Here is a 288358-nt window from a genome sequence, read left to right as displayed (position 1 = left end):
ATAGGGATCTGGGCCAGCCAGTCAAAGAGCACGGGGTACTCCCCGTACGAGCTCATGACTGACAGAGCCATGCGAATCCTCACCCATGTACTAGCCCCGGTGCTCACGGAAGGTCAGCTCAGGGAAGCGAACCGGGACAGCTTTGTCAGGAATCTGTTTGAACACCTTAAACAGATTCGCTGACAGGTTGCTAACAACATGGGAAAACAGCATCGGAGCAACCGACTGCTGCTCGAACCCCGCAAACACCACGAATGGGAGGTAGGGGACCAGGTCATGGTGAGGAACTACACTTGAGTAGGGGTTTTTGAGGCACTGTACATGGGGCCGTACCACATTGTCGACAAGGCAAGCCCCATGGTCTATGCTGTAAAGATGCCCCACTGTACAAAGTGGTTCCACATAAGCCAGTGCAAACTTTTCAACCCCGGAATAGCTGCTAAGCGCAAGGGACAGCCAGGAGAAGTGAACCGTGCTAAAGGCAGGGACCCTCAGCCAGCAGCCCCCGACTGCACCTAGAGGGGCGGTGAACTGTGTTACTGGAGGAGCTCTCCCCCCAATCATTTGGGACTCGGACGCACTCCCGGTGGTTAGAGCCTTGAGAAGGACTCTCCGCACGCCACGGCCTAAGACACCGTGGTCACCAGCGCCCCAATTTAAGTGGTTCAGCCCCAGGAGAGGGACCAGCCACAAAGGAGTACCTAGGATCAGGGACCAGCCTGTGAGCAGGGACCCCCAGCCGGTATTCTTGAGTGACGAGGGACCCCCAGAAGAGATAGCGGTGTACCAGCCACCAATTGGGAGTCTCCAGCCCGCAGCCCTCGACCAGGTAGAACCCTCGGGTGACGAAATGAACCGGGCAGCCACCCCCAAAGGGCAGTGTGCTGTAGCACCGGAGGGGATGTTCCCCCAATCGTGTGAGACTCAGACCCACCTCCTGTCAGGACACTCCGGGTCCTGCGGTACAGGCCGACCTACTACTGGTCCCGCTGGACACACAGAGGCCAGAGAAGAAAGGAGAAGAATAGGAGTTAAACTGGCCACCAGGAGATGAACATAATTAGGATGATAAGAATCGAGCGTAACGTAGGATTATGAGTGGAAGGTTTTCTTTTTTTTAGGGTCACCACGACCGAAAGTAAACCACGCGTACGGAAGTAGTGAAATGAGTAAAATAAGATAAAAGCATATGTATAAATATGTAATGGAAGAGCTCCAAATGCCAGCCAGTGCTGAATTAGTGATACAGGCCTAGTAGTATTTGAAGGAAGCACCGGTAACAGTTCTTGAAGAAAGGAAAAGACCCCATCTTGTAGGCAGTAAAAGAGGCACTACAAGAACGATAAGAGTAAGATGAGACAAAAGTTGATAACAGATATCAGTTCCTACGGGAACTGGAAAAGACAGCCAGTTGATTAAAGACTTAATTGTGTTCTCCGAGAAGAAATGAGCCCAGATTGGAATTCGATCACATTTTGTCAAGCCAGAGAGCTTTTCTCAGGGCTGGACAATCTGTTTTATGTGCCCTTAGAGGAAGAAGAACAATATGAGAAGGGTCCTGTTCCTGCTCGCCTTGATAAGGATGATCAGCGGTGGCCGCGGAGACGTGGAAGAATCCCTCATTTATGGGTGATCGGGGGAGAGAGCACCGATCGTGACTGCGGGGGGCAGTACACCGGGTGTGGAAGAGCTCACCGTTTATGCCCACGACGGGAGGTGGCCAGGGCGGCTGGGGTCTAATTCCACTCGCTACTCCAGCCAGGAAGGGTTTACCTATGGGGAGGCGTCCGTTCCATGCCCCAGGATACGGGTCGTTGCTGCGCGGGTCACTGTTATGGAGGGAAAACGTGTGTGTTTGACTTGTAAAGGACAGATTCCCCTGGGTAGATGGTGGTGGCTCAAGTAGCTGAACAAGGACGCGGGGGACCAGGAATCTGACTGGGAATGACTCGGTAACGATACGTACCGTGGGGACACGGGGAGGAGTGAAGATGTGTTGGAACAAGTGGTGGGAGTCTGAACAGGGAATTTACATCTGCATGTGGGGGTCAGAGGAGATCTGCTCTGCAGGCATATCAATCTCCTTCGCCAGGCAATGGCAAGATGACAGGAGGGGATGGGGTGGGATTCCAGCCTACATGGGTGTGCGGTCCCACACTCCCCACTCCAAATTAACGCCATCGGACTTATAGGACACATTAAGAAACCCCTGCCCACGACCCCGCCAATGCGAACAATAATAGAGAGGTGTCCTACCACCACCAAGGGACCAGGGAACGGATTAACATTGGTACCGACCAAAAAGGTGTTATACCAGTGGGTACACTATGCAGTAGCTTCAGTTATCTTAAACCTTACCGAGGTGCACTTACCTGCATGGTGCCCGAAGGAAACAGAACAGCTATACCAGGCCCTACTCAGAGAAATGTTCAAGAAATTTTACGAGTTAGTCTTTGGCAATGTAGACAAAGCAGATCTATACACCGTATACGCTAGGGACACCATGGGCATGGGGAGACCTAGAAGTGGAACCTTGAACGATATTTTTACTGCATATAATATAGGATCCTCTGTGATAAATAGCCTAGATGATATAGAACTGCAAAAGCAAATAAATGGTCTAAAGAACCAACTGAGAAAGATCCTAAAAGAGGAAAACACAGTAGTGGGCTCAGAGTTACACAGAATCTCCTCTCACCCTTAAGTCCAACAGACAAGGACTATGAAACTATGGGCCCAAGTTTCCACATGATTTGCGCCTGATTTTTAGGAGCAACTGGTGGAGAACGGACTATCTTAGAAATCGCAATTCTCCACATTTTTTTTCTGCAGTTCTAGTCAGGTAGAACAGTTCTACTTTGGAACAGAATTTTTTCTTCAAAAGGGGGCGTGTCCAGCCACTGACGCCTGATTTCAAAGTTTCCACAGTGAAAACATACTCCAAACTAACTTAGAATGGAGCAAATGAAGATTTTTGTAGAACTGAAAAAACCTTGTCTACACATTAAAAAATCAGGCGCAGGTTACAAATTAGACATCCAGAATGAGGTGGGGGGGGGAGGGGGGGGGGAAGTCATTAAATTCTATAATAAATCCTTATTTATACTTCTACAAATATTATACAAATAAATCCAACCTGAATAAACATTTATAAGCCAAGAAAAGATTAAATAAACCATCTTCCTACCTGTGTGAAAGTGCTTCAGCCAGGGAGAATGGTGCAGGCGTTCGTTCCCACGGGGGGGGGGGGGGGAGAAAGCCATTCGTTCCCGCGGGGGGGGGGGGGAGGAGAAAGCCGTTTGTTCCCGCGGGGGGGGGGGAGGAGAAAGCCGTTTGTTCCCCCGGGGGGGGGGGGGGAGGAGAAAGCCGTTTGTTCCCCCGGGGGGGGGGGGAGGAGAAAGCCGTTTGTTCCCCCGGGGGGGGGGGGGGAGGAGAAAGCCGTTTGTTCCCCCGGGGGGGGGGGGGGAGGAGAAAGCCGTTTGTTCCCCCGGGGGGGGGGGGGAGGAGAAAGCCGTTTGTTCCCGCGGGGGGGGGGAGGAGAAAGCCGTTTGTTCCCCCGGGGGGGGGGGGGAGGAGAAAGCCGTTTGTTCCCGCGGGGGGGGAGGGAGGAGGCAGCCGTTTGTTCCCGACGGCGGGCGGGGAGGGGGAGGGAAATGGCTGCCTCAACTTTCTGAGGCTTCCTGCAGCCTTCTCAGTGCTGATGTGCTGATGGCAATGTGCTTTTATTAAAAAATGTTCAAAAATTAAACAGCTACAAAGAACTACAAAAATGGCCGAGTGCCAATGTTTTCTTCACACTGCGCGTGCACAAACGCTCCAACGCGCACGCGCAGCGTTGCCGGCAGGAAAAAAACTAATTTAAATGGTACCCGCCCCCTCCCACTTACAAAATCGGCGCGAGTGTAGGCTCCGCCCCCCTGGGCGCTGCGCCAAACAGACAAGGAGCTGCAGGGCGCTCCAGAATCGCGCTTTTTTTTTCCGGCGCTGTTTTAGGCGCGAAAAACGGGCGCCCAGCTCGGAGGGGCGCCCGTTTTTTATCGTGTGGAAACTTGGGCCCATTGTGTGCTCTGGTACGTGACCATCTCAAACTAGATGAAGGCATCATCACCTCAAGGTATCGATTCTATACGCACATTCATTCTGAGGGCCAGGATGTATCGGAATTTGTTGCCAACCTAAGACGTCTAGCTGGACCGTGTAAGTTTGAAACTGCATTGACAGACATGCTGCGGGACTTCTTTGTAATTGGCATCAACGAGGTAATCCTGCGTAATCTACTGGCTGCGGAGATGCTGGATTTGAACAAGACCATTACAATTGCCCAATCATGCATGACGACGGACAAAAGCTTAAAGCAGATATAATTGAAAAATCGGAACTCGTAAACAAGATAGTATCGTCGTTTGGCAGAGCTGCATATGGCAAGGTCTACCTGACTACATACGCGAAACCTGTGGTTGCTCAAAGTCCGCCAACGGGAATGAATCTGATATCACCGTGTTGACGTTGTGGGGGAAATCATCGGCATCATCAGTGTTGATTTAAACAGTATATTTGTAAAGACTGTTCGAGAGTGGGGCTTCTCCAGCGCATGTGTCCGCAACTGAGCAAGCGTGCTGTGGCACACCGCGTGGAGGATGATGGCCAATCTAGCGCAGAACCGGATAAGCAATCTGAGATAACAATGAGCCAACCGATAATGATTAATGTAAAACTTAATGGTGTGCCGGTATCGATGAAATTGGACACGGGTGCGAGTCAATCAATAATGAGCCAGAGGGCATTTGACAGGCTGTGGGATACTAAGGCTGTGAGGCCTAAGCTGAGTCCAGTCAATGCCAAATTGCGTACGTACACTAAAGAACTCATAACGGTGATTGGCAGTGCAGTCATCAAGGTGTCGTATGATCGTGCAGTTCACAATTTACCATTATGGATTGTTCCAGGCAATGGTCCAACGCTTTTCGGCAGCAACTGATTAGAAAAAATCAAATGGAACGAGAACGAGATCAAAGCTTTGTCGTCGGAGGATGATATTCCATGTGCTCAAGTGCTGAGCAAGTTCCCCTTGCTGTTTGAACCAGGCATCGGCAATTTTACGGGAGCCAAGGTGCAGATCCACATGGACTCAGATGCAAGACCCGTCCATCACAAAGCTCGGGCAGTTCCGTACATGATGAGGGAGAAGGTCGAAATCGAACTGGACAGATTCCAGCATGAAGGGATCATATCACCGGTAGAATTTAATGAATGGGCTAGCCCCATTATTCCTGTGTTGAAAAGTGATGGCACTGTCAGGATTTGTGGAGACTTCAAGGTTATGATCAACCAAGTTTCGAAACAGGATCAATAACCATTACCGAAGGCTGATGACCCGTTTGCAACACTAGCCGGCGGGGGGGAAGTCGTTCACAAAACTGGATCTGACGTCGGCCTACATGACACAGGAGCTGGTCGACACATCGAAGAAACTCACGTGCATCAACACTCATAAAGGACTGTTTATCTACAACAGGTGCCCTTTTGGAATTCACTCGGCTGCAGCCATATTTCAAAGGTACATGGAGAGTCTACTGAAGTCTGTCCCGGAACAGTCGTATTCCAAGATGACATACTGGTCACAGGTTGTCACTCTGCCGAACATCTGAACAACCTGGAAGAGGTTCTACATCGTCTGGATAAAGTGGGACTCAGACGGAAACGTTCGAAGTGTGTCTTCATGGCACCAGAAGTCGAATTCCTGGGGAGGAAAATTGCTGCTGACGGTATCAGGCCTACGGACTCGAAAATCAAGGCCATCAAAAATGCACCCAAGCCTCAGAATGTGACGGAGCTGCGTTCGTTCCTTGGTCCACTCAACTACTTCGGTAATTTCCTACCTAGATTGAGCACCTTATTAGAGCCAGTGCACATGCTGCTAAGAAAAGGCGACAACTGGGTTTGGGGTGCGTTTCAAGATAGAGCTTTTGAGAAAGCTACTAATCTGCCTTGCTCTAACAAGCTGCTGGTACATTCTGATCCATGTAAGCGTCTAGTATTGGCCTGTGATGCTTCGTCATACGGAGTTGGTTGCGTGCTCCAACAAGCTAATGAGTCGGGCAAATTATAACCTGTTGCATATGCTTCAAAAAGTTTGTCAAAGATGGAAAGAGCCTACAGCATGGTAGAGAAAGAAGCATTAGCCTGTGTGTATGGGGTTAAAAAGATGCATCAGTACCTGTTTGGCCTTCGGTTTGAACTGGAAACAGATCACAAGACACTCATTTCATTGTTTTCGGAAAACAAAGGTATCAATACCAATGCATCGTCCCGCATCCAGAGGTGGGTGCTGACATTATCTGCCTATGATTATGTCATTCGCCATAGACCTGGCAATGAGAATTGTGCTGATGCATTGAGCTGTCTGCCGTTGCCCACACCGGAGGTGGAAACGCCACAACCGGCTGACCTACTGTTAGTTATGGATGCTTTTGAAAGTGAAGGAACCCCTGTCACAGCCCAACAAGTTAAGACCTGGATCAGCCAGGACCCGATATTATCGGTTGTGAAACGTTGTATCCTTAGTGGCGATTGGTCTGCCATACCCAAGCAAATGGGTGATGAGAACAAAACTTACACTCGTCGCAAAGATGAACTATCCATTCAATCAGATTGTATACTGTGCGGTAATCGTGTTGTTATGCCCAAGAAAGGCAGAGAGAAATTTGTGCATGATCTACATAGCACGCATCCCGGTATTGTCCTGATGCAAGCCATTGCCAAGTCTCATGTATGGTGACCTGGAATTGACTCTAATCTGGAATCAAGTGTACATCAGTGCAACATTTGCATGCAGCTCAGTAAAGCACCAGCGGAATCGCCGCTGAGTCTGTGGTCGTAGCCATCTAAACCATGGTCCAGGATCCACATCGCATTTGCAGGTCCCTTCCTGGGAAAGATGTTCTTAGTTGTGGTGGATGCTTATTCCAAGTGGATGGAGTGTACAATCATGTCATCCAGCACATCCACAACTACCATTGAGAGCCTTCGTGTCATGTTTGCTACGCATGGTCTGCCTGACATCGTTGTAAGTGACAACGGATCTTGCTTCACCAGTATGGAGTTTCAAGAGTTCATGAAACTCAATGGTATCAAACATGTGAGGTAAATACCATTCAAACCCGCATCCAATGGGCAAGCAGAGCGTGTTGTCCAAACCATCAAGCAGAGTATGAAACGTATAACTCAAGGTTCACTGCAAACTCGCTTGTCACGCATATTGCTTAGTTACAGGACAAGACCCCATACGCTTACCGGGGTCTCCCCTGCTGAACTATTGATGAAGAGAGGTCTCAAGACCAGGCTCTCTTTTGTCCACCTTGACTTGAATAATCGTGTCGAATACAGACGTCAAAGTCAGCAAGGTTATCATGATCGTGCTACTGTGTCACGCGACATTTCTGTCAATGATCCTGTGTATTGACTGAATTATGGTCAAGGTCCCAAATGGATCGCCGGTACTGTTACGGCCAAGGAGGGTAACAGAGTGTTTATCGCTAAGCTCAAGAATGGGCAGACATGCAGGGAACATGTCGATCAGATAAAGCTGCGGCACATGGATGAACCAGAACAGTCTGAGGAAGACACAATTAGTCACCAACCAACCTACCCTCAGTCATCAGAGGACTCCGCTGTCATCAATGAATCTGGACTTTCAATCACTGACATGGTCAATGAATCTGGACTTTCAATCCCTGACATGGTCATTGCCACTCCCATCAGATCAGCTACCCAGCCCCCAGTCATAACAGACTCAGAACACTTGCCCAAGGCTGGAGTTGAACTGAGACGCTCAACTCAGGAGCGGAAAGCCCCGGACCATCCCAATTTGTAAAAAGACCGTAACTAATATCTTAAAGGGGGATATTTTCATGTAAGTATGCTTGGATTTACTAGCCACCAGGTGGTGCCATTGTCGGAGGTCATTGGGCTGTGTGCACGTGTGCGCGGCTCAGGTATAAAAGGCCAGCCATCTTGTAATGTAATCACTTTGGGCCCTAATAAAGTAGAGCCAGGATTGTACCTGTTCGGAGTTTACAATATTCAGTCTATTGAGTTATTGCATACAAAACGTTAAGAAAATTGGAGGAAATTTTGAGAACATTTTGCGAACGTTTGAGGACATCAGCAGCTCATAAATCAACACTTTGCTTGAACAGTAAGAGTTACATTTCAACTTTACCGCCCACTCTATCGTTGAGTTTTACCCTTCATTTTCTAAGTTAGACACAATACAAGAATAGTTAGGTTTAACAAAATTTTATAAAATGTTGTAAACTTTGAAAAATGTAAAAGTCAATAAATAAATAATTTTTTTAACTTCAACAATTTAAAATTTTTTGCAACATCAACAATATAACAACAAGAAAAACTACAAGAGCTACAACGTCAACAACAAGAACATAAACAGCAATAAAACACCAGATCCCACCTTGCACTTCTTTTACTTGTGGCCAAGACTCCAACACTGAAATACCACCGAAAATTACCATCAGAGGTAAATTCATCAATACCACCATTTTTACCACCCACAAAAATACCACCCATTTTACTTTGAGTGTTGCACGATAAAAAATAAGAACAAAATACAGTTAGTTCTACCACCAGACATATTTGATGAAAACAGCAGCCTTGAGTGAAAGTGCACCGAAATACCACCGGAAAACCAGTGGTAGGGTTAAATATGAAAATCCAGCCCCATGGGAATGAGATGGAAAACTTTTCACTGGTTGGAGCCATATCTAGCATAAAAGAAGATGGCTGTAGTTGTTGGGGGACAATCATCTTAGCCCCAGGACATTGCTGCAGGAGTTCCTCAGGGCATTGTCCTAGGCCCAACCATCTTCAGCTGCTGCATCAATGATCTTCCCTCCATCATGTCAGAAGTGGGGATGTTTGTTCAATTCCATTCACAACTCCTCAGATAATGAAGCAGGTCATGCCCGAAAGCAGCAAGACCTGAATGGCATTCAGGCTTGGGCTGATAAGTGGCAAATTCATTCGGACCACACAAGTGCCAAGCAATGACTATCGCCAACAAATGAGAGTCTAACCACCGCCCCTTGACATTCAATGGCATAACCATCGCCAAATCCCCCAAAATAAACTCCCTGAGGGTCACCATTGACCAGAAACTTAACTGAACCAGGCACATAAATACTGTGGCTATAAGAGCAGGTCAGAGGGTGTGTATTCAGCGGCAGTTGTCTCACCTCCTGTCTCCCCAAAGCCTTTCCACCATCTACAAGGCATAAGTCAGGAGTGTGATAGAATACTCTCCACTTGCCTGGATGAGTGCAGCTCCAACAATACTCAAGAAGCTTGACATCATCCACGAATGTTTAAGGTGGTGGACGTCACCTTAAACATTCACTCCCTGCAGCACCGGTGCACCGTGGCTGTAGTGTGTACCATCTACAAGATGCACTGCAGCAACCCGCCAAGGCTACTTTGCCAGCTCCTCCCAAACCTGTGACCTGTACCACCTAGAAGGACAGGGGCAGTCACCACCTCCAAGTTCCCCGCCAAGCCAAACACTATCCTGACTCGAAAGTATATCGCTGTTCTTTCAATGGCACTGGGTCAAAATCTTGGAACTCCCTCCCTTACAGCACTGTGGGAGTACCTTCATCAGAAGGACTGCAGCGGTTCAAGGCGGTGGCTCACCACAACCTCCTCATGGGCAATTAGGAATGGGCAATAAATGCTGGCTTTGTCAGTGGCGCTCACCATCCCAGGTACAAATAAAAAGCAAATTGGGGTTTTGTTCACTGGGACCGCAGGCAGATGATTTCATCCCGGATATCCTGGCATGGAAGGGGCTATCTGGGATGCATCCTTCCGTTGACTTCCTCATCTTCCCTCTGTGAGCAGATGCTGTAAATCTGAAATGACAAAATAAAATGCTGGAAATATTCAGCAGGCGAGGCAGCATCTCGACCCAAGATATGACCTGTTTCCCTCTCCACGGATGTTGCCTGACTTGTTGAGTATTTGCAGCACTTTCTGTTTTTTCAGAGACCTTCCTTTACCATCCGAGATCTTGCAAGCCTCTAGTAGCATTCACTAGACACTTAAAACATTTTTAACATCTATTGCAGCAAGTCACTAGTTCAATAAAACCCAGTCCAAAAGCTTAAATGCAAACTTGCTTGAAAGATGTTCTGTCAGCACCTTTAAGAGGTGCTGACAGCACCCTTGAGTCGCTTTGCATGCTGAGTTTCCCTGGTGTGGTTATCACCCAGGGCTGAACTCAGTGCTAGGGTCGAAGTTGACCATGGTGATTTTAAGTTAGCGTGGATATCACCAATCCGCCATTTTTTGTTTTGTTTTGCAGGGCGCTACGGGGACATTGAAAATGGAGGACTCTGTGGAACCCATCACCAGCTGGTGAAAGAACTGTGGCCGTCGTACTTGAGCCATTATCTTCATGGTATCATGTGGCATGAAGCCCCGGAATTTTTCGCCCTTCCTCTTTCAGAATAATTGCTGTACCAAGGAAAGTTTTCTAACAAAACTAGATAGACCTGACTTCATAAAAATAGAAGGGGATGGAGTAATAATAAAGGTTCAGGAGACTCAAGAATTAGATAGGATATAATTTATACAATTCAAGTGGAACAGAATGTGGCTGAATGCCTATCTGGCAATGGAAGGATGCAATTAATCCAAACAAAAACACTACACTAATATAATACCCTAGATAAGAGAGTTTGACTTTGGCCTTGTCACAGGATATCTCCCTTTTTGGCAAGCAATAGTCGATACAATCTCACAGATATGTAAGATAAGAATAGATATGGCTCCAAACTGTATTCTGGGTAAAATATCTGATATTAAAATATTGGTATGTACTTACTGACGGGCAATCTAATCATTGTGAATTGGGAACAGCCCTATTATACAACCAAAAAGGTCCATCTATTTCTTACTGTGGTAATGTGTCACTAGAAATTAGTAATGAAATTAGCAGATGCAGTATAATGTGGATAAATGTGAGGTTATCCATTTTGGGGGCAAAAACACGAAGGTAGAATATTATCTGAACAGTGGCAGACTAGAAAAAGGGGAGGTGCAATGAGACCTGGGTGTCATGGTTCATCAGTCACTGAAAGTGGGCACGCAGGTACAGCAGGCGGTAAAGAAGGCAAATGGTATGTTGGCCTTCATAGCTAGGGGATTTGAATATAGGAGCAGGGAGGTCTTACTGCAGTTGTACAGGGCCTTAGTGAGGCCTCACCTGGAATATTGTGTTCAGTTTTGGTCTCCTAGTCTGAGGGAGGACGTTCTTGCTATTGAGGGAGTGCAGCGAAGGTTCACCAGACTGATCCCAGGGATGGCTGGACTGTCATATGAGGAGAGACTGGATCAACTGGGCCTTTATTCACTGGCGTTTAGAAGGATGAGAGGGGATCTCATAGAAATATATAAGATTCTGACGGGACTGGACAGGTTAGATGCGGGAAGAATGTTCTCGATGTTGGGGAAATCCAGAACCAGGGGACATAGTCTTATGATAAGGGGTAGGCCATTTAGGACTGAGGTGAGGAGAAACTTCTTCACTCAGAGAGATGCTAACCTGTGGAATTCTCTGATGCAGAGAGTTGTTGATGCCAATTCATTGGATATATTCAAGAAGGAGTTAGATATGGCCCTTACGGTTAAGGGGATCAAGGAGTATGGAGAGAAAGCAGGAAAGGGGTACTGAGGGAATGATCAGCCATGATCTTATTGAATGGTGGTGCAGGCTCGAAGGGCTGAAAGGCCGCATCCTGCACCTATTTTCTATGTTTCTATGTTTCTATTCCATGGCTAAAGCACCTCCGTGTTTCTCTCAAGAACGAGCACCGTGCCCTGACCCTGTCAAACTGTGTCTGGATCATGCTCCCAAATCCTGACACTGTTCTCACCTATTTCAGATTGGAAGAGAGTTTAGGCCATGGATAGCTCTGACAGATGAACGGTCGAACATGGGTATGGTCTGCATCATCATGCCTCCTGGTCCACTAATAGAATGATTGCTTTTTTAGTAACATGAAGACGTTATTTGGATAATTACAGGAAGGGGTCAGTAAAGTCATTGCAGTCTAGGAATAGGAAAGGCTTCTTAGAGGTCTGGTTTATGTGTCAGGTAATTGCTGATATATATGGATGGATAGCTGTTGGGAGGAAGGGAGTGAGGGAAGAAAATAATTGAAAGTCTCATTTTGCAAGAGACTTCAGGGGAGCTCCCTATCAGTAACTGTAAAAAAAAATATTTTTTTGGTCGATGGTGAAACTTAGAGTATTGTACTTGAAGGTAATAATGAAAATGTACATTTACTACTACATATAAAATCCATTTAATCATAGACAGTGCAGTAGAGAAGAAGGCCACTTGGCCCATTGTGCAATTGTATTCGCTCTTCAAGTGGCACTATCTACTCTCATCCATTTTTCCTGAATCACCAAATACTTATTTAGTTTCTTTTTAAATGAGGTTACAGTCCCTGTCTCAATAGCCATTTGTGGTGTAGCAGTCCATATTCCATCCCTGTGGGAAAAAATCTTCTAACTTCTGCCTTCATTCTTCTAGTGACAGTGAGTCTATGACCTTCTGCCCCAGTTTTCGATTCACCAACCAATGGCTACAATCTTTCTCCATTTAGTTCTTCAAAACTTTTCATAACCTTAAAACCTGTATGAGATCTCCCTTAGGCTTCCCTGTTGCAGTAAAACAAGCCTCAATTTTTCAAGTTGTAACCTCATCTAGCTAATATTATTGTCAACCTTCAAAAAACAGTTGGCTTGGGTCTAATTCAATGCCCCAATCCATTCAAGAAAGGACTTGGTGGGGGGGGGGGGGGCGGGGGGGAGAGAAAGAGAGGGCGTGGTTGTGGGGGTGGGGGGGAGAGGTCGCGGGCAGAGAGAAGTCACGGGGGGAAGAGAGGTCATGGGGGAAGAGACGTCAAGAAAGTAAAGAGAGGTCACGGGAGGGAGGAGAGATCGCGGGGGGGGAAAGAGAGGTTGCGAGGGAGGGGAAGAGAGGCCGCAGGGGGAGAAGAGAGATCGCAGGGAGGGGGAAGAAGAGAGGTTGCGGGGAGGGGGAAAGAGAGGTCGCGGGGGGAAAAGAGAGGTCACAGGGGGGAAAGAGAGATCGCTGGAGGGAAATAGAGGTCGCGGGGGGAAAGAGAGGTCACGGGGGGGGAAGAGAGATCGTGGGGAAAGAGAGAGGTTGCGGGGGGAAAGAGAGGTCGTGGGGAAAAAGAGAGGTCGCGGGGGGCAAGTGAGGGGGGAAAGAGAGGTCGCGGGGAGAGGGAAAGAGAGGTCGCAGGGAAGGGGGAGAGGTCGTGGGGGAGAGGGAGAGAGGTCACAGGTGGAGAGCGGGGTGCGGGAGAGATTGGGAGGGTGGGAAAAGAGAGGTCGGGGGAGAGAGGGAGAGAGAAATCGGGGGGAGGGGAGAGAGGGGAGAGGTCGCAGGGGGATGGGTAGGGGGAGAGAGGTCGCAGGTAGAGGGTGGTGGGGAGGGAAGAGGTCACAGGAGAGGTTGCAAGGGGGAGAAGTCGCAAGGGGGGAGAGGTCACGGGGAGATCCCCCCCCCTCATCCTCTGTTTCCACCCACCATCTGTTTCTGCCCTGCCCTGTCTCACCAAACCCACCCCCCCCATTCCCGCCCCCTCTTTAATTCCACATGGCGGCTAAAATCCGAGGTATGCAAACTCATTTAAATATTATAATTCCTGACCCGCCTCTCGAGAGAAGTTTCCTCGCCCAACCCCCAACCCATTTCAGTTAAAGTAGAAGTAGGCATGTTCGCGAAGGGCTGGGGTTGGGTTTCCCACTTTTAAGAATTTATATCACCTGCCCCTCCTGGTGAGGTTTAATTCCCCCCAATGTGTCTGGCAATATCATGGTCAATGGCTTAGAAATAAAAGTTAAAATTCTGTAATTGAATGAAACCTTGACCCTAATCAACTTAAATATAGTCAGGAATCAAAAATCTGCTTAACAGTTGTCTGCAAATTTTTCTTATTTATCTAAAATTATTGGACTTGAAAGAACAAAATGTTTACATATTTTATGAATTTGACAATCATTAAAAATGTCCACGTGACAATGGTTTCCATGTGTGAAATAAAACAGTGTGCAGAACATAAACTGTGTGAGTGATGATCTAAAATAAAAAATAAAAATGGATCATGACAAACATTTCCCTACATTTAACTAACTAATTGTAGTGGCTCAGTGACAAGGAAATGCACCCCATCAACTCATCGTGCATGGCAGGAGTAGGCCATACGGCCCCTCGAGCCTGCTCCGCCATTCAATAAGATCATAGCTGATCTGATCTTGACCGTAACTCCAATTTCCAGCCTGTTCACCATAACCCATGACTCCCCAAGAGTTCAAGAATCTGTCTATCTCAGCCTTGAATATATTCAATGGGCCCAAGTTTCCACATGATTTGCGCCTGATTTTTAGGAGCAACTGGGGGAGAACGGACTATTTTAGAAATCGCAATTCTCCACATTTTTTTTTCTGCAGTTCTAGTCAGGTAGAACAGTTCTACTTTAGAACAGAATTTTTTCTTCAAAAGGGGGCGTGTCCGGCCACTGACGCCTGATTTGAAAGTTTCCACAGTGAAAATGTACTCCAAACTAAGTTAGAATGGAGCAAGTGAAGATTTTTGTAGAACTGAAAAAACCTGTTCTACACATTAAAAAATCAGGCACAGGTTACAAATTAGGCGTCCAGAACGAGGTGGGGGGGAAGGGAACTCATTAAATTCGACAATAAATCCTTATTTATACTTATACAAATATTATACAAATAAATCCAACCTGAATAAACATTTATAAGCAAAGAAAAGATTAAATAAACCATCTTCCTACCTGTGTGAAAGTGCTTCAGGCAGCTCAGCGATGTTCCCGCGAACGGGAGGGAGGGGGGGAGGGGCAGGCAGGCAGTAACGAGGCAGCAAACAGCTTTCCACTTGAGGTGGAAGCCTTAGTCAGCTCAGCGATGTTCCCGCGAACGGGGGAGGGAGGGAGGGAGGGAGAGGTGGGGGGAGGGGGGGAGGGGAGAGAGAGGGAGGGGCAGGCAGGCAGGCAGCCAAAGATACAGCAGCAGGCTTCGAGCTGTGAGGGGGACTGAGGCCATTTGGACAGGGAGAGGCAGCCACATCGACAGTTTTATATTTACATTTGCAGAATGGGTGCTGCATTGTCAACACCACATATTATGCAATGGTTCGCCATCAATTCACTGCATAGGAGAGAATTGATTAGAGCTCACCGCAACAGGAACGTCGTAGCCCGTAGGTTGATGGGCAGGAGACCTTACCCACGTCGACAATATCGAACCAGGCGCTTGTACCTGGACATAAGCGAGGCTGATTGTATGAAAAGGCTGCGTTTTCGCAAGAAGTTGTCACTGAGTTGTGTTAATGGAAGATGAAACAGTTTTAATGAAAAAATATTTTATTGAAAAGTTAACGTCACTCTAATAAAATATTTGTTGTATCAAACTATACTTTTTAATATGACTCTTGAAGATCACTTAAAAACTTTAAGATCACTTATAAACTTGTAAAGTTACAAAAGTTACAAAACACTTTCTATGTGAAAAATTTTACACTCTAAGATCACTTAAACTTCAAGATCACTTTTTAGATGCAAAATTAAATAATTTACAGAATGTGCGAGCATTTACACTATAAGATCACTTGAAAACCCTGAGATCACTTATAAGTTGTAAAGTTACAAAACTTACAAAACAATTTCAATTTGAAAAATCTTACACTCTGAAGAACACTTAAACTTCAGGATCACTTTTTAGGTGCAAAATTAAATAAGATACAAAAAAAAATATGAGAGCATTTACACTATAAGATCACTTAAAAACCATAAGATCCCTTATAAGTTGTAACGTAACAAAACTTACAAAACAATTTCAATTTGAAAAACGCTACTACAGCTACATCAAGAACAAGAACAAAAGCAGCAAAGAAAGGCTGCAACAATCTCTCATCCACATCTCAGTGAACGTTCACTTCCTCAAGGGGGTGTCATTTGATTGGCTGGGCTGTGTACCCTTATTGCAGCAGCTACCTCAACCAGGCCCTCCCTGACGGCCTGTGCCGACACTTGCATGCCCTCCCTGATGGCCTGTGCCGTCGATTGCACTCCCTCGGACATTCCCTCCCTAAGTTCCCGTGTCATTACTGCTATTTCTCCCGTCAGGACCGTCAACTCTTCACCTACTGCACTGACGCCACCGATGAGTGATCGGGTAAGCTCATTGGTCTCCATACCCAATGCCACAACCTGAGCCGCATCTGTTGCACGCTGCATCTCAGGAGAGCGTGTCTCCAATCTCCTTCTCCTCTGCCTGGGTCTGCCTCGTGGCACCACTACACTGGGAGGCGCGGGCACGGACGGTGGGATGCTCAGTGTTGCAAGCGGCACCACTACACAGGGAGGCGCAGGCTGGGACTGTGGGACGCTCTGTGTTCCAGACGGCTGAACTGGAGGGAGAGGCTCGGGCTGGAATGGTGGGATGCTCTGTGTTGCAGACGGCAGCACTCGAGTGCGAGCCATGGGTGTAAACTGCTCGATAATATCAGCAGCAACACTGGGACCCGAAGCGTTGGAATCAAAACCATAGCAGGTGGAACCAGAACCTATGCGAGAGGGAGGCGTAGGCTGGGACGGTAGTGCACTGACTGTAGAATGCTGCATTATACCAGCAGCACCACTGGGACCCGCAACATCGGAAGTGAAACCATGGAAGGTGGAACCAAGACCTATGCTAGGGGTTGAAACTCTGATGCCCCTTGATGGGGGCTCATAAACATTAAATTGGAAGCTCTCCCCTGCAGACATTTCAGTCATCGCTGCCATCATCCAGTCTGGATCGTCCGCAGCTGGTTGTACTGGTTCTTGTTCTGTACCCTCAGGATCCTCAGGGCTGGCAGCAGCAGCATCGTCATCATCATCATCATCATCATGTTCTGCAAAATACATCAGAACAGTCAAATGTTTAACAGCAAGGGAGGGGGCTGGGTGGGTGGCATGAGTACTCTCACACATAGCAGGCCAGGCAGCAGGTTGATTTAAAGGGCCACGATGCATTTTCAGGACTTACCCTCTTCCTCGCGTGCGGGCCCAGCTTGTGCTGTACCAATTGCTTTACTCCATGTCCGACTCATCATAGCAGCTACCCTCTGTTCCAAGGGTGTCAGTGGATGCAGATTGGGCACGCCTCTTCCTGTCCGAGTTGCTTCCCTTTTGTTGTGGGCCAATTTCTTCTGCAAAGAGTAAAATATAACTTTTTACAGAGTGTGTCAGTCTGCAAGGTGGGACATACAGATAGCCAGGTTACAATTACGATTAAATTAAAAATGGGAAATATTACTTACACTAACTACTTGACCAAGGTCGTGCCATTTCTTTTTACACTGACTTCCAGATCTCCTGGTATGCACCACTGCGCAGTAATCTTCTGCAACTTGGTTCCAGCGTTTCTTCATTTCTTTTGGTGGCACTTTTATGCGACCTCTGTTGCTGGTATCTAGCTCCTGCCATCTCTGCTCAATTACATTCACTAATATCTCAATTTCCTCATGTAAGAAATTCTTTTTTCTTGGTAGAGGTTGATCCATTGCAAAGTTGAATTGGCACTTTTTTTTCTCCAAACACAGTCCTTAATTTGCAGGCACCGGTTCTGCAAGTTTAGCAGTGAAAAGCTGAACTCACTGATTTCAGCAGGTGATTTCTTCAGCAGTGCTGCTAAAAGCACTCCCTCACACACAGAAATATCAATAAAATTAAAATACAAGCCTTTGCAGGGGTCCAAGAACAAATCTTCACGTTTTCTGCAGCACTTTCTAAAATGGCCGAGTGCCAATGTTTTTTTCACACTGCGCGTGCGCGAACGCTCCAACGTGCGCGCGCACACACTCCAACGCGCACGCACACGCTCCAACGCGCACGCGCAGCGTTGCCGGCAGGGAAAAAAACTAATTTAAATAGTACCCGCCCCCTCCCACTTACAAAATCGGCGCGAGTGTAGGCTCCGCCCCCCTGCACGCCGCGCCAGGCAGACAAGGAGCTGCAGAACGCACGAGAATCGCAATTTTTTTTTAGGCGCCGTTATAGGCGCGAAAAACGGGCGCCCAGCTCGGAGGGGCGCCCGTTTTTTTTCTTGTGGAAACTTAGGCCCAATGACTCAGCCTCCACAGCTCTCTGGGGTAGACAATTCCAAAGATTCACAACACTCAGAGAAGAAATTCCTCCTTATTTCCATCTTAAATAGGCGATCCCTTATTCTGAAACTATGCTCACCTAGTTCTAGATTCCCCACACAAAGTGAAACATCCTCTCTGCATCTACCTTGTCGAGCCCCCTCAGAGTCTTATACGTTTCAATAAGATCACTTCTCATTCTTCTAAACTCCAATGAGTACAGGCCCAACCTGCTCAAACTTTCCTCATAAGACGACTCCTTCAGCCTAGGAATCAACCTAGTGAACCTTCTCTGAACTGCCTCCAATGCAAGTATATCCCTCCTTAAATAAGGAGACCAAAACTGTTGGCAGTGTTCTAGGTGTGGTCTCACCAATATCCTGTACAGTTGTAGCAAGACTTCTCTACTGTTATAATCCATCCCCCTTGCAATAAAGGACCATATTCCATTTGCCTTCCTAATTACTTGCTGTACCTGCATGTTAACTTTTTGTGTTTCATGTATGAGGAACACAGATCAGTCTGTGCCGCAGCATTCTGTAGTCTCGCTCTATTTAAATAATATTTTGCCTTTCGATTCTTCCTATCAGAGTGGATAACCTCACATTTTCCTACATTATACTCCATCTGCCAAATTTTTGCCCACTCACTTAACCTATTTATATCCCTTTGCAGCCTCTTTGGTCGGGATTTCGCTAACAGAGGCGAGTTCGATGCGGGCGGCATTGGTGCAGCGAGGTAAAGCCGCTCCGAAGTACAGCCCGCCCTCTCCTTTCAATCTTCCACGGATGGGGCTTGTTAAGCACGCCCTGCAGATTTCCCGGCTAATTAACTGGAAGCGGGTCTGGTGACTCAGCTGATGACACGTCATCAGCCGATTTCCTTAAAGGGACCATTCCCAACTTTGTTTTGACAGTTCTTCTTTCAATCTTTGCAGCATTGAGTTACTGCAAACACTGACAAGCACGGCACAAAGGTGCACGGCTGCACCCAGGTTCTCCCATGACTTCCTCCAGGTACTTATGGAGGGAGTCACAGCAGTCAGGGAGGTTCTCTTCCATTCCAATGGACGGAAGAGACCTCCCCAGGAAATCAACACAGCCTGGTTGCACATTACATGAGGGCACAAGCAGGTATGTCACCTGGAGGAGCTGGCTGCAGTGGCGCAAACCTTTCAATGATCTCAGTAGATCACGAAACGTTACTGCAAAGCCACACTCAACCTCATTCTGCTGTGCTCATCACATCCCCATCACTCTGTCTTCCCTACTCTACTCCTGCACATCCTTACTCACACCAACTTACCTTGCATCTGCACCCATCCCTCTCTCTTTATCTACATTCCCAGTTCCCCATTTCACTCGCCACCCCTCACATTCACCCTCATCCTTGTCCAATCATACCAACTAACAACACAATTACCTGTCCCACCACTTGCTGTCGGGTCTGCTATCCGAATGCAGATCTGACAGCTGAGAATCTCAGAACGGGATCCAATCAAACATTGAAATCTTTATTTTCAGCACGTTGTGTTCTTGGACAGATTTGTGAGCACCTTTGGAAATGGCTTAGTGAGTTGTAGTGAATGGTGAGACATTAGGGTAGCCCCCACAATGATGATGAGTGTGAAAGGAATGGGTTAGAGATTGCAAGGATGCTTTATGGAGCTGGTATGGGATTTGCCAACCTGGCACATCATGTGGCAGCCAGTGTGTACAGTGTGAAGTGAAGTAAATGTGGCATGGTGAGGCCATCACTGCCCTCCCAGGCAGTAAGGTGGTCGGGTGCTGATGTCCTTTGTACTGTGCAGCATCAGATGACTGCGGAGAAGATTGGTGTTGTTGGTGGTGATGCTGGTGTATTTAGTGATGTTGGTGTTGGGCTGATCGTGGTGGGATTCTAAGGACCAAAGTGAGATTTTTTTTGACAGCGAGACCGCCTCCAAACCCGCACTCGCAGGGCTGGCAAGATTCCGGCCTTTGTGTTCTCATAATTTGCTTTCCCACCTATCTTTGGCTAAGAAGAATGTGTGGGGAGGGGGAATTTCAATAAACAGAATATACATATCTCGTGATTCAAGATTTGTCACCATTGAAAGGAAGTACTGAGCACATAGAGATGAAGGGTACTATAATTAAAGAAAAACAATCAGAATCCCAATTTCTTGAAGTCCACATTGGATTTCTGTTACAGAAATTTAGGCATGGACGCATAATTTATTGTGATTTGCATTTTACCAAACATCTTTGGTGTTTGATGTTTTCCAGCACCTTGGTTGCAGGGATTATATAAATGATCAAGTACTAAACTAAATAATACATTAAAAGCTTAAACAGCCCAATCAATCCACATATTACTTGAGGTTTAAAAAGTTTTTTTGCCTGTTGTAACACACACCCGACCCCGTATGACGACGCATCGCAAGCTAGCACTAATCGTTTACAAGGGTTATACAGGACAAGCAGTTTGTTTGAACACAACAAATCTCTGGCTTTCTTAAAGGCAGCCTCTTGTGAATTCCCCCATACCCAGTCATCTCCCTTGCGAGGTAGCGCATGTAGGGGTTCAAGCAGGGTGCTTAACCCAGGTAGGAAATTACCGAAATAGTTGCGGAGTCCCAGGAACGACCGCAGCACCGTCACGTTCTGTGGTCGCGGCGCATTCTTGATGGCCTCCGTCTTGGCATTGGCTGGGCTGATGCCGTCTGCTGCGATTCTTCTTCCCAAGAACTCGATGTCCTGTGCCAGGAAAACACATTTCGAGCATTTCAACCTGAGTCCCACGCAATCCAACCTTTTCCAGATTCTTCAAGTGCTCCAGGGTATCCCGATCTGTAACCAATATGTCATCCTGGAAAACCACTGTGCAAGGAACTGACTTTAGCAGACTGTTCATGTTCTGCTGGAAGATTGCCGTGGCCGACCGAATCCCGAACGGGCACCAGTTGTAGATAAACAGACCTTTGTGCGTGTTGATGCAGGTGAGGCCTTTCGAAGACTCCTCCAGCTCCTGCGTCATGTATGCCAAGGTCAGGACCAGCTTAGTGAACGTCTTCCCTCCAGCCAGGGTCGCAAATAGGTCGTCTGTCTTGGGTAGCGGGTACTGGTCCTGCAGCGAAAAACGTTTAATTGTTACTTTCTAGTCCCCGCAAATTCTAACCATGCCATCCTCCTTAAGTACCGGGACAATCAGACTGGACCAGTCATTGAATTTCACTGGCGCGATGATGCCTTCACGTTGCAGCCTGTCCAGCTCAATATCCACTTTTTCACGCATCGTGTACGGTACCGCCCGTGCCTTGTGGTTAATGGGTCGCGTACCGGGAACCAAATGGATCTGCACTTTCGCCCCCGAGAAGCTTCTAATGTCTGGCTCGAATAACGATGGGAACTTGCTCAGAACCTGGGTACATGAGGCGTCGTCGATGGATGAAAGTGCTCGGATGTCGTCCCAGTTCCAGTGGATTTTTCCCAGTCAGCTTCTGCCAAATAACGTGGAGCCATCCCCTGGCACTATCCACAGCGGGAGTTCGTGTACTGCTCCGTCATAGGAGACTTTGACTTCTGCACTGCCAATTACAGGGATTAGTTCCTTGATGTAAGTCCTTAGTTTGGTGTGAATGGGGCTGAGATTGGGCCTATGTGCCTTTTTGCCCCACAGCCTGTCGAAGGCCTTTTTACTCATTATGGAATGACTTGCCCCCGTGTCCAGTTCCATCGATACTGGAATACCGTTCAGTTCAACTTTCAACATTACTGGTGAACATTTCATAGTGAATGTGTGTACCCCATACTTCTGCCTCCTCTGTACGAGTCTCCAATTCAGCCTGATCAACAGTGGATCGATCTTCCTCTGCAAGGTGGTGGTTTGCAGGGTTTGCAGCTCGCCTGCACATTCGTTGGAGGTGTCCCATTGTACTGCAACCATTGCACGCACAGCGCTTAAAGCGGCATTGATGGGGCCGATGATCACCTCCGCAGCACCAACAAGGTGTTAACTGCCTCGCATTAATGATTGATGGCGGACTCTGGATCAATTGAGGTCGGGCCATAGCAACCGGCGTGTACGTTCTGCCATGTACATTTCTGCTCGAGACCGACATTACTTTATGCACAGTAACTTCTTTACTCTGCGAAATCTGTTTGGTGTTGTCGCTGGTGGACATAAATGCCTGGGCTATCGTTATGGTTTTACTTAGAATTGGAGTTTCTACAGTCAACGGTTTGCGAAGAATTGTTTCATGTCCAATGCCCAGTACAAAAAAGTCTCTGAACATTTGTTCCAGGAATCCCTCAAACTCACAATGTCCTATGAGGCGCCTTAGTTCGGTGACCTAGCTCGCCACTTCCTGGCCCTCCGATCGTTGATACGTGTAGAACCGATATCTCGCCATCAAAACAGTTTCCTTAGGATTTAGGTGCTGCTGGACCAGCGTACACAATTCTTCATAGGATTTCTCTGTCGGTTTTGCCGGGACCAGGAGATTCTTCATGAGGCCATAGGTTGTTGCCCCACAGCCAGTTAGGACGATCGTCCCCTTCTAGCTTGTTAGCCACGAAGTATTGGTCGAGTCTCTCCACAAAGGCCTCCCAATCGTCCCCTTCTGAGAACTTCTCCAGGATGCCGACTGTTCTTTGCATTTTCGCACGGTTGTTTGTTACCTCGTCGCCAATTGGTACACTCATAATAAAAGATGAAACTGAGTACAATGAGCAAGTGTGACCTTAGCTGCTTTAATAAGACTCCAGAGTGCAGGTACCTCGTGGGTGGTCTGCTTATATACTGTGCTCCCAAGGGATGCTGGGATCCCTTGGGACTCCAACAGGTGGGCCCTCTTGTGCCCAGGTGTCATGCAGTTTACAAAGGGTTAAATACATTACATATACAAACACACAAGCATATATATATATATATTATATATATATATACACACACACATGCACATATCATCATCATCATAGGCAGTCCCTCGGAATCGAGGAAGACTTGCTTCCACTCTTAGCATGAGTTCCTAGGTGGCTGTACAGTCCAATACAAGAACCACAGTCTCTGTCACAGGTGGGACAGACAGTGGTTGAAGGAAAGGGTGGGTGGGGAGTCTCATTTGCCACATGCTCCTTCTGCTGCCTGCACTTGATTTCTGCATGCTTTCGGCGATGAGACTCGAGGAGCTCAGCGCCCTCCCGGATGCACTTCCTCCACTTAGGGCAGTCTTTGGCCAGGGACTCCCAGGTGTCAGTGGGGATGTCGCACTTTATCAGGGAGGCTTTGAGGGTGTCCTTGTAACGTTTCCGCTGCCCATCTTTGGCTCATTTGCCGTGGATGAGTTCCGAGTTGAGCGCTTGCTTTGGGAGTCTCGTGCCTGGCATGCGAACTATGTGGCCTGCCCAGTGAAGCTGATCAAGTGTGGTCAGTGCTTCAATGCTGGGGATGTTTTCCTGGACAAGGACGCTAATGTTGGTGCGTCTGTCCTTCCAGGGGATTTGTAGGATCTTGCGGAGACATCCTTGGTGGTATTTCTCCAGTGACTTGAGGTGGCTACTGTACATCGTCCACGTCTCTGAGCTATACAGGAGGGCAGGTATTACTACAGCCCTGGTGACAGTTTTGAGGGCCTGGTCTTCAAACACTCTTTTCCTCAGGCGGCTGAAGGCTGCACTGGAGACGGTGTTGGATCTCGTCGTCAATGCCTGCTCTTGTTGATAGGAGGCTCCCGAGATAAGGGAAGTGGTCCACATTGTCCACGGCCACGCTGTGGATCTTGATATCTGGGGAGCAGTGCTGTGCGGCGAGGACAGGCTGGTGGAGGTCCTTTGTCTTACTGATGTTTAGCGTAAGGCCCAAGCTTTCGTACGCCTCAGTAAATACATTGACTATGTCCTGGAGTTCAGCCTCTGTATGTGCACAGACGCAGGCATTGTCCGCGTTCTGTAGCTCGACGACAGCGGTTGGGGTGGTCTTGCCCCTGGCCTGGAGACAGCGAAGGTTGAACAGCTTCCCACTAGTTCTGTAGTTTAGTTCCACTCCAGCGGGGAGCTTGTCAACTGTGAGGTGGAGCATGGCAGTGAGGAAGCTTGAGAAGAGGGTTGGGACGATGACGCAGCCCTGCTTGACCCCGGTCCGGATGTGAATTGGGTCTGTGATGGATCCGTTGGTAAGGATCACGGCCTGCATGTCGTCGTGGAGCAGGTGGATGATGGTGACGTACTTTAGGGGGCATCCAAAGACCCTCCATAGACCCTCGCGGTTGACAGTGTCAAAGGCCTTTGTAAGGTCGAAGAAGGCCATGTATAAGGGCTGGCGCTGTTCCCTGCATTTTTCCTGCAGCTGTTGCGCTGCAAAAATCATGTCCGTTGTGCCCCGAAGGGGACGAAATCCGCACTGTGACTCCGGGAAGAGCTCCTTGGCCACAAGGAGAAGACGGTTGAGGAGAACTCTATCAATGACTTTCCCAGTGGCTGATAGCAGGGAGGTTCCTCTGTAGTTGCCGCAATTGAACTTGTCCGCTTTTTTAAAGATGGTCACGATCATTGCATCCCAGCATGCTCTCCTCCCTCCAGATGAGAGGGATGAGGTTGTGTATTCGCGCCAGCAGTGCCTCTCCACCATACTTCAGTGCCTCAGCAGGGATTCCATCCACTTCCGAAGCCTTGTTGTTCTTAAACTGTCTTATGGCTTTTTCTACCTTGTGCAGTGTTGGGGTCTCACTGAGGTGGTGGCGGGTAGCATACTGCGGAATGGAGTCAAGAACACTCGAGTCAAAGGCAGAGTCTCGATTGAGGAGATCTTCGAAGTGTTCCTTCCAGTGGGCCCTGACTGCCTCGGTGTCCTTGATGAGTGTTTCCCCAATCTTGGCCAGCAGTGGGGTGGGGCCTTGGGTGTTTGGCCCGTAGGTGGCCTTGACTGTGATGAAGAATCCTCGCACATCATGGTTGTCGGCAGCTGCTGTATCTCCTGTACTTTCCTCATCCACCACCTGTTCTTTAGGTCCTGGGTTTTTTGTTGGACCTCAGCCTTGAGCCGTCTATAATGCTGCTTTGCTGCTCCCGCATTGGGTTGTTGTTTAAGGCTCAGAAATGCCATGTGCTTGCAATCTATTAGCTCTTGAATCTCCTGATCATTCTCACCAAACCAGCCCTGGTGTTTCCTGGTTGAGTGACTGAGTATCTCTTTGCAGGCACTGGTTATAGAGACCTGGAGGGCAGACCAAGCGCTGTGGGCATTCTGCGTCTCGGGGTCATCAAGGCACGCCAGGTTAGCTGTGAGGCGCTGATTGTAAAGGGCTCTCTTAGCTGGGTCCTTAAGTGCCCTGGCATTGACTTTTTTTCCACACTGCTTCTGCTATCCCCTTCACTTTTGGGCTATGTTGATGTCAATGATGGATCGGATTAGCTGGTGGTCCATCCAGCAGCCATCAATTTCTGTCATGACATGGGTGATGTGCACATCCTTGCGATCCCTGGCTCGGACGATGACATAGTCAAGCAGCTGCCAGAGTTTGGAGCGAGGGTGTTGCCACGATGCTTTGTATTTGTCCCTCTGTCGGAACAAGGTGTTGGTGATGTAAGGGGTGATCCCGGGGGTCAGGTTCACCTCTGACCTACTTGAGCGGTTTGAATCGCTCCCACACCCTTGGGTTCTAGACTCTGGGTTTATTTGGGGGGTATGAAAAAGTTCAAAGGACAACTGGTTTGATGCAAAAGGACTTTGATTTTATTACAGACAAGAAAATACAATGTCAAACTTAGAATCACTCTAATAAAGAAAAATACATTACATATTCAAAGGGGGTTACAGTAAAAATTACACCTCCCACCTCCCAATGCCTAATCCTAGCTAGACTCCAGGGCAGGCAGGGACTATGCTTACCAATCCTTTCTGGTCAGTTAGCGGTAGTTCGCGATTTCGTGGGGTGCTGAGGTGGGAACATTCTCGGATCCAGAGCAGGATATTGGTCCTGCCTCTCATCTGTCCTTGGCAGTGGTGGTGCAGAATCTAGGGGTGGAGTGCTGTGCTCCGGGACCACTGGGAGGCTTGTGCCAGCAGTGTTCCTGGTTATTGTCTCCAGGGCTTCTGCCATTCGCGGAACGTACTCCACCATGGTGCCGGAAATGCTGGCCAGCTGTCGGGATATGCCGCCCAATGCATTGAGGATCTGGTCACCTATGTCTACAGTTCTCCTGGACAACGTTACCATCTCTCCACTCTCATCTTGCGCTCGTGGACCAGACCTTACATGTCCACGAAACTTCCGTGAGGTCGGCATTATCCTGGGGACAAATGGGGTGCCCTGTGGTGACGTGCTTGTGACCGGTACCTCCAGGGTGGAGGCGGGAATGGCCGGAGGAGCACTAGATGGCCTTGGGGTCAAATGCCTTCTGGAGCCTGGTGATGCAGATTCCTCAAAGTCTGTGCTGTCATCCATAGAGAACAGACCCAGCAGGCGAGAATCGGAGTTCTTCAGCAGCAGTTGTAGTATCATCTGCCGAGTCTGGCCCCGCTTCCCCACCTTCTGGTCTCTGTGGTCTTGCCTTGGGATGTGCTGCTGGCTGAGCTGCAAAACACAAATGAGGTTATTAGAGGAGAATGGGGTGCTAGAGTCACAAAGTGAGTCCAGCGCTACACACAGCATATGCATGACAAAATGGTTATCCATTTTGAGGCAAAAACACGAAGGCAGAATATTATCTGAATGGCGGCAGATTAGGAAAAGAGGAGGTGCAATGAGACCTGGGTGTCATGGTTCATCAGTCATTGAAAGTTGGCATGCAGGTACAGCAGGCGGTGAAGAAGGCAAATGGTATGTTGGCCTTCATAGCTAGGGGATTTGAGTATAGGAGCAGGGAAGTCTTACTGCAGTTGTACAGGGCCTTGGTGAGGCCTCACCTGGAATATTGTGTTCAGTTTTGGTCTCCTAATCTGAGGAAGGACGTTCTTGCTATTGAGGGAGTGCAGCGAAGGTTCACCGGACTGATTCCAGGGATGGCTGGACTGTCATATGAGGAGAGACTGGATCAACTGGGCCTTTATTCACTGGAGTTTAGAAGGATGAGAGGGGATCTCATAGAAACATATAAGATTCTGACGGGACTGGACAGGTTAGATGCGGGAAGAATGTTCCCTATGTTGGGGAAGTCCAGAACCAGGGGACATAGTCTTAGGATAAGGCATAGGCCATTTAGGACTGAGATGAGGAGAAACTTCTTCACTCAGAGAGTTGTTAACCTGTGGAATTCCCTGCCGCAGAGTGTTGTTGATGCAAGTCCATTGGATATATTCAAGAGGGAGTTAGATATGGCCCTTAAGGCTAAGGGGATCAAGGGGTATGGAGAGAAAGCAGGAAAGGGGTACTGAGGGAATGATCAGCCATGATCTTATTGAATGGCGGTGCAGGCTCGAAGGACCGAATGTCCTACTCCTGCACCTATTTTCAATGTTTAAAAGTACCACCGCTATCAAAATCATCACAGACATCACATTTCATGACCATCAACATATTGTGCATTGCAATAATTTTCATTAGGCCAGCATTATTTATCGGACAATTTTAGAAACCATCTATCATATATTATTGTTCGGATATGAGTGGGTGTGGCATCAATTGATTTTAGATCACGCAATGGTGTATACTTTACTCACGTGGCATCACTTCAGGGTCTGCAGATGCTTGCGCGGCCGGTCCGGGGGCTGCCTTCCCACGAGCGTGAGCACCCGCTCCTCCACCTCAGTGATGTCGCTGGTGACTGGTGGCCCCCCCACCCGTTCGCCTCTGCTTGGACCTAATCGTCGATAGCTTCTTCTGTAAAAGGTAACAGGATGACATGGCATGAGATCATTGTGTGATATCATTACTAGGTACTGTCACAGAGACTGATACAACACATAACTGACAGATGTAATCATGATTATTATGATAATTATCATTCTTTACCTAAAGACGTGCACCGTGACCGCAGGCTTTGACTACAACATTCCTGGTAAAAGTGAAACACCTCACATCTGATGATAGTCACTCATGACTCTTACAAATCAAATTATATAAATATAGAAGTACATGTAAAATAAATGTAATACTAACTCTTGCTGATTCGACAAGATCGTTCATCGCTTGCTGCATTGGTTACCCTCAAGCACCTCGTTGGTCGCCGACGAGACCACCTCTGCTATCTTGGCCCATATCTTCTGGTAGGCCTTTTGGGTGGGCTTCGCAAGCCCTTCCTGTGTCAAATCACCCCAGCGTAACTCGACCTCTTGCAGGAGGGAGGCATTTGCCTCGTCCGAGAACGTCCTCGCTCCTTTGTGCCCTCCTTTGTGCTCCTCTCCCAGCTCACTGCTCTCGCCAGCGTCAGTCTCCACAGCGTGCTGTTTTGCCTCCTCCTCTCCCTCCATTATAGGCACCAAATTTGGGAAAATATCTGGCTGGTAACAGCTAATTTTTTTTTCCCAATTTGCTATAAAGCTCAAAACTCTCCCCCCCTTCCTCCCAAAGCAGCCACACCATACCCACACACTCCCTCTCTGCTCCCTCTCTCTCTGTCTCCTCTTATACGCATGTCATGATGACTCTTGACCTCCTGAATCACGGGAATCAAGTGTTGCCATGCCGTTGCTCAGGATGGCGACACTTTATGGCAGAAGGTCAGAGAGATTTAACGCTTACGCCCATTTCATATCACTCGCGGTAACGCCCAATTTTAAAAGTGGAGACTAGAGGCTTTGAGAATGGGTGACAAGCCGACGATCTGAAAATCCATTTTTACCGCCCTCGCCGGAAATAACGCCCATTTTTGGGTGATCTGCACAAAAGTGTAAAATCTAGCCCCTGGCCTGCTCCTACTTTACAATTAATTCAATAATGCCCAACGTATTTATTTCTTAAAAGCATATAAATCAATTTAAAGCTATCCCTGGTCCTGCTCCTGGTTGCGGTTGGAAAATTAGTTTCTTTGAATAAGATATTTCAGGTGCATTCTAACATGTTGCACAAATAATTTAATAATGTATTCTGCCTTTATTTCCTGAATACATGTATGAGAATCATGTTGTATCTGTTACTTTTATTTAATTAATACATTTCTTGGAGTCCTTTTGGAACAAATGGCTGCTATTTTTATTTCATTAATAAAATTGTGCATGTGCATTCAATTAAATAGCTAACCCCATTATCTCAAATGGCCATTGCTTTTAGTCAATTAATAAAGTTTTGACAAAACCCACTTCATTAATTGGCCAGCATTTCTACCTAATCTATACATTTTGGGGAAGCTCACTACAGTAAATAGCTGCTGCTTTTATTTAATTAATAAACTATCAGAGGCATAGTTCAATTCCTCCAACTTACCATCAGCAAGAGATTTACTACTCTGTTGAATGTGTGCAATCAGTGCAATATTTGTTTTTAAGTGCCAATAGAAATTTGCATTAAATAAATAAACGGCCCGGATTTTGCAGTGGGTAGGACAGCATACTCTGAGTACACCTTTCAAATCCACTGCAAGTTTGGTATTTCCACATGCGCTTGCCACCAACTGCCCAGCAATTACGTTTGGAAATTTTACGGCTGGTGGCAACAGGCGCAGGGCCTGTTTCTACAGCGCAAGTGGATAACGAAATGAAAAAAAATGCTTTTTTTAAAAATTAAAAGACATCCAGGATCATTAAAAGCTTTAATGAGAAGCAATCCTAGTGTTTAGTAAAGTTGCAGTTTAAAAAAAAATATTGAGCCGAAAATTCCGGCCTCGCTAGGTCCGTACGAAGTGCGCACGGACCTCACGAGGCCTCACAAAAGCCGGTTTTCGGGGCGCAATGTGCATGCGCCAAAAAGCGGCTTTTCCGATCTGTCAAGATTTCTCTTGACAGATCCTCCTCATCCCAGGAAGAAGGACATCTGCGCGGGAGAGATTGGGCTATTTGCCCAACTCATGCCCAGCGAATGTCCTTCAAACTTTTACACCTGGTAAAAGCAGGTGCATTGCTTACTTTAACCAGCATAACACTTTTAAAACATATAAAAATAAATTTAAACATTCATTCTTATATTAAAACCCCTGTCCATTAAGGTAAGTTTATTTTTAACACTATTAAAACTCATTGAAACAAAATTCCACCAAACTTTTTTTTCTATAATAGTTAATTACATTTAATTTCAATTGATTTTAAATATGTGAGGTGTTTTATTTATTTATTATGCTGTGTTTCGGTGTTTTAGGGGGTTATTCTCATTGATAGTAATGGGAACTCGTACAAATGGAGTTCCCATTTTTATCAATGAGAATACTGCATAGTAATTGGTGGTCCAGGCCCACGTGACTCCAACATGTAGGTACCTGAAAGACATCTGCCCATGCGCTGCGTAGGGCATCTAGGCCTCCGACCGGAATCCTACTTTCCTCCGGGACCACCCGGTACTTTCGTAGATATTTTTCGGGTCGGAGGCATTCATACGGAGGAAGCCTCCTACCGCAATTTTCCCCCCAATGTTTACATTTCATAACATTTCTCCATAGAGCACTGTATTTGTTTGGAACTCTGAATTATGAGTAATGAATTGGCGTCCTATGATAAAATCTAAATCTGTATGTATTTCAAAGGTTGTAGTAATTAAGTTATGTAGTAATTTAAATGAATGAAAGACAATCTGTTTTCTGATTGGAGGACTAAATCCACGTGATCCCAGGTATGCTTCCGCACAGGCTGCGTTACTGGGATATGTGGGCTATTACGCTGTCTGCCAGTATGCAGCATCAGAGAGCAAGTTTATGAAGGAGGGCTGCCATCAGATAGGTGCATATTCTTTTTGCAGGTCGGTGGCGTACTCTGCAATTTTTGGCCCATATCTTTAATCATTACTCATATTGTGCAACTTTAAGGGTTCAATATTCTACCAAAGAGGTTTATATATCATAGCTAAAAGATGATGTCAAGGAGCACAGGAAGGCCCAAACCTGCTCTTCCTCATAAGATTAAAATCTGAAAACCATTCAGTCAATCTATCTATCTAGGTATATATACACAACAATAACTTGCATTTATATAGTGCCTTTAATAAGAACACAAGAACATAAAAGATAGGAGCAGGATTAGGCCTTTCGGTCCTTGGAGCCTGTGCCACCATTCATTGAGATCATGGCTGATCTTCGACCTCAACTCCAACTTCCCAACCTATCCCCTTATCCTTTGTTTCAATTAGTATCCAAAAATATATCAATCGCAGTCTTACATATACTCAGTGACTGAACATCCACAGCTCTCTGGGGTAGAGAATTCCAACGGTTCACAAACCTCTTGAGTGTAGAAATTTCTCTTCATCTCAGTCCTAAATGGCTGATCTGTTATCCTGAAATTATGACTCCCCTATTTAAGAACATATGAACATAAGAAATAGGAACAGGAGTAGGCCATTTGGCCCCTCAGCCTGCTCCGCCATTCAATAAGATCATGGTTGATCTGATCATGGACTCAGCTCCACTTCTCTGCCCACTCCCCATAACCCTTTACTCCCTTATTACTCAAAAATCTGTCTATCTCTGTCTTAAATATATTCAATGACCCAGCCTCCACAGCTCTCTGGGGCAGAGAATTCCATAGATTTACAAACCTCTGAGAGAAGAAATTTCTCCTCAGCTCAGTTTTAAATGGGTGGCCCCTTATTCTGAGACTATGTCCCCTAGATTTAGTTTCCCCTATGAGTGGAAATATCCTCTCTGCATCCACCTTTTTGAGCCCCCTCGTTATCTTATATGTTTCAATAAAAGCACCTCTCATTCTTCTCAACTTCAATGTGTATAGGCCCAACCTACTCAACCTATCCTCATATGTCAACCCCTCATCTCCAGAATCAACCTAGTGAACCTTCTCTGAACAGCCTCCAATGTAAGTATATCCTTCCTTAAATACGGAGACCAAAACTGTGCGTAGTACTCCAGGTGTGGCCTCACCAATACCCTGTACAGTTGTAGCAGGACTTCTCTGCTTTTATGCCCTATCCCTCTTGCAATAAAGGCCAACATTCCATTTGTCTGATTGATTACTTGCTGTACCTGCATACTAACTTTTTGTGTTTAATGCACAAGGACCCCCAGGTCTCTCTGTACTGCAGCACTTTGCAATTTTTCTCCATTTAAATTATAATTTGCTTTTCTAATATTTTAGCCAAAGTGGATAATCTCACATTTTCCTACATTATACTCCATCTGCCAAATTTTTACCCACTCACTTAGCCTATATCCCTTAGCAGATTTTTTGTGTCCTCCTCACAATTTGCTTTCCCACCCATCTTTGTATCATCACACTCGGTCGAATCATAAAAACATAGAACATAGGAGCAGTAGTAGGCCATTCGGCTCTTCGAGTCTGCACCACCATTCAACATGATCATGGCTGATCCTTCATCTCAACACCATATTCATGCTTTTTCCCCATACCCCTTGATACCATTTGTTTCTCGAAATCTATCTATCTCCCTCTTAAATATATTCAGTGACTTGGCCTCCACAGCCTTCTGTTGTAGAGAATTCCACAGGTTCACTACCCTCTGAGTGAAAAAATTTCTCCTCATCTTCGTCCTAAATTTCCTACCCTGTATCCTGAGACTGTGACCCCTTGTTCCCGACTTCCCAGCAAGGGAAAACATCCTCCCCACATCCAGTCTATCCAACCCAGTCAGAATTTTATACATTTCAATGAGATCCCCTCTCATTCTTCTAAACTCCAGTGAATACAGGCCTAGTCGACCCAATCTCTCCTCATACGACAGTCCTGCCATCCCAGGAATCAGTCTGGTGAACCTTCGCTGTACTCCCGCTATGGCAAATATATCCTTTCTTAGGTAAGGAAATCAAAACTGCACACAATACTCCAGGTGCGGTCTCACCAAGGTCCTGTATAACTGTAATAAGACATTCTTGTTCCTGTACTCAAATCCTCTTGCAATGAAGGCCAACATACCATTTGCCTTCCTAACTGCTTGCTGCACCTGCAAGTTTGCTTTCAATGACTGGTGTACCAGGACATCCAGGTCCCTCTATACATCGACAGTTCCCAAGCCAACACTATTTAAATAATACTTTGTCCTTATGTTTTTCCTACCAAAGTGGATAACTTCACATTTATCCATGTTACACTGCATCTGCCATGTGTTTGCCCACTCACTCAATCTATCTAAATCGCCTTGCAGCGTCTTTGCATCCTCCTCACAACCACAATCCCACCTAGTTTTGTGTCGTCAGCAAACTTGGAAACATTACATTTGATCCTCCAAATCATTTATATATATTGTGAATAGCTGGGGCCCAAGCACTGATCCCTGTGGTACCCCACTAGTCACTGCCTGCCACCCCGAAAGAGACCCTTTTATTCCTACTCTCTGTTTCCTGTCAGTTAACCAATTTTCATTCCATGCCAATACATTACCCCCAATCCTATGTGCTTTAATTTTGCACACTAACCTCTTATGTGGGACTTTATCAAAGGCCTTCTGAAAATCCAAATACACAACATCCACTGGTTCTCCCTTATCTATTCTATCAGTTACATCCTCAAAAACTCCAGTAGGTTTGTCAAACATGATTTTCCTTTCATAAATCCATGTTGACTTTGTTTAATCCCGTTGAAATTATCTAAGTGTGCCGTTATCACATCCTTTGTAATAGACGCCAGCATTTTCCCTACTACTGATGTCAGGCTAACCGGTCTGTAGTTCCCCGTTTTTTCTCTCCCTCCTTTTTTAAATAGTGGGGTTACATTTGCCACCCTCCAATCAGCAGGAACTGTTCCATAATCTGTAGAATTTTGGAAGCTGACAACCAATGCATCTACTATTTCCATGGCTACCTCTTTTAGTACTCTGGGATGCAGATCATCAGGCCCTGGGGATTTATCTGCCTTCAGTCGCATTAGTTTCTCAAGCACTATTTTCTTACTAATTATCATTTCCTTTAATTCCTCTTGCTCACTAAACCCTTTGTTCCCTATCATTTCTGGGACGTTATTTGTGTCCTCTTCCGTGAAGACAGAACCGAAGTATTTATTGGGGCATGCCCGACTGCCCTTGTCTGCCTGGAGAACTGTGTGCTGTTTTAACAATATTGAATCTCTGTCCCAACCATTCCTTAACACAGTACCTCTCGTCTGTTCTGCTCGTGGCCATGCTCGCGTGGTTTAAATCCCAGTTTCTCATCGCCATTGATAGGTCCTTACTATACAGTATAAATGCACACGAGACCCATGCTTGAGAGAAGGTCAGTCTGTGACATGTCGTTTATTCCTTAGCACTCCAAGTGATGAAGGTGGATGGAGCTTCCCCTTTTGTACCTGAAGGCCCAGGTTAGGAGTGTCTCCCACCTAGTGGTCATTGTTCTCACAGTGTACAACTTAGGTCAGATTATACATGGGTTACAATGCTGCTTGAATACATGACATCACCTCCCCCCACCAAAGTCTAATTGGGATCACAGGTTGAGTCTCTCTGGTGGTTTACGCTCTCTTGTAGAGCGCCTGAGTTGGGGCTCCAGTTGTTGGGCGCTGGCCTGAGTGTCTGCTATTTGCGGTGCCTCAGGTCTATCCAGACTGCCCACAGTGATTGGGCTCTTCTCCACTTGGTTCCGCTGTTCGGTCACCTGTGGTGGAGTGAACTCTACATCGTGCTCTTCCTCTGCTTCTTCTATGGGGTTGCTGAACCTCCTTTTAGTTTGATCCACGTGTTTGCGGCAGATTTGTCTATTGGTAAGTTTAACTACCAGAATCCTATTTCCCTCTTTGGCAATCACAGTGCTTGCGAGCCATTTGGACCCTGCAGCGTAATTAAAGACAAAAACAGGATCATTTACATCAATACATCGCACCCTCGCATTCCTGTCATGGTAGTCATATTGTGGCTGGCGCCTGCTCTCGACAATTTCTTTCATGGTGGGGTGTATAAGGGATAACCGGGTTTTGAGCGTCCTTTTCATTAGCAGCTCTGCGGGTGGAACCCCTGTGAGCGAGTGTGGTCGGGATCTATAGGCCAACAGGAGGTGTGATAAGCGTCTTTGTAGGGAACCTCCTTGGATTCTGAGCATCCCCTGTTTGATTATCTGCACTGCTCGTTCTGCCTGGCCGTTTGAGGCCGGCTTGAACGGTGCCGTTCTGACATGGTTAATTCCATTGCCTGCCATGAAGTCCTGGAATTCAGTGCTTGTGAAGCACGGGCCATTGTCGCTGACCAAGACGTCCGGTAGACCGTGGGCGGCGAACATTGCCCGTAGACTTTCTACCATGGCAGAGGATGTGCTTGAATTAAAAATGTCACACTCGATCCATTTGGAGTAGGCGTCTACTACAACCAAAAACATTTTTCCCATGAAAGGACCTGCGTAGTCCACATGGATGCGTGACCAAGGCTTGGCGGGCCATGGTCAGGGGCTAAGGGGGGCTTCCCTGGGTGCATTGCCCAGCTGGGCACACGTGTTGCACCTGCGAACACAAAGTTCCAGATCTGCATCTATCCCTGGCCACCAAACGTATGACCTGGCAATTGCCTTCATCATGACAATGCCCGGATGCTCATTGTGGAGTTCTCTGATGAACACCTCTCTGCCCATCTGGAGCATGACTACGCGGTTTCCCCACAGTAGGCAATCGGCCTGAATCGAGAGTTCATCCCTGCGCCTGTGAAATGGTTTAAATTCCTCAGGGCATGCCCTGTACGTGGCTGCCCAGTCCCCATTCAGGACACATTTCTTGACGAGAGACAATAGCGGGTCTCTATTTGTCCAGACTTTAATCTGATGGGCTGTCACGGGTGAGCCTTCGCTTCCAAAAGCTTCAACAGCCATGACCATCTCAGCAGCATGCTCGGTAGCCCCTTTAGTGGTGGCTAGTGGGAGCCTGCTGAGTGCATCGGCGCAGTTTTCGATGCCCGGTCTGTGCCGAATTGTATAGTCATAGGCGGCTAACGTGAGTGCCCACCTCTGTATGTGGGCCGAAGCGTTTGCAATTATGGCCTTGTTGTCGGCCAAAAGGGACGTAAGGGGTTTGTGATCTGTCTCCAGCTCAAATTTCCTGCCAAACAGGTACTGGTGCATTTTCTTTACAGCATATACACATGCGAGCGCCTCCTTTTCTACCATCCCGTAACCCCTTTCTGCCTGGGACAGACTCCTGGAGGCATAAGCTACCGGCTGTAACTGACCCTTGACATTGACATGCTGCAACACACACCCGACACCATAGGATGACGCATCGCACGTTAACACAAGTTTTTTACATGTTAACAGAGTGTTGGAACATAACAAATTGCGTGTTTTATTAAAAGCCCTTTCCTGGCTGTCCCCCCAGACCCATTCGCGACCTTTGCGTAGGAGCACGTGTAGCGGCTCTAGCAGCGTGCTCAATTTGCGAAGAAAGTTACCAAAATAGTTCAGGAGCCCCAGGAACGAACACAGCTCCGTCGTGTTACGGGGTCTGGGTGCTCTCTGGATCGCTTCCGTCTTGGACGCAGTAAGGCTGATCCCGTCTGCTGCTACCCTCATCCCCAGGAATTCTACCTCTGGAGCTAGGAAGACGCACTTCGCCTTTTTCAGTCGCAGCCCTACCCGGTCCAGTCTGCGTAGCACCTCTCCAGGTTGTGTAGGTGTTCTTCAGTATTGTAACCCGTGATGAGGATGTCGTCCTGAAAAACCACCGTCCTTGGAATCGACTTGAGGAGGCTTTCCATATTTCGTTGGAAGATCACAGCGGCCGAACGAATGCCGAACGGGTATCTGTTGTACTCAAATAACCCCTTGTGTGTCGTGATGGTGGTCAGCTTCTTCGACTCACTCGCCAGCTCCTGGGTCATGTAAGCTGAGGTCAGGTCCAATTTTGAAAAAAGTTTGCCACTGGATAGCGTCGCGAAGAGGTCCTCCGCTCTCAGTAGCGGGTACTGGTCTTGGAGTGACACCCGATTGATGGTGGCCTTGTAATCACCACATATCCTGACCCACCCATCCGCCTTGAGCACCGGCACAATCGGGCTCGCCCAGTCACTGAATTTGACTGGCGAGATGATGCCTTCCCTCAGCAGGCGGTCCAATTCGCATTCTATCTTTTCCCGCATCATGTACGGCACCGCTCTGGCCTTGTGGTGTACTGGCCTGGCGTCCGGGTTTATGTGAATCACTACCTTGGTCACCATGAATGTGCCAATGCCGGGTTGAAATAGTGAGTTAAATTTGTCCAGGATCTGTGGGCATGATACTCGCTCCACAGAGGAAATTGCACTGACATCGCCCCATTTCCAGTTCATGACAGCAAACCAACTCCTCCCCAGTAGTGCGGGACCGTCCCCTGGGACAATCCAGAGTGGCAACCTGTTCTCCGAATCTTTGTGGGTCACGACTACCGTGGCGCTGCCTAGCACCGGAATGATCTGCTTTGTGTAAATCCGTAGCTGTGCGTCAATCGGCGATAATTTTGGCTCCTGGCCTTGGACGCCCACAACTTTTCGAACTGTTTGATACCAATCAGAGACTGGCTGGCCCCCGTGTCTAGCTCCATTGATACTGGGATGCCATTGAGGAGCACTTTCATCATTATTGGTGGCGTCCTGGTGTATGAACTGTATTCGTGCTCCACATGAACTCGCTGAACTTCAGCTTCCAGCGATTTCCCCCAGCGTTCATTTCTGCAATTTCTGCAGGTATTTTGCTCATCTCTGCAAACTCCAGCTGAGTGTGTGCCTCCACGCCTCCAACATGAGTTGCGGATTGAAACAAAAGGTCCCTTGCCAGTCGATCGTCCCTGACTGCCTCTGTTATTGTCCTTGAGTGCGCCATTAACAGGTGTTGATGGCCCCATTACTGGCCGCATTGTCCCTTGCAATGGCGTGAATCGCCGTTCAGCTTGCCATTGTCTCTGTCGAACTCCCACTCTGGGTTCGACTACATGTTGGGGCATGCCCGACTGCCCTTGTCTGCCTGGAGAACTGTGTGCTGCTTTAGCAATGTTGAATCTCTGTCCCAACCATTCGTTAACACAGTACCTCTTGTCTGTTCTGCTCATGGCCATGCTCGTGTGGTTTAAATCCCAGTTTCTCATCGCCATTGATACGTCCTTACTATACAGTATAAATGCACACACGGCCCATGCTTGAGAGAAGGTCAGTCTGTGACCTGTCCTTTATTCCTTAGCACTCCAAGTGATGAAGGGGGGTGGAGCTTCCCCTTTTGTACCTGAAAGCCCAGGTTAGGAGTGTCTCCCAACTTGTGGTCATTGTTCTCACATTGTACAACTTAGGTCAGATTATACACGGGTTACAATGCTGGTTGAATACATGACAGTTCTGTCATTTCCTTGTTCCCCATTACAAATTCTCCCATTTCTGTCTGTGAGGACCTTCATTTGTCTTCACTAATCTTTTTCTTTTTACTTGTAGAAACTTAATCCAAGTCATTAATATAGATTGTAAATAGTTGAGGACCCAACACTGATCCTTGCGGCACCCCACTAGTCACTGGTTGCCAACCGGAAAATTTATCCCGACTCTCTGTTTTCTGTTAGTTAGCCAATCCTCTATCCATGCCAATATATTACCCCGAACCTTGTGAGCTTTTATCTTGTGCAGTAACCTCTTATGTGGCACCATATCGAATGCCTTCTGGAAATCCAAATACACCACATTCACTGGTTCCCTCTTATACACCCTGCTTGTTACATTTTCAAAGAACTCCAGCAAATTTGTCAAACATGATTTCCCTTTCATAAAACCATGCTGACTCTGCTTGATTGAATCACACTTTTCCAAATGTCCCACTACTGCTTCCTTAATAATGGACTTCAGCATTTTTCCAATGACAGATGTTAGGCTAACTGGTCTATAGCTTCCTGCTTTTTGTCTGCCTCCTTTTTTCAATAGGGGTGTTACATTTGCAGTTTTCCAATCTGCTGGGACCGCTCCGGAATCCCGGGAATTTTGGTAAATTACAACCAATGCATCCACTATCTCTGCAGCCACTTCTCTTAAGACTCTAGGATGTAAGGTATCAGGTCCAGGGGACTTGTCCACCTTTAGTCCCATTATTTTACCTCGTAGTGATAGTGATTGTATTAAGATCCTCCCTACCTATAGCCCCTTGATTATCCAATATTGGGATGTTTTTAGTGTCTTCTACCATGAAGACCGATACAAAATATTTGTTCACCGTCTCTGCCATTTATCTGTTCTCCATTATTAATTCCCCAGTCTCATCCTCTAAGGGACCAACATTTACTTTAGCCACTCTTTTCCTTTTTATGTACCTGTAGAAACTCTTACTGTCTGTTTTTATATTTCGTGCTAGTTTACTTTCATAATCTATCTTCCCTCTCTTTATAATTTTTTTAGTCATTCTCTGCTGGCTTTTAAAAATGTCCCAATCCTCTGGCTTCCCACTAGCCTTGGCCACATTGTATGCCTTTGTTTTCAATTTGATACCCTCCCTTATTTCCTTAGTTAGCCACGGATGGTTATCCCTTCTCTTACAGTCTTTCCTTCTCATTGGGGTATATTTTTGTTGCGAGTTGTGAAATATCTCCTTAAATGTCTGCCACTGCTCATCAAACGTCCCATTCTTTAGTCTATTTTCCAAGTCCACTTTAGCCAACTCTGCCCTCATACCTTGGTAGTCTCCTTTATTTCAGCTTAGGACCCTGGTTTGAGAACCAACTTTCTCACCCTCCAACTTGTGTTCCTAACACAGATGAGACTGCACACAGGGAGGTTAAAGTAACAGTGACCTCAGTCTTTATTGAGATACTCCAGATTGAGGAACAGGCCTTAGGGGCTGGCTTATATACAGTTGGATGGTCTCGTGGCCAATGCCCAGTACAAAAAAGTCTCTGAGCATTTGATTCAGGTAGCCATCAAACTCACATTGTCCTGTAAGTCGCCTGAGCTCGGCGACGTAGCTCGCCACTTCCTGACCTTCAGATCGCTGGCATGTGTAGAACTGATACAGTTGGTGAGAGGCGGGAGCAGTGTCGGAGCGGCCTATAAAAGGCCCAGCGGGTGCTCGAGAGCCAGCGGCAGTTGGTGAGAGGCGGGAGCAGCGTCGGAGCGGCCTATAAAAGGCCCAGCAGGTGTTCCACAGGCAGCGGCAGTTGGTGAGAGGCGGGAGCAGCATCGGAGCGGCCTATAAAAGGCCCAGCGGGAGCTCGAGAGCCAGCGGCAGTTGGTGAGAGGCGGGAGCAGCATCGGAGCGGCCTATAAAAGGCCCAGCGGGAGCTCGAGAGCCAGCGACAGTTGGTGAGAGGCGGGAGCAGCGTCGGAGCGGCCTATAAAAGGCCCAGCGGGAGCTCGAGAGCCAGCGACAGTTGGTGAGAGGCGGGAGCAGCGCCGGAGCGGTCTATAAAAGGCCCAGCGGGAGCTCGAGAGCCAGCGGCAGTTGGTGAGAGGCGGGGGCAGCGTCGGAGCGGCCTATAAAGGCGTACTTGTGCAGCTACAGCGGGAGAGAAAGCAAAAAAGAAGCAGAAAGGAATCAAAAGGTGACGTCACAGCCAATGGGGTAAGTGATTGGCTGGTGATTGGTGAGTAGCTTTTATTTTGATTTTTATATCAGTAAGTAAACTGTAACATTGTTATTACCAATTTAAGTGTATCTAAGGGTTAAGGCATGGCAGGAGAGCTCGGTCACGTGATATGCTCCTCCTGTACCATGTGGGAACTCAGGGACACTTCCGGTGTCCCTGACGACTACGTGTGTGAGAACTGTATCCGCCTCCATCTCCTGACGGACTGCGTTACGGAATTGTAGCTGAGGGTGGATTCACTCTGGAGCATCCACGATGCTGAGAATGACATAAATGGCACGTGTAGTGAGTTGGTCTTACCGCATGAGAAGGATCCACAGCCAGCTAGGGAATGGAAGACCAGCAGGAAGAGTAGTACAAAGAAGGTAGTGCAGGGGTCCCATCTGGTCATCCCCCTGCAAAACAGATACACTGCTTTGAGTGCTGTTGAGGGAGATGACTCATCAGGGGAGAGCAGCAGCAGCCAAGTTCATGGCACCGTGGCTGGCTCTGTTGTACAGGAGGGCATAAAAAAGAGTGGGAGAGCGATAGCGATAGGGGATTCAATCATAAGGGGAATAGATAGGCGTTTCTGCGGCCGCAATCGAGACTCCAGGATGGTATGTTGCCTCCCTGGTGCAAAGGTCAAGGATGTCTCCGAGTGAGTGCAGGACATTCTAAAAAGGGAGGGAGAACAGCCAGTTGTCGTGGTGCACATTGGTACCAACGACATAGGTAAAAAAAGGGATGAGGCCCTACGAGACGAATTTAAGGAGCTAGGAGCTGAATTAAAAAGTAGGACCTCAAAAGTAGTAATCTCGGGATTGCTACCAGTGCCACATGCTAGTCAGAGTAGGAATCGCAGGATAGCACAGATAAATACGTGGCTTGAGCAGTGGTGCAGCAGGGAGGGATTCAAATTCCTGGGGCATTGGAACCGGTTCTGGGGGAGGTGGGACCAGTACAAACTGAACGGTCTGCACTTGGGCAGGACCGGAACCAATGTCCTAGGGGGAGTGTTTGCTAGTGCTGTTGGTGAGGAGCTAAACTACTATGGCAGGGGGATGGGAACCAATACAGGGAGACAGAGGGAAACAAAAAGGAGACAAAAATAAAAGACAGAAAAGAGATGAGTAAAAGTGGAGGGCAGTGAAACCAAAGGCAAGAAACAAAAAGGGCCACTGAATATAAAAGGGCTGAAGGAGGGGTCAAAACTAAAAATCAAGGTTTAAAAACTAGGATGAAAACACTCTATCTAAATGCACACAGCATTTGAAATAAAGTAAATGAGTTAACGGCACAACTCATTACAAATGGGTATGATTTGGTGGCCATTACAGAAACATGGTTGCAAGGTGGCCAAGACTGGGAATTAAACATACAGGGGTATCTGACGATTCAGAAAGATAGGCAAGAAGGGAAAGGAGGTGGGGTAGCTCTGTTAATAAAAGATGATATCAGGGCAGTTGTGAGGGATGATATTGGCTCTAATGAACAAAATGTTGAATCATTGTGGGTGGAGATTAGAGATAGTAAGGGGAAAAAGTCACTGGTCGGCGTAGTTTATAGGCCCCCAAATAATAACTTCAAGGTGGGGCGGGCAATAATCAAGGGAATAATGGAGGCATGTGAAAAAGGAACGGCAGTAGTCATGGGGGATTTTAATCTACATATCGATTGGTCAAATCAAATCGCATGGGGTAGCCTGGAGGAGGAATTCATAGAATGCATACGGGATTGTTTCTTAGAACAGTATGTTACAGAACCTACAAGGGAGCAAGCCATCTTAGATCTGGTCCTGTGTAATGAGACAGGAAAAATAAACGATCTCCTCGTAAAAGATTCTCTCGGAATGAGTGATCACAATATGGTTGAATTTGTAATACAGATTGAGGATGAGGAAGTTGTGTCGGAAACGAGCGTACTATGCTTAAACAAAGGGGACTACAGTGGGATGAGGGCAGAGTTGGCTAAAATAGACTGGAAACAAGGACTAAACGGTGGCACAATTGATGAACAGTGGAGGACTTTTAAGGAGCTCTTTCATAGTGCGCAACAAAAATATATTCCAGTGAAAAAGAAGGGCGGCAAGAGAAGGGATAACCAGCCGTGGATAACCAAGTAAATAAAGGAAAGTATCAAATCAAAGACCAATGCGTATAAGGTGGCCAAGGTTAGTGGGAAACTAGAGGATTGGGAAAATTTTAAGCAACAGCAAAGAATGACTAAAAAAGCAATAAAGAAAGGGAAGATAGATTACGAAGGTAAACTTGCGCAAAACATAAAAACAGATAGTAAAAGCTTTTACAGATATATAAAACGGAAAAGAGTGACTAAAGTAAATGTTGGTCCCTTCGAAGATAAAAAGGGGGATTTAATAATGGGAAATGTGGAAATGGCTGAGACCTTAAACAATTATTTTGCTTCCGTCTTCACAGTGGAAGAGACAAAAACCATGCCAAAATTTGCAGGCCACAGGAATGTGGGAAGGGAGGACCTTGAGACAATCACTATCACTAGGGGGATAGTGCTGGACAGGCTAATGGACTGAAGGTAGACAAGTCCCCTGGTCCTGATGAAATGCATCCCAGGGTATTAAAAGAGATGGCGGAAGTTATAGCAGATGCATTCGTTATAATCTACCAAAATTCTCTGGACTCTGGGGAGGTACCAGCGGATTGGAAAGCAACTAATGTAACGCCTCTGTTTAAAAAAGGGGGCAGGCAAAAGGCAGGTAACTATAGGCCGGTTAGTTTAACATCTGTAGTGGGGAAAATGCTTGAAACTATCATTAAGGAAGAAATAGCGGGACATCTAGATAGGAATAATGCAATCAAGCAGACGCAACATGGATTCATGAAAGGGAAATCATGTTTAACTAACTTACTGGAGAAACGCCTGTCCGTTCCCCTGACTAGTGAATCTCCTACCACTATAGCTCTTTCATTCTTCTTCGTCCACCCCTGTGCAGCTGAGCCACCCATGGTACTGTGGTCTTGGCTCTGGCTGCACTCCCCAGAGGCACCGTTGCCCCCATGGGTACTCAGAAGAGAATATTGGTTGGAAAGCGAGATGGACTCAGGGGACTCCTACACTACCTGCCTCGGCCTCCTCTTCTGTCTGGCGGTCACCCACTTCCTCTCTGCCTGCACACACTTAAGCTGCGGGGAGACCACCTCTAGAAATGTGCCATCCACATAGCTCTCAGTCTCGCGGATGCACTGCATTGACTCCAACCGCCGCTCAAGCTCCAAAACACGGAGCTCGAGTTGGTGCAGCTGGAGACACCTCATGCACACGTGATTGACCCGGCTGCGCAAAGCGTCCAGGACTTCCCACATGCCACAGGATGTGCAATCCACGGGATCGAGCTGCCCTGCCATCCCTCTAGTTAGACTCAAATGTTAGTTCTAGACTCTCCAGCCAAGGGAAACATGCTCCCAGCAGCACCCTTGCTGCAGCTCGCCAGCCAAGGAAGGCAGTAAATAGGCTGCCTCACATAGTGCCAGTCAGGTCAGGTTTGGGGGAGGGCGGGGGGGGGGGGGGGGGGGAAGTGTTTATACTTTGGGAAGGGACCCTTATCCTTGTTTATTTTCGTGGAAGAAAACCAACATTTTTTGAGTCATTCTTCATCATTTTAATCCCTGGTATCATTCATGTGTCCTTTCCATGGCTATAATATCCTTCCTATAATGGGGTGTCCAGAACTGCATACAGTACTGTAACTGTGGCCTAATCAATGCCTTGTATAAATTCATTATCACTTCCTTGCTTTTATGGTTTAATGGTTGCTTGCATTAAGGTATGCAGAATCTGCTGCTTAACAAACAATTCAAAGCATATTGTGTATACTTTCTTATAACACTATCTTGCTCAGGCATATCTTCTTAGCTCACACCACTCTGAAAACATCCTGCATCAATTACCTAGCTGACTGCCTCTATTCGAAAATATGCAATGGACGTCTATAACTTCAGTACTTTCCTCCATTTCTCTCCTGCATCATCTCTATAAATGCAATATCATATCTATTTACATGGGAGCATTTAATATCGTGTTTCTTTCATACTTAACAAGATAATGTAATTGATGGTCTTCTGTTTTGTCCAATGGGGAATGTTTAGGGTATTCTGGTAGATTTGTATTTGTCGGTGAATTGTCTTCTTCGTTAGAGTCAAAGAGTCTTGCTTGACAATAGTTTTGAAGTATGATGAATTAATAGTCATTGAATGTTTTATTGAACGGTATCCATGAAGCCTTGACATTAATCATTCTCAAAATAAATAGCGTGCCTTTTACAAGCCAGTATCATATCACCTTCTTTGATGTTTTAGCTCTGATATAGTGGGCTGCATATTTTTCCTTTTTACATCTTCATTTGTTTTGCAAACAATCATGCCACCTGTTTGGTTGACAAATATAGGAAGCTTCATACACAATGTTTGCACAAATATAAGTTCTGCTGGAGATTTATCACTCGTGTACTTAAGTGTTTGACAAGAATTTGAAAAGCTGTCATTTCCCTGATTATCCTGCCTTGCTCATCCCTGTTTATATAAAATAGTTTACATCATTTTGGGATCAATATATGATTAATCTATATTTGAAACTCATACACAATAATATGTTTAAATTTACTGTTGTTGAAAAGAGCAGGATAATGCATTTAACCTCTTCGTGTATAAGTCGACAAAGTCAATTCTGGACTGCTGTACACCCTGAAAAGAACTTTTAAAATACTGTGACACAAGATGGCTGGTCTGGATTAGGAAGAAACCTGTTGCTGGGAGAAACACGTGGGGGCAGATCTCTCCCACAAAAACTGGTGAGAGAAGCTGGGTCTGTTCAAATGTTAATTTGAACACTGGCCTGCCAGCAGCCAATGACATCAAAACTGGGTGCTCTTAGGAAGGCCAAGGGATTCTTGTGTGTGTGGAGCCAGGTTGTCTAGGGATTGTGACCATCTTTAAAAAAGGGGACAAGTCCGACTGCGGCAACTACGGAGGAATCTCCGTGCTATCAACCATGGGGAAAGTCGTCGCTAGAGTCCTCCTCAACAGTCTTCTCCCCGTGGCTGAGGAGCTCCTCCCGGAATCACAGTGCGGATTTCGTTCCCCTACGGGGCACAACGGACATGATTTTTGCAGCGTGACAGCTGCAGGAAAAATGCAGGGAACAGCGGCAGCCCTTATACATGGCCTTCTTCGACCTTACAAAGGCCTTTGACACTATCAACCACGAGGGTCTATGGAGCGTCCTCCTCCGTTTTAGATGCCCCAAAAAGTACGTCACCATCCTCCGCCTGCTCCACGACGACATGCAAGCCGTGATCCTTACCAATGGATCCATCACAGACCCAATTCATGTCCGGACCGGGGTCAAGCAGGGCTGCGTCATCACCCCAACCCTTTTCTCAATCATCCTCGCTGCCATGCGCCACCTCACAGTTGACAAGCTCCCCGCTGGAGTGGAACTAAACTATAGAACCAGTGGGACGCTGTTCAAACTTCGCCGTCTCCAGGCCAGGTCCAAGACCCCTCCAACCTCTATCGTCGAGCTATAGTACACGGACGAGGTTGAACTCCAGGACATAGTCGACATATTTACCGAGGCTTATGAAAGCATGGGCCTTACGCTAAACATCAGTAAGACAAAGGTCCTCCACCAGCCTGTCCTCGCCACACAGCACTGCCCCCCAGACATCAAGATCCACAGCGTGGCCCTGGACAACGTGGATCACTTCCCTGATCTCAGGAGCCTCCTATCAACAAGAGCAGGCATTGACGACAAGATCCAACACCGCCTCCAGTGCGCCAGTGCAGCCTTCAGCCGCCTGAGGAAAAGAGCGTTTGAAGACCAGGCCCTCAAAACTGTCACCAAGCTCATGGTCTACAGGGCTGAAGTAATACCCGCCCTCCTGTATGGCTCAGAGATGTGGATTATGCACAGTAGACACCTCAAGTCGCTGGAGAAATACCACCAGCGATGTCTCCGCAAGATCCTACAAATCCCCTGGGAGGACAGATGCACAAACATTAGCGTCCTCATTCAGGCCAACATCCCCAGCATTGAAGCACTGACCACACTTGATCAGCTCTGCTGGGCAGGCCACATAGTTCGCATGCCAGACACGAGGCTCCCAAAGTAAACGCTCTACTCAGAACTTGATATGTCCTTACTACACAGTATAAATGCACACGAGGCCCATACTTGAAAGAAGGTCACTCTGTGACCAGTTACCTTTATTACCAAGACCTCAAGTGATGAAGGTGGGTGAAGCTTCCCCTTTTATACCTGAAAGTCCAGGTTAGGAGTGTTTCTCACAAGTTCGCCCCTTGTAGTCAATGTTCTCAAGGTGTACAACTTAGGTCAGCTTATGCATTTGGTTACAATGATAGTTGAATGCATGACATCACCTCCCCCGCAAAGTCTTATTGGGATCACAGGTTAAGTCTCTCTGGTGGTTTACGCTCCCTTGTAGAGCACCTGAGTTGGGGCTCCAGTTGTTGGGCGCTGGCCTCTGCCTGATTTTTGCGGTACCTCAGGCCTCTCCAGACTGCTCACAGTGACTGGGCTCTCCTCCACTTGGTTCCGGTGTTCGGTCACCTGTGGTGGAGTAAATTCTACGTCGTGTTCTTCCTCTGCTTCTTCTATGGGGTTGCTGAACCTCCTTTTAGTTTGATCTACGTGTTTGCGGCAGATTTGTCCATTGGTAAGTTTAACTACCAAAACCCTATTCCCCTCTTTGGCAATCACAGTGCCTACAAGCCATTTGGGCCCTGCAGCGTAATTAAGGACAAAAACAGGGTCATTGACATCAATACATCGCGCCCTCGCATTCCTGTCATGGTAGTCACATTGTGATTGACGCCTGCTCTCAACAATTTCTTTCATAGTAGGTAGTATAAGGGATATCCTTGTTTTGAGCGTCCTTTTCATCAGCAGCTCTGCGGGTGGAACCCCTGTGAGTGAATGTGGTCGGGATCTATTGGCCAACAGGAGGCGTGATAAGCGGCTTTGTAGGGAATCCCCTTGGATTCTGAGCATCCCGGTTGATTATCTGCACTGCTTGTTCCACCTGGCCGTTTAAGGCCGGCTTGAACGGTGCCGTTCTGACATGGTTGATTCCATTGCCTGCCATGAAGTAATGGAATTCAGTGCTTGTGAAGCACGGGCCATTGTCGCTGACCAAGACCTCCGGTAGACCGTGGACAGTGAACATTGCTGTAGACTTTCCACCGTGGCAGAGGATGTGCTTGAATTTAAAATGGCACATTCAATCCATTTGGAGTTGGCGTCGACTACAACCAAAAACATTTTTCCAATGAAAGGACCTGCGTAATCCACATGGATGCGTGACCATGACTTGACGGGTCAGGACCACGGGCTAAGGTGGGCTTCCCTGGGTGCGTTGCCCAGCTGAGCACACATGTTGCACCTGCGAATACAAAGTTCCAGGTCTGCATCTATCCCTGGCCACCAAACGTGTGACCTGGCAATTGCCTTCATCATGACTGGAATTCTTTGAGGATATAACGAGCATGGTGGATAGAGGTGTACCGATGGATGTGGTGTATTTGGATTTCCAAAAGGCATTCGATAAGGTGCCACACAAAAGGTTACTGCAGAAGATAAAGGTACGCGGAATCAGAGGAAATGTATTAGCACGGATAGAGAATTGGCTGGCTAACAGAAAGCAGAGAGTTGGGATAAATGGGTCCTTTTCAGGTTGGAAATCGGTGGTTAGTGGTGTGCCACAGGGATCGGTGCTGGGACCACAACTGTTTACAATATACATAGATGACCTAGAGGAGGGGACAGAGTGTAGTGTAACAAAATTTGCAGATGACACAAACATTAGTGGGGAAGCGGGTTGTGTAGAGGACACAGAGAGGCTGCAAAGAGATTTAGATAGGTTAAGCGAATGGGCTAAGGTTTGGCAGATGGAATACAATTTTGGAAAATGTGAGGTCATCCACCTTGGAAAAAAAAGCAGTAAAAGGGAATATTATTTGAATGGGGAGAAATTACAGCATGCTGCGGTGCAGAGGGATCTGGGGGTCCTTGTGCATGAATCCCAAAAAGTTAGTTTGCAGGTGCAGCAGGTAATCAGGAAGGCGAATGGAATGTTGGCCTTCATTGCAAGAGGGATGGAGTACAAAAGCAGGGAGGTCCTGCTGCAACTGTATAGGGTATTGGTGAGGCCGCACCTGGAGTACTGCGTGCAGTTTTGGTCACCTTACTTAAGGAAGGATATACTAGCTTTGGAGGGGGTACAGAGACGATTCACTCGGCTGATTCCAGAGATGAGGGGGTTACCTTATGATGATAGATTGAGTAGACTGGGTCTTTACTCGTTGGAGTTCAGAAGGATGAGGGGTGATCTTATAGAAACATTTAAAATAATGAAAGGGATAGACAAGATAGAGGCAGAGAGGTTGTTTCCACTGGTTGGGGAGACTAGAACTAGGGGGCATAGCCTCAAAATACGGGGGAGCCAATTTAAAACCGAGTTGAGAAGGAATTTCTTCTCCCAGAGGGTTGTGAATCTGTGGAATTCTCTGCCCAGGGAAGCAGTTGAGGCTAGCTCATTGAATGTATTCAAGTCACAGATAGATAAATTTTTAACCAATACGGGAATTAAGGGTTATGGGGAGCGGGCGGGTAATTGGAGCTGAGTCCACGGCCAGATCAGCCATGATCTTTTTGAATGGCGGAGCAGGCTCGAGGGGCTAGATGGCCTACTACTGTTCCTAATTCTTATGTTCTTATGACAATGCCCAGGTGCTCATTGTGAAGTTCTCTGATAAACACCTCTATGCCCTTCTGGGGCATGACTAGTCGGTTTCCCCACAGTAGGCAATCAGCCTGAATCGAGAGTTCATCCCTGTGCCTGTGAAATGGTTTATATTCCTCAGGGCATGCCCCGTACGTGGCTGCCCAGTCCCCATTCAGGACACATTTCTGAACTAAAGACAGTAGCGGGTCTTTATTTGTCCAGACTTTAATCTGATGGGCTGTCACAGGTGAGCCTTCGCTTACGAAAGCTTCAACAGCCATGACCATTTCAGCATCATGCTCAGTTCCTCCTCAGTGGTGGCTAGTGGGAGCCTGCTGAGTGCTTCTGCGCAGTTTTCAGTGCCCGGTCTGTGCGGAATAGTGTAGTCATTGGCGGCTAACGTAAGTGCCCACCTCTGTATGTGGGCCGTGCATTCGCATTTATGGCCTTGTTGTCGGCCAAAAGCGACGTTTGGAGTTTGTGATCTGTCTCCAGCTCAAATTCCCTGCCAAACAGGTACTGGTGCATTTTTTTTTTACTGCCATCCCGTAGCTCCTTTCTGCCTGGGACAGACTTCTGGAGGCATAAGCTACCGGCTGTAACTGATCATTGGCATTCACATGCTGCAACACACATCCGACACCATAGGACGATTTATCACACGTTAACACAAGTTTCTTACACGGGTCATATAACGTTAACAGTTTGTTGGAGCATAACAAATTGCGTGCTCCATCAAAAGCCCTTTCCTGGCTGTCCCCCCCAGACCCAATCGCGACCTTTGCGTAGGAGCACATGTAGCGGCTCTAACAGCGTGCTCAATTTGGGAAGAAAGTTACCAAAATAGTTCAGGAGCCCCAGGAACGAACGCAGCTCCATCATGTTACGGGGTCTGGGTGCTCTCTGGATCGCTGCCGTTTTGGACGCAGTAGGGCTGATCCCGTCTGCTGCTACCCTCCTCCCCAGGAATTCTACCTCTGGAGCTAAGAAGACGCACTTCACCTTTTTCAGTCGCAGCACTACCCAGTCCAGTCTGCGTAGCACCTCCTCCAGCTTGCGGAGGTGTTCTTCAGTATCGCGACCCGTGATGAGGATGTCGTCTTGAAAAACCACTGTCCTTGGAATCGACTTGAGGAGGCTTTCCATATTTCGCTGAAAGATCGCGGCGGCCGAACGAATCCCGAACGGACATCCGTTATACTCAAACAACCCCTTGTGTGTCGTGATGGTGGTCAGCTTCTTCGACTCACTCGGCAGCTCCTGGGTCATGTAAGCTGAGGTCAGGTCCAATTTTGAAAAAAGTTTGCCACCGGATAGCGTCGCAAAGAGGTCCTCTGCTCTCGGTAGCGGGTACTGGTCTTGAAGTGACACCCGATTGATGGTGGCCTTGTAATCGCCACATATCCTGACCGATCCATCCACCTTGAGCACCCGCATGACCGGGCTCGCCCAGTCACTGAATTCTACTGGCGAGATGATGCCTTCCCTCAGCAGGCGGTCCAATTCGCATTCTATCTTTTCCCGCATCATGTACGGCACCGCTCTGGACTTGTGGTGTACTGGCCTGGTGTCCGGGTTTATATGAATCACTACCTTGGCCCCCATGAAAGTGCCGATGCCGGGTTGAAATAATGAGTCAAATTTGTCCAGGACCTGTGAGCATGATACTCGCTCCACAGAAGAAATTGCATTGACATCACCCCATTTCCAGTTCATGACAGCAAGTCAACTCCTCCCCAGTAGTGCGGGACCGTCCCCTGGGACAATCCAGAGTGGCAACCTGTTCTCCGAATCTTTGTGGGTCACGACTACCGTGGCGCTGCCTGGCACCGGAATGATTTCCTTTGTATATGTCTGTAGCTGTGCGTCAATCGGCAATAATTTTGGCCTCCTGGCCTTGTACACCCACAACCTTTCGAACTGTTTGATACTCATCAGGGACTGGCTGGCCCCCGTGTCTAGCTCCATTAATACTGGGATGGCACTGAGGAGCACTTTCATCATTATCGGTGGCGTCCTGGTATATGAACTGTATATGTGCTCCACATGAACTCGCTGAACTTCCGCTTCCAGCAATTTCCTCCAGTATTCATTTGGCCTCGTAGGGCTTACATCGGGCCCGTCCTCCTCGTACATCAACCTGGCTGCAGGCTTGCTGCACATACGCGCCAAGTGACCGCTGACGTTGCAGTTTTTGCAGGTATATTGCTGATACCTGCAAGCTCTGGCTGGGTGTTTGCCTCCATACCTCCAGCATGAGCTGGAGGCCCTGTTGTTGGAAACAAAAGGTCCATTACCAGTCGATCGTCTCTGACTGTCTCTGTAACTGTCCTTAAGCGCACCATTAACAGGTGTTGATAGCCCCATTACTGGCCGCATTGTCCATTGCAATGGCATGAATCGCCGTTCAGCTAGCCATTGTCTCTGTTGAATTCCCCCTTTGGGTTTGACTACATGCTGGGGCATGTCCGATTGCCCTTGTCTGCCTGGAGAACTGTGTGCCACATTAACAATGTTGACTCCCTGGTCATTTGCCTAATTTGAGCCAAGATTTTTGTCAGACATCATTCTGGTCTCTTTCTCCCCTGAGATAAATGTCTGGGCTATCAGAGCCGCCGCTTCCAAGGTCAAGTCTTTGGTCTCAATCAGTTTCCTGAAAATCCCAGTGTGCCCGATGCCCTCAATAAAAAAGTCTCGCAGCATCTCCGCTCTGCATGCATCTGGGAACTTACATAGGCTCGCCAGTCGCTGGAGATCTGCCATGAAGTCTGGAACGCTTTGCCCTTCTCGCCGCCGGTGCGTGTAAAACCGATGTCTCACCATGTGCATGCTGCTCGTCGGTTTAAGGTGTTCCCCGATCAACTTACTGAGCTCTTCGAACGTCTTGTCTGCCGGCTTCTCTGGCGCTAGAAGATCCTTCATCAGGGAATACGTTCTGGATCTACAAACCGTCAGGAGATGAGCCCTGCGTTTGTCGGACGAATCCTGTTCCAACCATTCCTTAGTGACAAAACTTTGTTGTAGTCTCTCAATAAAGTCGTCCTAATCATCACCAACACAGTACCTCTCTTCTGTGCTGCTAGTGGCCATGCTCACGTGGTTTAAATCCCAGTTTCTCGCCAATGATATGTCCTTACTATACAATATAAATGCACACGAGGCCCATACTTGAGAGAAGGTCACTCTGTGACCAGTTACCTTTATTACCAAGACCTCAAGTGATGAAGGTGGATGGAGCTTCCCCTTTTATACCCAAAAGTCCAGGTTAGGAGTGTCTCCCACAAGTTCACCCCTTGTGGTCAATGTTCTCAAGGTGTACAACTTAGGTCAGCTTATACATGGGTTACAATGATAGTTGAATATATGACAGAACTCGTCCACGGCAAACGAGCCAAAGGCGGGAAGAGGAAACGTTACAAGGACATCCTCAAAGCCTCCCTGATAAAGTGCGACATCCCCACTGACACCTGGGAGTCCCTGGCCATAGACCGCCCTAAGTGGAGGAAGTGCATCCGGGAGGGCGCTGAGCTCCTCGAGTATCGTCGACGAGAACATGCAGAAATCAAGTGCAGGCAGCAGAAGGAATGTGCGGCAAACCAGGCTCCCTGCCCATCCTTTCCTTCAACAACTATCTGTCCCACCTGTGACATAGACTGTGGTTCTCGTATTGGACTGTACAGCCACCTAAGAACTCATGCTAAGAGTGGAAGCAATTTCGACGGACTGCCTATGAATGAATGTCCAGGGAAGAGAGCAAGATGCTAGGACAAGACTGACACCTGCATTGTCTCCACAACGGTCCAATAATCAGGACTGATGGGCCATTTAACACTCACTCGGAAAGCCTTCGGACATCAATCGGCTGGTTTTGTTCAGACCCCAGGATATCTCAGATAGCACAAAATAAGACCTGAAGAAGCCTGAAAGGTTCCACTGAGGCAACAGAACCATCCAAACCCAGCCAGAATTGTGGATTACAGGAGTATAACTGTCGAGCGTTCTGGAAACTCAATCTTCGTTCTATCGCATCCTACGTGAAGGCACGTTTGCCCACCCCTCGAGGATAAGGACTAAGAACAAAGCCTCGCTTCTCCAACCTGACGGATTTCAATTTTGACCTGGATCATGCATGCTTCAGCCAAGCACAGGGTTGTGGAGTCGAACCGCTAAGGAAGGATCAGCGCACAAGGAAGGGTGGATTGGGAGAGAACTCAATAGTGGCACGCTCACCAACTGATCCACGAAAATGCGTGAAGGGGTGTCAGTGTGTCCTAACCAAACCACAGCAGGGTTTAGAGTTAGGTGGGTCCCGGGACGGATTAGCCCACGGGAAGGGTTGGTCTGTTGTAAGGCTAATAAGGGAAGTGCACGGTCTTACTGGGTATTACTGCACTGTGTGGTTCTACTTCACAAGCATCTGGTGAGTGGAGTGGAGGTGTTGATCTGTTGTAATAAACCTTGTGTAATTTTGAACACGAAACGTTGGTCTGTGTCTCACTATAAGACAATCTGTTGTAACTCTTTTCACCCGAACAGAAGGACAGGGTTAGTGTGCTTGCTATAAGCGGGTGTTAAATCATAAACAGTAGATTGGATAACTGTAAGAGACCTATTGGCACCGGTCTCTGCAGAAAACCAACCCGTAGCACAGCAAGCAAGGCAGGGCCGACTTGCCAAGTCAATGCCAAGTAAAAACCCTTATGAATTTGGACCCATCCACGAGACCTCGAAAACCTCGGGAAATAACCGTAGACTGACCATTACAGGGGGAAAATGAATGCTTTTTATATGACTAGTTATGGACGTTAATTCTTCCAATCTCTACAATAGGGTGCCTGAAATACTAATCAATCACCAACAGTGAATCAAAAAAAGATCAACAAAACATTACGGAGAACGAAAATTCGGTATCGCCCCTGTTGCGAAATTGGGGTTACCACTCCCGAGAGGAAGTGGAGCGCAATGTTGGCTGCTCCACTTCCTCTCGGGGGCAGGACTGGGATGGTAAATGCGCAAATTTTCCAGCGCTACGTGGCCTCTCCATTAAAGGGGAGGGCACGCTGCGAGCTCTGCAGTGGGGCGAGGGGGCACTAATAGGAACATAAGAAATAGGAGCAGGAGTAGGCCATACGGCCCTTCGAGCCTGCTCCACCATTTAATACGATCATGGCTGATCTGATCATGGACTCAGGTCCATTTCCCTGCCCGCTCCCCATAACCCGTTATTCCCTTATTGGTTGAGCAACTGTCTATCTCTATCTTAAATTTATTCAATGACCCAGCTTCCACAACTCTCTGGGTCAGCGGATTCCACAGATTTACAATCCTCTGAAAGAAGAAATTCTTCCTCATCTCAATGTTAAATGGGCAGCCCCTCATTCGAAGATTAGTTCCAGTCTCCACTATCAGCGGAAACATCCTCTCTGCATCCACCTTGTCAAGTCCCCTCATAATCTTATAGGTTTCGATAAGATCACCTCGCATTCTTCTGAATTCCAATGAGTAGAGGCCCAACTTACTCAACCTTTCCTCATAAGTCAACTCCCTCATCCTCGGAATCAACCTTGTGAACCTTCTCTGAACTGCCTCCAAAGCAAGTATATCCTTTCATAAATATGGGAACAAAAACTGCACACAGTATTCCAGGTGTGGCCTCATCAATACCCTGTACAACTGTAGCAAGACTTCCCTGCTTTTATACTCCATCCCGTTTGCAATAAAGGCCAAGATTCTATTGGCCTTCCTGATCACTTGCTGTACCTGCATACTAACCTTTTGTGTTTCATGCACCAGGACTCCCAGGTCCTGCTGTCCTGCAGCACTTTGCAATTTTTCTCCATTTAAATAGTATCTTGCTCTTTGATTATTTTCTGCCAAAGTGCATAACCTCACACTTTCCAACATTATACTCCATCTGCCAAATTTTTGCCCACTCACTTAGCCTGTCTATATCCTTTTGCAGGTTTAATATGTCCTCACACATTGCTTTTCCTCCCATCTTTGTATTGTCAGCAAACTTGGCTACGTCCCTTCATCCAAGTCGTTAATATAAATTGTAAACAGTTGAGGTCCCAGCACTGATCCCTGCGGCACCTTACTAGTTACTGATTGCCAACCCGAGAATGAACCGTTTATTCTGAATCTCTGTCTTCTGTTAGATAGCCAGTCCTCTATCCATGCTAATATATTATCCCCAACCCCATGAATTTTTATCTTGTGCAGTATTTTTATGTGGCACCTTGACAAATGCCTTCTGGAAGTTCAAATACACCACATCCACTGGTTCCCCTTTATCCACCCTGTTCGTTACATCCTCAAAGAATTCCAGCAAATTTGTCAAACATGACATCCCCTTCATAAATCCATGCTGACTCTGCCTGACTGAATTATGTTTTTCCAAATGTCCTGCTACTGCTTCTTTAATAATGGATTCCAGCATTTTCCCCAACGGCAGATGTCAGGCTAACTGGTCTATAGTCTCCTGCTTTTTGTCTGCCTCCTTTTTTAAATAGGGGCATTACATTTGCAGTTTTCCAATCTGCTGGGATTTCCCCAGAATCCAGGGAATTTTGGTAAATTACCAATGCATCCACTATCCCTGTCGCTACTTCTCTTAAGACCCTAGGATGCAAGCCATCAGATCCAGCGGATTTATCTGCCTTTAGTCCCATTATCTTACTGAATACCACCTCCTTAGTGATTGTGATTGTGTTAAGTTCCACTCCCCCTATAGCCCCTTGTCAATCCACTGTTGGGATATTTTCAGTGTCCTCTACCGTAAAGACTGACACAAAATATTTGTTCAGGGTTTCTGCCATTTCCATGTTCCCCATTACTAATTCCCCGGTCTCGCTAAGGGACCAACATTCACTTTAGCCACTCTTTTCCTTTATATATACCTGTAGAAACTCTTGCTATCTGATGTGCTAAATGATTTCTCCCCCTCATATCTTTTCCTCTGGCTCTTCAGGCAAGTATGATATCAGTAGTTGTTGACACTTATTGTCCAGAAATTTAGTTTGGCAGGAATGCTGATTTTCCAAATACATTTGTCTATTATTAAACATGCAGCATCTGTTGAAACAGCACTGATGTTTCAGATCAGTCCTAGCTAATATGCTGTCTGACAGCTATGTGCTGATTCATGAACATTTTTATCACATAGAATGTTATTAGCTTTGCTTTCAATTCCTATAAACTGGTAAAACTGTACTCAATCTATTTGCTTGTTTTTTGCAATTGTATGTATTGTTACAGTTAATTTGAAGTATTCTTAAACATGTTTGCACTTGCTCTGTAATTTATCAGTTTTCATAGGAGTATTACACAACATACAACATAAACATATTCATCATCTGTGCTCAGTCATTTGACCGGTCTTTTTCTGATAGCATATCAAAAATATTATAAACCTTGTTACCAGCATAACATAAAAGCATGGCACACTCTATGGTCCTGTCTGCTATATCCAAAGCAATCAGAAAATTCAGCAAAATTTTGAATTCATGTTTCCATCTAAAACCAAGTGAATGAGTCAGCACATGTATTAAAGCGGTTGAAGAAATAGGAATTCACGTGCTGCTTTTCCTCACTATGTTCCAGTACTACATGATAGTGTAGTGGCTATAGTACTGGACTAGCAACTCAGAAGTCATGACCAACAAGAAACTTAACTAGACTAGCCTAGACTAGCCACATTTACAACATGGCTACAAGAGTACAACAAACACGGGATTTGCAATGACTAGTTTGCGTCCTGGCTCTCAAAGCCTCTTCACTATCTACAAGGCTCAAGTCAGGAGTGTGATGGAATACTCACCACTTGTCTGGATGCATGCAGTTGGAATAACACTCAAGAAGCTCAACACCATCCAGGACAGAACCGTCTGCTTGATCAGTGCCCCTGCCTCTGCCTCCACCCTCTTCACCACCAGTGCACTATAGCTTAAGTATGTATGACCTACAAGATGCATTGCAGAAATTCATCATGCTTGTTTCAACAGCATTTCCAGCCCAGCAGCCTCTACTGACAAGAAGCACAAAAACAGCAACATCATGGGAACGCTATTACCTTCAAGTTCCCCTCCAAGTCACACATCATGATTGATATATATGTATACTTGTATTTACTCTGTACAGCCACCAGAGGGTTCATCCCCTGGAGTCCCAAGGGATCCCATAATCCCTTGGGAGCACAGGTATTTAAGGAGGCTTCACAGGTTGGAGAGGCACTCTGGAGACCTGCAATAAAAGACTAAGGTCACACTTTACTTTGAGCTCACAGTTTTCAGTCTGACTCTTTCTTCATACACAACAATGATGACTTATATATAACCACTGTTCCTTGTCAATGCTACCGCAAAAAATAAATCAACACTGAAGTTCTCAAAGACCCTGCATGGAAAGCCCTATTCAGCCAATGCCTCATAGGCAACCTGACAACTTCCAATGAACCAGAGCCGCAGAGTATCCATAGTGCCTAGTCTGCTCTCAAGTCCACCATAATTAGTACCTGCGAAAAGACTCTTGGTTATTCTACCAGAGAACATCAAGACTGGTTCGATGAGAATGACCAGGAGATCCAGGAACTAATAAACCGCAAACGCAAGGCATTTTTGAATTGGAAGCAACACCACAACTGGAATGAAAGAAAACAGATCTACAGACAACTGAAGGCCAAGATCCAATTAAAAAAAACTCGGGACCTAAAGAACAGATGGTGGGTGGAAAAAGCGCAGGAGATCCAGCAACTAGCCAACAATCACAATGTGCGTGGATTTTTTAGCACAGTCAAGTCCACCTACGGCCCAAGCACTCAAGGTCTTATTCCACTGAGGGCCAAGAACGGAGAGGTGCTCATTAAGGACAGAGAGGCAATCAGTGCCCGCTGGAAGGAGCACTTCAAGGATCTCCTCAACCAAAACTCTGTCTTTAATTGAGTGTCCATGACTCCATCGCACAACATGCTATCCGTCACCACCTCGTCACAATCCCAGCCCGGCATGAGGTTGAAAAGGCCATCCAACAACTGAAAAACAACAAGGCCTCAGGAGCAGATGGAATCCCCGCTGAAGTACTAAAGCATGGCGGAGAAGTACTCTTACCATGAATCCATGACTTCATCTTTCTTATCTGGAAGGAGGAGAGCATGCGAGAGGATCTCAGAGAGTCGCAATTGTGGCCATCTTCAAGAAAGGTGACAAGTCCAACTGCGGTCATTACAGAGGAGTTTCCCTGCTGTCTGCTGCAGGGAAAATCATCGCAAGAATCCTCCTTAATCGTCTCGTCCCAGTAGCTGAAGAACTCCTCCCAGCGTCGCAATGCGGCTTCCGCCTGCTAAGGGGCACAACGGACATGATCTTCACCGCGGGACAAATCCAAGAAAAATGTAGGGAGCAGCATCAATCTCTGTACAGGGCTTTCTTTGACCTCACAAAGGCCTTTGATTCTGTCAACCGTGAAGGATTATGGAGTGTCGTTCTCAAATTCGGCTGTTTTAAAAATTTGTCACCATCCTCCGCCTGCTTCACGATGACATGGAAGCTGTGATTCTTACCAACGGATCCACTACAGACCCAATACAAGTGCAGATCAGGGTCAAGCAAGGTTGTGTCATCGCACCAATGTTCTTCTCAATCTTCCTCGCTGCAATGCTTCATCTCACCCTTAACAAGCTCCCTGCTGGAGTGGAGTTAATCTACAGACAAGCCAGAAATTGTTCAACCTCTGACGCCTCCAGTCTAGATCCAAGGTTGTTCCAACCTCTGTCATTGAATTACAATATGCAGATGACGCTTGCGTTTGTGCACACTCGGAGTCTGAACACCAAACCATCGTTGACACCTTCACTGAAGCATACGAGAGTCTGGGCCTTACATTAAACATCAGTAACACAGTACTGCTCCCCAATTATCAAGATCCATGATGATATCTTGGACAATGTGGACCACTTCCCACACCTTGGGAGCCTACTATCAGCAAGGACAGACATCGATAACGAAGTCCAACACTGCCAGTGCAGCCTTCGGCCACCTGAAGCAAAGAGTGTTCGAAGACGAGGATCTCAAACCCGGCACCAAGCTCATGGTCTACAGAGCAGTGGTGATACCCGCCCCCCTATATGCTTCAGAGACATGGACCATGTACAGGAGGCATCTCAAAGCACTGGCGAAGTACCAACAACGTTGCCTCCGCAAAATCCTGCAAATTCATTGGCAGGATAAGCGCACTATCAGCGTTCTCTCTCAGGCCAAAATCCCCAGCATCGAGGCATTGACCACGCTCGATAAGCTCCAATGGACGGGCCACATTGTCCGCATGCCCGATACTAGACTCCCGAAACAAGCACTCTACTCCGAGCTCCGTAACGGCAAGCAATCCCCAGGAGGGCTGAAAAAACACTTCATGGACACCATCAAAGCCTCCTTGAAAAAATGGAACATCCCTACCAACTCTTGAGAATCCCTGGCCCAAGACCATTCAAAATGGAAGAGAAGTATCCGAGAAGGCGCCGAACACTTCGAAACTCTTCGCCGGTAGCACATGAAAGCCAAGTACAAACAGCGGAAGGAGTGTATGACAAATCAAGCACCCCACCCACCTGTCCCGCCAACCACCAACTGCCCCACCTGCGACAGAGACTGTGGATCCCACATTGGTCTCATCAGTCACTTTAGAACTTATTTTTAGTGTGGAAGCAAGTCATCCTCGACTTCGGGGAACTGCCTAAGAAAACGAATGATTGTTACTGGGTGAAAATCCTGAAATTCCCTATCTAACACAATCATGGGAGCACCATCAGCACCTGAACTGCAGCAGTTCAAAGAGAAGGCCCACTACCACAAGCTCAGGGTAATTAAGGTTGGGCAATAAATGCTGCCTTGCCAGCATTGTTTACATCCTGAGACTATTAAAGTTGTTCTTACATTTTCATTATTTTCTATAAATGTTTATTTTCTTGTTACTCAAATTCAACTTGACAGCCTCCATGGTCATCTGAGCAAATAAAGGATACAGGACCTATTCTATTTGAAACAACTCAAATTTATTCCATTTCGGCTGCCCCCAAAAGTTTGTCGCCATCCTCCAACTGCTCCATGATGACATGCAAGCCGTGATCCTGACCAACGGATCCACCACAAACCCAATCAACGTCTGAACCAGGGTCAAGCAGGGCTACGTCATCACACCAACCCTCTTCTCGATCGTCCTTGCTGCAATGGTCCACCTCACACTCAACAAGCTTCCTGCTGGAGTGGAACTAAACTATAGAACCAGTGGGAACCTGTTCAACCTTCGTCACCTCCAGGCCAGATCCAAGACCGTCCCATCCTCTGTCGTCGAACTACAGTATTCGGATGACGTTTGCGACTGCGCACATTCAGAGGCTGAACTTCAAGTCATCATCAACATCTTCACCGAGGCGTACGAAAGCATGGGCCTTACACTAATCATTTGTAAGACAAAGGTCCTCCACCAACGTGACCCCATCTCACAGCACTGCCCACTGTCATCAAGATCCACGGCGCAGCCCTGGACAATGTGAACCATTTTCCGTACCTCGGGAGCCTATTATCAGCAAGGGCAGACATCGACGACGAGGTTCAACACCACCTCCAGTGCGTCAGCGCAATCTTCAGCCGCCTGAGGAAGAGAGTGTTCAAAGATCAGGCCCTCAAATCTGGCACCAAGCTTATGGTCTACAGGGCTGTAGTGATACCCGCCCTCCTGTATGGCTCAGAGACGTGGAACAAAAACAGTAGACACCTCAAATCGCTGGAGAAATACCACCAACGATGTCTCCGCAAGATCCTGCAAAATCCCCTGGGAGGACAGACGCACCAACGTCAGTGTTCTCGATTAGGCCAACATCCCAGCATCGTAGCACTGACCACACTCGACCAGCTCCGTTGGGCGGGCCACATTGTTCGCATGCCCGACAGGAGACTCACAAAGTAAGCGCTCTACTCAGAACTCCTACATGGCAAGCGAGCCCCAGGTGGGCAGAGGAAACGTTTCAAGGACACACTCAAAGCCTCCTTAATAAAGTGCAACAGCCCCACCGATACCTGGGAATCACTGGCCAAAGACCGCCCTAAGTGGAGGAAGAGCATTCGGGAGGGTGCTGAGCACCTCGAATCTCGTCACCGAGAGCATGCAGAAAACAAGTGCAGGCAGCGGAAGGAGCGTGCGGCAAATCAGACTCCCCACCCACCCTTTCCTCCAACGACTGTCTGTCCCACTTGTGACAGAGACTGTAATTCCCGTATTGAACTGCACAGTCACCTGAGAACTCACTTTTAGAGTGGAAGCAAGTCTTCCTCGATTTCAAGGGACTGCCTATGATGGTATTTGAAACAACTCAAATTTATTGCACACACTATTAATTACACCATTACAACCCTAGCTTTGAATTGACGACTGTATGTAATGCCTTTCATATAGAAAGCCAATCAAAATACACAGTTCATTATTTTTTGAAGTGCAGTAATTGTTGCTAATAAGCAGACATGTCATTTTGTACGAGCAGAATGATGACATTTTTTTTGAGGGGGTACTATTTGAGGGAGGATTGTTAGCCACAACACTGGGAAAATTTCCTACTGCCATGTGATCGTGTTAATGAACATTTATCAGATATGTGCTATGGACCAATAAATATTGCAAAAATCTTGTGTAATGTTTTTTTTTGTAACTTTGTCCTTATTTTCCTTCTTCTCCCCTCCCATATTTTCTCCATAATCCTCGGCTGGGAAACCAATAATACCACATGAACCTCAGACTGCCAACCTTACCTTCAAGGACACGTCAGTCAATACTGTGTTCGAAATACATTTCTCTGTCACTATCAAGCAATCCAGTGCCTAGAAATATTGTCAATTTTTCATACTACAAATGTTACCATTAAAATAACCAACATGTGAAATAAATTGTAACAAAGATGCAATTGTTTACAATAAGGAGAGGCGTAACACTAATTCATTGCTGGTGAACCTGCTGAGAACAGTAACTTCTGCAGGATCACAGTACTACCTGCAGGCTTTTCAGTGTTACTGCAGCTGTATGTGAAATCTAAAGGCATATTTATTTTTTTCTCTTGCAAACTTTCTCCACAAATGTTCTCCCCTATCCTCTTGGAGACATTGATTCCTTGCTGGGATATGGTTCCACTAGCACCAGTTGTCCTCCAGTAACTTATAAATGAGCCTTGATAGTTCCTGCCAATAGCTAGTTAACCACCAGAGACATCACAGCAAACTCAAATCCTGTCCTCATCCGATATCCAAACACGTACGCTTCCAAGGATTGCTGGATAACGATAGGATTAGGAACTAACCCAGGAGCTCTAAGGCCAAGTGTAGTGTCCCGAGTGCACTGCCCCACCAACTTGGTTGACATTAGATAACTCAGCATCGGCCGTGGAATCAAATCTGTGATTTTAATGAACTGTAAAATCCTTAGTCTGCTGGTCTTGGGTAATCGCTGAATAAACTTGCTTGCAGGGGTATTGTCGTTAAAAAAAATAGAAATGATGGGTACTTATCAATCCCACAAAACGTACACTGACCTAGATCAAAAAGAATACTTGATGCCATGAAAAGTTAAAATTTGTTATTCAGATTTTATTTAATATATTGCATTATATTTAAGTGGAAATGCTTGCAAACACTCCAAAAGTTATTTTGCAATTTACAAAATGAAAGCAATGAACAAAGCATCAAATTATGGGCCCAAGTTTCAGGCTGCGCCTAGAATGGCGCAGCCCCAACCTGGACGCCCGTTTTTTGCGCCACAAAGTGCGCCTAAAAAAACTTACAGATTCTCCGGCTCCCTGCTGGTCCTCTGGAGTCGGGCGCGGCGCAGCACGAGCTGTAGGGGGCGGAGCTAGGTCCCTGCGCTGAAAACAGTGCCGGGACCTCTGCACATGTGCGCTACAGTGGGCGCGCATGTGCAGTTGCTCCAGGCGCCTAAAACTGTGTGGGAGGGGCCCGAAGCACACAGCCCCTAGCCCTGGCCGAATGGCCTCACTGGGGCTGTGTGCCTGCTTCCTCCCGACCCAACTCGACTCCCGCTTCCCCCCCACCGCCCCGCCCCCGGACCGGACCTGACTCCGACACCGACCGGACTCCCGCTACCCGCCCCCCCGCCCCCGGACTGGACCCGACCCGCGCTACAGCACCCCCCCCACCCGACCTGACCTCCCTCTCCCTCCCTCCCTCCCCCCGACCCAACCCGCGCTCACGACCCCTCCCCCACCTGGACCGGACCCGACCCAACCTGACCTCCCTCTCCCTGCCCCCGACACGAACCGACCCGACCCGACCTCTCTCTGCACCCGCCCCCCGACCTGAACTGACCCGACCTGCGCACCCTCCCTCCCCCCACCCCCACCCGAACCAACCCGACCTCCCTCCCCCCCCCGACCCGACCCATGCTCCCGACCGCCACCACCCCCCCCCCACAACCCCCAACCCCCGGACCCGACCGCGCTCCCGACCCCGACCCGACAATCTCAGAAAATGGAAACCTGCAAAAAAACACACTAACCGAAAGACCCAGTTGTTATATATGTAAACCTGTAAATACCTTGTTTAACCACCAGAGGGCTCGTCCATTGTAGTCCCAAGGGATCCCACAATCCCTTGGAAGCACCTGTACATAAGGAGGAAAAACGTTCACGAAGCTGGACTTGACCTCGGCCTACATGAAGCAGGAGCTGGAGGAATCATCGAAAGGCCTCACCTGCATCAACATGCACAAAGGTCTCTTCATTTACAACAGATGCCCGTTTGGGATTCGAAGTCGTTCCCGTGCACCGTGGTCTTCCAGGACGACATCTTGGTTACAGGTCGGGACACTGTCGAGCACCTGCAGAAACTGGAGGAGGTCCTTAGTCGGCTTAATCGTGTGGGGCTCAGTTTAAAATGCTCTAAGTGCATTTTCCTAGCACCTGAAGTGAAGTTCCTGGGGAGAAGAATCGCGGCGGACGGTATCAGGCCCACCGATTCGAAGACGGAGGCAATCAAGAACGCCCCGAGACCACAGAACGTGATGGAGCTGCGATCGTTTCTAGGACTCCTGAACTACTTTGGTAACTTCTTACCGGGTCTCAGCACACTGTTAGAACCGCTGATCTCTTTACTGCGTAAAGGAGATGAATGGCTATGGGGTAAAAGCCAAGAAAATGCCTTTGAGAAAGCTAGGAAACTGTTATGCTCAAACAAATTGCTTATGTTGTATGATCCATGTAAGCGTTTGGTACTAACATGTGATGCGTCGTCATATGGTGTCCGGTGTGTATTGCAACAAGCGAATGAATCTGGGAAATTGCAACCGGTTGCTTATGCATCCAGAAATCTGTCTAAGGCTGAGAGGGCCTACAGCATGATCGAAAAAGAAGCATTAGCGTGTGTTTATGGGATAAAGAAAATCATCAATATCTGTTTGGGCTCAAATTTGAATTGGAAACCAACCATAAGCCACTTATATCCCTACTTTCTGAAAGTAAGGGGATAAATACGAATGCATCGGCCCGCATCCCGAGATGGGCGCTCACGTTGTCCGCATACAACTACGCCATCTGCCACAGCCAGGCACAGAAAACTGTGCCAATGCTCTCAGTAGGCTACCATTGCCCACCACAGGGGTGGAGATGGCACAGCCCGTAGATTTAGTTATGGTAATGGAAGCATTCGAGAGTGAGCAATCACCTGTTACCGCCCGACAGATTAGAACCTGGACGAGCCAGGACCCCTTACTGTCCTTAGTAAAAAACTGTGTGCACCATGGGAGTTGGTCTAGTGTCCCGTTAAAGATGCAGAAAGAAATAAAGCCGTACCAGCGGCGCAGAATTGAAATGTCCATACAGGCAGACTGCCTCCTATGGGGTAATCGGGTAGTGGTGCCAAAAAAGGGCAGGGACACTTTCATTAGTGACCTCCACAATACCCACCCAGGCACTGTAATGATGAAAGCGATAGCCAGATCCCACGTGTGGTGGCCCGGTATCAATGCAGACTTAGTTCTTGTGTGCACAAATGTAACACATGTTCATAGTTAAGCAATGCACCCAAGGAGGCGCCACTAAGTTTATGGTCCTGGCCCTCCAAACCGTGGTCCAGGGTCGACTATGCAGGCCCATTCTTGGGAAAAATGTTCCTTGTGGCTGTAGATGCATACTCCAAATGGATTGAATGTGAGATAATGTCGACAAGCACGTCCGCTGCCACCATTGAAAGCCTGCTGGCCATGTTTGCCACGCACGGCCTGCCTGATGTCCTTGTGAGTAACAATGGGCCGTGCTTTACCAGTGCCGAGTTCAAAGAGTTCATGACCCGCAATGGGATCAAACATGTCACATCTGCCCCGTTTAAACCAGCGTCCAATGGTCAGGCAGAGCGAGGAGTGCAAATAATCAAGCAGAGCTTGAAGAGGGTAACTGAAGGCTCACTGCAGACTCGCCTGTCCCGAGTCCTGTTTAGTTACAGCACAAGACCCCACTCGCTCACTGGGGTTCTCCCCGCTGAACTGCTCATGAAAAGGGCACTTAAGACAAGGCTCTCATTAGTCCAACCTGATCGACACGAACAGGTAGAGATCAGGCGGCTTCAACAGAATACATATCATGATCGCGCAAATGTGTCACGCAAAATCGCGATTAATGATCCTATATTTGTGTTGAACTATGGACAAGATCCCAAGTGGCTTCCGGGAACTGTCATGGCCAAAGAGGGGAGTAGGGTGTTTCGGGTCAAACTTTCAAATGGACTCACCTGCAGAAAACACTTGGACCAAACCAAACTCATGATCACAGACTATCCAGAACAACCCACAGTAGACTCTACCTTTTTCGACCTCCCAACACTCACAAGTGGCAACCGACCCAGCGGTTGACCATGAAGCAGAACCCATCACCTGCAACAGCCCAGCAGGACTCACCACACCCAGCAGCCCTGCAAGGCCAGCTGCACAGCAGCCCAGCGAGGGCCCAACAAACGACTCACCAAAGCCAGCATTTGCACCGAGACGATCAACCAGGGAAAGAAAAGCCCCAGATCGACTCACATTGTAAATAGTTACACTATTGACTTTGAGGGGGAGTGTTGTTATATATGTAAACCTGTAAATACCTTGTTTAACCACCAGAGGGCTCATCCCCTGGAGTCCCAAGGGATCCCACAATCCCTTTGGAACACCTGTACATAAGGAGGCCTCACAGGCTGGAGAGGTATTCTGGAGACCTGTAATAAAGGACTACGATCACACATTACTTTGAGTTTACAGTATCTGGTCAGATTCTTTATTCAAGACAGTGAGGAAGCACCAAATAACTTACGTTGTAAAATATACAAGAGGCACTCTGAAACCACAGACACGTGCAAATTATGCACTACGGACAACTTTAAAACATGGGACACAACCTGATGTCACACTTTCAAATGTTTAAAGTACATACTGTATCTGAGCCTGGAGGAGGCAGAGAGAGAGAGAGAGAGAGAGAAAGAGAGAGAGATGGGACGGAGATAGGGAATTGGAGGGGAGAGAGAGGGGAGGGAGAGGAAGCCAGGAACTTGGTGGTGGCGGGCAGGGGACAGGGATGGATTAAGGGTGCCTTGGGCCCCGGGCAGTACCCCGGCCAAGGGCCCCCTACTCCCATTCACATCCTGCAGTAAATGACATAAGTGAGCTAAGTCATAGGGCACTATACTGAGTATGCATTAGGTCAAGGTCAGGTCAGGTCTATATCTCAGATTATGTTCCCATTGATACTATGACGACACTTATTTAATATTTTATTATGTTTCCAAACAATCAAACCGATACCTTGATGAAACCCTGTATAAATAGTAAACAACAATGCTTTAATAAAAATAAATCCTTACGTTTTGAAACTAAATCGACAATGGCAACAATTTAGAACAAGACAGCGCAATTATTTTGGAAGACCATCATTTGTCATTTGTGTTACGTTTAGACTAACCCGACAAGACTGTATATTTTAAGCTCAAACTGTTGTGAGCTTGGTCTCTTTATTGTAACTCCAGAGTGAGGAAGCAGCATGGTTGACTGCCTTTTATACCTGCTTGCCCAGGGTGTGCAGGTAACCCTTGGGTCTTCCACAGGTGCGCTCCCTGGTGGCAAGTCTTACACATTGGTAATGTTTACATAGATAGCATCATTCCCCCCCCAAAGTCTTTTGTACAAGTTATTTACAAGTTGAGGCGATCCGGGGCTCTGTGTTCCCGGGTTGATCGCCTGAGTTGAAATCCTGGCATGGATGAATCAGTCAGATCATTGCTGCGCTGTGGTGTGGCTGGTCTGATCGGACTGTCGGGCATGGTGGGTTCATCCTCGTGGTTGACCATGAGGTCGATTGCTGGTTTGGTGTGTGTGGGTGGATCAATGATGGTAATGTCCTCTTCAAACTGTTCTTGGTTGTCAGTGAACTGCAGTTTGGTCTGATCCAAGTGCTTTCTGCACGTTTGTCCGTTCAAAAGTTTGACAACAAACACTCTATTCCCCTCCTTGGCTAACACAGTGCCAGCAACCCATTTGGGACCATGACCATAATTAAGAACAAACACAGGGTCATTAACCTCAATGTCGCGTGATACAGCCGCGCGATCATGGTGCATGTTATGCCGGTGTTTCTACATGATCTGGTAGACTAAGGAGAGCCTGGTTTTGAGTGCTCTCTTCATTAGCAATTCTGCAGGGGGAACACCAGTAAGCGAGTGGGGTCGCGAGCGGTAGCTGAGCAGAATCTGAGATAACCGGGTCTGCAGGGAACCGTCCGTCATGCGTTTCAAGCTCTGCTTGATAGTTTGGACTGTCCGTTGCACTTGACCATTGGATGCGGGCTTAAACGACGCAGACCTGACATGTTTGATGCCATTGTGGGTCATGAACTTGTTGAATTCCGAGCTGGTGAAGCATGGTCCATTGTCACTAACAAGGACATCGGGCAAACCATGTGCGGCGAACGTGGCCCGGAGGCTTACAATGGTGGCAGTGGACGTACATGACGACATTATTATACATCCAATCCATTTAGAGTAAATGTCCACTGCTACTAGGAACATCTTTCGTAGAACGGGGCCAGCGAAATCTATGTGGACCCTTGATCATGGTTCGGAGGGCCATGACGGCAGACTCAGTGGGGTCTTCCTTGGTGCATTGCTCAACTGTGAGCAAGTGTTGCATTGGTGTACGCATGACTCCAACTCCGAGTCAATGCTGGGCCATCAAACGTGTGACCTGGCGATAGCCTTCATCATGACTATGCCTGGGTGGGTACTGTGAAAGTCGCGTATAAATGTTTCCCTGCCTTTTTTTGGCAAAATTACATGATTCCCCCATAGGAGGCAGTCCGAATGGATGGACATTTCATCCTTGCGTTGGTGGAATGGCTTAATTTCATCTTGCATTTCCCCTGGGACTGCCGACCAGCTCCCATTGAGGACACAGTTTTTTACTAGTGATAGCACAGGGTCCTGGCTAGTCCAGGTCCTGATCTAGTGAGCCGTGATGGGTGATCCCTCGCTCTCAAAAGCATCCATTACAAGAAGCAAGTCTGCGGGTTGCGCCATTTCTACCCCGGTGGTGGGCAATGGTAGCCGACTAAGGGCATCCACACAGTTCTCAGTGCCTAGTCTGTGGCGGATTACATAATCATACGCAGATAATGTTAGTGCCCATCTTTGGATGCGGGATGAAGCATTGGTGTTAATACCTTTGCTTTCTGAGAACAACAAAATGAGGGGCTTGTGGTCAGTTTCGAGCTCGAACCGGAGCCCAAATAGGTATTGGTGCATTTTCTTAACCCCGTATATGCATGCTAATGCTTCTTTTTCAACCATACTGTAGGCCCTTTCAGCCTTAAATAAGCTTCTGGATGCAAAAGCAACTGGTTGCAGTTTGCCTGACCCATTGACTTGCTGTAACACACAACCAACCCCATATGAAGATGCATCACAAGCTAGTACTAAACGTTTACACGGGTCATACAATACAAATAACTTGTTAGAACATAGCAGGTTTCTGGCTTTGTTAAAGGCTGTCTCTTGAGATTTACCCCAAACCCAGTCGTCACCCTTGCGTAGCAATAAATGCAATGGCTCCAGCAAAGTGCTCAACCCGGGTAGAAAGTTACCAAAATAGTTGAGGAGTTCCAGGAACGAACACAGCTCCATCACATTCTGTGGTCTGGGTGCATTCTTGATGGCCTCCTTCTTGGAGTCCGTGGGTCTGATGCCGTCCGCTGCAATCTTTCTCCCCAGAAATTCGACCTCTGGCGCCGGGAAAACACACTTGGAGCGTTTCAACCTGAGTCCCACTCTGTCCAGTCGCTTGAGAACCTCTTCCAGATTGTGCAAGTGTTTGGTGGTGTTGCAGCCAGTGATCAAGATGTTGTCTTGGAACACCACGGTGCGCGGAACCGATTTCAGCAGACTCTCCATGTTCCTCTGGAAGATGGCCGCCGCCAAACGAATCCCAAAGGGGCATCTGTGGTATATGAACAGTCCTTTGTGCGTGTTGGTGCACGTCAATTTTTTCAAAGGTTCAGCCAGCTCCTGTGCCATGTAAGCAGAGGTTAGATCCAGCTTCGTGAGCAACTTCTCCCTCTGCTAGCGTTACAAACATCCACTTTGGGTAGTGGGTACTGATCCTGTAATGAGACTCGTTTAATCGTTACCTTGTCGTCCCCGCAGATTCTGACCGTCCCATCGCTCTTCAACACCGGAACAATTGGACTGGCCCACTCACTGAACTCGACTGGCAATATGATCCACTCTCGTTGAAGTTTGTCCAACTCGATCTCGACTTTCTCCCGCATCATGTATGGAACCGCTCGGGCCTTGTGGTGAACGGGTCATGCATCAGGGACTAGATGAATCTGCACTTTGGGGCCTGTGAAGTTGCCGATGCCTGGCTCGAATAACGACGGGAATTTATTTAGCACTTGGGCACACGAGGCGTCATCCTGCGAAGACAGTGCTTTGATGTTGTCTCGGTTCCAGCAGATCTTTCCTAGCCAGCTTCTGCCGAGCAGCATTGGGCCATCGCCTGGTACAATCCATAGTGGTAAATCATGCACAGCTCCATTGTACGATACCTTCACTGCCGCACTGCCAATGACTGGTATGAGCTCTTTGGTGTAAGTGCGCAGCTTGGTGTGAATCGGACTTAGTTTTGGCCTTTGTGCCTTGTTGCCCCACAGTTTCTCAAAAGCCTTCTGGCTCATAATTGACTGACTCGCCCCCATGTCCAATTCCACGGAAACTGGAATGCCGTTTAATTTGACTTTTAACATTATCAGAGGGCTTTTGGTGGTGAAGGTGTGTACCCCATACACTTCCTCTTCAGCCTCGGGTTGAGTTGCCTTTCTTACTTGTTCAGCATGATCCACGCCGGATCGGTCATCTTCTGCTTATTCTGCCATGTGGTGAGTCGCAGCACGTCTGCACATTTGCTGGAGGTGCCCCATTGTTCCACAGCCTTTGCACACGTAGTGCTTGAATCGACATTGTTGGGCTCGATGATTACCCCTGCAGCGCCAACATGGTGCTAATGGATTAACATTCACGCTCCACGGCGGACTCTGAGTCATCCTAGATCTGGCTGCTGCGGGCGTATAGGCCCTGCCATGTACAGTTCTGCCTGCTGACGGCGTTATTTTATGCACAGTACTTGCCGGTGAGTTCCGATGCTGCAATGATATCTGTTTAGTGTTATTGTGATGTCCTTGCTCAGATCTAGGGATTCGGCAGACAGCAGTTTGCGAAGAATGACCTCAAGGCCGATTCCAAGCACGAAAAAGTCCCGCAACACTTCTCCCAAAAATCCAGCAAATACGCACAGTCCCACAAGGCATCTTAGGTCGGCAACATAGCTCGTCACATCCTGGTCCTTGGAGCGGTGGTGCGTATAAAAGCGATACCTGGCCATTAAGATGCTCTTCTTCGGCTTGAGGTGTTCCCGAACCAGCGTGCACAACTCTTCATATGTCTTGTCCATTGGTTTCGGCGGTGCTAGAAGATTTTTGATGATGCCATATATTGTGGACCCACAAACGGTGAGGAGAATCGCCCTGCGCTTGACCGCAGTTTCTTCTTTTTCCAGCTCGTTGGCCATGAAATACTGGTCAAGATGCTCAACGAAGGCTTCCCAATCATCACCCTCATCAAATCTCTCAAGAATACCAATGGCAGTCATAACTGCGTGAAAGTTCGTGATCTGTTACTCATCGCCAATTGTTACGTTTAGAATAACTCCACAAGACTGTGTATCTTAAGCTCAAACTATTGTGATCTTGGTCTCTTTATTGTAACTCCAGAGTGAGGAGGCAGCATGGTAGACTGCCTTTTATATCTGCTTGCCCAGGGTGTGCAGGTGACCCTTGGGTCTCCCACACGTGCGCACCTGGTGGCAAGTCTTACACATTGGTAATGTTTACATACATAACAATTTGCATTCCATTTTCTTCACAGAAGCAATTATATAACATTACATTGGTCTTTTCCTAGATTTTTGTCAGCTAAACTTGTCAATGATTTTCAAGAAGTCAAGTCCTCTCAGTACTTCGCTCTCGATGCTCATGACTGAAAGACTATTAAGTCGATCTTGTCCCATTCGGTTCCTGACCTCATCCTGATGCGTTTTAGTTTCGAGAAGGACCACTCACCACTGCAATTTGATACCATCATCGACAGATATATCTGAAGAGCTATTTCAATGTTAAAAAAGGTTTGGGTGAGGGCGTGTGTATGGAGATATTGGTACATTCTCAGTTCTGCTGACTTAGTTTGTTTGACATAAATTGAGGTTTGAAGCTCTGTTGAGGGTGCCACCAAGCTGAAAATGAATTCATCCAGTTTTCTAATCAAAGGTTCCAGATCTTTGGGATAGGAGCAGTGAAGATTTGCTGCGGCTTGCTTGATCTCATGAGTTGAGAGAGCGGCTAGCTTGGACAGGAATCCAAACTTAATTGATTTCCTTGTATGCTTCAAGGCGATGTTTCAAGGTACTGATTAGTAGCAGAAAGCTGTTTGATGACAGACAGCCCTAAAGGCTTTAGTTTTTCATAAAGCAGTCACCAACGATACGTCAATACAGAGAGAAAATTGTACAACTTTTGTACAATGTCAAAAAATCTGACGATCACTGGGCTGCATTCGGCACTGTTTTCCCCCACAGGGTTGAGTGAGTGCGCTGCGCATGGTATAATCGTCGCATATGGGCATTGCTCTTTGATGATAGTTTGGACACCAATGTATTTCCCACTCATATTTGAAGCATTATATGACAGTTTTGTATGTCGATCCCGTTCTCATCCAGAAAGGCCAGTATTATTTCTGCTATTTCTTGTCCAGTATGACCGATTATCTGCAAGAACTTTAGGAACCTTTCCCTCAGGACCAGTCGGTAGAAAAATAGCGGACGACAAATGTCAGCTGATCGGAGTGTGTGACATCTGGTGTTGAATCACCAGATATTGAATAGAGCTTCGCTGATTTCAATTCCTGGATAATCGTCTCAAGTACTTTGCCACCCATCAGACTAATCAGTTGTCCACTAGTGGTGGAAGACAAGTATGAAGTATGCCCCTTGCCTTTGTTAGCGAACTGCTTGATGTGTTCAGCAAGAAATGGATCGTAGTTTGCAAGAATCTCCAACACACCCAGATAATTACCATTACTTCGGGATCCAACGATTTTGTCTCTGCCTCGCAATAGAAAGACCTCATTCACAGAGAAACATTAACACACACACAGTGCACTCTAGCACCTTGGGCCAATCCTGCTATTCATTTTCAAACTGAAAGACAATATGACCATCCACACAACCAATGTGTGCTTGTCTAGTGCACATTACCTCCTTGATAAAGTGCAACATCCCCACTGACACCTGGGAATCCCTGGCCAAAGACCGCCTTAAGTGGAGGAAGTGCATCCGGGGGGACGCTGAGCACCTCGAATCTCATCGCCGAGAGCATGCAGAAATCAAGCGCTGGCTGCGGAAAGAGCGTACAGTAAACCAGTCCCACCCACCCTTTCCCTCAATGACCATCTATCCCACCTGTGACAGGGAATGTGGTTTTCGTATTGGACTGTTCAGCCACCTAAGGACTCATTTTTAGAGTGAAAGCAAGTCTTCCTCAATTCCGAGGGACTGCCTATGATATGATATGATGATGACTACCCTGGCTTCTCTATATTGACGGCTGTTTTCGTGAGATGAAATCCTCTCATCTACATGCTTTCAGTCATTAAACCCTTGAGTAAAGTGGCTACTTGTTCGTGCTGTGACCATGCAAGCAAAGCAGTATACTCTCCCGTTTGGAGGTGAATAACAGATTCACTCCACACATTCCCCTGTCAGCGGGTGCACACACGTGAAGGACTTCGAGCAGTATCGGCGACATCCTTCCTTAGCATGAATCACGCCAGAGTTTTGGAAGTCTTTATCACAGTTTCGGCAGTCCTCACTACCTTTTGCAATCCAATGTCCTTGCATATTTTCTGAGATATTGTGTCCCCACAGCCCAATATCACTCGTAATTTGTGCCTCTTTCAGCTCAGTATGCGCCAGTTGGGTTTCCTCTTCTACTTTTTGGACTTGGAGCTGCAATTGGGGGGTAGTGCTGGTCAGGCTAATGGGACTCAAGGTAGACAAGTCCCCTGGTCCTGATGAAATGCATCCCAGGGTATTAAAAGAGATGGCGGAAGTTATAGCAGATGCATTCGTTATAATCTACCAAAATTCTCTGGGCTCTGGGAAGGTACCAGCGGATTGGAAAGCAGCTAATGTAATGCCTCTGTTTAAAAAAGGGGGCAGACAAAAGGCAGGTAACTATAGGCCGGTTAGTTTAACATCTGTAGTGGGGAAAATGCTTGAAGCTATCATTAAGGAAGAAATAGCGGGACATCTAGATAGGAATAGTGCAATCAAGCAGACGCAACATGGATTTATGAAGGGGAAATCATGTTTAACTAATTTACTGGAATTCTTTGAGGATATAATGAGCATGGTGGATAGAGGTGTACCGATGGATGTGGTGTACTTAGATTTCCAAAAGGCATTCGATAAGGTGCCACACAAAAGGTTACTGCAGAAGATAAAGGTACGCGGAGTCAGAGGAAATGTATTAGCATGGATACAGAATTGGCTGGCTAACAGAAAGCAGAGAGTCGGGATAAATAGGTCCTTTTCAGGTTGGAAATCGGTGGTTAGTGGTGTGCCACAGGGATCGGTGCTGGGATCACAACTGTTTACAATATACATAGATGACCTAGAAGAGGGGACAGAGTGTAGTGTAACAAAATTTGCAGATGACACAAAGATTAATGGGAAAGCGGGTTGTGTAGAGGACAGAGAGGCTGCAAAGAGATTTAGATAGGTTAAGCGAATGGGCTAAGGTTTGGCAGATGGAATACAATGTCGGAAAATGTAAGGTCATTCACCTTGGGAAAAAAAACAGTAAAAGGGAATATTATTTGAATGGGGAGAAATTACAACATGCTGCGGTGCAGAGGGACCTTGGGGTCCTTGTGCATGAATCCCAAAAAGTTAGTTTGCAGGTGCAGCAGGTAATCAGGAAGGCGAATGGAATGTTGGCCTTCATTGCGAGAGGTATGAAGTACAAAAGCAGGGAGGTCCTGCTGCAACTGTACAGGGTATTGGTGAGGCCGCACCTGGAGTACTGCATGCAGTTTTGGTCACCTTACTTAAGGAAGGATATACTAGCTTTGGAGGGGGTACAGAGACGATTCACTAGGTTGATTCCGGAGATGAGGGGGTTACCTTATGATGATAGATTGAGTAGACTGGGTCTTTACTCGTTGGAGTTCAGAAGGATGAGGGGTGATCTTATAGAAACATTTAAAATAATGAAAGGAATAGACAAGATAGAGGCAGAGAGGTTGTTTCCACTGGTCGGGGAGACTAGAACTAGGGGGCACAGCCTCAAAATACGGGGGAGCCAATTTAAAACCGAGTTGAGAAGTAATTTCTTCTTCCAGAGGGTTGTGAATCTGTGGAATTCTCTGCCCAAGGAAGCAGTTGAGGCTAGCTCATTGAATGTATTCAAATCACAGATAGATAGATTTTTAACCAATAAGGGAATTAAGGGTTATGGGGAGCGGGCGGGTAAGTGGAGCTGAGTCAACGGCCAGATCAGCCATGATCTTGTTGAATGGCGGAGCAGGCTCGAGGGGCTGGATGGCCTACTCCAGTTCCTAATTCTTATGTTCTTATGTAACTCAGCCAACTCCGGGTCTGGTGCCAATTTAAAGTGGTTTTGTTGTTGAAGTTGACTGCACAGCGTCATAGAAACATAGAAAATAGGTGCAGGAGTAGAACATTTGGCCCTTCGAGCCTGCACCACTATTCAATATGATCATGGCTGATCATGCAACTTCAGTACCCCATTCCTGCTTTCTCTCCATACCTCTTGATCCCTTTAATCGTAAGGGCCACATCTAACTTCCTTTGGAATATATCTAATGAACTGGCCTCAACAACTTTCTGTGGTAGAGAATTCCACAGGTTCACAATTCGCTGAGTGAAGAAGTTTCTCCTCATCTCGGTCCTAAATGGCTTACACCTTATCCTTAGACTGTGACCCCAACATCGGGAACATTCTTCCTGCATCTAACCCATCAGAATTTTATATGTTTCTATGAGATCCCCTCTCATTCTTCTAAATTCCAGTGAATATTAGCCTAGTCAATCCAGTCTTTCTTCATATGTCGTCTTGGACTTCATCTTCATGATCTTGAGTTTTTAGTTGGAAAAAATTATTTAATTTAAGCAGTTTAGCTGCTTCTAATCTCTTTTGCTTCTCGCGTAGCTGGTGCTCTTTCCTTTTTTTCACCCCCGATTTGTGTGTAGAATGCATCTCTAGAAAAAGAGCACCTAGAGTCTGTTTACTTCAAGTCAAGAATAACATGCGCCTGAGCCCTCGCAGCTTCGCTCCGCTCTTGCTACGTCACTTATGTCAATACTGTTTACCCTTAATCCAACCCTGTATGGGCCCCACTCTGGGCTTGGGCCCCGGACGACTGCCACATCTGCCCCTGGGTGGAGGGGTAAAGAGCAGAGAGCACACAGTGGGGATGGCGGAAGAATGTGATCCTGGTCTAAAGGGTGGGGGGTTGAGAGATAGTACATGATCCAGATGGTAAGACAGAATACATTCTTCCAACCCCTCTTATGATTTTAACTTTCATATTGATTGAACAAAGCAAATTGGCCAGGGTAGCCTTGAGGAAGAGTTCATAGCACATATCCAAGATAGTTTCCTTGAACTGTACATTACGGAATCAACTAGGAAGCAGGCTTAGATCTTAGATCTAGTACTGTGTAATGAGGCAGGATTAATAAATGATCTCGTCGTAAAGGATCCTCTCGGAATGAGTGACCATAACATGATTAAATTTCAAGTTCAGTTGGAGGGTGAGAAAGTTGTTTCTCAAACCAGGGTCCTAATCTTAAATAAAGGATACTACAAAGGTATGAAGGCAGAATTAGCGAAAGTGGACTGGGAAAATAGACTAAAGTATGGGACGGTTGATGAGCAGTGGCAGACATTTAAAAAGATATTTCATAACTCGCAGCAAAAATACATCCCAATGAAAAGGAAAGGCTGTAAGAGCAGGGATAACCATCCGTGGCTAACTTAGGAAATAAGGGATGGTAGCAAATTCAACAAGAGCATACAGTGTGGCCAAGACTAGTGGGCGGCCAGAGGATTGGGACATTTTTAAAAGCCAGCAAAGAACGACTAAAGAAATGATAGAGAGGGAAGATAGATTATGAAAGTAAACTAGCACGAAATGTAAAAACATAAAAACATAAGAAATAGGAGCAGGAGTAGGCCATACAGCCCCTCGAGCCTGCTCCGCCATTTAATACGATCATGGCTGATCTGATCATGGACTCAGGTCCACTTCCCTGCCCGCTCCCCATTACCCCTGAATCACATCGGTTAAGAAGCTGTCTATCTGTCTTAAATATATTCAATGTCCCAGCTTCCACAGCTCTCTGAGGCAGCGAATTCCACAGATTTACAAACCTCTGAGAGAAGAAATTCTTCCTCATCTCAGTTTTAAATGGGCGGTCCCTCATTCTAAGATTATGCCCCCTGGTTCGAGTCTCCCCCATCATTGGAGACATCCTCTCTGCATCAGCCTTGTCAAGCCCCCTCATAACCTTATACATTTCATTCTTATTCTTCTGAATTCCAATGAATAGAGGCGCAACCTCCTCAACCTTTCCTCATACGTCAAACCCCTCATCTCCGGAATCAACCTAGTGAATACCTCGGTGTTGTGTAATGAGAGAGGATTAATTAGCAATCTTGTTGTGCGAGGTCCCTTGGGGAAGAGTGACCATAATATGGTAGAATTCATCTTTAAGATGAAGAGTGGCACAGTTAATTCAGAGAATCAGGTGAATTTATAATGGGGAACAAAGAAATGGCAGACCAATTGGTCAAATACTTTGGTTCTGTCTTCACTAAGGAAGACATAAGTAACCTTCTGGAAATACTAGGGGACCGACGGTCTAGCGAGAAGGAGGAACTGAAAGAAATCCTTATTAGTCAGGAAATTGTGTTAGGGAAATTGATGGGATTGAAGGCTGATGTATCCCCAGGGCCTGATAGTCTGCATCCCAGAGTACTTAGGGAAGTGGCCCTAGAAATTGTGGATGCATTGGTGGTCATTTTCCAACATTCTATAGACTCTGGATCAGTTCCTATGGAATGGAGGGTAGCTAATGTAACCACACTTTTTAAAAAAGGAGGGAGAGAAAAAACAGGGAATTATAGACCGGTTAGCCTGACATCAGTAGTGGGGAAAATGTTGGAATCAATTATTAAAGATGTAAGAGCAGCGCATTTGGAAAGCAGTGGCAGGATCAGTCCAAGTCAGCATGGATTTATGAAAATGAAATTATGCTTGACAAATCTTCTGAAATTTTTGAGGATGTAACTAGTAGAGTGGACAAGGGAGAACCAGTGGATGTGGTGTATTTGGACTTTCAAAAGGCTTTTGACAAGGTCCCACACAAGAGATTGGTGTGCAAAATTAAAGCACATGGTATTGGGGGTAATGTATTGACGTAGATAGAGAACTGGTTGGCAGACAGAAAGCAAAGAGTAGGAATAAACGGGTCCTTTTCAGAATGGCAGGCAGTGATTAGTGGGGTGCCGCAGGGCTCAGTGCTGGGACCCCAGCTATTTACAATATACATTAATGATTTAGGCGAAGGAATTGAATATAATATCTCGAAGTTTGCAGATGACACTAAGCTGGGTGGCAGTGTGAGCTGTGAGCAGGATGCTAAGAGGCTGCAGGGTGACTTGGACAGGTTAGGTGAGTGGGCAAATGCATGGCAGATGCAGTATAATGTAGATAAATGTGAGATTATCCACTTTGGTGGCAAAAACAGGAAGGCAGAATATTATCTGAATGGTGACAGATTAGGAAAAGGGGAGGTGCAACGAGACCTGGGTGTCATGGTACATCAGTCATTGAAAGTTGGCATGCAGGTACAGCAGGCAGTGAAGAAGGCAAATGGCATGTTGGCCTTCATAGCGAGAGGACTGCGTATAGGAGCAGGGAGGTCTTAATGCAGTTGTACAGGGCCTTGGTGAGGCCACACCTTGAATATTCTGTACAGTTTTGGTCTCCTAATCTGAGATAGGACATTCTTGCTATTGAGGGAATGCAGCGAAGGTTCACCAGACTGATTCCTGGAATGGCTGGACTCACATATGAAGAAAGACTGGATCGACTAGGCTTATATTCACTGGAATTTAGAAGAATGAGAGGGGATCTCATAGCAACATATAAAATTCTGATGGGATTGGACAGGTTCGATGCAGGAAGAATGTTCCCGATGTTGGGGAAGTCCAGAACCAGGGGATACAGTCTAAGGATAAGGGGTATGCCATTTAGGACCGAGATAAGGAGAAACTTCTTCACTCATAGAATTGTGAACCCGTGGAATCTTCTACCACAGAAAGTTGTTGAGGCCAGTTTGTTAGATATATTCAAAAATGAGTTAGATGTAGCTTTACGGCTAAAGAGATCAAGGGGTATGGAGAGAAAGCAGGAATGGGGTGCTGCAGTTGCATGATCAGCCATGAATGATGGTGCAGGCTCGAATGGCCGAATGGCCTACTCCTGCACCTATTTTCTATGTTTCTGTTTCTATGAATCTTCTCTGAACTGCCTCCAAAGTAAGTATATCCTTTCGTAAATATGGAAACCAAAACTGAACACAGTATTCCAGGTATGGTGTCACCAATACCCTGTATAACTGTAGCAAGACTTCCCTGCTTTTATACTCCATCCTCTTTGCAATAAAGGCCAAGATTCCATTGGCCTTCCTGATCACTTGCTGTACCTGCATACTATCCTTTTGTGTTTCATGCACAAGTACCCCCAGGTCCCGCTGTACTGCAGCACTTTGCAATCTTTCTCTATTTAAATAATAACTTGCTCTTTGATTTTTTTTCTGCCAAAGTGCATGACCTCACACTTTTCAACATTTTAATCCATAAATTTATAAATTTTTGCCCACTCGCTTAGCCTGTCTATGTCCTTTTGCAGGTTTTTTGGTCCTCCTCACACATTGCTTTTCCTCCCATCTTTGTATCGTCAGTAAACTTGGCTACATTACACTCGGTCCCTTCTTCCAAGTCGTTGATATAGATTGTAAATAGTTGGGGTCCCAGCACTGATCTCTGCGGCACCCCACTAGTCACTGATTGCCAACCCGAGAATGACCATTTATCCCGACTCTCTGTTTTCTGTTAGTTAGCCAATCCTCTATCCATGCTAATATATTACCCCCAACCCATTAAGTTTTATCTTGTGTAGTAACCTTTTATGTGACACCTTGTCAAATGCCTTCGGGAAGTCCAATACACCACATCAACTGGTCCCCCTTTATCCACCCTGTTCGTTACATCCTCAAAGAATTTGAGTAAATTTGTCAAACATGACTTCCCCTTCATAAGTCCATGCTGACTCTGCCTGACTGAATTATGTTTTTCCAAATGTCCTGCTACTGCTTCTTTAATAATGGACTCCAACATTTTCCCAACCACAGATGTTAGGCTAACTGGTCTATAGTTTCCTGATTTTTGTCTGCCTCCTTTTTTAAATAGCAGTGTTACATTTACAGTTTTCCAATCTGCTGGGACCTCCCCAGAATCCAGGGAATTTTGGTAAATTACAACCAATGCATCCACTATCCCTGCCGCTACTTCTCTTAAGACCCAAGGATGCAAGCCATCAGGTCCAAGGGATTTATCCACCTTTAGTCCCATTATCTTATTGAGTACTACCAGGTACATACAAAGGAAAAGATGGCTAAAATAAATATTGATCCCCTGATGAGACTGGGAATTAATAATGGAGAACAGGGAAATGGCAGAGACGTTGAACAAATATTTTGTATCGGACTTCACGGTAGAAGACATTAAAAACACCCCAATAGTGGATTATCACAGGCTATAGGGAGGGAGGAACTTAATACAATCACGATCACTAATGAAGTAGTACTTGGTAAAATAATGGGACTAAAGGCAGACAAGTCCCCTGGACCTAATGGCTTACATCCTAGGGTCTTAAAAGAATTTGCTACGGAGATAATGGATGCATTGGTTGTGATCTACCAAAATTCACTTTTGGGGCGGTCCCAGTGGATTGGAAAACCGCAAATGTAACACCTCTATTTAAAAAAGGAGGCAGACAAAAAGCAGGAAACTATAGACCAGTTAGTCTAACATCTGTCGTTGGGAAAAGTCCATTATTAAGGAAGCAGCAGTGGGACATTTGGAAAAGCATGATTTAATCAAGCAGAGTCAGCATGGTTTTATGAAAGAGAAATCATGTTTGATAAATTTGCTGAAGTTCTTTGAGGATGTAATGAGCAGGGTGGATAAGGGGGAACCAGTGGATGTGGTGTATTTGGATTTCCAGAAAGCATTCAATAAGGGGCCAAGTAAGAGATTACTGCACAAGATAAAAGCTCATAGGGTTGGGGGTAATATATTAGCATGGATAGAGAATTGACTAACTAGCAGCAAACAGAGAGTCATTTTCCGGTTGGCAAACTGACTAATGGGGTACCGCAGGGATCAGTGCTGGGTCCTCAACTATTTACAATCTATATTAATGACTTGGATGAAGGACTGAGTGTAATGCAGCCAAGTTTGCTGATGATACAAAGATGGGTGGGAAAGCAAATTGTGGGGAGGACACAAATAATCTGTAAAGGGGTATAGACAGGCTAAGTGAGTGGGCAAAAAATTGGCAAATGGAGTGTAATGTGGGAAAATGTGAGGTTATCCACTTTGGTAGAAATACTAGAAAATCAAATTATAATTTAAATGGAGAAAAATTACAAAGTGCTGCAGTACAGAGGGACCTGGGGGTCCTTGTGCATGAAACACAAAAAGTTAGTATGCAGGTACAGCAAGTAATCAGGAAGGCCAATGGAATGGTGACCTTTATTGCAAGGGGGATAGAGTATAAAAGCAGAGAGGTCCTGCTACAACTGTACAGGGTATTGGTAAGGCCACACCTGGAGTACTGTGTACAGCTTTGCATTTAGGGTTAGGGTTAAGGTATTTAAGGAAGAATTGGAGGCAGTTCAGAGAAGGTTCACTAGGTTGATTCCAGAGATGAGAGGGTTGACTTATGAAGATAGGTTGTGTAGGTTGAACCTATACACATTGGAGTTCAGAAGAATGAGAAGTGATCTAATTGAAACATGTAAGATAAAGGGCTCAATTTTGGCTCACCCCTTTTTTCGGCGTACTTACCGGAGATGCGCTGCTTTTCTCCTTTCAGAAGTGCGGCGAAAAAATTCCTCCCCACTTTGGCCATTGTCCAGCCTCCTCCCTGTAGTCCCGCAGCGTGGCCAATTGAGTCGGGGGTAGAGCCAGCATCCTGCGCTGAAAACAGTGCTGGGACGTCCATACATGCGCATTGGAGTTGGGTTGCGATGTCCGTGCATGCGCAGTAGCGCTGAAAGTTGGCAATCGGCCATTTTTAAAGAGATACGTCGCTGCTTGTGTTTTGGTGCCAGAAGGAGTGCTGTAGAACGAAATTAACTGCTGAATTCAAGAAGAAATGCTCTGTTTGTTAATATCAGTGCTGCATGCCTGCAAAAGTGCCAGAAGGAGTGCTGTATTTCTGAAAATCATTGCTGCATGCAAAATAAGGACTGTGTGTTTAGAAAAATCACTGTGTGTCTAAGAGCATTGGAAAAGTGCTGTGAGTGTCTCAGAGCAGCTGCAGCTGCAGCAATACAGCAATGCAATAAGGTGCACCAAGAACGAAGAATTTCTTGCATGACGAAGTGGAGATACTAGTTAATGTCATTGAGAACAGAAGGCAGGAGCTGGATACCAGCAGAGGTCGCACAAAAGTGCCACCCAAAGAAATGAAGAAACGCTGGAACCAAGTTGCAGTAGATTTCTGCGCATTGGTGAACACCAAGAGATCTGGAAGCCAGTGTAAAAAGAAATGGCAGGATCTTGGTCAAGTAGTTAGTGTAAGTAATATTTTTATTTATTCAATGCAATTGCAAATGTACATGTGACCAGCTGTATATGTCCCACCCAGCAGAAAGACAGTCTCTAAAAAGTTGCATTTTCATCTTTGCAGAAGAAATTGTTCCACAACAAAAGGGAAGAAAATCAAACAGGAGGAGGCCTGCCAAATCTGCACCTACTGACACCCTTGGAAGAGAGAGTCGCTACTTTGATGGGTCCTGCCTGGAGAAAAACAATCAGTACTGCACAAGCTGGACCTACATGTGAGGGAGAGGGTAAGTGCTGAAAATTCATCATGGCCCTTCAAATCAATCTGCTGCCTGGCCTGCGATGTGTGAGCCTACTCATGCCACCCATCCTGCCCCCTCCTCTGCTGCTAACCATTTGACTTTTCAGTTATATTTTGCAGAATCTGATGCCAATCGTGAAGATCCAGAAGAAGATTCAGACGCGGACGAGCCTGAGCACGAGAACATCTTCCAAGCCAACCCTGCAGACCAACATGGTGGTGAAGGGGGTGGGGAAGGGAGAGGGAATGGAGATGGATGAAGAGGACACTGTTGTACTGAATATGGAGGAGGTCGCGTTAATGGAGTTGGCATTGGGAGCCCCTTCCATAACTAGTGGTTTGAGTTCTGGTGCGACATTCCTTGGTTTCAGCCAGTCCATGATTAGTTGACATTCCGTGGTTTCCCAGCATCCGAAGTCGAGGGTCCCAGTGGTGGTGGAATGCAGCATGGAACACCCAGGGCCCCACCATCCAAGATTGTGGGTCCCAGTGGTGATGGGACGCAGCATGGAACACCCAGGGCCCCACCGTCCGAGGTTGTGGGGCACAGTGGTGGTAGGACGCAATATGGAACACCCAGGGCCCCACTTTCCCAGCCTGTGCCCCCCACTGGGATGCCGCGAGACAGACCCAGGGTGAGGGGAAGGAGAAATCGACCACGCTCTCCTGAGATGCAGGATGCAACAGATGTGGTTCAGATCATGGCATTGAGTGGGGAGAGCATTGACCTTACCCAATCACTCGTGGATACCATCAGTGGGATGAGTGATGAGGTAGCGGGACTGTCAGGAGAAGTAACAGTAATGGCATGGGAAATGGGAACGATGTCCGGGAACATCAGTGAGGGAATAGTGTCCATGAGGGAGGGAATGTCAGAGGTAGTGGAAAGGACGACATTGGCAATGACACAGGCCATGAGGGAGGGCATGTGTGAGTTAGCTGCAATAATAAGGGAACCCACCCAGGCCATGCGCCCGTTGACAGAATCAATTGCCACTCCCACTGCAATCCCCACACCAGCCTCTGAAGAGAGCCAAGCCAGGCCCTTCACATTAACACCTGACGCCCCCCACCGGCCCCCCCCACCCCCACCACCCATGAAGAAGTGCAATTCACCGAGATGTTAGAGGGACTAAGCTTGGTACCAAGCCCAAATACACTGCCACCGCCTGCGGGCAGGGGTAGTGGAGAGTCCAAGACCAGGCACGGCGGGCAGTATTAGACGAAGGGGGATGAGAGATGGGTGCAGCCTATCTTTGTTGTTGTTGTTGTTGATGTTACAGTTGTTACTGTTTACAAATTGAAAGCTTTTTGTAAGTTAAGTGATCTTAAAAGTTTTTAAGTGATCTTAAAGAGTCATATTAAAATAAAGTTTGATACAAGAATTATTTTATTACACTAAAGTTAAGTACATTGTAAACTTTTGAATAAAATATATTTTACATTAAAACTGAATCATGTTCCATTAATACAACACAACATTTAGGAACAGCTCCAAAAAATAAACATGTCCATGCGGAATAGTTGTCGCTGAGCCCTCAGGCATCAGTAAAGCGTTTACGGATGAACTGCTGGCGCAAGGCTCGAGCAATCGTTAAAGGAGCACGATGGCCCGCCCTCCTCCGACCTCGTGCTCCGGCCTCAGGCACTTGCATGGTTTCCTCATTCCCATCATCATCCTCCTCCAACACCTCCTCCTGCTCATCACCTGGATCATCCACATCATTATCATCAGCCACTCTCACCGCAGGTGGGTCTTCTTTTTCCACTACCAGCTGCTGCTGCCTCATGATGGCTAAGTTATGCAGCATGCAGCACACAACAGTGAACTGACCGACAATCTCAGGGGAGTATTGCAAGTAGCCTCCGGAATGGTCCAGGCATCAGAAACGTTGTTTCAAGATGCCAATGGTTCTCTCTATAACGCTGCGCATTGTAATGTGCGACATGTTGTATTGATGGTCAGTTTCCGTCTGGGTTATATCTGACACGTTTGAGCAGCAACCAGAAGGGCAGAGCTGGCTACTGGGAGACAAAGGGTATGGCCTCGTCACCTGGCTCATGAGCCAGGTGACGAGGCTGTACCCTTTGTCTCCCAGTAGCCAGCTCTGCCCTTCTGGTTGCTGCTCAAACATGTCAGATATAACACTGTCGCATAGGATGAACGCATCATGGGTGCTGCCAGGGTAACTTGCATCGACTGACATGATGCGATGCATGTTGTCACACACGAGCTGCACATTCACGAAGTGGAAGCCTTTTCTATTCCTGAACAGCTTGGCATCCTCCAAAGGTGCTCGCAAGGCGATATGGGTACAATCAATGCAGCCCTGTACCTTTGGGAAGCCAGCAATCCTTGAGAACCCCACAGCCCTGTCATGGATTGCTTGGGCGGTCAATGGAAACTTGATGAAGTCATTCCTCCACGCATACAGTGCAGTCATGACCTGGCAAATGGAGACATGTATTGCATGTTGAGAGATGGCGCACACATCCCCAGTTGTAGCTTGAAACGATCCCGAGGCATAGAAGGAAAGTGCAGCTGTAACCTTCACTTCAACTGACAAAGTAGTCCACCTGCCACTTCTCGAGTGTAAGTCTCGTCTCAGCAACTTACAGATCTCACGGACAACTTCTCTTCGGAAATGCAGCCTTCTAACACAATCTGCGTCACTCAGGTCCAGGTACGAACACCTGACTCGAAATTGCCGAGGTGGGTAAGGCCTCCTGCCCAGCAGCCTATGGGTTCTGATGTTCCTGTTGTGATGAGCTCTAATCAATTGCCTCCTACGTAGCATAATGATGCAGAACGCTCGCAAAAGCTATGGCATTCAAAGAAGGTCAAAACGGCAAGAAAGCAGGCAGCACAGGTTTGCAGTTCTCTCTCTCTCTCTCCCTCCCTCCCTCCCCCCAAGGTATGTATATGGACCATACCCAAAGGTCTTTTGACCTCTCCTCTCCCCCTCCCCTCCTTGAGTCTTGTGACCTCTCTCTCCCTCCTCCTTCCCCCCCTTGAGTCTTGTGACCTCTCTCTCCTCTCTCCTCCCCACCCTTGAGTCTTGTGATCTCTCTCTCTCTCTCTCCTCCCGCACCTCCCCCACCATCCCGCCCCCCCCCCCCTCTGCCCCACAGCCTCTCCATTTGCTTGCTGCAGCCTGTCCTGTGATTTTGCTTGCTGCAGCCGCTCTGTGTGTTCCGATGTCAGCAGTTCAATCGATCCCACCCCTAACCCAGGCCGAGTGGCCTCCCAGTGCGATGTCGTCTCGTCCCTAGCCCAGGCCAAGTGGCTTCCCGCACCGGCTGGCCCGCTGCCTTCCCGAGCCGAGTTTTAAGATGAAGGTAGGACTTACTTCTATTTTTTATTTGTTAGTGAATGCTTATTACTTTTTGTGCTTTGTTTAGTGCTTTATAAGTCTTCGTGCTTTAGGTGTAGGTCCTCTCCGCTTCCTTTCCCGCCCCTATCCCATGGCCTCTGATGTACCCAACTGTGCTGATTTCTTAACTCTCCGTAAGGGTTTTCTGAAGTGGCCACATACGCTGGCCTAAGTAGATTTGGAGTAACTATTAGCTTGCCAAAGTTGTCTAAATGGCCGAAACTGGCGTAGGTAGTTGGTAATGCCGCCTTTTGAGAAAAAAAACGAAACTAAAAAAATCGTAACTAACTCACTTACACTGCCGCAAATTGAATGTGCAAAATGGTGATTTTTAAGATATGCCAGAAAAATCAAGTTACTCCAAAAGAACGGAGCAACTCCTGGCCAAAATTGAGCCCAATGAGGGGGCTCGACAAGGTGGATACAGAGAGGATATTTCCACTCATAGGGGAAACTAAAACGAGGGGACGTTGTCTCAAAATAAGGGACCGCCCATTTAAAACTGAGATGAGGAGACATTTCTTCTCTCAGAGGGTTGTAAATCTATGGAATTCTCTGCCCTAGAGATCTGTGGAGGCTGGGTCAGTGAATATATTTAAGACGGAGATAGACAGATTTTTGAGCGATAAGAGAGTAAAAGGTTATGGGGAGCAGGCAGGGAAGTGGAGCTAAGTCAATGATCAGATCAGCCATGATTTTATTGAATGGAGGAGCAAGCTTGAGGGGCCAAATGGCCTACTCCTGCTCCTATTTCTTACGTTCTTACCCCCTTTACACCTGCACCATGTTCTCCCTCTCCTCCCCCTACACCTGGTTGATTTCTCGGAAAGCTCAGTGCGTGTGTGGCAAGTGACATCATTGGGCTGGATGAAATCCGGAAGTCACGACACTATCACTATTCACTTCATACCCAATAAATCTGTTAACAATCCATGACCGACACACAATGCCCCATCTATGGCGGCGTGGGGGAAAAGTCAGGAACTTGTTGGGGGGGAAGGAACTTGGGCAGGGGGAGAAGGTCGGGAACTTTGGTGTGAGGAGGAGGTCAGGAACTTGGGCTGGGGCAGGGGGAGGAGAAAGAGGTCAAGAACTTGGGCTGGGGGCAGGAAAGAGGTCAGGAACTTGGGTGGGGGGAGAATGTCAGATTTAGGGGTAGAAGGTCAAAAACTTGGGCTGGGGGAGGAGGTCAGGAACTTGGGTGGTGAGGGGTGGGAGCTGGAACTTCTTGGGGGTGGGGGGGGGAGAAGAAGGACTTAACCCATGAGAATGAGCCCTGTCTGTTCCAAGTGTGCTCTGTTCTGTCTGGAGTCGGCAGTGAGAATGGCTCGAATTATACTTTGCAAAGCGAAACTGCTGGGTGTGTCTTATCCTCCACGGGAACCAAACAGCAATCGAGGCTCGTCATCAAGGGGGGCCCAAACAGAGCTTTAGGTGTTGCAAATTAACGCGTCCACAATTTTTTTACAGTGCATACAACGACAATTTTAAAAATCTGCACAAAAGAAAAGAACAGCTGATGCCAATCCCGAAGGTGTCCATAATTTACAGGTTTCACTATATACTTACCCCAAATCTTCTCTTGAGAACCAAAGTTAAATTTGTGGGATACCTATCGTAGTTCTAATTGCGTTCAGCATGGTATTGTTTATATATCATCCAACCACACAAAATCAAAGATATCTATGCATTTGAAACAAAAAAATTTCAGTTTAAGTGTTCTCAGTACACACAACTTTCACTCGTCTTCCAGGCTGAATCACAGCATCTTGATTTCCTTCATCCCCCTGAAGAGGTCCTTGGGTGGGGTGGGGGGGATAATTTTAACCTAATCCGCCCAGAAGGAAGGCACTGGAAGGAAGATGGTAGCAGGAAGAAGGAAAGGGTGAGGTGTGGTAAAGAATGAATTGTTGGAGTGGGAATGGAAAGGGGGCAGGAAGGAAGGGTGCTCGAGGCTGGAGATGGTAGAAAGGAGCGGGAAAGTGTGCGTCAACTGAGACTTTGGGTGCTCGAGGCAGAAGGAGGGAATGGGAGCCTTCAATTCTCTCCCAGCATCAGATTTGGGTAAACCAGTGTTATTTACATTTTTAGTAGGTTAAATAACAGGAGCTCCCCCGATGTTCTAGGAAAACATTCAAGGGAATGCTTTGCTGGAGTTCAAATGCTCATTGCTGCCTCTAACTGGAAACTGGTTTCTGAAGTTTGGGAGTGGGATTCACTAAATGGCTTTTGTATGACTTTGGAGAAACCCCGTTATTTAAATGTATTAAATAATGGGGGCTTCCCCAACATCATGCAAAAGACCTTTAAGGAATCTTGAATTTAAGGAAACACTTCAAATGCCATTTAAGGGCAAAAATTGTGTTTTTTAGTGCAGCGTGGGGCAAGAGGCTAAAGATCAGGGCTAGAACAGGCACAATGGAACTGAAGGAAGCAGGCCAGAGAGCCAGGATGTGAATGGGACAGCAGGGAGCATGTCAGATAGCCAGGATATTTCCGGCGTCAACAGAGGAAGAAGTTGGAAGCAGAAGGGCAAAATTGCAGAACCAAGGAATAGGGAAACTGGGAATGAGGAGGTGCCACACACCACCTAGTGACAGAAGGCCTGAAACTACAGCTTGACAGGAGAATAGAATGTTGCTATTATAAGATGTTGATATGTTCTTTATATTATAAAGTGTTGACATATAGAAAATAAAGTTAATATGAACAAGAAGTGCTCACCATACACAAGTCTTTCAATATATTATTAGTCAGTCTTTTGTCATATTGCATACAGGGAGTCCAAACCGAGTGCAGTCTTCAGGTGAAGCAGGGTTAGAGAGCAAGGAATAATTGGACCTTGGCATGCTGACATAATTCAATCACCACTTTAGTCAGAGTAGAGCTGCTGCTAATTATAGAGTCTCATCTGGATTAAACCACAGGTTATAAAGGAGGGGGGGCAGGGTTGTGGATTCACAAGCAGCAAGTAAACAACCCCATTGGTTTTAAGTAACTCTATGAGTTTTGGAAATAAAGTGTTAGTTACAGTGATATATCTAGAAATCAAATGTTAAAGTTACAGTGGGCCCAAATTTCCCCATGAGTTGCACCGTTTTTTTCAGTATAACTTGATTTTCTGATGTATCTTTTTAGTTGCAAATTGCCATTTAATTTGCGGCAGTATAAGTGAGTTAGTTAGGTTTTTTGTTAGGTCAGTTTTTTTTTTCAAAAGGGGGCGTTCCCAGCCACTTACATCATATATGCCAATTTGGCCAGAAAAAAGTTGTACTAAACTAACTTAGGGCAGTGTATGTGTCCACTTTTGTCTGTTCAGAAAGATAAGGAATCGGCGCAAATAACTACATTTAAAGCACCACCAAGCACAAAAAGGAATAAGCAATTAATTAACAAATAAAATGGAAGAAACCCTGCCCCTATGGCAACAAGACCAAAGTAATAAGCAATCAATAAATAACAATAAAAAAATTGAAGGAACCCTGCCCCTAAAGCACCAAAATCAATCAGTAAATAACAAATAAAAAGTAGAAGTCCTACCTTAGGGAACGCAGCGGGCCGCCGATGAGGGGGCCCATTCGGCGAGGGCTGGGAGGGGAGCGGGGGCGAGAGGAGGAGGGGGAAAGTGGAAGCACCCTCTTGATCAAATGGTACAAATCCTCTGGAAGGTCTGGAGCCAGCCCTTTGGACTTCAGTATCTTGAGGATCTTGTTCGCCCGAGATACGATGGACGTTCCCTCCGCTCAGGCGCATCTGTTCCTGCTGTCGGGGCCACTTACTGGGCTGCCTGCGTGACGCAATTACTTCCTCACAGAATGCCTGGCTTCACATTTGGGGCACTGATCTTGGAGGGCTTTGGTGATGACCACTTGCTGATGACAATGGCCCACAAACCCCTTCAGAGTCTTCAGAGCACAGCTAGACTGATGTCCGGCATGGCATCAAACACCCGCATGAATCCCCGGTTCATCTGGTCGAGAGTTACAAACCCAGACCCCCAGAAACTCTTCAGGAGTTTTACAATCAGGTCAGAGTTGACATAGCCTGCAGAGCACACTCTGGCCACCGATGAGAGAGCCCATTCGGCCAGGGCCAGGGATGGCGTGCTTCGGGCCCCTCCCACAGCCTGCAGCGTGCGTTTGCAGAAACGGCCTGCCAGGAGCTACTGCACATGCGCGCAAACTCTAGCACACATGTGCAGATGCCCTGGCACTGTTTTCAGCACCGAGACCTGGCTCCGCCCCCAATCCATTGGGCCATGCTGCACCACGACCGAGGAGAGGCTGGGGAGTGGCCAAAATACGGAGGTCTTTTTTCTGCGCACTTGGAGGCGGACAAAAGCGGCGCACCTTGGGTGAGGGCGCCAGAAAAACAGGTTAGGGAAATTCTAGCTCAAAGTCTTATACAGCTAAGTAAGAATTAGATATTTGAATGTCTCCGAAGCATGGTAAATAATAGACATGAATTTCAGTTAAAGGGATACCAAAAGAATTGGATAGGACAAGGAGGTTAGCTCTATTTGTAAGGAGGATTTAATTTTTACTGCAAAATTATATTGGTCTGCAGGGAGAAGCGGAATGTGGCTAGATCAAGTTATTGGTCCTGAACTGATCATTGGTACCTGTTATAGGCTTTCAGGTTAGAGGACTAACCAGGTGGATTTTAATTACCCAGTTATTCAGTGGTCTGATAGAGATCAGCCATGTACTGAGGGGTCAGAGCTGAAATCATGGAATGAGACAGCACTAAAGGATGCCATTCGAACCATCGTGCCTGTGCCTGCTCTTTGAAAGAGCCTTCCAATTCGTCCCACTCTCCTGCCCTTTCCCCATAGCCCTACAAATGTTTCCTCTTCAAGTATTTATCCAATTCTCTTTTGAATGTTACTATGGAATCTGCTTCCACTGCCCTTTCAGGCAATGCATTCCAGATCATAAAAACTCGCTGTTTAAAAAAAATGTCTCCCCATCTCACCTCTGGTTCTTTTGTCAATCACCTTAAATCTGTGCCCTCTGGTTACCAACCCTTCTGCCACTGGAAACAGTTTCTCCTTATTTACTCTATCAAAGCACTTCATGATTTTGAACACATCTATTAAATCTCCTCATAATTGTCTCTGCTCTAAGGAGAACAACCCCAGTTTCTCTAGTATCTCCACTTAATTGAAGTCCTGCATCCCTGGTACTAGTAAATAGCAAGAAATATAAAAACAGATAGTGAGAGCTTTTACAGGTATATAAAAAGGAAGGGAGTAGCTAAAGTAAACGTTGGTGCCTTAGAGGATGAGACTGGGGAATTAATAATGGGAAACAGGGAAATGGTAGAGACTTTGAACAAATATTTGGTATCGGTCTTCACGGTAGAAGACTCTGAAAGCATCCCAATAATTGAAAATCTTCTTCTTCTTAGGCAGTCCCTCGGAGTCGAGGATGACTTGCTTCCACACTACAAATGAGTTCTCAGGTGACTGATGAGTCCAATCCAGGAACTACAGTCTCTGTCACAGGTGGGACAGACAATGGTTGAAGAAACGGGTGGGTGGGGTGCTTGGGTTGTCATACGCTCCTTCCGCTGTTTATGCTTGGCTTCATTCAGCTTGCTCCCAGCGAAGAGACTTGAGGTGTCCGGCGCCTTCCCAGATGCTTTTCCTCCACTTTGAGCTGTATTGGGTTAGGGATTCCCAGGTGTCGGTAGGGATGCTGCACTTTTTCAAGGAGGCTTTGTGAGTGTCCTTGAAGCATTTCCTCTGCCCATCTGGGGCTTGCTTGCCGTGTCGGAGCTCTTAGTAGAGCTCTTGTTTTGGCAGTCTCTTATCAGGCATGCGGATGATGTGGCCCGTCCAATGGAGCTGATCGAGCATGGTAAATGCTTCGATACTGGGGATGTTGGCCTGAGCGAGAACACTGACAATGGTACGTCTATCCTGCCAATGGATTTGCAGGATCTTGCGGAGGCAGCATTGGTGGTACTTCTCCAGTGTTTGAGGTGCCTGTTGTACATAGTCCATGTCTCTGAAGCATATAGGAGGGCGGGTATCATTACTGCTCTGTAGACCATGAGCTTGGTGTCGGGTTTGAGGTCCTGGTCTTCAAACACTCTCTTCCTCAGGCGACCGAAGGCTGCACTGGCACTGAAGGCGGTGTTGGACTTCGTCATCGACATCTGCCCTTGTTGATAGTACGCTCCTGAGGTATGGAAAATGGTCCACGTTGTCAAAGGCCTCATCATGAATTTTGATGATCGGGGGGCAGTACTTTGTGGCAGGGGCAGGTTGGTAGAGGACCTTTGTCTTATGGATGTTTAATGTAAGACCCATGCTGTCGTATGCTTCGATGAAGGTGTTGACGATGGCTTGGAGTTCAGCCTCCGAGTGTGCGCAGATGCCAGCGTCGTCTACGTACTGTCATTCAATGACAGAGGATGGGACGACCTTGCATCTGAACTGGAGGTGACGGAGGTTTACCAGTTTCCCGTTTGTTCTTTAGATTAGCTTCACTCCAGTGGGGAGCTTGTTGAGGGTGAGATGGAGCATTGCAGCAACGAAGATCAACAAGAGCATTGGTGCGATGACACAGCCTTGCTTGACCCCAGTCCAAACATTAATTGGGTCTGTGATGGATCTGTTGGCCAGGATCACGGCTTGCATGTCATCATGAAGTAGGCGGAAGATGGTAACACACTTTTGAGGACACCCGAATTTGAGGACGCTCCATAATCCCTCACGGTTGACAGTGTTGGAGACCTTTGTGAGGTCAAAGAAGGCCATGCACAAGAGTTGGTACTGTTCCCTGCATTTCTCTTGGATTTGCCACATGGTGAAGATCATGTCCATTGTGCCCCTTAGTGGGCAGAATCCGCATTGCGACTTTGGGAGGAGCTCTTCAGCCACATGGAGAAGGTGATTGAGGAGGATTCTTGCAATGACTTTCCCTGTGGCCGACAGCAGGGAAACACATCTGTAATTGCCGCAATCGGACTCGTCACCTTTCTTGAAGATGGTCACGATTACGGCGTCTCTGAGATCCCCTGGCTTGCTCTCCTCCTTCTAGATAAGAGAAATGAGATCATGTATTAACGCCAATAGTGCTTCTCTGCCATGTTTTAGTGCTTCGGCAGGGATTCCATCTGCTCCTGAAACCTTGTTGTTCTTCAGTTGTCGATGGACTTTTCTATCTAATGCTGGCTGGTATTGTGCTGAGATGGTGGCAGGTAGCATGCTGCGGGATGGAGTCGAGGACACTCATGTCGAAGACACGGTTAAGGAGATTTTCGAAGTGCTCCTTCCAGCGGGCACTGACTGCCTCTCTGTCCTTGATGAGTACCTCTCCGTTCTTGGCCAGCAGTGGGGTAGGACCTTGGGTGCTTAGGCCGTAGGTGGCCTTGACTGCGCTAAAGAGTCCATCCACGTCGTGGTTGTCGGCTAGTAGCTGGATCTCCAGCGCTTTCTCCACCCACCATCTGTTCTTTAGGTTGCGAGTTTTTTGTTGGCCCTCGGCCTTCAGAAGTCTGTATAGCTCTCAAGTTGTGTTGCTGGTTCCGGTTCAAGAATACCTTGCGTTTGCGGCTTATTAGCTCCTGGATCTCCTGGTCGTTCTCGTCGAACCAGTCTTGGTGTTTCCTGGTCGCGTGACCGAGCATCTCTTAACAGGTGCTAATTATGGAGGCCTTCAGGGCAGACCAGGGTCTGTGGACACTCTGCTTCTCTGGGAGTCATCAGGTTGGTAGCGAGGGGCTATAGGGAGGGGGGAACTTAAAACAATCACTATCACTAGAGAAAAGGTGCAAGACAAACTAATGGGACTAAAGGTGGACAAGTCCCCTGGACCTGATGGCCTGCATCCTAGGGTCTTAAAAGAAGTGGCTGCAGAGATAGTGGATGCATTGGTTGTAATCTACCAAAATTCCCTGGATTCTGGAGAGGTCCCAGCAGATTGGAAAACCGCAAATGTAACACACCTATTTAAGAAAGGAGGGGGTCAGAAAGCAAGAAACTATAAACCAGTTAGCCTAACATCTGTCATTGGGAAAATATGGAATCCATTATTAAGGAAGTAGTAATAAGACACTTAGAAAATCATAATACAGTCAAGCAGAGTCATCAAGGTTTTATGAAAGGAAAATCATGTTCGACAAATCTGCTGGAGTTCTTTGAGGATGTAACGAGCAGGGTGGATAAAAGAGAACCAGTAGATGTCATGTATTTGAATTTCAAGAAGGCATTCTGTTATGCCTTGGATAAAGAGTCAGACTAGATACTGCAAGCTCAAAGTAAGTGTGACCGTAGTCCTTTATTAAACATAGAAACATAGAAAATAGGTGCAGGAGCAGGCCATTCAGCCCTTCTAGCCTGCACTGCCATTCAATGAGTTCATGGCTGAACATGAAACTTCAGTACCCCCGTCCTGCTTTCTCGCCATACCCCTTGATCCCCCGAGTAGTAAGGACTTCATCTAACTCCCTTTTGAATATATTTAGTGAATTGGCCTCAACTACTTTCTGTGGTAGAGAATTCCACAGGTTCACCACTCTCTGGGTGAAGAAGTTTCTCCTCATCTCTGTCCTAAATGGCTTACCCCTTATCCTTAGACTGTGACCCCTGGTTCTGGACTTCCCCAACATTGGGAACATTCTTCCTGCATCCAACCTGTCCAAACCCGTCAGAATTTTAAACGTTTCTATGAGGTCCCCTCTCAGTCTTCTGAACTCCAGTGAATACAAGCCCAGTTGATCCAGTCTTTCTTGATAGGTCAGTCCCACCATCCCGGGAATCAGTCTGGTGAATCTTCGCTGCACTCCCTCAATAGCAAGAATGTCCTTCCTCAAGTTAGGAGACCAAAACTGTACACAATACTCCAGGTGTGCCCTCACCAAGGCCCTGTACAACTGTAGCAACACCTCCCTGCCCCTGTACTCAAATCCCCTCGCTATGAAGGCCAACATGCCATTTGCTTTCTTAACCGCCTGCTGTACCTGCATGCCAACCTTCAATGACTGATGTACCATGACACCCAGGTCTCGTTGCACCTTCCCTTTTCCTAATCTGTCACCATTCAGATAATAGTCTGTCTCTCTGTTTTTACCACCAAAGTGGATAACCTCACATTTATCCACATTATACTTCATCTGCCATGCATTTTCCCACTCACCTAACCTATCCAAGTCACTCTGCAGCCTCATAGCATCCTCCTCGCAGCTCACACTGCCACCCAACTTAGTGTCATCCGCAAATTTGGAGATACTACATTTAATCCCCTCGTCTAAATCATTAATGTACAATGTAAACAGCTGGGGCCCCAGCACAGAACCTTGCAGTACCCCACTAGTCACTGCCTGCCATTCTGAAAAGTACCCATTTACTCCTACTCTTTGCTTCCTGTCTGACAACCAGTTCTCAATCCACATCAGCACACTACCCCCAATCCCATGTGCTTTAACTTTGCACATTAATCTCTTGTGTGGGACCTTGTCGAAAGCCTTCTGAAAGTCCAAATATACCACATCAACTGGCTCTCCTTTGTCCACTTTACTGGAAACATCCTCAAAAAATTCCAGAAGATTTGTCAAGCATGATTTCCCTTTCACAAATCCATGTTGACTTGGACCTATCATGTCACCATTTTCCAAATGCGCTGCTATGACATCCTTAATAATTGATTCCATCATTTTACCCACTACTGAGGTCAGGCTGACCGGTCTATAATTCCCTGCTTTCTCTCTCCCTCCTTTTTTAAAAAGTGGGGTTACATTGGCTACCCTCCACTCGATAGGAACTGATCCAGAGTCAATGCAATGTTGGAAAATGACTGTCAATGCATCCACTATTTCCAAGGCCACCTCCTTAAGTACTCTAGGATGCAGTCCATCAGGCCCTGGGGATTTATCGGCCTTCAATCCCATCAATTTCCCCAACACAATTTCCCGACTAATAAAGATTTCCCTCAGTTCCTCCTCCTTACTAGACCCTCTGACCCCTTTTATATCCGGAAGGTTGTTTGTGTCCTCCTTAGTGAATACTGAACCAAAGTACTTGTTCAATTGATCTGCCATTTCTTTGTTCCCCGTTATGACTTCCCCTGATTCTGACTGCAGGGGACCTACGTTTGTCTTTACTAACCTTTTTCTCTTTACATACCTATAGAAACTTTTGCAATCCGCCTCAATGTTCCCTGCAAGCTTCTTCTCGTACTCCATTTTCCCTGCCCTAATCAAACCCTTTGTCCTCCTCTGCTGAGTTCTAAATTTCTCCCAGTCCCCAGGTTCGCTGCTATTTCTGGCCAATTTGTATGCCACTTCCTTGGCTTTAATACTATCCCTGATTTCCCTTGATAGCCACGGTTGAGCCACCTTCCCTTTTTTCTTTTTACGCCAGACAGGAATGTACAATTGTTGTAATTCATCCATGCGGTCTCTAAATGTCTGCCATTGCCCATCCACAGTCAACCCCTTAAGTATCATTCGCCAATCTATTCTAGCCAATTCACGCCTCATACCTTCAAAGTTACCCTTCTTTAAGTTCTGGACCATGGTCTCTGAATTAACTGTTTCATTCTCGATCCTAATGCAGAATTCCACCATATTATGGTCACTCTTCCCCAAGGGGCCTCGCACAATGAGATTGCTAATTAATCCTCTCTCATTACACAACACCCAGTCTAAGATGGCCTCCCCCCTAGTTGGTTCCTCGACATATTGGTCTAGAAAACATCCCTTATGCACTCCAAGAATTCCTCCTCCACCGTATTGCTTCCAGTTTGGCTAGCCCAATCTATGTGCATATTAAAGTCACCCATTATAACTGCTGCACCTTTATTGCATGTACCCCTAATTTCCTGTTTGATGCCCTCCCCAACATCACTACTACTGTTTGGAGGTCTGTATACAACTCCCACTAACGTTTTTTGCCCTTTGGTGTTCTGCAGCTCTACCCATATAGATTCCACATCATCCAAGCTAATGTCTTTCCTAACTATGCATTAATCTCCTCTTTAACCAGCAATGCTACCCCACCTCCTTTTCCTTTTATTCTATCCTTCCTGAATGTTGAATACCCCTGGATGTTGAGTTCCCAGCCCTGATCATCCTGGAGCCACGTCTCCGTAATCCCAATCACATCATATTTGTTAACATCTATTTGCACAGTTAATTCATCCACCTTATTGTGGTTACTCCTTGCATTAAGACACAAAGCCTTCAGGCTTGTTTTTTTAACACCCTTTGTCCTTTTAGAAATTTGCTGTACAGTGGCCCTTTTTGTTCTTTGCCTTGGGTTTCTCTGCCCTCCACTTTTCCTCATGTCCTTTCTGTCTTTTGCTTTTGCCTCCTTTTTGTCTCCCTCTGTCTCCCTGCATTGGTTCCCATCCCCCTGCCATATTAGTTTAACTCCTCCCCAACAGCACTAGCAAACACTCCCCCTAGGACATTGGTTCCGGTCCTGCCCAGGTGCAGACCGTCTGGTTTGTACTGGTCCCACCTCCCCCAGAACCGGTCCCAATGCCCCAGAAATTTGAATCCCTCCCTGCTGCACCACTGCTCAAGCCACGTATTCATCTGCGCTATCCTGCGATTCCTACTCTGACTATCACGTGGCACTGGTAGCAATCCCGAGATTACTACTTTTGAGGTCCTACTTTTTAATTTAGCTCCTAGCTCCTTAAATTCGTTTCGTAGGACCTCATCCCTTTTTTTACCTATGTCGTTGGTACCAATGTGCACCACGACAACTGGCTGTTCTCCCTCCCATTTCAGAATGTCCTGCACCCGCTCCGAGATATCCTTGACCCTTGCACCAGGGAGGCAACATACCATCCTGGAGTCTCGGTTGCGGCCGCAGAAACGCCTATCTATTCCCCTCACCATTGAATCCCCTATCACTATCGCGCTCCCACTCTTTTTCCTGCCCTCCTGTGCAGCAGAGCCAGCCACGGTGCCATGAACTTGGCTGCTGCTGCCCTCCCTTGATGAGTCATCCCACCCAATAGTACTCAAAGCGGTGTATCTGTTTTGCAGGGGGATGACCACAGGGGACCCCTGCACTATCTTTCTTGCACTGCTCTTCCTGCTGGTCTTCCATTCCCTATCTGGCTGTGGACCCTTCTCCTGCGGTAAGACCAACTCACTACACGTGATACTCACGTAATTCTCAGCATCGTGGATGCTCCAGAGTGAATCCACCCTCAGCTCCAATTCCACAACGCGGACCGTCAAGAGCTTGAGGCGGATACACTTCCCGCAGATGTAGTCGTCAGAGACACCAGAAGTGTCCCCGAGTTCCCACATGGTACAGGAGGAGCATATCACGTGATCGAGCTCTCCTGCCATGCCTTAATCCTTAGATACCCTTAAATTGGTAATAACAATGTTACAGTTCACTTACTGATATAAAAAAGAAAAAGAAAAGCTATTCACCAATCACCGGCCAATCACTTACCCCATTGGCTGTGACGTCACTTTTTGATTCCTTTCTACTTCTATTTTGCTTTCTCTCCCGCTGTAGCTGCACTGGTATGCCTTTTTGGGCCGCTCCGACGCTGCTTCCACCTCTCGCCAACTGTCGCTGGTACTCGAGCTCCCACTAGGCCTTTATAGGCCGCTCCGACGCTGCTCCCACCTCTCGCCAACTGCTGCTGGTACTCGAGCTCCTGCTGGGCCTTTATAGGCCGATCCGACGCTGCTCCCACCTCTCGCCAACTGCCGCTGGTACTCGAGCTCCCGCTGGGCCTTTATAGGCCGCTCCGACGCTGCTCCCACCTCTCGCCAACTGCTGCTGGTACTCGAGCTCCCGCTGGGCCTTTATAGGCCGCTCCGACGCTGCTCCCACCTCTTCAGCCTGTGAGGCCTCCTTATATACAGGGGATATGCCCTCTGGTGGTTAGACATGGTAATTACAGGTTTACATACATAACAACACTCCCTCCCCCCCCCCCAAAAGTCAATAGTGTAACTATTTACAATGTGAGTCGATCTGGGGCCTTCCTTTCCCTGGTTGATCGTCTCGGTGCAAATGCTGGTGTTGGTGAGTTGTTTGTTGGGCCTTTGAGGGCTACTGCGCAGCTGGCCTTGCTGGACTGCTGGGGGTGATGGGTTCTGCTTCGTGCTCAACCACTGGGTCGGTTGCCACTTGTGTGTGAGTGTTGGAGGGTAGAAAAAGGTAGAGTCTATTGTGGGTTGGTCTGAATAGTCCATAAATCTAAGTTTGGTTTGATCCAAGTGTTTTCTGCAGGTGAGTCCATTTGCAAGTTTGACCACAAACACCCTACTCCCCTCTTTGGCCAAAACAGTGCCAGTAATCCACTTGGGATCTTGTCCATAGTTCAACACAAATACAGGATCACTTATTTCAATTTCGCGTGATACATTTGTGCGATCATAATATGTATTCTGTTGAAGCCGCCTGTCTCTACCTGTTCGTGTAGATCAGGGTGGACTAACGACAGCCTTGTCTTAAGTGTCCTTTTCATGAGCAGTTCAGTGGGAGGGACCCCGGTGAGCGAGTGGGGTCTTGTGCGGTAACTAAGCAGGACTCGGGATAAGCGAGTCTGCAGTGAGCCTTCAGTTACCCTTTTCAAGCTCTGCTTGATTGTTTGAATTACTCGTTCTGCCTGACCGTTGGACGCTGGCTTAAACGGGGCAGACGTGACATGTTTGACCCCAGTGCGGGTCATGAATTCCTTGAATTCGGCACTGGTAAAGCACGGCCAATTGTCACTTACAAGGACATCAGGCAGGCCGTGAGTGGCAAACATGGCCCGTAGGCTTTCAATGGTGCAGCAGACATGCTTGCCGACATTATCACACATTCAATCCACTTGGAGTATGCAGCTACAATCACTAAAAACATTTTTTCCAAGAATGGGCCTGCTTAGTCGACATGAACCCTAGACCACGGTTTGGAGGGCCAAGGCCATAAACTTAGTGGCGCCTCCCTGGGTGCATTGCTTAACTGGGAACATGTATTACATTTGTGCACACGGGACTCTAAGTCTGCATCGATACCGGGCCACCACACGTGGGATCTAGCTATCACTTTCATCATTACAATGCCTGGGTGGGTACTTTGGAGATCACTAATGAAAGTGTCCCTGCCCTTTTTTGGCACAACTACCCGATTACCCCATAGGAGGCAGTCTACCTGTATAGAATTTCATCTTTGCGCCGCTGGTACGGCTTTATTTCTTCCCGCATCTCTAACGGGACACTAGACCAACTCCAGTTTTTTACTAAGGACAGTAAGGGGTCCTGGCTCGTCCAGGTTCTAATCTGTCGGGCAGTAACAGGTGATTGCTCACTCTCGAATGCTTCCATTAAAATTAACTAGATCTGCATGCTGTGCCATCTCCACCCCGGTGGTGGGCAATGGTAGCCTACCGAGAGCATCAGCACAGTTTTCTGTGCCTAGCCTGTGGCGGATGGCATAGTTGTATGCGGAGGTGGGTGGGGTGGCTTGACCCATCCACCTCCACGGAGGTGTGTGGGGGACCTGACCCATCCACCTCCATGGCACGAACCTGGTATTGCAGTACTTCCAGGAACGGTGCAGTGGCTCTAGGCCTTTTGGCTAAGAGCATTGGCGCAGAGTGATCCTTGAATGGGCCCAAGGTGACCTCTGGCGTTTGTGATTTGACAAAGAATTGGAACGATTGGCTACGAATTTCAAAAAAAAAAAAATGTGAGCGCCCATCTCTGGATGCAGGCCGATGTATTCGTATTTATCCCCTTATTTTCAGAAAAAGGGATATAAACGACTAATGGTTTGTTTCCAAATCAAATTTGAGCCCAAACAGATATTGATGCATTTTCTTTACCCCATAAACACACGCTAACGCTTCTTTTTCGATCATACTGTAGGCTCTCTTGGCTTTAGACAGACTTCTGGATGTATAAGCAACCGGTTGCAATTTTCTAAATTCACTAGCTTGTTGCAATACACACCTGACCCTGTACGACGATGCATGCTAGTACCAAACGTTTACATGGATCGTAGAACACAAGCAATTTGTTTGAACATAACAGCTTCCTAGCTTTCTCAAAGGCATTTTCTTGGCTTTTACCCCAAACCCATTCATCTCCTTTATGCAGTAAAGAGTGCAGAGATTCTAACAATGTGCTAAGACCAGGTAAGAAGTTACCAAAGTAGTTCAGGAGTACTAGAAACGACCGCAGCTCCGTCACATTCTGTGGTCTTGGTGCGTTTTTGACTGTCTCCGTCTTCGAATCGGTGGGCCTGATGCCGTCTGCCGTGATTCTTCTCCCCAGGAACTCCACTTCAGGTGCGAGGAAAATGCACTTCGAGCGTTTTAGCCTGAGCCCCACACGATTAAGCCGACTAAGAACCTCCTCCAGGTTCTGCAGGTGCTCGACGGTGTCCCGACCTGTAACCAAGAAATCGTCCTGGAATACCACGGTACGCGGGACCGACTTCAGCAAGCTTTCCATGTTCATCTGGAATATCGCCGCGGCCGATCGAATCCCAAACGGGCATCTGTTATAAACTAAAAGACCTTTGTGCATGTTGATGCAGGTGAGGCCTTTTGAAGATTCCTCCAGCTCTTGCGTCATGTAGGCCGAGGTCAAGTCCAGCTTCGTGAACGTTTTCCCTCCCGCCAGCATTGCAAATAGGTCATCTGCCTTTGGTAGCGGGTATTGATCCTGCAGTGAGAAATGATTGATAGTTACTTTGTAATCACCGCAGAGTCTGACGGTGCCGTCTCCCTTGAGGACTGGAACAATCGGACTGGCCCATTCATTGAATTCGATCGGCGAAATGATGTCCTCTCGTTGCAGCCTGTCCAGCTCGATCTCCACCCCCTCTCTCATCATGCAAGGTACCGCTCTCACCTTGTGATGGATGGGTCATGCCCCCGGAATCAAATGGATCTGCACTTTTGCTCCTTGGAACTTCCCAATGCCTGGTTCGAACAGGGTGGGGAACTTGCTTAGGACCTGGGCACATGAGGTGTCGTCGACGGACGAAAGTGCTTGGATGTCGTCCCAGTTCCAGCGTATCTTTCCCAGCCAGCTCCTGCTGAACAGCGTGGGGCCATTGCCCGGTACCACCCAGAGTGGTAAATCGTGCACCGTTCCATCCTAGGAGACCTTTACGGTAGCACTGCCAATTATGGGAATCAGTTCCTTTTGTGTACGTTCTAAGTTTGGTACAAATGGGAATCAGGACTGGCCTTGAAGCCTTGTTGCACCACAACTTATTGAAAGTCTTTTTACTCATTATGGACTGGCTTGCGCCCATGTCCAGCTCCATGGACACTGGGAGTCCATTTAATTCAACCGTCAGCATTGTCGGGGGATACTTTGTGGTAAATGTGTGCACCCCATATACCTCTGCCTCCTCGGTCTGAGGCTCTGGTTCGTCATGATTCACAGTGGATCTGTCCTCCTCTGCAACATGGTGGTTTGCAGGATTAGCAGCTCACCTGCACATACGTTGGAGGTGTCCCATTGTTCCACAGGCCTTGCAAACATATCCTTTGAAGCGGCATGAATGGAATCGATGATCACCCCTGCAGCGCCAATAAGGTGTTAATTGCCTTGTATTCACCATGCTTGATGGCGGACTCTGAGTCGTCTGCGGACATGCAGCTACAGGCATGTAAGTCCTGCCATGTACATTTCGATTTGAAAACAATGTTACTTTGCTCACAGTACTTGCAGCAGCACTAGTGTGCTGGGAAATTTGTTTCGTATTGTCACTGGTGGAGATAATGGCTTTACTCAAGGTTGGGGTCTCTACAATCAAAAGTTTGTGAAGTATTACTTCATGGCCAATGCCAAGTATAAAGAAGTTCCTGAGCATGTGCTCCAAGTGTCCTTCAAATTCGCAATGTCCTGCAAGGCGCCTTAGCTCGGCGACGTAGCTCGCCACTTCCTAGCCTTCAGACCTCTTGTACGTGTAGAACTGATACCTCGCCAACAGAACACTTTCCTTCGGGTTTAGATGCTCAAGGACCAGTGTGCACAACTCATCGTACGACTTGTCTGTGGGTTTTGTTGGAGCGAGCAGGTTTTTCATGAGGCCATACGTTGGTGCCCCGCAAACGGTGAGGAGGATCGCCCTTCATTTGGCAGCATTCCCTTCTCCTTCCAGCTCATTGGCCACGAAGTATTGGTCAAGTCGCTCCACGAAGGTTTCCCAATCATCTCCCTCTGAAAATTTCTCCAGGATGCCCACAGTTCTCTGCATTGTTGCGTTGGGGTTCGTCATCTGTATCTCATCGCCAGTTGTTATGTCTTGGATAAAGAATCAGACTAGATACTGCAAGCTCAAAGTAAGTGTGACTGTATTCCTTTATTACAGATTTCAGAGTGCCTCTCCAGCCTGTGAGGCCTCCTTATATACAGGTGCTCCCAAGGGATTGAGGGATCCCTTGGGACTCCAGCAGATAAGCCCTCTGGTGGTTAGACATGGTAATTACACGTTTACACACATAACATTCGATAAAGTGTACATATAAGGTTACTGCACAAGTTAAGAGCTCATGGGATTGGTGGTAATATATTAGCATGGATAGAGGATTGACTAACTAACAGAAAACAGAGAGTTGTGATTAAAGGGTAATTTTCAGGTTGGCAAACTGTAACTAGTGGGGTGCCGCAGGGATCGGTGCTGGGGCCTCAACTATTTACAATCTCTATTAATGACTTGGATGAAGGGACCGGGTGTAATGTAGTCAAATTTGCTGATGATACAAAGATAGGTGGGAAAGCAAGTTGTGAGGAGGACACAAATAATCTGCAAAGGGATATAGAAGGCTAAGTGAGTGGGCAAATATTTGGCAGATGAAGTATAATGTGGGAAAATAAGAGGTTATCCACTTTGGTAGGAAAAATAAAAAAGCTAATTATTATTTAAATGGGGAGAAATTACAAAATGCTGAGTTACAGAAGGATCTGGGGATCCTTGTACATGAAACACAAAAAGTTAGTATGCAGGTACAGCAAGTCATTGGAAGGCAAATGAAATGTTGGCCTTTATTGCATGGGGGATGGAGTATAAAAGTAGGGAAGTCCTGCTGCAACTGTACAGAGCATTGGTGAGACCACACCTGGAGTACTGCATGCAATTTTGGTCTCCTTATTTAAGGAGGGATAAACCTGCATTGGAGGCAGTTCAAAGAAGGTTCATGTGATTGATTCCTCAGATGAAGGAGTTGTCTTATGAAGAAAGGTTGAGCCTATACTCACTGGAGCTTAGAAACATTTAAGATTCTGAGAGGGCTTGAATCATCATCGTAGGCAGTCCCTTGAAATCGAGGAAAACTTGCTACCACACTAAAAGTGAGTTCTCAGGTGGCTATACAGTCCAATACGGGAATTACAGTCTCTGCCACAGGTGGGGCAGACAACGGTTGAAGGAAAGGGTGGGTGGGGAGCCTGCATTACCGCACGCTCCTTCCGCTGTCTGCGCTTGATTTCTGCATGCTCTTGGCGATGACACTCAAGGTGCTCAGTGCCCTCCCGGATGCTCTTCCTCCATTTTGGGTAGTCTTGGGCCAGGGATGTTGCACTTTACCAAGGAGGCTTTATGGGTGTCCTTGAAACGTTTCTATTGTGTTCCAAACACAGATGAGACTGCACACAGTGAGGGTAAAGTAACAGTGTCCTCAGTCTTTATTAAGACACTCCAGAGTGAGGAACAGGCCTTAGGGGCCGGCTTATATACAGTGCTCCCAAGGGATGCTGGGATCCCTTGGGACTTCAGGGATGCACTCCCTGGTGGCGGAACATGGGAGTGCATGCTTTACAGATACACAACATCACTCCCTGCCAAAGTCAAAGTGAAAACTATTTACAAGGTGAGGTGGTCGGTAATCTTTCTTTCCCTGGTGGACTGCCTCGGTACAAATGTCTGTTCTGGTGTGTTGGCTGTGCCCTCGCTGGGCTGGCGTGTTGTTGGCCCTGCAGGGCTGCTGGGTGAGCCTGGCCTTGTTGAGCGTGATGGGTTCAATTTCCTGGTCTGGGGGTGGTGTGGTTGATCCTTTGGGTGTGTGTTGTCGGCTTGAAAAAGGTGGTGTTTGCTGTGGGTTGTTCAGGGCAGTCTGTGAACGGGAGCTTCGTTTGGTCCAGGTGCTTTCTGCAAATTTGTCCATTGTCTAGTTTGACTACAAACACCCTACTCCCTTTTTTAGCTATTGCCATGCCCGCGATCCACTTGGGACCATGTCCATAATTTAACAAATACACAAGGTCATTCAGATCAATTTCCCATGACACAGTGGTGCGACCATCGTTTACATTTTGTTGCTGCCGCCTGCTCTCTACCTGATCATGCAGGTTGGGGTGAACCAGCGAGAGTCTGGTTTTAAGTGTCCTTTTGCATGAGTAGCTCAGCCGGGGGCACCCCTGTGAGCGAGTGGGGTCTCGTGCGGTAGCTGAGCAGTACTCGGGACAGGCGGGTTTGGAGTGAGCCTTCTGTGACTCGTTTAAGGCTCTGTTTGATGGTTTGTACTGCCCGCTCTGCCTGCCATTGGAGGCTGGTTTAAACGGGGCCGAGGTGACATGTTTGATCCCATTGCGGGTCATGAATTCTTTAAATTCGGCATTGGTGAAACATGGCCCGTTGTCACTGACCAGTATGTCAGGCAGGCCGTGGGTGGCAAACATGGCCCTCAGACTTTCAATGGTGGCGGTGACGGTGCTTCCCAACATTATTTCACATTCAATCCATTTTGAAAAAGCATCCACCACCACCAGGAACATTTTACCGAGAAATGGGCCCTCATAGTCGACATGGATCCTCGACCATGGTCTGGAGGACCAGGACCACAAACTTAGTGGTGCCTCTCTGGGCGCGTTGCTCAACTGAACACACACGCTGCATTGCCATACACAGGATGATACCGGGCCACCACACATGGGATCTGGCTATCGCTTTCATCATTACTATACCCGGGTGTGTGCTGTGGAGATCCGAGATGAACGTCTCCCTGCCCTTTTTGGGTAGCACTACGCGGTTACCCCACAACAGACAGTCTGCCTGAATGGACAGCTCGTCCTTTCGCCGCTGGAACGACTTGATTAGCTCTTGCATTTCAACGGGGATGCTGGCCCAGTTCCCATGCAGTACACAGTTTTTTATTAGGAACAGCAGAGAATCTTGGCTGGTCCAAGTCCTAATCTGGCGGGCCATGACAGGTGATTTATCATTTTCAAATGCTTCCATGACCATCAACAAGTCTGCGGGCTGCGCCACCATCAACAAGTTTGCAGGCTGTGCTATTTCCACCCCCGTGGTGGGCAATGGTAGCCGACTGAGAGCATCTACACAATTCTCGGTGCCTGGCCTGTGGCGGATGGTATAGTTATACGCTGATAGCATGAGTGCCCACCTTTGTACGTGGGCTGAGCATTAGCTGAGACAGGGATATGAGGGGCTTGTGTTCGGTTTCCAGCTCAATTTGAGGCCAAACAGGTACTGATGCATTTTCTATACCCCGAACACACACGCTAATGCAGCTTTTTCAATCATGCTGTCGGCCCTCTTGGCCTTAGACAAGCTCCTGGAGGCATAGGCGACAGGTTGCAACTTCCCCGCAACGTTAGCTTGTTGTAATACAAACCCGACTCCGTACGACGACGCATCACATGCTAGCACAAGTCTTTTACATGGGTTATACAAGCAGCTTGTTGGAGCATAAAATGTTTCTGGCTTTCTCAAAAACAATTACTTGATTTTTTTCCCATACCCAGTTCTCACCTTTACGCAATAACACGCATTCCTGATAGCCTCTGTCTTGGTGTCTGTGGGCCGAATGCCGTCCGCCGCAATCTTTTTCCCCCAAAACTCCACTTCTGTTGCCATGAAGACACATTTCGACCTCATCAGCCGCAGCCCTACGCGATCCAGTCTCTGGAGGACCTCCTCCAGGATTTGTAGGTGCTCGACGGTGTCCCAACTTGTGACCAATATGTTGTCCTGAAAAACCACCGTGCGTGGTACTGACGTGAGTAGGCTCTCCATGTTTCTCTGGAACATCGTTGCAGCCGACCGAATTCCAAACGGGCATCTGTTGTAGATGAACAGTCCTTTGTGCGTGTTGATGCAGGCGAGGCCCTTCGAAGACTCCTCCAGCTCCTGCGACATGTAGGCTGAAGTCAAGTCGAGCTTGGTGAACGTCTTGCCTCCTGCCAGCGTTGCAAATAGGTCGTCTGCCTTAGGTAGCAGGTATTGGTCTTGTAGCGAGAAACGATTAATAGTTACTTTATAATCGCCGCAAATCCTGACCGTGCCATCACTTTTGAGTACTGGAACAATCGGGCTGGCCCACTCGCTGAACTCCACTGGGGAGATGATACCCTCGCGTTGCAAGCCTGTCCAGCTCGATTTCCACTCTCTCTCTCATCATGTGAGATACCGCTCGTGCCTTGTGGTGAATGGGTCGTGCCTCTGGGACCAAATGGATCTGCACTTTCACCCCGGAAAAGTTTCCAATGCCTGGCTCAAAAAGGGAAGGAAATTTGTTGGGAACCTGGGTACATGAGGCCTCATCGACATGTGATGGCGCTCAGATGTCATCCCAGTTCCAGCGGATTTTGCCTAGCCAGCTCCTTCCAAGCAGTGTGGAGCCATCGCCCGGGACAATCCAGAGTGGCAATTCGTGCACCGTGCCCTCGTGGGTGACCTTGACCATGGCACTGCTCAGGACAGTGATGAGCTCTTTGGTGTATGTTCTCAGTTTCGTGTGGATGGGGCTCAGGGCTGGTCTGAGTGCCTTGTTGCACGACAGTCTCTCAACCATCTTCTTACTCATGATGGATTGGCTAGCGCCAGTGTCCAGTTCCATGGCTATAGGAAAGCCATTCAATTTTACATTTAGCATTATAGGTGGACATTTCATTGAAAATGTGTGCACCCCGTGTACTTCAGCATCTGCCTCTTCTCTCTGGGGCTCAAAATTGCTTTGATTTACCATGGACCGATCTTCCTCTGCCACATGGTGGTTAGGAGGTTTTGCAGAGCTTGCAGCTCGCCTGCAAGCTCGTTGGAGGTGCCCCATTGTTCCAGTGCTCTTGCAAACATATCCTTTGAAGTGGCATGAATAGTCTGAATGGAAGCCTCCACAACACGAACAAGGTGTGAATTGCCTTGCATTCATCCTTTGTTGCGGACTCTGAGTCATCTGGGTCACCTGAAGCCTGCTGGTAGTTGCAGACTCATGGTTTCTGCCCTGTACATTTCTGCTCGCAAACACAGTTCCAGCTAATTTATGAACATTGCTAGCTCGACGACGTAACTCCCCACTTCCTGACCTTCAGATTGTTGGCACGTGTAGAACCGATACCTCACCATCAGCACGCTCTCCCTCAGGTTAAGATGCTCCCGAACCAGTGTACACAGCTCCTCATACGACTTATCTGTGGGTTTCACCGGAGCCAGAAGATTCTTCATGAGGCTGTAGGTCGGTGCCCCGCAGACCGTGAGGAGGACCGCTCTCCTTTTTGCAGCGCTTCCTTCTCCGTCCAGCTCGTTGGCTACAAAGTACTGGACTAGCCGTTCGACATAGGCATCCCAGTCCTCACCCTCCGAGAACTTCTCCAGGATGCCCACAGTTTGCTGCATCTTTGCGCTGGATTCGTATACTCGTTGCCAGTTATTGTGTTCCTAACACAAATGAGACTGCACACAGGGAGGTTAAAGTAATAGTGACCTCAGTCTTTATTAAGACACTCCAGAGTGAGGAACAGGCCTTAGGGGCCGGCTTATATACAGTGCTCCCAAGGGATGCTGGGATCCCTTCAGACTTCAGGGGATGCGCTCCCTGGTGGTGGAAAATGGGAGTGCATGCTTTACAGATACACAACAGTTTCCTCTACCCACTTGGGGCTTGCTTGCTGTGTAGGAGTCCCGAGTAGAGCGCTTGCTTAAGGAATCTCGTGTCGGGCATGCGGATGATGTGGCCCGCCCAACTAAGCTGGTCGAGTGTGGTCAGTGCTTTGATGCTGGGAATGTTGGCCTGAGTGCGAACACTGACTTTGGTGCGTCTATCCTCCCAAGGCTTTGCAGAATCTTGAGGAGGCAGCGTTGGTGGTACTTCTCCAGCGCTTTGAGATGTCTGCTGTAAATGGTCCACGTCTCAGAGCCATGTAGGAGGGCGGGTATCACTACTGCCCTGTAGACCATAAGCTTGGTGTCAGATTTGAAGTCCTGGTCTTCAAACACATTCTCTTCCTCAGGCGACCAAAGGCTGCACTGACACACTGGAGGAGGTGTTGGACCTTGTCCTTGATGTCTGCCCTAGCTGATAGTAGGCTGCCTACAGGGTTGATAGAGAGAGGATGTTTCTCCTCGTGGAGGAATCTAGAACTAGGTGGCATAGTTTCAGAATAAGGGGCGCCCATTTAAAATGGAAATGAGGAGGAATTTCTTCTCTCAGAAAATCATGAATCTTTGGAATGCTCTACCTCAGAGAACTGTGGAGGCTGGGTCAATGAATATATTTAAGGTGGAGATAGACAGATTTTTGAACGATAATCGAGTCGAGGGTTATGGGAAGCGGGCAGGGAAGTGGAGTTGACGCCAAGATCTGATCAGCCATGACCTTATTGAATGACGGAGCAGGCTTAAGTGGACAAATGGTCTACTCCTGCTCCTATTTCTTATGTTGTTATTTAAATCTCCTCTGCACCCTCACAATGGACTTGATGTCCTTCCTAAAGTGCCCTGACTTGGACACAATACTCCAGCAGGGGCCTAACCAGTGATTTATAAACGTTAGCATACCTTCCTTGCTTTTGTATTTTTTAAAATCCTCAGCAATAATTAAAAGCTGAAGGAATGAGATACCACATTTGCAAAAGCTAATGTTTAGTGCCAAAGAAGTTGTTTGGCAGTAAATAAGACTTACTACACCGTTAAATGGATACTTATCCCTAACTTTTTTGGTGAGTTTAGTCCATACCTATAAGGCAAGTACAGGAACGTCACATCGTTCAATACATTTGAATGGAGAGCCAGATGATGAGATGCCGTTTTTGCGCAGCTTTTGGGGAGTGGGCAGGGAAGTGGAGCTAAGTCCATGATCAGATCAGCCATGATCTTATTAAATGGCAGAGCAGGCTCGAGGGGCCAAATGGCCTACTCCGGCTCCTATTTTTTATGTTCTTATGAGTAGGACATCTCGGACAGCAACTTCCTATTTCCACGTTTAACTGCACATGTGTGGTTGCCGGAAGTTGCTGCCCAATTTGCACATAAATAACAATATGCGCTGTTAGAGTCACCATTATTTTTACAGCAAAATCTGGCCCATAATGTTTAACCTGCTCTGTGAATCAAAAATATCTATGGCCAGGAGACATAATTTTAAAAGGGCTAAATTCAATGAAATGAGGGAACGACTAAAATAAATAAACTGGGGAAGGCTGTTCATCCACACTTCAGTACAAGAAACGTGAAACAACTTTAAAGGTATTATATGCTGAGCAAGCAGGATAAACGCTTTCTCAAAACCAACAAACTCCAACTCAGGAAATGTGACCCTAAATGGATGAACACACAAAAGTGAGATAAGGAGGAGAAATGACTTGTCCAAAAACCTGCAGGAAGCAGGAAAAAGAGGCTCACTGGGATGAATATAAGAAATACAGAAACATGTTAAAAGGGTGATCAGAGGTGCAAAGAAACCTGGAAAATAGAAAAGCAGCAAAGAGTAAGCATAACAGTAAAACAAAATCAGTGCTACAACAGTAAAAAGCCAGTCAGAGAAGAGGTGAAAACCATAAACGTGCAAATGAGCTTGAAAGTGAAGATGAGCACAAAATAGTAGATATTTTAATTACAACTTACTCCAGTATTTAATAGGGAAAACATAAGCAGCACACCCTCTCCAAACAAAAACATCCCAAGTATAATCACTGGGCAGGTACCAGATTGGAAACAGGTTAAGGGAATGCCCATCGTCAAAAAGATTGACAAAGCAGACACAGGCAACTATAGATCCAGTCGTCTTACTTCCATTCAGGTGTAAACTTCAGGAGAATCATCTATACACCAATAACCTTGTTGACAACACAGATTCAGAAGGGGATGGTCCTGCCTGACCAACCATTTCTACTTCTCTGAGAATGCGACAACCCAAGTGGACTTTGAGATACCCTATGACGTGGAGTACCTTGCAAAATAGTCAAATTTGCAGTTTGCCAAAATATGCCAAAATAGGAAGGGGAGTGAACTCATTGAATGGCGGTGCAGGCTCGAAGGGCCGAATGGCCTACTCCTGCACCTATTTTCTATGTTTCTATGTTTCTAAGAGAAGGTAGGTTTAAAATTACAGAATGAGTTGTACAAAATATACAATACAATGGTAGATCAAATCACTACACAACAGGAAAGCTGTCCACTTGAAAACTGAAAATGGCCTGATACACACACACACACACACACACACAAAAGAATTCCTAAGAAGTTAGTGTCAGCCATGGCTCAGTTAGCAGCACTGTCCCTTTGGAGTCATAAGATTGTGGGTTCAAGTCCCACTCCAGAGACTTGAGCATAAAAATCTAAGTTGACACTCCAGTGCAGTGCTGACTGCTCTCTCTGGTGGATGCAAAAGATCCCATAGCACTATTTCAAAGAGGAGCAGGAGATTTATCCCGGGTGTGCTGGCCAATATTTATCCCTCAATCAACAAAAGAAAAGCTGATTATTTGGTCATTATCACATTGCTGTTTGTGAGAGCTTGCTGTGTGAAAATTGGCTGCCGCGTTTCCTACATTAATGGCGGAGGAGCGTCAAGAGATCGTGGCGGAAGTGCAGCAAATGAGGATGCGGGGCCCAGAACAGCCGAGGGCCCAGGGGCAGCACGGGCCAGCTCACACTGCGATATGTGTATGCACTAGGTCCGTGCAGCAGAGCAGGTCTCCAGTGGTCTGGTTTACCCTTGCCTGTGTCGTGGCTGATGTGCAGTGGTCACCACATGTTAAAAAAATCCATGCACAGGCATCTTACATCCTTGGAGTTCAGGACTGGAATATTGGGTCCTCTATTGAAACATCTGTGAACTCATCCCTTTTGGTGTGGAGGCAAGTCATCCTCGTTCGAGGGACCGCCTATGATATCAAATGCACACGTGTAAAGTGCTACACATAGAAAAGAAAAATAGGTGACATGCATACTCCATGAATGATGTTTAAATAACTAAGAATGACACTGAAAGTGACGTGGGACTCTTTGTAGTCTCAACAATAAATTTGCACAAATAATGCAGAGCAGCAACCAACAATGCCAACTACATAGCCAAACAGTAGAATACAAATCAGAGGTAATGATCAAACTCTGGTCAGACCCCTGCACCTTGACTACTGCATCCAGTTCTACTACTGGAGATGATGCAAAGAGACAGAAGGCTGATTTCCAGTATCAGAGGTCCGGATTATGAAAATAGGACTTTTCAATTTGGAAAGGAGGCATCTAAAGGTGATGTTATAGAGCACAACATATTACTTTAGTTTAAACTGTGGGAGTAGGAGGGGATACAAGTTCAAACTAATAAAAAATAACTTTAGGATTGATACCCGGAAATCCTTCTTCAGCATGCGGAATAAACTTCCAGATAGAGTAGTAGAGGAAAAGACCCTGGAATCATTTTTAAAACTATTTGAAATTATAATGAGGGACCTTCAGATCCATCTGGATGGACGAATGGAGATGGGCTGAATGTCCGCCTCTGCTCCCCCTCCCTACACTGATTCAATTCTCGCCCTCCAACTCTGCTTGACCTGAATAGTGCGGGGTGCAATGTGACAAGAGATCTACATACCCGCACTCGGCCATTGACTGAGCTGCGCTGAGACTGAACGTGTTCTGGCTGGTGCGCTGCATGACGTCACGTATTCCACCGGTTGGTGGTCACGTGCTCGATTCATTGGGAGCCAATCAGCTTTTAGGTGGCGGAGTTTGAATCGATTGTTTGGAATCTGGCAATTGAGCACATCTCGAGGCGGTTGCGAGTGAGTGAGCGAGCCCAGAGGTTCAGACCCGAGCTCGGAGCAGGTAGGGCGGGGGAATAGGTCCGCGCTGGCTGATTCTCTCTTTCTCTCACCCCCACCCCATCAGCGGCCTCCTCTCGCGACCGCTGCCACCGGCGCGACGACTTCACAAACAACAACAGCGGTTGCGGCGGTGTGACTGCCGCCGAATCGCACAGGCCCCAAACCGAATTTTTTTGACCGATCCAATGCAATCCTGGGAAAAGGCCATTCATGGGCAGAGAGTTGGGCTATTTGCACAATTTTGCTCCGCGAATGCCTGTGAAATTCTTACGCCTGGTAAAAGTGTAAGAGTTTAAAAAAAATATTAATCATTTTATACATTTAAAAAAACCTGTACAATTAGGTAAGTTTATTTTAGCCCCCAAATCATGTAAATTTATTTTTCAAAATATTTAATTAAATGTCACTTTTTAATTTTTAAATATTTAATGTTTTTATTTATTTGAAGTGTAGATATATTTTTGAGGGTATACCCATTCATGCTTATGGGGTTTCCATATATACAGAATCCCCAAAAGGATGAATAGGGATTCCCTTCTTTCATTCAAAAACAGAAAACGCTGGAAACAGCAGACCAAGAGAGAAACCGGTAACGTTTCAGGTCTGAAACCTTTCATTTGTTGGGCTGGCCCACATGATCCCAAAGGCACTTGCGAACCACGTGCACCCCTGAGATACGTGGGCCTCTAGCTGCGGGTACCCGGAGAAGCCCAGGACCACAAGTCTCTATCGTCCGGGACCACAAGTCTCCGTATCACCCGAACTACCAGGTACACGGGAATTTTATTTGCAGATCGGAGGCATTACCCTGTGGGAAGCCTCCGACTGCAAATTCAGAGTCTCTATTTCTATCACTTGGGCTAGTCTCTTTGACAAGGTTCCACCCAAGAGATTAGTGTGCAAAATTAAGGCACATGGGATAAGGGGTAATGTATTGACATGGATAGAGAACTGGTTGGCAGACAGGAAGCAAAGAGTGGGAATAAACGGGTCCTTTTCAGAATGGCAGACAGTGACTAGTAGGGTGCTGCAAGGTTCAGTGCTGGGACCCCAGCTATTTACAATATATATTGATTTTAGATGAAGGAATTGAATGTAATATCTCCAAGTTTGCAGATGATACTAAGCTGGGTGGCAGTGTGAGCTGTGAGGAGTATGCTAAGAGGCTGCAAGGTGACTTGGACAGGTTAGGTGAGTGGGCAAATGCATGACAGATGCAGTATAATCTTGATAAGTGTGAGGTTATCCACTTTGGTGGCAAAAACAGGAAGGCAGATTATTATTTGAATGGTGACAGATTAGTAAAAGGGGAGGTGCAATGAGACCTGGATGTCATGGTACATCAGTCATTGAAAGTAGGCATGCAGGTACAGCAGGCAGTAAAAAAAAGCAAATGGCATGTTGGCCTTCATAGCGAGAGGATTTGAGTATCGGAGCAGGGAGGTCTTGCTGCAGTTGTACAGGGCCTTGGTGAGACCACACCTTGAGTATTGTGTACAGTTTTGGTCTCCTAACCTGAGGAAGGGCATTCTTGCTATTGAGGGAGTGCAGTGAAGGTTCACCGGACTGATTCCTGGGATGGCAGGACTGACATATGAAGAATGACTGGATCGACAAGGCTTATATTCACTGGAGTTTATAAGAATGAGAGGGGATCTCATAGAAGCATATAAAATTCTGATGGGATTGGACAGATTAGATGCAGGAAGAATGTTTCTGATGTTGGGGAAGTCCAGAACCAGGGGTCACAGTCTAAGGATAAGGGGTAAGCCATCTAGGACTGAGATGAGGAGAAACCTTTTCACCCAGAGAATTGTGAATGTATGGAATTCTCTACCACAGAAAGTTGTTGAGTCAGTTCATTGGATGTATTCAAAAGGGAGTTAGATGTAGCCCTTACGGCTAAAGGGATCAGAGGGTATGGAGAGAAGGCAGGAGTGGGGTACTGAAGTTGCATGATCAGCCATGATCCTATTGAATGGTGGTGCAGGCTTGTAGGGCTGAATTGCCTGCTCCTGCACCTATTTTCTATGTTTCTTGGGACATGGGTGGGCTACACACTTTTGCATCCTGTACTCTTCTGCACTGCTAAAATTAAATGACACTAAGGATGAGAAACAGTAAGAGATAAAACAAAGAAGGAACTTACATTTATATTAGCACTTCTCAGGATCTCAATATCCCAAAGTGGTTCACAGCTGTTGGAGCACTTTTGAAGTGTACTTACTGCTGTAGGGAGACAGGATAATGGACTGTTTCTGGTGCAGTAGAGAAACTAAGGAGATTTAATAGATGTTTTTGATAATCAATAAGGAAAGAGTATTCCCTCCTGTTAGGGAGTTAGCAATTTAAAATTGTTACTAAGAGTAAGGAGAAATTTATTTACATAGAGCAAGGAATGCTTTGCTACAGGGAATAGCTGAGCCAATGACCATTGCATATTTTAAGGGAAAAGTGAATAAGCATTTGAAGTGGAGAATGGTACAGGGCTATGGGAAGAGTGGAATCACAAAGTGCCCTTAATGTAAACAACATCCCCAAGTTGCTTCACTGATAGATGTAAGAAAACCAGATGCTGAACCAGGAAATGAGAAGTTAGTTGAGTTATCAGGCTTTGTTGAAGAGATGAATTTTGAGGAAGTTTTTAAAAAGAGAAGGTAAATGGATGGAAAAGTTTGAGGGAGTTCTGGACAATATGACCCAGACACAGAAGGTGGTCATTCGGTCTATTGTGTCTGTGTCGACTCTATGAAAGAGCTATATAATTAGTCCTACTCCCCTACTTTTTCCCCATAGCCCAGCAATTTTTTCCATTTAAGTATTTATCCAATTCCCTTTTGAAAGTTATTGCATCTGCTTTCAACATCCTTTCAGGAAGTGCATTCCAGATCATCATAACGCGCTGCATTTTTTTTTTCCTCACGTCGTCTCTGGTTCTTTTGCCAATTAACTTTAAATCTGTGTCCTGATTTCTGACCCTTCTGCCACTAGAAACAGTTTCTCCTTATTAACACTATCAAAGCCCTTCAAGATTTTGAACACCTGTCAAATCTCCCCTTGATCTTTTCTGCTGTAAGGAGAACAACTCCATTTTCTCTCGTCTTTGCACTTTAAGTGAAGTATTTCATCCCGGGTACCATTCTAATAAATCCTCTTCTGCACCCTCTTGAAGGTCTTGGGATCCTTCCTAATGAATAGTGCCCAGAATTGGAGACAATACTCCAACTTGGGTCTAATCAGTGCTTTAGAAAGCTTTAACAAACTTCCTTGCTTTTGTACTCTATGCCTTTATTTATAAAGCCAAGGATCCTGCATGCCCTTTTAACAGTCTTCTCAACTTGTCTTGCTATCTTCAAAGACTTGTGTATGTACACCCCTAGGTCTCTTTGTTCATGCATCCCCTTTAAAATTGTACCATTTAGTGTATATTGCCTCTCCTCATTTTTCCTACCAAAATGAATCACTTCATAGTTCTGTTATATTTCATCTGCCACTTGTCTGCCTATTTCACCAGTCTGTTTATGTTCTCCTGAATTCTGTTACTATCCTCCTCACTGTTTACTACCTTTTGAGTTTTGTGTCATCTGCAAACTTTGAAATTATGCCCCAATTCCAGGTCATTATAATATCAAAAAGAACAGTTGTCCGAACATGTTCCCTCTAATTTATTTTTGGGTGTGTGGCCCCTTTAAGGGGTTGTGCAACCCATTCACAGTTTCACGTACCTGCATGCAAAAAATTTAACATTGAAGAAGCCAGTCCCGGGCTGCGCAGGACTGGCAAAGGGGCAGTGGCTGTGTGGCTACGAAACGTTCCTTCTAAGCATGTGTGAAACTTTGAATGGACTGCATGGCCGTTAAAGGGACAATGTATCCAAAAACATGAGGGGGAACATTGACCCTCTTACTCTTTTTAAGTATAGACTTCAGGGTAATTCGATTGATTTTTTTAAAATGATGAAGAGATTGTGGCTATGTGGATCGATTATTTGAATTGTTGGCGAGAACAAAGGGTCATATGTATAAGTTACGTAAGGATATAACTAGGTTAGATGTCTGGAGATTTTTCTTTTTGTAGAGGGTCTTAAACTTTCATAATAAGTTGCTGGCTGATTCAGTGAGTGTGGATTTGCTGCAGATCTTAAAAAGGGAGCTTAAGTTCCTGGAGAATGCTGATATTGCATACAAAAAGTAGATGGGATGTGGGTGATGTACCTTGTTATCTCCTGGAACTGGTTTATAACTGTCCTTGAAGGTTAGAGTAGAATTTCCTGGAATCCTTTCTACTCTAAGATTCTTTTGTTCTTTTGCTTCTACCAGGGGATTACAGGGCAACTTTGGATGCGGGGCATGATTGAATGGGACAAGCTTGATGGACTAGCTGGTCTTTTTCTGTCAGTCTTTTTCATACGGTGGCTGTTGTAGAAGAAGGGTACCACGATATAGTGGGAATATCACAAACTTAGTTGTATCCAGAGGATGGAAATCAATATAACATTCAGGAGTACAGAATATTTAGAAAAGATAAAGTAAACAAAACATAATTGGTGTATCCCTATTTGTCAGGGACACCTTGAGGCAAAATAAGTTGATCTGGGAGGTAGAAAGTAACAATGAACTATTTGGGTTAGACATCTGTAATGCTAAACAAAATCAAGCTACTGTTGGGGGTATGCTATAGTTTGCTTTATTGAACAATAGAATCATAGAAATTTACAGCTCAGAACGAGGCCATTCGGCCCATTGTTTTGTGGCAGCCAAAAAAGAGCTATCCAGCCTAATTCCACTTTCCAGCTCTTGGTCCATAGCCCTGCATGCTACAGCACTTTAAGTGCATATCCAAGTACTTTTTAAATGGGCAGTGAGTTCCAGACCCCCACCATCCTCTGGGTGAAAATAAAGTTCTCCTCAACTCTCCTGTAATCCTTCTACCAATTACTTTAAATGTATGCCCCCTTGTTATTGACCACTCTGCTAAGGGAAATTGGTCCTTCCTAGCCACTCTGTCTAGGCCCCTCATAATTTTATACACCTCAATTAAGTCTCCCCTCAGCCTCCTCTTTCAAAGAAAACAACCCCAGCCAATAGGAAGGTTATGTGAGAACAGGAAAGTTATTTTGATGAGACTTCAATCAATTTAATGTAAACTGGGAGAATCCAGAGACAGAGTTGATAGGTGTAATGCGAGACTCTCCAAGCCACTTTCCATAATCATCCTGATTGCTTGAAAGCCAGAGGAGATGGCTGCAGTCTGAGCTCCCAGCAAAGCTGTTGGAGCTCGCACCAGAGGCTGCATCGCTGTGGGCTTCACTGCAGTGTTCATGGAGTGAACACTTGCCTCATGTTTGACAGCAATGTTCTGATGGTATGTGTGTAGACCATACACGTCGGAGTTGGACTTCTCTATTCACTCTGCCATTGTTCAGATGTCCACTGACAAGCAACCCAGTGCACCTAGAAGTTGCTGATGTATAGCCATCAGTCATCTATATTATGTACTATCTGCAACAGGACTAGGATGCCAGTCCTCCCTCCGATGAACTGCTTCTTTGGCCGTCCTATCCCCCAAGTGGATTGTGGTAAGCCCTATGATATGGTTTACCTTAACTTCCAAAATACTTAACATTTTTCTTCTGGGACTTTTATTTTAATGAACTCAAAGCTGTGGGGTTTCAGGGTAAACCAGTGTCAGGAGGTTTTTTAGCAAAGGATCATAAACCTTCAGAATAAGTTGCTGGCTCATTTGTGAATGTAGATTTGCTGCAGACCTTCAAATGGGAGCTCAGTGAGTTCCTGGAGGATACTGATATCATTGCGTACAAAAAGTAGGTGAGAAGTGGGTAATGTACCTTGTTATCTCCTGGAACTTGTTTATAATTGTCCTTGAAGGTTGGGGAGGAATTTCTGGGAATCCTTTTTTCTCTGAATTAGCCTCGTGTCAGCCAGTAGCTCAGTTGGTAGGTAGCACCCGCACCTCCAAGTCAGAAGGTTGTGGGTTCAAGTTTCACTCCAGAGACTTGAGCACAGAAATCTAGGCTGACACTTCAGTACTGAAGGAGTGCTGCACTGATCACATACCACGATTTCGAAGACGAGCAGGGGAGTTATCCCCAGTGTCCTGACCAATATTTAGCCCTCAATAAACATCACAAACAGATTATCTGGTTATTATCACATTGCTGTTTGTGAAAACGTGCCATTTGCAAATTGGCTGCTGCATTTCCTACATTGCAATAGTGACTATACTTCAAAAAGTACTTAATTGGCTGTAAAGCACATTGAGATGTCCAGTGGTCGTGAAAGGCATTATATAAATGCATGTCTTTCTTTCTAAGCTTTGGGTAAGGATAAGAAACTGGCTTAAGGGTCAGAAATGAGTACTCATTAGAGGAGTTATGTCAGAGTTTGGGGTTGGTTAAGTACTGAGTGGGATGCCTTTGGTTTTGGTGCTGGAACTGCTTGAAATTTACATAAATGGCCTGGATTCAGAAATCTGATGCAAAGTGGTCAAATTTGCAGATGCTGACTGAGGAGGAAGAGTGGAATAGGAAGAGACATGCTGACCGAGGAGGGAGAGTGGAATAGGAAGAGACTGCTTAGAAATTACAGAATGAGTTTTGCAGCATATTTAAGTGGGCAGAACAGTGGCACATGAAATTTTATGCAAACAAGTGTAAAGTGCTGTACATAGGAAGGAAAAATAGATGACAGGTACTCCATTAATGGTATTGAAGTAGTTAATGATGAAAGTGAAGGAGACCTACTACTAGCCTGCTCTAGCATAACAACTCCCCCCTCCCACCCCGAAACAGAAGTCTCTGTTTCCTGTGACTCTGACTTCTTCTTTAGTTCCCGTTCCTCTGCCCCACCATCCAAAAATAGATTTGCGTAAAAATAATCAATGTGATTATCTGCACAATCATTTTTGTACACTTCTGCGCAAGCGCGCAGTTGGCCCTGCCCCTTCTGCGCATGCGCATTGTCATCAAGATCCGGCCGGGCACGTGCAGTACCGCACAGTTGCAGCTCAGTGCAGCATGGGCCAGGCATTGTTTAGCTCCGTGGGTCAAGGCCTGGGAGAAGATTGGATGGAAAAGAGAGATGGGGGTAGAGATGGGAGAGGTCGGTGGGGGTGGAAAGAGAGGGGGGGAAGAGATTGGGAGATTGAAAGAGGGGGAGGAATCAGAAGATCAGGGGGAGGAAATGAGAGGTGGGAGGGAGGGGTGGAGGTCAGATTGGGGGGATGGTGGGGGGGGGGGGGGGGGGGAGAGATCGGAGGGAAGGGTGAGGGGAGTAAGAGGGGGAGAGGTCGGGGGATGGGGGTGTGTGAAGAGAGATCGGGCGATGGGTGTGTGAAGAGAGATCGGGCGATGGGTGTGTGAAGAGAGATGGGGGGATGGGGGTGTGTGAAGAGGGATAAGGGGGATGGGGGGCGTGTGAAGGGGGATGGGGGGCGTGTGAAGGGGGATGGGGGGCGTGTGAAGGGGGATGGGGGGGGGGCGTGTGAAGGGGGATGGGGGGGGGGCGTGTGAAGGGGGATGGGGGGGGCGTGTGAAGGGGGATGGGGGGGGCGTGTGAAGGGGGATGGGGGGGGCGTGTGAAGGGGGATGGGGGGGGGCGTGTGAAGGGGGATCGGGGGGGGGCGTGTGAAGGGGGATCGGGGGGGGGCGTGTGAAGGGGGATCGGGGGGGGGCGTGTGAAGGGGGATCGGGGGGGGGCGTGTGAAGGGGGATCGGGGGGGGCGTGTGAAGGGGGATCGGGGGGGGCGTGTGAAGGGGGATCGGGGGGGGCGTGTGAAGGGGGATCGGGGGGGGCGTGTGAAGGGGGATCGGGGGGGGCGTGTGAAGGGGGATCGGGGGGGGCGTGTGAAGGGGGATCGGGGGGGGCGTGTGAAGGGGGATCGGGGGGGGCGTGTGAAGGAGGATCGGGGGGGGCGTGTGAAGGAATGAAGAGAGATCGGGGGAGGCGTGTGAAGGAATGAAGAGAGATCGGGGGAGGCGTGTGAAGGAATGAAGAGAGATCGGGGGATGGGGGGGGAGCGTGTGAAGGAATGAAGAGAGATGGGGGGGGAGGAGAGGTTTGCGGGGGGGAAGGGAGACGAGAGAGATCGATTGGAGGAGGGAGGAATATCGATGGAAGGTAGGGAGTGGGGGGGGGGGGGGGGGGGGGGAGAGGAGAGAGGGAAGCCTGGGGGAGGATGTGGGTTGGGGGGGGGGGTGGGGAGAGAGGTCGGGAGCGGGGGAGGAGAGAGGAGAGAGTGATCGATAAATTGGAGGGAGGGAGTGGGGGAGGGGGAAGAGGGAAGGGAGAAGGGAGAAAAGGAGCAATCGGGGAGATTGATCGAGGGGACAGAGAGATCGATCCGCCGGGGGCGGAGAGAGATCGAGATCGAAGACACAGACATGAGGGGATGGGGACAGTGGGGGAAGAAGGTCGGGAGTTTGGGCAGGGAGAGAAGATTGGGACATCTGGGTGGGAAGGAGATGGTCAGGAACTTGGTGGGGGAGGACAGGAACTTGTTTGGGGGATGGGAGATCTTAACTTGAGAGCGGGCCCTGTCTGTTCCAAGTGAGCTCTATATTTTTAGTCCACCAAGGAAGGAGGCAGTGATAGATCTAGAGAAGCGCAAGGAGTGGTATTTTCCCATTTCATGTTTTCTTGTATCCCTATAATGCTTTTTATGTTAATGTGGTCTTACGTTGTCAAGTATAAAAGGATGAAGAAAGAAGATGGCTTTTGAAAGATGTCAAAAGATCTCTTTCCAGGAAAGTCTGGAAGCTATCAAGGAACGAATGAAGGAGAAACGGAATCAGAATCAGACTAAAATCAACAGAGTTAAGCAAACCTTGACTTCAAAAGTTAAAACCAAAGTACTAAGTAAGTGTGCATTTTTATTTCTACTGAACTTTAATTTTCAGCTTTTAACAATCATTTTCAGCTATTAATTTTTTTTAATTTAACAGGTCAGAGCTCTTTTATTAAAAATATTCAAGCAAACAACCAAAACCTAGCTCTGTCTCTCGAAGCAGAAAAAAAGAAACTGAGATTAGCATGCGATGTCATATTGTCCTTGAAACGAGAGCGGCAGGCTATGATGTTCTACATTCTCATGCTAAAGAGGAAGCTTGAAAATCATATCCCACAGCAAGTTGAGGTACATGAGCAAAACTAAAACTATTCATTGTGTTTTGTAGTCAATAAATAGTATATGCCTTAAATTGCTACAATTTCATGATATGTAAGGTGTTTTAAAAAGGCTTCTGAACATTATTTTTCAGTAGGGCTTGCAATCTGAACGGATGTCCAAGGGCAAAAATAAAATTGAGGTACAGTATGAGATGGCTGACTCTTGTTTTTAAGAGAAGGTTATTATTTCGCTGGAAGAGAAGTAGTCGTATGGCCTTTCTAAAGGTATAACCACAACCTTGCTTCTCTGGTCAATTCCCATGCAGTTAGTAAATGGTCTGAAGACATGATCATGTGAAGATTACTGTTGTGCTTCGGTTTTCTTCACCATAGTTTCCCTCATGCATTTTTTATAATGCAGTATTGCTTTGACATATGTGTATTGGGAAGATTTCTGAAGAGGAAGGAATATTGCTAAAGGTATTACTCAACAACAAAAATAACTTGTATTTATATAGTGAAACATCCCACGGCGCTTCACAGGAGTATTATACGATAAAAATTTGACACCGAGCCACACTCCTGTTTAAAGGTGGAGTTTTTTTACAAAGAAACAAACTTGTTTGTTTCCTTGTAATGCTTTTGTGTTTTTAAAAAAAATATTTTTAAAAATCGACAATGAACTGTTATTTCGGCTAGATTTGCATTAATTGATTGCAGCGGGAGGTATGTAAGTTTTTCAATGTGCTTGATTACAGCTGCAGATCAAATCACTGAGGATCTTTGAGGGAAAAACTAACGGGACAAAATTGTGTACCACACGGTTGGTGGCGATAACAGCTGCGAGGTGGGACTTCCTGGGCCAGGCGCAGAAGTCCAGGCCGTCAGCTAAATTGGGCTTACTGCCCCCAAGTGGAAGTGGAGCGTGTGCTCCACTGCCTCTCGGTGGCGGGACCAGAGCGCTAACCCTTGTGATGTTTCCAGTGCATAGCGCTGGCGGGAACACGGGGCCTTTCCCTTCCGTTAAAGGGGAGGGCCACTGCGGGCTCTGCATTAGGGAGAAGGGACTACCGCTAGACTATTCTGGAGCGGGGTGCCGGGCTGCAACATCGAGGCACAGACTCCGCAATATGAAGATGAGAATACCACGTTTAAAAAATTTCAGCGCCGCACCTCCCGTTTAATTTTTGCCCTGCCTAAAGTCCAGTACGCGCCCAGCGAAGTTGTCGCAGGCTTTGCCCGTGGCAGCCTCATGGGGCACTACTGAATTTTTGCTCCGGGACGAAAACTGGTTGCTGTGCATGGTGATGAGGCTGTCATTGCCGGCGCAGCAGTCCAGGGCGCTACTGGCAGGAGCAAGGTGCTACCGGTTAGTGCCGCCGCTAAACGCCTGCGGAATTTCGCGTGAGTCAGTAACGGCGCTCCACCCAGGCGCAAAATCACTTGCACCTCCTGAGTTTTCCCCCCAACTCTTTCTTTTTAGTAAATATCTCATTTTCTTCATAAATAGACCAAATATTGCAGTAGGATGCTTCCCGCGGGCGGATGCCTCAGACCGTAATTTTTTTAATTGAAGTCCCTGGGTTGTTCTGGAGGAATGAACACTTGCACTCTGAGGCCTAGATGCACAGCCCAGTGCAGAAACAGACCCAGCATCTCCAATCTTTCCTCATAGCCAAAATTCTCCAGTCCAGGCAACATTCTTGTAAATCCACTCTGCACCCTTTTCATTGTAATCACATCTTTCCTGTAATTTGGTGACCAGAACTGCACACAGTATTCCAGCTGCGGCCTAACTAGTGTTTTATTCAGTTCAAGCATGACCTCCCTGCTCTTGAATTCTATGCCTCGACTAATAAAGGCAAGTATTCGATATGCCTTCTGTTGAGTCCTTAACTTTTAAACATAATCACATGAGGCACGTGCTGCAAACAGTCACTCTGTGACCTTCACCTTTACTACCTGGACCAAGGAGTGCTGGCCCTGCGAGGGACCTCCCCTTATATACCTGAATGCCCAGGTAAGGAGTGTCTCCCACAAGTACACCCCCTGTGGTCAAGGTGTTCATTTCTAGTAAGTATGTCGTGGTTACATGAGGGTTACAATTGTATAAGGGTTACAGTAGTATGCTGATTACATACATGACACCTCCTTAACCACCTTATCTACCTGACCTGCTACCTTCAGGGATCTGTGGACCTGCACTCCAAGGTCCCTTTGTTCCTCTACATTTCTCAGTGTCGTACCATTTAATGTATATTGGAGTTTGAAGGACATTCGCTAGGCAAGAGTTGGGCTAATAGCCCAAATCTTCACCCGCGAAGGCCCTTCTCCCAGGGATACGTGCGCTCTGTCAAAAGACATTTTGACAGATCGTAAGTGCCGGGTTCAATGCACATCGTACACACCCGGAGAGGCCATAATTTCAGTATTTATATGTAGACAGAAATTAATTTGTTACAAGGTTTTGGTCATTCATAGGAATTCCTTTTTTTTTCCTCCCTCATCTTTTATTATCCATTATTTTGTTTTTATATCTCTTCAGGTTACCTTCCTCCCCTTGATATGCACCATTTGCAAACAAGACAAGGGGAAATTTAATCTTTTCCTGGGTGTTTGCCATCTTTGAGCTGCTTGCTGGGAAATGCACACCAGCAGCAGTTTTTTTTTCTCCTCCTCATTCTTTTATGGACCTGGTTTCCTGCAAGTGGACTAGCTGAGATTACCAGCTCATTGGGAAAATGTGTGATCTCATCTTGTCACTTCATTATGTCGGAAACTTAGTACGGAAATGTGGGCATTGATGCGCTCTGTCGCATTAGCTTTGTCAATGATAAAATTCAGCTGTTGCATGTTGCTATGCATGTAATTGTGGCTTCAAAAACACAAACTTTTGATATTGAAAGACCCAGGTTGCATATTTCTAAAGTTAATAAAATATTATCCTGACTTGAATGAGAATCGCATACGAAAACAGAAGTTTGTGGTACCCCATTATGCTTGAAATTTCAGCCAAAGAAAACTTGCAGTTTGATATGTCTGTTATAACTGCAGATATCTCATTCAATGAGCCCTTCTGTTGGGGAGTTAATATGATTGGCTTAGTTGCTTCTTATTGGTAATTTTACAGAGCAAATTTTAATATAGATATGTTAGCTTGTGGAAGTACCTTTTTTATATGGCTGGGAAAGGAAGATCACATGAGCAATTTCTTACTGATGTCAAAACAATTTAAACGGTTATTCCATCTCTTTTCGATACGATTAACCTGGGCTTGATTCTATAGCGTATGAAGTGTGCTTTCAGATAATAAAAGTAACTGTACAAATTAGACAATCTGATGCTGAATTTTAATTTCAGACCAAGCATTTTGAAAGAAGTAGCCTCTAAAGTAACTTATGATTTTCTGGTGACTGCGAACCTGCAGTATTTCCTTTTTTTAAAAATGCAGTGAAAGAAATACAATGCATGAGATTTTGTAGTAAATTCTGCAGAATATTTTTTTCTCAATATTCTACCCGTGGTGAGAATCTACAGATCCCACAATGTGTTGCCAAACTGTTATTTGTACATGTACATTTTCTGAGCACGAGTAACACTTGAAAATTTTGAATTTATAGAAAATGGCAAAACTCCCATTCCTTCATCACAAATACGATGTTTTAATAATAGTTCTGTGTATTCACCACATTTGTTCATAAAAATGTCCTTTAACAAAAACTGAAAATGCTGAAACCGTTCAGCAGGATAGGCAGTATCTGTGGAGAGAGCCGACAAATTAACATTTTGGGTGCAGGCCCTTTGTAAAAACTGGTCTGCACTCAAAATGTTCACTTCACAAATGTTGCCTAATTTGCTGAGTATTTCCAGCATTTTTATTTGTTCTGATTTTCAGCATCTACAGTTTTTTGCATTATGTTCAAGATTTTCTTTGTGTTGGAATCACGGCAGTATTTTTTTTAATAAACTATTTTGAGATTTTTGGGTGAAAATGGAAGCGATATGTGAAAATTACCATTTTCGCTGCGCTACCGATTTTAGGCCAAACTTTCGACCTTTGGGATCTGCGCCATTGCAAAGGGAGGCGTTGTACAATTTATTTGCGGTGCAAAGCGCGAGTTTCGACAACTTTAGAGCCAGGGTGGGGGGGAGAATTTTATTTTTAAATTACCAAGACCCTTAACTAATTAATCGCTGCTAAAAAATAATAACTTTTAGCTTACCTTTTTTGCAGGTTTTATAACTTACCGCTTCTGGCAGGGCTGCACCAACAGGTTTTACTTGGCGCTGTTTTGGGTGCAGCGTACGGGTCGGGAAAGTGCCGAAAGTCTGTCAGTAACGCAATCCGCGTCTATACATCCGGCGCAGCTCTCCCAGGCGGTACTGCCCAAGGCCGCCGCAAACAAGAGGATCCCGCCTGGGCTTTGCAACTGGGTTTTCGCTGCGGAGGGTCAAATCGCGGTGAAAACCCGGTTGCAAACCTCTCAAATCCAGCCCATTTACTTTAAAGCTGTGGTTATAAGAAATTTGCTGCTGGCAGATATTGTGAATTTTTGTCAGTTACATCTTTGATAAAGTTCGGTGATTCACAAGCATCATCAATTATAGTGCTTCTAAGAAAATCATGAAGGATGTAATTAAGTTTAGTTTCACTAGTTCTTTCAATCAGCTGACAGGAGTGAGCTCACTTACATTTGTATGGTAAAAATGGTCATAAGAGATGGATACTTTTGAACTTTTTGGCGATGACAGAAAACCTATGTGGCTGCAGGTGGATGAGCATTTACTGCTTGTAGCAAATTTGTTTCATTTGCCTTTCTGTCTGATAATTGCATGGATGCATGCATGATTGTAATTCTAATCTACATGTACTTGGAGCCTGGAATATTAAGAGTGTGATCTAGCAATAGCCATCGTGTCTTCACTTTCAGAAATTTGGTCTGGTAAATGTGAGAATCTTCATGTTTCTAAGTGTTTTTCATAAAAATTTAGTTTAAGTAGTATCTACCATAGGAATAATTACTTGATATGAAGAAACATATATAATTTCTCCAGGCTACAGTATTATATGGCAATCTAGGATGATGCTACATGCTTTGGCTGTTTCGGATGATATGTTCTTTAAGCTATCTTGCAACTGATTCAATTAAACTATTTCCATTGCATTTCAGTTGTATGTGCAGAAATGTAGTGGGAAAATGTGTGAAATTGTCTTTCTAGTTTTATGTATGAGATAGAGTCCCTGAGCCTTTCCAATCTTGTGTCTTTTGCAGGTCATCAATTATGGTCAGCTCCACACCTCTTGGCTTTTCTCTCTAAGAAGTGTCCATATTTTGCACTAAAAGTGTAACTTTTGTACTGACTTATTGTAATAAAATTATGAACTGTAACATAAGTGACAGTCAACATGAAATTAGTACATTGTGAGGAATGCAAAAAGAGTGCAGAACCATATCGATACCTCAAATGTGTTAATTTTGTTGTTGCAGAATTTGAGACTTATTCCTGATTCTGTAGGGGAGGATCTAAGCAACTTTGAAGAGAATGATTTGTTACAAGGCTTTGAACCCTTTATTCAGTGAGTATGTTTTGGAATTCTAGTCTTTAAAGAATTAGACTATTTCACAGTGAAGGTTTTAATAAATGTAATGGCCCCCCTTATTACAGAAAAATATGTAAATTTAGTGTAATGACACATGTGTTTGATTGAGTGGACCTAACTGAAGTTGACCTAATCAAGAACTACGCCCTGTGCTGATGTATGGGCTGGTAAGCGTGACCTTTCTACATGATGATGCGACTAGATTCTAGATAGACTGAATTTTTCCTGCTATTTCTGTTTGAAGATTCGGTCTGGTTTTATATTATCTAATAGTATTTGCACATTATTGCCATTAATGATCTTTGCTATCCCACATCTGGTTACTGACGCATGTCTGGAACAGAACTTTCTGTCTTATCAATATCTGCCCTTGTAGCCTATGTGATGCACAAGTAGGCTGCTAGATTTTTGGGCTCTTCCCAATTATTATCACTGCCATGCAGTTCAGGTTTCCTGCTTGTGTTGGCAGAAGTTCTTTTGTTATAAGATACAATTCCCAAATATCTCAACTGAGAAAGAAGACACTTTTTGTATGAGAAATTAAAACTGCTAATGTGGTTGTACAGTGAAACCTGTTCCTATGCACACTTGCAAATGCCAAACAACTATAAAATACGGATACTTCATTACAGTCCCAAATATTTTACATTATAAAAGATACAAGAGGCACTCTGAAGCTCATGTTTCCTGCATCCTGAAATGTAAATGTAACCACCTTGATGCATATAAATCCTACTGCTCTCCTACCAAGGAGCATCCCTGCTACAGATCTAACCTGTACACAGTGAATTCCATAGTGTAGGAGTGGTTACAGTGTGCTCGATCACAATCCACCCCCATCTTCGGTCCATTCCTTCACTAAAAATGCTTCTGGTACACCCAGATTTGGGCATCGCCACATTCAAGGCCTCTAATGAGTGGCTGGAGTCATTCTGCAATCGTCACTACATCTCCTTCCAAGTCATTTTGGGCAAGAGTGCCAGCGTGAACCTCAATGTTATCGGCGATTGGAAGCTGTGTCTTGCGTCCATGGTCGAGTCACGTGATCAAAGGAACATCTAACATAGATGAGACCGACCTGTTTTTCCTGGCCTTGCTCAATAAGACCCTCACCATCAATGTAAAGGTAGCAAAAGGTCCAAGGACTGCATTACAACTGCCCTCTGCTACAATGTTGTGGAAAGTATAGACACCTTTTTTTTTAAAACAGACAGCTCATTCATCCCCTAGGTGTCCATAATTAACAGGTTTCAGTGTACTTGAAGTATGTTTCGGGAACTATTAAATTGAAATGGTTGAACTAGTTTGTCAAAGCTGGAGTTTGAGGGGCACTTGTTTATAAACATCATTTTATATTCTGATTATGAGCTGAAACAAGGGATAAAATGAAGGCATGAGACATCAATCTGTTTTTTTTTAAACCACGAGGGACAAACTAGTGAAGATAAACTGAGAAACTTGAGATAGCAACCATCAAGCAAAACTGCAATGCCTCTAAGGACCTGTCAAGTGTATAAATGAAATGTGTTTAATATAGAACAGATTCATTTGAAACTTAGATGCAAATATAAAGATTAAGGAAAAACAAATGAAAGAAGGACTTGCATTTACATAGAGCCTTTCACTGCCATGAAACGTCCTAAAGTGCTTTAGCCAATGAGATACTTTTGAAGTGTAGTCACTTGTAATGTAGGAAAATGTGTTTAAAAAGAAACTGGGACTGAATAAGATTGGGAAAATATATTGGATTCTAGAAAAGTTAATTTTGCATGAAAACAAATTGGTGAAGCGCCGATCATAAATTTTGTCAATATAGGTTGATTTATTCCTTAGATGATTTTTCTGTAATTAATTTGAAACTATCTGGACAAAATACAAAGCAAATAAAGCATACCACTTCTCTTCATAATATCTGCAAAAAATATTTGGCTTTCTCAGGGATGTTGTAAGGAATGTTCTCTTGAAGGACTCCAGAATTGATAGACCTGGAAATGCTGAGTGCACCACCGCTGTAGAGAGCAGAACAGTACTATCCAATTTGGTGGACAAACAGCCTGCATCACAAAAGATATCTAGAGGTAAGATCAATAAATCTTGGATGAGAAGAAAGTACTTTTAAATTTCCTATGAACCCACTCCCACTCCCAGAAAGGCAGAAAATAATTTAAAATGTCTTCTTGCCAAGAACAATGATTCAGTCTTGTTAATAAAAAAAAAAGTCCTGTTTTGAGGAGGAATGAAAGGAGAATCAGTAAGAACGGGAGCACTTTTAAGATTATTTCTTTCTTTAAAGTTGGAACCTTCTGTTTAAAAATAATGACTAGTTCGCTACTTACAAAAATAATCAGCATACTTTCTATGGCATGTCAAATGCAGGAGAATTGTTAGTAGACAATGTCTACTCAAGCAAAAACAAAATACTTTGGATGCTGGAAATCTGAAATAAAAACACAAAATGCTGGATATACTCAGCAGGTCAGGTAGCATTTGTGGAGAGAGAAACAGAGTTAACGTTTCAGGTCGATGACCTTTCGTCAGAACTGGGTGGGGGTGGGACGGAGAAAGTCCAGTTCTGACGAAAGGCCATCGACCTGAAACTTGAACTCTGTTTTCTTTCTCCGCAGGTAGCACCTCATCAAGACGGGCAGGGACAGAGATTTTTTGATATTAAGGGAATCACGGGATAGTGCAGGAAAGTGGAGTTGAGGTGAAGATCAGCCATGATCTCATTGAATGATGGAGCAGGCTCGAGGGGCCGAATGGCCTACTCCTAATTCTTATGTTCTTATGTTTATATTTCTCTATTATGGGATGTGTCTGCGAACAATTAAAAAAATATATATATATTTTGCTAATTTTGTCATTGTTTTAACTTTTATTGGAATGTGTTTTGTCCACCAAATTTGCTGATGCTTGTCTGTACTCTTAAATTTGTAACTTAAATAACAGATTATTGATCTGCCTTTAATCATTGTCTACTTCTAAAAGTCTTTTGACGTAGAAAACTGGTAACTGTTACAAGTTTTATTTACTTTCTGTTTTCAAAAAGGGAGATCCACATTTAACCAAAGTCAAGACTCTGATGCCAATTTAGTGGCTCCCTTGGATGATGTGCCTTTTGAGGGATTGGATGATGTGCCTTTTGAGGGATTGGATGTGGTGCCAAAAGGAGTTTCAATTAGGCGACGATCTGGGAGGAAAGGCCCCTCTTTCCATGGCCAAATTGGCACTGTTGAATTTTTCAACACTTTTGAAAATTATTCAGAAGTATCTTGGGCAAGTGAAGAACAAAAGTTTGAAATGAATTTCAAAGCTCTTGAAAATGTGCCTAATTCCCTAAATCCAAATCAAGGAGCTGATACAAGAAGCACTGAGCTAGATCAGTTACAAATGACAAACAATTTGGATCCTGAGACAGTCAAAACTAAGTTCAAAAGCAATGTGAGGAACACTGAAGTTGAAAATTCAGAAAATGCACAAAGGGTAAAGCCTATTTCAGAAAAAGGAGAGGATGTTCAATTGGAAGTAGAGCAAAGGGGAAGAAGAGGAAAGGTGAATGAAGGAAATAAAAGCATGCCATTAAAGAAACATTTGGAGCCTGCAAGACCGAGAGCCAGATCGAGCAGTAGAGATCAAAGTCAAAGCAAAAGAAGCACTGCCAAAGAAAGAAAAAAGTCTCTTGATTGCAGTGATATGTATAATTTTGATTATGAAGAAAGTATTCATCTCACACCTTTCCATAGGAAAGATGAACCAAGTGCAGATGAGCATATAGACAATACCAAAAGCTATGTTGATACAGAGAGTACTTCAGAAGAAGATTTGGATGATAGCCTTTATGTACCTCCTGCTGATAAAAAACGTAGGAAATCATCACGCTATAGTCAAGCTAAAAGTGAAGGGCCAGCAGTTTTAACAACCAGACCAAGGTCTAGCAGAAAAACTGTAACTCTCCCAAAAAAGGTGGCTCACAAGAAAGCACCTGAAAGTGATGATGAAGAGCGGACTACTCAAAATGAAATGGCATCTTCTGAATTGCTGAAAACTCCAGAGTATGGCAAGTATATATAAATTTCATCTGTTTCTATATCGTCTGATCAGTCATTCAACTTACTGCTTTGAAAGCTGTGAGGCCCAAGATCCAATTCTTTTCTGTGTGGTTTCTGAGAAATGCTTATTTTTTGGGTACTAAACAGATGAAAAAGGGGTAGCGACCCATAATGCTAGGCATCGGCCTCTGTTGCATTACACACCAACTTCCAGGGCTTAATATGGAACTGAGGTGGCAGGTGATGTCATAGCACTGTTACGTGTTATGTGTCTGATGACTCCTTTTTGAATTGAGTTGTCAGTTATTTAAGTCAGAACCTTTAAGTAGTTGAATTCAGATTGGAGAGAATCTGTTTGGAACCTTCAAGGATTAGATTAGACTAGTTAAGCTGCTTTTTTTTTGGAGAAGCTAAATATTATTTATACTATAAATATTTGTTTCATATATTTCTATTGCGTGAAAGTATAACTACTTGAAATAATATCTGATGTTGTGATACTCTGCTGCTCTATCCTCTGGAGGCATCGAATAATTACAGTTATTGAAATAGTTAACAGGAAGGCTTTTCAGTAAAGTGAGCACCTTATTGAAAGCTTACCGAGATATTGGGATGAGAAGTACATGCAGGGAGTTGGGGCTCCCCTCAGAGAAAAATTTAAAACATAGAAAACAGAAAATCCATTGTGTTTGCACAGAGGTGGGACGGAGATGTAATTTCTCTCACTGTTGACACAGCGAATTCAACAAAGTTGCAGTAGTCCATACAAAGGGAAGGAAAATAGGCAGGGACGGCTCCATTTGCTCTGCCCCCTTTTCAAGGGTGTTATCGGTCACTTGAGAACAGGATTCTTGTCCCACATACTCGGTTGCAGAGATATGTGGCATGGGAGGGACCAGGAAAGGTAGAATGGATAACAAATTCTCGAATGGGGAAAGTATTTAGCATGAATAACAATGCTCAACAGCACTTTCTAATGCAGTTTTATTTGCCTTCGAGGCGGTTCAACAAAGGTTCACTACATTGATTCCTGGGTTGAGAGGGTTGTCCTATGAAGAGATTGAGTAGATTGTGCTTGTACTCTCTGGCATTTAGAAGAATGAGAGGTGATCTAATTGAAACATAAGATTCTGAGGGGGCTTGACTGGGTAGATGCTGAGAGGCTGTTTCCCCTGGCTGCAGAGTCTAGAACGAGGGGGCATAGTCTCCAGATAAGGGGTTGGCTATTTAAGACTGAGATATTTCTTCACTCAGGGTTGTGAATCTTTGAAATTCTCTGCCCCAAAAGGCTGTGGATGCTCAGTCGTTGAGATTTTTGGACGCTAGAGGAATTAAGGGATATAGGGATAGAGTAGGAAAGTGGAGTGCGGTCGAAGATCAGCATGATCTTATTGAACAGCGGAGCAAGCTAGATGGCCTACTCCTGCTCCTAATTCTAAAGTTCTTTTTCAGCCAATGTCACTTTCCTAGCTAATAAACTAAAGATCAAAAAATAAAACTGCTTTTTTCAAATTCATTTTCAGGAAGTAGACGTCTCCGGCAAGTCCAGCATTTATTGCCACTCTAGTTGTCCTGAAAAGTTGATGAAAGTTTGATACAACTAAGGGACTTGCTAGGCCACTTCAGAGGGCAGTAAAGAGTCAAACCACATTGGTGTGGGACAGGAGTCATATGTAGATCAGACTGATTAAAGATGGCAGGTTTCCTTTCCCTCAAGGACATTAATGAATCAGTTTACGACAATCTGACAGACTCATGGTTACTTTTATTGATACCGACTGTTATATCCAGATTTGTTTTAAAATCAAATTCTCAAACTGCCATGGTGGAATTTGAACTCACATAATTAGTCCAGGCCTCCTCATAACATAACCACTACGTTATTGCTGCCACATGGACCCTCTCGACCTCTCTCTTCAGCAGCATTGACACACACTATCTCAGAGCTGTCCTGCTGCACAGTTCCATTTCATCCTTTGCCTCATCCGGCGTTTTAACACAACTTTTTTTCTTCCTTTCGAGTTCAAGAATCGCAAGCTTTAACAACTCTTGGACACAAACGCCCCTCCGGAACCTTCTTCCCCTTCACTTTCTTCTGACCCCATCCCTTCTTCCAATCTCATCCTGCCATGTTTTCACTAACCCCTCTGACCTTCTCCTCTCTGACCCTGCACAATCAGTCCTCAGCAAAGGCCTGAGCTTCATTCCCTTATGCCCCCACTTCAATGAATTTCAAGCTCGGCATGATACAGTGCCTTCGTCTCCATGCCCACTTCTTGCATCCTAGGGTCTTAAGAGAAGTAGCGGCAGGGATAGTGGATGCACTGGTTGTAATTTACCAAAATTTCCTGGATTCTGGGGTGGTCCCAGCAGATTGGAAAACTGCAAATGTAATGTCCCTATTTAAAAAAGGAGGCAGACAAAAAGCAGGAAACTATAGACCAGTTAGCCTAACACCTGTGGTTGGGAAAATGTTAGCGTCCATTATTAAAGTAGCAGGACATTTGGAAAAGCATAATTCGGTCAGGCAGAGTTAGCATGGATTTATGAAGGTGAAGTCATGTTTGACAAATTTGCTGGAATTCTTTGAGGATGTAACTAACAGGGTGGATAAAGGGCACTTGACAAGGTGCTACATAAAAGGTTACTGCAAAAGATAAAAGTTCATGGGGTTAGGGGTAATATATTAGCATGGATAGAGGATTGGCTAACGAACAGAAAATTGAGAGTCGGGATAAATGGTTCATTCTCTGGTTGGCAATCAGTAACGAGTGGGGTGCCGCAGGGATCAGTGCTGGGACCCCAACTATTTACAATCTATAACGACTTGGAAGAAGGGACCAAGTGTAACGTAGCCAAGTATGCTGACGATACAAAGATAGGAGGAAAAGCAATGTGTGAGGAGGACACATAAAATCTGCAAAAGGACATAGACAGGCTAAGTGAGTGGGCAAAAATTTGGCAGATGGAGTATAATGTTGGAAATGAGGTCATGCACTTTGGCAGAAAAAATCAAAGAGCAAGTCATTATTTAAATGGAGAAAGATTGTAAAGTGCTGCAGTACAGCGGGACCTGGGGGTACTTGTGCATGAAACTCAAAAGGTTAGTATGCAAGTTCAGCAAGTGATCAGGAAGGCCAATGGAATCTTGGCCTTTATTGCAAGGGGGATGGAGTATAAAAGCAGGGAAGTCTTGCTACCGTTATACAGGATATTGGTGAGGCCACACCTGGAATACTGCGTGCAGTTTTGCTTTCTATATTTATGAAAGGATATACTTGCTTTGGAGGCAGTTCAGAGAAGGTTCACCTAGGTTGATTTGGAGATGGGGGGTGGGGGTTGACTTGTGAGGAAAAGTTGAGTAGGTTGGGCCTCTACTCATTGGAATTCAGAAGATTGAGAGGTGATCTTATCGAAACGTACAAGATTGAGGGGGCTTGACAGGTTGGATACAGTGAGAATGTTTCCACTGATGGGGGAGACTGGAACTAAGGGGCATAATCTTAGAATAAGAGACCGCCCATTTAAAGCTGAGATGAGGAGGAATTTCTTCTCTGGGGGTTGTAAATATGTGGAATTCGCTGCCTCGGAGAGCTGTGGAAACTGGAACATTGAATAAATTTAAGACAGAGACAGTTTCTTAACCGATAAGGGAATAAGGGGTTTTGGGGAGTGGGCAGGCAAATGGACCTGAGCCCATGATCGGATCAGCCATGATCGTATTAAATGGCGGAGCAGGCTCGAGGGGCCGTATGGCCTACTCCTGCTCCTATTTCTTCTGTTCTTTGGCCGGGAATGCTGGACTCCTCCCTATAGCCTCTTAACTCTCTAGATCTTTTCATTGCGAATTGCCGGTGTGACATCGGCCGTCTCAATTTCTCTGCTCCCCTCACTCACTCCAACCTACCTCCCTCTGAACTTGCAGCACTCCTTTCTCTCAGTTCCTTCCCCAACACTGACCAGGGTGGCGCTGTTGTTTGGTGAACTGACCTCTACCTTGCGGAGGCTGAACGTGAACTCTCTGGCATCTCCTCCTACCTCCCTCTGGTCCATGATCCCACGATTGAATATCAAGCCATCATTTCCACTGACCTCATCTCCTCTGGCAATCTTCCCTCCATGACCACTAACCTCATAGTCCCCCAACCCCGTACAGCCCGCTTCTGCCGCCTTCCCAAGATCAACAAACAGGACTGCCCTGGTAGACCCATCGTTTCAGCCTGTTCTTACTCCATGGAACTGATTTCTTCTTTTCTCTACTCCTTTTTTTTTTCTCCCCTTGTCCAGTCTCTTCCCACCTAAATCCCCGACTCTTCTGACACGCTCTGCCATGTTAACAGTTTCCTGGCCCCAACCATTTCCCTTTTCTCCATGGACACCCAATCCCTCGACACCTCCATCCCCCACCAGGACAACCTGAGGGTCCTCTGCTTCTTCCTTGAACAGGCCCCATCCTCCACCACCCCTCCTCCACCTGGTTGAACGTGTTCACATTGAACAACCTCTCCTTTGACTCCACTCACTTCCTCCAAATTAAAGGTGTTGCTATGGGAACCTGCATGGGTTCTAGCTATGTCTGCCTTTCCGTGGGGTATGTGGGACATTCTTTGTTCCAATCTTACTCGGGTCCCCTCCCTCACCACTTTTTCCGGTACATTAACCATCGGTGCTGTTTCCTGCTCTCGTCCTACATAGAAACATAGAAAATAGGTGCAGGAGTAGGCCATTCGGCCCTTCTAGCCTGCACCGCCATTCAATGAGTTCATGGCTGAACATGCAACTTCAGTACCCCATTCCTGCTTTCTCACCATACCCCTTGATTCCCCTAGTAGTAAGGACTTCATCTAACTCCTTTTTGAATATATTTAGTGAATTGGCCTCAACAACTTTCTGTGGTAGAGAATTCCACAGGTTCACCACTCTCTGGGTGAAGAAATTCCTCCTCATCTCGGTCCTAAATGGCTTCCCCCTTATCCTTAGACTGTGTCCCCTGGTTCTGGACTTCCCCAACATTGGGAACATTCTTCCTGCATCTAACCTGTCTAACCCCGTCAGAATTTTAAACGTTTCTATGAGGTCCCCTCTCATTCTTCTGAACTCTAGTGAATACAAGCCCAGTTGATCCAGTCTTTCTTGATAGGTCAGTCCCGCCATCCCGGGAATCAGTCTGGTGAACCTTCGCTGCACTCCCTCAATAGCAAGAATGTCCTTCCTCAGGTTAGGAGACCAAAACTGTACACAATACTCCAGGTGTGGCCTCACCAAGGCCCTGTACAATTGTAGCAACACCTCCCTGCCCCTGTACTCAAATCCCCTCGCTATGAAGGCCAGCATGCCATTTGCTTTCTTAACTGCCTGCTGTACCTGCATGCCAACCTTCAATGACTGATGTACCATGACACCCAGGTCTCTTTGCACCTCCCCTTTTTCTAATCTGTCACCATTCAGATAATAGTCTGTCTCTGTTTTTACCACCAAAGTGGATAACCTCACATTTATCCACATTATACATCATCTGCCATGCATTTGCCCACTCACCTAACCTATCCAAGTCGCTCTGCAGCCTCATAGCATCCTCCTCGCAGCTCACACTGCCACCCAACTTAGTGTCATCCGCAAATTTGGAGATACTACATTTAATCCCCTCATCTAAATCATTAATGTACAGTGTAAACAGCTGGGGCCCCAGCACAGAACCTTGCGGTACCCCACTAGTCACTGCCTGCCATTCTGAAAAGTCCCCATTTACTCCTACTCTGCTTTCTGTCTGACAACCAGTTCTCAATCCATGTCAGCACACTACCCCCAATCCCATGTGCTTTAACTTTGCACATTAATCTCTTGTGTGGGACCTTGTCGAAAGCCTTCTGAAAGTCCAAATATACCACATCAACTGGTTCTCCCTTGTCCACTCTACTGGAAACATCCTCACAAAATTCCAGAAGATTTGTCAAGCATGATTTCCCTTTCACAAATCCATGCTGACTTGGACCTATCATATTACCTCTTTCCAAATGCACTGCTATGACATCCTTAACAATTGATTCCATCATTTTGCCCACTACCGATGTCAGGCTGACCGGTCTATAATTCCCTGTTTTCTCTCTCTCCCTCCTTTTTTAAAAAGTGGGGTTACATTGGCTACCCTCCACTCCATAGGAACTGATCCAGAGTCAATGGAATGTTGGAAAATGACTGTCAATGTATCCACTATTTCCAAGGCCACCTCCTTAAGTACTCTGGGATGCAGTCCATCAGACCCTGGGGATTTATCGGCCTTCAATCCCATCAATTTCCCCAACACAATTTCCCGACTAATAAGGATTTCCCTCAGTTCCTCCTCCTTACTAGACCCTCCGACCCTTTTTATATCCGGAAGGTTGTTTGTGTCCTCCTCAGTGAATACCGAACCAAAGTACTTGTTCAATTGGTCCGCCATTTCTTTGTTCCCCGTTATGACTTCCCCTGATTCTGACTGCAGGGGACCTACGTTTGTCTTTACTAACCTTTTTCTCTTTACATATCTATAGAAACTTTTGCAATCCGTCTTAATGTTCCCTGCAAGCTTCTTCTCGTACTCCATTTTCCCTGCCCTAATCAAACCCTTTGTCCTCCTCTGCTGAGTTCTAAATTTCTCCCAGTCCCCGGGTTTGCTGCTATTTCTGGCCAATTTGTATGCCACTTCCTTGGCTTTAATGCTATCCCTGATTTCCCTCAATAGCCACGGTTGAGCCACCTTCTCTTTTTTATTTTTACGCCAGACAGGAATGTACAATTGTTGTAGTTCATCCATGCGGTCTCTAAATGTCTGCCATTGCCCATCCACAGTCAACCCCTTCAGTATCATTCGCCAATCTATCCTAGCCAATTCAAGCCTCATACCTTCAAAGTTGCCCTTCTTTAAGTTCTGGACCATGGTCTCTGAATTAACTGTTTCATTCTCCATCCTAATGCAGAATTCCACCATATTATGGTCACTCTTCCCCAAGTGGCATCGCACAACGAGATTGCTAATTAATCCTCTCTCATTACACATCACCCAGTCTAAGATGGCCTCCCCCCTAGTTGGTTCCTCGACATATTGGTCTAAAAAACCATCCCTTATGCACTCCAGGAAATCCTCTTCCACCGTATTGCTTCCAGTTTGGTTAACCCAATCTATGTGCATATTAAAGTCACCCATTATAACTGCTGCACCTTTATTGCACGGACCCCTAATTTCCTGTTTGATGTCCTCCCCAACATCACTACTACTGTTTGGAGGTCTGTACACAACTCCCACTAACGTTTTTTGCCCTTTGGTATTCTGCAGCTCTACCCATATAGATTCCACATCATCCAAGCTAATGTCCTTCCGAACTATTGCCTTAATTTGCTCCTTAACCAGCAATGCTACCCCACTTCCTTTTCCTTTTATTCTATCTTTCCTGAATGTTGAATAACTCTGGATGTTGAGTTCCCAGCCCTGATCATCCTGGAGCCACGTCTCCGTAATCCCAATCACATCATATTTGTTAACATCTATTTGCACAGTTAATTCATCCACTTTATTGCGGATACTCCTTGCATTAAGACACAAAGCCTTCAGGCTTGTTTTTTTAACACCCTTTGTCCTTTTAGAATTTTGCTGTACAGTGGCCCTTTTTGTTCTTTGCCTTGGGTTTCTCTGCCCTCCACTTTTCCTCATCTCCTTTCTGTCTTTTGCTTTTGCCTCCTTTTTGTTTCCCTCTGTCTCCCTGCATTGGTTCCCATCCCCCTGCCATATTAGTTTAACTCCTCCCCAACAGCACTAGCAAACACTCCCCCTAGGACATTGGTTCCGGTCCTGCCCAGGTGCAGACCGTCCGCTTTGTACTGGTCCCACCTCCCCCAGAACCAGTTCCAATGCCCCAGGAATTTGAATCCCTCCCTGCTGCACCACTGCTCAAGCCACGAACTAGAAAATTTCGTTCACTTTGCTTCCAATTTCCACCCTTCCCTCATGTTCACACGGTCCATCTCCAACTCTTCCCTTCCCTTCTTCGACTTCTCTATCCCAATTTCTGGGAATAGGCTATTGACAAACATTCACTGACTCCCACAGCTACCTGGACTACACTTCCTCCCACCCCGCATCCTGTAAGGATTCTATCCCATTCTCCCAGTTTCTCCGTCTCCGTTGCATCTGTTCTGACGATGCCACCTTCCATACTCCGTGTTTCCGATATGTCTTCCTTTTTCCTGAACCGAAGATTCCCCTCTACCGGGGTTGACATGGCTCTCGACTGTGCCTGTTTCATTTCCCGCACTTTTGCCCTCACCCCTTCCCCTCCCTCCCCAGAACCACGATAGGGTTCCACTGTCCTCGCCTTTCACCCCACCGTCCTCCACATTCAACAGATCATCCACTGCCATATCCGTCACCTCCAGCGTGATCCCACCGCTAATCACATCTTCCCCTCCCCTCTCAGCATTCTGAAGGGACAGCTCCCTCCGCGACACCCTGGTTCACTCCTCAATCACTTCCAACACCCCTCCTTCTCAAGCATCTTCCCTTGCAAACGCAGGAGATGCAACACCTGCCCTTTTACCTCCTCCCTTCGCACTGTCCAGGGCCCAAAACACTCCTTCCAATGAAACAGGAATTTACTTGTACTTCTTGCAATTTAATATACTGTATTTGCTGCCCACGATGCAGTCTTCTCTACATTGGGGTGAGCAAACTCCAATTGGGTGACCGCTTTGCAGAACACCTTTGTTCAGTCCATAAATGTGACCGAGCTTCCGGTTGCCTGTCACTTTAATTCTCCGCTCCACTCCCACTCTAACCTCTATCTTCAGCCTCCTCCACTGTTCCAACGAAGCTCGAAGAACAGCACCTCATCTTTCAATTTGGCACTTCACTTCACAGCCTTCTGGACTCGACATCGAGTTCAATTTTAGATCATAACCTCTGCCCCTATTTTTTTCAGATGGCAGCTGTTGATTCTGCTATTCCCATTTACACCTTTTCTAGATTCTCTCTTGTTTCTCTCTCTGACCTATTACCATCTCCTTTTGCTTTGTGCAATCGTACCTTTTGTCATTTTGGAAATTTCCAACATGTCCAACCTATCACAGACCTTCCCTTTTGTTCTTTCCACCCCTCCCACTGCCCCTACACTTGCTTAAAATCTGTTGCATCTCTTAACTTTTTCCAGTTTTAATGAAAGGTCATCGACTTGAAACATTAACTGTTTTTCTTTCCACAGATTCTGTCTGACTTGCTGAGTATTTCCAGCATTTTCTGTTTATATTTCAGATTTCAGGCAGCTGCAGTATTTTGCTTTTGCACTACGTTACTGTATTGTTATTCTGTAAAGCAAGATCAGAATATACAATGTACTTTTTTGTTGTTTCTGGCAAGCTAGCTGAATTATCAGTGTTTCCATGTAAAATTTTGATCTAACCAAACATTTATTTTTAAGTTTTCAGTGATTTCTTGGCATGCCTGATATCAAGGTTTCAGCCTTTAATTTATTAAACCAAGCAAGCTATTTATAGTTCTCTACTTTCTGATGATGTATTTTTTAATGCATTTTATTTTGTCCATTAGATAAAACCAATGAATGTGAAAATTCAAAAACGGCTGGAAACGATATCCAGTTACAAACTGTGTCGGGCAATGAACCAGAAAACCGTTCTATTTTCAAACATAAAAACATAGAGAATTTTCAAAATTCTGAAGAAAACAGCACTGTTAAATATCTCAAACCAGCTCTGAAATGTTTGCTACTGCAGCAAGAACAAGGTGATGAAAATCCAGGAAGGAATGCAATGGTGAAGAATGAACAAAACATTAAAGCAACAGGTATGGACATATTCCTGTGCTGAATCATACTGGCTCAAGTAAAAATAAATTATGCCAATAATAAAGAGAAGTGTCGCATTGCATGTATTTCAGGATGGCTAATATGGGTTTAATTTATCATTCGGGTCACTTGTGACTGAATTTTCCATTACCATATTATAACAAGCTTTAAAATTTGGACATAGCTCTCACACATCTCAAAGTTTTTAAAAACAGAAAATACTGGAAATTCCCAACATGTCCATCAGTGTAAAGGGAAACACTTGATTAATGTTTCAGGTATAGCTCCTTTGTTAGTAGAGTTCAAATGCTGACTGATTTTCGTGGTATTTCCAGCATTTTCTGTTACTTCAGATTTCTGGTATTTGCAGTTCTTTTTTCTTCTAACCTCAAGCCTTTTGGTATCTTTTGTGTACATTTTGTATGGAAATGCAAAAAGTTCATTTATTTATTTGATTGATTGATTGATTGATTTTAGTAAATGCATTGTGCATAGATGGACAAGTGTTCTAACTGGAAGCAAATATATTTCAAAACTAAGTTGTTGGAGGATAAGATTATTTTAGCACCCATGTAGTTTCTTCCCACTGCTGTACATGCTTAGCAAATATTGAATTATAATTTCAAATAAAATGGAGAATACTGTTGGTCTGTATTTCAAGTTAAGTTATTTATTTCCTGTGATCTATTGTGTGTTTTATAACTGTCCATTGGGAAGGTGCGCACATGCAGCAGCTATATCAAACAATTGATTTGTAGTTCTGTACAAAAATTATTTCCTTTTTTAAAAGAAAGGAATTGTGTTTTACACACCTTAATTTTTCCTATTATTGAAACAGGGAAAAACTTTGGATCACGCTTCAGTCTGAGTGATGTCACCAATTATTCATCACTACCCACTAAAAACAAGAAAAAGCAGTCCTGCCCTGCTTTGTTAGAAAAAATGAACAAGATTTCTCCGATAGCTGTTAATAAACGCAGATGTACAATGATTGTAAATTACAAGGAACCCAGTCTCATTGGGTAAGTTGAACTTGTCCATGTGTATATAGAATCATAGAGAGCACAGCATAGGAGGCCATTGTTCCTGTGCTGGACCAAGCTCTTTGTCTGGAATTATCTACTCCAATCCCATTTCCCTATCCTTTCCCCATATTATATTCTATTTCAAATACTTCACCCATTCTCCCTTAAACATATTAGTCTCTGCCTCAATAGTCGCTTGTGATAAAGCAGTCCATGTTCTAATAATCCTGACTTTTAACACACTTATTAGCCTTTTATTATTAGTGATAATTTTATGCCCCTTTTTTGATTCAACAACCAATGGAATCAATTTTTCATTATTTACCTCCTCAAAACTTACTTCATTTTGAAATCGTTCACTTAACCTCCCAGTGAAAAAAGCCTCTTTTTAAAAAAAAAAAGTTTGACTTCATAACTATAACCACTCAATCCTTCTATCTCAACCTTTGCTATACTCTTCCTTGTTTTCTCCTTTTTGTCTTATAGCATAGATTATTCACAACATTTGGTGTAAGAATACAAGTGTTGGCTAAGGTAGATCTGATTCTCAGAGTTCCTAACCTTGAGCACCAATGGGCCAATTAGAATCCCTCAGAAAGGAGACCAAGATATGGAATAGGAAGTCTTCATCTTAGAAACATAGAAAATAGGTGCAGGAGCAGGCCATTCGGCCTTTTGAGCCTGCACCACCATTCAATAAGATCATGGCTGATCACTCACCTCAGTACCCCTTTCCTGCTTTCTCTCCATATCCTTGATCCCTTTAGCCATAAGGGCCATATCTAACTCCCTCTTGAATATATCTAATGAACTGGCATCAACAACTCTCTGCGCTAGGGAATTCCACAGGTTAGCAACTCTGAGTGAAGTTTCTCCTCATCTCAGTCTTAAATGGCTTACCCCTTATCCTTAGACTGTGTCCCCTGATTCTGGACTTCCCCAACATCGGGCACATTCTTCCTGCAACTAACCTGTCCAGTCCCGTCAGAATTTTATGTTTCTATGAGATCCCCTCTCATCCTTCGAATACAAGCCCAGTCGATCCAGTCTCTCCTCATATGTCAGTCCAGCCATCCTGGGAATCGGACTGGTGAACCTTTGCTGCACTCCCTCAATAGCAACAATGTCCTTCCTCAGATTAGGAGACCAAAACTGAACACAATATTCCAGGTGAGCTCTCACCAAGGCCCTGTACAACTGCAGTAAGACCTCCCTGCTCCTATACTCAAATCCCCTAGCTATGAAGGCCAACATACCATTTGCCACCTTCACCGCCTGCTGTACCTGCATTGCCAACTTTCAATGACTGATGTACCATGACACCCAGGTCTTGTTGCACCTCCCCTTTTCCTAATATTCTGACTGTGTTTTTGTCCCCAAAGTGGATAACCTCACATTTATCCATATTATACTGCATCTGCCATCCATTTGCCCACTCACCTAACCTGTCCAAGTCACCCTGCAACCTCTTAGCATCCTCCTCACAGCTCACACCGCTACGCAGCTTAGTGTCATCTGCAACATCTACACTCAATTCCTTCATTTAACTCATTAATGTATATTGTAAATAGCTGAGGTCCCAGCACTGAGCCCTGCAGCACCCCACTAGTCACTGCCTGCCATTCTGAAAAGGACCCGTTTATCCTGACTCTCTGCTTCCTGTCTGCCAACCAGTTCTCTATCCACGTCAGTACATTACCCCCAATACCATGTGCTTTAATTTTGCACACCAATCTCTTGTATAGGACCTTGTCAAAAAAGCCTTTTGAAAGTCCAAATACACATCCACTGGTTCTTCCTTGTCCACTCTACTAGTTACATCCTCACAAAATTCCAGAAGACTTGTCAAGCATGATTTCCCTTTCATAAATCCATGCTGACTTGGACCAATCCTGTCACTGCTTTCCAACTGTGCTGCTATTTCATCTTTAATAATTGATTCCAACATTTTCCCCACTAATGTCAGGCTAACTATAATTACCCGTTTTCTCTCTCCCTCCTTTTTTTAAAAAAAAAAGTGATGTTACATTAGCTACCCTCCAGTCCATAGGAACTGATCCAGAGTCGACAGACTGTTGGAAAATGATCACCAATGCATCCACTATTTCTAGGGCCACTTCCTTAAATACTCTGGGATGCAGACTATCAGGCCCCGGGGATTTATTGGCCTTCAATCCCATCAATTTCCCTAACACAATTTCCTGCCGAATAAGGATTTCCTTCAGTTCCTCCTCACTAGACCCTCGGTCCCCTCGTATTTCCGGAAGGTTATTTGTGTCTTCCTTCGTGAAGACAGCACCAAAGTATTTCTTCAACTGGTCTGCCATTTCTTTGCTCCCCATTATAAATTTACCTGAATCTGACTGCAAGGGACCTACGTTTGTCTTCACTGATCTTTTTCTCTTCACATGTCTATAGAAGCTTTTGCAGTTGGTGTTTATGTTCCCGGCAAGCTTCCTCTCATACTCTATTTTCCCCTTCCTAATTTTAAACCCCTTGTCGTCGTCTGTTGAATTCTAAATTTCTCCCAGTCCTCAGGTTTGCTGCTTTTTCTGGCCAATTTATATGCCTCTTCCTTGGATTTAATACTATCCTTAATTTCCCTTGTTAGCCACGGTTGAGCCACCTTCCCCGTTATTTTTACTCCAGACAGGGATGTACAATTTTTGAAGTTCATCCATGTGATCTTTAAATGTTTGCCATTGCCTATCCACCGTCAATCCTTTAAGTATCATTTGCCAGTCTATTCCAGCCAATTCACGACTCATACCATTGAAGTTACCTTTCCTTAAGTTCAGGACCCTAGTCTCTGAATTAACTGTCACTCTCCATCTTAATAAAGAATTCTACCATATGCTCACTCTCTTTCCCAAGGGGCCTCGCACAACAAGATTGCTAATTAGTCCTTTCTCATTACACATCACCCGGTCTAGGATGGCCAGCCCTCTAGTTGGTTCCTCGACATATTGGTCTAGAAAACCATTCCTAATACACTCCAGGAAATCCTCCTCCACCGTATTACTACCAATTTGGTTAGCCCAATCTATATGTAGATTAAAGTCGCCCATGATAACAGTTGTACCTTTATTGCACGCATCCCTAATTTCTTGTTTGATGCTGTCCCCAGCTCACTACTACTGTTTGGTGGCCTGTACACAACTCCCACTAGTGTTTTCTGCCCTTTGCTATTCCGCAGCTCCACCCATACAGATTCCACATTATCCAAGCTAATGTCCTTCCTTACTATTGTGTTAATTTCCTCTAACCAGCAATGCTACCCAACCTCCTTTTCCTTTCTGTCTATCCTTCCTGAATGTTGAATACCCTTGGATGTCGAGTTCCCAGCCTTGGTCACCCTGGAGCCATGTCTCTGAGATGCCAATTATATTATATTCATTAATTGCTGCCTGTGCTACCTTATTACGAATACTCCTTGCATTGAGGCATAGAGCCTTCAGGCTTGTCTTTTTAAACACACTTTGCCCCTTTAGAATTTTACTGTAATATGGCCCTTTTAGATTTTTGCCTTGGGTTTCTCTGCCCTCCACTTTTATTTTTCTTCTTTCTATCTTTTTTGCTTCTACCCCCATTCTACTTCCATCTGTCCCCCGGCCATATTAGTTTAACTCCTCCCCAACAGCAAACACTCCCCCCTAGGACATTGGTTCCGGTCCTGCCCAAGTGCAGACCGTCCGGTTTGTACTGGTCCCACCTCCCCCAGAACCACTTCCAATGTCCCAGGAATTTGCATCCCTCGTTTCTGCATCACTCCTCCAGCCATGTATTCATCTGAGCTATCCTGCGATTTCTACTCTGACTTGCACATGGCACTGGTAGCAATCCTGCGATTACTACTTTGAGGTCCTACTTTTTAATTTAACTCCTAGCTCCCTAAATTCAGCTTGTAGGACCTCTTAATCTGTATCCATGTTTTTGTTACGTCTAGAATTGACCATTCCAATGCACTCCTGGCTGGCCACCCATCTTCCACCCTCCATAAACTTAAGCTCATCCAAAACTTTGCAGCCTGTATCCTAACTCACACCAAGTTCCATTCAGCCATCACTCCTGTGTTCATAGAAACATAGAAAATAGGTGCCGGAGTAGGCCATTCGAGCCTGCACCACCATTCAGTAAGATCATGGCTGATCATTCCCTCAGTACCCCTTTCCTGCTTTCCCTCCATACCCCTTGATCCCTTTAGCTGTAAGGGCCATATCTAACTCCCTCTTGAATATATCCAATGAACTGGCATCAACAACTCTCTGCGGTAGGGAATTCCACAGGTTAACAACTCTGAGTGAAGTTTCTCCTCATCTCAGTCTTAAATGGCTTGCCCCTTATCCTAAGCCGGTGTCCCCTGGTTCTAGACTTCCCCAACATCGGAAACATTCTTCCCGCATCTAACCTGTCCAGTCCTGTTAGAATCTTGTATGTTTCTATGAGATCCCCTCATCCTTCTAAACTCCAGTTTATAAAGGCCCAGTTGATCCAGTCTCTCCTCATGTCCGTCCAGCCATCCCAGGAATCAGTCTGGTGAATCTTCGCTGCATTCCCTCAATAGCAAGAACGTCCTTCCTCAGATTAGGGGACCAAAACTGAACACAATATTCCAAGTGAGGCCTCACCAATGCCCTGTACAGCTACAGTAAGACCTCCCTGCTCCTATACTCAAATCCCTTAGCTATGAAGGCCAACATACCATTTGCTGCCTTCACTGCCTGCTGTACCTGCATACCAACTTTTAATGACTGATGAACCATGACACCCAGGTCACGTTGCACTTCCCCTTTTCCTAAACTGTCGCCATTCAGATAATATTCTGACCTACATTGGCTCCCAGTTGAGCAATGCCTCCATTTTAAAATTCTCATCCTTGGTTTTTAAAGCCTTCCATGGCCTTTTCCCTCCCTATCACTATTACCTCCTCCAGCCCTACAATCCTCCGATATCTGCGCTGCTCCAATTCTGACCTCTTGCCCATCCCCAATTTTAATCGCTCCACCATTGGCGGGTGGGCCTTCAGCTGCTGAGGCTCTAAGCTCTGGAGCTCCCTCCCTACACCTCTCCTGCCTGTCCTTTTAAGAAGCTCCTTAAAGCCTACATCTTTGGCCAAACTTTGTCATCTGCCCTAATATATCCTTGTGTGGTTCGGTGTCAAATTTTGTTTTATAACGCTCCTGTGAAGCGCTTTGGGACTTGTTAAAGGTGCAGTATAAATGCAAGTTGTAGCTGTAATGGTATATAATGTGTTAAGCAGTTGCTGATTACCTCCTGTACTTTCCCTATTCCCTTTTGATTGTGCTGGGGAGTAGAACATTTTTGTTGCCCATTATCTGCATTGAGTACTTCCAAGTCAGTTATAGCATGGGCCACATAGAATGCTAACGTCTTTGTTTTGCATTAATACCTTGCTTTTACCTCAACCTTAAGAGCCCTGCTTTGAACATCAGATATTTGAGATTGCTGAATTCATCCAGTTTATTGCTGATGTTACATGCATACTTGTGTGCCACATCTCTGCATCTGTACAGTCTGGTGTGGATTCAAAGTCGGGTAATGGAAGTGAAGAATTGTTCTTGTAACAGCAGCTAGCTACAAGAAATGTGGTAGCGAAGGAGCTCAATGTTATAAAGAGGAAGATTTATCACACATTTAAGTGTTAATTGAAAATTTTAATTTGATCAACAGGAAATTGCGGAGAGGAGACAGATATACTGACATACAGTTTTTGCATTCACCGATATTCAAACCGAAAAAGAATGCATCACGACGTAAATCCGGGAAAAAGCCAACTCCACTTAGTAGATATAATGAGGCTTTTGTTGGCTGCAGATAACCTTCTACTAAATATGAACTGTGTATTGAGATCATGATAAATTGAAGTTTGTTCATTTACTGTATGGATTAATTTAGTTTTTAAATTTGACTTTTTTATGGGGTCATTTCTTCCAATGAATTTTAGATGCTCAAGAAAATCTGAAATAAATCTTCACAACTATGTTTATTTAACCAGCTTTAATTATTGGTATATGATGCCCAATTTCTTTTAGACCATTCAGATAACTTAACTAGCGATCTTGTAAAATGACCAGCAGCTGAGTACATTGGTCGTCTGTTGAAGCAGCATTAGTTACGTTTAGAATTATCTTGAGCATCAGCAACAGATTGTGCAAAATCTAAATAAACGGTCATCTCTAGCTACATAATTATGCTTTTGTCTCAGTTTTCTCAAGATTTTGTTGTCTTTCATTTTTGCATTGCTGTCAGTACAACCATCAATTATCACACATCATTGGCTGTCAGTCTGCTCCGATGTATCATACTCCAAACAATTGGAGTTGGCAGGGTGGCTATCAAAAAGAAATCAACAACTTGATTTTTTTTTTTTACCTCTGCTATCACCGCCCCCTGCCCCCAGATCTTTCTCTTCTGTCCTCGAGTATGCTTCACTCACAGCCGAGAGTCACTGTTTGAGTTCTAGGCCTCAGCCCTTCCTCTGCTCCCTCTTCCACCTGCAGCACTGTGGAAATATACGTGTTTGTATATCCAGCCGGCTTTTATTCTGAGCTCTGTGCTGCAAAACTAAATAAGGTTGATCTAATCAAACTCTCATTTATTTATATGGTGAATAGCTAAGATGAGGATGGCAGGATTCATGAGACCCCGAAGAACTGATCCTGTTTAGTGGAGGGAAAGGAGAAGTGATGTAGGCAGACCTTTTTGTTTGGGGATGGAAGCAAGAAAGAGAAGGGCCATTAGAACAGGATACACGTCTGGCTCTGCTGGGACCAATGACATTTGCTGTTGAGGTTTATTGGGCTCACATAATACAGTATACTGTTCTGCTACCATGACTAGCATTGATATTCTTTACAACATCACTAACAACACACACTACAAGGTGGCTCCAGTGCATCATGTGACTTTTAAGAAATAGGAGCAGGAGTAGGCCATACGGCCCCTCGAGCCTGCTCCGCCATTTAATGCGATCATGGCTGATCTGATCTCGGACTCTGCTCCACTTCCCTGCCCGCTCCCCATAACCCTTATCGGTTAAGAAACTGTCTATCTCTGTCTTAAATTTATTCAATGACCCAGCTGCCACAGCTCTGAGGCAGCAAATTCCACAGATTTGTAACCCTCAGAAGAAATTCCTCATCTCAGTTTTAAATGGGCGTCACCTTATTCTAAGATTATGCCCTCTAGTTCTAGTCTCCCCTATCCGTGGAATTATTCTCTCTGCATCCACCTTGTCAAGCCCCCTCATAAGCTTATATGTCATTGAAAGTTGGCATGCAGGTACAGCAGGCGGTGAAGAAGGCAAATGGTATGTTGGCCTTCATAGCTAGGGGATTTGAGTATAGGAGCAGGGAGGTCTTATTGCAGTTGTACAGGGCCTTAGTGAGGCCTCACCTGGAATATTGTGTTCAGTTTTGGTCTCCTAATCTGAGGAAGGACGTTCTTGCTATTGAGGGAGTGCAGCAAAGGTTCACCAGACTGATTCCCAGGATGGCTGGACTGTCATGTGAGGAGAGACTGGATTGACTGGGCCTATATTCACGAGTTTAGAAGGATGAGGGGGGATCTCATAGAAACATAAAATTCTGACGGGACTGGACAGGTTAGATGCAGGAAGAATGTTCCCGATGTTCGGGAAGTCTAGAACCAGGGGACACAGTCTAAGGATAAGGGGTTAGCCATTTAGGACTGAGATGAGGAAAAACTTTTTCACTCAGAGTTGTCAACCTGTGGAATTCCCTACCACAGAGTTGTTGATGCCAGTTCATTGGACATATTCAAGAGGGAGTTAGATATGGCCCTTGTGGCTAAAGGGATCAAGGGGTATAAAGAGAAAGCAGGAAAGGGGTACTGAGGTGAATGATCAGCCATGATCTTATTGAATGGTCTACTCCTGCACTTATTTTCTATGTTTATATGTTTCAATAAGATCACCTCTCATTCTTCTGAATTCCAATGAGTAGAGGCCCAGCCTACTCAACCTTTCCTCATAAGTCAACCCCCTCATCCCCAGAATCAACCTAGTGAACCTTCTCTGAACTGCCTCCAAAGCAAGTATATCCTTTCATAAATATGGAAACCAAAACTGTACATAGTATTCTAGGTGTGGCCTCACCAACACCCTGTATAACTATAGCAAGACTTCCCTGCTTTTATACTCCATCCTCTGCAATAAAGGCTGAGATTCCATTGGTCTTCCTGATCACTTGCTGTACCTGCATACTAGCCTTTTGTGTCCCAGGTCCTGCTGTCCTGCAGCACTTTGCAATCTTTCTCCATTTAAATAATAACTTGCTCTTTGGCAGAAAAAATCAAAGTGAAACAATCACATTTTCCAACATTATACTTCATCTGCCAAATGTTTACCCACTCACTTAGCTTGTCCTTTTGCAGATTTATTATGTTCTGCTTACACATTGCTTTTCCTCCCATCTTTATCGTCAACAAACTTGGCTATGTTACACTCTGTCCCTTCCAAGTCATTAATATAGATTGTAAATACAGGTTGAACGTCTGAAATCTGGAGTTCCAAAATTGGGAATGTTTTGGAATCCGGACACCGGTCCGATCTGTGGCAGGGTCGTCGGAAACCGGAAAATGTTCCGAAATCCAGACTCCCGGCTCGACCTCGGCCCAGCCCTCTGTCTTGACCTGCCCCCCCTTACCGCGGTGGGCCAACCTCTTCCCCCTTACCTTAGCTGCCCGATCCCATCTACCTTGGTCCAGGCCAAGACGTTCCAATATCCGGAATGACCTCGGGGCCCAAGGTTTCCGGATTTCGGACGCTCAATCTGTATTTGGGGTCTCAGCACTGATCCCTGCGGCACCCCACTAGTTACTGATTGCCAACCCGAGAATATTTATCCCAACTCTGTTTTCTGTTAGTTAGCCAATCCTCTATCCATGCTAATATATTACCCCCAACCCCGTGAATCTTTATATTATGCAGTAACCTTTTATGTGACACCTTGTCAAATGCCTTCTGGAAGTCCAAATACACTACATCCACTGGTTCCCCTTTATCCACCCTGTTTGTTATATCCTCAAAGAATTCCAGCAAATGTTGTCAAACATGACTTCCCCTTCATAAATCCATACTGACTCTGCCTGACTGAATTGTGTTTTTCCAAGTGTCCTACTGCTTCTTTAATAATGGACTCCAACATTTTTCCCAACCACAGATCTTAGGCTAACTGGTCTACAGTTTCCTGCTTTTTGTCTGCCTCCTTTTTTCTAAATAGGGGTGTTACATTTGCAGTTTTCCAATATGCTGGGACCTCCCCAGAATCCATGGAATGTTGGTAAATTACAACCAATGCATCCACTATCCCTGCCGCTACTTCTCTTGAGACCCGAGGATGCAAGCCATCAGGTCGTGATTTATCTGCCTTTAGACCCATTATCTTACTGAGTACCATCTCTTTAGTGATTGTGTTAAGTTCCTCACCCCCTTTCTTCCCCCCCCCCCCTCCTTTTTATTGTATTTATGCAGCAGTTGTATTACCACAGTAGTCCACTAGATGGAGCTCTAGATTAAACTTCTCCCTCTCATTGAAGTAATCAACAAAATAATCATTATACATAATGTGCATGGTTACACACAACAAAAGATATGGACTTATTTTGCCATATTTAAAAATCAAACTTAACCATTGGTATTCTGTTTCGAAGAGAATACCTTCGCTCTTGAACAGAACTTTCCAAATATGGTGTCAAACTTACTCATTCTAGGCTGAGCCTGAGGAGAGTTTTTCTCCAAGGGGATGCCCTGGATCTACATTTGAACTCTACAATTTCAGACTGTTTGCCTGATTCAGACTTAAATTCTGACTTTCTCTTGGACTTGTTTCTAGTACATCTGATGTGGGATTTGCTACTGGTACTCTACTCGTAACAAGACTATCTGACTCATCAGAAATAATCTAATAATTCCAATTTCAACTCCTTCCACATCTGTAGGTAAAATATCATCAATGTGAACAAACTTAATAGTTCTATGTTCAAACATCTTGACCAAATATATGTGAGGACTACATATCTCCACTATTCTTCCTGGTAACTACTTTAACCATTTATGATGTTGGTTCTTCACTCTGACCTTCTGGTTCAACTTCACACTTCTCTCTTACTCTACCTCTATCGTGATTCTCTTTCGGTCTTAATTATTTCTATTCTGTTGACTGCCAAGTTTGGTTTTAACAACGAGAACCTGGTTCATGCCTGTCCTTTGAGAAACCACTCTGCTGGAGTTCCTCTAGTTGTATGAGGAGCATTACTATAAGCAATTAGAAAATTTGTGGTCCAACAATAACGGCCATTTCTTTGGATTTGGATCCAACATTTGTTTGATGGGGGCACGTTTTACAATTTGTACTGTGCTCTGCTGCACCATTTGAAGCAGGGTGGTACGGTGGAACTTTGGTATGTTTCACACCATTTCTGCTCATGAACTCTGCAAATTCTTCTGAACAAAATTGCGGCCTATTATCAGACGCAATGTCTTCTGGGAGGCCATATGAAGAAAACCATAGCAAATTGTCTAGTGTTTTACTTATTTTCTGCATCGGAAACACCTCTACCCACTTCGAATGGCTATCAATCGCAATGTAATTGTTGTCCTTCTAGCTCAGCAAAATCAATATGTAACCTTTGCCACACTCTGGGAGGCCATCTCCATGGCTGTAATGGTACTGATGGTGGTTTCTTGCTTACCGATTGACATGTTGTACACTGACTGACGATGTACTCTATATCTTTATCTAGATCTGGCCACTATAAGTAACTGCTTGCAAAATTCTTGGTCAAGCACATTCCTAGGTGCTGATCATGATCTCATAATTCAGACCTGAATTTATTTGGAATAACTACTCTTGCAACCCACATGATACAATCTTTATCCACTGATAATTCATTCTGCCGAATGAAGTATAGATGAATATCTTTCTCTGATACTTGGTTTGGCCATCCATTTGCTATGTAATCATACACCGTCGACATAACTGGGTCACGCTTGCTGGCTCTACCAATCTCTTCAACTGTGACTGGCGGACCATCAAAGTATGAAAAATAGAACACTTCTTCCCTATTGGGTATAACTTGTGATGGGAATAGCAACCTGGATATAGCATCAGCATTACTATCTGACTCTGGTACAACAACAATGGGTGTAGCCCAATTACTTAGATCTACCTTAGAGATAATAGTCTCAGTTTCTAGTCTTGAGTTCTTGCTCAACTTTCTCCTCGAGTGCGTATGGTATGGAACGTAACTTGCAGTAAACTTGTCTAGCATCCTTCTGTACTCAGAATGCCTGTTTCGCGGAGCACCTTCGGATACTGCTTAATGACATCATCCTTCGATACAAATCTCGTTTCAACATGGAAAATCTCATTCCAATCCAGCTTAAATGAACCTAACCAATTTCTACCTATTAAGGCAGGCTTGTCTCCTGCCGCTACTAATAGAAGCAAGCACTGAAACTGATCCTTGTATTTCATTGGTATGGTGATGCATCCTACCACAGGGATTTGCTCTCCTGAGTAGCCTCGCAGCTCTGTTTTGACTTTTCCAGTGGAAAATTACTCAACTTGTCGAGATGTAGTGATTCTGGTACTATGCTCATGGATGCACCAGTGTCGATTTCCAAGGGTATCTTGGTTCCTGCAACGTCTACTTGGATGACGATACTTCGTGAATCGCTATTAGAAAACCTCGTGTTCCTGATAACATGTATCTCCAGAACCTCCTCATCCTGTTGCTTCTTTTCAATGCTATGTAGTCTCTGGCGATTTCTACTTATAGCCTTGAAAGTCGGTTTACTCTTCAGTCGGCATGCCTTCGCAAGATGCCTAGTTTTCTTGCAGAAGAAACACTCTGCCTTCATATATGGACAACTTTGAGTGATGTGTTGTCCCAGGCACCGATAGCACGGCTTCAATGTACTGTTACCTTGGCCAGTTGCTGAGGATTTGGGGTCCAACTGTCTTTTTACTTTTTACCTGCAAGCAATTCACCTCGGTTGTCTGGTGACTGGAAATGGTGCAAAATTCTCGGGCGTATTGGTTGACCATATCCATCAACATAGATGTCTGACAAGCTAAATCAAAAGTCAAGTTAGGAGTTGTCAACAACTTTCTTCTGATTGCTTCATTTTTCATCCCACAAAGAGGTCACGCAATGCTCGGTCCTGAAAGTTTCCGAAATGACCATGAACGGATAGCTTCTTTAAAATACAATGTACTCACTGATACTCTCGTCATTTTACTGATCTTGTTTTCCAAAATAATAACTTTCAATGATTTCCAGGGGCCTCTGGAATGCAATGCAGTTTTAATTGGGTTAGAAACTCTGTCAGTGGCATGTCCTTTGGCTTGACAGGAAAAAGCACATTTTTCAGGGTTTCATACAACTTGGGGACTGCTTGAGTCAGGAAACTAGCCCATTTTCTTTCTAACACCACCCGGTTATGTTTTTCATCATCGGGGACTTCGATGATACTATTTGTGGTGAAAAACATTTCTAGCCACTCTACATACGCTCCAAAAGTCTCTTGGCCGTGATGGAACTCACCCAAGCACCCTATTATTCCCATAGGCACGGCCATCTGGACTTTTCAGTTCAGCCAAGTGTGCTTGTAATTTACCTTGGATTTTTAACTGTTCTGGAAAACAAAGAACCTCTCAAAGTTGCTCTGTTGATTGGCTGGATCATTCATCAACAAAAATTTCAGCTAGGGAATCCGATAATCCTATCCTCATTTGCCAAATGTGATATATTCTTTACGACATCACGAACACACACTACAAGATGGCTCCAGTATATCATGTGACTGTTATTATATTTACAGCAGCAGTTGCATTACCACAGTAGTCCACTATGTGAAGCTCTATATTACAAGCATCATACTCAGTAGTTTTAAATAAAACCTATTAGCCTACTGAAGAATGTTTTGAGCATAATGTTTTTTGTTTGAAGGAGAAGACTCTTAGTTTGTTGTGTTCTCCTAAGGATTTGGAAGCCGTAAGAGAAATTTGGCATTAGGGGTACCAGCGGGACAAGGGTTAAAGTGCTGGTTCCTGCAATGGCCCATAAGGAGGTAAAAGGCCTCTCTTCGGCCTTGTACCAAGGCTCCAGAAGTTATCAATTCAATAATATTCCGACAGGATACGATGTGAGAACCTAAACAGACATTGATAAGACCTTGCGAAGAGGCTCGAGGCAGACTCACAGTCACCAAGGAAATGTATAACAAATTCCGACCTAATGAAGTCATTCTGGTCACGGCCTAAAGTGGTCACGAGGGTCTTGGCCTGTCAATCCAAAGTAGCACTAATAAGGTAGTCCAATTAGAGAAGTAGCACTGATAAGGTAGTTCAATGAGAAATCTAGGGAGGTTTTGTCCAGGAACAGAGGGGTTTTGAAATGTATAAAAGTTGTATGATTGTGTTGTTCGGAGAGCATCTCCACTCACAGGCGACTGTGATAAGAGGTGTTCCCGGACGGTCGTAATAAAGATCGTTATGCTTTGCCATCCGTCTCTGTCTGCTAACTTCGAGAATTGCTACGTGGGCTGGGGCGAACGTCGACCCTCTATATCAGTGGGCCCGCTCGTGGGAGAGGAAGCCTTCCCATCTCCCCCTTACAGAAGCCAAGGACAAAGTTCAGAAATTGCAGATCAGTGGCAAGATAAAACAAGGTCTGCCTCGTCAGGCAAACACTGGGTTTTATGCCTGTTTTTTAAAATAGTTTTTAGTATGTGGGATGTACAACTCCTCCTACACCCCAGATCTTTATCATGAAAGGAACATTTCAAAATATTCACCCTGCTGCAGGTCATATAGGTGATCTAACCAGGAGATTAGCAGGATATATACAATCATAGAGAAATCTACAGGAAATGTCTCCAGGTCAGCAGGTGCATTATGAATACAATGTATTGTTTTTGCCTGAAAGGGGGTGGATATGGAGTCCAGTGGCACAGGGTGCCGATCAGGAGATCTGTTCTGTCCTGGATGATGTTGACTTAATGTTTTTGCAGAATACTTGTTTGGTTACCACTGATTCCAGATGGTGCTGGTTCCTATTTACTCAGAGAAGTTGGCGGTGGGCCTTCTTGAACTGTTGCAGTTTTTGTGCTCCAACAAAGGTATTGCAAAAAAAGGAATTAAAGAATATTAACCCAGTGACGATAAAAGAATGGTGATATATGTTCATCAGGATGGTGTATAATGTGGAGATTATGGTGTTCCCATGAGAGTACTGCTTGTTCTTCTCAATGGTAGGAGTTGCAGGACAATGCATGCTACAACTTGTATATATTGCAGCTCGAGCATGCCGGTAGTAGAGGGGTGGATATGGGGCTAGATTTTCGGTCGTCTAACGCCTCAGTTAGCGGCCAGAGGGGGCGTTGATGGGAGCGTAAGAGGTTACCAACCAGGAGCACAGCGTTTAGTGCCCCGACCAAAAATTAATTAGAGGCTCACCGGGGGCATAAGCGAGCAGCGCCTGGCTGCTGCCGATCACTCCCAGTATGACGTATTCCTGGTGCAATTTTGCAAGCCGGTCGGAAAATTAGGTGTGGTCGCCTCATTTAGCAGCTGCCAAGAACAACATCTGGAAAAAGTCAGTCGTTAATTGGTGGCTACTTAAAGAGACAAGGAAGCACTTCCCTTGGAGGTCACAGTCAGTGCAATGTTTATACAGAGCACGGTGCGTGAGCCTCCGAGTTTGCACTGGCAGACAGACTTAACAGTACAGGTTGAAAACAAGTGATTTTGAAAACTTTAATGTTGCATTACTATGCCGTACCTTTAAGACTCGGCTGTTGCCGGGGTCTGACTCGGACTTCCACGCATGCGCAATGGGTCCACCAAATTTACTGACCAGATTTTCGTTATCGCCTCCCTCCCCACCTCCCCCCCCCCCCAGCTCTGGTGTGCGACAGCTGATTTAGCACCCGTCAGCTCCTTGCCCGATTTTGATGAATTTCTGGGCGGAGGGCACAAATTTTTTCAAGGCGCTAAAATTACCGCTCCGCCTGGGTTACCGCCTCAAGTGATGCGCGACTGAATTTCTCCCTCATGGAGTACATTGGCACGGGGTGACGATCAGGAAACCTGTTGTCCTGGATGCTGTTGAGCTTCTTGAGTGTTGTGGCTGCACCCGTTCCGGTGAGTGGTAAGTATTCAATCACACAGTTGAGTCACCTCTTATAGATGATGGAAAGGCTTTGAGGGGTCAGGAGATGAGCCGCTTAACAATATTGACTTTGTTGGTGGGGAACTTGGTGATGGTGGTACCATTAAACATCAAAAATAAGTGGCTGGGCTTTTTCTTGTTGGAGATGGTTATTACCTAACACTTATCAGCCTAAGGCTACATGTTATGCAGATGCTCAACTTGGCTGGCATGGGCTATTATTGGAGGAGTTGTGAATGGAACTGAATCCTGTTGAATAGTCAGTGAGAAGCTCCACTCCTGACCTTATGCTATAGGGAAGTTGTTGATAAGACTCCTTGGGTTGAGGACTTCAGCTTAGTTCTTCATAAGATACTTTGCTACTGGAATTGCTTTCAGATCTGAAGGCAGCCTGGATATGGGGTTCTTGAAGTCCCCTTGCATCTCATGACATACAAATAGATGTTTGATTAGCCTCATGAAGCTCAGAGCAGGTAGCTGATAGGAGTCATAAGGAAATAGTTTGCTGCATAAGCAAACAGCATGGAATCCAATCTTGAGTTCTCGGTCACTAACATTCAGGTATGCAATTTTTTATTGGATGGAGATACGGAATGAAGTGGCAGATGCTTGCAGTGGGTACCATCTCCAGCCACAATAGCAGCACCTGCACTGCACAAACACTCTAAGCAATCTGCCACAAGACAATCTATGTGGTGACTTTTTAAATAACAGGTTATCATTTTTGTAAGGTATAGAATAATGAGGCTGTGGCTCCAGCTGTTGCTCCTTTATTTATTTTCTTTTCCTCATTTGAATTTGGGAAGACACTGAGTTATGTGTGGATTGATTGACTCGACAGCTTTCCTTAGAGAGGACAGTCTGATACAAATGGAACAGCCAGATCTAATATTATACATGTATGCTTCTGAAGAGGGCCACCATGGAGAATCAAGAATTATGGCAGGCAGCAGTTTTTATCCACCTAGCTCCTTAAAAGTATCACTTTAGGATTTAGTTTAACATTCTGATTGAGCTACACTTAGTAGCCACACCTTAAAATGAACAGGACCCCAAGAAAGAATGCAAAAGGCAGGAGGCAACAGAGCAGAGTAGCACTGGGGTAAGTGTAAACCACAAGGTGATAGGAAGGGACAATATGTATGAATATAAAGGGGCTGCAGGAGGGGTCAAAACTAAAAATCATGGTTTAAAAACTAGTATTAAAACACTCTACCTAAACGCACGCAGCATTCAAAATAAAGTAAATGAGTTGACGGCACAAATCATTACAAATGGGTATGATTTGGTGGCCATTACAGAAATGTGGTTGCAGGGTGGCCAAGACTGGGAATTAAACATACAGGGTTATCTGATAATTTGGAAGGATAGACAAGAAGGGAAAGGAGGTGGGGTAGCTCTGTTAATGAAGGATGATATCAGGGCAGTTGTGAGAGATGATATTGGCTCTAATGAACAAAATGTTAAATCAATTTGGGTGGAGATTAGAGATAGTAAGGGGAAAAAGTCACTGGTCGGCATAGTTTATAGGCCCCCAAATAATAATTTCACGGTAGGGCAGACAATAATCAAGGGAATAATGGAGGCATGTGAAAAAGGAACGACAGTAATCATGGGGGATTTTAACCTACATATTGATTGGTCAAATCAAATCGCACGGGATAGCCTGGAGGAGGAATTCATAGAATGCATACGGGATTGTTTCTTAGAACAGTATGTATCAGAACCTACAAAGGAGCAAGCTATCTTAGATCTGGTCCTGTGTAATGAGACAGGAATAATAAACGATCTCCTAGTAAAAGATCCTCTCGGAATGAGTGATCACAGTATGGTTGAATTTGTAATACAGATTGAGGGTGAGGAAGTAGTGTCTCAAACGAGCGTACTATACTTAAACAAAGGGGACTACAGTGGGATGAGGGCAGAGTTGGCTAAAGTAGACTGGGAACACAGATTAAATGGTGGCACAATTGAGGAACAGTGGAGGACTTTTAAGGAGCTCTTTCATAGTGCTCAACAAAAATATATTCCAGTGAAAAAGGGCAGTAAGAGAAGGGATAACCAGCCGTGGATAACCAAGGAAATAAAGGAGAGCATCAAATTAAAAACCAATGCGTATAAGGTGGCCAAGGTTAGTGGGAAACTAGAAGATTGGGAAAATTTTAAACGTCAGCAAAGAATGACTAAGAAAGCAATAAAAAAAGGAAAGATAGATTATGAAAGTAAACTTGCGCAAAACATAAAATCAGATAGTAAAAGCTTTTACCGATATATAAAACGGAAGAGAGTGACTAAAGTAAATGTTGATCCCTTAGAAGATGAGAAGGGGGATTTAATAATGGGAAATGTGGAAATGGCTGAGACCTTAAACAATTATTTTGCTTCGGTCTTCACAGTTGAAGACACAAAAAACCATGCCAAAAATTGCTGGTCATGGGAATGTGGGAAGGGAGGACCTTGAGATAATCACTATCACTAGGGAGGTAGTGCTGGACATGCTAATGGGAATCAAGGTGGACAAGTCCCCTGGTCCTGATGAAATGCATCCCAGGGTATTAAAAGAGATGGCGGAAGTTATAGCAGATGCATTCGTTATAATCTACCAAAATTCTCTGGACTCTGGGGAGGTACCAGCGGATTGGAAAGCAGCTAATGTAACGCCTCTGTTTAAAAAAGGGGGCAGACAAAAGGCAGGTAACTATAGGCCGGTTAGTTTAACATCTGTAGTAGGGAAAATGCTTGAAGCTATCATTAAGGAAGAAATAGCGGGACATCTAGATAGGAATAGTGCAATCAAGCAGACGCAACATGGATTCATGAGGGGGAAATCATGTTTAACTAATTTACTGGAATTCTTTGAGGATATAACGAGCATGGTGGATAGAGGTGTACCGATAGATGTGGTGTATTTAGATTTCCAAAAGGCATTCGATAAGGTGCCACACAAAAGGTTACTGCAGAAGATAAAGGTATGCGGAGTCAGAGGAAATGTATTAGCATGGATCGAGAATTGGCTGGCTAACAGAAAGCAGAGAGTCCTTTATAAATGGGTCCTTTTCGGGTTGGAAATCGGTGGTTAGTGGTGTGCCACAGGGATCACTGCTGGGACCACAACTGTTTACAATTTACATAGATGACCTGGAAGAGGGGACAGAGTGTAGTGTAACAAAATTTGCAGATGACACAAAGATTAGTGGGAAAGCGGGTTGTGTAGAGGACACAGAGAGGCTGCAAAGAGATTTAGATAGGTTAAGCGAATGGGCTAAGGTTTGGCAGATGGAATACAATGTCGGAAACTGTGAGGTCATCCACCTTGGAAAAAAAACAGTAAAAGGGAATATTATTTGAATGGGGAGAAATTACAACATGCTGCGGTGCAGAGGGACCTGGGGGTCCTTGTGCATGAATCCCAAAAAGTTAGTTTGCAGGTGCAGCAGGTAATCAGGAAGGTGAATGGAATGTTGGCCTTCATTGCGAGAGGGATGGAGTACAAAAGCAGGGAGGTCCTGCTGCAACTGTACAGGGTATTGGTGAGGCTGCACCTGGAGTACTGCGTGCAGTTTTGGTCACCTTACTTAAGGAAGGATATACTAGCTTTGGAGGGGGTACAGAGACGATTCACTAGGCTGATTCCGGAGATGAGGGGATTACCTTATGATGATAGATTGAGTAGACTGGGTCTTTACTCGTTGGAGTTCAGAAGGATGAAGGGTGATCTTGTAGAAACATTTAAAATAATGAAAGGGATAGACAAGATAGAGGCAGAGAGGTTGTTTCCACTGGTCAGGGAGACTAGAACTAGGGGACACAGCCTCAAAATACGGGGGAGCCAATTTAAAACCGAGTTGAGAAAGAATTTCTTCTCCCAGAGGGTTGTGAATCTGTGGAATTCTCTGCCCAAGGAAGCAGTTGAGGCTAGCTCATTGAATGTATTCAAATCACAGATCGATAGATTTTTAACCAATAAGGGAATTAAGGGTTATAGGGAGCGGGCGGGTAAGTGGAGCTGAGTCCATGGCCAGATCAGCCTTGATCTATTTGAATGGCGGAGCAGGCTTGAGGGGCTAGATGGCCTACTCCTGTTCCTAATTCTTATGTTCTTAAATTGAAATGCCCAGGAGCTTCAAATTATACAAGCTGTTTTGTGTAAATTTTTTTGCATTCTTCACTGAGCTTTCGATAGTTGCAGGGATTAGGTACAAATCTGCATTGAATACATTCAGCTCTTGTGAAGCTCCCCTATTTCCACCCCCTTTCTTGTTAACTCACTGCTTCCTCTTATTCCCAGCACGAGTTAAATCTTGCCTACAGCACAGCTTAACAGCTGCCATTAGAGCCATCTTATAGTAGCTGCCAGGATATGGCCCTGCACTGGGACAGCTGGCCCAATATTGTCAGTTTGCGGAAATAGCCTTTTGAATTTCAAGAGAGGTTTCTGATTATTGTGGAAAATAAGAAATCTATTAAAGTAATGTCTACAATGCCAGTGTAAAGATTAGGACTAGAAAAATAATCCGCACTGTCCTGGCAAATTCTTTTTTTTGGTTGGGGGGTGGGGGCGATGAAGAAAGAACCAACACGAGAAACTATAAATACAATAATATTCTGCACTCAGGTACATCATTTGAAAATTACACCAGTTCTTTTTATCTTAGTACAATATATTAATTTTACAAAAGGACATTTACTGTATAGGTAGCAAATACAAAAGGAGTTTACAAAATCACAAAAGTGAAGTTTACAGTATTGCACAAATCTACTTTCCCCCCCTCCCCCTAAAAATGGATAAATTTAGAAAACCTCTTAATAAGTTAGTCACTTTTTTACATTCTAATTTTGCAGCACTGGACAAATGATTTTTTTAAAAAACAGGAAAAATATGGAACACTTTAAATTACTTTGTTTTTGTAACTAAATAAAAGTTTTGATGTTCAACAGCCTAAATTATGTTCACTGTTCCAACAGTTAAGGCTGGCATTCAGGTTATTGGTAGAGAACACATGCCATACAGGCTAGATCACAGCATCTTAAATCTTAGTTTGCTTTGGAATCTTGACTGAATTACATTCAAATGATGTGAGTATGAACACCACTCTCAAGATCGAATATGAACATGCTTGGAACCACTGGCCCAATGGGTGCATCCAACATGTAATAAAATAATTGAATGATGTAACGCATCTTTAATCACTAATTCTGGTGCATTCATCCTCTCACTTCAACAATCGGATGCCACAGCCATTTTAATATCAAAGTGCTTTCAGAAATTCTACCCATAATATATACAAGAAAATAAGGTTACTTTTATCAAGCATACTGTAGCACTTGTATGTGTTTCACAAACACAGTCACCAGTTGAGACTTGTCTTTTTAAAGATTCTGATGATGATTAATTCAACATTCATAGAAAAGCTCCATGAAGAAGGAAAAATGGATTCTGGGTTTTAACCACATATAAAACAAATCACATTTGCACAATTTTACCAGAGCATCTCTTCTGCTTTTAAGAACAAATAAAGTGGTTTTGGATTTAAAAAAAATAAAAACACACCAATAAGTATTAGCACAATATGATGAAACAGGACATGCTTTGCTATATACAATCAACAGGAACTCAAATGTGTTTAGCAAAACAAATGCTGTTAAAAGCACTTTAAGGTTAAATTTTAACTTTCTAAATTTCATTTTGCAAACTAAACTTAGAAATTAAAAAATGAGATTTACAGAACTGGTACAATAGCTGTGAAAAATATTGAATAGGTTTCTTTTAACAAATAGAATTACATGTAGATATAGCTAGATCACAGCATTTTAACTAGGCTATGTCAGTAGTTACTGCTATAGTGCAATGTTTTGAAGTTTTCATGAAAATAAGTCCCAATTAAATCTGAGGGGTTTTGAATTTTTTTTGTAGGCATTGCAATATATTTAACTTTAGTATGAACTACTCTAAATCAAGATCTACATAACTTTCAGTTAGGAATCTACATAATTACTAACAAGTAGAGATATTAATTTAAATGCACACTAAAGGTTTTGTTATCCACTAGCTGTGTTAAATGAAATATGTAGACAGCTTGTTCTATCCCAACTTATTGGAAAGATATGCATCTCCCAACAAATTAATTGCAGTAAATAACTAAATGACCAGTTCCATGTTCTTGTCTACAAAGTGTTCTCGTATAGATAACTTAACATTTTCTTCAAAACAATACATTTGTGAAGACTGGTGCTAATGGCCATTTATCCATTGTCACACCACATTATTTAGTCATTTACAATAATTGCTACTTGAGTTATGAGGGACAAGCATTATTACATTTATATCAAAGGAAATGGGTTTTGGTATTGTCTAGCATTTTATTGTACTTGTATTAGCATTTCATCTACTTCTTGTCACATGCATAAACTATGCACTATTCCTGTGTTAGCTGCACATTTTGCACATTAATTGGGACAAATGAACAATTTAAATTTGCGAAGTTCTATATTACAGGGGTGTGCATCCAGCCCTGGTAAACCCGCCCTTGAAGCTCAGGCAAGACTTGTGGAGTATAAACACCAGCACAGAATAGTTGGGCACAATGGCCTGTTTTATGCTGTATATTCAATGTAATTCTCTGTGATATAAATTGCATTTATATTTTTTATTTTCGGTTTTGTTCTGTTTGGATTCTGTGGGTGTGGAGATTTAGAAAGGGCTATTTTAGCACTGTGGCTGCATTGGTGGGTACATTTTAAATCAGAACATCATGCGTGTTCATAATAGCAACTTGAGATCAATACAAATGAATGGGAATATAAAAATACATGGTCCCCAAGGCTCTATTATATGCTTATACGGCCCCAAAATACAAAAGCTTGCATACCCCTGTTCTATTGGACAGTGATGTACATCTCTGTGATTTTATTTTCCTTTTCAACCATTACTATAACAGACATTGATATAAATAAGGTAACTAACTGGCTAAAAGAAATGGAAAAGACCTGATGTAAAGTTAACAGTATAATGAGAAATGCACCAGGAATTCAAGTCATTTAGAGATGAGTTCTGTTTATAGCCATGAATTAGTTATTAGCCAATATAGCAATAACATAAAGGCTTTTTTTGTGAAAATGCTAAGAATTTATTGTAATAGTTTCAGACACAGACATTGTATCCATTTCCTCCTCTCCCTCATGCAAATCATGCAGCTGCAACTGTTTGGGATGTTTCAGCGCAGTTCTAAAAGATTCAATTGTAGGGAAAATCTATTATTGAGGTCAAAAGTAATTACATGGCTTAGTTTCTAGAACTCTCAGTATTTGATTAAATAATCCTCCAGTTCTGATGAGGATCAAAAAAATGTAAAAGGACTAACTTAAAAAAAAATCAATTCTCACTAAAAAAAATTATTTTAACCCCAGATTATGAAACAAAGCCTTTCTCTCTGAATGAAGTAAAGCATTTGAACAGTAACAAAAATTATTAATTTAGGAGACCAATGCCAAAAAGTTAGGAGCTCACTGGGGTATATAAATTTCAAAATATTATCTAAACTAATTATATAAAATATATTGGTGTGCAGTTGGAACCAAAAGGTGGGGTGGGGTGCGGGAACAAAACAAATACATCTGTTCACTGTAAAAAGGTACATGTTCCCTTGGTGCGGACTGCAGCCATCAACAGTCCTGGTGGGAGGCATATGGTCCATTTTGAGGGCCACACCTCATTAGTATTCAATCGTTGGGCTGTGGGCAGGAAATTAGCATCCTCGGGCAACCTGCCAGCTCCGGGCTACTGCAATATAGCATCCCGTCCAGAAGGTAGGTCGGTCAGTGGAGAGGGGAGTGGTCACTGAGTGCCAATGGCCCAGGCTGGTTTTGTGGAGCTTGGGGGAGCTCCTCTTGGCCCTACAAAAATAGAGTAAAACTTAGCTTTGGGCTCATCTTCAGTTACACTGCCAGCTGATACTGAACAGAGCATATGCAGCACTTTATTTGCCCAGTACGTCATAGGACCCGGATCTGCATTTTAAATGGCCCTCTGCCTGAATTGGATGGGTGCTCCGGCCACTTCGTGGTAGGCTTCGGGGAAAATTTCAGCGGCCACAGCGATGAGGGAACTGGACGGTAAGTCGATCCCACCATTTTTGGGGCGCTAGCAACCCGTCTCCACTGGGTGGAGGGCCTCATTGCATTTCTCTAATTCTGTAAACCGCTTAGTTTGACAGTACAGGTTGAACCTCCCTTATCTGGCACCCTCGGGACCTGGCTTGCGCCAAATAAAGGATCTTGCCGGATATAGGGAAGTCAGCGGCGGAGGTCGGCGCCTCGGGCAGGCCTGAAGTGCCGGCATGCCGCGAAGGAAGTGTCGGCGGGCCGAGTGTCGGTGCGGCCGCAATGGGTGTCGGCGCGGCCCCAAAATCAGGGTGGATGTCGGCCGCATTCTGCGCATGCGCCCCTGCCCGCCGGAATCATGTTGAACGAGGGTTGGTGCTGGATAAGGGAGTCCTGGATAAGGGAGATCCAACCTGTATATCAAGGTTTTTGATATTTCAATTGATGAAATTTTCCCTCCATTTATAGTAATATAAGATTTCCCATCCTCTATGTTCATATAAAAAACAAAACAGATGATGGAAATTCCTCTTTGAAGGTACGTGTAAGCTAGCCTTAATTGGAATATAATATGGTTACTACTATGGTCGTCAATTCTAGATTGCATCATTACTGGGAGTATTCAGAGTAAGTGTATGCCAGCAAGGGAACTCAGGCTGCCAATGTGTGGTGAGGGAATTAAATATAATCTGTTAAAAATTCTGTAGTCAACTATCTGTTTTAGATACAGATGCACCATAAGGTACCTGGCCAAAATATCATCTATCAGAAAGGCGCAGTCTGGCATTAGTAATATATGTAATTGGCTGCCTGTATCTCTAAACATTGCAGATCACATATTATTTACAAGAAAAAAAATGTTCTGAAATATTCTAGGGAGTTTCACATTTATCCTTTCCTTTCGTGAGGTTATGAATCTGGGGAATAAAGCCCAGCAGTATTAGGCACCTCCAACCTTAACTGCACAGAAAATTCCTGAAACCAATCTCATTCCTGAAAAAAGAGGCTGTATAATCAGACTGTCAGGAGAAATACAAGATGCGCACCCTCAATCTACAGCGCAGGAGGATTTCATATTCTGGAAATTATCTTTACCCATGTAATTGGATATTAAATAATCTGACTTATTTTAGAATGCATATATTTCTTTCAAATGCAAAACTTTCTCAATTACATTATACAGATTTAGAATATTATACTTTCTCCTAAAGCGCTGATTATTTTTGTTAACCTAGTGTCTCATACTCACAGAAATCCTGAACTACACTCAAGTCTTCAAACCAAATTATTGAGAAATTTACATAGTTTTTGTTTACTGATATGGTGCAGATACTTTCTCTTTAGGGCCACACCTAAGAGGCAAAGTTGTTTGCCCCCAAGTATGTTTAACTGGCTAAAATCTTGTAGTTTACAGCATAGAGCACTAGGATGCTCCCAGCAGCTTATCCAGCCAGAGCCACCCTACCTATGAGGGTCCTGGCTTGTAGTGATATGGAGTTTAATGGGAAGAATTCCCAGCACCCAATAAAAGGTACCTTCAATGAGCCAGGTCAATCATCAACACTCAAGAGTATTGCAGACCTGTCTGGCTTGGGTATTGCCTCACTGAATCTGCCACAGAGGACTGACTTGCTTCTATAGTCTCTCATCACCGTGCTTGGTTACCACCTCCCGCCAAAAGCAGGATTGTCAGTTGATTGTTAAACAACTGACAAGTATGGGTTTGAGGGCTCAATAAGCAGGCAGCTGAAACTCGCAAGCAACGTGGTAAGGAGCATAGCTCACCCAGAAATGTGGGCACACTGCCATCAGCCTCCTGACCCAGCATAGAAACACACCATACCCTATCGAACAGCAGTTCCAATGGTTGGACACCTAGAGTTTCAGCAATCAAGTCAAGGTAATCACTGAACTCTGGATATATGAGCATGTGTTCACATATCTGTGCTCCAAATACTGCCTCTTTATAGCAGATAGTGTCCCAGGCCTCAGCGTTTTCTCATTAGTGGAAGAATCTTCACAGGACAGCTCTGTGTGCAAAACTGATCCAATCTGTCTTGAATTGCAACTGGCTGCATCCAAGAATTTCCCACAAAGTCTCTAACAGCCAGTTTCTAGAGCTACTGGTAAGCATTGTAATAGACCTTCTGTACACTATATAGTACATTAAACTAGCATAGGCTGGTGAGTGCACCACAAAAAAATAAAACTTTAAATTTACTTGTCTATCAGTCCAGCTTCTTTAATTTTACTGTAAAAGTTTTTTTCCAAGATGTTGGCACACTTGAAGTATTCACTTTCTGGAGGATTATATTCTCGACAGTTGGTGAAGATACGTTGCATGTCTGCCATGAACAACTTTTTGGTCACGTAATAGCGGTTCTTGACACGTTCACTCATTGTTTTCAGATCTGTGAAGCAAATGTACCAAAGAAAATGTTAAGGAAATAACAAAAGAAAAAGGAGCATTTTGAGCCTGCTCCGCCATTCAATAAGATCATGGCGGATCTTCTATTTCAACTTCACTTTCCCACCCTATCTCCACCTCCGTTGGTTTTCTAAGTATCCAAAAATTTATCAGTCTCAGTCTTGAATATATTCAATGGCTGAGCATACACAAATCTCTGGGATAGAGCATTCCAAAGATTCAAAACCTTCAGTGAAGAAATTTCTCCTCATCTCAGTCCTAATGACCCACACATTATCTTGAGACTATGACCCCTAGTTCGAGACTCTCCAGCCAGAGGAAACAGCCTCTCGGCATGAATCCGGTCAAGCCCCCTAAGAATTTAATGGCCCAGAATTTGTGGTCGGGGGCTTCCCGTAAAAATTTCTACAAAAGTACCTCGTGGTCCTTGAGGTCGTGGCATCAATGCGAAGGCCTACGTAGAGGCCCACATATTCCAGGAGGGTATGGGCTTCATACATGTCCCCGGGATCACGTGGGCTGACGCAACCAATCCAAATAAAGGTATTCCCATTCATACTTTTGGTGAGTTCTGTTTCTACTGAGCTGCCATAATTATTCATGGGAATACCCCTCAAAACATTAAATGCATTTTTAAAACTCATTACATATTTAAAATTAATTAAAATGCAATTTAACTAAATATTTTATCCAAGAAACAGGGCTAAAAATAAACACCTTAATGGACAGGGTTTTTAAATACATAAATGAGTGATAACATTTTATTTTTCTATTTTTTTAAAACTCTTACACTGGTAAAAGCAGGCCTTACACTTGCTTTTACCAGGCCTAAGAACTTGTGTGATCCCTACGGGTGTGCGCGCACTTCGTACGAGCCCTTAGGGGCCGGGAATTCAGGCCCTCTATGTTTCAATGAGGTTCACCTCTCATTCTTCTAAACTCCAGAAAATATAGGCCCATTCTACTCAATCTTTCCTCATAGGAAGCCCTCTCATCGCAGGAATCAATCTACTGAAACTGCGTTACTTACACCCCTTCTAAAGCAAGTATATCCTTCCTTAGGTAATGAGACCAAAACTATACACAGTACTCCAGGTGTGGTCTCATCAAAGCCCTATATATTTGCAGCAAGACTTCCATACTCTTATACTCCAGCCCCCTTGCAACAAAGGCCAACATACCATTTGCCTTCCTAATTGCTGCTATGCTTGTAAGCTAATTTTCTGTGATTCGTGTACAAGAACCTCCAAATCCCTCTGAATACCAACATTTACTCGTCTATCACCTTTTGTAACTACTTTTCCATTCTTCCTATCAAAGTGCATAATTTCACACTTTCCCCCACATTATAATCTGTCTTGCACCTTCTTGCCCAATCACTTTGCAGCCTCTTTGCATTCTCCTCACAGCTTACATTCCCACCTAGCTTTGTACAGTCAGCAAACTTGGATATATTACACTCGGTTCCCTTATTTAAGTCATTGATATAGATTGTAACTATCTGGGTCCCAAGCACTATTCTTGCGGCACTCCACTAGTTACAACCTGCCATCCCAAAAATGACCCTTTTATTTCTACTCGGTTTTCTGTCCGTTAACCAACCCTCAATCCATGCGAATATATTACCCCCAATCCCATAAGCCCTAATCTTATGTAACAACCTCTTGTGTGGCACCTTACCAAATGCCTTCTGAAAATCCAAATATACTACATCTACTAGTTCTCCGTTATCTACCCTGCTAGCTAGCTACACAGTCAAAAAACTTGAATAAATTTGTCAAGCATGATTTCACTTTCTGCCTAATCATATTGTGATTTTCCAGGTGCCCTGTTATCACACCCTTAATAATAGATTCTGTGTTGTCTGGCACTTTACAGCCTTAGAGTTACAATCTGTTCTAACCAAATCACTAACCTATTTATGTACAAATAAAGGACTCTGGAGTTAGTTATTTTAGTACATAGAATAATTTTTCTGTGAAATTATTCTGAATTTTCAGCCCTACCACCCGATGAAATGTGGCTACGGCAATGTTCATCGCAGCTTACCGCTGGGCAGAGTTGCCTCGAGTCAGGCTGTTGGCCCATTTAAATGGAAATCGGGGTCCTATGATTTCAATAAGGCCCTGCCATTTTAGACTAAACTGGCCAGAGCACGCGCCATGCACTCTCCAACCAGTATCAGCTGGTGACCCGGCTGAAAAGGTAAATTGCCCTTTTCGTGATGCCAGTGTTTTATTCCGTAAACTGGTCTATGTTTTTTTTGCCTCTCCCAGAAGATTCTATGACTACAGAGGAGAGGGTGATGAGTTTATTATGCACATTGTCTGCACCGTGTCTGGATGGACAGGCTAGATGAACCAATTGATCTCTTGTCCTTTTTTGTCATTTGTAGAAACATCCCTTCTTGAAGCAGTTTTCAGGGAAAATCAGTAACATTTTATTTCAGTGTAACATGAAGGTTAGACTCCGAACTGCAATTTCAAAAAGGATTAATTAGGAACCCATGTACTTATAATTGTAGCTTTATAAAAGAATTCTTACACACCCATTGGAAAGCGAATGACTTCATAATAACCAGGGGCCTCAGTTTTCTTAACAGGCTCCATGAATGGCCAAGCACTTTGGTGACTCTGTTAATTAGAATACAGCAGAATAAACAATTTAGGCTTCTAGTTATGTGACAAAAAAAGATATAAAGTAAGTAAATGGCTGTCAACATTAAGATGGGATTTGGGCTTTACCTTTACTTGCTGCAGGATGTTCTTTAAGGTATTGTAAAGCTGCTCAGGGTCTCTGGAATCTTTTCTGAAACAAAGTGGTCAAGTTTAAAAAAAAGATGCAATCGAATCTCCGAATTCAACTGCTTGGATTTTCCAGTGCAAAAGCAAAATCGGATCAAGTGAACAAAATAATTACAAAACAACAAATTTTTCTGCCAAAGTAATTTAATCACTTTTACTGAATTGTTGCCCGAGACTATTTTCATATACACCCTCCTAAAAAAAAGTTGTCGTCATACCTGAAATCCCCAGAAATTTTGTTGAAAATATATATTAAAAAAAAAGATATTCACAACCCCAAATACATGTTTAGCCTACTGGCAATGAAAAATGGCAGCTTTATAACAGGAGTTGGTCTAATGATTTGAAAATATTATTGAAACTCCAAAATTCCTGCTCTACAAATACAAATATCAAAGGCAATGGTGGCATGTACAGTGAAAACTAGCTGATTCTGCAGTGAAATGCAGCCATTATAAAAATGACATTATTTTTAATACAACATCCAGTCAATATTTTTCTGTTGTCAGCATGTGTGTGATACTGTGCAGTTCTGACCCACAATACTGAGCAATGCTTTTGAGAATGCAGTTTATCATCAGCTAACATTGGCTCAGGAGAATATTCCAGCTGTGCCAGTCACTGAACAGTCCCGCTGCAGGTCCCCTTTTGTGACACCACACATTGCAGCACATGCCCCAATTGGCACCCTGATGGTGCAGACCCACGGCAAATACTCAGGCAATTTAACAGCACCATCCCAGTTCCCTTGTTTTATTTATTCGTTCATGGGATTTGGGTGTCGCTGGTAAGGCTGGCATTTATTGCCCATTCCTAATTGCCCTTGAGAAGGCAGTGGCGAGCTATCTTCTTGAACTGTTACCAACCGACGATGAAGGAACGCTGATAAATTTCTAAGTCAGGATGGTGCAGACACGGTGCGTGGTGGTGGAGGGAGTGAATGTTTAAGGTGGTGGATGGGGTGTTAATTAAGCAGGTTGCTTTGTCCTAGATGGTGTTGAGTTTCTCAAGTGTTGTTAGAGCTGCACTCATCCAGGCAAGTGAAGAGCATTCCATGACACTCCTGATTTGTGCCTTGCAGATGGTGGAAAGGCTTTGGGGAGTCAGGAAATGAGTCACTCTTCGCTGAATATACAGCCTCTGACCTGCTCTTGTAGCCGCAGTATTTATGTGGTTGGTCCAGTTAAGTTTCTGGTCAACGGCGATCCCTAGAATGTTGGTGATAGGAGATTCAACGATGATAATGCCATTGAATGTCAAGGGGAGGTGTTTAAACTTTCTTTTGTTGAAGATGGTCATTGCCTGTCACTTGTGTGGCGCAAATATTACTTGCCACTTATCAGACCATGCCTGAATGTTGTCCAGGTCTTGCTGCAAGAGGGCACGGACTGCTTCATTATCTGAGGAGTTGCGAATGGAACTGAACTCTGTGCAATCATCAGCAAATCTCCTCATTTATGACCTTTTGATGGAGGGAAAGTCATTGATGAAGCAGCTGAAGATGGTTATAACACTGCCCCGAGGAACTTGTGCAGCAATGTCCTGGGGCTGAGTTTATTGGCCTCCAACAACCACAATCATCTTCCTTTGTGCTAGGTATGATTCCAGCTAGTGAAGAGATTTCACCCTGATTCTCAGTGACTTCAATTTTACTAGAGCTCCTTGATGACACACTCGGTCAAATGCTGCCTTGATGTCAAGGACAGTCAATCTCGCCTCACCTCTGGAATTCAGCTCTTTTGTCTGTGTTTGAACCAAGGCTGTAATGAGGTCTGGAACCAAGTGGTGGTCCTGGCGGAACCCAAACTGAGCATCAGTGAGCAGTGCTCTTATAGGTGTTAAAACCAACTGACATTGACTGAGGTAGGTCCCCCAAGGAAGTTTGTATTGTTCTGTTAAGCCCTTAACCACTTTGTTTGATGTATCAGGTGACATCAAATCAAACCAGGGACACTTCAAGTCTTCTGGGGAGTTCATCTTGTAATCACGGGTCTATAATTTGAGTCAAAGTAACATCTGCTCCAAAGCACGTTTAGCGCTTTAATACAGTTTGGGAGCCAGTAGTTCGCTGTATTTTGACAGCACCCAATGTTGAAAATCATAAAGGAATACTGCCCCTTGTGGTTTCTAAGAATGTGGTCCAGGCCTGGTGCCATTCCAGGAGTGTGTGGAAGATACATTCTATACCAGAATGAAGGAGACTCTGCAAGATAGGTAACCTTTCTTTGGAGCAAGTAATAATACTATTGCTTTAAATTATTACACACGCTGATCAATAGTTTCCCATTTTCATTTAATTCTGTATACTGGACCCAACTTTTAAAGGTTTATCGAAACCATTTCAACATTTTCAATGACTGGGTATATCCAGAATTTGCATAAAGTGGCTTGCACTTGAAATGAATGAAGCGACCAGTTTAAAACACCTGATCTACTCAGATATTCCTAAGGAGCTGGGTCTAATACTTTTCAGAAGCAAGGACTCAGTGGCAATTTGACTGAAGCCTATAAAATAATGAAGCGACTAGATTGTGCTTTGCAGAAGGGAGAGAAACTAGATGAAAGCCATGGTAAGAGTTAGACAGGTGAACAAAGGTTTGGTCAAAAGGATGCGTTTTAAGATTTTTTTTTAAAGGTGGAAAGAGAAATGGATGGTGGCGAGGTTTTAGGAGGGAATTCCAGAGAGTAGGGTCGAGGTGTCTGAAGGCTCTGCCACTATTGGTGGGGCAAAGGGAGGATAATGACCAAAAGGCCAAACTTGGAGGGCATAGGACAGGACATAAAGCCAGAAGAAAGTGCAGACATAGCATGGAACAAGGCATCAGAAGCACTTGAAGACAAGAATGAGGACTGGGAATCAACATAGGTCAGCTAGGATGAGTGTGTTGGGCAGGCAGGACATAATGTGGGACTATGTGGATATTGAGTTTTGAACAAGTGCAATTGAGGATAGGAGGCAGGCTAGATCCTTGTGGAGAAATAGAGTCTAGAGGTGACAAAAGCCTGTGCAAGGGTTTTAGCAGCAGTGTGGTGGTGGTCGTGGTGGTGAGGTCAAGCAGAGGTGGAGTGATTTTGTGATGGTGAAGTAAGCATTTTTTTTAAAATTCTTGGGAAATGGACATCGCTGGGAAGGCATGCATTTATTGCTTTCTTCTTGAACTGCTGCAGTCTGTATGGTGAAGGTACTCCCACAATGCTGTTAAGTTTGGAGTTCCAGGATTTTGACCCAGTGACGATGAAGGAATGGCAATATATATCCAAGTCAGGATGGGGTGATGTTCCCATACACCTACTGTTCTTGTCCTTTTAGATGGTGGAGGTCAGCTGTTTGGGAAGTGCTGCCAAAGAAGCCTTGGTGACTTGCTACAGTTCATCTTATAGAAAATACACACTGCAGCTGCAGTAGGGTGGTGGTGGGGGAGTGGGGTGCCAATCAAGCGGACCACTTTGTCCTGGATGGTGTTGAGCCTCTAGAATGTTGTTGCAGCTGCACCAAATCAGGCAAGTGGAGAGAATTCCATCACACTCTTGACTTGAGCCTTATCAGTGGTGGAGGTTTTGGGAAGTCAAGCGGTGCGCCATTCGCTACAAAGTACACAGCCTCTGACCTGTTCTAGAAGCCATAGCATTTATGTGGCTGGTCTAGTGGTTAGGGTTAATGTAGAAGGTTTGAAGTTCAGCTGTGCATTGAACAGAACACCAAGGTTTTACACAGTCTGGTAGTGCCCTCACCTCTGAGTCAGTAGGTTGAGACTTGAGCACAAAAAAACTAGGCTGATACTCCAGTGCAGTGCTGAGGGAGTGCTGCACTGTCGGAGGTGCCATCTTTTGGATGCAAAATTAAACCTGCCCCTTCAGGTAGACGTAAAAGATCCTGTAGTACTATTGCGAATAAGAGCAGGGGAGTTCTCCCCGGTGTCCTGGCCAATACTTATTCCTCAATCAACATCCCCAAAACAGATTATCTGGTCATTGTCACATCGCTGTTTGTGGGAGGTTGCTGTGCACAAATTGGCTGCTGCGTTTCCTACATCACAACAGCGACTACAAAAAGTACTTCATAGACTGTAAAGCCCTATGGGACATCTGGTGGTCGTGAAAGGCGCCATATAAATGAAAGTCTTGCCTTTATGAGTGACTGGCTGGGGAGGAGAACAGAGTCAGTGACAAAGAAGCAGAGTTTATGCAGAGGGCAAAAAATGTTGGCTTTGCTCTCCGTGGTGATCAGTTGGAGGATGTTTTAGTTCATCCATTGCTAATCCAATATAAAATCCATTTCAAAATATCCAACCTCATCTCAATATTATACCCCTTTTGAAAAATCTATTTAAAAGACCTCCTTGCTGTACAGTTGTGCCTTTTTAAGAAACAGACTTACCCTCTTTCTTTTCCACTAGGTTTCCAACCAGATTCCCCTGTAGATAAATTAAATCAGTCATTCAGCTCTAGGCCATTAAAATCATGTTCAATTTTAAAAATTGGTATGAGGCAAAATAAGCTGGTATTGTTATAGAGAGTAGTGGAATACTTCAAACCTGTGATAGGTTGCTTACTTATTCCAGGTATACTTTCAATAGGAATCTGTCGCACTCCTTCTTTAAAGCAGGAGAGTCCTGGGTACACCTTTCGAATCTGTGCTTGTTTTCTTTCTATCAACTTTTTAATGATCTTATAAAGAGAGAAGCAGCACTATAATTAGGGATAATAAATAGCTTGAACAGTTTCTTTATTTACTGTGCTCTGCAGACCACACACAGGCCACCGGGAAAATATTCAGCAACAATGAAATAATAAAAGGAAAATATTGGAAATACACAGCAGGTCCATCAACATCTGTTGAGAAAAAAGACAAGTTAATACTATGAGTTAAAAACAAAAATTGCTGGAAATCTCAGCAGGTCAAGCATCTGTGGAAAGAAACAGAGTTAACGTTTCAGGTCAATGACCCTTCGTCAGAACTGGCAAAAGATCAAAAAGTAATGGATTCTTAAGGAAGTGCAAGGGGCACTGAAAGGGGGAGGGGAGGAAAGAACAAAAGGGAAGGTCTGTGATAGGGTGAAGGCTTTTGTATTATTATGGGTGTTGTCCTTTTTTGCAATTGAAACAAAGATAAACAAATCCTTTTGTAGGATGGCACAAAAAAAATGGAAGGGGCAGGGGAAAGAGACAACAGAAACACAGATCACCAAGAGGAAATTAAGGGATTGAATTACCTGTCACCTGCTCAATAGAGAACCATGAACTTGATAAGAGATCATCTTACTGAAGCAATAAAAAGATATGAGAAGAACAAAAGAATGTGCAAATAGTACAATGCTGAAAGGTGTGCTGTCTAATTAGAAACAGGAAATTCTGGCAAGACACACAGAAAAACAGGCCAACATTAAAACACAGAACCCCCTCTCCTGACCTCAATAAAACTGTATCAACCCACCTTATCCTCCATTCACATCCTCCAGATAGCAGAGAGAGAGAGGAATGGGTTAGTGTTTTAAATGGTGGTATATGGTCTGGTGAATGCAGAGGCTGGTGGAATGGGAAGTGAGAATAATGGGGGGAGGGGAGGGGGAGCTGTCATTGTTGTAAAAGGGAGAAGGATTGAGAGCAGAGGCACAGGAAATGGGACAAACACAGTTAAGCAGTCAAGGGAAAACCTTGGTTGCGAAAAGAGGACGTAATTTCAGAAGCTTTGCTGCAGGATGTGGAGCCACAGAACAGATGAGACAGAGAAACTGGGAGAAAGGAATGGCTGTCTTTACATGAAGAGGGTGACATAATCATTGGCAGTACATTGAGTGATGATTGTAAATTACTGGGAAATAAAATCTGTATAATCAGTTATCAGCATTTTAACCATTTTTGGAAGGGGAAGTTAACATTCTGAAATAGGCAAAATGTGTTAATAAGTCTTTGCTTTTATCTGATGAATAATATATTTTCCCTAATTATTGATGTATTCAGCACTTAACACAAGGGAACAGTACAAACAACATGAAGATGTGTTTATGCCCTTGTAAATTGATAATTTGACTAATTTGCCTTATGGGAAAATGGGGGAAACACTATTCTATACTAACTGACCAGAGTAAAACATCAGCAACAAATGGACAAGCATTTACCTCTTTCTGTTTCTTTATGATCACAGAGAATTCAGTGTATGGGATCCGTGGATTCAGCTCACACCCCATCAAAGTAGCACCTTCATAGTCTTTAATGTAACCAACATACTTCACTTTTGGAACTTTTATATCCTTAGAGAATCCCTGAAACAATACAGAATATCACAATATTTTTCTTTTTGCCATTCAATGTACATAACAAAAAAGTAACTTGCTCAAAAGCAATTATGTTGAGAACTACTTATAATAATTTTACATTTTTCTGAAGCCCGTTGGTAAAATTGGTACACTCTAACAATAAGCACCAGTCTCTCAGATGTAAAATAATTAAATTGGTTGGATTTTAGTTCCAGTTATTTAATTGAACAGTTTTAGATTTACAAACTGTATCATTTGGCAAGATTTATATACCCTGAGAAGTTGTAGGATATACTGGTAATTGCAACACATTTAGTTAATTTACGCAGGCTACCTCTAGGTCTAGATGAATGTAATTTGTGTACAATCCTAATTGGGTTAGTCAAGGATCAAATTTGCAATACTTTTATAAGCCTCATTCATATACCTATCGACAGTAACTGGTGTGAGGCACCTGCAGTGTACTGCAATTAATCAATCAATCCAGTTAGAAAAATGGCTCAACGAATCTAATAAAGTGGTGCATATATTTTATTTTGAAATCACATTGAAATTGGAATGTAAATTTCTGTTCACTGTAATGGTACTGAATTTCCAACATTTAAATGCTGTACAATATTTAAAAATTGATAGCACATAGTAAACAACAGAACTTGGTTAGGTGAAGAAGGATGGTTACGCCTGAACTTTCTTTTGTCACTAAAGATTCCAATACATCAATACATATGAACACTTCATTCTAGGTACACAATTTGTTTTCTTGCTCTACTAAACTCCCCGGGATGAATTTCTGCAGGGGTTCTCCCGCTCGGACCACCTTAACTTCAGCAGAAGAACCGTGGAACCCACAGAAAAACGACACAAATGCTTAAGGTCATTTTTTCACTTCCTCCCCGCTGATTGTTAATGGAAATACCTGTGCAGATGTGTTATGATATTTTATATTCTGGAGAAGTACAAGATCTGAAACATGAAACAAAGGGTAGATGTTAAGTCCAGCCATGGAACGAGTGGGTACAACACCCACCCATTCTTGCTGGCAGGAGGCCTGAGCCATTTCGAGGTCCGGGTCATTTCGAGGTCCGGACCGCATTACCATGCCACTGGCAAGCTAAATGCCCCGTATGGGAATCCTGCTGCAGCTCCAGGCCGGCGCAATATCGGATGACATGCACCTCAAGTGGTCATTAGGCAGGTAGATAAATGCTTAAATGCATTTTTTTTGTTCTGTCTTTCTTTAAATAGGTCCAGGAACCGATTGCAGAAAGGTGATGTTGGGGCGGGAGAGAGGAGGAAGTTCTGGGCGGCAGCAGCAGCCTACAGTACTTCAGGCACGTCTGCTTTTCTGGCCGCACAATAATCATTCTGCATGCAGTAATGAGGATCCCACCTGTTTTCTAGCTGAAGACCCCGGGAAATATGAAGACGGACAGAATCCGAGCGGGAATGGGACGTAAGTGCAGCATAGTTGTACAGTTCTATTCAATGTGTTGTGAACCTGTCACTTAGTAACCTACATCCTACATAGGTAAGTATACTTTGATTTGCTGACACTGCAATATATGCATGTAAAAGGTCTACGAGGAGATGTGTTACATTGTATGAAAATCCAGTTAATTAATCTGTATGAAATTTGGAATGTCTCGTTAAAACATGTTTTTTGATTTCTCATCAGTAATTGTAATCCCACTGTAATACTCAATGTTGCTGTGCTCTGCAAAGAGTACAAAGACCACAAAATTACATACCTGCTTTTTGAAGTAGCCAATTGCATATTCATCCGCATAAGTGAGGAAGTTTAGAATGTTATGTTTGATGTGATATTCCTTCAGGTGATTCATTAGATGAGTTCCATAGCCCTGAAGAATAAACATTTGACCATTTGATAAAGAACAAATTCTACCCTTGATTTGCCATTAATAGATTTTTTTAAGCAAATATTTACATTTCTATAGCACTGCTCATGCATGTCTCAAAGATCTTTACAGGAGAAAGATTTTAATACTTGCATAATTTATTTTTAAAGAAGGTGGCATAACAGGGTTCAACAGTGAAGAAGGTGGCTCATGAATTTGACACTACTGGTTGCCAGTGGTTTGCATCTTTATTTGCAGCTCCCCTTGTGGTAAAGTTGGCTTTTAACTCAGCCATACAAACCGATTCAATTCCTATGGTTAGTTAGCTGATCTCAGCTGAAGTGGCATGGGACACTAAATTAGTCTCGTCTAGGGAGGAGAAAATGAGCTAGCCTTCCTGCTCCCAATTTCTAACAAATGACCCCTTCTGGAAAGTTCACCTGTGTGAATGTAGGTTTAAGGCAAATTATTGACCTGGATAGGGAATTGGCTGAGCAGCAACAGGCAGAGAGTAGGGATAATGGGCAGGTACTCTGGCAGGATGTGACTAGTGGTGTTCTGCAGGAATCTGTTTGGGGACTCAACTATTCATTGTATTTATTGACAACTTAGATGATGGGATAGAGAGCCATATATCCAAGTTTGCCAATGACACAAAGATAGACATTGTGAGCCGTATAGATGGACACATAAAATTACAAAGAGATATTAATTAATTAAATGAATGGGCAAAACTGTGGCAAATGGATTTCAAAAAAGCTAATTGTAAGGACATAAACTTTGGACCTAAGGATAGATCAGAGTATTTTCTAAATAGTGAAAAGCCAGAAACAGTGGAGGTCCAAAGAGACTTAAAGGTCCATATACATAGATGTTTAAAATGTCATCGACAGGTACAAGAAAATAATCAAAACTGAGAATGGCCTTTATATCTAGAAGACAAGGGGTAGAAGTTATGTTGCAGCTATACAAGTCCTCATTAAATCACACCTGGAGTACTGCGTTCAATTCTGGGCACCAAACCTTGGGAAGGATATATTGGCCTTGGAGGGAGAGCAAAGCAGATTTACCGGAATGACACATGGACTCGAAGGGTTAAATTACGAGAAGCGATGACACAAAATAGGGTTGTATTCCCTGGAATTCATTTTCCTTTTTTGTGCCAAACACATTTTCCTTAAACTACTCTTAAGCCTCCATAACACACTCAAGTTTGTCCAAGACTTACATAAGAACATAAGAAATAGGAGCAGGAGTAGGCCATATGGCCCCTCGAACCTGCTCCGCCATTTAATACGATCATGGCTGATCCGATTATGGACTCGGGTCCAATTCCCTGCCCGCTCCCCATAGCCCCTTAATCCCTTATCGGTTAAGAAACTGTCTATCTCTGTCTTCAATTTATTCAATGTCCCGGCTTCCACAGCTCTCCAAGGCAGCGAATTCCACAGATTTACAACTCTCAGAGAAGAAATTCTTCCTCATCTCAGTTTTAAATGGGCAGCCCCTTATTCTAAGATTATGCCCCCTAGTTCTAGTCTTCCCTATCAGTGGAAACATCCTCTCTGCATCCACCTTGTCAAGCCCCCTCTTAATCTTACACGTTTCGATAAGATCATCTCTCATTCTTCTGAAGTCCAATGAGTAGAGGCCCAACCTCCTCAACCTTTCTCCATGAGTCAACCCCCTCATCTCCAGAATCAACCTAGTGAACCTTCTCTGAACTGCCTCCAAAGCAAGTATATCCTTTCGTACATATTGAAACCAAAACTGTACGCAGTATTCCAGGTGTGGCCTCACCAATACCCTGTATAACTGTAGCAAGATTTCCCTGCTTTTATACTCCATCCTCTTAGCAATAAAGGCCAAGATTCCATTGGCCTTCCTGATCACTTGCTGTACCTGCATACTAATCTTTTGTGTTTCATGCACAAGTACCCTCAGGTCCCGCTGTACTGCAGCACTTTGCAATTTTTCTCCATTTAAATAATAACTTGCTCTTTGATTTTTTTTCTGCCAAAGTGCATGATCTAACACTTTTCAACATTATACTCCCATCTGCCAAATTTTTTCTCACTCACTTAGCCTGTCTGAATCCTTTTGCAGATTTTTTGTGTCCTCCTCACACATTGTTTTTCCTCCTATCTTTGTATCGTCAGCAAACTTGGCTACGTTACACTCGGTCCCTTCTTCCAAGTCATTATTATAGATTGTAAATAGTTGGGATCCCAGCACTGATCCCTGCGGCACCCCATTAGTTACTGATTGCCAACCTGAGAATGAACCATTTATCCCGACTCTGTTTTCTGTTAGTTAGCGAATCCTCTATCCATGCTAATATATTACCCCCAACCCCGTGAATCTTTATCTTATGCAGTAACCTTTTATGTGACACCTTGTCAAATGCCTTCTGGAAGTCAAAATACACCATATCCACTGGTTCCCCTTTATCCACCCTGCTCGTTACTTCCTCAAAGAATTCCAACGAATTTGTCAAATATGACTTCCCCTTCATAAATCCATGCTGACGCTGCCTGACCGAATTATGCTTTTCCAAATGGCCTGCTACTGCTTCTTTAATAATGGACTCCAACATTTTCCACACCACAGATGTTAGGCTAACTGGTCTATAGTTTCCTGCTTTGTGTCGGCCTTTTTTTTAAATAGGGGCATTACACTTGCAGTTTTCCAATCTGCTGGGACCTTCCCAGAATCCTGGGAATTTTGGTAAATTACAACCAATCCCTGCCGCTGCTTCTCTTAAGACCCTAGGATGCAAGCCATCAGGTCCAGGGGATTTATCTGCCTTTAGTCACATTATCTTACTGAATACCACCTCCTTAGTGATTGTGTTAAGTTCCTCACCCCCCTGCCCCCACCCCCATAGTCCCTTGCCTAGCCACTGTTGGGATATTGTTTGTATCCTCTACCGTAAAGACTGAAACAAAATATTTGTTCAAAGTTTCTGCCATCTCCATGTTCCACATTACTAATTCCCCGATCTCGTCCTCTAAGGGACCAACATTTACTTTAGCCACTCTCTTCCTTTTTATATACACCTATAGAAACTCTTGCTATCTGTTTTTATATTTCGTGCTAGTTTACTTTCATAGTCTATCTTACCTTTCTTAATCATTTTTTTTTGTCATTCTTTGCTGGCTTTTAAATACTGACTTGAATACTGTTTCCCGATCTGTTAAAGCTCTTCCAGCACTCTGGACAGGATAAAAGAAAAATCTTGCTGGCTGTTGGGAAATCTGTCTTTCACAGTTAAGTTTGCAACCGTTCCAACACAACTTTTATTTGTTTTATTGATATGATGATGATCACTGCTCCTCTCTTCTTTCTTCCCTTGTTCCCCCTGAACCCCAAATATGCCATTCATGACATTCCATCATTATTGCTTAAATTAACTATCATGCTGTTGATTATAATTCATACTTTCACAGATTTTTAAAAAGATTGGACTCCTTACTGCTTTCATCATATAATATATGGATATAACATATAATAGAGAGGGCTTTAAACTAAAAGGGGGGAGGGGTCAGGCGAGGGGAAATTTAGAAATCTGAAGAGAAAAGTCAATACAGTGGAGCAATGTAGAGATTTGGGTAAAGATCAGCAAACTATGCTAGGAAGCGACAGAGAGGTTAATGGTAAAAGTGCATCCGCGAATAAGGTGAAAGCAGAGAATATGGGTAAAAAGTAAAAACTAAAGGCTATTTATCTGAATGCACGAAGCTTTCGTAACAAGATAGACAAATTAGTGGTACAAATAGAAACAAATGGCCTTGATCTAGCCATTACAGAGACGAGGTTGCAAGGTGACCAAAGTTGGGAACTAAATATTCCAGGATACTTGATGTTTAGAAGACAGGCAGAATGGAAAAGGAGGGGTGTAGCCCTGATAAGAAAGGATGACACAAGGACAGTAGTGAGAAAGAATCTTGGCTTGTAAGATCTGGAAGTACAATCAGAAAGGGTGCGGATAAAAAATAACAAGGGGCAGAAAACACTGGTGGGAGTAGGTTATAGGCCCCCAAACAGTAGCTATACCATTGGACAAAGCATCAATCAACAAATAACAGGAGTTTGCAATAAAGGTAATAAAATAATCATGGGGGACTTTAATCTTCATATAGACTGGGCCAAATCAAATTGGCAAAGACAGTCTTGAGGACGAGTTCACGGGATGCATTCAAGACAGTTTCCTAGAACAGTACATCATGGAACCAACCAGGGGCCACGCTATATTAGATCTTGTATTGCATAATGAGACAGGATTCATTAATAATCTCATAGTAAAGGATCCTCTGGGGAAGAGTGATCAGATGATAAAATTTCACATTGAGTTTGAGAGTGAAGTACTTAAATCTGAAACTAGAGTCTTAAACTTAAATAAAGCCAATTACATAGAGGTATGATGGTAGATAAGCAGTGGCAAACATTTAAAAAAATATTCCAAAATTCTCAACGAATATACATTTCATTGAGAAATAAAAACAGCACAGGAAAAGTGATCCATCCGTGGCTAAGTAAAGAAGTTAAGGAGAGTATTAGGTCAAAAGAGGCTTATAATGTTGTGAAGAATAGCAGCCAGCCTAAGGATTGGGATAGCTTTAGAAACCAGCGAAGGATGACCAAAAAACTAATTAAAAGGAGATAATAGAATATGAGAGTAAACTAACAAGAAATATAAAAACAGATTGTAAGAGCCTCAGTAGTAACAGTATGTAAAAAGGAAGAGAGTAGCAAAAGTATGTGTTGGTCCTTTAGAGGCTGAGAAAGGTGAAATTATATTGGGAATATGGAAGTTGAAGAGATTTTAAACAAATATTTTGTATCTGTCTTCACAGTAGAAGACACAAAAAGCATACCAAAAATATTAGGGAACCAAGGGGCTAATAAGGAGGAACTTAAAGAAATTAATATCAGTAGAGAAAAAGTACATGAGAAACTAATAGGACTAAAAGCCAACAAATCCCCTGGACCTGATCGCCTATATCCTAGGATTCTAAAAGAGGTGGCTGCACAGATAGTGGCTGCATTGGTTGTGATCTTCCAAACTTTCCTAGATTCTACACCTGCAGATTGGAAGGTAGCAAATGTAACCCACTATTCAAAAAGGAGGGAGAGGGGGAAAAGGGAACTACAGGCCAGTTAGCCTGACCATCAGTCGTCGGAAAAGTGCATTATTAAGGGGTAACAGGACACTTAGAAAATCATAATTAGGAAGAGTCAACATGGTTTTATGAAAGAGAAATCATGCTTAACAAATTTATTACTTTTTTTTTAGGATGTAACTGGCAGGGTAGATAAAGGGGAACCAGTGGATGTAGTATGTTTGGATTTCCTAAAGGCATTTGATAAGGTGCCACATAAAAGGTTGCTACCAAAGTAAGGGTTCATGGGGTTGGGAGTAATATATTAGCATGGATAGAGGATTGGTTAACAAACAGAAGAGAGTAGGGACAAACGGCTCATTTTCCAGTTGGCAGACTGTAACTAGTGGGGTGAATTTATAATGGGGAACAAAGAAATGGCAGACCAGTTGAACAAATACTTTGGTTCTGTCTTCACAAAGGAAGACACAAATAATCTTCCGGAAGTTCTAGGGGCTCGAGGGTCTAGTGAGAAGGAGAAACTGAAGGGTATCCTCATTAGCCGGGAAATTGATGGGGTTGAAGGTTGATAAATCCCCGGGGCCTGATAGCTTGCATCCCAGAGTACTTAAAAAAGTGGCCCTAGAAATAGTGGATGCATTGGTGATCATTTTCCAACAGTCCATTGACTCTGGATCAGTTCCTATGGACTGGAGGGTAGCTAATGTAACACCACTTTTTAAAAAAGGAGGGAGAGAAAATGGGTAATTATAGATCGGTTAGCCTGACATCAGTAGTGGGAAAAATGTTGGAATCAATTGTTAAAGATGAAATAACAGCGCATTTGGAAAGCAGTGACAGGATCGATCCTAGTCAACATGGATTTATGAAAGGGAAAGCATGCCTGACAAATTTTCTGTAATTTTTTGAGGATGTAACTAGTAGATTGGACAAGTGGGAACCAGTGGATGTAGTGTATTTGGACTTTCAAAAGGCTTTTGACAAGGTCCCACACAAGAGATTGGTGTGCAAAATTAAAACACATGGTATTGGGGATAATGTACTGACGTGGATAGAGAACTGGTTGGCAGACAGGAAGCAGAGAGTCGGGATTAACGGGTCCTTTTCAGAATGGCAGGCTGTGACTAGTGGGGTGCCGCAGGGCTCAGTGCTGGGACCCCAACTATTTACAATATATATTAATGATTTAGATGAAAGAATTGAGTGTAATATCTCCAAGTTTGCAGATGACACTAAACTGGGTGGTGGTGTGAGCTATGAGGAGGATGCTAAGAGGCTGCAGGGTGACTTGTACAGATTAGGTGAGTGGGCAAATGCATGGCAGATGCAGTGTAATGTGGATAAATGTGAGGTTATCCACTTTGGGGGCAAAAACACAAAGGCAAATTATCTGAATGGCGGCAGATTAGGAAAGGGGGAGGTGCAACAAGACCTGGGTGTCATGGTTCATCAGTCATTGAAAGTTGGCATACAGGTACAGCAGGCGGTGAATGCGGCAAATGGTATGTTGGCCTTCATAGCTAAGGGATTTGAGTATAGGAGCAGGGAGGTCTTACTGCAGTTGTACAGGGCCTTGGTGAGGCCTCACCTGGAATAGTGTGTTCAGTTTTGGTCTCCTAATCTGAGGAAGGACATTCTTGCTATTGAGGGAGTGCAGCGAAGGTTCACCAGACTGATTCCCGGGATGGCTGGACTGACATATGAGGAGAGACTGGATCAACTGGGCCTTTATTCACTGGAGTTTAGAAGGATGAGAGGGGATCTCATAGAAACATATAAAATTCTGACGGGACTGGACAGGTTAGATGCAGGAAGAATGTTCCCGATGTTGGGGAAGTCCAGAACCAGAGGACCCAGTCTAAGGATAAGGGATAAGCCATTTAGGGCTGAGATGAGGAGAAACTTCTTCACTCAGAGAGTTGTTAACCTGTGGAATTCCCTACCGCAGATAGTTGTTGATGCCAGTTCGTTGGAGATATTCAAAAGGGAGTTAGATGTGCCCCTTACGGCTAAAGGGATCAAGGGCTATGGATAGAAAGCGGGAAAGGGGTACTGAAGTGAATGATCAGCCATGATCTTATTGAATGGTGGTGCAGGCTCGAAGGGCCGAATGGCCTATTCCTGCACCTATTTTCTATGTTTCTATGTTTCTATGTTTCTATGTGCCGCAAGGATCAGTGCTTGGGCCTCAGCTATTTACAATCTATATTAATGACTTAGATCAAGGGTCTGAGTGCATTCAAGTTTAGTGACAATACAAAGCTAGGTGGGAAGGTAAGCTGTGAGGAGGGCACAAAGAGCCTGCAAAGGGATATAGACAGGTTAAGTGAGTGGGCAATAAGGTGGCAGATAGAATATAATTTGGGGAAATATCAGGTTATTCACTCTCGTAAGAAGAATATAAAAACAGAATATTTTTTAAATGGTGAAAAACGATTAAATGTTGGTGTTCGGAGAAATTTAGGAGTCCTCGTACAGGAAACACAGAAAGTTAGCACGCATCTATAGCAAGAAATTAGGAAAGCAAATAGTATGTTAGCCTTTATTGCAAGGGGATTGGAGTACAAGAATAAGGAAGTCTTACTACAATTGTACAGGGCTTTGCTGAGACCACACCTGGAGCACTGTGCATAATTTTGGTCTCCTTATCTAAGAAAGGACATACATGCCTTAGAGGTGGGTGCAACGAAGGTTCACTAGATTGATCCCTGGGATGAGAGGGTTGTCCTATGAGGAGAAATTGAGTAAATTGGGCCTATACTCACTAGAGTTTAGAAGAACGAGAGGTGATCATATTGAAACATATACGGTGCTGAGGAGGATTGACAGGATAGATGCCAAGAGATTGTTTCCCCTGGTTGGAGAGTCTAGAACTAGGGGGCATGGTCTCAGAATAAGGAAACGGCCATTTAAGACTGAGATGAGGAGGAAATTCTTCACTCAGTGGGTTTTGGTATTCTCTACCCCAAAGAGCTGTGGATGCTGAGCCGTTGAGTATATTCAAGGCTGAAAAAGATAGATTTTTGGACTCTAGGGAAATCAAGGGATAAGGGGATCAGGCAGGAAATTGGTGTTGAGGTCGAAGATCAACCACGATTTTATTGTAGGGCCGTATGGCTTACTCCTAATTCTTATGTTCTTATGTAATATGCAAATGTTTGCACTCTAAACTTGCTGTCACTTAATCACTACTTCATGATTTATCTCAATCATAATCCTGCTTTTTCAACTGTTTCTTGCACTCTGTGTGTTGACACTTCATCTAAGGTTCTCAATTTAAAGATACAAACTTTCACTAGCTCCATCATGGTTAATCATTAGTAAAATAGCCTGGAAAAATAAATCATAGAATCAATCATAGAAATTTACAGCACAGAAGGAGCCATTTCGGCCCATCGTGTCTGCACCAGCCAACAAAGAGCTATACAGCCTAATCCCACTTTCCAGCTCTTGGTCCGTAGTCCTGTAGGTTACAGCACTTCCAGTGCACATCCAAGTGTCCTTTAAATGTGGTGAGGGTTTCTGCCTTTACCACCCTTTCAGGCAGTGAGTTCCAGAATCCCACCACCCTCTGGGTGAAGACATTTCCCCTCTAAATCTCCTACCAATTACTTTAAATCTATGCCCCTTGGTTCTTGACCCTTCTGCTAAGGTCTGTCCTATCCACTCTATCTAGGACCCTCATAATTTTATACACCTCAATAAGGTTTCCCCTCAGCCTCCTTTGATCCAAAGAAAACAAATCCAGCCTATCCGATCTGTCCTCATAGCTAAAATTCTCCAGTCCAGGCAACATCCTCGTAAATTTCCTCTGGACCCTCTCTAGTGCAATTACATCTTTCCTGTAATGTGGTGATCAGAACTGCATGCAGTACTCTAGCTGTGGCCTAACTAGTGTTTTATACAGTTCAAGCATGACCTCCCTGCTCTTGAATTCTATGCCTCGGCTAATAAAGGCAAGTATTCCATATGCCTTCTTAACCACCTTATCTACCTGGCCTGCTACCTTCAGGGATCTGTGGAAATGCACTCCAAGGTCCTTTTGTTCCTCTACACTTCTCAGTATCCTACCAGTTAATGTGTATTGCCTTGCCTTGTTAGCCCTCCCCAAATGCATTACCTCACACTTCTCTGGATTGAATTCCATTTGCCACTGTTCTGCCCATCTGACCAGTTCATTGATATCTTCCTGCAGTCTACAGCTTTCTTCTTCATTATCAACCACACAGACAATTTTAGTATCATCAGCAATCTTCTTAATCATACCCCCTACATTCAAGACTAAATCATTGATATATACCACAAAAAGCAAGAGACCTAGTACTGAGCCCTGCGGTACCCCACTAGAAACAGCCTTCTAGTCACAAAAACACCCATCAACCGTTACCCTCTGCTTCCTGACTCTGAGCCAATTTTGGATCCAACTTGCCACTTTGCCCTGGATCCCATGGGCTTTTACTTTCATGACCAATCTGCCATGTGGAACTTATCAAAAGTCTTGCTAAGATCGAGACCTTGTGAGACGCATCGATATATAGGATTCAAACCTAAAGTTAGATGAGGGTTACATGAGCCGTAGAGGAGAATTGGTATGAATTACAATGACAAAAACATTGAAGTAGAACTTAATGGAGGATTTTTCTAAATGGTGCTTTTTCATTTTGTCAAGTAAGGCTTTATAAGAGTCTGATGCAAAGAGTCATTAGAGGCACGAGGCCTATTTGGCTCATATGGTACAAGTGCAAAATTAAAGTTCCATTACAGTTCCAAAGACCACAATTAGTATAAAATACAACTTCAAAATAATGTATTGCAGCTTATCTTTTTGCAACTTATTACTAATCTACACTTCTGCACTGATCATTCTGTAAATCTATATCTGAACTTTATCCCCTCCATAAATTAGTTCGCATTTTCTACCTTATTCTTTAAATGTACCTTCACCAAAAGGAAGTATTAAAGACTTCTAAAATATGCCACTCCTGGTAGTTTTTGTCATCTACCAGGAAATCATGAGGATGCACCCCACAATTAAAATCAATGGACAGAAAACTGTGAGGACCACACATGCTATTTGTGATATGCACTTCTGGCAAGACTCTATGAGCAGAATTTAGTGGACTATCTTGGCTATGATTCAAAATTTCTAACGGACAGATTCATCAAATTTATTATGGGTACTTATCTAAAGACTTACGAATTATGTGGGCCTACCTCTATTATCACCTTAAAATATTTTATATGGGAACTTTAACATATTAGAGAAAATTTATGTTTTAGCTTATTGCATGTTGATGAACACAAGTTATTAATTATTTTTTAAATTCACACTTACCTTCACTTGTTCATTAGAGGTTACAGCACAAAACACAATCTCTGTAAAACCTTGTGTTGGAAACATCCGGAAACAAATGCCGCCAATCACACGGCCATCTTTGATCAAAGCAAGGGTCTTGTGTTTACTACAAAGATATAACCAAACAAAATGGCTTCAAAATTGAAAACCAGTTGACTAATCTTTTTACCGCAAAGGCACACAGCCTACAACCACTCAGAATGTCGTCCTTACTATTCATCAGGGATAACTGTTAAAAGGAATATATTGAAAAAAATAATTTATGTCTCTAATTAAGTTTCTATTTCGCCCCATGTATTTCCAAAGAGGGATAGGTTATTACAGAGCACTGACAAGGGACTGAGTATGGAGATGCCGATCTCTTGATGTCCATGAAATGGGGTTCAAAGTGCTCACCTTTGTGCTGAATCCTGGCTTACACTGGCGGCTTGTGCTCTGCCACCTTAAGATATTCTGTATTCCTACAGAACAAGCTGGAGAGTATCCTGGCAAAACGTACCGAGTAAAACACGATTTACTCAACCTTCAAAGCATATGAAAGAGAACAGACTTCATGCTACTGAATTCATTGGGTCTAAAATTGAGGTTGGAGGCTTCCTTCGTACGAACGCCTCTGACCCGAAAAAAATCTACGAATCTACCTGTTGGTCCCAGAGAAATGTAGGATCCCGGTCGGAGGCCTAGATTCACCGCACATCGCGTGGGGACCTGTGTTCGAGGTATGCCAGTCCAAGCTGGAGTCACGTGGGCCTGAACAACCAATCACGATGCAGTATTCTCATTGATATTAATGGGAACTCCATTTGTGCGAGTTCCCATTACTATAAATGAGAAAACCCCCCTAAAACACCCAAACATAACATAATAAATAAATAAAACACCTCACATATTTAAAATTAATTGAAATTTAAATTAATTGTTTTGGACAAAAAATATATTTTTAATTTTTTTTAATGTGTTTTAATATGGTTTAAAATAAACTTACCTCAATGGACAAGGTTTTTAAAACATAAAAATGTGTTTTTAAATTAAATTTTTATATGTTTTAAAACTCTTGCGCTGGTAAAAGTAGGTTATGCACCTGCTTTCACCAGGCATAAGAGTTTGAAGGACATTCTCTGAGTATAGCCCAATCTCGGCCATGCGAATGTTCTTCTTGCGGGGATGCTTTCGATCACAAATCTTGACAGATTGGAAAATTCGGTTTTCAGCGCATGCGCCCCGCGCCCCGAAAAACAGCTTTTGCGAAGCCTTGCCGGTCCGTGGGCACTCCATACAGACCCGGTGAGGCCGGAATTTTAGCCCCATTATTATTAGTTGAAGATGAATACTTAAAGAATTCTACAAAGTAAATATAATGTGGGTGAAATTGGTCTTGGGTGTCAATGGAAAAGAAAATCGGGTGGGATGTAAAACGGATTGGCGATTTGTGATCGTTCATTTTGCTTTACCGCCCAAGACCAATTTTACCCTCATTATGATTAAAAATTTGAGCCTTACCATCCGACGAACAAATGCTTTTCAGGTCAATTAACATTCACATTAACACCGGTTAGCCATGCAAATAAAAATGGGACTTACGGGTCAAAGACAAGCCGAGTGATATATTCCTTCGGCATTCTGGGTAATTGATGGGAGAAAACATTCTGCAGTCCGACAAGCCACATCATCATTTTCTTGTTTGGTTTTTGGCTCAGTGAGTTTCCCACAACATGGAACTCGATTACACCCCTTCTTTCTTCAAGCCTTGCTGCCTCATCTCTGGCTGCATGTGCAGATAGTAAGCTAGTCTTGTGAAGGACAGGATAAATATGATGACCTTTTCCCACTGTATTTTGTAGACTTTAAACAGATTACTTCAGCAACATAGATCGATTTAACAAAGTGATCAAAAGCTCACTGCATACACAAAATGAAATGAAGTACTTCATTGGTTGTAAAACGCTTTGAGACATCCGGTGGTCGTGAAAGTCACTATATAAATGTATTCCTTTCTTCTTTCTATGGCATCATTTCACAATACCATCCACGGAACAAGGAATGAGGAATTAATAACTAAATCAGGAACTTGATATTAGAGATGGTGTATACAGGTTATCTGAAATCCAAGAATTACTACTTAACTTCCCTATTTTAAATAAAGTGTAAAAGTACGTTGCAATGCCAAAGGACTGATGTTAATGCTTGCATATTACAATGACTAACCCACGTTTATATAAACGCTTCATATTAATTGTGTAGCTATTAGGTTATTGGATGCCAAATTATTCACTGCCATGCATATATTATAATCAAAGTGAGGAAATATTTCTCACTGGAGTCTTTGTAATATAGCTACAAAGAGAATTGCAAGCCTTTAATTTTGGTGTTGAACCTCATTTTAATCAAATCCTTGACATCAACAAGTTTTGAACAGGAGGTAAGAAGGATAGCATGGTTATGTGAACACGGAGGGAGAAACTTAAAAAGGGATAATGGACTTAACCCTTTTCTTTGTTTAAAACTGACTTAACGAAATAATATCTCAGTAACAAAACTGAACTACACTCGATGTAGCTCCTGGCAAGAAGAATTCAATATAAATATGTTGTGGAGTACTTACCTCTGGACCCAACATAGCAGCTGGATCAGTGATAGTTGACATTACTTCATTCACTAGCTCCATAGGGATATCCCCCAAAACTCTTTGTCTCTTGGCATCTTCCACAGTAAAAGATTCTGTAGGTTTCCTTTTGTCTCCTTTTCAAACAAACAATTCTGTCAGAAATTCTATCTGACCTAATGATAAACCCTTCAAGGTTTTTGCAATTAAAAAATCATATAATAAATATAATTAAGATAACAAATAACTACATTATTAACATAGATTTCAGAGTGCTGAATATTACAATTTTCTTTGTGGTGGTAAGAATGTCAATTTACATCCACTGTTCTATGTCACGGGCCATGTAGAGCTAAAGATGTGAGCTGGTCACCTGATCCTGAGCCGGCACCAATGCCACTTTAGAGCTGATCTCTAGGAGGCACAAAAGAGCAGTTCAAAAGTGAGGTTTTCCCTGACAATCCCTCCCTTTGGAAGCACAGCTAAGTCTGACAACTAAATGCCACAGATAAATAAAACCTGTATCTGCTACTGAGATGTGCAACCATCTTTACAAAAGTACCTAGAAACTAATTTGCAGTCCAGATATTTAAAACACTGGGCAATAAAGAATGTACACTGTATCATATTAAAAAATGCACTTTTTCCTGATAATATTTACTTGTTCCTTTTCCGTTTTCCTCCCGAAGCTATGCATCACATACAGCTGACTGTACAGCTACAGTGGATAACCCAAGCCTAGACTTACACCTGGCACCAGGAAACATCTTGACATCAGTCAGGGATAGCTTGTCTGGTGAATTTGTCTTCCCTCTACTTATCTTCTCTCCATTGCAATGGGATCGAGATCAGATACACAGAGGAGTTGGGGTCAAACCTGCAACCTACCACTCTATGGCATTGTGAGATGATGCTATGGCTGTATGTGCAGTAATAGGGTCAGAAGGTAACACTGCCTTGTTCCCTTTCCAAGGTAGAAGGCGTGAAAACAGATCCTTAGGGAGTATTGATGCTGCTGGTGTGAAAGATTTTATCTACATCCAATGGATAAAAGTTCTTACCAAATCATTCCAAGGTGGAGAATAGATAATATTCTCTATTCTCTTATCATTCATGAAGTCTATCTTCTTGCATGAAATGTAAAATGCCACAGATTATTGGCTGAATAGTGTTTACTGGTAAAGCCCACTCAGTCTGAATGGATAATGCTCGCAAGGTATTCTACAGTGACCTGTACAAAATCTTGAAGCCTGCTTTCAGTAAAGATACGGATCAATAGAATTGTATCATTATGAGCTTTTGCAAGAACCTCCCTACTTTCAAGATTTACCAATCTGCCATACCCAATATTTGCTCTGAGCCAGAAGCCACTTTGTTCCTCCAGACAGGACTCAAACTTCCACTGTTGGTTTGATCAATGCTGCCGGAAGCTGGGCTTGATCCATACCCAAATAGCTTGGTGGTTGGCAGGATCCCAGGAACCACAGGAGCGTTGATAACTAACATTTCAAAAACATGAAGAAGCCAAAATAATTAAATAATGATATGAAAGTATTAATAATTTTAGCTGAGGTGTTTATAACAATGTGCTCAGCACTTGTCAAACTTACCCACGTTTGTTATAGAGAAAACTAGGAAAGCAAACAAGATGTAAACCTGAATATTTTAATTTTAATTTTCCTGCTCTGTAAACTTTCTCAGATTCCCAACTCTGCTTGAGTATTCAAAAATTGCTGACTATTAGTTACCTGGTTGTATCCCTAGTTGGATGTTACCAGAAGACACCATGAAGTCTAAATCCCATATAGGAGAATTGTGGCTGTACACCTCTTCCTCCAACATGGAAAGGAATCTATAATATAAAAAATGAGGTGCTATTTTATGCACACATTGTAGTAACTTTATACTTGGAGATGAATACAATCTTATTTAACAGGTTTCAATCAATAGCCATACTTTTCTTTCCCCACATTTTCTTTCAATTTTCTACAGTTGTCCTCTCTGGGTAAAAGGGAGGGTATGCACAGTGCAGATTGCAGGCATCTCCAAAGATGTAGAGAGTGCCCCTCTTAAGTAATGTGATAAATAGGACAATTTCTGTATTTAATTTTACCGTTTTGAAATGGCTAAAAATGGAATAATCTTCTTTTCTCAATTTCAAAATGAAGGCCTTGAAACAAACAGACCAGGTTGATTGCTCTGGAAATTAGTTCAGATATGGAGGCTTAGTTTAGTCCTTAATTATACACAATCAATGTAGTTACAGTCCTCAAAACCAGATGATATGTGAGCATCTGCTCATCAGCATTCAATGCAATAGCTTATACAATCACATTTGTAATCATGGATGACTGACAACCCTAACTTTAGAGGCCTTAGGGCCTGATAATCACTGAGTAATTGTCTCATTAGTTTTTAGTTGTGGCAGGAAATCCAAACTCGATGGATGAAATAGGCTTTGCATCATCCAGGTACAACACTGCATTTGGAAGGTCTGCTAAAAGACAAATCTGACAATTTTATCCAAAAGTTGTGTTATTTATAAGACTCTTAAGAACTATATTCTAGTAAGATTATTTGAACCCCTTATACACTGATTCCAACATATTGGGCTAGCTTTCCACCCAAAGTCGATTGGCGTAATGTCTAGTCCAATTATTGTTTTCCTGAATCAGGAATAATTTACTGAATCAGTATAGTGCTGATTCAATAAATTATATCTTCAGGCTTCTGTATTTTAAATAAATAAATCTGACCAAGCAGTTTTAGGCTATACATGCTGGTCTGCAATGTACTAGTTTTGATCTTTCGGAAGAGAGAGAATGTGGTGGTAAGCATCTAAACTGATCTCCAGTGTACTATATACCACAATTGTTAATCTTGGACATGCTATCCTAAACACAGACTTTGGATCATAGGAAACTTGTTCTACTTATAAAAACCATTTTTTTCTTGTGAGCACGCAAGTGTTGGAGAAATGCCCAAATATTTGACACTCTCTCCAGAAAGTCAATCTCAGCCCAAAGATAAATTGAAACACGACATCAGTCAAGACTGATATTGAAAAACTATCAAATTTAGAGTTCAATCCTTCAGCTAAGAAACTATTTAAATATATAGGGCCCAAAACTCCAGCGAGTGGGACTTCAGTGCTAGGATGCCTGACATTTAATCCTGTCCCAAATCACAGGAACAGATTCATCCTCCTCCAACACCTCTCCTCCATTGTCCAGCTTGGTGGGACTTCTCTCACTTGGTTCCAATCTTACCTAGCCTATCATAACCAGAGCATCATCAGCAATTACTTCTCTTCTCATCCCATTAACTCCAGAATCCCCCAAGAATCTATGCTTGGTCTCCTCCTCTTCCCCATTTACATGCTGCCCCTTGAAACATTATCTGCAGACATGGGGTTGGCTTCCACATGTAAAGTGATGGCACCGAGCTCTACCTCTCCAACACCTCTCTCAACCCCACTACTGGCTCGGGTTCAGATTGTGTCTCCATGTCCAGTCCTCGATAAGCCGCTATTTCCTCCAGCTAAACATTAGGAAGAATGAGCCATTGTCTTCCACCCTGACCACAAACTCATTGCTATGGACTCTGTCCACCTCCCTGCCACTCTTTCAGGCTGAAGCAGAATTTTCGCAACTGTGGGTCCTATTCAACCTCAAGCTGAGCTCCCAATCTATATCTTCTCAGTCACAAAGACTGCCTAATTCCACCTCCATAACATCGCTTGGTTTTGCCCCACCTCAGTCAATCTGCTGCTCAAACACTCATAGAGCACAGAAGGAGGCTATTTAGCCTTTTGTGCTTGTGCTGGCTCTCTGAAATAACAACCAATGAATCCCACTACCCTGCTCTTTCTCCATATCCCTGCAATTTTTTCCTCTTCGAGTAGAGATCCAACTCCTTTTGAATGTTATTACTGAATCTGATTCTACCACCCTTTCAGGCAATGCTTTCCAGATCACCACGCTGACTAAAAACAATATAATTTCCCCCTGGCTTTTTTGCCAATTATTTTGTATGTGTCCCCTCTGGTTACCGGCCCTCCTGCCAATGGAAATAGTTTCTCTCTATCTACTCTATCAAAACCGCTCATAATTTTGAACACCTCTATTAAATTGCCTCTTAGTCTTTTCTGCTCTAAGAAGAACAATCCCAGCTTCTCCAGTCTCTCCAGATAACTGAAACCTTTTCTCTGTTACCATTATAATAAATCTCCTCTACACCTGCTCCAAGGCCTTGGCGCCCTTTCGAAAGTCTGGTGGCCAGAGTTGGACACAGTTCTGTAGCTGAGGTCTAACCAGTGTTTTATAAAGATTTAGCATAACTTCTTTGCTTTTGCACTCTATGCCTCTATGCATAAAGCCAAGGATCCCATATGCCTTTTAAACAGCTTTATCAACTTGTTATACCACCTTTAAAAACATTTTGGATGTTAACCCCCAGGTCTCTCTGTTCCTGCACCTCATTTAACAGGGTACCATTTAGTAAATACTGCCTCTTGTTATTTCTCCTTCCAAAATGTATCACTTCACATTTCTCTACATTAAATTTCATCTGCCATGTGTCTGCTCATTTCACCAGTCTATCATTGTCTTCCTGAAGTCTACTACTATCCTTCTCACTGTTTACAACATTTCCAAGCTTTGTGTCATCTGCAAACTTTGAAATTATGCTCCTGTACCTAAATCCAGGTGCCTTTGTCACCTCCAGATACAGTGGTCTCTGGGCTGGTTCCCATCATCTACTCTCCACGTCCCATGAACTTTAGCTTATCCAAAACTCCTCATCCCATATCATATCTTGCAATGTCTCACTCACCTATCACTCAGGACTCCTGGTCCCCCAAAGCTTCACATTTAAAATTCTATTCCTGGTGTTTAAATCCTTTGATGGCCTCACCCTTCTATATCTCTATAACCTTCCCTAGGCTTACAATCCCCATGCCCCATTCATTCACCCACCATTGGCAATTGGTTTCAGCAAAGCTCAATGGAATTCTCTCCATAAACAATACAATTTTTATGTAGCTGGAAATTCCATTGCCACTTTTCTAATGGCAATCAATCACTTCAGCATCAACTGCCGTTGACTAAACTGCCTGAAGCCCCTACCAAACATATTGGTTAAGTAAGTACACCAGTTTTCATGCAGGTGTACTTTCTCTTGGTCTTAGTAATGGTGGAACTGATGGATTTTCTAGTCTGGAGTTGTTATCCAGCTAATCTTGCCTCTTTGAGTGGTATAAAATGGATATAGCCACCCCGCTGGTTGGAATTTCTTCAGCAGAAATGGGTTCCGCCCCAATTCCTACCTCCCTGCCAACAAGTCTTCTTTAAATCCTCCCAGGTCCAGGAACTTTGGGGCCATATTATTTCATTTTCTCTCCCTACTTTACAACAGTAACACATTTTAAAAGTACATAATTGCTTATGAAAGGCTTTGGGATATCCTGAGGTCAAGAACGGCGCTCTATAAATGCAAGTTCTTTCTTTATCTATTGTGTTTATAAAATTACAAATGATCTAAATCAGTGATGCAAAGACTTCCCTTACTTGCCATACGTCCAAGCCAACATAATACATTTTCTTAGTGGGAACATTTAAATGGAACAATTTGCTTAACAAGAGTTTTAATCTGGATTCTAGTTCAAATACACATGCACAAAATAAAACAATATGATGGAAGAATATTCAAAGAATGAGACCATACAATTTTTAAGTACTTACTTTGGAAAATGGGTAAGGATCAATGTTTGTTTCTCTAAAGGCAGCTTATCTTTCTCCTGCCTGGACTTCTCTAGTAACTGGCGCCTCATGACAGTAAAAACAGAGCGAAGCAATGTCCTGCCAAAAACCTGGGTGGTTTCATGTCGAGGGAGACTGTCGCAGAATTGAGGGACATTACAGTAACACAGCCATCTGAAAAGAATCAATATTCCTATAATTGAGTTCAGCTAAGTATGTAAGAGAGGTAAAATTTTCATTTTTCCATTGTACAAATAATCAAAGCACAATATGATCCCAGCTTAACAGTTCTCGGTAAAGTAGTTACATATCTGAACCTTTGCTAATGACCTGGATCTCAACCTATTTTATGCATTTCTGGTGCTGAAATGGCTCGAGTGGACCATAAACCATGGCATGGACTTGTTGGGCCAAATGACCTGTTTCTGTGCTGTATATTCTATCTATCTACCGGTATATAATTTATTGGACGCAGGAAGCTCCCTCCTGAAAGCAATCTACAGCCCATATAAAACGAGCTTCCACGGTTGGTAAGGATTGTGCTGTATATGGAAGTTCATTTTAGTACTGTTTTTTTCTGTTGCCATTGAAGTTTTTAGGAGCTTTTGTAGTAATTCACAAGATCAGTTGACAGTTGTGGATGAGGAAGGCCTTTTGACCCATCTGGCCCATCGTAATTCATCCATCCAGAATGTTCCCCCTTTTCAGTATCCAATTGTTTGTCAAAAGATTTTGGGGTTTTTGCCTCTGCTACTCTATTCCATAGATTCATCATTCTTTGTGAAGAATAATTTTCTGATATCAGTCCTAAATTTTAATTTTATTAGTTTGAACCTGTATCCCTTGTCCTACGCTCGCAATTTAATTGAAACTACCATTTCAGATTTTCCTTTTCCAGTCCCTTAACTATCTATAAGATTAGCTCTCAAACATCTCCCTTCAAGTCTGAAAATTCCAAATTGCTGTGCTGCTGCCTTTTTTCTTCAACAGTTGCATTAGTTCCACAATGACTTCCCCCATGGGAATCTCCTTTTATCTGTACTTTTGGAGGAAGAGGAGGTCCAATAAAGGGATGACATCTAACCGCTGGTATCCCATACCAGAATTTATGGGCAGAGGTGGAAATACCTCCATTTGTCCAAGAGAAACAGAAACAGAGGCTGCGATTTACGAAGAACACCATGACAGAGTTGTGTTGCATGCTCCAACCAGACTTGCAGCCAAACTCTTCCCCACAGCCCTTAACCTTTATGGTTGGGGATCATTTCAGGCTTACAATGCAGACATTGGTAACAAGCCAATCAGCTGTCCAAGGAGTGTAAATGTGTAAAGCAAGTGACCAATGGTTTTGTTTGCTCGAGTGAGCAAGTTCATCTCCTTTGCCGCAAACAACTAACAAAAGCATAATAGGACTAAGACATTTTATAGAGTGGCAGCATTCCTAAAGGTCCAGGGGTTGCAGATTGTACCAATGTGGCCCTCCCAATCCCGAGCACAATACTACTACATAAACAAATTGGTAAAGATTCCACTTTCTCAAAGTTCTGTTCATTTGAAGTCATAGCATTGGATTATGCAAGTTATCGCTTGCTTCTCAGGCAGCTGTCAGCATTTTAAGGGAGTCCATTATCCCACCAATATTTGATATGCAAAAACAAATTTCATAGTGGATCCTAGCTGATGGCAACTTTGCAGTATCTGAGGTACCAGTCATGCCCTAGTATAATGAAGTGCTGGCATGGACCAGAGTAATCATCAAACACACTATTGGCATGTTGAAGCTGAACTTCAAATACCTGGATAGATCTAGGCTAATATTGCCAATATTGTGTTAGTGTTCACTGTCCGCTTCCGCTTGGTGACAGTGCATTTGCTCTTAAACCTAGATAGATACTATCTCAGTGGTAGTACTATGTAGGTTGGTTGACTATTGTGTGTATAGCGATTCTTAGGATTGAGGTAGCCCTCACATCCCAGTAGCTAAGTCCTGTGCTGCACCTGCTGCATCCTGAGACACTGCAAATACCAAATTTATTTTAATTCTCGGGATGTGGGTGTTGCCGGCATTTATTGGCCAGTCCTAGTTGCCCCAAGGTGGTGGTGGTTGGTCTTCCAGTGGCTTTTGATATAACTAAGTGGCTTGCTAGGCCACTTCAGAGTGCATTTAAGCACTTACTATACTGGTGTGGGACTGGAGTCACACACAGGCTAGACCGGGTAAGGATGGCAGGATTCCTACCCTAAAGGACATTAGTGAGCCAGTTGGGTTTTTACAACAGTTCACGATCCAACTTTTTATTTCCTGATTTTTAAAACTGAATTCAAATGCTCATACTGCCATGGTGGGATTTGAACTCAATGTTCTCTGGATTACCAGTAGAGCAACATAAGCACTACACTATTGTACCATATGAGCAGCCTGAGCCAAGTGTTTTATAGCACTTGTGCAAGTATAAGAGGGGGTTTGTAGGATCGTCCAGATGTGTTGACATCCTGAGAAATAGCATCATAATTTATACTAGCCATGCCCCTATTACAGAGTACTGCCTCACCATGGCCACTGGCAACAGACCTAATGACACAAATGAGATCAGGAAATCCCACTTATGGTTCTTTAAACAATCCCCATGCCTGTCAAAAATGGAAGGTTGCCCATTCCACTTTACATACCAGACTCTATGACTACAGTCTGAGCATTCATAGGAGAAGCCCCAACTGACCCAGGACCTCTGGTATAGGCAGGACTCTGCTGCAGATATCCCTGGAATTCCAAGATAGACTGCAGTGTTGCAAAACTGTCATGCAAGGCTGCACACAAGCAGTTATTAGACTACTCCAACTGAGCTACCATCTAAACGATGTTACTTGGCATGGTCCCTAATGCCTGTTCCAATACTCAATTCTCAGAAAACATCCTTGTTCTAAAACTGGTCCCATGAGGTTTGCAGGCTCAGCAGCTGAGACAGAACACTAGTTGGCCCTCTGGACAGCAGGTTCCTCCCTCTCTGCCACCAGCATCACCTGCTCCTGTCTCCATTCGTGCTGTCTCTCATATAGTGTACGCCCCTCGAGCTCATTCTCTAAATCCCTTGTAATGAATGGATCTGAGCTGGTCCTATTGAGGGATATAGGACGTGATGGTGCACGCTGTGAAGTGTTGGTGTGCATGTATGTAGTGAGGCCTGGCTCACCTTCTTGTGGCACACCTAGAGAAAGAGAAGAGGAAGGCAGATTCCAATGGTGTCCTGATGAGCAACCTTCACATTTAGCTTTAATAGGAATGACATGAAAAAGGGCGTAAGTAGCTGTAAGTGAATTAAAGAATAGGATAAGAAGGAAGAAGTTTAGAACAAACCCACAGCTGGCAGCAAACCTCCTATTTCCCATCCCCATCACCTTCTATGGCCTCCCTTCACAGGATTTCAAGTGTTTCTTCCTCATATGGGGTTTGAGGTCTAAAGTTAGGGGGTCCTCCTCCTGTAACTGTTTTCACTCAACTGTTATGGGCTGTCTTCTCCTGCAAGCAGAGTAAAAGAAGTAAGACATTCCAATGGTTAAGATGACATGAAATATTACCCGTGTCAGGAAGTAGCCCAGTCTAGATGTGATGCAACATTCAGCTACATTAGAAGGAAATATTCTTTAGAGCTAAATTCATGTATAATGTGAGTGAAGAAACACTTCCAGGTGAAGGCTGGGGGTGTAAAAGGCATCCCATGGATATTCTTGGTACAGTTTGAAAGTACTTGAAGACAGTGTGAGGGGTAGGTAATTTTAATCGCCATATACACACTTAGTACACTACTTAAATAGAAGATCATCGTGGGCTTTTAAACTTTTTTGTGCACTGCTTCAGTTGCTGGTGTAATGAGGTGGCATTCGTGCTGGCGACCATGTCTTCCCATTCGCCCGTGCTGGTCACCGACAAAGAAGGATCCCCTTCTCTGTCTCACTTCCTCTAGGAGAAACTCTTAAGGCCTTTTAAAGACACATGCCACTCAGAAGCCTCTTGCTCTCCTTTCACACATTGTTTTTTGCATCAGCTCACTGACTTCCAAATTTCAGAAAGTAATTGGATTTCCCAGCCTAGCTGCCACAGGACTCGTAGCATCATGCAATTTCCCATCCATAATATTAGTTACCCCGGAAATACACACGGAGGTCAACATTATTATGGGGGAGAAATTCCCCTGCGACCCGTTTAGAGGCGGTAACCCAGGTCGGGGAGGGACTGCCAGCGCCCGGCGCAGAAGTCCCGCCCTGGCCGCGAAATTGGTGTTACTGTCCCTCACAGGAAGTGGAGCGCAATGTCGGGTGCTCCACTTCCTGTTGGGGCGGTATCCGGGGTGCTAATCGGGCAGGATCAGCAGCGCTACACGGCTTCACCATGTAGTGCTGACATGTTTCAACGCCTTCCCCTTCCATTAAAGGGGAGGGCCGCTGCGCACTCTGCAGGGCCTCTGATGGCCTCCAGTGGGCCGCCAGGGCGGCGTAGTGACGTGGCCGCAGCCCGGCACCGAGAAGGAGTGCCGAGCTGCATGATGGCGGCTTGGACCACGCCACGGAGCACCAAGACAGGCCGTCCGATGAGTTGGCCAAAACAACAAAATGGTGGTGCAGCACACCTCCCCTTTAACTTCCGCCCCGGGAGCGGAAGTCGGCCTGGTTCGTGACACTCAAGGCTGGAGCTGACGCCGCTCACGGCAGCCTCGCTTGGCGCTGGCCAATTTCCGCTGCGGGGTGGAAAGGGGTCACCACAGGGCACAAAGGGGTTGCCACGCAAGGTGATGACGTCATCGCCGGTAGCGTGGCGGCCCAGGATGCTACTAGCGGGGTCCCTGAATATAACTAATTTAATTTTTCAGTCTGAAACTTTAGGGTGAATTTCTGCAGAGATTCTCTCACTTGTCCATTGTTAACTTCAACAGAAGAGCTACAGGAATCCCAGAAACATATCATAAGCTCCACTTACACTGTTTGTCAGGGATTCCGCTGTTCTTCCGCTGAACTTGCACAAGATTGTAAATCCACCTTTACAATTATATTTTAAATCTGCTTAATTTTATATATTACCTATACACACACATATTTTATTTGTACCAGTTACTGATACAAAAGTCTATTAGTTTGTGACTAAAGCACCAATAACTTCCCAATTAATTTTTTTTAAATGAGGTTCTTGATCGTATTTGTAGATGCAGTCATATATTACTTAAATATTTGTCACTCATACATAACTTTTATTATATTATTGTACAGTAAAGATTCAACACCCACAATGTTAGATTAAACTTAAAATTTTATGTGGCCAGGGTCCCTTTAAGGTTACCGGCTTAAAACGCCTCATGAATGATGTCACCAGACCCGCTCCATCTCATTGGGCTGGGTAATGGGCTGGGCGGGCTTAATCGGCTCCATGAAGGTAAGTTCATTTTCTACAGTGGGATGGAGCCAGCAAGGGGGGGGTCGCGACCCGCCACGGACACCGTCTGCACCGGACCCGCCCAGGTAAGGAAGATTTCGGCCATCCTTTCTGGTATCTGTTTTAAATTTATTAACTTATGTATGTGTCTCTGGTCCCACTTAATTGGTTTATTCTGAAGTAGTAACCTGTGCCCACCTTTTCTGTACCATGTAGTATACTCTGATGAGGTCTCCTTTTAACTGTCTTTTTAATAAACCACAAAAGCTTTTCTAATCCTTTTTCATAGTTTAGCCTCAGCACACTTTGGATTAGTTTTATCATCTTTGCTCATCTTTGTACACTTTTCAATGTAAGTATGGCCCAGAAATTGCAGTCAGAGGTTTCCTGGGAGCGGACACCTCCGACCAAAATCTTTCCCCCGAAAGTACCTGGTGGTCCCGGAGGAACGTAGACTTGCGGTCCGAGGCCTCCATTCACAGTCCAGCTCATAGGCCCACGTATTCCAGGAGCGTATGTGCAGCCTGGGAGCACGTGGGCCGGACCAACCAATTAAAATGGAACATCCCCATTCACAATAATGGTGAATTCCGTTTGTACGGATATCCCCATTACTGTGAGTGGGAATACCCTGAAAAACACAAACATTTAAAATAAATGAGAAAAACACTTCACATATTTAAAATTAATTGAAATTGAATTTAATTAAATGCTTTAGACAAAAAAACATTTTTTTGAATTAAAAAAAAATAATCTTTTAATGGGGTAAAAATAAACTTACCTTAATGGACAGGGTTTTTAATATAACAATTATTGATAAAATGTTATTTTTCTATCTTTTAAAACTCTTACGCCTGGTAATGGCCTGCTTTTACCAGTGTAAGAGTTTGAAAGACATTTGTTGGGCAGGAATCGGGCAAATAGCCCAAATCTCTGCCCGCGAATGTTCTTCTCCCGGGGATGTGTGCAATCTGTCAGTTCTCAAATGTTGGTTCTCGGCTCATGTACATCGCACGACGAGAACTGGCACTTGCGGGGCCTCTTCGGGCGCGTGCGCACATTGTATGCACCCAGGGAGGCCGCAATTTATGGCCCTATACGTTTTTTTCAACATTATGGCAAAAATTGAATACTAGAGCATAAGAGATTGAAATTATGCTTAGCGATCGATAAAAGTATTAAACAATGTTTTTTAGGTCAACCATTTGTGTATTGAATCCTCAGTAATGGGCCAAATTGCTATTGTGGATCTCAACTGTGCAAAATTTTAGTTCATAAATGGTACCCTCTGCATTCTATTGCAGATTGTAATGAAAAGACAAAGACTTTGCATTGTGGGGGAAAGAGTGTGCTGTCCACATTATTCCTGTGGAGAAAGCAAGCACAATATCGGATAATTTATGTGGTAAATGCAGAAGCTGCTATCCAGTACACTTGGAGAGAAGTGTAAAAGATGCATGATGTAAAAGAGAAATGCAAAATAGACTGTATTAGGGAAGATCATGCGTATACTTATATGGACAGAATAAGCAGTTATAGGAATGGAAGGGAGGGCATGAGTGGCTTAATTATGAGGAAGAACCCTATAAAGAAATACCACAAATTCCTCTGTCTCAAGAGCAATAATTAATTCAAATAGTACAGCAGCAGTCACAAGGGCATTAATCATACCTTGCTGACCTTCAAGGTAACTGCATAATGAACTCGCTGCTCTGATGTTTTCTTTACAGGACAAGCTGATATTTAATAAAAGAAAGCGACAAGCTATCAGAAGTGATGCAATTATATCCATATACTTTTGAGGAGGCAAATATGGTAATAACTCATAAGATCTTAAAGGGCATAGGTGATATGAAGCCATGTGTGCAATCCCCATCTACTGGTTAGTGTCCTAGGCACAATAATATCTTCATAATAACATATGTTCAACATGCCTTGTAAAGTGAGAGTTACATCACAGAAACTTTTCATATAGAAGGAGCCCATTCATACAGGTACAGCAAGAAATTAGGAAGGCAAATGGTATGTTAGCCTTTATTGCAAGGGGGTTGGAATATAAGAGAAAGGAAGTCATGCTGCAATTATATAGGGTTCTGGTGAGACCACATCTGGAATACTATGCACAGTTTTGGTCTCCTTACCTAAGGGATATTAACTTGCCTTAGTGGGGGTGCAACAAAGGTTCACTAGATTGATTCCTAGGATGAGAGGGTTGTCCTATGAGGAGATTGAGTAGAATGGGCTTATATTTTCTGGAATTTAGAAGAAAGGTGATATAAGATTCTGAAGGGGCTTGACAGGGTAGATGCTGAGCGGCTGTTTACTCCGGCTGGACAGTTTAGAACTAGGGATCACAGTCTCAGGATAAGGGGTCAGCTATTTAGGACTGAGATGAGGAGCAATTTCTTCACTCAGTGATGTGAATCTTTGGAATTCTCCACCCCAGAGGGCTGTGGATGCTCAGTCATCGAGTATATGCAAAACTGAGATTGATAGATTTTTGGGCAGTAAGGGAATCAAGGTTAAATGAGGTTAAAGCAGGAAAGTGGAGCCAAGGTAGAAGATCAGCCATTATCTTACTGAATGGCAGAGCAGGCGCAAGGGGTCATATGGCCTACTCCTGCTCCTTATGTTATGTTATGTTCAGTCCATTGTGTATGTGCTGCTTCTTAGCTAGAGCAATTCAGAACTAACCCCCCTGCTCCGTATTCTCCCCATATTCCTACAACTGGCTCTCATTTAAATATTTAAAACATTTCTCTGAAAAGAAATAAACTCTGCCGCAGCTATTCCCTGTGGCAATCCATGCTCCAACAACTTTCTGCATGAAGACATTTCTCCTAGAATCTCTCCTCACTGTCTCTGTAACAAATTATTGACCCCCTGGTCATGACTCACCTTCCGAAGAAAATGTTTTTCTATTTACTCTATCAAAATCATTCATTATTTTGAAAATCTCTAATAAATGTCTCTTAACACCATCGCTGATCCAGTGGAAATAGTCCCAGTATCTCATCTCCCCAAATCCTTGGTTAACCTACATAGTGTACCCTCCATCACTTTAATGGTCTTTCTGTAATGGGACACCCAAAACTGCACACAATACTCCACTGTGACCCAACCAATGGTTTGTATACATTTAATCCTAACTTCTTTACTCTGCTGTTCTATGTCCCCTTTTTATAAAACCCAAAATTTGACCTCAATTTATATTACAGGGTACCTACTTCTTGTATGATGATCTCTGCCCCAGCCAGAAACATGTCTTGGTCTCTCTTAAAGGAGTACAGCAAATTAGCATTCACTGCAAGAGCCAACAACCTGTTTCACAACCATACTATTCTCTGGGAGAAGTGCCTAACATCCAACCTAGGTCTTATGTAACTTATAAACGTAATCCCTGGTCTCCTCTAGTCTATCCAGTTGAAATAATTTGTCCACATGAACATAATCTAGTCCCTTCATTGTATTATCTATCTCTATCAAATCGCCCCCAAATCAATCCTTTTCGAAATTATACAGACCCAGCTCTTTAAGCCTATCTGGGTAGGTAAGGAGTTTTAAACTGGGAATTAATCTTGTGGTCCTCCTCTGCACCCTTTCCAAAGCGTCAATATCCCCCAACATGTGATGAGTCCAGTTCTGAGGCCTAACTGAGGTCTTGTACAAGGACAAAACAATATCATTTGCTTTGTTGTGAATTGTCCTGTGAATACACCCTAGAACACTCTTTGCTTTGGCTACAACTCCATGGCATTGGTCATGAAGCTTTAGAGAGTGATGCATTATAACATCTCACTCTTTCATTTTTGTTCCCTGTAGGGTGCATGTATACTTAGAAATAGACCTAGCATAACACTACACTTTTCTAAATTAAACATCATTTCTCAAACACGGACCTATTCCCCCAACATACTGAGATCAGCTTTGGGCATTGAGTATTCTCAACAGTCCTAACACTTGCACATACCCTGGTGTCATCTGCAAACTTGCAGAACATGTCCCCAACACATAACATCTAGGTCATTAGCAAAAAAAGTAAATAGCAAAGATCGTAACATTGATCCCTGCAGGACATCACTGGTTACCAGTCTCCAAGTAGATCCAAATCCATTGACAACAACCTTCTGCCTACAGGTATTTATCCAATTCAGTGCAGATTTCTGGCACACTCAGCAGAGGTGCGCCGCTTTTGTAGAACTGCAAGGGCGCCAAAAATCTTCAGGCCGAGTTTGGCCGTTCCCCAGCCTCTCCTCGATCCTGCCACAGCGTGGCAACTGGATTCGAGGGCGGAGCCAGGTCCCGGCGCTGAAAACGGTGCCGGGACCTCTGCACATGCGCGCTAGAGTGTGCGCGCATGCGCAGTAGCTCCTCGCCCCCATAATCTGTGTGTTCTGCAGGCTATGTGGGAGGGGCCTGAAGCGCGACGCCCCTATCCCTGGCCGAATGGGCTCCTCATCGGCGGCCCACTACCTTCCCTTCACATAAAGGTAGGACTTCTATTTTTTATTTGTTATTGATTAATTGATTGCTTGTGGACGATTTTTCATAACTCGGGTGCCTCTTATCAATAAAAGCAGACATTGATGCGGAGATTCAACATCGCCTCCAGTGCACCAGTGCAGCCTTCGGCCACCTGAGGAAAAGTGTGTTCGAAGACCAGGCCCTCAAATCTACCACCAAGCTCATGGTCTACAGGGCTGCAGTAATATCCGCCCTCCTGTATGGATCAGAGGCATGGGCGATGTACAGAAGATACCTCAAGTCGCTGGAGATATATCACCAACGATGTCTCGAAAAAATCCTGCAAATCCCCTGGGAGGACAGACGCACCAACATCAGTGTCCTCGTCGAGGTTAACATCCCCAGCATTGAAGCACTGATCACACTCGACCAGCTTCGCTGGGCAGGCCACATAGTTTGCATGCCAGACAAGAGACTCCCTAAGCAAATGCTCTATGCGTAGCTCCTTCACGGCAAACAAGCCAAAGGTGGGCTGTGAAAACGTTACAAGTACACCCTCAAAGCCTCCCTGATAAAGTGCAACATCACCACTGACACCTGGGAGTCCCTGGCCGAAGACCACCCTAGGTGGAGAAAGTGCATCCAGGAAGGCGCTGAGCTCTTTGAATCTCAACGCCGAGAGCGTGAAGAGGTCAAGCGCAGGCAGCAGAAGGAGTGTGTGGCAAACCAAACCCACCCACCCCTTCCCTCGACGAATGTCTGTCCCGCCTGTGACAGAGTCTGTGGCTCTCGTATTGGACTGTTCAGCCACCAAAGAACTCACTTCAGGAGTGGAAGCAAGTCTTCCTCAATTCCAAGGGACTGCCTATGATGATGACTTGGTCTTGGTGATTCAGGTGTAGGGTTCCTTCTATTTTTTATTTGTTAATTAATTGTTTATTACTTTTTGTGCTTTGTTTAGTGCTTTATAAGTCTTGGTGCTAGGTGCAGGTCCTCTCAGCTTCCTTGTATTTTTTATTTGTTATTGAATGCTTATTTTTGTGCTTTGTTTAGTGCTTGGTGCTTTAAATGTACTTACCTGCACTGATTTCTTAACTCTCCACAAGGGTTTTCTGTGCAGGCCACAAGTGGCCACATACGCTGGCCTAAATTAGTTTGGAGCAACTATTAGCTGTCCAAATTAGCTTAAATGGCCAAAACAAGCAAAGGTGGCTGGTAACGCCCCCTTTTGGAAAAAAAAACTAAACTAAAAAAATCCTAACTAACTCACTTACACTGGCACAAATTAAATGTGCAGAATTGCGATTTTTAAGTTACTCCAAAAAAATCACCTGGCCAAATTTGGGCCCATTATCACTAATCCCACTAGATTCTATCTAGTAGAGAAGCTTCTTGTGAGGCACCTTATCAAAAGCTTTCTGTAAATCCAAGTAGACAATATCTTCCGGGTTACCCTCATCCACAATCCTGGTGACTTCTTCAAAAAATTCATAATACAGAACCTTTTTTGCTATCCCTAAAACGACCTTCTCTATCTTAATGGTCATGTAGGGCATCTCTAATTTTACCTTTGAGCACCTTACCCATTAACAAAGTCAAGTAATGGGCCAATAATAAGCCGGTTCTACATTATCACCCGTTTTAAAAATTGGAACTACGTTGGTATCCCTCCAGTCTGAGGGAACAGTCCCGACTCCAGTGAGCTATTAAAGATATGGGCAAGGGGCCCACATAGCACCTGCCCATCTCTTGAAAGAACCTTAAATGGATATCATCTGGGATGACAGTCCAATCTATTTTAAGGTTCCTTATTCTATCTAAGACACTATCCTCATCTATTTTTGATTTCAAGTGTGTAATAGGACCAGAGGACATAAATGTAAGAATAGTGAAAAGTAAATTTGGAAAAGATACTTAGAATAATCTGGGAGGCAAAATCGTAGCGGCAAAACACTAGGCTTACCATGATGCTATAGAGTGATGAGCTTTGATGGGCCAAATAGTGTTTTTCATCCTTTTATTCTCTTATTTCCTTACCATGGCTGGATTGGCCATTTCACATACACCTTCAGTGGGAACAGTACACATGAGCCATCCACCATTTCCACCAAATCTTCTAGGTCTGGGTTAATTATATATCCATTGTGAACTTCTGCCACATATTGGGATGTCACTGGAAGAATGCTCAATAAAAGTTGAGATTACTTCTGCTGCTGCATTATTAAAAGGGCTGCAGCAACTATTTAAAAGGAAATGTCTTTTAAAAAGATAAGTGGCCATTGGCAAGGGGAAAAAAAAAACAAATTACGGATACAATAATGGGGAGGCCAAAATAAATTGCAGGCACAAAACAGAGTCTATGGTAATGGCACAGGAACCGAACATGCTGTTTGATAGATGGTGAAGTGGAGGTGTGGCTGCATGAGGTAACTACAAGGAAGGTTGCACTGTTTAGCGCTCCAAGGCAAACTCCCTTGAAAAAAGGAATGCAGCATGCATGGGCTTTGTTGGACCTGCATTCTGCTTTGGTCCATAGCTCCTGCTGAGATGTCGTTAGCCAGGCTGAAGAGGATAACTTTGGTCTCTGAGGAGCCACGCTTGCAATCTGCCTTCAGATGAACAAAGGCCTAATTTAGAATGAAAGCATCATGACGGTTGCCGAGGAAGCAAGCATTGACCTGCATGCTGTGGTGTTCCTGATCAGTGAGTAGCTTTACATTGAGGGAGTGGTAGCCCTTTGTGGTTATATGGACCATCACATTGTAATCCAGTGCCTGCATGCTTAACTGGTGCCAATGATCCAATAAGGAATTTCAACCCTTGGAAAATGTTCGTCCTACTGCCTTCAGTTTTAAAAGATGGCAGTACTGGAGAACAGGTCAGCAGATTAGAGTTTGAGTGGTGAGCAGCTGAAGATAAGTCTTGAGAACGGGTACCAGGTGAGAACAAGTCCAAGGAACATGTATTAGGTAAGAATAGGCTGAGGAAGCAGGAACCAATCAAGAAAGTGCCAGGAATTGGTAGTCAAACTGAGAATAGGCAATGGGGAGTGGTGACCAGAGATCTAAGCATTGCTGAAAGGAAAAAAAACAAGGAATAAATCACCAAAATATATTCTTACCTAACATTGTTACTCTTAACTGAAGATTGATGTTTAAATCAGGAAATGTATATTTTTAAATGGTTCAACAGTCACTTAATTTGATTTTTGTAAAGGCCACAACTGTTGGCCATTTTAGTTTAGTTGGACCATCAGATCAATGGGCCCAACAATGTCCAAGCCGTTTTTTCAGCGTACTGACCTGAAGCACACCGAATTTGCAAACTGGAAAGGGCGCCAGAAAAAAAGGGGCCTCATCCTAGAAACACAGAAACAAAGAAAATAGGTGCAGGAGTAGGCCATTCGGCCCTTCGAGCCTACACCGCCATTTAATGAGTTCATGGCTGAACATGCAACTTCAGTACCCCATTCCTGCTTTCTCGCCATACCCCTTCATCCCCCAAGTAGTAAGGACTACATCTAACTCCTTTTTGAATATATTTAGTGAATTGGCCTCAAAAACCTTCTGTGGTAGAGAATTCCACAGGTTCACCACTCCTCTGGGTGAAGAAATTTCTCCTCATCTCGGTCCTAAATGGCTTACCCCTTATCCTTAGACTGTGACCCCTGGTTCTGGACTTCCCCAACATTGGGAACATTCTTCCTGCATCTAACCTGTCTAAACCCATCAGAATTTTAAACATTTCTATGAGATCCCCTCTCATTCTTCTGAAGTCCAGTGAATACAAGCCCAGTTGATCCAGTCTTTCTTGATATGTCAGTCCCGCCATCCCGGGAATCAGTCTGGTGAACTTTCACTGCACTCCCTCAATAGCAAGAATGTCCTTCCTCAAGTTAGGAGACCAAAACTGTACACAATACTCCAGGTGTGGCATCACCAAGGCCCTGTACAACTGTAGTAACACCTCCCTGCCCCTGTACTCAAATCCCCTCGCTATGAAGGCCAACATACCATTTGCTTTCTTAACCGCCTGCTGTACCAACCTTCAATGACTGATATACCATGACACCCAGGTCTCGTTGCACCTCCCCTTTTCCTAATCTGTCACCATTCAGATAATAGTCTGTCTCTCTCTTTTTACCACCAAAATGGATAACCTCACATTTATCCACATTATACTTCATCAGCCATGCATTTGCCCACTCACCTAACCTATCCAAGTCACTCTGCTGCCTCATAGCATCCTTCTCGCAGCTCACACTGCCACCCAACTTAGTGTCATCCGCAAATTTGGAGATACTACATTTAATCCCCTCGTCTAAATCATTAATGTTACAATGTAAACAGCTGGGGCCCCAGCACAGAACCTTGCGGTACCCCACTAGTCACTGCCTGCCATTCTGAAAAGTACCCATTTACTCCTACTCTTTGCTTCCTGTCTGACAACCATTCTCAATCCACGTCAGCACACTACCCCCAATCCCATGTGCTTTAACTTTGCACATTAATCTCTTGTGTGGGATCTTGTCGAAAGCCTTCTGAAAGTCCAAATACACCACATCAACTGGTTCTCCCTTGTCCACTCTACTGGAAACATCCTCAAAAAATTCTAGAAGATTTGTCAAGCATGATTTCCCTTTCACAAATCCATGCTGACCTATCATGCCACCTCTTTCCAAATGCGCTGCTATGACATCCTTAATAACTGATTCCATCATTTTACCCACTACTGATGTCAGGCTGACCGGTCTATAATTCCCTGTTTTCTTTCTCCTTTTTTTAAAAAGTGGGGTTACATTGGCTACCCTCCACTCCATAGGATCTGATCCAGAGTCTATGGAATGTTGGAAAATGACTGTCAATGCATCTGCTATTTCCAAGGCCACCTCCTTAAGTACTCTGGGATGCAGTCCATCAGCCCCTGGGGATTTATCGGCCTTCAATCCCATCAATTTCCCCAACACAATTTCCCGACTAATAAGGATTTCCCTCAGTTCCTCCTTCTTACTAGACCCTCTGACCCCTTTTATATCCAGAAGGTTGTTTGTGTCCTCCTTAGTGAATACCGAACCAAAGTACTTTTTCAATTGGTCTGCCATTTCTTTGTTCCCCATTATGACTTCCCCTGATTCTGACTGCAGGGGACCTACGTTTGTCTTTACTAACCTTTTTCTCTTTACATATCTATAGAAATCTTTGCAGTCCGTCTTAATGTTCCCTGCAAGCTTCCTCTCGTACTCTATTTTCCCTGCCCTAATCAAACCCTTTGTCCTCCTCTGCTGAGTTCTAAATTTCTCCCAGTCCCTGGATTCACTGCTATTTCTGGTCAATTTGTATGCCACTTCCTTGGCTTTAATACTATCCCTGATTTCCCTTGATAGCCACGGTTGAGCCACCTTCCCTTTTTTATTTTTACGCCAGACAGGGATGTACAATTGTTGTAGTTCATCCATGTGGTCTCTAAATGTCTGCCATTGCCCATCCACAGTCAACCCCTTAAGTATAATTTGCCAATCTATCCTAGCCAATTCACGCCTCATACCTTCAAAGTTAGCCTTCTTTAAGTTCTGGACCATGGTCTCTGAATTAACTGTTTCATTCTCCATCCTAATGTAGAATTCCACCATATTATGGTCACTCTTACCCAAGGGGCCTCGCACAACGAGATTGCTAATTAATCCTCTCTCATTACACAACACCCAGTCTAAGATGGCCTCCCCCCAGTTGGTTCCTTGACATATTGGTCTAGAAAACCATCCCTTATGCACTCCAGGAAATCCTCCTCCACCGTATTGCTTCCAGTTTGGTTAGCCCAATCTATATGCATATTCAAGTCACCCATGATAACTGCTGCACCTTTATTGCATGCACCCCTAATTTCCTGTTTGATGCCTTCCCCAACAACACTACTACTGTTTGGAGGTCTGTACACAACTCCCACTAACGTTTTTTGCCCTTTGGTGTTCTGCAGCTCTAGCAATATAGATTCCACATCATCCAAGCTAATGTCCTTCCTAACTATTGCATTAATCTCCTCTTTAACCAGCAATGGTACCCCACCTCCTTTTCCTTTTATTCTATCTTTCCTGAAAGTTGAATACCCATGGATGTTGAGTTCCCAGCCCTGATCATCCTGGAGCCACATCTCTGTAATCCCAATCACATCATATCTGTTAACATCTATTTGCACAGTTAATTCATCCACCTTATTACGGATACTCCTTGCATTAAGACACAAAGCCTTCTGGCTTGTTTTTTTAACACCCTTTGTCCTTTTAGAATTATGATGTAGTGTGGCCCTTTTTGTTTCTTGCCTTTGTTTACTTGGCCTTCCACTATTGCTTTTTACCTTTCTACCATCTGTTTCTGACTCGATATTACTTCGCCCTATCTCACTGCATAGGTTCCCATCCCCTTGCCATATTAGTTTAAACACTCCCGAACTGCTTTAGCAAATGTTATCCCTAGGACATCAGTTCCAGTCCTGCCCAAGTGCAGACCGTCCCTTTTGTACAGGTCCCACTTCCCCGAGAACTAGTTCCAATGTCCCAGGAATTTGAATCCCTCCCTCTTGCACCACTGCTCAAGCCACGTATTTATTCTAACTATCCTTCTCCCTCTACTCTGATTAGCACGTGGCACTGGTAGCAATCCAGAGATTACTACCTTTGAGGTCCTACTTTTTAATTTAACTCCTAGCTCCCAAAATTCAGCTTGTCGCACCTCTTCCCACTTCTTACCTATATCGTTGGTACCTACTTGTACCACGACAACTGGCTGTTCACCCTCCCTCTCCAGAATGCTCTGCAGCCGCTGCGAGACATCCTTGACCCTTGCACCAGGGAGGCAACATACCATCCTGGAGTCTCGGTTGCGGCCGCAGAAACTCCTATCTATTCCCCTTACAATAGAGTCCCCTATCACTATAGCTCTCCCACTCTTTTTCCCACCCTTCTGTGCAGCAGAGCCACCCACGGTGCCATGAACCTGGCTGCTGATGCCTTCTCCTGGTAAGTCATCTCCCCCAATAGTATCCAAAACGGTATATCTGTTGGGGGAGATGACTTACCAGGGGAAGTATCTGGTATATCCTGGCCGCTCTTCGGAGTCCCCGGAGTCGTGGTGTGGTGTACAGTCTGAAGGAGGGGGCAGAGCAACAGGCCTGCGCAGAAAGCACTGCCGGCACCTGCGCGCATGCTCAGTGAGGGCTGCACACGTGCTCCTGCCCTCCCAGCGCGTCCTGTGGGCTGTGAGCAGGACCCGATGCTCGCAGCCCCTATCCCCGGCTGAGTGGCCTCCCGCACCGGCCGGCCCACTGAGTTACCGGGTGAGGTAGGACTTCGGTTTTATTTAGTGGTTGTGTGAGCTTGAGAGTTCTAATTGGGGGGGGGGGGGAAGCGGAAGGAAGAGTTTTTAGGGGGTGGGGGGAAGAGAGGAGAGTTTTGGGGGGGGGGGGGAGGGAGGAGAGTTTTGGGGGGGGGGAAAGAGAGTTTTCGGGGGGGAGAGGAGAGTTTACGGGGGGTGGGGGAGGAAGAGGAGAGTTTTTGGGGGGGAGGAGGAGGAGCGGGGGGGGGAGCGGGAGAGAGAACGAGTGTTTTGTATACCAGCAACTCTCTCTCTCTCTGGCTATCCCCCCCCCCACCCCGTGACATCGCGGCCAGCAGCTCGCACTTCTCCGGTAAGATTTACTTCATTTTTATTAGTATTTTAAATGTTTGAGCTTTTCCTTGCAATGTTTGGTGCTTGGTTGTTGAGGTCCTCTCCAATTCCCTTCCCTCTCCTATCCCTGCCCTAATGTCTGCCGAATGTGCGTTGCTTTTTCTTCACTGCCCACAAGGGTTTTCAGAGCTGGCCACATACACTGACCTAAATCGATTTGGAGTAAGTTTTTGCTGGCCAAAGTGGCATAAATGGCCAAAACTGGCGTAAGTGTCTGAGAACGCTCCCTTTTGGAAAAAAAAACTGACCTGAAAAAAAACTGACCTAAAAAAAAAATCATACCTAACTGACTTACTCTGGCGCAAACCTTTTGCAGAAAATGGCATTTTTAAAATTGCGCCAGAAAAAACAACTTACTCCATAAAAATTGATGTAAATCATGGCCAAAATTGGGCCCATAAAGTTTAACTTTAGTCAAGTCCTGTTACAACCAACATAGCAAAGATCAATAAATAATGTGATCATGGTCTTGTGTTCAGGAAGTGTGTCAAGGCAGGTACCCATATTTTCCTACTTCTGTTTGAACCAGGAAATTTCATGGAATCCACATGCAGCCCGTGAAGAATTATCACACCTACAGCCAGTCAATGGCATCTTCAAAGAGCAGGTGAATTAAAGTTTGGCATCTCTCGTGCTCATTCCCATAGTCATCTGTTAATGTATATAGAATGCGGCATTGGCCTTGTCCTAGCCACTACTTATTAAAAAGCTTTGGTATCAGCCACAGCAATAAATGATAACACCACTGCACTCCCAATTTGTTTAGTCCAAGTAGTTTCACTTCCTACACAGCATCAAAATTATGGAAATCCAAGTTTCGGTTGACTGGGTTAAAGTGGGATTTGGAAGGAGACATATTCAACATGTCCCCCATGTCCTTTCATAGTATTAGGCAGTCCCTCGTATCGAGGATGACCCGCTTCCACATCAAAAAGGGATGAGTTCACAGGTGTTTCAATGACCTGACATTCTAGGTCCCGAACTACATACTGAAGGGTGGAAGATGCCTGTGCGTGGATTCTTTTAACGTGGGGTAGCGGTTGCACACCAGCCACCACACGGGCTTAACAGAGCTCAGTCTTGATCCAGTGACAAGGGTTAACCAAGACGACTGGAGACCAAGTCTAAGATGCATGACTATTATTCTCAAAAGATATTTGCTTAAAATTAGGATCAGCTCAGCTGGAAATCTTTGAATCAACGTTGATAGAAACTTGCGATGTTTGATCACTGAATTTCAGTGTTCTCTTAGACATACAAGTAGTGTGGCATACAGATGAAGGATAGAGAACTGGAAGACAATAAATGATAGAAATAAATTTAAAGCGTACTAGTTCCTCCTTCCAAGGAATGGGTAATTCGTGATAAAATGGACCCCGAGTGCTGCAGTGTATCCTGTAGATGGCACACACTGCAGCCACAGTCTGCCTCTGGTGGAAGGAGTGAATGTTTTAGATGATGGATGGGGTGCCAATCAAGCAGATTGTTTTGTTCTGGATCGTGCTGAGCTTCATGAGTGCTGCTGCAGTTACAACTTTCCACGTAATTGGAGAGCATGTTATCATACTCCTGACATGCCTTTTAAATGGCGGCAAGGCTTTGGAGAGACGGGGGGGGGGTGCTGAAATTCAGCCTCCCGATGAGGCCAGTTACCGCCCGAAAGTGGTGGCCACACAGCGATGTCGAATGGCCGCCACTTGCGAAATTCTCCTCTGTGGTTTTTCCGGCAGTCTCCACTGCTACCAAACCCCCCCCTAAGTGCGTCATCAAAGCGTGTACCGTCGATCTCCCGTCCCGCAAGCAAAATTCACCTAAAAAAAATCTTGCGGCCGTTATGCGGCGCCCCCGGCAGTTTTTTCTGTTGGTGCAGTGTGTTTGCAGTGTGTGTAAAATGGCGGTGCGGCCACCATTAAAGGGGAGGGCACACTGCTGCAGCCACCATCGGCCCGACAATTATGTCCCTGGGTTTGCCCGGACCGCCAACAGGCAGCCTGGCACTCCTCCTGGGCGCCAGGCCACTGGCCCAGCCGAAACCCTCCCTTGGTGGCCCAGTGGTCCTAGTTCGCAGTGGCTCTCCCCTCCAAGTGTAGGGGAGAGACGTGGTGACGCGCCAGCGTGATGACGCACTCAGCGCTATGCCGATGACCGACAGCAGCAGACACTCCGCCCGCCCCCCCACTTCTTATGACCGATCTTCTGCTCTCCATCCCACTTCCGCCCCCATTATACCGACTTCCGCCCCGCTCGGGAAAAAAAAACAAAGAGCTGAATTTAGCACAAGAGGCCACCGCATCCACCGCGGCGGTGGAAACACAGGAAAAATGGTAGGTGCGACTAATTTCCGACGGGGATGAATTTCGGCCCTAGGCTGTGAGCCACTAGCAGCAGAATACTCAGCCTCTGACCTGCTCTAGTAGCTACAGCAACCATGTGGCTGGTCCAGTTGAGTTTCTGGTCAATGGTGATCCCTAGGATGTTTATGGTAGGGGATTTGGTGATGGTATGCCATTGAAAGTCAAGGGGAGGTAGTTAAGCTCTCTCTAGTTGGAGATGGTCATTGCCTGGCACTTTTGTGGCACAAATGTTATTTGCCACTTACAAATCCAAGCAGGACGTTGTCGAGTCTTGCTGCATGCAGGTTAGTTATTCTAATCAATCAACAAACCAGTTGATCAGAAATTGTGTAAGAGGGGTAAATGATTTTTAAAAAAATTAAATACTGGCTTTCCTTACAAGTTGTACAATAGTTTTGAACAGCTTCATAACCTTTGACTTCAGTTAGAGTCTCCAGGGTTGTCGACAACCCATCCCACTCAGTAAATCTTACTCACTACCACAATATACCATGTAGATGATATAATGTGGACTCTAAATGTATGTTACTGGGCTGTAATCAAAGAAGAATTGCAACAACAAAAAAGCCACGAGAGCTTTTTAGGAATTAAAAGCTGGAACACGGCCTACACCAAGTCTCACAACATTCTGGGGCTTCCCATTGTGTGTACGATTTGTCTAATACCTTGTATAATTAACCTTGTATCCAGCACCATCATCATTTGGTGACCGAAGCCTTCGTTGTGAGGGAGTTTCCAGCTGCCAGTAGTTGATTCGATTCAAAAACATTTTGGACAGTTCACAAATAGTTTGCCTTTCCTTTGGTGGAAGGTGACTAAACTTGTACTGTACAAAATTAATAACTCCCTAAATAAAAAAAAGAAAATGTAAATAGCATGTTTAAAAAAAACTCATACAGTTCCATGTAGCATGCAAAAACAGGTCAGTAAACGTAGAGTGTTTGCTTGTACTTGTCAATTTCAAGCCAGTTCGCCAGTTCATAAATTCACATTAGAGAACAGCATAATTCTTGTAGGCTGGAACTGATTTCAAAAAAGAATAAAAGAAAGGAGAAAGCAAACAATGTGGAAAGCTCAGACTTTCCCCAAACCATGTAAAATCTAACTACCTATTTGATCTTGTGAAATATGAATGTACAAACATTTTCATCTGAAATTCATCTTTACTTTTTTAGCCGAGGCATTAACCAGCTTTAAAATAAATAGGTTAATGTCTCTGCTAAAATATCAGAGAAAATATTTCAGACCAATGTTATTTGCTAGCATCCCAAGCACAATTACAAGCCTCAAGAGAAAGTTTTGCAATAAATAATTCCTGGTCCCAAATATAACTAAGCAAAACTCTAGAATCTTCATCTATCACCATGTCTACATTATTAAAATTTATTTCCTGTACAATTTTTTATATTCAAGTCTCTGCTTCATGTGCCATTCCTTGGCCAAAAGGGACAAGGCGGTGAGAGAAAATGCTTTAATTTAATTTAATTTAAAAAGAAACTGAACATGTTTCATGGCTAAGTAGTTCTGCTCAGCCGGTAATCTCATCTGAGATAAATACCATGGCCCCACGTTTATAAAACAGGTAACGTGTACATTATTGGACCATTTATATGTTTTATAGTCTACATTATTATGGATTCTTCTCCACCTATTTAACCTCCTGAGGACAAACGTGCTCCCTGATTTCCAAATGTAATCAGAGTGACTAAGCACCTGAACAAGTATGAGCTGATGAAAGAGAGTCAGCATGGATTTGTGAAGGGTACGTAATGTCTGACTAATCTAATTGCATTTTTTGAGAAGGTCACTAACATGGATACACCAGACTAATATCAAGTTAAAGGGTTATGTTACGAGGACAGGTTGCATAAACTTTGTTTGTATTCCCTTGAGTTTAGAAGGTTGTGTGGTGATCTTATCAAGGTCCTTAACATAATAAAGTGATTTGATAGGATAGATACAGAGAAATTGGGTCTAAATTTGTGGTTGGAGGCTTCCTGTGGATGGATGCCGCCGAACCCCAATAAATCTATGCACCTACCTGATGGTCCTGGATCCCCAGAGACTCGCGCTCCTGGGCCTGTTGGCATATACATGCGTACAGGCACACGTATCCCAGGGGCGCATGTGATTCGCAAGCGCTCCTGAGATCACATAGGCCAGCCCAACCAATCAAAGGGGATTCCCATTATGCTTATGGGGATTCCATTTACGTATGGAATCCTTGAAGCTTAATAGGAATCACCCAAAAAATACATTTTAACACTGAAATTTTAAAAAATCATTACATATTTAAAATGAATTAAAATACAATTTATATTTAAAACAAAAAATTAACTTAAATTTAAAAATAACACTTATTTTACAGATTTATGTTAAAATAATTTTAAAAATGTATTTTAATATTTATTTTCACCCGTACGCTGGTAAAAGGCCTTACTCCTGCTTTTACCAGGTGCAAGAGTTTCATGGGCATTCGTTGGGAAAGTGTTGAACAAATAGCCCAACTCTCCGCCAGCAAATGTCCATTTCCCAGGGATGCGGAGGATCTGTCAATAAGAATCTTGACAGATTGCAAGTTCCAGGTTTTCGCGCATGCTGAACATGAAATCACATACGCGGTCATAAGCCCTGGAAAATCCGGGCCATTTCTTCTGGTGAGGGAATCCTGAACAAGGGGCATAATTTTAAAATTAGAGCTTGGCCATTTTGGATTGAAATCAGGAAGCACTTTTTTTTTACACAAATGGCAGTGGAAATCTGGAACTCTCTCCCCAAAAAACTGGCTTCTAGATCAACTGAAATTTACAAGTCAGAGATTGATAGATTTTATGTTAGATAAGAGTATCAAACGATTTGGAGTAATGGCGAGTAAATAGAATTGAGGTATAAATCATCCATTATCTAACTGAATGGTGGAATAGGCTCAACCTACACCTACAGCTTGCAATCCCAACCAAACACATGGGAAGGCATAAGCATGTTTCCTAATATTTATTTTATAAAACTGTATAACTGAATCACTTCCACTGAAAGTGGTTTTGTAATAGGGCAAGTTTCCATTGGGCAGATTTGGCACTGTGCATGCGTGCAATTCTCCCATTTGCTCCAAAGCAGTGATTGTGACTTTAGCGCTACTTAGAGGTCTGAGAGGTCAGCCCAGTGACAGCTGCACCTGAAAACTGTCCCCAATGTCAGCTGTGCAGCACTTTCAGTCTGAGCCAGGTAATGAAATTTGTGTTCCAGGAGAGTTTCACTGCTTCCAACAAGAATGTTGGGTGCTTTATACAACATTGTTTCAGACATCATTTGTGCTGTCATACAAAGAGGAATAAGGTATTAACGAGGAACTTAAGAGAAAATAGGAGCATTTGAAAAAAAGAGTAACATACTTAAGCACAGAAAGTTCAAAAAGAATCATCCAATGGACTTTTAGGTTACATTTTCCTGAACTAAATCTCAGCCGGAATAGTTTCTTCCATGCCCCAATTTTTATTTTTGGGCATATTGTTTTAGAACCAAACTGTTCATACAATATCCAAGGCTAAAGCTCACTCTACAGATTGCAGTTTGCAAATAACTTCACTCTCTTTACCTGTTCAATGCTGGGTTTCTCAAAAGGTGGACTTCCTAATGGTCCTTCCACCACAGGGTTACCCATTTGTAAAATACATTTTCTCAAAAGCTGTAAATGTAATTAAACACATATCATGAGTCCAGAAGGGAAAATATGCATAAAATGGAAGGAATATATCCTTTAAACTTTTGGCATGCATTCAGTGCCAGAATGAATGAGAATTGCTCTGGGGAAATATGATCAAAGGCAAGAATGTGAAGGAAATAAATTGGGAACCATTACAGGTTTCAACAGGACACAAACATCAAACGATATTAAACAACAGTACCTTATACAATAGTAAATGCAATTGAAATAATTGTTATTAAAACTAGATGAATCCAGATATCTCTAATCACACAGTTGATAAATGTACTGTGTGTTGTGACATCCGAGGTTTGATCCCAGGCTGTACATGTTTGACATGAAACTGACAACATATTTTTCTAAAAAGAGTTCTATTATTAAAACTGTTTGCAGTAGAATTTGTGTATAATTTTTAAAAACTAGCCAATCTTCTGTAATCCTGCTCACAGTAAGTCAAGGATATGTAGTTATACAAGGACAGAAGTGTTATATCATGCTACACGTAATTCTAATGTTAAAGTGCAGAAGTGTGCAACTTCAGGTTTGTGTCCCTTATGATGCCGCAGGATGTAATTGTTATGCCTTACTGAGTCAATTCAAGCTTCATTATTCTGAGTCAGATTTTATAAATAGAAATAAAACTGAATGTATTGAATAATTTATATTAAAAATATATTTCTAATATAAGCTAGTTTTAAAGCTTTATATAAAGTATAATAAACATTATGTATGCCAAAAATATACATTTCCACACTCCTCCTTAACCCACCCCTTCTCCAATCACTGCTCCCTGTTCCCTCCTAAACATTCTTAGCTGTCTCCACTTCTTCAATTTCCACATTCCTATCCCCCAATTACTTCAACCTCAATCATCTCTTGGCTCTTTCAAGCTGTACTCTCTCACAGGTAACAGAGAAACATTTTAATTTTGTTAAGGTTCCACTCATCAATCGAGAAAGTAAAAAATGACCCCAAGAGGATAATAATGTATGTGCAGACTATGTGATAGCAGTCATGCGTATGCGATCCAGCGCGGCAGAAAAATAAATATGGATTAAATAAAGATGAGAGCAAGGATTGGCCATTTTAAAAAAATAAGTAAAAATGTTCAAGGATGTATTTTAAAGGAACTCAAATAAAAAACTAAATATGGGCGACACACAGGAGTGCTCCAAAGTTCCAAAACTAAATCCAGAATAACTGCAGTGAAATGGAACTCATTTTTTTTTTAAACTGGAGGATACTGATTAAAAAGGGCCCGTAACAAACTACAGTATAGACCACATGGTTACCTGCCACACATTTGCCATTGATCACAGCTGAAAGCTAAGACTAGAGCCCAGGAAAGGGAATTGTAAGACAGCACAGAGCCTCAATGTAGGTACAAGCTTCTCAGACACAAACGGGCTTCCAATGAAAAACATTAATAAAGTCACAAAAGGTCATTCTTTGGCAAGTTTATATGTGCTATTGTAGAATATGTATTTTGTGTGTGTTTATCGTGTATTTTTTGGTCCTTACAGCCTAATTACTAAAAAAATAAGCTGGCAGATAAAAGTGTTAAAAATATATATTTTCAGATTAGAATGGTCTCCTTTTTTAAAGTGCTAGCTGTTGCTAACCAACAATTTTTGCTGTGCAACTTAATGAGCAACCATTTTTGTTCTGAAACTCATGGTGATTTTTACTTGTGCTGCCTACTTACTGATTAGTAAGGCACCTACCGATTGGATTATGAATTTTTGCTGATTTGCAAAGATTTCCTCTTCCCTCCTCACCACCTTCAAACTCTTTCCCTTCTCTTTTACCTCTACCCTCTACTGTTTCCCCTGTCATCCCCATCCCTTAACCTTCCCGCCTCCTGTTCTTCTATGCTCCCCTTTTTCATCCATTCATCGTTTACCATTTTCTCCTCACTCCCAGTCCCATCACATTGCTTTTTGTAGCTGCAATACCTGCTGTCCCCCCAGGCCTGCTGCCTAATCTTGGCCAGTTTTCCAGTACAGAGCAGCAAAAGCATCAGTTTAGTTTTGAAAGCACTCATTGTGCTTATAATGTCAAGGAAATACTATTGTGTTCCTAACACAGATGAGGCTGCACTCAGGGAGGTTAAAGTAACAGTGACCTCAGTCTTTAATAAGACACTCCAGAGTGAGGAACAGGCCTTGTGGGCCAGCTTATATACAGTGCTCCCAAGGGATGCTGGGATCCCTTGGGTCTTCAGGGGATGAGCTCCCTGGTGGCGGAACATGGGAGTGCATGCTTTACAGATACACACCATCACTCCCCCGTCCAAAGTCAAAGTGAAAACTATTTACAAGGTGAGGCGGTCGGAAGCCTTTCTTTCCCTGGTGGACTGCCTCGGTACAAATGTCTGTTCTGGTGTGTTGGCTGTGCCCTCGCTGGGCTGGTGTGTTGTCGGCCCTGCAGGGCTGCTGGGTAAGCCTGGCCTTGCTGGGCTGTTGGGCGTGATGGGTTTGATTTCCTGGTCCGGCGTGGTGTCGTTGATCCTTTGGGTGTGTGCTGTGGGCTCGAAAAAGGTGGTGCCTGCCGTAGGTTGTTCAGGGCAGTCTGTGAACTGCAGCCTCGTTTGGTCCAGATGCTTTCTGCACATTTGTCCATTGTCTAATTTGACTACAAACACCCTATTCCCTTCTTTAGCTATCACCGTGCCCGCGTTCCACTTGGGACCATGTCCATAGTTTAGCATATACACAGGGTCATTCAGATCAATTTCCCGTGACACAGTGGCGCGACCATCGTTTACATTTTGTTGCTGCCGCCTGCTCTCTACCTGATCATGCAGGCTGGGGTGAACCAGCGAGAGTCTGGTTTTAAGTGTCCTTTTCATGAGTAGCTCAGCCGGAGGCACCCCTGTGAGCGAGTGGGGTCTCGTGCGGTAGCTGAGCATAACTCGGGACAGGCGGGTTTGGAGTGAACTTCTGTGACTCGTTTAAGGCTCTGTTTGATGGTTTGTACTGCCCGCTCTGCCTGCCCATTGGAGGCTGGTTTAAACGGGGCCGAGGTGACATGTTTGATCCCATTGCGGGTCATTAATTCTTTAAATTCGGCACTGGTGAAACATGGCCCGTTGACACTGACCAGTATGTCAGGCAGGCCGTGGGTGGCAAACATGGCCCTCAGGCTTTCAATGGTGGCGGTGCTTCCCGACATTATTTCACATTCAATCCATTTTGAAAAAGCATCCACCACCACCAGGAACATTTTACCGAGGGCCAGACCATGGTCGAGGATCTAGTGGTGCCTCTCTGGGCGCGTTGCTCAACTGAGCACATACGCTGCATTGACGTACACAGGACTCTAAGTCAGAGTCGATACCGGGCCACCACACGTGGGATCTGGCTATCGCTTTCATCATTACTATACCCAGATGTGTGCTGTGGAGATCCAAGATGAACGTCTCCCTACCCTTTTTGGGTAGCACTACGCGGTTACCCCACAACAGGCAGTCTGCCAGAATGAACAGCTCGTCCTTTCGCCGCTGGAACGGCTTGATTAGCTCTTGCATTTCAACGGGGATGCTGGCCCAGCTCCCATGCAGTACACAGTTTTTACTAGGGACAGCAGAGGATCTTGGCTGGTCCAAGTCATAATCTGGTGGGCCGTGACAGGTGATTTATCATTTTCAAATGATTCCATGACCATCAACAAGTCTGCGGGCTGCGCCACCATCAACAAGTTTGCAGGCTGCGCCATTTCCACCCCCGTGGTGGGCAATGGTAGCTGACTGAGAGCATCCGCAGTTCTCGGTGCCTGGCATGTGGCGGATGGTATAGTTATACGCTGATAGCGCGAGTGCCCACCTTTGTATGCGGACTAAGGTATTAGTATTTATCCTCTTGTTTTCAGCGAACAGGGATGTGAGGGGCTTGTGATCGGTTTCCAGCTCAAATTTGTGGCCAAACAGATACTGATGCACTCTCTTTACCCCAAACACACATGCTAATGCCTATTTCTCAATCATGTGAAGGCGCTCTCGGCCTTAGACAAGCTCCTAGAAGCATAGGCGACAGGTTGCAACTTCCCCGCAATGTTAGCTTGTTGTAATACACACCCGACTCCGTACGACAACGCGTCACATGTTCGCACAAGTCTTTTACACAGGTTATACAATACAAGCAGCTTGTTGGAGCATAAAATGCTTCTGGCTTTCTCAAAAGCAATTACTTGTTTTTTTTCCCCATACCCAGTTCTCACCGTTGCGCAATAACACATGTCGGGGCTCTAAAAGGGTGCTTAACCCCGGTAGGAAGATACCAAAATAGTTGAGGAGTCCCAGGAACGACCGCAGCTCCGTGACATTCTATGGCCTGGGCGTGTTCCTGATAGCCTCTGTCTTGGCGTCTGTGGGCCGAATGCCGACCGCCGCGATCTTTCTCCCCAAAAACTCCACTTCTGTTGCCATGAAGACGCATTTCGACCTCTTCAGCCGCAACCCTACGCGATCCGGTCGCTGGAGGACCTCCTCCAGGTTTTGTAGGTGCTCGACAGTGTCCCGACCCGTGACCAATATGTCATCCTGAAAAACCACCGTGCGTAGTACCGACTTGAGTAGGCTCTCCATGTTTCTCTGGATGATCGCTGCAGCCGACCGAATTCCAAACGGGCATCTGTTGTAGATGAACAGTCCCTTGTGCGTGTTGATGCAGGTGAGGCCCTTCGAAGACTCCTCCAGCTCCTGCGTCATGTAGGCCGAAGTCAGGTCGAGCTTGGTGAACTTCTTACCTCCTGCCAGTGTCGCAAATAGGTCGTCTGCCTTAGGTAGCGGGTATTGGTCCTGTCGTGAGAAACGATTAATAGTTACTTTATAATCGCCGCAAATCCTGACCGTGCCATCACTTTTGAGTACTGGAACAATCGGGCTTGCCCACTCGCTGAATTCCACTGGGGAGATAATGCCCTCGCATTGCAGCCTGTCCAGCTGAATTTCCACTCTCTCCCTCATCATGTGAGGTACCGCTCGTGCCTTGTGGTGAATGGGTCGTGCCTCTGGGACCAAGTGGATCCGCATCTTCGCCCCGGAAAAGTTTCCAATGCCTGCCTCAAAAAGGGAAGGAAATTTGTTGAGAACCTGGGTACATGAGGCCTCATCGACATGTGATAGCGCTCGGATGTCATCCCAGTTCCAGCGGATTTTGCCCAGCCAGCTCCTTCCAAGCAGTGTGGGGCCATTGCCCAGGACAATCCAGGGTGGCAGTTCGTGCACCGTGCCCTCATAGGTGACCTTGACCATGGCGCTGCCCAGGACAGTAATAAGCTCTTTGGTGCATGTTCTCAGTTTTGGATGGGGCTCAGGGCTGGTCTGAATGCCTTGTTGCACCACAGTCTCTCAAACATCTTTTTACTCATGATGGATTGCCAAGCGCCAGAGTCCAGTTCCATGGCTATGGGTAAGCCATTCAATTTTACATTTAGCATTATAGGTGGACATTTCGTCAAAAATGTTTGCACCCCATGCACTTCAGCATCTGCCTCCTCTCTCTGAGGCTCGAAATTGCGTTGATCCACCATGGACCGACCTTCCGCTGCCACGTGGTGGTTAGCAGGTTTTGCAGAGCTTGCAGCTCGTTTGCAAGCTCGTTGGAGGTGCCCCATTGTTCCACAGCTCTTGCAAACATACCCTTTGAAGCGGCATGAATAGGCGGAATGGAAGCCTCCACAACGCCAACAAGGTGTGAATTGCCCTGCATTCATCCTTTGTTGGGGACTCTGAGTCATAGAAACATAGAAAATAGGTGCAGGAGTAAGCCATTCGGCCCTTCGAGCCTGCACCGCCATTCAATGAGTTCATGGCTGAACATGCAACTTCAGTACCCCATTCCTGCTTTCTCGCCATACCCCTTGATCCCCCTAGTAGTAAGGACTACATCTAACTCCTTTTTGAATATATTTAGTGAATTGGCCTCAACAACTTTCTGTGGTAGAGAATTCCACAGGTTCACCACTCTCTGGGTGAAGAAGTTTCTCCTCATCTCGGTCCTAAATGGCTTACTCCTTATCCTTAGACTGTGACCTCTGGTTCTGGACTTCCCCAACATTGGGAATATTCTTCCTGCATCTAACCTGTCTAAACCCATCAGAATTTTAAACATTTCTATGAGATCCCCTCTCATTCTTCTGAACTCCAGTGAATACAAGCCCAATTGATCCAGTCTTTCTTGATATGTCAGTCCCGCCATCCCGGGAATCAGTCTGGTGAACCTTCGCTGCACTCCCTCAATAGCAAGAATGTCCTTCCTCAAGTTAGGAGACCAAAACTGTACTCAATACTCCAGCTGTGGCCTCACCAAGGCCCTGTACAACTGTAGTAACACCTCCCTGCCCCTGTACTCAAATCCCCTCGCTATGAAGGCCAACATGCCATTTGCTTTCTTAACTGCCTGCTGTACCTGCTTGCCAACCTTCAATGACTGATGTACCATGACACCCAGGTCTCGTTGCACCTCCCCTTTTCCTAATCTGTCATCATTCAGATAATAGTCTGTCTCTCTGTTTTTACCACCAAAGTGAATAACCTCACATTTATCCACATTATACTTCATCTGCCATGCATTTGCCCACTCACCTAACCTATCCAATTCACTCTGCAGCCTCACAGCATCCTCCTCGCAGCTCACACTGCCACCCAACTTAGTGTCATCTGCAAATTTGGAGATACTACATTTAATCCCCTCGTCTAAATCATTAATGTACAATGTAAACAGCTGGGGCCCCAGCACAGAACCTTGCAGTACCCCACTAGTCACTACCTGCCTTTCTGAAAAGTACCCATTTACTCCAACTCTTTGCTTCCTGTCTGCCAACCAATTCTCAATCCATGTCAGCACACTACCCCCAATCCAATGTGCTTTAACTTTGCACATTAATCTCTTGTGTGGGACCTTGTCGAAAGCCTTCTGAAAGTCTAAATACACCACATCAACTGGTTCTCCCTTGTCCACTCTACTGGAAACATCCTCAAAAAATTCCAGAATATTTTTCAAGCATGATTTCCCTTTCACAAATCCATGCTGACTTGGACCTATCATGTCACCTCTTTCCAAATGCGCTGCTGTGACATCTTTAATAATTGATTCCATCATTTTACCCACTACCGATCTGGGTCACCTGAGGCCTGCTGGCAGTTGCACACTCGTGGGTTCTGCCCTATACATTTCTGCTCGCAAACAGAGTTCCAGTTAATTTATGAACATTGCTAGCACTTGTGTGCTGAGAGATTTGTTTGGTGTTATTACTGGTGGTCATAAATGCTTGTGCTATCGCAATGGCCTTACTGAAGGTCGGTGTTTCTACAGTCAAAGGTTTTCGTAGGATGGTCTCGTGGCCAATGCCCAGAACAAAAGAGTCTCTGAGCATTTGCTCCAGGTAGCCATTAAACTCACATTGTCCTGCAAGTCGCCTTAGCTAGGCGACATAGCTCGCCACTTCCTGACCTTCAGATCGCTGGCACGTGTAGAACTGATACCTCGCCATCAGCACGCTCTCCCTTGGGTTAAGATGCTCCCGAACCAGTGTACACAGCTCCTCATATGACTTATCTCTGGGTTTCACCGGAGTCAGAAGATTCTTCATGAGGCTGTAGGTCGGTGCCCCGCAGACTGTGAGGAGGACCGCTCTCCTTTTTGCAGCGATTCCTTCTCCGTCCAGCTTGTTGGCTACAAAGTACTGGTCTAGCCGTTTGACATAGGCTTCCCAGTCCTCACCCTCCGAGAACTTCTCCAGGATGCCCACAGTTTGCTGCATCTTTGCGTTGGGTTCGTATTCTTGTCGCCAGTTATTGTGTTCCTAACATAGATGAAGCTGCACACAGGGAGGTTAAAGTAACAGTGACCTCAGTCTTTAATAAGACACTCCAGAGTAAGGAACAGGCCTTAGGGGCCAGCTTATATACAGTGCTCCCAAGGGATGCTGGGATCCCTTGAGACTTCAGGGGATGAGCTCTCTGGTGGCGGAACATGGGAGTGCATGCTTTACAGATACACAACAAATACATTATAAGTGCAATGAGTGCTTTCAAAACAAAATTGTTAGTTACCCAGTTCAGTTCTGAAAAACAATTAAAGATAATTTAGCACATCTGGGGGAAGGGGGTAGGAGGGGGGGGGGGTGGGGTCAGTGGGGCTGCTCATCCGTCTTCAGCCCTGCCTCAGCCCATCTGTAGCTGAAACCCCAATCCGTGTCTTTTTCACCTCCAGACTTAACTATTCCAATGCTTTCCTTGCTGTACTCCATTTTACCACCCTCCATAAACTTCAGCTCATCCAAATCTGTGCTGCCTGTATCATAACTTGCACCAAGTCCCATTCACTCATCATCATCTCTCCTCACTGACCTATACTGATACCCTGTCCCCCAACACGCCAACATTTCAAAGTATTATCCTTGTATTTCAATCCCTTCATGGCCTTTCCCTCCCCATCTTGCTAGCCTTCTTTAGCTCTACAACCCTCTGAGACTCTGCATTTCTCCGACTCTGGTCTCTTATGCATCCCCCATTCCCTTCACTCCACCATTGGCTGCCATTCCTTCACTGGTCCTCAGCAGGAGCTGAAGACCAGTGGAAGAAGGCAGAGATGGTGGCTATTATGTTCAGAATAACTCCACAAGACTGTGTAGTAAGCTCAAATCATTGTGACCTTAGTCTCTTTAATGTAACTCCAAAGTGAGGAAGCAGCATGGTGGATTGCCTTTTATACCTGCTTGCCCAGAGTGCACAGGTGACCCTTAGGTCTCCCACAGGTGTGCACCCTGGTGGCAAGTCTTACACACTGGTGAGATTTGCATACATAATAGTGGCAGCTAATAAAAGTAAAATAAATATAAAGAAATTATAGATAACAATTACCTGATGGGTCTGAGGCAGAAGAAAAAATACAAATAATTGAAATAAAACTTAAAACGTACTGCAGTACTACCTACAGCAACAGACCTGGGAGACAGAGCATGAAGGTACCACTGAACATTGAGAAAATTGAAATGCAATTTTAATGGTAACCTTGCATAAGAACATAAGAAATAGGAGCCAGAGTAGGCCATACAGCCCCTCGAAACTGCTCCGTCATTTAATACGATCATTGTTGATCCGATCATGGACTCAGGTCCATTTCCCTGCCTGGTCCCCATAACCCCTTATCAGTTAAAAAACTGTCCATCTCTGTCTTAAATTTATTCAATGATGCAGCTTCCACAGCTCTCCGAGGCAGCGAATTCTACAGATTTACAACCCTCCGAGAGAAGAAGTTCCTCCTCATCTCAGTTTTAAATGGGCGGCCCATGATTCAAAGATTATGCCCCCTAGTTCTAGTCTCCCCTATCAGTGGAAACATCCTCTCTGCATCCACCTTGTCGAGTCCCCTCATTATCTTATACGTTTTGATAAGATCACCTCTCATTCTTCTGAATTCCAATGAGTAGAGACCCAACCTACTCAATCTTTCCTCATAAGTCAATCCCCTCATCTCTGGAATCAACCTAGTAAACTTCTCTGAACTGCCTCCAAAGCAAGTATATCCTTTCGTAAATATGGAAACCAAAACTGCACGCAGTATTCCAGGTGTGGCCTCACCAATACCCTGAATACCTGTCGCAAGACTGCCCTGCTTTTATACTCCATCCCCTTTGCAATAAAGGCCAAGATTCCATTGGCCTTCCTGATCACTTGCTGTACCTGCATTCTAACCTTTTGTGTTTCATGCACCAAGACCCCCAGGTCCCGCTGTACCGCAGCACTTTGCAATTTTTCTCCATTTAAATAATAACTTGCTCTTCCATTTTTTCTGCCAAAGTGCATAACCTCACACTTTCCAACATCATATTCCGCCAAATTTTTTGCCCACTCACTTAGCCTATCTATGTCCTTTTGGAGGTTTTTTGTGTCCTTCTCACACATTGCTTTTCCTCCCATCTTCATATCATCAGCAATCTTGGCTATGTTACACTCAGTCCCTTCATCCAAGTCATTAATATAGATTGTAAATAGTTGGGGTCCCAGCACTGATCCCTGCGGCACCCCACTAGTTACTGATTGCCAACCCGAGAATGAACCATTTATCCCAACTCTCTGTTTTCTGTTAGTTAGCCAATCCTCTATCCATGCTAATATATTACCCCCAACCCCGTAAACTTTTATCTTGTGCAGTAACCTTTTATGTGGCACCTTGTCAAATGCCTTGTGGAAGTCCAATACACCACATCAACTTGTTCCCCTTTATCCACCCTGTTTGTTACATCCTCAAAGAATTCCAGCAAATTTGTCTAACATGACTTTCCCTTCATAAATCCATGCTGACTCTGCCTGACTGCATTATGCTTTTCCAAATGTCCCAGTACTGCCTCTTTAATAATGGACTCCAACATTTTCCAAACCACAGATGTTAAGCTAACTGGTCTATAGTTTCCCGCTTTTTGTCTGCCTGCTTTTTTTTAAAAATAGGGGCATTGCATTTGCAGTTTTCCAATCTGCTTGGACCTTCCCAGAATCCAGGGAACTTTGGTAAATTACAACCAATGCATCCACTATCCCTGCCGCTACTTCTCTCAAGACCCTAGGATGCAAGCCATCAGGTCCAGGGGATTTATCCGCCTTTTGTCCCATTATCTTACTGAGTACCACCTCCTTAGTGATTGTGAATGTGTTACGTTCCTCCCCCACCCCCCACCCCCATAGCCCCTTGACTATCCACTGTTGGGATATTTTTAGTGTCCTCTACCGTAAAGACTGATACAAATATTTGTTCACAGTTTCTGCCATCTCCATGTTCCCCATCACTAATTCCCCGGTCTCGTCCTCTAAGGCACCAACATTTATTTACAGTCGAGAGTACAGGCCATGAAAAAATTGTGACACAGGAAATATGTATAACACACACATATTAAATAATACTCAATAATGCAAAATATATTAAATAATACACACACGTACAATATTCAATCTCCTGTGGCATGGCACAAGAGAAGTCAACACCAAGTGTAGTCTACAGGTGAAGTGGGGTTCAAGGAGAAGGGATAATTGGACCAGGGTGTGCAGACATTTTAAAGACATAGGTCTAGAAATTTGTGGCTGCTTAAAATGGACCCAGCGATACCCACGAAAAATTTGTGCTGGTGGGGGGCTAAAGGTTTTTAGCCCAGCTTTAACTTAATGTGCCCACCTGGTGGCGTTAGTGCAAGCCTGGAAGTCAAAATTCCCATCCTGAAGTGACATTCCAGCTTCTAACAACCTCTGGGAGCGAGGTGTGCGGTTTGCAAGGAATTGTGGACAATTAAAAGGGCTATGAATTAAAGGGACAATGCGCTCAGAGCTAATAATAATTAAAATCATGTGAAAAAATGCAGTTTGCAGCCCTTCATAGAATCATAGAAATTTACAGCACGGTAGGAGGCCATTTTGGCCCATCGTGTCTGCACCGACCAACAGAGCTATCCAGATAGGAGAAAGCTTGGCTGCCATGGTTCCATGTTCCCATAGGCTGCTGATTTTCACTGGTGATAGCCTTCAAGAGTATAGAAATCACCTGTGGAACAGTTCTCCACTTTCCCACCCTATCCCCGTATCCCTTGATTCCCTTATTATCCAAATATACTTGAATATACTCAATAACTGAACATCCACAGCCCTTTGGGGCAGAGAATTCGAAAGATTCACAACCCTTTGACTAAAGAAATTTTCCCTCCTCTCAGTCCCAAATGGCCGGCCCCTTATTGAGACTGTGATCCCCAGTTCTCGACTCCCCAGCCAGAAGAAACATCCACCCAGCATCTACCCTGTCAAGCCTCTGTGTTCAGAAATGGTAGTGCAAAAAGACACTTCATGGTTGGTCGTGCATGTGATTCTATTTATATATACATACAAAAGCATGTGACTTGCACTCTAAACACATGGGCCTGGAGTTTGCGCAAGGTTGCACTGGTTTTTCTAGTGCAATTCGCCAAAATCGGTCAAACCAGTACAAAAGCTCGAGAAAATTATGTCCAGTGCAAATTGAGTTTCCACGATCTTTTGCCCTGATTTTAAAAAACAATTACCTGTTGATTTCTGCAACCTTTTAGAATCATGGGCCCCAAGTTTCGTCCCGCGGCGAAAACGGCGCACCTCTGAGCTGGGCGCCTGTTTTTCGCGCCGAAAACTGCGCCTAAAAAAAAAGTCTGATATTCTCGAGCTCCTTGGAGCTTGATGTCTGCTTGGCGCGACGCGCTCTTCGCAGCAGGGGGCGGAGCCTAACACTCGCGCCGATTTTCTAAGTAGCAGGGGGCGGGTACAATTTAAATTAGCCTTCGTGGTGCTGCGCGTGCGCGTTGGAGCGTTCGCGCACGCGCAGTCTCACACAAACATTGGCACTCGGCCATTTTTAAAAGGACTGCAGAAAAAGTGAAGATTTGTTTCTTGGACCCCTGCAAAGGCTTGTAATTTAATTTTTTTAAATATTTCTGTGTGTGAGGGAGTGCTTTTAGCAGCACTGCTGAATAAATCACCTGCTGAAATCAGTGAGTTCAGCTTTTCACTGCTAAACTTGCAGAACCGGTGCTGCATTGGTGCATGCAAATTAAGGACTGTGTGTTTGGAGAAATAAGAGTGCCAATTCAACTTTGCAATGGATCAACGTCCACCAAGAACAAAGAATTTCTTGCATGAGGAAGTGGAGATATTGGTCAACGTAATTGAGCAGAGATGGCAGGAGCTAGATACCAGCAACAGAGGTCGCATAAAAGTACCACCAAAAGAAATGAAGAAACGCTGGAACCAAGTTGCAGAAGATTACTGCGCAGTGGTGCATACCAGGAGATCTGGAAGTCAGTGTAAAAAGAAATGGCACGACCTTGGTCAAGTAGTTAGTGTAAGTAATATTTCCCATTTTTAATTTAATCGTAATTGTAACCTGGCTATCTGTATGCCCCACCTTGCAGACTGACACACTCTGTAAAAAGTTATATTTTACTCTTTGCAGAAGAAATTGGCCCACAAAAGGGAGGCAACTCGGACAGGAGGAGGCGTGCCCAATCTGCATCCACTGACACCCTTGGAACAAAGGGTAGCTGCTATGATGAGTCGTACATGGAGAAAAGCAATCGGTACAGCACAAGCTGGGCCCGCACGCGAGGAAGAGGGTAAGTCCTGAAAATGCATCATGGCCCTTTAAATCAACCTGCTGCCTGGCCTGCTATGTGTGAGAGTACTCATGCCACCCATCCTGCTCCCTCCCTTGCTGTTAAGCATTTAACTGTTCTGATGTATTTTGCAGAACATGATGATGATGATGATGATGACGATGCTGCTGCTGCCAACCCTGAGGATCCTGAGGGTACAGAACAAGAACCAGTACAACCAGCTGCGGACGATCCAGACTGGATGATGGCAGCGATGACTGAAATGTCTGCAGTGGAGAGCTTCCAATTTAATATTTATGAGCCCCCATCAAGGGGCATCAGAGTTTCAACCCCTAGCATAGGTCTTGGTTCCACCTTCCATGGTTTCACTTCCGATGTTGCGGGTCCCAGTGGTGCTGCTGGTATAATGCAGCATTCTACAGTCAGTGCACTACCGTCCCAGCCTGCGCCTCCCTCTCGCATAGGTTCTGGTTCCACCTGCTATGGTTTTGATTTCGACGCTTCGGGTCCCAGTGTTGCTGCTGATATCATGGAGCAGTTTACACCCATTCATCCAACATCCCAGCCCACGGCTCGCATTCGAGTGCTGTCGTCTGGAACACAGAGCATCCCACCATTCCAGCCCAAGCCTCTCCCTCCAGTTCAGCCGTCTGGAACACAGAGCGTCCCACAGTCCCAGCCTGCGCCTCCCTGTGTAGTGGTGCCGCTTGCAACACCGAGCATCCCACCGTCCGTGCCCGCGCCTCCCAGTGTAGTGGTGCCACGAGGCAGACCCAGGCAGAGGAGAAGGAGATTGGAGATACGCTCTCCTGAGATGCAGCGTGCAACAGATGCGGCTCAGGTTGTGGCATTGGGTATGGAGACCAATGAGCTTACCTGATCACTCATCGGTGGCGACAGTGCAGTAGGTGAAGAGTTGACGGTCCTGACGGGAGAAATAGCAGTAATGACACGGGAACTTAAGGAGGGAATGTCCGAGAGAGTGCAATCGATGGCACAGGCCGTCAGGGAGGGCATGCAAATGACGGCACAGGCCATCAGGGAGGGCCTGGTTGAGGTAGCTGCTGCAATAAGGGTATACAGCCCAGCCAATCAAATGACACCCTCATGAGGAAGTGAACATTCACTGAGATGTGGATGAGAGATGGTTGCAGCCTTTCTTTGCTGCTTTTGTTCTTGTTCTTGATGTAGCTGTAGTAGCGTTTTTCAAATTGAAATTGTTTTGTAAGTTTTGTAACTTTACAACTTATAAGGGATCTTATGGTTTTTAAGTGATCTTATAGTGTAAATGCTCTCACATTTTTTTGTATCTTATTTAATTTTGCACATAAAAAGTGATCCTGAAGTTTAAGTGTTCTTCAGAGTGTAAGATTTTTCACAATGAAATTGTTTTGTAACTTTAGTAACTTTACAACATATAAGTGATCTCAGGGTTTTCAAGTGATCTTATAGTGTAAATGCTCTCACATTCTGTAAATTATTTAATTTTGCATCTAAAAAGTGATCTTGAAGTGAAAGTGATCTTGAAGTGTAAGTGATCTTAGAGTGTAACATTTTTCACACACAAAGTGTTTTGTAACTTTTGTAACTTTACAAGTTTATAAGTGATCTTCAAGAGTCATATTAAAAAGTATAGTTTGATACAACAAATATTTTATTAGAGTGACGTTAACTTTTCAATAAAATATTTTTTCATTAAAACTGTTTCACGTTCCATTAACACAACACAAAGTAGGAACAACTGCAAAGAATAAACATGTCCATATGCAAAAGTGGTCGCAGAGCCCTCCGGCATCAGTGGTTGAAGCGTTCACGGATGAGCTGCTGGCGCAAGTCTCGAGCAATCGTTAAAGGGGCACGATGGACGGCCCTCCTCCGACCTCGTGCTTCGGCATCAGGCACTTGCATGCTTTCCTGATTGTCGTTATCATCCACATCCTGGTCTTCCGTAATACTATCATCATGCACTGGACCCTCACGTTGGTCTTCGGGTTCCACTACCAGCTCCTGCTGCCTCATGATGGCTAAGTTATGAAGCATGCAGCACACAACAGTGAAGTGACCGACAATCTGAGGAGAGTATTGCAACTGTCCTCCGGAATGGTCCAGACATCGGAATCGCTGTATCAATATGCCAATGGTCCTCTCAATGATGCTGCGCGTCGCAATGTGCGCCATGCTGTATTGACGGTCAGCTTCTGTCCGTGTCACACGAATGGGCGTCATGAGCCAGGTGGTCAGGCCGTACTCTTTGTCTCCCAGTAGCCAGCTCTGCCCTTCTGGCTGCTGCTCAAACATGTCAGATAGAATGCTGTCGCGTAGGATGAACGCATCATGGGTGCTGCCAGGGTATCTCGCATCGACTGACATGATGCGCTGCTTGTCGTCACACACGAGCTGCACATTGATAGAGTGGAAACCTTTCCTATTCCTGTACTGCTCGAAATCCTCCACGGGTGCTCGCAAGGCTATGTGGGTACAATCAATGCAGCCCTGTACCTTTGGGAAGCCGGCAATCCTGAAGAAGCCCACAGCCCTCTCATGGATCGCTTGTGCGGTCATTGGAAAATTGATGAAGTCATTCCTTCGCGCATACAGTGCAGCCGTGACCTGGTAAACGCAGGCATGTATTGCACGGTGAGAGATGGCACACACATCTCCAGTTGTAGCCTGAAACGATCCCGAGGCATAGAAAGAAAGTGCAGCTGTTGCTTTCACTTCAACAGACAAGGCAGTTGTCCTTCTGCTTCTGGGCTGCAAATCTGCTCTCACCATATCACAGATCTCAATGACAACTTCTCTGTGAAAACGCAGCCTTTTCACACAATCAGCCTCGCTCATGTCCAGGTACGAGCGCCTGGTTCGATATTGTCGACGTGGGTAAGGTCTCCTGCCCATCAACCTACGGGCTACGACGTTCCTGGTGCGGTGAGCTCTAATCAATTCTCTCCTATGCAGTGAATTGATGGCAAACCATTGCATAATATGTGGTGTTGACAATGCAGCACCCATTCTGCAAATTTAAATATAAAACTGTCGATGTGGCTGCCTCTCCCTGTCCAAATGGCCTCAGTCCCCCTCACAGCTCGAAGGCTGCTGCTGTATCTTCGGCTGCCGTCGAGCCACTGACGCCGCCCCTAAAGCATGGCCGAATGGCCTCAAGCACCATAAAGAGCTGCGTGTGTCAGGTGTTGATTCTTCGGCTGCCGGCCAGCCACTGACGCCGCTGCTATCTCATGGCCGAATGGCCTCGGGTCCGTCCGGTGCTGCTTCTTTGCGGCCAGCCACGAAGAGAATGAAGGCCTGCCTCAAGCACTGCAGCTCAGCTCGAAGCTTGTTGCCGCTGCCGTCGAGACACTGACGCCACACCGCTGCCTGTCTCCAACATGAAAGGCCTGCCTGAAGCACAGCAGCTCGAAGGCTGATGCTATTTCACACAGGTAGGAACATGGTTTATTTAATCTTTTCTTTGCTTATAAATTTTTATTCAGGTTGGATTTATTTGTATAATATTTGTATAAGTATAACTAAGGATTGATTGTAGAATTTAATAACTTCCCTTCCCCCCCCCCCCCCCCCACCTCGTTCCCTACGCCTAATTTGTAACCTACGCCTGATTTTCTAAAGTGTAGACAAGGTTTTTTCGAGCGTACAAAAATCTTCACTTACTCCATTCTAAGTTAGTTTGGAGTAAGTTTTCACTTACGAAACTTTGAAAACAGGCGTAAGTGGCCGGACACGCCCCCTTTTGAAAAAAAATTCTGTTCCAAAGTAAAACTGCTCTAACTGACTAGAACTGGAGCAAACTAAATGTCCAGAATTCCGATTTCTAAGATACTCCGTTCTACACCAGTTGCTCCTAAAAATCAGGAGCAAATCATGTGGAAACTTGGGGCCATAGAATGGTTACAGCACAGAAGGAGGCCATTTGGCCTGTTGAGCCCATGCCGGCTCTCTGCAAGAGCACTTTAGCTAGTTCCACTCCCCCGCTCTTTACCCGTAGTCCTGAAAATTATTTTCCTTCAGGTACTTATCCAATTCCCTCCTGAAAGCCACAATTGAGTCTGCCTCCACCGCCCTTTCAGGCAGTAAATGCCAGATCCTAACCACTTGCTGCATAAAAGGTTTTTCCTCATATTGCCTTTGATTCTTCTGCCAATCTTTAAATCTGTGTCCTCTGATTCTCGACCCTTCCGTCAATGGGAACAGTTTCTCTCTATCTACTCTGTCTAGACCGCTCTTGATTTTGAACACCTTTATCAAATTTCCCCTCAACCTTCTCTGCTCTAAGGAGAACAACCCCTGCTTCTGCAGTCTATCCATGTAACTGAAGTCCCTCATCCCTGGAACCATTCTTGAAAATCTTTTCTGCACCCTCTCTAAGGCCTTCACATCCTTCCTAAAGTGCAATGCCCAGAATTGGACACAATACTCCAGTTGAGGCTAAACCAGTGTTTTTTTTCATATAAAGGTTCATCATAACTTCCTTGCTTTTGTGCTCTATACCTCTATTTATGAAGCCCAGGATCCGGTATGCTTTTTTAACTGCTTTCTCAACCTTACGAATACAAACATATGAAAAATGACAGACGGGTAAAGACCATCTGGTCCATCAAGCTTATCCCACACAATTGCGATACCTTGTGTATTACAACATATACACTCCACCCCACCTGAAACCATGTAATCTCCTGGGAGAGGCAAAAAAAGATTAAAAACCCAGGCCAATTTGGGAAAAAAAAATCTGGGAAATTCCTCTCTGACCAATCTAGGTGATCGAAACTAGTCTGGGAGATCACTCTGACGATTAAATTCCCTGCAGTACCTACTTTCAACGATTTGTGCATATATACCCCAGGTCTATCTGTTCTTGCACCCCCTTTAGAATTATACCTTTTAGTTTATATTGCCTCTCCTCATTCTTCCTACCAAAATATATCACTTCGCACTCTAATGCGCTAAATTTCATCTGCCACGTGTCCACACATTCCAAAAGCTACATCTTCCTCAAGTCTATCGCTATCCTCCTCACTGTTCACGATACTTACAAGTTTTGTGTCATCTGCAAATTTTGAAATTGTGCCCTGTACACCCAAGTCTGTCATTAATATATATCAAGAAAAGCAGTGGTCCTAGTACCGACCCCTGGGGAACACCACTGTATACCTTCCTCCAGTCCAATAAACAACTGTTCACCACTACTCTGTTTCCTGTCACTTCGCCAATTTCATATCCACTGTATTATGTTTCCCTTTATCAAAGGCCCATTGGAAGTCCATGAACATCACATCAACCGCATTGCCCTCATTAACCCTTTCTGTTACCTCATCAAAAAACTCAATAAACACGATTTGCCTTTATCAAATCTGTGCTAGCTTTCCTTAATTAATCCATACTTGTCCAAGTGACTGTTAGTTTTGTCCCAGATTATCATTTCTAAAAGCTTCCCCACGACAGAGGTTAAACTGACTGGCCTGTAGTTGCTGGGTTTATCCTTGCACCCTTTTTTGAACAAGGGTGTAACATTTGCAGTTCTCCAGTCCTCTAGCACCAGCCCCGTATCCAAGGAGGATTGGAATATTATGGCCAGTACCTCTGCGATTTCTTTCTTCACTTCCCTCAGCGTCCGAGGATGCATCCCATCCGGTCCTGGTGACTTATCCACTTTACGTACAGCCAGCCTTTCTAGTACCTCCTCTTCATCAGTATTTATCCCATCCACTATCTCAACTACTTCCTCTTTCATTATGACTTTGACAGCATCTTCTTTGGTGAAGATTGATGCAAAGTACTCATTTACTACCTCAGCCGTGCCTTCTGCCTCCATGTGTAGATCTCCTTTTTGGTCCTTAATCAGCCCCACCCCTCCTCTTACTACCCATTTACCATTTAAATGCCTATAGAAGACTTTTGGATTCCCTTTTATGTTAACTGCCAATCTATTCTCATACTCTCTCTTTGCCCCTCTTATGACCTTTTTCACTTCCCCTCTGAACTTTCTATATTCAGCCTGGTTCTCACTTGTATTCTCAACTTGACATCTGTCATACGCCCCCTTTTTCTGCTTCATCTTACTCTCTATCTCTTTCGTCATAGAAACATAGAAAACATAGAAAATAGGTGCAGGAGCAGGCCATTCAGCCCTTCTAGCCTGCACCGCCATTCAATGAGTTCATGGCTGAACATGAAACTTCAGTACCCCATTCCTGCTTTCTCGCCATAACCCTTGATCCCCCGAGTAGTAAGGACTTCATCTAACTCCCTTTTGAATATATTTAGTGAATTGGCCTTAACTACTTTCTGTGGTAGAGAATTCCACAGGTTCACCACTCTCTGGGTGAAGAAGTTTCTCCTCATCTCGGTCCTAAATGGCTTACCCCTTATCCTCAGACTGTGACCCCTGGTTCTGGACTTCCCCAACATTGGGAACATTCTTCCTGCATCTAACCTGTCTAAACCCGTCAGAATTTTAAACGTTTCTATGAGGTCTCCTCTCATTCTTCTGAACTCCAGTGAATACAAGCCCAGTTGATCCAGTCTTTCTTGATAGGTCAGTCCCGCCATCCCGGGAATCAGTCTGGTGAATCTTCGCTGCACTCCCTCAATAGCAAGAATGTCCTTCCTCAAGTTAGGAGACCAAAACTGTACACAATACTCCAGGTGTGGCCTCACCAAGGCCCTGTACAACTGTAGCAACACCTCCCTGCCCCTGTATTCAAATCCCCTCGCTATGAAGGCCAACATGCCATTTGCTTTCTTAACCGCCTGCTGTACCTGCATGCTAACCTTCAATGACTGATGTACCATGACACCCAGGTCTCGTTGCACCTTCCCTTTTCCTAATCTGTCACCATTCAGATAATAGTCTGTCTCTCTGTTTTTACCACCAAAGTGGATAACCTCACATTTATCCACATTATACTTCATCTGCCATGCATTTGCCCACTCACCTAACCTATTCAAGTCACTCTGCAGCCTAATAGCATCCTTCTCGCAGCTCACACTGCCACCCAACTTGGTGTCATCCGCAAATTTGGAGATACTGCATTTAATCCCCTCGTCTAAATCATTAATGTACAATGTAAACAGCTGGGGCCCCAGCACAGAACCTTGCGGCACCCCACTAGTCACTGCCTGCCATTCTGAAAAGTACCCGTTTACTCCTACTCTTTGCTTCCTGTCTGACAACCCGTTCTCAATCCACGTCAGCACACTACCCCCAATCCCATGTGCTTTAACTTTGCACATTAATCTCTTGTGTGGGACCTTGTCGAAAGCCTTCTGAAAGTCCAAATATACCACATCAACTGGTTCTCCTTTGTCCACTTTACTGGAAACATCCTCAAAAAATTCCAGAAGATTTGTCAAGCATGATTTCCCTTTCACAAATCCATGCTGACTTGGACCTATCATGTCACCATTTTCCAGATGCACTGCTATGACATCCTTCATAATTGATTCCATCATTTTACCCACTACTGAGGTCAGGCTGACCGGTCTATAATTCCCTGCTTTCTCTCTCCCTCCTTTTTTAAAAAGTGGGGTTACATTGGCTACCCTCCACTCCATAGGAACTGATCCAGAGTCAATTGAATGTTGGAAAATGATTGTCAATGCATCCGCTATTTCCAAGGCCACCTCCTTAAGTACTCTGGGATGCAGTCCATCAGGCCCTGGGGATTTATCGGCCTTCAATCCCATCAATTTCCCCAACACAATTTCCCGACTAATAAAGATTTCCCTCAGTTCCCCCTCCTTACTAGACCCTCTGACCCCTTTTATATCCGGAAGGTTGTTTGTATCCTCCTTAGTGAATACCGAACCAAAGTACTTGTTCAATTGGTCTGCCATTTCTTTGTTCCCCGTTATGACTTCCCCTGATTCTGACTGCAGGGGACCTACGTTTGTCTTTACTAACCTTTTTCTCTTTACATACCTATAGAAACTTTTGCAATCCACCTTAATGTTCCCTGCAAGCTTCTTTTCGTACTCCATTTTCCCTGCCCTAATCAAACCCTTTGTCCTCCTCTGCTGAGTTCTAAATTTCTCCCAGTCCCCAGGTTCGCTGCTATTTCTGGCCAATTTGTATGCCACTTCCTTGGCTTTAATACTATCCCTGATTTCCCTAGATAGCCACGGTTGAGCCACCTTCCCTTTTTTATTTTTACGCCAGACAGGGATGTACAATTGTTGTAATTCATCCATGCGGTCTCTAAATGTCTGCCATTGCCCATCCACAGTCAACCCCCTAAGTATCATTCGCCAATCTATCCTAGCCAATTCACGCCTCATACCTTCAAAGTTACCCTTCTTTAAGTTCTGGACCATGGTCTCTAAATTTACTGTTTCATTCTCCATCCTAATGCAGAATTCCACCATATTATGGTCACTCTTCCCCAAGGGGCCTCGCACAATGAGATTGCTAATTAATCCTCTCTCATTACACAACACCCAGTCTAAGATGGTCTCCCCCCAAGTTGGTTCCTCAACATATTGGTCTAGAAAACCATCCCTTATGCACTCCAGGAAATCCTCCTCCACCGTATTGCTTCCAGTTTGGCTAGCCCAATCTATGTGCATATTAAAGTCACCCATTATAACTGCTACACCTTTATTACATGCACCCCTAATTTCCTGTTTGATGCCCTCCCCAACATCCCTATTACTGTTTGGAGGTCTGTACACAACTCCCACTAACGTTTTTTGCCCTTTGGTGTTCTGCAGCTCTACCCATATAGATTCCACATCATCCAAGCTAATGTCTTTCCTAACTATTGCATTAATCTCCTCTTTAACCAACAATGCTACCCCACCTCCTTTTCCTTTTATTCTATCCTTCCTGAATGTTGAATACCCCTGAATGTTGAGTTCCCAGCCCTGATCATCCTGGAGCCACGTCTCCGTAATCCCAATCACATCATATTTATTAACATCTATTTGCACAATTAATTCATCCACCTTATTGCGGATACTCCTTGCATTAAGACACAAAGCCTTCAGGCTTGTTTTTTTAACACCCTTTGCCCTTTTAGAATTTTGCTGTACAGTGGCCCTTTTTGTTCTTTGCCTTGGGTTTCTCCGCCCTCCACTTTTCCTCATCTCCTTTCTGTCTTTTGCTTTTGCCTCCTTTTTGTTTCCCTCTGTCTCCCTGCATTGGTTCCCATCCCCCTGCCATATTAGTTTAAATCCTCCCCAACAGCACTAGCAAACACTCCCCCTAGGACATTGGTTCCGGTCCTGCCCAGGTGCAGACCGTCCGGTTTGTACTGGTCCCACCTCCCCCAGAACCGGTCCCAATGCCCCAGGAATTTGAATCCCTCCCTGCTGCACCACTGCTCAAGCCACGTATTCATCTGCGCTATCCTGCGATTCCTACTCTGACTATCACGTGGCACTGGTAGCAATCCCGAGATTACTACTTTTGAGGTCCTACTTTTTAATTTAGCTCCTAGCTCCTTAAATTCGTTTCGTAGGACCTCATCCCTTTTTTTACCTATGTCGTTGGTACCAATGTGCACCACGACAACTGGCTGTTCTCCCTCCCATTTCAGAATGTCCTGCACCCGCTCCGAGACATCCTTGACCCTTGCACCAGGGAGGCAACATACCATCCTGGAGTCTCTGTTGCGGCCACAGAAACGCCTATCTATTCCCCTCACCATTGAATCCCCTATCACTATTGCTGTCCCACTCTTTTTCTTGCCCTCCTGTGCAGCAGAGCCAGCCACGGTGCCATGAACTTGGCTGCTGCTGCCCTCCCCTGATGAGTCATCCCCCTCAACAGTACTCAAAACAGTGTATCTGTTTTGCAGGGGGATGACCACAGGGGACCACTGCACTACCTTCCTTGCACTACTCTTCCTGCTGGTCTTCCATTCCCTAGCTGGCTGTGGACCCTTTCCCTGCGGTAAGACCAACTCACTACACGTGATACTCACGTCATTCTCAGCATCGTGGATGCTCCAGAGTGAATCCACCCTCAGCTCCAACTCCGCAACACGGTCCGTCAGGAGCTGGAGGCGGATACACTTCCCGCACACGTAGTCGTCAGGGACACCGGAAGTGTCCCTGAGTTCCCACATGGTACAGGAGGAGCATAACACCCTACCGAGCTCTCCTGCCATGACTTAACCCTTAGATACACTTAAATTGGCAACAACAATGTTAAAAGTTACTGACTAATATAAGAAGAAAAAGAAAAACTACTCACCAATCACCAGCCAATCACTTACCCCCTAGGCTGTGACGTCACCTTTGTTTCTTTCTTTGCCTTCTCCCTGTAGCTGCACCGGTACGCCTCTCGCCGACCCTGGACTCGTGCTGCTCCGAGCTCCCGCCTCCTCGAACTGCTCGACTCCCGCTGGCCTTTATAGGCCTCTCGCCGACCCCGGACTCGCGTTGCTCCGAGCTCCCGCCTCCTCGACTCCTGCTGGCCTTTATAGGCCTCTCGCCGACCCCGGACTCGCGTTGCTCCGAGCTCCCGCCTCCTCAAACTGCTCGACTCCCGCTGGCCTTTATAGGCCTCTCGCCGACCCCGGACTCGCGTTGCTCCGAGCTCCCGCCTCCTCGAACTGCTCGACTCCCGCTGGCCTTTATAGGCCTCTCGCCGACCCCGGACTCGCGCTGCTCCGAGCTCCCGCCTCCTCGACTGACTGCTCTGGCTTTGGTTGCCCTACCTTTCCCCCTTCTGGAAATGTACCTCGACTGTACCATAACAATCTCCTTTTTAAAGGCAGACCATTGTTTGATTCCAATTTACCTGGGCCAGATCCATTCTCAACCCACTGAAATTGGCTTTCCTCCAATTAAGTATTTTTACTCTAGATTGCTCCCTATCCTTTTCCATAACTCGTCTAAACTTTATGATACTGTGATCACTGTTCCCTAAATGTTCCCCTACTGACTTGCTCTATTTGACCTACCTCATTTCCCAGACCCAGCAATGCTTCCTTCCTCGTTGGACCAGAAACGTACTGATCAAGAAAGTTCTCCTGAACACACTTCAGAAATTCTATCCCTCTCTGCCCTTTACACTATTGCTATCCCAGTCTACATTTGGATAGTTGAAATCTGCTGCTGAAACCCTTATCCATGCCACTGTTACCTCTAGTCTTGACTACTCCAATACACTCCTGGATGGCCTCCCACATTCTACCCTACGTAAACTTGAGGTCATCCAAATCTCAGCAGTCCGTGTCCTAACTCGCACCAAGTCCTGTTCACTCATCACCCCTGTGCTCGCTGACCTACATTGGCTCCCGGTTAAGCAACGCCTTGATTTCAAAATTCTCTTCCTTGTTTACAAATCCGTCCATGACCTTGCCTCTCCCTAGCTCTTTAATTTCCTTCAGCCTCACAACCCCCCGCTGCGCTCCTCAAACTCTGCCCTCTTGAGCATCCCTGATTATAACTGCTCAACCATCGGTGGCCGTGCCTTCAACTGCTTAGGCCCTAAGCTCTGGAACACCCTCCCTAAACCTCTCCACTTCTCTTTCCTCCTTTAAGACACTCCTTAAAACCTATCTCTTGGCCAAGCTTTTGGTCATCTGCTGTAATTTCTTCTTATGTGGCTCAGTGTCAAAAAATGTTTTGTCATGTAACACACTCCTGTGATGCGCCTTGAGACGTTTTACTATGTTAAAGGCGCTATATAAATACAATTTGCTGTTGTTGTCCCCCATTATCACTACTTTATAGTTCTTGCACTCTGAAATTTTCTGGCAATGTTGCGCTGGAAGCAGGCCCCACCCACAAAACTGGCCACACCTCAAATCGAATTAATCATCATTGCGAGTTTCCACTAATTGCGCTCGTTTGCGGGCCTTCAAGGTGGCTCTTAAAATTAAGCTATTATTTGTAGGTGTTAGGACATTCATAGGCACCTTTTAAAAGCTTTTAAATATTAAAACATATTAAAATTGACTACTGTATACCAATAGAACTAGTAAATGATCCTGTATCGTTTTTTTTTTTAAAGAGACATTTTAAGTTATTTAAAATCAGGATACTCACAGGTAGTGAACTACGCACTGATTAAAATGCTTATTTCTTGCGACAAACTGAGTTTCGGCTGTTTTAATAAAACTACACTTGATTCCCATTCTTAAATACCCCAAGGAATATTTTTTAATGCAAAAATATATTTTTTTTCAAATTACATTCTGAAAGGCTGCCCGATTTCGCTGGTTCGTGGAAGATTTTATGTTCCATGATATGTAAATGAGTTTGAGCGGAATTCAACAACTTATATTTATATAGGCCTTTAACATAATACGAGTATTATGAGATCAAAAATTCGACACCAAGTCACATAAGGAGAAATTATGGCAGGTGACCAAAAGCTTGGTCAAAGAGGTAGGTTTTAGGCAGCATCTTAAAGGAGGAAAGAGGTAAAGAGGCGGAGAGGATTAGACAGGGAATTCCAGAGCTTAGGGCCTAGGGAACAGAAGACGAAGCCACCAATGGTTGAGCGATTATAATCAGGGATGCTCAAGATGGCAGAATTAGATGAATGTAAATATCTCGGGCTGAAGGAGATTACAGAGATAGGGAGACCATGGAGGGATTTGAAAACCACCATGAGAATTTTGAAACTGAGGCGTTGCTTAACCGGGAGCCAATGTAAATCAGCGAGCACAGGGGTGAGGGGTGAATGGGACTTGGTGTGAGTTAGGACACGGGCAGCCGAGTTTTGGATCACCAAGTTTATGATAGGTAGAATCTGGGAGGCCAGCCAGGAGTGTGTTGGAACAGTCAAGTCTTGAGGTAACAAAGGCATCGATGAGGGTTTCAGCAGCGGATGAGCTGAGGCAAGGGTGGAGATGGGCAATGTTACAGAGGTGGAAATAGGCGGCCTTTGTTATGCTGCGGATATGTAGTCGGAAGCTCATTTCAGGGTCAAATATGACACCAAGGTTGCGAACAGTGAGATTCAACCTCAGACAGATGTTAGGGAGAGGGATGGTGTCAGTGACTAGGGAACGGAGTTTGTGGCGGGGACCGAAAACAATGGCTTCAGTCTTCCCAATATTTAATTCAATTCGGAAAACTAGTGCAATTTTGAACGCAATTTGCGTATGGTTTGCTGATTGCACCCAAAGTGTAAACCCTACCCCATGTGCACTAAGGTTATGTGGGTTATGTATGGCAGGTCATAAATGCATTAAAGCATTCTGTAGATAACTATGCTATTTTCTACTTATACACCACAACAAGTTATTGCAATTTGTTTCAAAATGTTTGTGTGGATACTTGGTCCCAAGAAGCCAGAGCAGAACCTGACAATGATTGGTGATACAATTAACTGCATCTCATTAAAATAGCCACCAAACATGTACTGTTGCTAAGCAAGTAGACCTCAAGTAGACTTGTGAATTCTATTCAGTGGAGGTTATTTAACAGCTTGTGCAGAAATATTTTTTTTTAATCAATTACTGTCATTTGAGTAAACATTTCATAAACAAGGCAGCTATTTACTTGTCAAAGATTCAAAATGAATAAGACAATGTAAAATGATCTAACCTTACACTTACTTTGAACAGGTAAAAGTAAACTTGCTTTGTGTCTGCATCTTCTTCTTTGTGGACACAGGTAAATAAGTACTCCACATCCAGTACTATTCCAAGAAGCCTATTCATTTCTTCTTCCGATACATTTTCCAAGTGGGAAACATGATCAGCTGAAAAACACAACAATACAAAGTTTGTTCTTGCTTCTGCATTTCAGCTTTAACAGGATTTCACTTCCCTCTGGGTAAATAAAGAAAGTTACAGTATTGGCTCTGCAAATCCCCCACAGCCCCATAAAAATCCCAAGACCACCAGCTAGACAATGAAAATCAAGCAGCCCACGTGCTATAAGCAGATTGACCAGATTGCCTGGGCACACAATTTGGAAGCATATTTTACTGATACACTGGAGCTCTCAATTTTCCTGCTAAATGGATTTTATTAATGTAAATCAAGCAGGTTTACAAATGGAAATGAAAAGGTACAAACAAATCAGAAAAATCAGCAATATTAAGAGAGTCTCATCCACAAACATGTTAAGAGGCGAAGAAATGGAAAGTGATCCAAATAGGAAATAAATGCAGATTAAATTTAGTTATGAAACACACAGAGGGTGACCTTCATCTCTGTACCACCCTTAGTTTGGTTGGTAACATGACAGAAAAAGAACAAAAATCCGGCAGAACTCAGTACCGTCGGATTCCCACTCAGTTATTGATCATCTGGGATGAGCATCTGAAACTCCCATTGGAAACAGGTTGGAGCTTCATTACTGTATTAAAAGTGGGGCATGGAAGAGCTTCCGGGAGTGCTGTGGATGCCGAGTCTTCAGTGCACCAGTGAAAGGTGGTGGAGGATATTTTCAAGGTAAGTGCATTAGGCCTTTTAAAGGCACTTCTTGGAGTTTTTTTTGCTCACAGCTGGCACTTAGGTTTTCATCAGCCTTAATGCCAGGTGCATTTATTTATTTATTTCGCTCTCTTAATTGGCACCAAGGTTTGCCACTGGGAATCTTTTGAAGTGATGTGTTTGCAGGAAAAGGGTACCTGTGTAAGGACAGGTGCTCTGGGCCCTCCTCGCCGCACCTGCATTGCTGCTTTGTCAGGCATTGTTGGTGGAGGTTCCTCTTTGCAATGTGAGCTGTGCCAGCAGACCTCTTGGTGGCACACTTGGAGATGTGAATGCTTGTCTATACCTTCTGCTGAAAAACTCTACAGAAGCATCCCAATCACAGTATATCATGCTTTACATGGTATTGCATTAAAAAAAAGGCATTCCAGAGTGATCAGGAGCCAATATTGCCTGTTTGGCTACACCTGCCAAGTTATCACTAACCATTTCTGTGGGTCCTGACAAACCTACCTTCTCAGAGCCTGGATCAGCAAAGGGCAAGAAGCCAAGCTCTGCCATCTGCTGCAAAGACACCAGTGGCTACCATGCAGCATAGAACTTGCACATGTGCAGATACAATAATGGTCAACTGTGACTTGTAACTTGACTGCACGTTCTTTCAGTTATGCTGCAGTACTGACCTATGGGATGGTGCTATAGAGTGGCATAGAATAAAACACTTCTCTCAAGCATCTCACGCAGCATCAACTCAATTTCAGCAGCCATTAAAGAGAAGGCTACATGCTGGGCTCTACCATCGCTTATCTGGAGATTCATGCCTGCTCCGATGTATCCACTTCCTTTCTTCCTGGCCTGCCATTTCTCAATCTCACACCTTGGCAAAGGTTGCTGGTGGGTTGAGATGTATTTTAATGCTCCCCTGAATCTTTCTAAAGTTTGCCACCTCCTTGTGATGCTCGCCATTAAATTTGATTTGCACACAAATTTTGTCTCTTAAACTTTGTAGAACCAGTGGAGTTTGTACTTAGAACTGTGAATCATTATGCGAACAAGGTTAGACACCTTGATTATGTGGTATTAGCATGAGATTCTGGAGGGTCTTAAAGCAGTGGAAACTAAAATAGAACTGTTTTACACCGAAAGTCAAAAATTACTCCCACTGTTGTGTGAAATTTGCCGAAAGATAAAGCTGTGTTTTCTTTTGCCAGAAGTTTTTTTTTTAAAGAATATTTAATTTGACTAAAATCTGGACCGTTAAAAAAAAAAAAAAATACCCTCCATCTCTTTACATATTAGTCTGTGCCTTACCAGCTCTGCACTCCTGCTTCACTAACTAAAGAATATGTAATGATCTTGTTCACAAAACCTCTACAGATATTGTCAATGTTACTTTGTTTTTATCTCATCAGTTGACTGAGGGTGGATTTTATTGATAATTTTATCTACACCATTCACCTTTCTCTCCCATCCCAGATGAAGGATTCTTCATACAGTGAAAAACTGAAAACAAACCTTGAAATGTTAGAGGAAGCAGCAATTTCAATTTCCTGGCTCAAAGTAGCACAGAACTTTCTACTGGCACTGACAAATTGGAGAAGTGATGTTGAAATTCGCAGATCATTTGAATTAAACAACTTTGAATTAAGAGGTTAGACGGCACTGTGCATCCTGAGGCAGAAATGGGGTTGAAGAAAGCTCTGTGCTTACCGAGTGTATGGCCACAGCTCCGGCACTGTTCTGTAAGATTGACCGCAGTCTGCTGGAGGTTTACTCTTGGAGGAGTGGGAGGGGGATTTGGATTCTTCCAGCCATTGCACTTGCAGGATTCTTCAGCCTAAAGGGATTAGGGACACATGACATTCATGTGGCATACACATTAGATCCTCTGTAGTGTATAAATTCTGTATTTAAATGTTGCAATCATTAAAATTTACTGATATAAAGACAAGATTAATAAAAACAAATTATTAATAACTATTTTGAAAGTAATTATCTTCCCAGCTTGGAATGAAAAATCAGAGCACCTCTTACATAAGTGTGTAAGTGCTTATAGGATGAGCTAGTGCTTGTGACCAGCAACGGGAGCAGAGCGGAGGAGGCGGCCATTAGGTGTTGGAAGCGGAGTGAACAGACCAGTTGGGGGCAGGGGGGGAAATCAAAGTGCGATGTCACAGAAAAGCAGGAAAGTGATTGGTTGGTGAGTATTTCTCTCTATTTCTCTCTTTTTCTCTAAAACTAGGGCATTGGTGTAAATTAAGAGCCGTGATTATAGATTAGAAACTGTAAGTAGATAATTGAGTGATATTTCAAAACTTAAAAACCAAGTTAGTTAAATAAAATACAAGGCAGTGGACTTGAGAGGAGGCGGAGCAGAGCAGCAAAGGAGCGGGAGCGACTCAACAGAGGCAAAAATCGAAAGTGCGACGTCAGAGTGATGTCGGCTCAAGGGAAACAGCTGATTGGTGAGTCGCTGCTGAGTGTTTTTGTCTTCTAGTTTTAAGTTTATTTCACAGACAAACAGTTCATAGTCAAATAAGTAGAGGCACAGCAGGGCAGCTCAGTCCCGTGGAGTGCACATCCTGTGCCATGTGGGAAGTCCTGGACACTTCACGTAGCTTGAACGACCACATGTTCAGGAAGTATCACCAGCTACTGCAATTTGAGCTCAGGGTTTCGGAGCTTGAGCGGCGGCTGGAGTCACCGCAATGCATCCATGAGGCTGAGAACTTCATGGATAACACATTTCAAGAGGTGGTCACTCCGCAGCTTTAGTGTGTGCAGGCAGAGAGGAAGTGGGTGACCACCAGACTGAAGAGGAGGACCAGGCAGGTAGTGCAGGAGTCCACTAAGTGCTTTTCACTCTCCAACCAGCATTCTGTTCTGAATACTGGTGGGGGCGATGGTTCCTCTGGGGAGTGCAGCCAGAGCCAAGTCCACAGCACCACGGGTGGCTCAGTTGCGCCGGGGTGGGGGTTCGAAGAAGAGTGGAAGAGAAATAGTGGTAGGGGATTCGATAGTTGGGGGAGCAGACAGGTGGTTCTGCGGTCGCAGACGTGACTCCAGGATGGTATGTTGCCTCCCTGGTACCAAGTTCAAGGAGGTCATCTAGCGGCTGCAGGGCATTCTGGGGGGGGGGGGGGGGGGGGTAGGGTGAACAGCCGGAGGTCGTGATCCATATCGGTACCAATGACATAGGTATAAAGAAGAGTGAGGTCCTGCAGGCAGATTTTAGGGAACTAAGAGAGAGATTAATAAGCAGGATCTCACCAGTAGTAATCTCCGGATTACTCCTGGTGCCACGTGATAGTAAGTACAGAAATAGGAAGATAGGTCAGATGAATGCATGGCTGGAAGGATGGTGCTGGAGGGAAGGCTTTAGGTTCCCGAGACATTGGGCCCATTTCTGGGGGAGGTGGGACCTGTACAAGCCAGGCGGGTTGCACCTCAACAGAGCCGGGACCAAAATCCTCGTGGGGCGGGGGGTTGCTAGTGGTGCTGGGGAGGTTTTAAACAAGCTTGGCAAAGGGATGGGAACCAGAGAGTAGATTCAATAGGGAGAGAAGCAAAGCTGGAAGTGGAAAGCAGAAAAGTAGAAAGTGAATTTGGAAACATAGAAACATAGAAAATAGGTGCAGGAGCAGGCCATTTGACCTTTCGAGCCTGCACCGCCATTCAATCTGATCATGGCTGATCATGCAACTTCAGTACCTCACTCCTGCCTTCTCTCCATACCCCCTGATCCCCTTAGCCGTGAGGGCCACATCTAACTCCCTCTTGAATATATCCAAAGAACTGGACTCAACAACTTTCTGTGGTACAGAATTCCACAGGTTCACCATTCTCTGGGTGAAAAAGTTTCTCCTCACCTCGGTCCTATATGGTTTACCCCTTATCCTTAGACTGTGACCCCCTGCTTCTGGACTTCCCCAACATCGGGAACATTCTTCCTGCATCTCACCTGTCAGAGCAATGGCAGGCATTCAAGAAGGAGAGTTCAGAAAAAGTATGTTCCCTTAAAGAAAAAGGTTGAGACTAACAAATCTAGAGCCCCCTGGATGTCAAGGGACATACAGGGTGGGATAAAGAAAAAAAGGGAGGCTTATGACGGATACCAAGGGCTCAAACTAGAAATAATGGATGCATTGGTGATCATTTTCCAACAATCTATCGACTCTGGATCAGTTCCTATGGACTGGAGGGTAGCTAATGTAACACCACTTTTTAAAAAAAGGAGGGAGAAAGAAAATGGAGAATTTATAGACCGGTTAAACTGACATCAGTATTGGGGAAAATGTTGGAATCAATTATTAGAGATGAAATAGCAGCGCATTTGCAAAGCAGTGACAGGTTCGGTCCAAATCAGCATGGATTTATGAAAGGGAAATCATGCTTGAAAAATCTTCTAGAATTTTTTGAGGATGCAACTAGTAGAGTGAACAAGGGAGAACCAGTGGATGTGGTGTATTTGGACTTTCAAAAGGCTTTTGACAAGGTCTCACACAAGAGATTGGTGTGCAAAATTAAAGCACATGGTATTGGGGGTAATGTACTGACATGGATAGAGAACTGGTTGGCAGACAGGAAGCAGAGAATCTGGATAAACAGGACCTTTTCAGAATGGCAGGTGGTGACTAGTGGGGTGCCACAGGGCTCAGTGCCACCTTAAGGAAGTGGCCCTAGAAATAGTGGATGCATTGGTGATAATTTTCCAACAGTCTATCGACTCTGGATCAGTTCCTATGGACAGGAGGGTTGCTAATGTAACAAAGCTTTTTTAAAAAGTAGGGAGAGCAATCGGGTAATTATAGACCAGTTAGCCTGACATCAGTAGTTGGGAAAATGTTGGAATCAATCATTAAGGATGAAATAGCAGCACATTTGGAAAGCAGTGATAGGATTGGTCCAAGTCAGCATGGATTTATGAAAGGGAAATCATGCTTGACAAATCTTCTGGAATTTTTTGAGGATGTAATAAGTAGAGTGGACAGTGGAGAACCAGTGGATGTGGTGTATTTGGACTTTCAAAAGGCTTTTGACAAGGTCCCACACAAGAGATTGGTGTGCAAAATTAAAACACATGGTATTGGGGGTAATGTATTGACGTGGATAGTGAACTGGTTGACAAACAGGAAGCAGAGAGTCAGGATTCTTTTCAGAATGGCAGGCAGTGACTAGTAGAGTGCCGCAGGGCTCAGTGCTGGGACACCAGCTCTTTACAATACATATTAATGATTTAGGTGATGGAATTGAGTGTAATATCTCCAAGTTTGCAGATGACACTAAACTTGGTGGCGGTGTGAGCTGTGAGGAGGACGCTAAGAGGCTGCAGGGTGATTGGACAGGTTAGGCGAGTGGGCAAATACATGGCAGATGCAATATAACGTGGATAAATGTGAGGTTATCCACTTTGGGGGCAAAAACACAAAGGCAGAATATTATCTGAATGGCGGCAGATTAGGAAAAGGGGAGGTGCAGCGAGACCTGGGTGTCATGGTTCATCAGTCATTGAAGGTTGGCATGCAGGTACAGCAGGCGGTGAAGAAGGCAAATGGTATGTTGGCCTTCATAGCAAGGGGATTTGAGTATAGGAGCAGGGAAGTCTTACTGCAGTTGTACAGGGCCTTGGTGAGGCCCCACCTGGAATAGTGTGTTCAGTTTTGGTCTCCTAATCTGAGGAAGGACGTTCTTGCTATTGAGGGAGTGCAGCGAAGGTTCACCAGACTGATTCCTGGGATGGCAGGACTGACATGAGGAGAGACTGGATCGACTGGGCCTGTATTCACTGGAGTTTCGAAGGATGAGAGGGGATCTCATAGAAACATATAAAATTCTGATGGGACTGGACAGGTTAGATGCAGGAAGAATGTTCCCGATGTTGGGGAAGTCCAGAACCAGGGGACGCAGTCTAAGGATAAGGGGTAAGCCATTTAGGACTGAGATGAGGAGGAACTTCTTCACTCAGAGAGTTGTTAACCTGTAGAATTCTCTACTGCAGAGAGTTATTGATGCCAGTTCATTGGATATATTCAAGAGGGAGTTAGATATGGCCCTTATGGCTAAAGGGATCAAGGGTATGGAGAGAAAGCAGGAAAGGGCCACTGAGGTGAATGATTAGCTATTATCTTATTAAATGGTGGTGCAGGCTCGAAGGGCCAAATGGCCTACTCCTGCACCTATTTTCTATGTTTCTGTTTCTACTGTAGAAACTCTAGAGGAATATAGAATGTCCTGGGGTGCAATTAAAAAAGGAAATGAGGAAAGCAAAGAGAGCATGAAAACATTTTGGCAAGTAAAATCAAGGAAAACCCAAAGATGTTTTATAAATACATTAAGAGCAAAAGGATAACTAAAGAACGAGTAGGGCCTATTAGAGACCATAAAGGTAACTGTGTGTGGAGGCGGAAGACGTGGGTATGTTTCTTAGTGAATACTTTGTATCTGTTTTCACAAAAGGGAGGGGCGATGCAGACATTGCAATCAGGGAGGAGGAGTGTGAAATATTAGATGAAATAAACATAGAGAGAGAAGAAGTATTAAGGTGTTCAGCAGCTTTGAAAGTGAATAATTCCCCAGGCTCGGATGAAATGTATTTCAGGCTGTTAAGCGAAACAAAAGAGGAAACACCAGAGGCTCTGACCGTCATTTGCCAATCCTCTCTGGCTACAAGAGTGGTACCGGGGGACTGAAGAAAAGGTTAGACTGAGTAATTACAAGCCAGTCATTCTAACCTCGGTGGTGAGAAAATTATTGGAAAAAGTTCTGAGGGACAGGATAAATTTTCATTTAGAAAGACGCGTATTAATCAAGGGCAGTCAGCATTGATTTGTTAAGGGAAGGTCTTGTCTGACTAACTTGATTGAATTTTTTGTGGAAGTAACAAGGAGGGTCGATGAGGGTAGTGCGTTTGATATAGTGTATATGGATTTTAGCAAGGCTTTTGATAAGGTCCCACACGGCAGACTGGTCACGAAAGTAAAAGCCCATGGGATCCAAGGCAAAGTGGCAAGTTGGATTCAAAATTGGCTCAGAGGCAGGAAGCAGAGGGTAATGGCTGATGGATGTTTTTGTGACTAGAAGGCGGTTCCGCAGGGCTCAGTACTAGGTCCCTTGTTTTTTGTGGTATATATCAATGGTTTAGACTTAAATGTAGGGGATATGATTCAGAAGTTTGCAGATGATACTAAAATCGGTTGTGTGGTTGTTAATGAAGAAGAAAGCTGTAGACTGCAGGAAGATATAGAAACAGAAATTTACAGGCCCATCCTGTCCATGCCGGCCGACAAAGAGCCACATGGACCTTGGTCAGCAGCCCTAAAGGTTACATATAAACCCATGAACAATGACGGAAAGGCAAAGAGCACCCAGCCCAACCAGACCGCCTCACACAACTGCGACATCCCTTATACTGAAACATTCTATACTCCACCCCAATCGGAGCCATGCGATCTCCTGCGAGTGGCAAAAAAACAGATTAAAAACCCAGGCCAATTTAGGGAGAAGAAAATCTGGGATAATTCCTCTCCAACCCATCCAGGCGATCGAAACTAGTCCAGATCATCACCCTGGCCATATTCTATTCCTTACAGTACTTATTATATCTGCGCCGTCCAACAAAAGGTCATCCAGTCTAATCTCAATTACCAGCTCTAGGTCTGTAACCCTGCAGGTTACAGCGCTTTAAGTGCCCATCCAACCATCTCTTAAAAGTGGTGAGGGTTTCTGCATCCACCATTCTTCCAGGCTTCGAGTTCCAGATCCCCACAAGCCTCTGCGTAAATCTCCTCTAAACCTTCCACCAACCACCTTAAAACTATGCCCCCTCATAATAGACCACTCCACCAATGGAAATAGGCCCTTGCTATCCACTATATCCAGGCCGCTCAATACTTTGTACACCTCAATGAGGTCTCCTCTCAAACTCCTCTGTTCCAATGAGAACAAACCCAGCCTATCCAATCTGTCCTCATAACTAAGATTTTCCATTCCAGGCAGCATCCTAGTAAATCTCCCCTGCACCCTCTCTTGTGCAATCATATCCTTCTTATAATACGGTGACCAGAACTGCACGCAGTAATCCAGCTGTGGCCTAACCAAAGTATTATACAATTTAAGCATAACCTCCCTGCTCTTATATTCTATGCCTCTGCCAATAAAGGTAAGCATTCCGTATGCCTTTTTAACCACCTTATCCACCTGGCCTGTTACTTTCAGGAATCAGTGGACAAGCACTCCAAGGTCCCTTTGTTCATCTACACTATTAAGTGGCCTACCATTTAATGTGTATACCCTTTCCTTATTAGCCCTCCCAGAGTTCATTACCTCACATTTCTCCGAATTAAATTCCATTTGCCACTGCTCTGCCCACCTGACCAGTAGATTGACATGCTCCTTCAGTCCATGACTTTCCTCTTCATTATCAACCACACAGCCAATTTTAGTGTCATCTGCAAACTTCTTAATCATACTCCCTGTATTCAAATCTAAATCGTTGATATATACCTCAAAAAGCAAGGGACCCAGTACTAAGCTCTGTGGAACCCCACTGGAAACATCCTTCCAGTCCCAAAAACATCCATCAATCATTACTCTTTGCTTCCTACCTCTAAGCCAATTTTGGATCCAACTTGCCACTTTGCCCTGGATCCCATGGGCTTTAAACTTCATGACCAGTCTACCATGTGGGACCTTATCAAAAGCCTTGCTAAAGTCCATATATACTAAACGTATGCACTACCCTCATCGACCCTCTTGGTTACCTCCTCTAAAAATTCAATCAGGTAAGTCAAACACGATCTTCCCTTAACAAATCCGTGCTGACTGTCCCTAATTAATCCTTGCCTTTCCAAATGTAGATTTATCCTGTCCCTCAGAAGTTTTTCCAATAATTTTCCCACCAATGAGGTTAGGCTGATAGGCCTGTAATTACTCGGCCTATCCCTTTCTCCCTTCTTAAACAAGGCTACTACATTAGCAGTCCTCTAATCCTCCGGCACCATGCCCAGATCCAATATATCAATAAACGGTCAGGTGGGCAGAACAGTGGCAAATGGAATTCAATCTAGAAAAGTGTGAAGTAATGCATTTGGGGGGGAGCTAACAAGGCAAGGGAATACACATTAAATGATAGGATACTGAGAAGTGCAGAGGAACAAATTGACCTTGGATACATGTCCACAGATCCCTGAAAGTAGCAGGCCAGGTAGATAAGGTTAAGAAGGCAAAAGGAATACTTGCCTTTATTAGCCGAGGCATAGAATGCAAGAGTAACGAGGTTATGCTTGAACTGTATAAAACACTAGTTAGGCCACAGCTAGAGAACTGCGTGCAGTTCTGGTCACCACATTACAGGAAAGATGTGATTGCACTTGAGAGGGTACAGAAGAGATTTAAGAGGATGTTGCCTGGATTGGAGAATTTTAGCTAGGAGGAAAGATTGGATAGGATGGGTTTGTTTGCTTTGGAACAGAGGAGGTTGAGGACAGAACTTATTGAGGTGTATAAAATTATGAGGGGCCTTGAGTGGATAGGACGGACCTATTTCCTTTAGCAGAAGGGCCAATAACCAGGTGGCGTAGATTTTAAGTATTAGTAGGAGGTTTAGAGGGGATTTGAGGGGGAATTTCTTCACCCAGAGGGTGGTGGGGGTCTGCAAACTCATTGTCTGAAAGGGTGGTAGAGGCAGAAATCCTCACCACATTTAAAAAGTACTTGAATGTGCATTTGACGTACTGTAACCTACAGAGCTACGGTTCAAGAGCTGGAAAGTGGGATTAGGCTGGATAGCTCTTTGTTGGCTGGCACGGACATGGGCTGAAATAGCCTCCTGCCATGCTGTAAATTTCTATGATTTTATGATATGTGCACAAATCGTTGATGGTGGCAGGACAAGTTGAGAAAGCTGTTAAAAAAGCATACAGGATCCTGGGCTTCAAAAATAGAGGTATATAGAGTACAAAAGCAAGGAAGTTATGATGAACCTTTATAAAACACTGGTTCGGCCTTAACTAGAATATTGTGTCCAATTCTGGGCTCTGCACTTTAGGAAGGATGTAAAGGCCTTAGAGAGGGTGCAGAAAAGATTGATGAGAATGATTTCAGGGATGAGGGACTTCCATTATGTGGATAGACTGGAGAAGCTGGGTTTGGGGTCTTCTCAGAGCAAAGAAGGTTGAGAGGAGATTTGATAGAGGTGTTCAAAAGCATGAGGGGTCTAGACAGAGTAGATAGAGATAAACTGTTCCCATTGGTAGAAGGATTGAAAACCAAAGGACACAGATTTAAGGTGTTTGGCAAAAGACCCGAAGGCAACACGAGGAAGAACTTTTTACGCAGCGAGTGGTTATGATCTGGAATGCACTGCCTGAAACGGTGGTGGAGGTAGACTCAATTGTGGCTTTCAAAAGGGAATTGGATAAGTACCTGAAAGAAAAAAAACTGCTGGGCTACAGGGAAATGGAAGGATAGTCGGACTAGCTGAAGTGCTGTTGTAGAGCGTCTGCACGAGCTCAACAGGCCGGATGGCCTCCTTCTTTGCTGTAACCATTCTATGATATTACCCTTTCCAACCATTTTCTCATTACTTAAGACTTTGTAATGCAGTGCCTGTTGTCAATTATATTTATGTACACAATTTACAAAATAAACTAAATGGCTTCTCCAGAGTGTTTATACTATCACGGCTTTCTTGATCTAACTTCAGTGTCAAATTCAAGTTTTTCTTTAATACTTGGCTGTAAATTGATTACCTCCAACAACAAGCACACCAACAAAGATTTCTGGTGGCGTATATATATGAATTCATTCAACTGACCACATATTAAGGAACCTAACCATTTGAGACGGATACTGTGTTAGTTCCACATTAAAATTATTACAACTAAGAAATATATTCCTTTGGCAGTTCACCAGTACCAGAAGTCAAAGTGAAATAAAAACTTCCTCACTGACATTATTTACAGTCCATAACCTACCACAGAGTCTGCCACACTGCCGTGCGAGAAAATTACACGAACATGACATTACAGACCTAAAATCTGTCAGCGAGTTTTAGAAAATGACACAGCATGTAACGATCCTCACATTGTTTACAACACAGAAGCGCCAGAAACAGAAACAAACCCGCCCCCTGTTGCAAAACAACCCGACCTGACACGAATACGATGAAAACAAAATTAATTCTGACATGTCACTTCACTGGAGAGCTTGTTTTAAAAGCGAGTTAGTTTGTTTGCTGCGAGTGCTCGGGGCCCCTTCTGGCAGCGGCAGGCTCCAGTCGCTACCTTGCAAGCGGAATAAACGCCGAGCTTTTCCAGTTTCTTTGTCCGGGGGTAGCCGCGGAGCTGCGCCTTCCTCAGAGCGATCCTTTCCCGCGGCTGCTGCTGACTCCCCGAGCTGGCGGAGCGGCCGCTCTCCGCCACCACAGCGCAGCCCACAACCGGCACGGGCACCGGCACGGGCACGGGCGGCGCCGAGTCCGAGGAGCCGCTGCCGGCGCCGGCACACATCGCCGGAGATCCCTGCTGCAGCCCGCCCGCTCCTCCTCCACCTCCTCCCCCGCCGCCGCTCTCCGCCATGGCTCCCAGTCGCTCTGTACGTGCAGAGCAGTGTTGTGCTTTTTTTTAAGGAAGTGATCCGGGCTGGAATGGTGACCACAGCCGTGGTGGCAGCTCACTGCCTTGCCTCCCTGCATGTAGTCCTCAGCGCTGGCAGCACCCCGCCAGGGGCGGTACAGAGCACAAGCTGTCACACAGGCTCACACACTGGGTTATTTTCCATTTATTTTTGTTCTATTCACTAAAATCAAATATTAAAAAAGCAACTTGTCGAAATGCATATATATGGCTGCATATTGGAAACATCAACACAATGAAAAACGAAGGAAAAATTATCAGCAAGAAGTGAAATTCATAATTTCCTTCACGCAGCTTCAGGAGTTGGAATAATTGCCAGGAATCACCAGACCAAAGCTTGACCGGGTTGCACCGTTGTCCCATGTTTTGCTGCATCTGAACTCACAGTTCTTTTCTAATTGATGGTTATTGTTTTTAGTTTGTCTTGTATTAGCTCAACACGAGGCCCAATTCTTCCTCCGGCTATTTATACTGCACATCTTAAATTGATGCTTCCATTTGGCATCAATCAAATAGTTTTAAAAAAAATCTTGTGTAAATCCTAGGTTCAAACTTGAGCGAGCTTTATGAAGATGAGGAAGTAATATGCACACAATCAGTACAAAATTAAGTTTAAAACATTCCCCAGAAATCAAACAAAGTCGAGGAACGTTTTAATCTGTAACTTCTTTAATGTTAGCAAAGCACCAACGGCCCAGTCTGATTTTCACGATTAGTAAAAATGTAACCAGTATTTGGTCCCCATTGACTATAGTTCCAAACGCACATGTTCTCTGGCCAAATAATAATTTGGAGCAGCAATATAACTTTTAAAAATTTGTTTTCAGTGTGTGATACTGGTAAGACTATGTTCAGTGCCCATACATAGGGCCCAAGTTTCGGCCTCAGTTGCTCCTGATTTTTTGGAGCAACTAGTGTAGAACGGAGTATCTTAGAAATTCAAATTCTCGGCATTTAGTTTGCTCCAGTTCTAGTCAATTAGAACAGTTTCACTTTGGAACAGAATTTTTTTTTCAAAAGGGGGCATGCCTGGCCACTTACGCCTGTTTTCAAAGTTTCGGCAGTGAAAACTTACTCCAAATTAACTTAGAATGGAGTAAGTGAAGATTTTTGTACGCTCGAAAAAACCTTGTCTACACTTTAGAAAATCAGGCATAGGTTACAAATTAGACGTAGGGAACGAGGTGGGGGGGGAGGGGGGAAGGGAAGTCATTAAATTCTACAATCAATCCTGAGTTATACTTATACAAATATTATACAAATAAATCCAACCTGAACAAAAATTTATAAGCAAAGAAAAGATTAAATAAACCATGTTCCTACCTGTGTGAAACAGCAGCAGCCTTCGAGCTGCTGTGCTTCAGGCAGGCCTTCCATGTTGGAGACAGGCAGGGGTGTGGTGTCAGTGTCTCGACGGCAGCCCCAACAGCGGCAGCAAGCAGCCTTCGAGCTGAGCTGCTGTGCTGCAGGCAGGCCTTCATTCTGTTAGTGGCTGGCCGGCAGCCGAAGGATCAACACCGGAGGCACGCAGCTTTTCAAGGGGGTTGAGGCCATTCGGCCATGGGATAGGAGCGGCGTCAGTGGCTGGCCGGCAGCCGAAGGATCAACACCAGACGCACGCAGCTTTTCAAGGGGGTTAAGGCCAGTCGGCCACGCTTAAGGGGCGGCGTCAGTGGCTCGATGGCAGCCAAGTCCTTTTAAAAATGGCCGAGTGCCAATGTTTGTTTGACACTGCGCGTGCGCGCACGCTCCAATGTGCACGCGCAGGGTTGCCGGCACCATGTTGGCTCATTTAAATTGGACCCGCCCCCCACTACTTACAGAATCGGCGCGAGTGTTTGGCTCCGCCCCCCGCTGCGAAGAGCTGAGATCGAGTTCCGAGGAGCCGGAGAATATCGAAGTTTTTTTCTAGCGCACTTTTAGGCACGAAGAACAGGCGTCCAGCTCGGAGGTGCGCCGTTTTCAGCGTGGGCCGAAACTTGGGGCCATAGTACCAGTGCCAGGTGCTAATGAGTACAAGAATAGGGGAGAGAGAGGATGAACACTGTCATGTATTCAACTGTCATTGTAACCCATGTATAAGCTGACCTAAGTTGTATATCTTGAGAACACTGACCACAGGGGGCGAACTTGTGGGAGACACTCCTAACCTGGACTTTCCGAAATAAAAGGGGAAGCTCCACCACCGTCTGCCTCTTGAGGTCTTGGTAATAAAGGTAACCGGACACAGAGTGATCTTTTCTCAAGTATGGGCCTCGTGTGCATTTATGCTGTATAGTAAGGACATATTATTGGCAACGAGGATGGGATTTAAACCACGCGAGCATGGCCACTAGCAGCATAGAAGAGAGGTACTGTGTTGTTGATGATTGAGAGACTACAGCAAAGTTTTGTCACTAAGGAATGGTTGGGACAGGATTCGGCCGACAAACGCAGGGCTCATCTCCTGACGGTTTGTGGATCCAGAACATACTCCCTGATAAAGGGCCTTCTAGCGCCAGAGAAGCCGGCGGACAAGATGTTCGAAGAGCTCAGTAAGTTGATCGGGGAACACCTTAAACCGGCGAGCAGCATGCACATGGTGAGACACCGGTTTTACACGCACCGGCGGCGAGAAGGGCAAAGCGTTCCAGACTTCGTGGCAGATCTCCAGCGACTGATGAGCCTATGTAAGTTCCCAGATGCATGCAGAGCGGAGATGCTGCGAGACTTTTTTTTATTGAGGGCATCAGGCACGCTGGGGTTTTCAGGAAACTGATTGAGACCAAAGACTTGACCTTGGAAGCGGCGGCTCTGATAGCCCAGACAATTATCTCAGGGGAGGAAGAGACCAGAATGATTTATGGCAAAAATCTTGGCTCAAATGCGGCAAACGACCAGGGAGTCAACATTGTTAACGTGGCACACAGTTCTCTAGGCAGACAAGGGCAATTGGACATGCCCCAGCATGCAGTCGAACTCAAAGGGGGAATTCAACAGAGACAATGGCGAGCTGAAGGGCGATTCATGCCATCGCAATGGACAATGCGGCCAGTAATGGGGCCATCAACACCTGTTAATGGTGCACTTAAGGACAGTTACAGAGACAGTCAGAGACGATCGACTGGTATTGGACCTTTTGTTTCCAACATTGGGGCCTCCAGTTCATGCTGGAGGTGTGGAGGCAAACACCCAGCCAGAGCTTGCAGGTATCAGCAATATACCTGCAGAAACTGCAACGTCAGCGGTCACCTGGCGCGTATGTGCAGGAAGCCTGCAGCCAGGTTGATGTATGAGGAGGACGGGCCCGATGTAAGCCCTACGAGGCCAAATGAATACTTGGGGAAATCGCTGGAAGCTGAAGTTCAGCGAGTTCATGTGGAGCACATATACAGTTCATATACCAGGACGCCACCGATAATGATGAAAGTGCTCCTCAATGGCATCCCAGTATTAATGGAGCTAGACACGGGGGCCAGCCATTCCCTGATGAGTATCAAACAGTTCGAAAGGTTGTGGGTGTCCAAGGCCAGGAGGCCAAAATTATTGCCGATTGACGCACTGCTACGGACATATACAAAGGAGATCATTCCGGTGCTAAGCAGCGCCACGGTAGTCGTGACCCACAAAGATTCGGAGAACAGGTTGCCACTCTGGATTGTTCCGGGGGACGATCCCGCACTACTGGGGAGGAGTTGGCTTGCTGTCATGAACTGGAAATGGGGCGATGTCAATGCAATTTCTTCTGTGGAGCGAGTATCATGCTCACAGGTCCTGGACAAATTTGATTCATTATTTCAACCCGGCATCGGCACTTTCATGGTGACCGAGGTAATGATTCACATAGACCTGGACGCCAGGCCAGTACACCACAAGGCCAGAGCGGTGCCGTACGTGATGCGGGAAAAGATAGAATGCGAATTGGACCGCCTGCTGAGGGAAGGCATCATCTCGCCAGTTGAATTCAGTGACTGGGCGAGCCCGATTGTGCCGGTGCTCAAGGCGGATGGGTCGGTCAGGATATGTGGTGATTACAAGGCCACCATCAATCGGGTGTCACTCCAAGACCAGTACCAGCTACCGAGAGCGGAGGAACTCTTTGCGACGCTATCCAGTGGCAAACTTTTTTCAAAATTGGACCTGACCTCAGCTTACATGACCCAGGAGCTGGCGAGTGAGTCGAAGAAGCTGACCACCATCACGACATACAAGGGGTTGTTTGAGTATAACAGATGTCCATTCGGGATTCGTTCGGCCGCCGCGATCTTTCAGCGAAATATGAAAAGCCTACTCAAGTCGATTCCAGGACGGTGGTTTTTTAAGATGACATCCTCATCACGGGTCGCGATACTGAAGAACACCTCCACAACCTGGAGGAGGTGCTACGCAGACTGGACCGGGTAGGGCTGCGACTGAAAAAGGTGAAGTGCGTCTTCTTAGCTCCAGAGGTAGAATTCCTCGGGAGGAGGATAGCAGCAGACGGGATCAGACCTCCTGCATCCAAAACGGAAGTGATCCAGAGAGCACCCAGACCCCGTAACACGACGGAGCTGCGTTCATTCCTGGGGCTCCTGAACTATTTTGGTAACTTTCTTCACTAATTGAGCACGCTGTTAGAGTCGCTACACGTGCTCCTATGTAAAGGTCGCGATTGGATCTGGGGGGACAGTCAGGAAAGGGCTTTTGATAGAGCACGCAATTTGTTATGCTCCAACAAACTGTTAACGTTATATGACACTTGTAAGAAACAAGTTTTAACATGTGATGTGTCGTCCTATAGGGTCAGGCGTGTGTTGCAGCATGTGAATGCCAATGGTCAGTTACAGCCGGTAGCTAATGCCTCCAGAAGTCTGTCCCGGGCAGAAAGGGGCTACGGAATGGTAGAAAAGGAAGCGCTAGCATGTGTATATGCAGTAAAAAAAATGCACCAGTACCTGTTTGGCAGGAAATTTGAGCTGGAGACAGATCACAAACCCCTAGCGACCCTTTTGGCCAACAACAAGGCCATAAATGCGAATGCATCGGCCCACATACAGAGGTGGGCACTTACGTTAGCCGCCTATGACTACACTATTCTGTACAGACCGGGCACTGAAAACTGCTCCGATGCACTCAGTAGGCTCCCACTAGCCACCACTGAGGGGGCAACCGAGCATGATGCTGAGATGGTCATGGCTGTTGAAGCTTTCGAAAGCGAAAACTCACCCGTGACAGCCCGTCAGATTAAAATCTGGACAAATAAAGACCCGCTACTGTCTTTAGTTAAGAAATGTGTCCTGAATGGGGACTGGGCAGCCACATACGGGGCATGCCCTGAGGAGTTTAAACCGTTTCATAGGCACAAGGATGAACTCTCGATTCAGGCCGATTGCCTACTGTGGGGAAACCGAGTAGTCATGCCCCAGAAGGGCAGAGAGGTGTTTATCAGAGAACTTCACAATGAGCACCCGGGCATTGTCATGATGAAGGCAATTGCCAGGTCACACGTTTGGTGGCCAGGGAATAGATGCAGACCTGGAACTTTGTGTTTGCAGGTGCAACACATGTGCTCAGCTGGGCAACGCACCCAGGGAAGCCCCCCTTAGCCCCTGGTCCTGGCCCGCCAAGCCATGGTCACGCATCCATGTGGACTACGCATGTCCTTTCATGGGAAAAATGTTTTTGGTTGTAGTAGACGCCTACTCCAAATGGATTGAGTGTGCCATTTTAAATTCAAGCACATCCTCTGCCACGGTAGAAAGTCTACGGGCAATGTTCGCCGCCCGTGGTCTACTGGATGTCTTGGTCAGCGACAATGGCCCGTGCTTCACAAGCTCTGAATTCCAGGACTTCATGGTAGGCAATGGAATCAACCATGTCAGAACGGCACCGTTCAAGCCGGCCTCAAAAAGCCAGGCGGAACAAGCAGTGCAGATAATCAAATAGGGGATGCTCAGAATCGAAGGGGGTTACCTATAAAGCCGCTTATCACGCCTCCTGTTGGCCAATAGATCCCGACCACACTCGCTCACAGGGGTTCCACCCGCAGAGCTGCTAATGAAAAGGATGCTCAAAACCAGGTTATCCCTTCTACACCCTCCTATGAAAGAAATTGTTGAGAGCAGGCGTCAGTCACAATGTGACTACCACGACAGGAATGCGAGGGCGCGATGTATTGATGTAAATGACTCTGTTTTTGTCCTTAATTGCGCTGCAGGGCCCAATTGGCTTGCAGGCACTGTGATTGCCAAAGAGGGGAATAGGATTTTGGTAGTTAAACTTACCACTGGACAAATCTGCCGCAAACACGTGGATCAAATTAAGAGGTTCGGCAACCCCGTAGAAGAAGCAGAGGAAGAACATGACGTAGAGTTTACTCCACCACAGGTGACCGAACACCGGAACCAAGTGGAGGAGAGCCCAGTCACTGTGGGCAGTCTGGATAGGCCTGAGGCACCGCAAACAGCAGACACTCAGGCCAGTGCCCAACAACCGGAGCCCCAACTCAGGCACTCTACAAGGGAGCGCAAACCACCAGAGAGACTTAACCTGTGATCCCAATAAGACTTTGGGCGGGGGGGGGGGCAGGTGATGTCATGTATTCAACTGTCATTGTAACCCATGTATAAGCTGACCTAAGTTGTATACCTTGAGAACACTGACCACAGGGGGCGAACTTGTGGGAGACACTCCTAACCTGGACTTTCCGGTATAAAAGGGGAAGCTCTACCCACCGTCTGCCTCTTGAGGTCTTGGTAATGAAGGTAACTGGTCACAGAGTGATCTTTTCTCAAGTATGGGCCTCGTGTGCATTTATACTGTATAGTAAGGACATATTAAGCACTGTTAAGTATGGAAGAACTCCACAAGACTGAGTACTGTGAGCTAAAACTGATGTGACCTTAGTTTCTTTAATAAAACTGCAGAGTGCCTAAGTAGCATGGCAGACAACCTTTTGTACTCCCTTGCACGAGGTGTATGTGCAGGTGACCCTTGGGCCTCCAACAGTTACGCCCTCTGGTGGCAGTCTTACACAGTTACAATGTTTACACACATAACAAACACGTGACTGGAGAGCTGGTGTGGGAGGGAGGGCTTTAAATTCTTGAGGCATTGGGACCACTTCTGGGGGAGATGGGACCTGTACAAACCGGTTGGGTTGCACCTCAACAGCGCCCGGACCAATATCCTCGCGGGGAGTTTTGCTAGTGCTGTTGGGGAGGGTTTAAACTAGCTTGGCAGGGGGATGGGAACCTGAGAACAAATTCAATAGGGAAGGGAGTAAAGCAGAAATTGGATAGTAAGAATTTAGAAAGCGAATCTTTAAGACTTAGTAAGCAGTAATCAAGGAGGTCTTCCTGTACTAAATGGTATATACTTTAATGCAAGGAGTATAGCGAATAAGGCGGATGAGTTAAGAGCACAAATAGATATTTGGGAGTATGACATTATAGCCATTACAGAAACACGACAGAAAGGGGGGCAGGTTTGGGAGATCAATATTCCTGGTTACAGAAGTTTTAGACAAGACAGAGAAGGGGGTAAAAAGGGGGGGGGGCGTTGCGGTATTGATTAAAGAAACTATTATAGCAGTGATGCTACGTTAGAGGGATCATCAAATCAGGCCATATGGGTCAAATTGAAAAATAAAAAAGGGGCGATCACACTGTTGGATGTGTATTATAGACCCCAAACAGTGGGAGAGAGATAGAGGGGCAAATATGTAGGCAAATTGCTGTGAAGTCCAAAAACCATAGAGTACTAATAGTAGGGGATTTTAACTATTCAAATATTGATTGGGACAAATATACTGGGAAGGGTATAGAGGGTGCAGAATTCTTGAAATGCATTCAAGAGAACTTTTTTAGTCAGTATGTAGCAAGCCCAACACAAGAGGGGGCGGTTTTGGATTTCGTTTTGGGGAATGAAGCTGGGCAGGTTGAAGGGGTATTAGTGGGAGAGCACTTGGGTGCCAATGACCATAATTCAGTCAGATTCAAGTTAGCTATGAATAAGGACAAGGATAGGCCTGGAATAAAAGTCCCGAATTGGGGAAAAGCTAATTTTGCTAAGTTAAGGAGTGATTTGGCCACAGTGGACTGGAAACAGCTACTTGTGGGTAAATCAGTGTCAGAACAGTGGGAGGCATTCAAGGAGGAGATCCGAAGGCTCAGGCCAAACATGTGCCCTTAAAGAAAAAGGCTGGGAATAATAATTTTAGAGCCCCCTGGATATGTAGAAACTTACAGGGGAGGATAAAGAAAAAAAGGGACGCTTATGTCATATAACAATGGCCAAATATTATAGAATCTTTAGAAGAATATAGAAAACTAAGAGGCAAAATTAAAAAGGATATTAGAAATGCTAAGAGAGGGCATGAAAAATTCTTGGCTAGTAAAATTAAGGAAAACCACAAGATGTTTTACAAATATATTAAGAGTAAGAGGGTAACTAAGGAAAGGGTAAGGCCTATTAGAGACCATGACGGTAATCTTTGTGTGGAGGCGGAAGATGTTGGTAAGGTTCTTAATGGATACTTTGCATCTGTTTTCACAAAGGAAAGGGGCAATGCAGATACTGCTATCGAGGAGGAGTGTGATATTCTGGATAAAATAAATATAGTGAGAGAGGAAGTATTAAGGGGTTTAGCTGCTTTGAAAGTAGATAAATCCCCAGGCCCAGATGAAATGCTTCCCAGGCTGCTCAGCGAAGTAAAAGAGGAAATAGCAGAGGCCTTGACCATCATTTTCCAGTCCTTTTTGGATTTGGACATGGTGCTGCAGGATTGGAGGACTGCTAATGTAGCACACTTGTTTAAGAAGGGAGAAAGGGATAGGCCGAGTAATTACAGGCCTGTCAGCCTAACCTCAATGGTGGAAAAATTATTGGAAAAAATCCTGACAGACAGGATAAATCTACATTTGGAAAGGCAAGGATTAATTAGGGACAGTCAGCACAGATTTGTTAAGGGAAGATCGTATTTGACTAATCTGATTGAATTTTTTGAGGAGGTAACCAAGAGGGTTGATGAGGGTAGTGCGTATGATGTAGTGTATATGGACTTTAGCAAAGCTTTTGATAAAGTCCGACATGGTAGACTGGTCATGAAGGTTAAAGCCCATGGGATCCAGGGCAAAGTGGCAAGTTGGATCCAAAATTGGCTTAGAGGTAGGAGGCAAAGGGTAATGGTTGATGGATGTTTTTGTGACTGGAAGGATGTTTTCAGTGGGGTTTTCACAGGGCTCAGTACTGGGTCCCTTGTGTTTTGTGGTATATATCAACAATTTAGATTTTAATATAGGGAGTATGATTAAGAAGTTTGCAGATGACACTAAAATTGGCTGTGTGGTTGATGATGAAGAGGAAAGTCATGGACTGCAGGAGCATATCAATCTACTGGTCAGGTGGGCAGAGCAATGGCAAATGGAATTTAATTCAGAGAAGTGTGAGGTAATGCACTTTGGGAGGGCTAATAAAGAAAAGGTATACACATTAAGTGGTAGGCCACTTAATAATGTAGATGAACAAAGGGATCTTGGAGTGCTTGTCCACATATCCCTGAAAGTAGCAGGCCAGGTGGATAAGGTGGTTAAAAAGGCATATGGAATGCTTGCCTTTATTGGCCAAGGCATAGAATATAAGAGCAGGGAGGTTATGCTTAAATTGTATAATACTTTGGTTAGGCCACAGCTGGAGTACTGCATGCAGTTCTGGTCGCTGTATTATAGGAAGGACATGATTGCACTAGAGAGGGTGCAGAGGACATTTACTAAGATGCTGCCTGGAATGGAGAATGAATCTTAGTTATGAGGACAGATTGGATAGACTGGGTTTGTTCTCATTGAAACAGAGGAGGTTGAGAGGAAACCTTAGGTGTACAAAATATTGAGGGGCCTGGACATAGTGGATAGTAAGGGCCTATTTCTATTGGTGGAGGGGTCTATTATGAGGGGGCATAGTTTTAAGGTGGTTGGTGGAAGGTTTAGAGGGGATTTGAGGGGGAGCTTCTTTACGCAGAGGATTGTGGAGATCTGGAACTCGCTGCCTGGAAGAGTGGTGGATGCAGAAACCCTCACCACTTTTAATGGTTGGATGGGCACTTAAAGTGCCATAACCTGCAGGGTTACGGACCTAGAGCTGGGAACTGGGATTAGACTGGATGACCTCTTGTTCCTGGCGCAGATATGATGGTAAGTACTGAAGGGAATCGAATATGGCAAGGGTGGTCTCCTGGACTTGTTTCGATCATCTGGATGGGTTGGAGAGGAATTTTCCCAGATTTTTTGCCCTAAATTGGCCTGGGTTTTTAAATCAGGTTTTAAATCAGGTTTTTGCCTCTCCCAGAAGATCACATGGCTCCGGTTGGGGTGGAGTGTAGAATGTTTCAGTGTAAGGGGTGTCACAGTTATGTGGGGCGGACTGGTTGGGCTGGGTGCTCATTACCTTTCCGTCATTGTTCATAGGTTTATATGTAATCTTCAGGGCTGCTGACCGAGGGCCATATGGCTCTTTGTCGACCGGCACGGACACGATGGGCCGAAATGGCCTCCTTCTGTGCTGTAAATTTCTATGTTTCTATAGTTACAGCAATTATTTTTATTACTGAGTGGCGTGCTAAATCATGAGGTTAGAGTTACATGTAAACCAGACCAGATAGGGATCCAGGATCCTTTGAGTGAATCAATTGGAGTTTTGCAACAATCTAGGGGCTTTCAGGTACTAACCCCCAAATTAGTTCACAATTCGCCATGGTGGAATTGTATCATTGCTAGTTCAGTGCCATAACCACGCCACCACTTTTTGTGGTATATATCAATGACTTAGATTTGAATGTAGGGGGTATGATTAAGAAGTTTGCAGCTGATACTAAAATCGGCTGTGTGGTTGATAATGAAAAAGAAAGCTGTAGACTGCAGGGAGATATCAATGAACTGGTCAGGTGGGCAGAACAGTAGCAAATGGAAGTCAATCCAGAGAAGTGTGAGGTAATGCATTTGGGGAGGGCTAACAAGGCAAGGAAATATACATTAAATGAGAATTAATTGAGAAGGATAGAGAAAAGAGGGACCTTGGAGTACATGTCCACAGATCCCTGAAGGTAGCAGGCCAGGTAGATAAGATGGTTATAAGGCAGACGGAATACTTGCCTTTATTAAACGAGGCATAGAATACAGAGCAGGGAGATTATGCTTGAACTGTATAAAACACGAGTTAGGGCACAGTTAGAGTACTGCATGCAGTTCTTGTCAACACATTATGGGAAAGATTTACGCGGATGTTGCCTGGACTGGAGAATTTTAACTATGAGGAAAGATTGGATAGGCTGTGTTTGTTTTCTTTGGAACAGAGGAGGCTGAGGGGAGACATTATTGAGGTGTATAAAATTATGAGGGACCTAGATAGAGTGGATAGGAAGGACTATTTCAACAGAACATAAGAAATAGGAGCAGGAGTAGGCCATAAGGCCCCTCGAGCCTGCTCCGCCATTTAATAAGATCATGGCTGATCTGATCACGGACTCAGCTCCACTTCCCTGCCCGCTCCCCATAACTTCAATATATTCAATGACCCAGTCTCGTCAACTCTCTGGGGCAGATAATTCCATCGATTTACAACCCTCTGAGAAGAAATTCCTCCTCGTCTCAGTTTTAAATGGCAGCCCCTTATTCTGAGACTCTGTAACCTAGTTTTAGTTTCCCCTATGAAACAAAGAAACATAGAAACATAGAAAATAGGTGCAGGAGTAGGCCATTCGGCCCTTCGAGCCTGCACCGCCATTCAATGAGTTCATGGCTGAACATGCAACTTCAGTACCCCATTCCTGCTTTCTTGCCATACTCCTTGATCCCCCTAGTAGTAAGGACTACATCTAATTCCTTTTTGAATATATTGAGTGAATTAGCCTCAACAACTTTCTGTGGTAGAGAATTCCACAGGTTCACCACTCTCTGGATGAAGAAGTTTCTCCTCATCTCGGTCCTAAATGGCTTACCCCTTATCCTTAGACTGTGCCCTCTGGTTCTGGACTTCCCCAACATTGGGAACATTCTTCCTGCATCTAACCTGTCTAAACCCGTCAGAATTTTAAACATTTCTATGAGATCCCCTCTCATTCTTCAGATCTCCAGTGAATACAAGCCGAGTTGATCCAGTCTTTCTTGATATGTCAGTCCCGCCATCCCGGGAATCAGTCTGGTGCTGCACTCCCTCAATAGCAAGAATGTCCTTTCTCAAGTTAGGAGAACAAAACTGTACACCACACTGCAGGTGTGGCCTCACCAAGGTCTTGTACAACTGTAGTAACACCTCCCTGCCCCAGGATGATCAGGGCTGGGAACTCAACATCCATGGGTATTCAATATTCAGGAAGGATAGAATAAAAGGAAAAGGAGGTGGGGTAGCATTGCTGGTTAAAGAGGAGATTAATGCAATAGTTAGGAAGGACATTAGCTTGGATGATGTGGAATCTATATGGGGAGAGCTGCAGAACACCAAAGGGCAAAAAACGTTAGTGGGAGTTGTGTACAGACCTCCAAACAGTAGTAGTGATGTTGGGGAGGGCATCAAACAGGAAATTAGGGGTGCATGCAATAAAGGTGCAGCAGTTATCATGGGTGACTTAAATATGCATATAGATTGGGCTAACCAAACTGGAAGCAATACGGTGGAGGAGGATTTCCTGGAGTGCATAAGGGATGGTTTTCTAGACCAATATGTTGAGGAACCAACTCGGGGGGAGGCCATCTTAGACTAGGTGCTGTGTAATGAGAGAGGATTAATTAGTAATCTCGTTGTGCGAGGCCCCTTGGGGCAGAGTGACCATAATATGGTGGAATTCTACATTAGGATGGAAAATGAAACAGTTAATTCAGAGACCATGGTCCAGAACTTAAAGAAGGAAAACTTTGAAGGTATGAGGCGTGAATTGGCTAGGATAGATTGGCGAATGATACTTAAGGGGTTGACAGTGGAGTGGCAATGGCAGACATTTAGAGACCGCATGGATGAACGACAACAATTGTACATCCCTGTCTGGCGTAAAAATAAAAAAGGGAAGATGGCTCAACCGTGGCTATCAAGGGAAATCAGCGATAGTATTAAAGCCAAGGAAGTGGCATACAAATTGGCCAGAAATAGCAGTGAACCTGGGGACTGGGAGAAATTTAGAACTCAGCAGAGGAGGACAAAGGGTTTGATTAGGGCAGGGAAAATAGAGTACGAGAGGAAGCTTGCAGGGAACATTAAGACGGACTGCAAAAGTTTCTATAGATATGTAAAGAGAAAAAGGTTAGTAAAGACAAACATAGGTCCCCTGCAGTCAGAATCAGGGGAAGTCATAACGGGGAACAAAGAAATGGCAGACCAATTGAACAAGAACTTTGGTTCAGTATTCACTAAGGAGGACACAAACAACCTTCCGGATATAAAAGGGGTCAGAGGGTCTTGTAAGAAGGAGGAACTGAGGGAAATCCTTATTAGTCGGGAAATTGTGTTGGGGAAATTGATGGGATTGAAGGCCGATAAATCCCCAGGGCCTGATGGACTGCATCCCAGAGTACTTAAGGAGGTGGCCTTGGAAATAGCGGATGCATTGACAATCATTTTCCAACATTCCATAGACTCTGGATCAGTTCCTATCGAGTGGAGGGTAGCCAATGTAACCCCACTTTTTAAAAAAAGGAGGGAGACAGAAAACAGGGAATTATAGACCGGTCAGCCTGACATCGGTAGTGGGTAAAATGATGGAATCAATTATTAAGGATGTCATAGCAGCGCATTTGGAAAGAGGTGACATGATAGATCCAAGTCAGCATGGATTTGTGAAAGGGAAATCATGCTTGACAAATCTTCTGGAATTTTTTGAGGATGTTTCCAGTAGAGTGGACAAGGGAGAACCAGTTGATGTGGTATATTTGGACTTTCAGAAGGTTTTCGACAAGGTCCCACACAAGAGATTAATGTGCAAAGTTAAAGCTTTTAACTTTAACTTCAACAGAGATTCACCACTCTCTGGGTGTAGAAGTTTCTCCTCATCTCAGTCCTAAATGGCTTACCCCTTATCCTTAGACTGTGACCCCTGGTTCTGGACTTCCCCAACATTGGGAACATTCTTCCTGCATCTAACCTGTCTAAACCCGTCAGAATTTTAAACGTTTTTATGAGATCCACTCTCATTCTTCTGAACTCCAGTGAATACAAGCCCAGTTGATCCAGTCTTTCTTGATATGTCAGTCCCGCCATCTAGTGAACCTTCGCTGCACTCCCTCAATAGCAAGAATGTCCTTCCTCAAGTTAGGAGACCAAAACTGTACACAATACTCCAGGTGTGTCCTCACCAAGGCCCTGTACAACTGTAGCAATACCTCCCTGGCTCTGTACTCAAATCCCCTCGCTATGAAGGCCAACATGCCATTTGCTTTCTTAACCGCCTGCTGTACCTGCATGCCAACCTTCAATGACTGATATACCATGACACCCAGGTCTCGTTGCACCTCCCCTTTTAATAATCTGCCGCCATTCAGATAATATTCTGCCTTCGTGTCTTTGCCCCCAAAATGGATAATCTCACATTTCTCCACATTATATTGCATCTGCCATGCATTTGCCCACTCACCTCACCTGTCCAAGTCACCCTGCAGCCTCTTAGCGTCCTCCTCACAGCTCACACCGCCACCCAGTTTAGTGTCATCTGCAAACTTGGAGATATTACACCCAATTCCTTCATCTAAATCATTAATGTATATTGTAAAGAGCTGGGGTCCCAGCACTGAGCCCTGCGGCACTCCACTAGTTACTGCCTGCCATTCTGAAAAGGACCCATTTATCCCGACTCTCTGCTTCCTGTCTGCCAACCAGTTCTCTATCCATGTCAGTACATTACCCCCTAATACCATGTGCTTTGATTTTGCACACCAATCTCTTGTCGAGCCCTTGTCAAAAGCCTTTTGAAAGTCCAAATACACCACATCCACTGGTTCTCCCTTGTCCACTCTGCTTGTTACATCCTCAAAAAATTCCAGAAGATTCGTCAAGCATGATTTCCCTTTCTTAAATCCATGCTGACTTGGACCGATCCTGTCACTGCTTTCCAAATGCGCTGCTATTTCATCCTTAATGATTGATTCCAACTTTTTCCCCACTACTGATGTCAGGCTAACTGGTCTATAATTACCCGTTTTCTCTCTCCCTCCTTTTTAAAAAGTGGTGTTACATTAGCTACCCTCCAGTTCATAGGAACTGATCCAGAGTCGATAGACTGTTGGAAAATGACCACCAATGCATCCACTATTTCTAGGGCCACTTCCTCAAGTACTCTGGTATCAGGCCCCGGGGAATTATCACCTTCAATCCCATCAATTTCCCTAACACAATTTCCCGCTTTATAAGGATATCCTTCAGTTCCTCCTTCTCACTAGACCCACTGTCTCCTAGTACATTCGGAAGGTTATTTGTGTCTTCCTTCGTGAAGACAGAACCAAAGTATTTGTTCAATTGGTCTGCCATTTCTTTGTTCCCCGTTGTAAATTCACCTAAATCCGACTACAAAGGACCTAAGTTTGTCTTCACTAATCTTTTTCTCTTCACATATCTATCGAAGCTTTTGCAGTCAGTTTTTATGTTCCCTGCCCACTTCTTCTCATACTCTATTTTCCCCTTCTTAATTAAACCCTTAGTCCTCCTCTGTTGAATTCTAAATTTCTCCCAGTCCTCAGGTTTGTTGCTTTTTCTAGCTAATTTATATGCCTCTTCCTTGGTTTTAACACTATCCTTAATTTCCCTTGTTAGCCATGGTTGAACCACCTTCCCAGTTTTATTTTTACTCCAGACAGGGATGTACAATTGCTGAAGTTCATCCATGTGATCTTTAAATGTTTGCCATTGCTTATCCACCATCAACCCTTTAAGTATTCTTTGCCAGTCTATTCTAGCCAATTCACGCCTCATACCGTCGAAGTTACTTTTCCTTAAGTTCAGGATCCTAGTTTCCGAATTAACTGTGTCACTCTCCATCTTAATAAAGAATTCACCATATTATGGTCAGTCTTCCCCAAGGGGCCTCGCACAACAAGATTGTTAATTAGTCCCTTCTCATTACACATCACCCAGTCTAGGATGGCCAGCTCTCTAGTTGGTTCCTCAACATATTGGTCTAGAAAACCATCCCGAATACAGTCCAGGAAATCCTCCTCCACCACATTGCTACCAGTTTGGTTAGCCCAATCAATATGTAGATTAAAGTCGCCCATGATAACTGCTGTACCATTATTGCACACATCCCTTATTTCTTGTTTGATGCTGTCCCCAACTGGTACACAACTCCCACTTGCGTTTTCTGCCCTTTGGTATTCCGCAGCTCCACCCATACCGATTCCACATCATCCAGGCTAATGTCCCTCCTTACTATTGCATTAATTTCCTCTTTAACCAACAGCGCCACCCCGCCTTCTTTTCCTCTCTGTCAATCCTTCCTAAATGTTGAATACCCCTGGATGTTGAGTTCCCAGCCTTAGTCACCCTGTCTCCGTGATGCCAATTACATCATATCTGTTAACTGCTATCTGCGCAGTTAAATTCGTTCACCTTATTCCGAATAATCCTCGCATTGAGGCACAGAGCCTTCAGGCTTGTCTTTTTAACACACTTTGCCCCTTTAGAATTTTGCTGTCATGTGGCCCTCTACAGTTGTAGCAAGACTTCTCTGTTTTTATTCACCCTTGCAATAAAGGTCAATATTCCATTTGCCTTCCTGATTATTTGCTGTACCTGCATACTAACTTTTTGTGTATCATGCACAAGGACCGTCCAGGTCCCTCTGTACTGCAGCACTTTGCAATTTTTCTCCATTTAAATTATAATTTGCGTTTCTATTTTTACTGTCAAAGTGGATAACCTCACACTTTTCTACATTATACTCCACCTGCCGAATTTTTGCTCACTCATTAGCCTGTCTATATCCTTTTGCTGGGATCCCTTGGGACTTCAGGGGATGTGCTCTCTGGTGGCAGAACATGGGACTGCATGCTTTACAGATACACAACAGTATCATCAGCAAACTTCGCTACATTACACTCGGTCCCTTCATCCAAGTCATTAATATAGATTGTAAATAGTTGAGGACCCAGCACTGATCCCTGCGGCACCCTATTAGTTACCACTTGCCAACCGGAAAATTACCCATTTATTCTGACTCTCTGTTTTCTGTTCATTAGCCAATCCTCTATCCATGTTAATATATTACCACCAACCCCGTGAACTTTTATCTTGTGCAGTAACCTTTTATGTGGCACCTTATCGAATGCCTTCTGGAAATCCAAATACACCACATCCACTGGTTCCCCCTTATCCACCCTACTCATTACATCCTCAAAGAACTCCAGCAAATTTGTCAAACATGATTTCCCTTTCATAAAACCATGTTGACTCTGCTTGATTGAATTATGCTTTTTCAAACGTCCTGCTACTGCTTCCTTAATAATGGACTCCAGCATTTTCCCCACGACAGACATTAGGCTAACTGGTCTATAGTTTCCTGCTTTCTGTCTACCTCCTTTTTTAAATAGGGGCATTACATTTGCGGTTTTCCAATCCGTTGGGACCGCCCCAGAATCCAGGGAATTTTGGTAGATCACAACCAATCCATCCATTATCTCTGCAGCCACCTCTTTTAAGACCCTAGTATGTAAGCCATCAGGTCCAGGAGACTTGTCCACTTTTAGTCCCATTATTTTACCGAGTACTACTTCTTTAGTGATAGTGATTGTATTAAGTTCCTCCCTCTCTATAGCCCCTTGATTATCCACTATTGCGATGTTTTTAGTGTCTTCTACCGTGAAGACCGATACAAAATATTTATTCAATGTCTCTGCCATTTCTCTGTTCTCCATTATTAATTCCCCAGCCTCAGCCTCTAGGGGACCAACATTTACTTTAGCCACTCATTTCTTTTTTATGTACCTGTAGGAACTCTTACTATCTGTTTTTATATTTCGTGCTAGTTTACTTTCATAATCTATCTTCCCTCTCTCTATTATTATTTTAGTCATTCTTTGCTAGCTTTTAAAAGTTTCCCAATCCTCTGTCCTCCCATTAGTCTTGGCCACATTGTATGCCCTTGTTTTCAATATGATACCATCCCTTATTTCCTTAGTTAGCCACAGATGGTTATCCCTTCTCTTAGTCTTTCCTTCTCATTGGGATATATTTTTGTTACAAGTTATGAAATATCTCCTTAAATGTCTGCCACTGCTCATCAACCATCCCATATTTTAGTCTATTTTCCCACTCCACTTTAGCCAATTCTGCCTTCATATCTTTTTAGTCTCCTTTATTTAAGCTTAGGACACTGGTTTAAGATCCAACTTTCTCACCCTCCAACTGAATTTGAAATTCAACCATGTTATGGTCACCCATTCCTCGAGATTCCTTTACTAGTAGATCGTTCATTTCCCTTAGCAGAGGGTTCAACAACCAGGGGGCATAGATTTATAGTAATTGTAGGAGGTTTAGAGGGGATTTGAGGCAAATTTCTTCAACCAGAGGGTAGTGGGGTCTGGAATTCACTGCCTGAAAGGGTGGTAGAAGCAGAAACCATCACCATATTTAAAAAGTACTTGGATGTGCACTTGAAGTGCTGTAACCTACACGACGATGGACCAAGAGCTGAAAAGTGGGATTAGGCTGGATAGTTCTTTGTCGGCTGGCTCAGACATGATGGACCGAAATGGCCTCCTTCCGTGCTGTAAATTTCTATGATTCTAGAATCACCATGGGTCCCTAATCCCAAGACCCTTACCCATCCCCTCATGTTGATTGTAATATAGCAGCTGCCTTCATGGATTTACAGCTTGTGATACGAGGTTTTAGGTCCAGCTTAGAAAATACACATGACAAGTCTGTGATAATCTCATCCAAGGTTGGAGTATTGTGTTCATGCTTAATTGCTTTGTGTGCTACTTGTATATCAACACAAAGGCATATATCATTTGGATTCTTGGACTTTGGTATGATTACTGCAGAGGTGACCCAAGTTGTAGACCATCTACATTTTCAATGATACAACTTTTCTCCAATTCTTTTAGTTTTGCTTCAACTTTCCTCCACATAGGAAATTATATACTGTGAAGATGTTGTGCAACAGACTATAAAAGTCAATTTAAAAGTACTGGAAACTTAAAAAAACCTGTGCAAATAAAGTAAATAAATAAATTAGGAAATTGCAAGCTTTCAGAGGGCAGAGTTCCTGGGTTTCCCTGAGATATTCCTCCCTTTATGCATCCATAGACCTCAGTAGAGAGCAGGCCTGAGTAATGCTGAGGCCCTGAAAAAGGATAATCGACCCCACAGAGAATCAATTATCAGTTAAAGTGGTATGTGGATCCCTTTGGAGCTGAAAATATTTTTAACTGTTTTCTATTTTACCCTTGGATGGACCTCAGGGATCAGCCTAACAGAGCAGTTTTTAGTTGCTCCACCTTCTGAAAGAGGAATCAGACTGTCTTTTCAGGTGCTAAGCACCCATCCTAGTCTCCGGCTGGGGCGAGGGCAGGCAGGGATTTAATTCCGTGACCCTGTGCTGGTAGAGTTTACCTCCAGAAATTTTAGGCCCTACCTTTTTTTCTATCTCCTCCTCAGAAATGATAGGATAATGACAGTCTAACACAGACTGAAAGATATAGTACAGCTGTCTTTTTAACTCAATAGGGTAGATTTTACAAGTCCTCACCTTTGGTAAAATACCTGGCCTGCGACAAATGTGGATCAGGAAACTGTGGGTGTGCCAAATGGTTATTTGCAGTTGAGAAGAGTGGTATGGGGGTAAACATAGAAACATAGAAAATAGGTGCAGGAGTAGCCATTCGGCACAACCACAGTTTCCTGATCCACACCATTCAATATGAGCATGGCTGATCATTCACCTCAGTACCCCTTTCCTGATTTCTCTCCATACCCCCTTGATCCCTTTAGCCGTAAGGGACACATCTAACTCCCTCTTGAATATATCCAATGAACTGGAATCAACGACTCTCTGCGGCAGGGAATTCCACAGGTTAACAACTCTCTGAGTGAAGAAGTTTCTCCTCATCTCAGTCCTAAATGGCCTACCCCTTATCCTAAGACTGTATCCCCTGCTTCTGGACTTCTCCAACATCAGGAACATTCTTCCCGCATCTAACCTTATACGTCCCGTCAGAATCTTATACATTTCTATGAGATCCCCTCTTATCCTTCTAAACTCAAGTGCATAAAGACCCAGTTGATCCAGTCTCTCCTCATATCTCAGTCCAGCCATCCCTGGAATCAGTCTGGTGAATCTTCGCTGCACTCCCTCAATAGCAAGAACGTCCTTCCTCAGATTAGGAGACCAAAACTGAACACAATATTCCAGGTGAGGCCTCACAATTGCAGTGAGACCTCCCTGCTCCTATACTCAAATCCCCTAGCTATGAAGGCCAACATGCCATTTGCTTTCTTTACCGCCTGCTGTACGTGCATGCCAACTTTCAATGACTGATGAACCATGACACCCAGGTCTCGTTGCACCTCCCCTTTTCCTAATCTGCCGCCATTCAGATAATATTCTGCCTTCGTGTTTTTGCCACCAAAGTGGATAACCTCACATTTATCCACATTATACTGCATCTGCCATGCATTTGCCCACTCTCCTAACCTGTCCAAATCACCCTGCAGCCTCTTAGCATCCTGTTCACAGCTCACACCGCCACCCAGTTTAGTGTCATCTGCAAACTTGGAGATATTACCCTCAATTCCTTCATCCAAATCATTAATGTATATTGTGAAGAGCTGGGGTCCCAGTAGTGAGCCATGCAGTACTCCACTAATTACTGCCTCCCATTCCGAAAAGGACCCATTTATCCCGACTCTCTGCTTCCTGCCTGCCAGCCAATTTTCTATCCACGCCAATACATTACCCCCAATACCATGTGCCTTGATCATGTACACCAATCTTTTATGTGGCATCTTGTCAAAGGCCTTCTGAAAGTCCAAATACACCACATCCACTGGTTCTCCCTTGTCCACTCTGCTAGTTACATCCTCAAAAAATTCCAGAAGATTTGTCAAGCATGATTTCCCTTTCATAAATCCATGCTGACTTGGACCGAGCCTATCACTGCTTTCCCAATGCGCTGCTATTTCATCCTTAATAATAGATTCCAACATTTTCCCCACTACTGATGTCAGGCTAACCGATCTATAATTACCCATTTTCTCTCTCCCTCCTTTTTTAAAAAGTGGTGTTACATTAGCTACCCTCCAGTCCATAGGATCTGATCCAGAGTCGATAGACTGTTGGAAAATGATTACCTTTGCATCCACTATTTCTAGGGCCACCTCCTTAAATACTCTGGGATGCAGACAATCAGGTCCTGGGGAATTATCGGCCTTTAATCCCATCAATTTCCCTAACACAATTTCCCGCCTAATAAGGATATCCTTCAGTTCCTCCTTCTCACTAGACCCTCGGTCCTCTAGTACATCCGGAAAGTCATTTGTGTCTTCCTTCGTGAAGACAGAACCAAAGTATTTGTTCAATTGGTCTGCCATTTCTTTATTCCCCATTATTAATTCACCTGAGTCCGACTGCAAGGGACCTACATTTGTTTTCACCAATCTTTTTCTCTTCACATATCTATAGAAGGTTTTGCAGTCAGTTTTTATGTTCCTGGCAAGCTTCCTCTCATACTCTATTTTCCTCCTCCTAATTAAACCATTTGTCCTCCTCTGCTGAATTCTAAATTTCTCCCAGTCCTCAGATTTGCTACTTTTTCTGACCAATTTATATGCCTCTTCCTTGGATCTAACACTATTCTTAATTTCCCTTCTTAGCCACGGTTGAGCCACCTTCCCTGTTTTATTTTTACTCCAGACAGGGATGTACAACTGGTGAAGTTCATCCATGTGATCTATAAATGTTTGCCATTGCCTATCCACCGTCAACCCCTTAAGTATCATTTGCCAGTCTATTCTAGCCAATTCACGCCTCATGCCATCAAAGTTAGCTTTCCTTAAGTTTAGGACCCTAGTTTCTGAATTAACTGTGTCACTCTCAATCTTAATAAAGAATTCTACCATATTATGGTCACTCTTCCCCAAGGGGCCTCGCACAACAAGGTTGCTAATTAGTCCCTTCTCATTACACATCATCCAGTATAGGATGGCCAGCTCTCTCGTCGGTTTCTCCACATATTGGTCAAGAAAACCATCTCTAATACACTCCAGGAAATCCTCCTCTACCACATTGCTACCAGTTTGGTTAACCCAATCTATATGTAAATTAAAGTCGCCCATGATAACTGCTGGAACCTTTATAGCACACATCCCTTATTTCTTGTTTTATGCTTTCCCCATCCTCGCTACTACTGTTTGGTGGCCTGTACACAACTCCCACCAGCGTTTTCTGCCCTTTGGTATTCCACAGCTCCACCCATACCGATTCCACATCAGGTAGTTAGGTAGGTTGCTCTACGATTGAAAATATTTTTCCATGGCATGTGAAAGATGGAGGGTTTGTTCATCCAAAGGATGGATGTAGGAATTATGAGAAGATACCATCTGCAGAATGGTTTTTGCAGCTGGAAAAAGTGCTTGTGAAAATGAACTCGCTGGCTCTCAAGGTTTCTGTGTGGCATTTCCTTTGTCTCCAATGTCCTCTGCTCCAGGTGGTCCACTTTCATTCTTTGCTTAAAAGCAAAGTTATGCAGCATGTAGGAAATAATGATGATTCATGACATTTTGGCCTTGGATGTGCACTTGAACCTACAGGACGACGGACCAAGAGCTGGAAAGTGGGATTAGGCTGGATTGCTCCTTGTCTGCCGGCTCAGACATGATGGGGCAAAATGGCCTCCTTCCATGTTGTAAATTTCTATGATTCTATAACCACCATGCTCCCTAATCCCAAGACCCTTACCCACCTCCTCATGTTCATTGTAATATAGCAGCTGCCCTCATGGATTTAAACTTGTGATACCGAGGTTTTAGGTTTAAGACACTGTTTAATTTGTAATGACATAAAAATCTTTGCTTCATCATACCAAGGTGTACTCAATGGTGGCTTTGGTGGATGCAGAGACCTGTTTTTACCTGTGTTTAACAGTTGTATGGGACTGCTACAGAGATGTCATGAGTTATGGTTTGTGAATAGTCACAGTTTCCTAGAATCATATTTTGCACTTTCTTTGCAAGACAAATAAGAGGGTAATGGCAGATTACCTTAAAATGCAGAAGGTCACAGACTACCTGCACATTGATGGAGTATAAAAGCATGGAAGTCTTGCGAAACAGGGTATTGGTGAGGCCACACCTAGAATACTGCAGTTTTGGTTTCCATATTTACTTGCTTTGGAGGCAGTTCAAAGAAGGTTCATTAGGTTGATTCCGGAGATGAGGGGGTTGATTTATGAGGAAAGGTTGAGTAGGTTGGGCCTCTACTCATTGGAATTCAGATTGAGAGGTGATCTTATCGAAATGTATAAGATTATGAGGGGCTTGACAAGGTAGATGCAGATAGGGTAGACTAGAACTAGGGGACATAATCTTAGAATAAGGGACTGCCCATTTAAAACTGAGATGAGGAGGAATTTCTTCTCTCAGAGGGTTGTAAATCTGTGGAATTCGCTGCCTCAGAGAGCTGTGGAAGCTGGGTCATTGAATAACTTTAAGACAGAGATATACAGTTTCTTAACCAATAAGGGAATAAGGGGTTATGGGGAGCGGGCAGGGAGTTGGACCTGAGTCCATGATCAGATCAGCCATGATCGTATTAAATGGTGGAGCAGGCTCAAGGGGCCGTATGGCCTACTCCTGCTCCTATTTCTTATGTTCTTATAAATGGACAGATTTCTCAGATTACATATGCCCCATTATTGTTTATAGGACCTTGTGTGCAATCAACGATACCCAGGACTTTAGGGAATCCAGTACTTGGAAAAACCCAAGGCCGCTCTTGTGCTGTTGATAGTTGTCCATGGAAAATCATTTTCCTTCTAACGACATATATTGGCAATGGCCAATTTATCTGGTCTTGGAGTGCTTCAGTGCTTTAGTTTGCTCATGCACCTACTATAATTGCGTAGCACTGTGGGCAGATATTCTCACATCATCAAGAATTCCAAGCCACAGTGTATAGTGCTGTCAATCACAGTGGGAATGCCACAAGGTAGCAGCTCCGAGGGCCACCTGGAGAAAAGGAGAGGAACAGTAGCACATGGGAGGAGGATGAGGGGAGAGGCTCTTGGATGTGGAGAAAGGGGGGAAGCAAGCACTGTACTAGGATGGGGGGGGGGGTGGAGGTGGTGGGGCTGAACAGAGGTGAAATGGCAGATCCTGCAACTTCAGGAAAGACTTGCATTTATATAGCGTCTTTCACGACCACCGGACGTCTCAAAACGCTTTACAGCCAATTAAGTACTTTTGGAGTGCAGTCACTGTTTTAATGTGGGAGAGAAAAAGAACAGAAGCACCATTTTGAGTGGGAAAGGGGGAGAGGGAGAGGGAGAGGGAGAAGGAGAGAGAGAGAGAGAGAGCAACCAGCATCAGCGCCTGGTGGGGGTTGGGGAGGGGTTAAAGAAGCTGGGAGCTTCACAGCTCGTAGGGAGAAGGTAGGAGAAGTGCTTTAGAGGGGGAAGAAAGCTTGGAACAGTGTTTTGAGAAAACCTCAAGAAAACACAGACTACTAAGACTCAATTATGCTAAATGTAGTGCATCCATTTTGTTAATAACATAGCTGTAGTCATTATCAAGGTTCTTCACGTCCATTAATTACACCATTCACAGACAGCACTTTTATGTCCTCAATGATAATTTGAAAAGTAATGCAAGTTTCTAAGATCACAAAAAACGATCAAGCTCTTTTAGTAGCCAAATACATTTACAGTATTTGTAAATGGACTGTGAGCTGCAAAATGTTGATAGCTAAAACTAATATTTAAAGTAGTACATCACCATATTATCATAGAGTACAAGTATTTTGAGTATCCACTGAAATATGAACCAGTTGATGCTAAAATTTAATTTTGTAATATGTGCTATGAGTGGTATATTGCAATAAATGGAAGCAGTGAATCCATTTTGTTAATAACATAGCAATAGCTATTATCAAAGCTCTTCACCATCCATCCTGATGTATGGATGTAATGCCTGCTCATTTCCAGACCTGAGCCCGAATTTTCTCCTCAAAAAATAGATGGGTTTGGGATGTGGGGGCAATTAAATTGTTAAAAATGTGAATCCAGACCTGGTCCTGCCTCCAACCCGTCCTGAGGGCCGGGCAGCCAACCCGCTCCCAGGGGGCTGGACGTCAATTTAAATATTGTAATGAGGCTGGAAGCCTCTATTTTCCCCTTCATTTTACTGGGGAAAATGCCAGGGAACGGGTTTCACACAATTCGTGAAGACCGGCTTTACACTTAGCGTCTGGAAGCAGGGTCCCGACCCAACACATCCCCTCGATCAGAGCCCTCACTACGAAGGCCTCAGAATGCATTCCCAGGCCTCCACCCGCAATGAGGCCAGCCACGATCCTCCGGCATCCCCTGCCGATCCTCTGCCCTCTTCGTTCGTTGGCCGACCAACCCTCGCCCCTCCCATCCACAACCTACCCTCCCCGATCCATTCCCCCGCGATCCCCGCTTGCCTGCTGATCCTGCAAACCACTCCCCCCAATCCTCTCTCCCCTTCCCGATTGCTCTCCCTGCTCCCGTTCGCCGACCACCCTCCCGATTGCTCTCCCTCTCCCGTTCGCCAACTAACCTCCCAATCCCGACCCCCAAGCGGTCGCCGACACCCCTCCTGATCGCAATCCCCCTCCTGCCAATCCTGACCCACATCCCGCCGTTGCCGATACCCTCCCCTGTCGATTCTGAACCCCTGCCTGAGCACCAACCCCCCGTCCTGATTGCCATCAACCTTTCTGTTGTGTATCTGTAAAGCATGCACTCCCATGTTCCGCCACCAGGGAGCGCATCCCCTGAAGTGCCAAGGGATCCCAGCATTCCTTGGGAGCACTGTATATAAGCCGGCCCCTAAGGCTTGTTACTCACTCTGGAGTGTCTTAATAAAGACTGAGGTCACTGTTACTTTAACCTTCCTGTGTGCAGTCTCATCTGTGTTAGGAACACAATACTTTCTGACCCCGAACCCCCTCCCGATCCCGACCACCAGCCCCCCTGCTGATCTCGACACCCCTCCCGCTGATCCCGCTCGCCGACCCCACTCCCGCCAATCCGTCTCCTGGATCGAACCCCCACAACCGAGGCCTACCCACTCACAGCCAGACAGTCTCTCAAGCAGGGCCTACAGCATGATTGAGAAAGTGGCATTAACGTATGTGTTCAGGGTAAAGAAAATGCATCAGTACCTGTTTGGCCTCAAATTTGAGCTAGAAACCGATCACAAGCCCCTCATATCCCTGTTCGCTGAAAACAAGGAGATAAATACTAATGCCTCAGCCCGTATACAAAGTTGGGCACTCGCGCTATCAGCGTATAACTATACCATCCGCCACAGGCCAGGCACCGAGAACTGTGCGGATGCTCTCAGTTGGCTACCATTGCCCACCACGGGGTGGAAATGGCGCAGCCTGCAAACTTGTTGATAGTGGCGCAGCACGCAGACTTGTTGATGGTCATGGAAACGTTTGAAAATGATAAATCACCTGTCACGGCCTGCCAGATTAGGACTTG

The 288358-nt window shown here is 44.8% G+C and overlaps 2 protein-coding genes across 7 annotated transcripts; one reads left to right on the top strand and one right to left on the bottom strand.

The window, feature by feature from the left end:
- The first annotated feature begins 113673 nt into the window (after positions 1–113673).
- On the top strand, positions 113674–149624 carry LOC139264579 (shugoshin 1-like). 4 transcript variants are annotated; one of them, XM_070881285.1, is made up of 10 exons: positions 114267–114554; positions 120303–120494; positions 122491–122660; positions 122747–122937; positions 128399–128487; positions 130450–130589; positions 131561–132568; positions 142135–142389; positions 143229–143412; positions 149107–149624. In XM_070881285.1, the coding sequence occupies exons 3-10, from the start codon at positions 122513–122515 to the stop codon at positions 149252–149254; spliced, it is 2163 nt and encodes a 720-aa protein (XP_070737386.1). In that variant the 5' UTR covers positions 114267–114554; positions 120303–120494; positions 122491–122512; the 3' UTR covers positions 149255–149624. The 4 variants fall into 4 exon arrangements, with proteins under 4 accessions (XP_070737383.1, XP_070737386.1, XP_070737384.1 ...); XM_070881282.1 differs by lacking the exons at positions 114267–114554; positions 120303–120494 and adding an exon at positions 113674–113785; XM_070881283.1 differs by lacking the exon at positions 120303–120494.
- Positions 149625–164360: 14736 nt separating this feature from the next.
- Positions 164361–261641, bottom strand: kat2b (K(lysine) acetyltransferase 2B). 3 transcript variants are annotated; one of them, XM_070881279.1, is made up of 18 exons: positions 261348–261641; positions 251776–251902; positions 249241–249386; positions 222476–222565; positions 219546–219727; positions 198902–199093; positions 194909–195012; positions 194504–194659; positions 193161–193297; positions 192140–192348; positions 190538–190664; positions 179972–180082; positions 178086–178229; positions 176502–176634; positions 176345–176381; positions 171907–171970; positions 171711–171795; positions 164361–169145 (listed from the first exon to the last, which is right to left on the bottom strand). In XM_070881279.1, the coding sequence occupies exons 1-18, from the start codon at positions 261639–261641 to the stop codon at positions 168952–168954; spliced, it is 2532 nt and encodes an 843-aa protein (XP_070737380.1). In that variant the 3' UTR covers positions 164361–168951. The 3 variants fall into 3 exon arrangements, with proteins under 3 accessions (XP_070737380.1, XP_070737381.1, XP_070737382.1); XM_070881280.1 differs by having other exon boundaries at positions 176520–176634; XM_070881281.1 differs by lacking the exon at positions 194504–194659 and having other exon boundaries at positions 261348–261579.
- Positions 261642–288358: the final 26717 nt, after the last annotated feature.

This window comes from Pristiophorus japonicus, chromosome 5 (assembly GCF_044704955.1).
Source record: "Pristiophorus japonicus isolate sPriJap1 chromosome 5, sPriJap1.hap1, whole genome shotgun sequence".
Lineage (NCBI taxonomy): Eukaryota > Metazoa > Chordata > Chondrichthyes > Pristiophoridae > Pristiophorus > Pristiophorus japonicus.
The sequence above is the reverse complement of the archived record's forward strand: the minus strand, read 5'-3'. Positions and strand labels throughout refer to the sequence as shown.

Excerpts from the sequence above, each read along its gene's own strand:
- LOC139264579 (XM_070881282.1), top strand. The coding sequence starts at position 122,513 with ATGGCTTTTGAAAGATGTCAAAAGATCTCTTTCCAGGAAAGTCTGGAA. Across the intron at positions 128,488-130,449 it reads GGCTTTGAACCCTTTATTCA|GGATGTTGTAAGGAATGTTC; the intron begins GTGAGTATGTTT and ends TGGCTTTCTCAG. Across the intron at positions 142,390-143,228 it reads ACAAAACATTAAAGCAACAG|GGAAAAACTTTGGATCACGC; the intron begins GTATGGACATAT and ends TTATTGAAACAG.
- kat2b (XM_070881279.1), bottom strand. The coding sequence starts at position 261,641 with ATGGCGGAGAGCGGCGGCGGGGGAGGAGGTGGAGGAGGAGCGGGCGGG. Across the intron at positions 219,728-222,475 it reads AGAAACCCAGCATTGAACAG|GGAGTTATTAATTTTGTACA; the intron begins GTAAAGAGAGTG and ends TTTTTTATTTAG. Across the intron at positions 192,349-193,160 it reads CTGCTATGTTGGGTCCAGAG|ACTAGCTTACTATCTGCACA; the intron begins GTAAGTACTCCA and ends GTCCTTCACAAG.